The following is a 247,326-nucleotide window of genomic DNA, read 5'->3' on the forward strand; positions in this document are numbered from 1 at the left end:
GCAGTTGGGTGACGTTCCTGGGGAATACCGGCGGCTGCGGCATGCGACAACAATTGCCACTTGAAGTATGCAACATGGCAATACAGTTTTTAAACCCTCAACTGAAATGCGTGAATGTAAATGAGTGAGAGAGAGTGAGAGAGACGAAATGCCATTAAAGCACTTGACGCCGTCAAGCGTGTGGAGAGAGAGATCAGCATCATTAACACTATTTTCCCTAGGTGGTACTTCACAATGATGACGACTGCAAAGAGCTTGGGAGGGATAGACAGGCGACAGTCGACAGTTGGCAGTTGACTGGAGTGAGTTGAGTTGAGTTGAGTCAAGTTTAGTTTGCTTGCCACAATCATTACGCACACTTAAGACTTCGCCTGACAGTCACATACTGGCAGCGCTGTCGCTGACACAGAACCAGAACCCTCCGAAGGGAAGAGGGAATCGGTGGGTGGCAGATGGTTGGTGGTTGGTGAAGCTCGACGGGATGGCGCACTCGAAAAAAGGGACATTTCTGAGTTCGGCGCTTGTTGGTCGTCATCTACACTTCAACGCACTTTTATACACTAACCAGAGAGAGAGAGAGAGAGAGAGAGAGAGAGAGAGCGAGAGCGAGAGCGAGAAGGAGTGAGAGATAGAGCGAGAGCATGTCAAGTGGTTGACTGTCCTGAATGCCAGTGAAGCCAAATAGAAATCCATTTAATTTTCAAATAGTGAAATGTTTGCACACACACACACATATATACACATAAGTACACAAACAGACACACACACACTTACACATACATACACGTATTTATGCACACATAAAAGAATGTCCTAGGGCCTGTCCATTATTTTCTTTAGTATATCTCTGCTCGCGTGAGTTAAACACATTTCACTGAAATTAAATTCCACACTTTCCATTTGTTTATGCGTTCGAGTGAGTTGGGATCCTTAAAGCCAGGTCACACAATTCATTGGTTGACCATTGTGAGCATTATCCCCAGTTGATAGATCGTTTCTTTTTCGTTTTGTGTGCGTTTTTTTGCAAGCATTGTCATTTTAATTGCGTATGCAAATGTTGTATTTACGGCAAAACGTAAAGGTAAAAAATGTAAATATGTTGATTTGGTAATTGTTTTTGATTGTAATCTATTAAAATCGAAATACATTCAACTAGAGTAAATTCTATACAAGTTTATATTTAACAGTTTTATTTTATAGTTTCTATAATAATATTTTATAGCGTTCTTTTTGACTGTAATCTATCAGAAACTAAGTAAATTTAATTTAATTTACCTAAGAGACAAAAGATAATATTCATCAGTTGTAGTTTCTATTTTTTTTAAGTTTTTAAATATTTTTCTGATTGCGATATTTTAAAATCGAAGTAAATTCAACTAGACACAGGTATATAACAATTTGTAATTATATTTTACAATATTCATTTTAATTGTAATCTATTAAAACTTTAGATAAAACCAAATTCAAAATTATATCGAATATGTTAAGAACCAGCGTCATTCCAAGCCGACTCCATCAGTCGCTTTCTTCTGGCGGATGCAGTGAATCTTCGAAGTCTTTGCTGCTCATAATTTTAACTTCACTTTTATTTAACACAAGTATCGAGAGAGAGGAGAAAAAGAAGTGACACCAAACTTAGCAACAGCCTCCGTTCAAAAACTGAGACATAAATCTCCCAGAACTAGTATCTACCAACATAGCAAATGGTCACACCATAAACTCGCATATCAAATATTCTACTGCATTACATATTCCCCGACAAATAGTTTTAGTATATTCATCTCGATCCAGCAATATAACAATTTTTATTTATTAGTTGTACTTTCTAGATTATACAATATCTAAAAAAGAAGTTGAATCTTAACTGACAACATTGCTGATCAACTCGATTGAATTCAAAGTGCTCTCTGGAAGCCAACGTCACATGAGTTCAGCAAACCTATCAATAAAAACGTCCTTTGCTCCTCTTCGCGTGTGTACTTACGAGAGAGACGAAAGCGAGCCACAATTGCAGGGCTCATTAACTATGCGCGCTTATATGCTGTTAATTCAAATGCCAAACAGTCCGTTCGCCTGTTGTTCAGATTGTCAGATAGAGTAGGATGTCACGCACACGGAATTGCCTTTAAATTGCATTTTAGTCGTCGTCAATTTGCAGACTCATTTTTGGACCATACATTTGAGGTCGCAAATGAGCTGCGACCCTCATACACAAGCACAACGAATGCTGAATACTGGATAGTATCGAGTGTTGTTGTATGTTATGTACTTTACTTTGGTTGTGTGCGTGCATTGATGTGCTTATTTTGCATAATGGACTGTAATTGGTAGCCAAAAGTATGGAACAGTCTGTTGCGGCCACGTAATTGGCATTCTTGATGCAACACATCGCGTATACGTAACAATTTGAGGTTTTCAACAGCACTAATTGTGTCAGCAGATCAAGTAACTTCTTGGGGGACGTCAGTCACGTAGAGCGCAGAGTAAGTAGGAGCACATGATGGCCGCTTAACTTAATAGCACTTGTTAGCCAAACACTTGAAACACTTCAAGTATATTTAAAGTTAGCAAACGTTTTCTCATTTTCGTTGTAGTTAATATTACAAAAATTATGCAAATTTATCCCAATTTTATTTCACTTAAAGAAACCTCCTTCATAATAATGGTAAAGAAATTTTATTATGATGTTTCAGTTTAAAGTAGAAAATTTGTATCTTTATTGTTTATTTATTTAAAATTTATTTATCATATTCTAAATTTGATTTTGAGATAAAAGAAACAAATTCAAAATTATTTTAATGAAAATCCTTACATAATAATGACGCATAATTTACATAGACAACTCTTCACAATTGTAAAGCTGAAAAGGTGATTAACGTTTTATGTTTGAGGTTGTTCATTGGAGTAATAATAATAATAATTATAGAAAAATTCAAGCAGTATTCGATTAAAAATCTTCTACAATCTTTTCTTATATAGTAACACATAATGGGAATTTGTTTTATTAGTACTAAATCGTTATCGTTGTCATAGACTCAATATAAGCAACTGTATTGAGTATTAACTCTTAGACAATCACTTGCCGAGGCAGCACGCGCGATGATAAAATGATCTCTGATCTGTTGGGCTGCCGCATATCCAGGTTCAAGTGTTTATAGTTCATTTTCGAAAGCTCCTTAAGTTTGCTCACTGCTGTCCCGTTAGAAGCGTCGAGTAAAACACAAACACAAACAGACGACAAATGAAATGTTTGCCATACAATGGCGATGGCAAATACGAGTGCACACACTTAAACATGAATTCATGCTTTCCCTTCTCTCTTCTCCCATCTCTCTTCCATATTCCTCTATTCCCTCTGACGATGCCTGACGTCGTCCATAATCTTTCGGGGGGCAAAGGTCAGTGCTTTTGGGTGTTTTGCTTGGCGTGTTGTGTTGTGTTGTGTTGCTGGCTTTCGACTTGGGTTTAGGTTTAGGTTTAGGTTTTACGAGAACGCCGTGGGGTGCCAATGATGGCCAGCGGCTTCTGTGGCACCAAAGCACAGGAGACGTGAGGTGAACGATGTGTGTGTGTGAGTGTGTGTGTGTGCTCGACGGGGCAAACACGTAAAGCATACGTGTCGGTCTGATTGCACATAAATTCTCGTATGTATTTGTGTTGTCGTTGTCGTTGTTGTTATTATTTCTATCGGAGCGAGAGGCAAAGGTATTTTCGGGTTCTACTTGGAATGCATGGACGTAGGCGTTAGGGGGCGTAAACGGGTGAGGAAGTGTGTGAGGGAGCGGGGGATGAGGCGTTAATACGACGCATTTTGTGTACAACTTTTCACTTTCAGATTTTGGCTTTCAGTTTTTATTTGCTTTTCAGCTCTTGCCATTCGACAATTCGCATTCCCATTCGCATTTGGCAGCTGTTTCAGTTTTTTTTTTCGTTTTTTGTTGCCCGATTTTTTTTTTTTGCTTTTTCTCCATGCGTCGTCGTCGCTTGCTATTTATTTATTTATTTGTTTGTTTATTTGTAGTTGTTGGCATTTATTTGTTAAACTGTTTGGATATTCATTTGGAATTTGCTAAAATATAAAAGGCATCGGCCACCACATGTCGATTGCTTTGCATACAAATCACTTTGCACTTTTAACTCAACTCGACGGCCCCTTAAAACTAAGTTATGTGTTCTTAAGAGAGCTCTTCACGAAAGCTTCATACTTTGACTACAAGCTGCCATCACTTTAAATAAAAATAAATTTAATTAAACCCTTAGCTTTTAATTTATGGTCAAGTTTGTAACATATATTATAATATATGAATTCAAATATCACAGAATCGTAAAAATTACGAAATTTCGGTAGAATAAAAATATTATAGAAGAGTTCTTTCATTTCGGAGTGTTAATCCCTAAATTTATTGTTCGCTTATCCACTATCTGCTTAACCGCTAAAATTATCTAAGTTCAAAAATTTGATTTCGAAATTAAAATGCAATGAATGAAATATGGTAACTGAAATAGAAAAAATCAGTTATTTCATTTTTGAGAGTTCATTCCTATATTCACTCTTAGTTTTGATGTATTTAAATATTATATTATGAATGAAAATACATATTAACAAGCTTATAAAATCTAAATATTATAGTAGAAATATTGCAAATCATAAATCATGCTATTTACTTGCTCGCGTGAACCATTGCGGCATAGATTGATGATTACATAGGCGGCTTCGCGCTGGATTACAAAGTCGCCGCTCCACAAGTTCTCAATGATCGGTGGCATTAGGCCGGCGTCAATAACTTGCTGAATTTGTGACACGGTACCAGCCATGATATTCGATAGAAACCACATAATGTTCCTGCGCAGTTGCATATCGGGATGCAAGCAGAGTGTTGGAAAGTACGATAGAATATTGGAATCAAGCACCGCTTGCGTCTGCTCATCGGTTCCAGTTACAATGTTGCCAAGACAATTCACGGCAGCACACTTTATAGATACAACGTTGCTGCCGACCAGACTCACGATCTTGGGCACAATGCCACTCTCGACGATGATCTGGATGCGATCTTTGTCTTCTGTAAAGTTATTGATGGCCCATATTGTGTCCCACACCACCTGATCGTCAGTGTATTCGAGCAGCACTTTCAATGCAGGCTGAATCTCCATTGTAATCTGTTGCGATACCACGGGCTCCCATTTTCTAGATATGTTCCCAATCACCCATGCAATGTTGCGTACAAAACTAATTGGAAGCTCAGCCTCTACCAGGTTAAGGATTGGCTGAATGAGGCCAAAGCCAAGTACAAAGTCTCGTTTCTCGGGCCCGTCGTCAATAATGTTGCCCAATGCCCAAATGGCTTGATCGGCTACCTTAAAGTCACCTGCACTAACCAGATTAACTAATATGGGCACAGCTCCCGAGGTGGCCACTTTATGTGTTAGTTCAGATGGTCCTGAAGCAATGTTTGTCAATGTCCAGACAGCTTCGAGCTGCAATTGTGGCGAATTAAAGGGTTTGATGCACTCAACTAGAATGGGCAGCATTCCGTTGTTTATCAGTGTTTCGACTGGCGCATTCTCAAGTGAAATCAATTCACGCACCTTCTTAACAGCGGCCAACTGCTCCTCCGGATGTGAGGAATCGGAGGCAGCAATGGCGAGTAGCTTGGCATTCATTGAGTTGGGCAGCAGCTCATCGACTTCTTTGTTCACATCTATATCGAGCACATTGCGTCGCTTCATAATTGCATCATCGCGTTTATTTTTACGCAGATCGACAGACACCTCACCGCGTCGACGACGCATCTCATTCTGATCGTTGCCCTCGTTCTTATACTTTTGACGACGATCCATATTTTGGCAACAAATAAAATAATTCAAACTCAACTATATTTTCACACGAATTTTTAAAATATGTTCTATACTTTCCGACTTGCTCTATTGTTTGATATATACTGAGTAAAAGATTGAGAGCAAATACTAAGCTAAATTTCTCTTGACGTTATTGATCGGTTTTATTGTATTTAATTTTTGTTCCCGATACTCAAGGGTAGAAGGTTTATAATATATAACTTTGTGCCTCTAGAAAATGTATGTAACAGGCTCTTAGAGAGATAAGAGATAGAGATATACTTTTTGTTGACACCACTTGTTATGCTTGCACGAAGATCAAGTTTCTTTTTTTTAAATCGATAAAAATCGAATAGCTAGCGTAATTTTAAAAACTAAAAATTTGGTTGCGATCAGATAAAAAATTAAGTTATTAAAAAAAACGTCTATATTTAAATATAATGAATGAAATATCACAATTCAAAAGGTAATATATTTAGTTTGGTATTATTAAAGAGAGTTTTAAATTCAAAGAATTATTCCCTAAATATTCTGACACTTTTCCGTTCTCAACTATTTGTTAAATTGCTTAACATACATATCAAAGCTTGTAAAATGTAGGTATTATAGGAGAAATATTGCAATTAATAAATCATCAAAATTGCTTCATCATCATTAAAGAATTCTTTAAATGCGGAGAGTTAATCCCTAAATTTTCCGTCACTGTTCCTTTCTCAACTACCTGTTAAGCCTTTTTAGTTCGTTGTTAATTTACTTGCGCCATAAACTATCACCAAAGTACTGCTGCATTATTAAAACGCTGTAAATTGGGTAATTTTTTCGTTCCCGTTTGGTTAGGATAGCCAGAAAACTCATCAGGTATTCATATTTAGGGCTATTTGGCCATTTACGACACGCTGTAAATCAAGGGGAATAGAAAAAGGCTAAGCACCTTGATTTATAGCGCACAATATTTAATTACGTGGCAACGAGACCTTAATGTGTCGCATATATCAAGTGCACACCGTAACGCCAGCTCTATTGCAATTAATTTATGCCAAACGGCATGCAAAGTAATTGTACCAAATTGACATGACCACAAATAGTAAAGAGAGAGAGAGAGAGAGAACGAGAGAGAGAAAGAGAGACAGAGCGTGAAGGACATGTAGCGACTCAAAGAGGCAGAGACAGAGAGGGCGAAAGGTGGGTCAGGTGGCAGGCATTATGCATGACTTGGCCTGGCTCCTGGTCACATGCTAAGCAGCCTGGCAATGCATCAATATTGCAAAGCAGTAAGAAGGCGGTTGCATCAGCAGCAGCATTAGGTTGCACAGAGTGCAGCACGTGACCCAGGCAATGAGTGTGAGTGCTTGTGTGTGTGTGTTATGTGATCGATGCCAAGTAAGTCCAACTACATGAGGCATGAGGCACTCAGCCAGAGGCATGCCACACACATCAATGTCTGCTTAGCTGAGCAGCTACTGTCAAACTTGAATTACAAATGAGGGCTCGAGACTCGCTCTCGGCACACGAAGCTGACAGTTTTTCACAATTGAAAGCTTCGAGGGTTTATCATTGTTTGGTTGCCAGCAGGCTATAAACTTGCATCCGCTTTTCAAACCCACAATGCCTTAGCAACTCACTCTTGAAAAGTGATTTTCATTCAACTTTGTGACAACTTTTGCTCAGCTTCTCTTCGGTCTCTCGAATGCATTTGTGGCATGTGGCAAGGTACGAGTAAATATGCATAATTAATTTTTTTTAAATACTTCTATCAATGTTGCACAGCATGCGCCTTTGTATTATGCTTCCTTTGTTCCATATTCTCGCCATGCGAGTAGCCAATAAACAAGAATGTCACCAGCAGATAAGTTATTCTGCCAATGCAAATCATTCGCACATTTTATCACAATTTTGTTGGTGCAATCAAAAATTGAATTTTGTGCAATATTTGCATGACAAAAGTCCCTTCTCTCACTCACACATTTTATGGGCATTTGCTGTAATGAGTTTTTGTGGCGAATTGCGAGCGAAATCGATTTCGAGCACCTGCCCTTTGGGGCTGCCCATAAATATCGAGAGAGGAGAGTGAGCTGACAACAAAAGCTGGGCGCAGATGCCACGCTTCTTTCCCTCTCTCCGAAGTCACCGATTGTCAGCCATTTCCGCCTTGCAGAATATGTTTTCAATAAACAAAAAATAAAAAGCGCAGAAATTTGCATATTTATTTGAGTTGTTTTCAGTTTTGTGCGCCGTTGCTGCCGCTGGTTGCGTAACTCAAGACGAAAATACCAAATTAAAAAGTAATTTAAAACCTTTAAACGCAAGTAAATTATGCAAACATTATGGTTGGCCCTCGCAGCGAAAAGGACAACGTCACAGCGTCACAGTTTCTCTCCCCATTTGATGCTCTGCATCGAGCAACTTAGCTGCCAAGGTCATAGGCGCTATGAATGTCCCCCTCGACTACTTTCCTTGCCCCAGGACAATTTTATGAGAATTTAACAAAATTTGTTTTTTTCTGTTCTATTTTTTTTTGTTTTTTTTTCTCCTCTGAGATCCTGGGGCAGTAGCTACAAATGACACTAATAATTTCCATTTAAATGAAGCCATGAATAAAAAGCAAATGCAAGCGAATTCGTCCTTTTCATTGGTCTACAAGCATTTCCATAGCGGCAAGGCGTTCAGCCAAATGACTTTTAAATTGGGGTCGCGGCAGCAGACGAGCAAGCCAATGTCTGTAAGCCAATGAGAAAAATGCTAGAAAGTACTTGTACTTAGACTTGAGGTAAAAATAAAGGCTCAAAGAGAATTTGATATTGTTTACGAAGCCCGGGGTAAGGCAATGGAGACTTTTTATTTATAAATGAGAGATTTACATTAAATGCATTCTTAAAAACAAATTTAAATAAATTTCGATAAATTATGATTACGGATTTGAGAATATGTTTATTCATATTTAAAACATAAATGAAAAATTCAAATAAAAAAATAATGCATGAGTTTTAGGCTTTTCTTTAAGTAATTTCCATGAGCATATTCAAATTAAATTAATACACTAATCTAATTGGAAATATGTTAGGAGTTGCAAAATATAAGATGTTACGTATACGCACTGTATACCAATAAAAATGGAATGAGCTGCCGTCAGTTTGCTTTCCAGAGTTTGGCTTTAATTTCACTTAACTCAGCTTGCGGGTTTAAGGAAACATTCATATTTTAAACAGATTTAATTGAATAACTCAAAAGCGACAAATACTTGATTAAGGCATGCCATTACAAATTTTAAGCAACGGTTAATAACGGTGAACAATTTTGTAAATACAGAAATTAAAAAAAATGGAGCTAAGTTGTGCGAGCATGTTAAGTATACGCACTGTATGCGATTAAAAATTGAATGGCTTGCTGCCTGGTTGATTGCCAGCGTTTGGATCAAACTGAATCTGTGATGAATTTAAAGTCGGTAGCAGGCAATCTTCTTCGTCATCATCTACAAAGTATGTCTCAATCAATTCGAAGGCCAACTTATAAATCTCATTGTTCTCATGGTTCTGCAGACTCTCGATTTTATCGAGTCCTCCGCACTCTTCAATCAAAATGGCAACTTCCAACTGATCTGGTTCGGATTTTTCCAGCATATCTTTCAATCCATTGAGTACAGACTTGATGAGTTCTATATCGTGGCAAACCAACAAATGACAATACGACGAAATGACACGATCGTGGATGATGACATTTACTTGCTCGCGTGCACCTTTGCTGCATAGACTGCCGATTGCATAGGCGGCTTCGCGCTGGATTGCAAAGTCGCCGTTGCACATATTCTCAATGATCGGTGACATTAGGCCGGCGTCAATAACTTGCTGAATTTGTGACACGGTACCAGCCATGATATTCGATAGAAACCACATAATGTTCCTGCGCAGTTGCATATCGGGATGCAAGCAGAGTGTTGGAAAGTACGATAGAATATTGGAATCAAGCACCGCTTGCGTCTGCTCATCGGTTCCAGTTACAATGTTGCCAAGACAATTCACGGCAGCACACTTTATAGATACAACGTTGCTGCCGACCAGACTCACGATCTTGGGCACAATGCCACTCTCGACGATGATCTGGATGCGATCTTTGTCTTCTGTAAAGTTATTGATGGCCCATATTGTGTCCCACACCACCTGATCGTCAGTGTATTCGAGCAGCACTTTCAATGCAGGCTGAATCTCCATTGTAATCTGTTGCGATACCACGGGCTCCCATTTTCTAGATATGTTCCCAATCACCCATGCAATGTTGCGTACAAAACTAATTGGAAGCTCAGCCTCTACCAGGTTAAGGATTGGCTGAATGAGGCCAAAGCCAAGTACAAAGTCTCGTTTCTCGGCCCGTCGCCAATAATGTTGCCCAATGCCCAAATGGCTTGATCGGCTACCTTAAAGTCACCTGCACTAACCAGATTAACTAATATGGGCACAGCTCCCGAGGTGGCCACTTTATGTGTTAGTTCAGATGGTCCTGAAGCAATGTTTGTCAATGTCCAGACAGTTTCGAGCTGCAATTGTGGCGAATTAAAGGGTTTGATGCACTCAACTAGAATGGGCAGCATTCCGTTGTTTATCAGTGTTTCGACTGGCGCATTCTCAAGTGAAATCAATTCACGCACCTTCTTAACAGCGGCCAACTGCTCCTCCGGATGTGAGGAATCGGAGGCAGCAATGGCGAGTAGCTTGGCATTCATTGAGTTGGGCAGCAGCTCATCGACTTCTTTGTTCACATCTATATCGAGCACATTGCGTCGCTTCATAATTGCATCATCGCGTTTATTTTTACGCAGATCGACAGACACCTCACCGCGTCGACGACGCATCTCATTCTGATCCTTGCCCTCGTTCTTATACTTCTGACGACGATCCATATTTTAGCAACAAATAAAATAATTCAAGCTCAACTTTATTTTCACACGAATTCTTAAAATATGTTCTACACTTTCCGACTTGCTCTATTGTTTGATATATACTGAGTAAAAGATTGAGAGCAAATACTAAGCTAAATTTCTCTTGACGTTATTGATCGGTTTTTGGTGTTTAGTTTTTGTACACGATACTCATAGGGTAGAAGGGTTATATAACTTTGTGCCTCTTGGAAATGTATGTAATAGGCAAAGGTAAGGATCAGACGAGACGATATAGCCATGTCCGTCTGTCTGAACACTCACATCTCAGAGACTATAAGAGATAGAGATATACTTTTTGTTGACACCACTTGTTATGCTTGCACACAGTTCAAGTATTTTTTATTAAATCGATACAAATTGAATAACTAGCGTAATTTTAAAGATTGAATCGCATTACGTATAGTATGATGACGACTAAAAATTTGGTTGTGATCACTACGGGTCTTAGTTTTTCTTTGGCTGCTAATCTGATATATAATATTTTGATATCATATACTGATATATATATCAGTATATTATTATCATTATCAATATATCAGTATATTATCAATATCATCAATATATTAAATATAGCTCTTGTTATTTAAGTATTTTAGCGGTATATTAATTTAGAAAATTTTTAAATTAACACCGCACTATTTTGTTGGTTTACTATATTATTTATAATGGGTAGCGGGTTTCTTACAGTCGAGCACACTCGCTTTCTAACTTGTTCAATTTAATTACTTTGATTAGCTTTGAATTTTACTGTCTTATCTGTTCGTGGCTGCTTCAATTATTTGGGTAAATATTGTAAACTTATTTAGCAATTTATCCACAAGATTGAACGAGATTTAAGGCGACATTTTGTTCATACTACAAAGTACACACTTGCACTAGCCAGATTTCTGCTCTGGCATATCATCAAAATGTGTTAAATGGAAACTTTCTAACCAAAATCACGAGCATAAATCAGTTAACTTGTAAACAACACTCACACACACACATACACCTGGCAACCACCTTGGCCTTAGTGCCTTATGTCTTCCCTGTACTGTCCTATGCGTGTGTTCTGTGTCCTGTGTGCTGTGTCTTGTGTCTTGTGCCCTGTCTGTTATCGCACAAACTTTGCTCATGTCTTCAGCACCTCATTTGCAAAATTGAAAGTCAAAACTTGTCCAAAGTTGTTGTCTGGCTTCTCTCTATGGATCCACGTATGTAGTATATATAGTACAGAAAATGAGTCTTGCTCTTGCCTCGTGTTGGTTGTAAAATAAATTGACATTTAGTTGTCAATGCCTGCCTGCCTCTTCCTATTGCCTCTCCCTTGTCTGTAGTGTCTTTGTCAATCTCAGCTTCCAGCTGCAAATGTCATAACGTGTTAATAGTTAGTCAACGTTCTCGACTCGCTGAAAATGTACTTGCATATTTAAATTTTCATTTAAGCTGCCTTCACCCAAAACCCATCAGCTAAACGATTTCCTAGAAGGCGCTGCCTTGGCACTTTGACACCTCGTCAGGTTGACACATTGAAGGGCAATGGCAATGGCAATGGAGATGGTTTTGGGTCCTTTTCCTTGTCATGTGATGAATTTGCCGCACATGTCACAGTCCCCAGGCGGTTTCTTGCTCGACAACAAGACGACATCGTTGCTCCTTGCTGCTGTTGCTGTTGCTGTTGCTAGCTGCTGTGATTGCATCTAAAATTCTCAGCTCACGCGTTACTTGCGTGTCTTCCAGACTTTTCCACACTCTTTGCCACATTTCAAAGAGCAAGCAAGGCAAGCAATTGCATTTATTTGCAGTTTATCAATTGAGTGCAGACAATACGAGAATTTATATTACTTTTTTTGTGTGATACGATTTTATAGAATGGCTCTTCAAGTTGACATACAACATATATGTAGATCATTAAAGTCTCGATTTCTATTTCAAACTGATTGAATTTTCTCAAGACCATCTTTATGAAAAAGGACAGAAAAAATTATTATCAGTTTTACATTCATTTAAATACAATTCCTTTTAAAAAAGGAAACGAACACAACTATTTATCTAATTTAGAAAACATTTAATTATTGAAATAAAACCGCAAATTCATTTAATGCATTAGTTGCTATAAGCCGGAAATATTTGAAATAAGCCTAGAATCAATTGAAACTTTCAATAAATATGCGTATAACTTTTAATGCTATTATTCACTACAATTATTTCACATTATACCAATGAATATTAAAAATAGATAACTATTATAGCATGGCGAATGAGAATTATGTGAAATATGAACATAACATATAATACGAGCTGCGGGTTATCCAATCCAATGATGCTAATTACACTAGTTTGCCTCTAATGGAATGAATGAATACGAATGAAATTGACTTTGGCAGTCTGAATACCCCTACACTCATTAGCTCACATTGTTATTCGCTTTTCAGACACCGTATTGCGAAGTGCCCGTATTTTGTGTACTCGTACTTGTGTAGAGTGAATTTTGGCCCTGCTAAACTAGCTCCAAGTAAATGCAATTAAGGCCAATCCAATTTGTATTTTTTCATCAACTTATCGCTCAGCTGTCTGCCTCTTTGGCGCCCTGCGTGCCCTTCACTTCGTCCTTACCTCTGCTGTTTGCTCTCTAGTTTTATCTCAGTGTTCTCATATTTTTTTGATGCCCTTTTTCTAATTCCATTACGAAAACTGCAAGCTTGTTAATATTACCTGCTGTTCGCTCAGCGCTTTAGCACCTACTGTCTTCCCCTCAACCTCCCTTCGTATGCTTTTACCCCTTAGCTTTCGTTCACACTTTGCTGTTGTTTCGTAGTGGCTTCAACAGTTTGGCCAACAACTTTGGTCCTAATAACCCGAACAGCTTACACTATATATAGTATAGCAAACGCCTAATGTGTTTTTGTTTAACATAAGCAGCTACCTCTTTGCCTCTTCGTCTTGCTCCTCATATGTGCCATGAACAGCATCAAAGTGCGGCGCACTTAACATAATGGCAATGCCGAAATCAAGAAAACGTTTGCACATGAATTGGTCGAAAAGCGTTTGCTCTTTGGCAAGAGAGCGCCACAAATGAAGAGAGCGCATTTGACGAGCTTAAGAGCGAAAGCTTTCGCAACGTGCAACAGGCCGTCGCGACTCGTCCTTTGGCAGTCCTTGTGCTGCGTCCCTTTTTGTTTTTGTTTTTGCTTTGGTTTTGCTTGGTTTTGACAAACGTGTTTTGATTTCGCGAATCGCGACTCCGCCTAATGCTGAAATAGTGCGAGGAAAGTGTGAAACAAAGAAACTGAAATTTACTTTAATGCGACAACAATTCAGGACGAAAATTTACGATAATTGCGACAATTACACTTTGCAAATGATGGTGAAAACAAGTTGAGGGAACCCGAGCAGCTCGAACTCGAATTCAACTTGGAATCTCTTGTCCTTGCGCTGTTCGCTTTTCCCTGCCATCGCTGACAAATAGTTTGTACCCCCTGCCCCTCCATCCTCATCCATTTATACATTCCCCCCTCGAGGGCTATAAAAGCAAATTGAAGCCATTGACTTGAGCAAATCTTGGATGTCATTGCATTAGCTCAGCTTTGGCTTTGGCTTTATCTTCCCGTGTTTTGTCTTTGAAGGTTCTAGATTTGCAGCTTTTATAAATTTCAATTTGTTAAATGTTTAGCATACTGCGGGGCGGTGGCACGGTGCTATTCAACGTAATCAGCGGCATTAGTTTATCTCGCCTAGAATTGGGCGCACGGGGCGTATGATTTCATTCACGCGACCCGCAAGTTAACAGTTATTAAGACTGTAAGTGAGATTACCATATCAATTATTTGCGTCAAATTTGTTTATTAATTGAATTTCTACATCAACAAAATTAATTCGCCTTTAAAACTGTTTCTCCGAATTCTATAGAGAGAGCTGGTTAGGTAAGTGTACAACGATAATTTCTATCATTCACATACCAAAACAGCATTCTCATTATATTCTTGGAAAATTCAATTAGCGTACATTTTCCCACACATTCAGACGTAAACACACCATCACACACACACACGTTGATAACGTACAATTAATGCGTGTCATTTTTATTGCTCATACGACGTGTTGCGCACGCAAATATTTCGCCATATGAATTCATATCTAATTCAATTTGGCGAATTGCCTTTTTGCTAATTATTAAGCTCGACTGAATGCACATAGCCTTCCACATCATCATCGTCATTGTAATTTGCTTATCATTTTTCGAACATCAATTTGAATTCAAGCACAATCAACATGATTTACAATTTTGCTGAGTTGTCATTGGTTTGATTTTTCCCTAAAAAAATATAAAAACGGATATTACCAAAATTCGTATTTTATTTAATTACAACAAATTGCCACGTTTTGCACGATTTTTGCAATTGCCGCAATATTTTAATCGTAGTTGGCTTTTTTTTATGTTATTTTGAGTTTTATTTTGTTGCGGTTGCGGATTGCAAATTGTCAGGCCACATTAGCAATTTATCAGGCATGCCGACCATTGCATTATTTATGACAGCCTAAGTCACACTGCTGTGGAGGATACACACCAATATACGAACAATAGTTTTAAAGGATTTACTACTAAAGGGGATTCTACACAACGGCAACAGGGATGAACGTAAACGTTAACCAATTTAAGGAAACCTTATGTAAACAGTTTTACAATGGATTATATATGTGTGTGTCTGTGTGGATTACATTGGTGAATTGCATTCACTGTGTGCTCCGATGTGAGGGCAAAAAATATTCTCTGTAACTCTGTGAGTAATTCTGAGAATTCTGTTGTAGAAAGAACGGAAATTTGTTTGACCACGACTCAACTCATGAAATTGGTTTGAAGTTCTTTAAATTTTGTTTTAAAAATACTTTAAGTATTTAATTAAATGAATGAAATGAAATATGTTGTGTTTTGTTTAAGCGAAATTACCTTTTAAATTCCATAATTCTTTGACTGTTGATTAAACACATTAATTGAACATTTCTTATTATGGAGTTTTTTTATGTTTCATTCATTTAATCACTTTTGGATTATGGTTTTTTAAAAATTTACTTGAAAGCAGAGTAATCCGTTGTCATGGTAAGCAACGTTTTGATTTATACGTGAGCTTAGACTTAGCAGCAAGTACTGTTCTATGTACTGTGAGAGAAAATATAAAAAAAGCCATTTGTTTGTCTGGCACAATGAGTCGACCACCGAGCCGAGCTCAAACGTTGCCACATGCAACGCAAATGGGGTATGGACAACGCAGAGACAAACACACACACACACAGAGGAGAATGTCTGTAGTTGTCATTGTACAACTAAATACAAGTACTGTCCGTTTTCTGCATTATTCTAGCCATCAAATTGCTCTGGCCACCTCTGGCGCAATAAATGGCAGCACAATTTGCACTGCTGCTAAGCCGAATGGCTTCGTCTACTGTTCTCTACTCACTGCCCCAGTTTCTCGTTTTATCTGTCACAATTGGGTGCCATTGTCCACAGCATTTGCTGACCACACACACCAGCAGCAGCTCAAAAGAATCCTTGGTATGACATTTTTTCTAATTACGTGTGCTCTGCGAGTGCAAAGTGTTCTTATGGCGTTGCAGACAAATTAGCGAACGTAGCCAAATATTGATTAAATCCGAATCTCGATTAGAGTCTTATTTGGGGAACAATCTAGTTTAGTCTAGCTATGATAGTTTACTTGAATTAAAGTGGTTGCAAAACTCTTTTGATGCGAATAAAAGTATTATATTATTTTGTAAAATCTTGCAATACAACTTACTCAAATAAAATAACATACTTTTGAGTGGCTTAAAAACTGCTGCACTTAAGTTAGAGTCTTATTTTGAGAAACTATCTAGCTTAGACTAACTATGATAGTTTATTTAATTTAAATTGGTTTCAAAACTCTTTTGCTTCGGATAAGAGTAATATATTATTTTGATAATTTTCTCAAATGAAAATAAAACATTGCATGCTTTTGAGGTGCCTAGAGATTTGCAGCACTTAAGTTGTTGCAACTAAATTGTTTGGCTTGCCTATGACACTCATTTCTCTCTCCGTTCGCTTTGTGTGCTACGATTGCTATTTCAATTTAGAAGATTTATCCCTCGAGAATTTCGGGGAGGACGTAGATCTTGAGTTGATGAATTTAAAGCTTAAAGCTGTTGACTGCCAATCGCTTGTATTTGTGACACACAGAAATATGTCTGCCTTCAGCAGTGACATTTGCATAAAATTAGCATTAAATTACGAGCAATATTGTTGTTTTCTCTTTATGGTTTTCTTTCTCGTTATTTTCATTTCTTTATTTTTTAATTTTCTCTACAAAAGCAACTACAAAATTCGAATTTAATACAGCGCAGACAGCGAGAGATTTACTTGCGTGTATTAATAGCTAAGCTATGCTGGGGTCTTGTATGTGCACGCGCTCCTTGGAGTATGATGTCCTCTGTGATGAGAATAATAAATGTGAGCCTTAATGAAATTATGTCTAGGCAACGGGAGAGCACACATTCAAATCACGCATACGCCGCGTACGCATATCAATACGAGTCTATTTTGCTGTATTCTTTCTCTTTTATATTTTCTTTTTTTTTTTGGGTAACAGACAGCTGTCATCGCTGCTCGTCTGTTGGTTTTTGTGTCAATCAATTTCGAGCTGTCATATCATTGCAGTGCAGTATCAATTAAAATACGAATCTGCCTTCCACAGCAAAAAAATAATATGAAAATAATGAAAAATTGATTTGCAAATTATAAAGCGCCTTGAGCGTGCTGCCGTTGCCAGGAATAATTCGATCGCTGCTCACCCTCGCAACACGCACGTATCGAAAAACTTAATTTCCCCTTCGATAAATCTTTGCATTTGCCAAACAATCACTTGGGTGCGTGGGCGTGAAACTCTCGATGGGTGTGTGTTTGGCTTTTGTAAATTTTAACGAATCCACTTGCAGCATATGCAGCATCTCTGGCATTGTTTGCTGGCATTGCCACGAAGATTTCAGGTGCTGCCCCTGTCACACAACGGATTCAAGTGATTTCCGTTGGCAAAGCCGTCGCAGCCGTTGCCTTCTCACATACCAATGAGCTAGGCGCTAACTGTGCCATGTTTTTGCAGTCGTCTGTCTGGCAACACACACGCAATTCGCTTTTTAAGTATAATTTAAGCACATTTCCAATGTGGCCAACATATGTGCTCGACTAAAAGCCGCAAAGAGAGCGTAAAATACGACATTTGAAATAAACTTTTGCGAAAATTGAACAATTTTATCAATTAATCGGTTCTTAATTCTCCACTTTTCATTTACTCCACAATTAAAAGCGTTATCATAGAGACAATTCCATTAAATGAGGCGTCAACTCATAAATCCAATAGTAAATATTTATTTTATTGTGTATACTAAGTTGGGTAATTTGATCTTGAGTTCACCTCGAGATAATTGGCGCTATAGTAAAGAATTGTATATTTTTATGTGTTTATTTATTTTCTGCTTTCTTTTCCAACTTCTACTTCCACCTGCCTCGTGCCGGGTTTAGCCGACAGCTGTACACTTGAAACCAATTAAAATTTTATAGCATCGAGAATTGGTAACTCTTTTAAGCCACTTGCCGTGTAAAATTTTAATTGAGCTGGTTGCCTTGATTAATTGACAAATATAAAGCATTCACCCGCTTTCTTCTTTAAACCCTTTCTCATTCTCTCTAACCTTATTTAATGTTAGCCACAGGTGCGATGTTTGCCAGGCGAATTAAATTACAGTTTCCCCTCTGGTCCTTCGTCTACTACTTTGTTGGATGCTGGCTGCACTCCTTTAATGGCCAGTTTTCAAATTAGCAGCTCATTCAGAAGGCAGCAGTCGGCAGTCGGCAGTCAGCAACCAGCAGGCAGCAGGCAGCTGGCTTAAAAAACACTTTCATGTTCTGCCTGAGTAATGCCCATAAATAAGCCAAAGGGTTGCATAAATTTCTCAGCGTAAAACCTTTTTAGCTACAAATGTGTGGGGTTAACACACATTTTTGCTTCGATTACGTTTGTTTCTACAAATAGCTGACGAGATGCCGAGAAATGTGTGCTTGAAATGTGCCCAATAAACGAACTTAAATTCAACTTGCCTCAGATTCGCATTTCATCCATTTTGCTTCAATATGTTGAACAAAAGGCATTCTCACAGCTCGACTCCATTCGATTCGATTCGACTTGAATGCTGTGCAAACTTTGAACTGGCTACGGATTCAATGAATTTATTCATTAGTTCACTTTGATATGCACTTCAACACGCCCCCGTTGCTGGTCCCTGAGTTACACACCACACTAAACAAACAAAGTTAAATGCTATTTGCCGCAAGGCGATTCTTCACACTGGTTCCAATGTAATTATCATTAACTCAATACTAATGAACATGTGAATTTATTTAGCTAACAATTTACTAAAGTTTAGGTGATGATATGATTCAAATTCATCTTAACATACTCGTAAAATTAGACTAAAATAATAATATTGTTCTTTTATGAATTTCTAATTTTATTTTGAAATACACCTTAATTATTTTTCACATTATTTCACCAATAGTTTTAACCAATGTGCAACTGGCAGAAATAGAATTTATATCTGTGTGTGTGCGTGTTTTAGACAGAGACAGAGACAGCATGCTACAGCTGCGTCCTGCAAGCTGCATTCACACACAAACTCACACACAGTCACACACTCTCGCATCGACTTCTCATGAGTTACACACATGAGTTACCAACTTAAAGGCTTAGAGGTGTGCGAGCCTCATTTTCTATACCCGCCCAGCTCAGCTTAACTCAAGTTGGACCCAGCCCAACTAATGCGATTTATTTTTATGGCCAATTTGCCTGATTAGGTTTCGATTTTCATGCGCTCGTTGCACTCGCCGCAGTTTTGAAGTCGAGTTTATTAAAGTTGCACAAAAAAAAAACAAAAAGTTGGTGATTAAACGCGGCAGCTGCTATAACAACCAAACTTTGCACTTACTCAACTTTCTCTTGGACTTAATAATGTGGGAAATGGAAAGTTAATGAATATTGGCCTAGGCCAAAAACAATAAACAACAACTGTCAACGGGTCGGAACTGTATTCAAGTCTCCAACATTGCCATTGCCACACAGTCAATTGAATAGCAGCTAGTTTGCTGTGTGTGCATTTATTCTCTGCAACAACTAAAGAACTGGAGTGCAACCGCAATTTAAACAGAGCTGGCGAGTGGCCAACAGGCAAACAGACAATAAATGTCGCCATGTAACTGGCTACGAAATGCACTGCTACCAGTTTTTGAGAGGTTCTATTATCATTTGATAACATTGCTACGCTGAAGTTCATTCTATAAAATGTTGCGAGTTGTTTTTTAATGAACAAAATCATTACTTAAACTAATGGAACTGAATGTAGATTTTATATAAAAAATATTTTATTGTGCATATAATTTGTTTAGTTTGATAATTGTGCCGTTTATATATAATAATAGTAAATATTTATAAATTACCTTTGACTTATAATATAAAAAATTTATTATAAGTCGATAAATAAAGATTGGCATTAAGAAAAGCAATAATAATTTATTAAAATTTATATAAATTACATATACAATACCATGATTGATGTCGAATTGGGGATATGCATACTAGCTACTAATTTATGCCGATATTTAACATAATTATATTAGTTACATTTTCGGATCTATGCAACCAATAGTTTACCGTACTGTTTATCGATACGCTCTATTATAAGTAAGTCACATTTTTTTTCGCAAAAAATAATTGTTTTTTAATGAATTAAGTCACCGCCCAGACTGATAGTTTTATGCACACATAGAACACTTTAATTACTAAAAGTTGTAATAATTCTTTAGCAAATAATTCTTTACTACTATCATAAATGATAAACACATATTTAATTATATAAAAATTGATTATTCAGCTATAAATTCTTCAATAAATTTCAATCCGAAAAGGAAACATTCAATGCTTGTTATGGCTTGATTTTGTTTTATCCTTGACTTGCTTTCATACAGTTTTATTTGACCAAGATGTGCTCAATGAGTTGTAATTCTGGCTAGATCGTAAATAGCAGCATATTCTATAAACTTTTAAGTTGCGAGTGCAGTAATATTATCAGCATCAAAAGGTTATGTTGCGCAGTGTGTGGAAGAGGAAATACCGCATGGCATTATGACATTTATGTGCCATAAAAATATGCTGCTCGCGATTTTTGTGGTTCATCGTTCGTCTGTTGCTGTCCTCTGTTTGCCTTCGCGAGGCACCAACTAAAAAAATGTCACACAGCAATGCCACATTTATCTGAGTGAATGTAAGTGTCTGGGTGCAACTACATATATCAGAACCATGGAAGTGTATTTGTATGCGTGTAAAACATTCTATGGCATATATAAAAAAGAATTCCGCACTGTCACCCCAAAGCATGAAAGGCATCAGACCCTAGAGCTACCCCAAAAATAGGTGTATGACCGAACACAGAGAAATAGAGAGAGAACCCTTCAGCGAGGAAACGTTGTCAGCGCTTTTCTCTCTTTTTACTCTTCATATTTTATGATTATATTTTTTATTTCTATGCATAAAGCGTGGAAAACGCTGCAATACTTTTTATATTACGCATACGCCGGGGGTGATATTACTGAAAAAGCTGGTGCATGTGCTCTGGCTTAATTAAAATAGCTTCGATAGACTACATACAATATGCAATGTCCATGGGAGCATAAACTAAAAGTGAACAAATTTTCTATGGCAACTTGTTAGCTCCGGAGCTGAGCACAAAGTAATCACGATAAAGGCAATAGCAAGTAGCAAATGGTAAGTGGAAAGTGGAAAGGGCAACGCCATCGGAAACGTGACTAAATCAGTTTTGCCAATAAGACACGAAGCCAGCGACAGAGAAGCTTGGAGCCTGAAGCCTGAAGGAGCCAGGCGGATGCATGCGTGTGGCCAGCAAAGATGATGATACTATAAATATAAAGTAAAGAAGTAAGAAGGCGACGCTTCTACGACGCGACGGCATTGAACTGTGAAATGACTTCATTAGTGAAAATATTGTATGTTGCCCCTTAATGTAAGGAGATGAGTGAAAAGAGACCTTACTCCGCAGTAACTCGGAGCAGTCGTGATTTATTGCTTCTGTCCACATACTCTCTCGCACACACACACACTTATTCGTATTAAATTATTGCTTATGACATAGAGGGAGAGACTGGGACATAAAAGACACACCCCTTAAAAATGAGAAACCCACACAATTTCACACATTTCCCCAGCTTGTATGCGAAATTTTATGTAAATTTAACAAGGGCATAACCGAAAGGCAAAAAGTTGGTCATACGAGCATAAAACATAAAGCGCAAATTAATTGAGGCAAAAAAGGAAAACGGGATTGCAACGGCAATGGCAGGGAAATGGAAAATTGGGGCCTCTTGTGTTGCCTATGGGTACACTTCGCTTTTTTTTTCTTGTGCGTCTTTTCTTTTATGGTGACTGGGCAAAGGGTCGGAAATGGCAGGAAGTGGCTGATAGCAGAGGCAAAAAGGAGATGCTATACGATGCTTGATTCCGGTGTTTGCTTAGGTGCTGTAATTATCTTATGATATGGCGAAAATTAACTGAAACTGAGCCCCTAAAAGATATAGTGCTTTAATAAAACCTAATAGCACACACATTCTAACAATTAAGCTTTACTTTATGTATAAATACACATTACATATAATCTGATGCGTAACAATTTTCTAAGCATTTTCTTCTGTTCTAAATTTTGTTTAATTTAGTCAATTTAGAGCATTAACTAATAAATCCAAGTTGTGCTCATCAATTACCATTAGTCATTTGAACCCGTGTTTCGGAGGATTTAAATCAATTGTGCAGCATCATTTTATTTTGTCCATCATTGATTGCCATTATGATGATTAATTACCACTTCTTATTGCACTTGTCTATTGTACTTCTCTCCCATTAATCTAATATCTGTCAGTAATAAAATGTCATCTTTAAATATAAGTAAAGAAAAAAGTGTTTTATTTTATCATTGTTCATAGCAAACAAACTTGAAGATAAAGCAATGCGTAATTACGTAACTCGAATTTCGCATTTGATATTGTGTCCTGAAAATACCCAAATCAAAAAGTTTTCCTCTCCCAAAGTGAAAAAGAGTTAAATACACGAAAAACAAACGTGCAAAAGAAACACACAGTAACGTAGTCTAATTCAATTTGAATTCACAGCAGTGTTGTTGGTTTCATTTTAGTCCTGGTTTGTTTTTTACTTGTTTTTCCCCATTTTTCACTTGTTGTCGACTTTTATGAGAAACCTAACGGAGGTTGCACTGTGCTGTGTGTCATTTTCGGGTACTGTTTATGGCACTGGTTGGAGGACCTTCTGGTCACTGACCTTTTGTGTATGGAGATAGCTGTAGATATGTATATATACTTTGGTTTATGGTATAGCATAATACGCTGCTTGTTGTTGGCAAACTTTCATGAGCAGTGTCGTGTTTATTTCGAACTTACTTTACTTCTGTTTTTTCGCTTTGCTGCTGCAGATATTCGCGTCATTGTCCTTGTTGTCCTTTCAAGGAAAAGTGCGAGTTACCCATTTTAATATTTGTTCGTTCTCTGTTCATTTCTCTTATTAAATCACCCTCGTCAATCAAATGCGTTGACATGCAATGGACACACAGCATTAGCTTGGGATGCGGGGCTCGGGGCTAGCTGTGGATTATTGTGTTTAATAAAAAATTAAGTGCAGGGTTCAAAGTTGAAACATTCGCCATCTGCTTTAAGTGAAAGCGTAGAACACACACAAAAATCGCGCATACGACACATTGACGCGTGTCTCAGAAATGCACGTCACGTTTCAATTGTTTCACTGCACGCGTGAACAAACATGTAGCAAAAAAAAAAAAAAAATAATAAGATATAGCAAAAAATACTACTATATATATAACATATTACTGGCACATGTGTGTTTTTCTTTGTGTGTGTGCGCGCGGAGAAGTTAGCAGAAAACGGTCACAGCAAGGACAAATGCCAACAAGTGTAAGGGCATAATCGTTATCATTACATGACGTTCAAGAGACTTGTTGTTGATTTAAAGTGTTTCCGAATTAAATTGTAATAGCCTTTAAATGGTTGGAAAAACTATGGGAAAGGCTAAGCGGAAATTCTCACTTAAGTTGATATTTTAGTAAACGTATAAGGTTGAGGGGTATTATAACTTAGTGCCTCAATTAAATGTATGTAATAGGCAGACGGAGGTATCTGGTATCTGGTTTTGGTATAGACAATAATACCTTTAGTATTTATGACATACTTTTGTATGTGGAAAAGCGCCTAACTTCTACGAGTATTAGTTGCTTTTGCTAGCAATCTAGTTTATTTGGAATGTAGTACTATATCAATATAGTGTGGCATATTTTTAGTATTTTTGTGGTATTTTAATTTAGTATATTTTAAAATTAATACCTGGTTACCTTTTATTACAAAATGATAGTGGGTATCTCACAGACGAGCACACTCGACTGTAGCTTTCTTATTTGTTCTCTATTTCTTGGAATAAAGTGCCCAGAAGAATTTATCGTTTTACAAGCTTTAGTTCGTAAGTTTTTGTTATTTGTTCCCTATTGTTTGGCCTGTCATCCCAACCAAACATTAATTCGAGTTTAGCAAAATTTCCATCTTACACCTCGCCTACACCCCAGAATCTAATTTTAATACAAATTTTGGTCAGCAAGGGTGTAAAACGTGTGCGGCGCACAAGTGTAAAAAGTTTTATGCCGGGCGTAAACTTAATTATTGAACGGGCGACGCCGCATCATCAACACAGGAAACGCTACAAAAAAAAAAGAAGCGGGAAACTTAGGAACAGGTGTGCCGAGCAGCCGCAGCCACAATTTGTATATTAAATATGCGACTTAGAGAAATTTTAAATTGAAAAACTTTGGCCGGTTCGCAAATTAAAAAAGCCCATGTCCAAAGTCGCCGTAAAGAACGAAATTCAACAATAAATCTGTAGAGCTTTAAGAGTTTAAAAAGTGTATTGGTAGAAAGAGCGAGCAAGGGAATGGGAAAAAATGGAAGATTGCCAATAACAATAACTGCCACATGCAGCAAGCTACACACAAACACACACATATGTGCACACTTTCATTTGTGGCACGAACTTTAAAAAGTCACGTGCTAAAAAACTGATTGCGTGGTTTACCAAACAGGTGAAAAAAATGCTGATAAGGTCTAAGGGACTAAAAAATACGCTGTAGCTATATTTGTAAACATTTTTAAAGGGAACGTAAAAGTCGGAACAACTAACTATTTACATAAATTTATTGTGTATTTAAAGAGTAGACAATTCATTTGACTAAAATCCTTTATTAAATATTTATTTTAATTGATATTCATTTATGGCACCGCTAAATAGCAAATAAATGAATTTAATTAAGGCAAACGAACAAAGGAAAATAGATTGCTGTGGAATGAGACTAAAAACAATGAAGGAAAAAACAATATGCGGGTGTTTGTAAATAGGATAAGGAAATTATATTTACGCATTCAGCTTAGCTATTCAAATGTAAGAAAATACATAAATAATTCAAAGAAAAAAAGTATTGCTATATTAAAACAGAATATTAAATTATTTATGAATTTTTGCATCCGGTTCTCCAAAGGGAAATGAGTTATAAGTGACTTTTCTGCGAAATAATTAACTTATAATCTGCATTGTTATTATTTAAATGTATCGATTAATTATAGTTTTAACTATTTGGTATACTTTGAATTGCCGATTATACTTTCTACTTTTGTAGTGAGTACAATCTTTTCATTAAAACTGCCAAAATCCCGTTTATTACAAAAGAAGACACAAACGTTTTTGAGTCGAAAGGAAAATGATATTTATTGAAATTTCATTCAGTGTAAATATTCAGCAAGAAGTAAGCGGCATTAAACAAGTCTTGACTCAAGCATTCGCTTTTAGGCATGTGCTGAGATTAATAACAATAAGTAAAAAGTCTTTAAATTAGAATACCAACAAGTAATATTTCAGTATAAATCAAAAGTATTTTAGATTTGGAAAACATTTGAATATATAGTACGAGTATTCTAGTTTCATTTTTTTTTTGTTTTTTTTTTGATAAGTATTTGCTTAGATTTGTTTAATTATTTTGTTGGTTCTATGATCTTGGACTCACAGTCCATGGGATCAATATCCTGCTCAATGATCAAAGTATTTTTCGATATAATGTTGGCCAACTTTGTCACCGAGTCCGACGGAGGCTGATTAATGCTAGATCTGGTCGTGGAACGCTTGCGAATATCCGCCTCTTGCTGTTGCTTTCTATGTATATCACTTAATCTAAAGGCCTCGAGGAACTCATTGAGATCCACTTTGCCATCGCCATTGAGATCCATCATTCGGCATTTTTCTAGCATTTCAGATTTGGATGTGTCACCCGGCATATGGGCATCCAGGAGATCAATTGCCTTCTCAAACTCATCAAGTGTTATTTCGCCTAAAGGGAAATTAAACAAATTAGAATCAATATGGCGTAAAACTGTTTTAAAACAAACCAGATTTATCGGCATCTATTATATTAAAAATGGTCTCCAAACTAGTCTTGTTGGCATACAAAGCATCCATAACTGATGTGCCATCAGCTTCTGCTTCCAACTGCAAGACAAAGTATTAATTAACTTAAATCTTAAGTCTGAAATTTCAAAGTTGTAGCTTACTATAACATCCGTATCCAGCAGATCCAATGTTCGGAAATAGTTGACACTCTTGCTGTCGGTTCCCGGTGCAAGTTTCTCGCGCAGTAGACGCCAGGGCAGTCCCAACTTGGTCACCTTCTCCATAACATAGCACCACTTCGAGATGGTTATGTAGCCCTTATCATCTGGATCGTACTTCTTAAACTCGGTCTCCAGCTCATCGCGATACTCGCGCATCTTAACGGCCAGCTCCTTTAAGGCAGCACTCTCCACGATGCCTACGCGCTGCTTGAAGGTGAGTTTCTTGGCCTGTGAGGCAGCCGAGATGTACTGGACAAATCGTGGCACCAACTGGTTATTAAGGCGTATGTACGCCCCTTTATTGGACCCCAGGGCATAGTAGTTGGAGGCAGAGAATATGGTGATGACCTATTTCAATAAATTTGAATTTTGATTTCAATTTAATTCGTGCTTAATTCACCTTGTTGTCATGCGTAAACTCGTGCCCATTTGGCTTGCATTCGTGTGATCTGATCATGTAGCTGAGTCTATGGCGCTCCAAGAACTTTTCAGTGGTGTCTGGACCAAACCAAACACCAGCTCCACGCAAAGTATTTGGTATACAGCCAGGCACAGACTGTGGATCGCTCCACATAATATCGAAAATCTGCAGAGACAACAGTTTAGTTAATTTTAATTTTCAAAAGTGCATTCAAGATACCTGCTGCCACTCAGCTTTGTCCAGCGGCTGACCTTCAGTGAGCGGCGGTCGCAAAATCGAAACGTACTACAAAAGAGATTAAATACATAATATAGTTTATATTTGACTATTTAAGCAGCTTTACCTTGCTTCTATCTATAGATTTAATGAGATCCAGATCTGTGTTATCCGAGAAACCGCCATGCACAATCAGAACACGATTGTTTATAATTGATCCCAGTGGCAGCCAGCGATAAACTTCATCGATTAAGCGCAACAATCGTTTATAATTGCGCTGAGTTAAAAATGTTCATTAAATAGAGATTGTATAAAGAGAAAGATATATACTCACTGGATACTTGCGCTCTACTTCGCGACTAAAGCCATAGCGAGCATTCATTACGCTGTCCTCATGATTGCCACGATTGAGGAATACAGCATTGGGGAATGCCAAATAAAGCGACAGTAATAGCAGAAGAACCTCAAGTCCCTTCTTTCCTCTGTCCACAAAGTCACCGTTGAAGACATAAGGATTAGAAGTGGACGGCAGCCCATTCTGTGAATAAATTTTATTTCAAATTTTTAAATGATTTTTATAATATTTTAATTCTTGTTTACCTTGCATAGCACAACTAGCAAATCATCCAGTTTGCCATGCAGATCCCCACAAACTGTCACTTGCTGCGACACCGCAGTGGAAACCATCGAGAGGTTAGGCATTTCCTTGAGTGACTTGGCAGCTTCTCTGAGTATTAGCACAACATACTTGGGATGCAAACGATTGCTCTACAACGAATCAATTAAATCAATCTTTATATTCACTTCAAGAAAACACTCATCTGACTCACTCTCTTCTTGCGGAACACATCGATAAGTAGGTCTATGTGACTCTTCATTATGGGTATTTCAACTTTGGTAGACACAATATCGCCCACTTCTTCCATTAGCGCCTCACTTTCTTCCAAAAGAGCAGCTTAAAATACATACAGAAAATATAAGAAATTTATTTCATAGCTAACAGCAAAATGTTAGAACTCACTGCATGTTGACGTTGGACTTTTGTTCCCTGTCCCAGCTGCCTGGGGCATGTGCTTGATGAGCTCATGGAAAAATTTGTACAACTGCAAAGAAAAGCAATTAGCAATGCTTTAGAGTGCACTATAAAACTAGCGAAAATGGAATACATAAAGTTAATTTAATTAAACTAGCGTCAGTTATAAATGGCACCCAAGCTGCATTTTCTGCTTTGCATAACATAAAATAAAATAATTGACATCTTACCTCGGCTTGGTCCTGTTCGCTGGCATACTCCAAGTTCTGGAAGATTTGCCAATTACAACGCTTTCTCATTTCCTGTCTGGCCTGATGCTGCCGATACCATTTCTGAATGAATATTGCAGCTCTGATTGCTAAAAAATATCAAGATATGGCGGCTTAAATTAGTTAATTTCAAATTAAATGGAAACTAACATAACATGTGAAACATTATGAATGAATAAATCTTTCTATAGTCGAGTATGTTCGACTATAAGATACCCATTACTTGTTTTAAATGAACCCAAATTATCTAACAGTGCTATATTATTCTTAAAATATGTCAAATCATTATAATGAAAACATACTTAAATATATCGTAGCCTGTAATTGGTATGCCGATATACTACTACATTTAAAAAAGTTAAAAATATACCATACAGTGGAAACTATACCATATTCTCAACAAAAGACACTAAGACTCGTCTGCAACATTCATTTATTACCATAGCCTCTAAGATTTGTACCTGATCTTAACTAAAAAACTGTAATTTGTACCACAAATTGAAACATATGTATGTACATACATGATACATGCTTTTTCCGTACGCACAAAGTTATAATATACTTCTGTCCTGTGTGTAGCGAGTATAAAAATATATTTTATTAATAATTGTAAATGTTCGTTTACGAATACAATATCTACAAATAGTTATTTTTTTAAATTGTTATTACACGCCTTTTGTTTGTTATAAAAACAAATTGTCAACACTAATTATACAATTTATTACGCTCAAAATCAAAAAACGGAAACAATAAAATTTAAACTTCGGTCGGTTTGATAATTTTTTTTTTTGTGCCTGTGTGCAGTGTTAAAATTTTTTAATGTATTGCGCAATAGTTACGTAATAAGTACTTAAACAATCTAGAACACTTCAGCGAAACTATAAATCTTTTTTTTTTTTTATTCCCCATTTGGGACCAATGGAATTCCCAAGAGATTGAAAACAATTATGGTTTTGCAATTGGGAGATTGTATGCCAATAATTATTGCCCTTTAGCTTGAAGTAATATATTATAAAATCAGCAACTTTAATAGTAATTTAAAAAGTTTTCTTATATGTTAATTTGTTTTTAATACAGTTAAAAAAAAGTTAACTGCTACTCTTTAATTATTTTCAACCAAGTGGTCGAAGTAATTATTTCCTTGTGAAAAGTGCATTACCCAAACCTCTTTTTTTCCATATTTTCAGATCCTTTTTGTCGAGTGACATGCAAAGTTCTGAAACTCTTGCCACGATCTGATAATGCAGTTAAATGACCAATTAGGGTTGTAAAGAGCAAAGGAAAACGAGACAACGCTGACTCACTTCGTCGCGTGTAAATTGTTTTTAATATGTTTAAATGTGTCATTATGCATATTAGGAAAAATATGTCGTCTCCCGGGTGCTTTATACTTAAAACATTCGCACTCTCCCAAATTATAAATTCTTTTAATAACATTGTGTTGTCAACATATAGATTTTCACAAAACTTTAACTAGGTAAGTTTAAATTTGATATTTTCTTTCGACAATTGGTGTTATATAATTACTCACCATTTTCATCCATTACCAAGTACATACTTTTAGTAAACAGTAATTAAAGACTCCTTCACTGCACTCAATTTTCGTTCGAAACACAAAGTTGTTTTGTAAAATTGATGCTTTAAGAACTTGCCCTCGTTTCAAATTGAAAATTTTCACGGACAAACGTTAAAGCATATCGATTTTGTGTCGGGACTTTAATTGCTTTGCTTTACTTTGTCTTAAATTGAAATTGGGTAAAAAGAAATTGTCCGCGTTGTGCACACAAAAAATTGTTAATACGCAGCGTGGCCAATAAAAATATGTATGCCAAGTGGCTTTTATGGCGAAAATTGTAGCTACTTTCTGCGTTCTGCATAAGCTTTATAAAGAATTATGAAAACATTTTCTTTGTTGTACACGCGAAACCCAACGCAAGACTGGGACTTTCGAACGGGTAGTTTTCTCTGCTCTGTCTCGATGTCTGTGTCGGTGTTGGTGTTGTGCTTGTGGTTTTCCATTTACCCTCCGCATTCTATCAACTTATGGGTGTGTGTGTGTGTGTGCTTGTGTGTGCCCGTTTCCGTGTCAGTGTGTGTTTAGCTCTATTTGACCATGCAAACAAAAACACACTTACGAACACGTACTTGTATATGTGTGTGTATTAAAAGGGGCAGGCCGGTCGATATGGCCACCCTTTGGTCAGTCAGTCAGTCAGTCAGTCAGCCATTTAGTCGCCGACTCGGCCAGGGTTGTGGCATAAAGATTTGGCTGTCTTGGCTTTCTCAACTAGTTGGTGCCACAAAATTGTAGCACAAACTAATGCGGAAATAAGGTCGCTCTGCTTTTCACTTTTCTTTCGAGTGCTGAATGTGAAAACTTTCTAAAGTAGTCCACTTGTTAGCATTCACTTTCTTGTATTTTTTGTGTGCTGCCGTGTTTTCTTGTTTTCTTTTATTATTTTGGCAAGTACTCGTATCGATTCTTTTTCGCGAGAAAACACGCTGTACTCAAAGTACTCGACGTGTAGTGTAGTAGTATGTGTGTTGTTAGCATGATGACATTTACGATGTTTGCTTTGCCTTTTGGCTCTGGTGGCTTTTAGCTTGTGCGGACACCAGAAAGATGAGGCGACCACAAAAATTGTTGATGGAAAATTGTTTATAAATTTGCCAATTTCCCCAGAGGCTACTCACTTTTCTCGGCCTGCATCGGGCTCTTGGGTCGCTGGGGCTTGCGGAAGCACTTTGGACCTTTCCTGTGAAATAATTGCAGCAGACTGGAGGTCCGTGTGCTGGCCGCCTCCGTTGTTTGCGGCCGGCTATTGGACTCCAGTTCGGACATCCGACTCGATGAGGCGTCTTCCACCGACGAGGAGCTGCGTCGCTTGCCACCGCCGCCAGCCTTCTGCAGACATCCGCAACTGCAGAGCATGTTGATGGCTTTAGGCGGGATAAGCTTTTGTCCACACACGCCTAGGCCTAGGCGTTAACCTCTGACCGACTGCCCGACCGACTGAGGTGAGGTGTTTTTTTTGTTGTTATGTAAATAAAGACCGCATACAGAAACCGTCGAGAACCGAGCACTGCGAATCGAGAACTATAAACTGTAAATTGAGAACTTAGAACTGAGAACGGAGAACTGAAAGACGCAAATGTGCGTCGCACTTATGGGTCTACCATGTGGATATGTCGCGTCGTTTGGGTGTAACGTAGTGTTCGAGCTTTGTCGCGCGGTCCGTCTTAATTGCGGCTCCACAAAGAACAAGCGGAGGCAGAACAAACAAATTTCACTGGACTTATGTCACAACACACATGCATGAGTCTACCTTGAGGTTTACTTTAGTACTGAATGTGTATGCTGCTCGCCTCACAATGTAACATGATATGCCCGGACTTGCCCCGAAAACACATTGTCCGTCCTTCACCCAGTGTGCCGCCAGTGGCGCTTTGTTTTGCCGGGTGTGTGCTGTGCTCTACTGTGTTGTGCTGCTCTGCTCTGCTCTGCTCTGCGCTGAGCTGAACCGAACTGAGCGCTGTGTACTGTGCGATGGTGATGAGTGTGTATGCTGGCTGGCTGAATGGCGTGCCTGTGGGTCCACAAGGGTGGAAAATGAGTGGAAAACTGTTGCATGAAACTTTGCTTCAGTTTTTTTTTTTTTTTTTCATTTGTTCTTTCTATGCTTTGTTGTTGCCGTTGTTGTCTTTGCTTTGCCTTTCATTCATTCAACCGGTATCAAACTCATTTTAATCAACGTGTTTATCACCGATTTCGGATGAGCACCCAGCTGGGTGGAAAATGGGGGGGTCCAAGGCTGCTAAAGTTTAATTTTCGACCGATCTGCCTGCTCTCACTTCGAAAGGTCACAACAAACTAACTAACTCCACGGAAAATACCAACGGCAAATGTGTGTTGGGAGTTTGCTTTGCGAAATACCATGCATTTAATATGCTGAGATTTATGCTTTAATAATTCTGAATTAATTGTTGTGTGGTAAATAAAACGCTTTATTTAGTTCGAGGTGGTGAGGCATCTAATGGAGTTGATTGCTTAATATTTATTGTTCCATTTAATTTTATTTTATGTATAAATCAGTTTGAGCTATTATTTATATTTCATTACGAAATAAATTCTATATCCATGTAAACACTAAACTCTTTTCGTGTTGTTATCTGCCAGGGTATCTTTTGAGTAGCGCACTTTCACTATCTTTATGGCTTCAGATATTGTTGAATATGCCCGAAATGCCACTAAAAGCAGGCAGCACACAAAGTTTGTTCAAAGCTGGGTGGAAGGGGTGGCTTTTTGGTTCCACACAACTTTCGCGCGCACAGAATCGATTCTGTACGAAATTCAGTCACATTCGCACGAGTTCTTTCTCTCAGTGCACTCGTAAAAGTGATGCCGTGGCAGCAGCAGCAGCGGCAGCAGCAGCGGCAACTGAGGCAGCAAACTGTGGCAGCGACAGCGACAGCGACAACAACAGAGCAATAATAGCACAAACACGAACAGCTACAGCCAGAATTTCGAAATAGCACGACAAGCTGCGTGCTGCAGCAGCAGCAGCAGCAGTAACGCCAACGCCAACGCGAACGCCAGCAACAACAGCAGGCAGTGGCAATGTCAATGTTACGTATACGTAATGTTTGTATACATATACGAATCCGAATCCGAAATACGTATAATTACGTATTACGTATACGTATGACCCCGCAGCGCGTTTGTCGCTCTTGCGTTCCCGTCTTGTTTGCATGAAATTCCGATACAAACTGAAAGCACGGAAGTCGCTGGCGGCGACAATGCAAAAACAAAAGCAAAAAGCAGAAGCAGAAGCAAACGCAGAAGCGTTTCAACGTTTCAGCGTTAGCGAAATCAGCTGGCGCAAAAATCGTTCAAAAATGACCGAATTGAGTCGAAAATCGATATCATCTGCGAACGAAAAAGCGGGTAAATCAGCTCTATTCTATTTCCAGAGCCGGTGAGCGATGCGGAGCGAGTGGTGGCAACAGCCACACAAAAACAGAGGCAACAAAGCGAGATGAATGTATTATACATATACATTTTTCTGTTAAAGCGTTTCTTGTATTCGATTAACGTTTAAAGCGCGCTTGCTTGAGTTTGCTTTACATAACAATCACACAGATGATGATGATGATGATGATGCATCGCTTGGGGTAATTGTTGCTCGGATTATATTTCGTTTTTCTCCGGCCGAGAAAATAATTGTCGACTTGTGACTTGAGGGCAAATGCTGGCTGGCTGGATGGTTTGACTCTGCTCAGCTCTGCTTATTTAGGATGCCTTCAACAATTGCTTGCTTATTTAGGATTTCGAGCAAGTCAATGTCAAGTTGAGTCACAACTAACTGTCGCCTCTCTCTCTTTTTCACTCTCTCTCTCTCTCTCTCACTCTCTCTGTGTTCTCTGCTGATGGCCCCCAAAAGTCAAGGCCATTCAATGCTGTTGCCCAGACGACAACGACAACGACGACTTACATTAGCACTTGTCTTTGGGGATGTGTATATGGAATGTTGGTTGTTGGTTGATGTCATTAAAGTTTTCATTGCTTGATTTGGCATGGACAGCAAGGACAAGGCCGAAGGATATGGTCCATCATCATCATCATCTGCATTATTTGTGCGGCTGCCCCAGCAATTTAACTGCGCAGTTGCCAATTGCTCTGCTTATTACATGCTGCCTGATGGATGCGATGGGCGTTCAAATCGCCGCTGTCTGTGTTTACGACTAACTGCTGCCGCTTACACTTGTTTCTCGCTCTCTGTCTCTGCAATCACATTGTTTTTATGGCCTTTAAAAAAGTTGAGCACACATTTGGGCGCTTGTTAAACATGACGAAGCCCTTTTATGAGTCCGGCTTCGCATATTGAACTGCCCAGAGCATAATAATCAAGTTGCAGCCTTACAACCCTAGCCTTGGGCTGCCACAAATTATGCCTGGCAAAAGGAAAGCCTAAAAGAGAAAATAATACATGAAAGCAAAACTCATTTTCTCCGCTTGCTGCATATAAATTATTCGCGTAGTTGCATTAGCCAGCTGTACTGGATCAGCATAAGGCTAGCGAATTTCTGTGGCATGCTGCTGAGTAGCCTTGAGCCAGGCAACAAGCACTTTTGGCCAAAAGTATTAAAAGTTTTGTGTGCCTTTGATCCGCAGCTGACTGCAAACGACAGCAAAGAATAGCACAAACTGTGGGCATCTCTCTTTTTTCCTTACTTCGTTCTGCAAGAACGTGCCACGCATTTCAGTTGCAGTCGCAAGTATTTTAAAGGTTAACTGCCGCGAAACTGGCGAAATTCGTTGACATTAATTTTTAAATAGTTCGCTGTCGTCGCAACTCAATGACCCAAATGGGAGTATGGCATTGAGTAAATGGTGGCAACGGACAACGTGCAGCATCTGTAGTCATGTGGCATGCATGCCACAGTGCTGTCGGCATGCGGCAGCTGTTGCATGGCCTAGCATGCCGCATAGGGGCTGGGATTTAAGCCTCGCTGACAAAATACGAATTAAAAGCTTTTCAAAAGTACATTTAAACGGGCAATGGAACACGCCCTGAAAATATACTCTGAAATGTTTATCGAGACAAAGTGGCATTAACCCACCAATCGCCTGAAAAAGAAAGTGCAACGGATTCAATAAAAAAAAAACCAATTTTGTTTCTTCAATTGATTTCTCAATTGTATATAGGCAAGGCATTTTCTTCAAAGTTTTTTACACTACTAAACCTATAAATACTTATATAATATATAAATATATGTAAATATAAAACTTATACATAAATATAAATTATAGATCTATTCTATGATATTTTAAATAATTTTGTACTCAAGTTGCGATAAATAAAATTATCTTTTCGTGGTATCCATATTTATAAATTAGCATTATTTTCAATTTGATTGAACTCCTTTAAAATTCCATAGAGCTTTCTGTATTATGGTATTATTTATAATTAAGTATGAGGTTTGGAATGAATGAATTTTTAATAAAATGTGTTGTTTGTTATTGTACTTTATTGCTGTACTGGTTCAGCTACTTAATAAATCAAAAATTTAAATCTAAATGATATCTAATTAATTTAAAAATATATTATATAAAGCTTATATATCTATATTCATTCTCATCGCTTCATAAATAAATACTAATAAATGCAAAATTCTATTTTCATTAATATGTTTTAAGTTTTGATAACAAAGTTGAATTGAATTCTCAGCGAATGGTATTTAATCGCATCGCTTTAGTGGTTCATCTACAGTTGCAACTGCTGCATCGGGGCAATTGGTGGGTTAAGTGCAGCCGCAGGCAACACCTGGGCCAACTCAATCGTCCTAAGCGGTCGCCTGGTTGACATTTAAAAACGTTTTGCCTCTTGGCCATTTTTATTGCCTGCCATTTTACAAAATGGCGCAGACATAAAAAATGGCTGGCACGCAATGCGGCAACTTGTTGGCTCTCAGATTTAAGCCGATTCCGCCAAGGGCCACTTTGATTTGCGGCACAACTTATTAAAGCCCTCAGGCTGGCTTTTGGCCATGGCTATAAAGTAGGCAACATACAAAAAGGGAAGTTTTGTAGGGTTGCTTTCTATGTAGGTCTGTGTGGGTTTAACTTGTTACTTGGACCATTTGTATGCAAGCTCACGCTCGACGGTAGCCCCCGAAAGCAAAGTTATAAGCCAAGGTTTCGTAAGTTTAGTTTAATAGTTGTTGTGTTCCGTTCCCAACTTGATCCTTCGCGAGCTTCTTTCGACTCCTTCGCTTTTTGGCAGCTCGCGACGCGTTTTAATGCAAATTAAAACGTTGCCGGCGTCAAAAAGTTGCCTCTGCTTCAACACTCGTCGCAGCGCGACGCGTCAAAGATTAAATTGAGCTCGTAGACTGCCAAAATTTAACACTCATTCTTCCCCAATCCGAGCAGCTTCCTGAAGCAGTTGCTAACGGACTGAATTAAGCGTAGTACGCAGTCAAATTGCTGTTTGCACTAGTTCCTTTTGCCCCCAAGAGTCGCCAATTCCTTCCTATTTGTACTCGAAGTTTACACAAAACTTGAGAGCATACTTGAGAACTTTTAACACTTCTGTCTGTGTTACCTTAGCTTTTACTCCAAGTGCTGTCAATTAACAAGCCAATTCTTGTAATTGCAATGACTAATTATATTACACATCTACAGTAAGCAATTAAAATAATTTTTGTAATAGAAACAACACACGGAAATTAATGTACTTACTGACAGTATGGGAATTGGGCAGCGATTAGTCAGCAAGCATTTAAGAAAACCATTTTTTCGCTTGCCAAATTGCATGACTATCATATTATGCAAGATTGCGAGATTGCTTCACGTAATCAGATGACCTTAATCCCTTGTTCTAACTTTAAGTACTTACGAGTATGTCATGCTACTCTTAACTGATCGCACTTGGCCATTAAAAGCTTAACTACTAATTAGCCTACGATTTAGATATTTTAATATAACTAACTATTTATTAGGTGTGTTGGCAAGCAAAAAATTTCTATACGCACGAAGCATCAATTTGTAAATTAAAACATTTTATAAGATAAAATTTATTTCAAATTGTTGCCTTAATATTGTTAAATTTTTTTAGTCAAATTAAAATTTGTATAAAGTTATATTTTGTGTTGTTAACCAAAAACTAAGTATACGCAAGAAATATTATTTTGTAAAGATTAAATATTTTATAAAAAAGATTCAGTATTTTGAAAGATATATTTTGTTTTGCAAAACAAATTGAGTATACGCAAAATAAATATAATTTTCTAAATTTAATACATTTTAAATACAAAATTTGATTTAATTTAAAAAGTTTATTCTTGATGCATTGTGGAAATCAGCAAAATAAATTTTATATTGGCAAACAAAAATTAAGTATACGCACGAGACATTCTTTGTAATACTAATTTATTTTGAAATATATATTGTACATACTTCATAAAGACAAATTTTGAATGGAAAAGCAAATATAAAATATACAATAGAAATATAATTAAAATAAAAACATATAATACAATGTGTTATGTTGCTTTATTATTAATGAAATCCATTATATAATAGCTAAACTTATATCTGATAGCACAATAATATAAAAATTAAATATTTTGTGTCTTATTATATATTTCATTTACTTAAACTTTAAATTTATTTAGCCTGTATATTTTATTTTATTAAAATGTTATTTGCGACTACCATTGTAAGTAAATTGCAAATTCCAGCTAATGTTCCACTTAATTTTGCTCCTTACGAGTGACTCAAGTATTTTTGTTGCTCGAATCAACACAAACAACTGGAGTTTGAGTTGGTATTTTGGTATTTGCGGTTATTGGGTAGAATGTGTTTTGCGCCCTTTTACCGTGGTGCTGTATTTGCATTAAGTTGCTGTGGCATTTGCTTCGACACGGTGGTTTTCAGGGCTTAGACATTGGTTTGTGGCTCCTGTCTGCGGTTTGTCTTATTGCGAACTGATGTTTTGCCATTATTCCCCCTTCTCCTCTTCTTCGGTGTTGTTGTTGTTCATTTGTGTCTACTGTCAGTGTGCAATTTAATTGAATTATTTGTGCGCTGGATACTTTACTCCGCCTGTGACAGCTGCTCTAATTAGTTGGCCAAGGCTCTCAGGTAAAGGCGTTTAATTAGTCTGCCTGCTGCCTTCTGTCGAGTGTCGAGTGTCGAGCGATTGGCGGTGCCTGGAAATGAAGGTGAACCGCAGTAGGGTTAAGCCGCTTAACGTTGGCTAACTGTCATTAGGCCAACCGGCAATGCGATGCCATCATCCATTATGCCCAAGTGCCAAGGCCATAATCAAATTGAATCTCCCATCTTCATCATCTTCCATTTGCTATTCGTTCGATGTAGTACACAGCAAAATCAGAACGTTTAAATTAATTTCACGTGTCTTTCAGCCGCTCCCACAATCTTGCAAATACCAACGAATCAGCGAATTGTATTATCTATGATAAGGGCACATTACGAGTATTTGCTTTTTGCTATTCACTCCACATATCGACAGACAAGACAGCAGCACTTCCCTTACCTTCATCACATTCACTTTTTCTCTTTATCTTAATCTCCATTGAGCGCAGATTGCTTTTTTCTAGAAAGTGAGTTGTTTTCTCTAGGCTGTCGACCAGGGATGAAATAAAGCTGAAATTGAAGCTGATTTGCTTTTGTTTATTAATGAGATATTAAAGAAGAACTTGAATTAGTTTATCTTAGAATCTACGAGCATGAACCTGACTATGTACTTCATAGTTAATTTACACTTTTTGATGTATGTCCTTCATAGACAAGTATTTAATAGACTCGAAACTGTTTTAGGGAATTACAAATTGTAGCTACAGTCAAACTTAATCAATTAAATAATGAATACACAATTATCATTAATACTTTAAGCTTTGTATTGCAACATAATAAAATAGCAAAGATTTTAACAAGGAATATTAATATAATGTTCTTACCTCATTTCAAGACTTTATCATTTAATTTTCGACAATAAAACATGGAAGTGTCTTTAATGCCTTTGCATCCCTAGCTGGAGAAGCTCCTACTTATAGAAGTATTCGATGCGTCAGCTTGTTAGGAGTTTTCTAGGCTGTGTGTCGCTGACATGTTCGGATGTCTGTTTATTAACTTTGACTAGGCTTGTTAGGCTGCCTGGTTGTCATGTCATTTGAGCCACGAAAGCTGCCATAAACACGTCGCACACGTATGCGCCATTTTAAAAATGGCGTCTACGCCACTTCCGCTGTTTACGGCAGCCGAATTTTGAGCGTGAAGAGAGAGCGACGACGAATGCATTTGAATTCAATTCAAATTGAAATTACAGCAAATGCCAACGATGCTTATGAAGTCGTTAACGCGACTGCTGCTTCTGCTGCTGGCTCCTCTTTCAATTCCCCCAACTTCGAATCGTGCAGTTAGCAATATTGGCACATCGTCGAAAATAATTGCCGGAAATACAAAAGGAAGACAGCTCGGCAATGGAGATGACGCTAGCAATGGCAATGCCAGAAATGAAATCAAATAAATGGGGAAAGGAAAAGGCAGCGGAAGAGATTTCCAATTTTCTCATCAAGTTGCCTGCTAAAGGAAGCACCACAAGTCGTTCGAGTTGTAGTCACTGTCATTGTCGCCATCCATTGTACTTAGTTGTAGTTGTAGCCTTACTTGGCTTACAGTGCGTATGCTTAACCATAATTAATTACAGCTTTTGTATGTGCGTACTACATGAATGAGGAAGAACTTGAGTGTGTGGGTGTGTGTGCAGCATGTCCTTAAATGGCTTCTTTTCAATTTCAATTGTGAACTTGGCGCCCGTCGCCCGGGGTTCATTGACTGTCCAGTTGAGGCAGCTTGCAATGCGCTATAAAAGCTCAAATCCTTCGTGGGGCAAGCAGCATTCCTGCAACGCACAGCCGAGTAAACGTAACAAGGATTTGCAGCAGCATTAGCAGCGAATCGGAAGTGAACGCAGAGACCAACAAGTAGCAAGCAGCAGCTTCATCTCTACCAGCAGCCAACACTAGCATGGCCTCATTGCAGTTCCTGCTCTGCTGTGCTACAACGCTACTGATTGCCAACGCCCTGGAGCTGACACCGCAGCTGCTCAACGCCGCCGTCAATGATCAGGCAGCTAGCAACAAGGCCAATATGCTCTACACTGCCTTTCCGCCCGTCGATGGTGATGAAGTCGATGCAGTCGAGGTGCCGTTAGAAGTGGAACAGGTCGATAACATTGTCCAGCTGCCGCAGCCATCGTATTCGCATCATTCGCCCCCCGACTGGCTGCAGTTCGAGAAGGAACCCGTTCAGAAGCCGAAGCACATTAAGACAGCCTTTCTGAAGCATCAGCATAAGCATGGTGCCCATGGGGCATGCCACATCGAGATCACCAGCAAAGTGCCGGGCATCTGTCAGCCTATGAGACAGGGCAGCGCTTGTATGTCGGGTCAACTGATGGATTTCTATTCGGCACCTGATTGCTCAAGTGCTCAAGGCTAAATAAGAAGAGTTCTCCAACTTTGTTTCTCTCTCTCTCTTTTTCTTTGTCTCCGAAAGCATTACGACTACCTGGTGCACAAATTAACTTAGTAACATGTGTATAAATAAAGTTTATTTTATAAACATTTGCTAAACCATTTTTTCCATGTTGAGATCGTATCGTTACAAAATTGGCTTAAATATATTTTAGATTTATGTTGCGCACACTTTGCACGTTTTATAGCTTGTTTTTGACTTAACTAAATTAACATATTTATTATATTCACTATAATTAATGGAATGTTCGTTTTAGCAAATTAAGTGTCTGATTCAGATATCTTTTAGATATGCAGTCAGATTTATTGGAGTAGAAATTCAATCATAAGAAATTCGTCACGACGAAAGTGTTTCCCCAACTAATGAATAATTTAACATTCAAGCGAAGACTGTCACTGATTAAGCTAATCTATACAAAATCATTGAAACAAAAAATAAAAACTAGTATTAATAGAACAAAAAGCTTTTAGTATGCAATAAATCAAAGTTATGCTATGTCAAATGAAATAAAAATACCATTTTTGCACGCGTATATATATTGCACAAATAATTAAAATTTAGGAGCAATATAAATTTTTAAATTTAATTTCTCTTTGCTGAGTTTTTCAATGCACACAAAACACAAGTAAACTGTACACAGAAAAAAATAATCTAGAGTAATAAGTATATTGCAAATCTTGATTTAAGATATTTTTTAAAAAATCTAGTTTTTCAGGTAGAAAAAATCTTAAATCTTGAGTAAACAGTAGATTGCAAATCATGGTTTAGTTTTTTTAGGTTAAAAAAATATTAACTCAAGATTGTAATCTTGCTTCAAGAATGTTTTATTCTATATTGATGTTAAAGCATTTAAATTTTCGAGCCTTTGATCTTAATTTAAGATTTTGTTGGTTCAATTTTGAGATATTTCCATTTTTGAAACAAGATAATAATCTTGAATTTCTAGATTGAGCAATTTAGAATTTTTGTATGATTTTGATCTTGATTTAAGAATAAACCTTCTTGGTTTAATTTTTACATCATCTTGATTCACAATTTTATTCTTGATTTCAGCACTATAGTTTTCTGTGTTGTTGAAACATGTCTAAATTTACCTCAGATTTAAGTAAATTAATATTGTTAATAATTCTTCTTAAAGCTTCTTACACAATTATTGATCTTTCCTTAAATTCCTTTTGCTTGGGGATTCCACACATAGATTATTTACATTACAAGTACTAATTAAATCTTTGCAAAACTCACTTTCGCCAGCCAAATAACTATCTCATTTTGGGCCATATTGTTGGCTTCGTGGGCTTCGCTCCCAGCACAGTTGTCGAGTTTCCAATGGCAACACATTGGCCACCAAAAACCTCCAACAACTGCGGTGCTTGGAAGAATGGAGCGCGTTTCCATTCAGCTGGACCCACGCGCTCAATATGATCGTAGATTAATCCGCTCACATCGAAGGCACGAAACTGCTCCAGCAACTCTTGATTGCGCAGATCACTGCCCCACAGAAAGACAACCTGCAACATATCCAAGCCGAGATCAACCAACTCCTGATTGTGCTGAAAGTTCTGCACATGCGGCGCAGTGCCAAGAATCTCGGCACTCTCCGCAAAGTTTATGGCCTGCAGAAAACTCTGAGTGCGCAGATCCATGTAGGCATCCCAAATGTTTGTCTTTCCCGTGGTCAGCAGCATGACTGGAAAAGCTGTTTGCTTCAACCTCACCATACTGCAAATGTCCGCATCGAAGCTGGCGAAGATCAGCGGTCTACCACAGCCATATCTGGCTGTTGTCTCAATGATTCTATCCACATAGATGTTCTTGTTGTGCGTCTGCGTCGACTCGAGTGCACCAGATGCCATCAGCTGCGGCCACTTGATCTCCACAATCAAACCCAAGCTGCGAGGCAGTGCATCGTAGACCTCAGACAAGCGGGGAAAGAGTCGCTGCAACTGACTCGCATTGCGCACATTCAGATGCGTGTATTCCTGCAGACTCCAACGTTTGAGGATGAAGACACGACTCGCTTTGAGTTCTGCGTAACTGAGCTGCCGGATAAGCACATAGCGCAGATCAAAGCGATCCACAATGGGCTGAGAGCTGACGCTGTTCGTGGTATAGAACCCAAAACCACGCCACACAATGGGCACATAATCCCGGGTCAGTTGCACGTCCAGCTGAACCATATCGCCTTTGGCCTTCGGCACAGCTAGTAAACTTTCGATGGTGTTCTCCACTAAGCTTGTGCTCGACTGATGATAGCTCAGTCCCAGTCCACGATTGCCTACATCCAAGGTGGGCCAATTGTTGGGCCAATAGCGCTGAAAACTTCCGCTTAAATTGATGTCATCGGCACGAGGCAAAGGTTGCACCACCAAGTAAGGCAAGGTAAGCTGTCCAATGACTTGCTGACTGTTTGGATGCTGCACAGCCAGCTGTAGAATGCCACGACTACCGCGCAGCTGCTCCGGCAGAATATATACCTCACCAAGAGGCGTCTGTGAGCGATCCAGATCATAGATGGACAAGCGAAAAGCGTTGGCCACATCCAGTGGCTGGCTGAGGCGGTAGATGACAATGGCGCCCTCGTTGTACCTGATGCCCTGGCGACTCTGCAGCCGAAACGAGGAACGATTGTAAGCGTAACGAGAGACCTCAATGCGTGTGTTGTCCAGCAAACTAAGTGGCTTCAGTTTAAGCCGCAGCTTGACAGGATTGATCTGCCCTGATAGCTGCAAGTGTTGCTGCCAGATGAACTTCAACTCAATCACATACTCCTGCTGCAGCCAGCCGGGTTCCAGCCACTGGCCACCGCCCACAGAGCGAGCATATGCCTCGCCAAAGATATCCGTGCCCGGCGAGCGATAGATCTCGTAGGTCTGCAGCATGCGCGCCACCTGTTGCGCCTCCCAACGCCGCAAGACTCGCTCTCCATCCGCATTCAAAGTGTAGATGAGATAGCGATAGTAGACACGTCGGCTGGCACAGATCCATTGGCGGATATACCATTTGGTGCGCTGCTTGTTCTGGGCACGCAATGGCAGCGCTTTAGCAATGCTCCAGGCGCCCAGAGCTTGATGATCACCACTGACGGCGACTGCCTCATCCGGCGACAGTTGGAAGCCCGACGGCAGCGCAACGTTGAAGATGCGAAAGAAGGGCACGCAGAGATAACTGCGTCCGGTTATCTCGTTGGGTCGTTCCTCATCGAAGACCTTAAAGGCCTGCAGCTGCGCGGAGCTGAACACAGACGATTCATTCACAACCGTATTGGGAGCGAGAGCGGGAGAGGGAATGGAAAACGCGTGGAAAGTGGCGGCTGCTGTGCAAAACAATGGCCAGAACAAAGCGAGCTTGTAGAGTATGCTAATTGATTTTAGCACTCGATACATCTTTGTTGTCCAAATCAAGCAGCAGCATCATCTCGCACCCAAATGAATAAACTTGTTTTCCCAATATACAACAATCTAAATACAAAACACAAAAACAAAACCGGCGTTAAGCGAACAAGAAGTCTAAATCGATGCCGTTTCACGATGGCCACTTTCTTCGATTCGATTGAGTTCTTAACCCGGCACTGACAGACGATCGAATGAAAGAATCTCGCATGGTTCACCATAGTTTTGTGGCTACCAATCAGCTGAGTCTACACAGAGAAAAAGAATACTAGAAACACAAATAAAACAAGCGGCCCTTATTACAATAAATAAATCATTTCCGCTCCAACTGTGAAGAAAATTAGAAAATAATCATTTTAAATTGATGAACTGTTTAAAAGAAATTCTGACAATGATTTATTGCATGAAATAGTACAAGTGTTAAATAAATTATCTTTGCTGTCAATCAGTTTTTCATTAATTGAAAAGTTAACAAATTATTCTTAAAGTAAAATTAAAGAAAATTAAAAAGGTATTGCACCTAAATAATTAATAATTTTGTTATTATTAAATTAAATGCAGAAATTGAAAACTTAATCGAATTATTCAAATTTAAATTTTTAATATAAATTATCCTTAATTTTAAACTATTTGATCAGGTAAAAGAATAGGAATGAAAATGTATTGCACCTAAATAAAAAGTAATTTTCTATAGTATATAATATAAATGCATATATTGCAAAAATAAATGAAATTATGAATAGCAAATTTATATCTTAAATTATATATCATTTTAAACCAATTGATTAGTTAACTCGATTTTTTTTTAATTTAAAATCGTTTTATTAAATTTAATTTAGATTTTTAAAGAATTCATATTTTTACGTTGAAGTGATTTAAAATTTTTTGGTTTAAACTTTAAATTAAAAAATAACTCTCCTCTTGCATCTTCTTTCCACATTTTGTTTTCTTGCAGTGTGCGTTAATTTTGTCGAATTCCGTTTAATAAGTCACCACAGCGAGCTAATAAGCTTGCCCCCGAAATATTGGCATAGTCTTGTATGCTAATGTTGCAGATGCCGAAGAAAGTTGTGAGAGAGTTGCTCAGATATTTTCGTCCACTACTAAAGGTTTCACATAATTTGGATTATAGTCCAGATGCATATAACGCGAGAGATGCCAACGCTGAATCGGCGCCTTGGATTCATTACTACAAGTAAGCTTATCAACCAGATGGAAATGCTTCAGAGACAATCGCACACTCAGCAAGTATTTTTCCACCTGATTGATTACCTCATCGCTGGGCTCTGCAGCCCTGGTGTAGATGGCCATTTGATGACGAAACCAAGGCAGCGAGCAGTGCAGTTCCACGGCATAATTATCATAGTCTGTTTGCGTAATGCGTGTCCAGTAGAGATCCACTGCAACAGCAATGAATCAGCATCAGAGAGCGAGAGTTTTAAGAGAATTTCAGTCGAATACTTTACTTACGATCTTCAAAGTAGCAGCGATCGGTTGGCTCGGGATTTGTGCCATAGATCCACCAGGTTCCCCTTATCTGTGAAGCACTTGTAACATGTAGATTAATTTGCATATCTCGCTGAAGATCAAGACCCATTCACCCTTTGGGCGTCCACTGGAAACTCTTTGAACAAACATTTCCAGCCAATGACCGCATCGAAATCACAAAGTAGACACACACAGCACAGCAAACCACCAAAAATAGATCCAATTTCGACTCGAGACATCGATAGGCTGTCAATATTGTGTTCATCTTCATGCAAATGAGACGATCCCATGCCATCCACATTGCCTTCGCCATCGCCATCGATCGGCATCATTCCATAATTGACCATAGACCATTAAACTGTAGACAACTTGGCTTATTTTATTTGTTTCGGCTGTGTGACGGCTCTAAAAACTCAACAGCGCCTATTAAATAATAGCATATCGAAAGGGTTCTCTTTTGATTCTCTCTTGAAATTTTTGTTTCTCTCTTAATTTGTTGCTTAACTTCATTTTACCGCCGCTGACTTCAACTCAATTTATGTCTCTATTATGTCTCTATAAATTTGACAATCTCTTTCTTTTCCCACTAATACTTTCTTTCCTTTACCTTTTAGAATTCGCGACTTGTTGACAGTAAAATTTCGCAAATTAGTTTATGTAAATATATCATTTTATTTTATGTGATTGTTTTAAACTTTCTTTTCAATTAAAATTTTTCATAGGAATTTTTGCTTTTTTCTAGTGTAAATATTTGCAAATATTTTGTGTAGTATTCTAATTAAATAAGAAAATATTTATAAGCATATAATATTTTCAAATTGTTTAATTTTATATATAATATTTTATATATACTCTTCTCCATAACGAACATGCCATAAATGTATCCAATAAATTTCGAAATATGTTTTTATAATTTTGTAATTTGTTCTGCATGTTCTTTTAAATCATTATTGTTATTGCACGATATTCTCACGTTTCTTTTTGTAATTTACTTTTAATTACCATCGTGTTCGTTATAGAGAAACTAAAAATCCCATATGATATTTTGTAGAAGCATAAACAAGCTTGAAGAGGTATTCTTTTGTATAATATATATTTAAAAATCATTAGCAAACCATTTGTGTTTGCTTTCTTCCTCTGTCTTTTATTGCGTTTGCAAGAAACCCCCTTAAACAGCCGTTGGCCATACTTTTTTATATTCTTGAACTATTTGCACAATTGCTGTTGGTATCAAAAATAACTTTCTGTCAAAATTGCCAAACTGAGCAAAGAGTATAAAGTAGAGTTAATAGATAGAAAATGTAATACGAGTATAGCTTTTGGACTTGATGCTTGTTATTAGACGGCATATCTGGGCTCAAAAGATAATTTCAATAAATATACAAAAAACAATTTACAAACTTAAATCAATATAGAAGATAGCATCAATAGGACTTGGCTTCGGTTCACACATATTTTTCTTTTCTTTATACATTTTCTATTTCGCTTAAATATTTACAATCTTTTTTTGTGGAGCCGTGTGAACTTCGCTCTATATTATAGCGACTATATATATTTAGACTATGACTACCCGCCCCTTTTTATGCATCCCATGCTAGATCCGGCACTGACCCTCGAACTCGGCGAGCAGGGCGCTGGAATTGAAGAAGGCCCGCTGCTTGGCCTCGGGCATATAGAGATCACTGCGATCGTAGCAGGTGGCTGTGGCTCCAATCTGTGTGAAATACTGTACGCGCTCCTTCGAATTGCAGTCATCACCCCAGATGACGGCAATTTGGCCTTGATCGCGAGCCTGTTGCAGCATCTGGGCGGCATTCTCGCCCAGAAAATCCTCAGCATGCGGCGCTGTGCCGGCCAACTCAAAGGCCTGAGCATTGTTCACAGCAGCCATGAAGTTGCGTGTGCGCAGATCGCTGAAGGGTTGCCACTTCTTGGTCTCGCCCTGGGTGAGGAACATCACCGGGAAGATGTTCTGCTTGAAGCGTAGCATAGTGCACATATCGGCATCGAAGCTGGAGAAGATCAACGGCCGGCCACAGCCATAGCGAATCACTTCGTGGAGTACGCGATCGGCGAAGAAGTTCTTGTCGATGGTCTGCTCCGCCTCGGAGCCGCCGCCTTGACGACGTTGTGGCCACTTGATCTCCACATCGATGCCCAGCGACTTGGGCAGCTGCTGCAGCACCTCCACCAGCCGGGGGAAGATGCGATGCTCTGTGCGTGGCTCAGCATTGTGAGCGGGATACTCAAACACTTTGCCGTTGATCACCGAGAAGATGCGCAGACGCTTGAGCAGCTCATAGTTGATGTCCTTGATCAGCACATACTCCAGCTGATCAGGCTTCTCGATCTGCTTGCCAGGCGGCGCTGTGCGCAGTCCAAAGTCATGATAGATCACCGGAATACCATCCGCCGTGAGATGCACATCCAACTCCACCATATCAGCGTGATGCGCATGCGCACTCAGGAAGGAGGCGATTGTGTTCTCACGCTCTTGCGGCGCCTCAGCAATGTAGCTTTTGCCATTGCCGCGATGTCCGACATCCAGATTGGGCCAGCTGCGTGGCCAGTAGTGGGCATAGGTGGTCTTGAAGTCCAGCGGCGAGTATTGATAAGGCTGCACCAAAACATAGGGCAATCTTAGCCTGGCCAGCGTCTCGTCGGGTCGCTGGGCGGACTTGATGTGCAGCTGGAGTAATCCCTCGCTGCCTGTGAGTTGGGCAGCATTCAAGGTGGCGCTGCCTAGCAGCTGGTGATCCAGACTATAGCACTCCAGGCGGAAGTGCTGCAGCATCATCTGCTCCAGCGGCAACGTGATGTGAAAGATGACAATGTCGCCTTTGGTATACGGCACACCAAACTGTGGCTGCAACTGCAGCTGACTGCGACCGTAGAGCTGCTTGGAGTACTCCACGTGAAGGCCAGATGATTGCTCGACGGGCACAATCTTTAGTTGCACATGCTGTGGGTCAAAGGTCTCGATGTCGTGCACTTGAAACATTTTCTCGCCATTGAATTTGAGTTGCACGATCGCCTCATGATTGAGCCAGCCACGGTGCACTTGTGATTGTGTGTTCTCCAGGGGATTGGCAATGCCAAAGGCGTCCACTGGACTGTTGCACTGCTGTTCGGGGCAGGGCAGCAGCAAACGTGGCTTGAAGTGTGTCTCCCAGCGACGAATCTGCTTGTTACCCGCCGCATCTTCCACGTAGACAAAGTAGCGATACTCGATCTGGCGGCACGATTGCAGACGCACCGTTGTCTGCCAACTGAGCTCGTCGAGACGATCCAGGGGCACGCAGCGCGAAAGTTGCCACTCGCCCAGCGCCTTGACATCGCCGGTAAGCGCCAGTTGCTCCTCGGCCGCAAGTGCGGTCTGCAATCGTACATTGAACTGCCTCAGCGTCGGCTTGCAACCGGTTGAGGGAGCTGCCTCGAGTAGCTCGTTGCCAGTGGCATAGTTGTCGTCAGCTGTGATCGAAGCAGCATCTGCATAGGCGGCACACTGCAAGACACAAGAGACCACAAGGCCAAGGATTAGTGGTGAGTTGAACATTCTCTATGCTCTCTGCTAAACTGCTGACAGCTAACAACGAGATCCAGACAACTACTGAATTGCTTCCACGCTGGACAGCGGCTCAAATACACCGGGAAAAACAAGGCAGCTTTCTCCCTCTCCCTCTCCTTCTCTCACTCTCTTGTTCAATCTCTCAGCTCAATCTGTCCGATAAGGCAGCTGCCTATTCTAGCATTTTGCTTTATTCATAGAAAGTAGATCGGCGCCTTATCAAATCGCGTTTTAAGTCGCGTTTGTGACTTTAGCAAACAAGATCACGTGTTGCTCCCCCATCTACCAATTAATCAGCTGCTATTTTATGTTATTTATACAACCAAAATGATATTTTAATCAGCTACTTTTCAATAGTTGTGTACGCAACTCTTGTGATTTATTGTACAACATATTTTTAGCCTCCAAATCGCAGACTCGCTATCAAAAAAGTCTCGTTTCTAGCTAATTAATCTTTTAAAAATTTGCTTGTCAATGTGTTTTTTAAATAAAGTCTCGTTTATAGCTATTTAATCTTTTAAAAATTGCTGTCAATGCGTTATTATTAAATTGTTTTGTATATTATTTTTGTATGCTAATAAGGCAGATAGATTACGCCGAGCCTACAAAATTGTTGAAATTCTACACTTTTCATATGCAAATTAAAGACTTTTAAGAACTCAAACACTGCGCTTAAAAAAGTCTCCACATTTTAGTGTTAAGAAAAAACGCGCGCGTTTTAAAACGCCAAAACGCTAGCGATTTTACCTGTGCGTGAAATCGCGCGCGTTGCGCCAAACCTTGTTGCTTCAAACAGCGTTTGATGATGCAATTGCCGCTATTGTTGCTGGTGCCAGACAACGACAACGCGCCCTGGCAACAGTATCGCAATGCCAAAAATTTATGCAAATTGGTAGCTACGGAACCCATAAATTCAACACAAAATTTCAAAGTCTGTTTTTCTCGCCACGATCACGTGTTGTGTGAGCAATAATTTTGTTGTTTGTATTTTGTTTTTTTGTTTTATTCAATTGTGACGATGAGCACAACAAAATTTATATTACAGTTAGCCAGAAATGGACGCCCACACGTAACGAAACAGCTCGAACCGGGCCAACAACACGGAATGCTTTGGCAATAATTCAGTGAGGAAGAACAGCAAATAGAACGCAAAAAAAAAAGTACAAACTAGGAGAGTCGAGAGTCTACTAGTCGGAAAAGTCGCGTGTTCTCATACTATAAGAAATTGACTATAGATCGTGAAATTAGTGGGTAGTATATATAGTTAGCGGTGTCTAGTTTTTCCGTGTTTTTCTTATATTTTTGGTTGTCTTACGTCAATCAATTGGTCGAGCCCGCTTCGTTCTTGGCACAATTAGCACAACCTTGCGAACGGGAGAGTCGACAATAAACCATTTGGCACCATCTTATCTAAACCAGCAACAACAACTAAGAGGCAAAGATTTGGTCTTAGTAGAAAACATTGTTGCTAGATTATGTTAATTACACTCCACTTCGATGTTGTTCATCTCACTGTTTGTGTCTTTCGCTCTTGCACGTGTTTGTATAGTGAACTCAACGCAGGCGCTTTCGCTCTTTCTCTCTCACACTCACTCTCTCTTCAACTGTAAAGCTTTCGTTGTGCTTTACATATGTTCTTTGTTTTGGGAAATTTCATGTGTAAAGCTTTGGCAATTTGGGGCGTTAGTTTCTTAGCATCTGTTTCGACGGATTTCTTATCACGAAACAACACTGTTGTTATGCCGCGATAAGCATCAAGTTGCACGTCAAGTGTGATTTATCACATAGCTTGTAAATTCAATAAACCACAATCTAATCGATGTTGATTCAATATACGATGCCACTTCAAAGAAGTTTTCACTTGAGAGCAAGTACTCATGGGATAGCAACTAACGAGAGCACGTGACAGCATTCCCCTTTTCAACATGTGGCACTATTCCCAGAGCTTTCGAAATACTACTTGCTTGCAACGAGACCAGAGCGATACTCCAAAAAAGGGTTGGGGTATGGGTTCACTATAAATAAAATGAGTCAGCTGCCCACGAGACATATCAATTTCTTGTTTATACTCGAAATGATATCATATGTCGCACAAAACGCAACTTCGAAGTGTTGAAGCAAGCACAAAAAATAACGCTGAGGCCATCATTAATATATTCATCCTAATTCATATTGACTTTTTTGTAGTTCTGTCTCTTTATTGATTTTGTAATTCGGGCAGAGAAAAGGAACGAGGAAAATAATTGCAAATGTTGAATGACAACTGCTTCGACCTTCAGATGAACCAAAGAGTCAAAGTCGAAATATTTGCATTACACTTGACGTCACATTATTCGCATTACGTATGAATCTGTTTACACTCTCGATTAATTGCCTAACGCAAATAGCAATAACCATAACAATAACAATGACAATAATAACGGTAATGTTATTCATAATTACATTTTGCATGTGCTCATCCGGAGTCTGAGGTTCCATGGGCGTCAATAACATTGGGACCGACATGGTTTGTGGATTTTGTTGTTGTAAAATATATACACAGTATAAAAATTCAAATTATAATGTATATCACAGTTTAATTATCTTTGCTTTGTATTATTCTTGCACTACGCGGCGTATGCGCAATTTCCAGCTTTGCTAAGCAAACATTTTGTACTGATTTATTTTATTAAATAGTTTTTCAACGGACTTCTTTTGAATAATATTGTAGTATTTGAAGTATGTTTTTATCCTTTTGGAGAATTATTGAAACTAGGACGTTTCCGACGTCGTCGTCGCACCGACGTTGCAGTCGCAACTGTTTTCAGCGATTTTGTTGTGCGCGCAATTTAAACGATTTCTTTTTATCGAAAACAGCTCATGTACTAAAGAGCTTTTTCTGCCCGTTTTCTTTGTGTTCGTAGCTACGGCGACGACATTCACGTTGCCGTTGCCGTTTTGTTTTGGTTTTCTGCTTGGGGTACAGTTGCTGCTCGGGCTTTTTGAAATGTTGTTGGCCTCCTCTGACTACAACAACAGAAACAACAACAAGAACAGCAACAGCAGCAGCAAACAAAATAAAAACAAAAACAGTCGATAATAAAACGCGTATACCTGTGCAATACTTATAGTATTGTTGCCGAGGTGACTTTGCGATGCTCTCACAAAAACAAAGCGGTAAACGATAAGAAAGATGCGAGCACTCTACAATGAATATCAAGAAATGTGCCAAACCTAATAATACTAATAAATTTATTGTTTAATTATCACTTCCCACTTAATTAAAATTTCGATTGTGGTTTCAGTTTATCGCTTAGCGTTCAAGCCGAGGTACAGGGTATTCAAATACACTCGCACTTGTTTACAAATGTCACTATGTATTCCGCTTTGTATTTTTACACAAAGACAGCAGCTCCAAAGCTCAAATCAAACGGAAACGAACAAGACAACAAGAACAGCTGCAGTAGCAGCAGCCAGAGAGCAAGAGTGTGAGAGAGAGAAGCACGCATTGCTCCAAAGCAAAACGTGTTGGTCGTGTGCAGACGTTGACGTCGCGGTCGCTGTGCACGTGAAAAGTTTTGTTTGTGGGGCGTCGACGTTGCCGGGCCCCTTATGTCAGTTTTGCGTGATGCTGACGAGAGCATTAAAAAGCTTTCGCTCTTCTCTCTATTGCTTGCTCTCTGCTCTATTAAACCGGTTCTCGTCGGTTATGTGGTCAATGTTTTCCTTGTTGTTTGTTTACGTGTATGAGTCGTGAAGTTGATAAGGCAACAACAGCTAATAAGCGTTTATGGGATTTGAGCTTTTTTGTGCGCAAATCGCTTTCGATTCAAAGCTTTCCGGTCAAGGTCTATCTTCTATCTATGCGGGCAACGATCATAATCATACAAAATTATACTTTTGTATGTTTTTTCAAATGTTGCCAGGCGCATTTGTGGTGCCATTTTATGTGTGTATTCGAATATTTATGTATGTATATTTATATATTCTACAATATGATTAAACTTTGTTCTTCATTATGTTCCGTTCCCATTGCATGAGGGAAGCTTTGTTTACGCTTTTCACAGCTTTTGCTCGTTTTTGTTTTGATTTATTGACCGCGTATTTAGATGTTTATGTTTTCAGATTCATTTGACTACAAAGACACACACCCCATTGAGTCTAAAGTACAAATTGAACAAATTATTCTACAAATTATCGCCATCTCAGATATTATTTCGTCATATTTCAGAACTACGTATTCAATTTATATGTTTATGTACACAACATGTTCGCAGTCACGTTTGCATTAAAAATTTGGTGTAAATTTATACTTGTTTATATTTTTCAGTCGCATTCCAACGACGATGACAGCTGTTGTTTGTTTACATCAACACTGAAAGCTTTTCGATAAGGCCCCGTAATGGAGCAAAACAAGTTCAAATTGTAGCATTCGATAAGCGACGTAAATAAATAAGTAATGTAAACAAATCGTAAAGGGATCGTGCAATCAATTGTTAGTTGTATAACACCTTATTTGTATAGCGACAAATAGTAAGACGATGTGTTATTAAAAGCTTAAACGTTTGATCAATTCACACTCGACAAGGGACTACTAGTTAATACCGGACTATAAGCGTTGGGATCTTTAGGAAAGGTTTGAAACTTACGATCTTAACTGGCGTATTTTAATATTGGAAACAAGAAAATATTGATATCAAAAACTAATATTTTCAATTCAAAGAATCATTTAAATAGCAAGGCATTGTTAGTATAATTCCTTTACTAATACTGGTATTGATCACTCTATTCCATTATAAATTACATATAACAAACTTTCAATAAGAGAAAACAGTTATTTTAAAATAGAATCGTACCTTATCGCACATAATAGTGTCAGTGTCGCCAATATCCATCGTTGTTTAACTTGAATGATATATCAATTTCGCTATTTAATTTTTGAAAATGTAGATCCTTCTAGGTTTTAACTTTTTAGCACTTCGACAAACACTGCTTATCACGCACACGACACGACTAACAGCAAGGGACGAGATGAGAATTGAGAATGTTGTACAGTAATGTCTTAGAACTACTGCTAAATAGGAAGTCGCTGTCGTACCAGACGCCGGAACAACGTAAATACAATTAAATCAATTTAAAACAATGAAAATCGTACCCACAGCCGGACAAAGAGCCCCCGATGGATGACGATGACAACATCGTGATAAGCTGCAACAAAAGCAAGAGAGCAAAACGAGAGAGACCCAAGTAAAATACAACTGATTAACAGTGATAATGTATTGCTATTTCACATTAAGTATTCTTTGAGAAAGTATTCCAAGGCGTCACGTTGTTGTTGTTGTTGTGGTCGTTGCAGTCTCCTCTGTTTTCGCCACTTGCTCCTCAGTCTCAGCTGCCACATCTGCCTCTTTTGTCTTCTCCTTTGCCTGAGCTACCGCGTCAGTTGAAGTCTTCGCCTCGCGCTCAAATAAAATGACCAGCTCCGTGTGTGTTGTATGTGGAAACATGTCCACAGCTACAGCGGACTTGGGGTAAAACGGTTCGCCTTTCCAATGCTTTGACTCGGGCCGTGATAACTCAATAAAATTGCGCTTGGCACTATTAGGATTGCAGGAAACGTAGACCAGACGTTTTATGGCGCTCGCTGAACGTATGGCGGCAATGGAACGATTGTCTGTGATGCATAAAAAATCAAATGAGAACAAGAGACAATTTGATTGAAGTGACACTCACACATTAGAGAAGATTTCAAGATTCAAACAGCAAACAAGCTTAATTGCTTTAAGTAAATGCAATTAGACTCATTTAAAGCTTAAGCTGTGCATGGTGACAATTCTCTTGGAAATAAATCTAATATGCAAGTGCAATTCGTTTACTTACGAAGTCCAGCTCGTGGCGGATCCACAACAGCTATTAAATCCACTGGCTTGCCCGGCTCTTGGCCATACAAAGCCTCTCTGACCATGCTCTTGATATAATCATCTGCATTGCCAGCAAAGAATTTGCAATTTGTAATCTTATTCGCCTCGGCATTGTACTCCGCATCCTTGATGGCATCAGCCACAATCTCCACGCCAAACACTTGTTTGCAGTGCTTAGCAAATGCCAGAGCAATGGTTCCTGTGCCACAGCAGATGTCCAGCATGGTTGTGTCTGGAGTTGGCGCTGCCAAATCAATGGCCTGCTGATAAAGGACATTGGCGCCGGCCGTATTTATTTGAAAGAAGGCCAAAGGACTGATGCGAAACTGCAGTCCTTGTATGGTGTCTGTTATGTGCGTGCTGCCCGCAAGATGTGTGACGGGATTAATCATTTGGCCCGCCTCGCGGTGCTTGACATCCTGATAGTAGAGCGAACTGCACTTGTGAGTCTCATTCTGCTCCGGTTGATCGTAGAAATTCTTCAGCTCCTGCTGCAGCTCAACTTGCTCGCTTTCACTTAAATTGGAGGAGTAAATGCCAGCCACCAACATTAGCTCTCCAGTGGCACTCGAAGTACGCACCATTAGCTGACGAAAGTGTCCCAGGTTGCCCACAGGATTGAAGGGCTGAAACTTGGACTGTCTGACCAGCTGTTGAAAGCTGAGAGCCGCCCACTTTGCCTGCGCTGGCAAATGTGGCAACTGCTGCACATCGGCCACCTCAACGGATCCATCGCTGTAGCTGCCCAATCGAAAGCCAACAATAATCTCTCCATCCGCATTTTTGGCTATGCTGAACTCGTTCTTATTACGATAACCATCGACAGCAGGCGAGGCTAAGACACCATTGAATTGGAACTTGTCCAGATGTGGTTTGGCAGCTGGATTTAAACGTCGCAGTTCCTGTGTGTATTTCTTGAGCAGCGCCGACATCTCCTCCGTCTTCTGCTCCAGCTGCTTCTCGTAGGTTAGCTCAGCAAGAGGACAAGTTGCCTCCTTAGCGGTGCGTTGACGCTTTGGTTTCGTCTCGCCGCTCAATTCTTCGCCACGTCGCTTGTGCAGGGGATCGGCAGATGCTTTGGCAGCCATCGCCTTGAGTACCTTGCCCTTCCACTTGTAGCCATTGAGCGTTTCCAGCGCACGTTGCTGGTCCTCCTGGTTGCGGAAACACACAAACGCAAACTCCTTGCGTGTTGGCGATTTGATTTTTGTAATATCCAGTTTCAGAGTGGTCTTGAGCAGTTTCTTAAACTCCTGCGGTAGGAATAGGATTAGTAAATAACCAGTGAATTAAAATTTAACAATACTTACGCCAATGCCAAAGTAGCCCAAGTTCTTCACTTCAATCTTATAGATTTCTGAAGTGAACTCATTGCGCTCCAGATACTCGAATTCATTGTTACCGGCTTTTTCAATTTCATCACTTGTTTTCACACTTTCTGAAGCCTGTTCGGCACTTTCCTTATTTTCCACAATCTCCGCATTTTCAATATTACTGTCGACGGTAAGAGTTTGCTGGTTTTCCGCGTTTTCCACGTCCATTTCAATTGTTTTCAATAATTAAACACAAAACAACATGTGCAACACGTGAAACGAACAATGCGTGTATCGATAACTTATATCGATATGACACGTTTTAGCCGATACTTAATAAATTCTCGAAACGACACTTTCCCATCAAGATAATATTTGTTAAAATATTTTACAAGTTCTCATATCATCTCTATTTATACATATCTTTATATAATTTCTTCAATTTCTTGCTTAACATGTTTAACGGACAATATTTGTGGCGGTTGGTCGATTGCATATCAAATAGCTATGTTAAGTATACAGTTTCAGCGTTGCCAACTACTTTAACGATTCAATTCAAATAGTTTGGCGCAAATCGGTTATATTTCTTACAAGAAATAACTTTAAAATAAGTGTAATTAATGTGTATTAATTATTCAACAGCTGTTGTGAATCGTTCCAGCGCTGCATCCAAAATAACTTTTCGCTCTGCTAACAACTGTTGCATCTCTGGCTCATGCTTCATAATGTTGGCAATTTCCTGAAGCAATTCAACTGCCTGTTTGAGCTTTGCCTCACACTCTGTGGCATCATCCAGCCGTAAGGCCTTCGTCACAATTGCTTCCTCCAAATCGATTAACAAATTGCCACGAAATATGCTCCAACCACTGTCAATAAGATTTGAAAGCTGCAACAATTCCTCGCAGAGATCAATCTTGCGTTGCAGCGACTTTTCACTGAGCTCTGAGGAAATTACAATTAATTAGGTATAGAATAGATGAATTGAGAGATTTACCTTCCATAGAGAATCCTGGCGCAGACCCATAGAGTTGGGTCAGTGCGTATTTCGCTTGCAAAATGTGCGTATTTGTCTCATGCAGTTCAATGCGATGGCGATAGAGGAAATCCTCTAGAGCGGCAGGTGTTGACTTGTCCAACGATTCAATCTCCTGCTGCAGCTTGGCATCTTGTGTGAGCACCTCTCTGGCACCTTTGACAATGTTGCACACTTGGCACTTCCAATTGGCGGCATTTTGCAGAGGATTCACTGAAACGAACTGCATGAGGAGGATGCAAATGGATTAGTTGAATGAATCAAAGATTTTCTCGACTCTAGACTCACCTTGCCAACCTTACATTTTTCACACATGCGTGAGCCGGCATAGATCTCCAGCTCTGTAGGATCTGAGCACCTGGCACAGGCGCAATCGAAGCATTTGACCTGCTTGAGATGCAATCGCCTCTGGATGGTGCTTCTCAGTGGTTGCGTGTAGGAGATGCTGAGTATTTCACCCTTGGCAATCTTGCGCTTGGCGAGGAACACAATGTTCATGTCATCGTCGAAGCGATGCCGCAAATTCGGCACACAATCGTGTGCAATCATTGCACCTCCCGGAAAGATGGCTCTCACCTTGCGACGCTCGGAGTTCTGTCGCACCTCAAAGGCATTCGTGTCGAGAATCGCCGCCAAACGCAGTATTTCCATCTCTGGCCAATCGCGCTGTCCCAGCACCGTCTTGATGAAGGTGATCAGATTGGCGCGCAACACTTGATACAGAGGCGTATCTAGTCGCTCTTTCAGATGATCCTCGAGAGCGCTGAGTTTGGCAAATGCCGCCGGATTCGATTGCTTTAGTTGCATGCAACGCAGCAGCATGATGACACAGTAGGCGGACTCCTTGAGCTCTGGCTCCACTGGATTGTAGTTGATTTTGGACTGAAAATTGCTGGCGGCCATCAGACGACATTCATCCCGATGGTAGGGAGATTGCTCGCACTCCTTGCCACACAGCGGCCAACTGCACGAACTGCATTTGTAAAAGTTATCCGAACGCTTCGCTGGCGGCAGCAGATTCCTATGGCAGCCCAGGCAAATGGGTGGCGAGGCCACCTTTGGGCCAAGGACCAGCGGCGCCTCTCGCATGATTTGCTCGCCCATGCGAATGTCGCGTGTGGCACGCAGATGCCTGCCCAGCAGCTGGTTGGTGTCCATCTCGTAGCACTTGCACTGCGACTTGTGCTGCTTCCAATGCTCCTTCTGATGCTCGCGACTGCAGTAGACAACGTTGCGGCATGCTGCACACACTTGTGTGGCACGCGCCTGGCACAAAGCGCAGCTCGTTGGCGAAGTCATTGTTTTGCTCCTTATTCCCACGAAAATCCTTTGCCAACGCTACTTTGTCCGCTTGTTTGCGTAATGCACAACGTCGGAAAACTCACTGAGCGACGAGCATTAAAACAATTTTCCGTCTCGCCGCGAGGCAATTTTCTTTTGTGTCTCTGCGGTTGTTGCTGTCGCTTCAGCTGCTTCTTCTGCGATCTCAATCTCGATCTCCTCGATCTCTTGTCACTTGGCGCACGACGGTTTATTATTAGACCAAGCACGAGGCTACAAGCGAACAATGCACAATCTGTTGCTAAACATTTGTGCTCTGACTTCTCTGCTCTCAGGGATTCTCTATCTCTACCTAGACATTGCTCTACATGTCTCCCAGTTTAGTCGGCATTTCAAAATAAACATATATACTTTTTTATCGCCCACCGTTTAGATTGAAGAAATTGAAATGTCTCCGACATTCTGTTTCCCATTTAATTAATTTGTTAAAAAGAACATTTTCATTAGCTGCTGCTTTAAATATTGTTTGCATATTTTAAAGTGCTGCAACTATTTTCCTATTAATAACCAAAGATTGAAAGTTGTATTTATGCTACAACTATTTTCTATATTAGTTAAAAGCAAAGTTAGGCATGTAGTCTGTACATCATATTTAGATATTCTTCTGCGAATTATTTTTATACCCGCTACCCATAGGGTAGAAGGGTATTATAACTTTGTGCCGGCAGGAAATGTATGTAACAGGTAGAAGGAGGCATCTCCGACCCTATAAAGTATATATATTCTTGATCAGCGTCAACAGCCGAGACAATATAGCCATGTCCGTCTGTCCGTCTGTCCGTCTGTCCGTCCGTCCGTCTGTCCGTCTGTCCGTATGAACACCTAGATCTCAGAGACTATATGAGATAGAGCTATAATTTTTTTTCAGCAGCATTTGTTATGTTTGCACGCAGATCAAGTTTGTTTCAAATTTTTGCCACGCCCACTTCCGCCCCCGCAAATCAAAGAAATCGAATAACAAGCGTAATTTTAAAGCTAGAGTTGCGAATTTTTGTTTATACAATAATTACTATAGTAGTTATGATTCCTAAAAATTTGGTTGCGATAAGATAAAAATTGTGGAAGTTATTAAAGAAATACTTTTGTATGGACAAAAACGCCTACTTACTAGGGGTCTGAGTTGCTTTGGCCGACAATCTGGTACATTGTGCCGTCTATGGTATATTTTGAATGGTGTACTATATCGTTATACCAAACATATCATTTGGTATATTTTCAGTATTTTTTTAGTATTTTCGGTATATTTTGAAAATGATACCGCAATATTTTGGATTTATTAAATTTGGGTAGCGGGTATCGCACAGTCGAGCACACTCGACTGTAACTTTCTTACTTGTTTTTTATTTATTTTAAGATGTCATAAGTTTGTCATGAATCTATATTACAAAATAATAGTATAGGGCAAAATGACCTAACTGTTAACGTAACAGTGTTTAGGACAAAAAGGTTTTGACAAACAAGTAATAAAGCTGCAGTAGAGTGTGCTTGACTGTGAGATACCCGCTACTCATTTTGAATAAAAGCGAAATAGTGCGATCTCAAAAATACTAAAATATGCCGAAGTTTATATTTGGTATATTGATACATTAATACATTCAAAATATACCGTATTATACTAAAATATACCAGATTGTCAGCCAAATCAACTAATACCTACTAACGTAGGCGTTTTTCCCCATACAAAAGTATATCTTTAATAACTTCTACAATTTAAAAGCACAAAGTTATATTACCTTTCCACCCATTCTGCGAATTAAAATTTTAATAATCAAATTCTAAATTTAGTTCCTATAAAATTGGGTCCTTTAGCTGACATATTTTCTTGTATGTATTTTTGGTATTTGAATTTTCTAATGAATTTTCTTGAATCCACCACAATTAAATTTACTCTTTAATTGCAATTAAAGTCAAAACAACTGTCCCATCAATCATCTTTGATGCTCGCTATGATATACAAATTAAAAATGCCGTAATTAATTTTTGCAATTCAATAATTTATTTAGAATTTCTCATAAATTTTCTATATATATATTAATATATATATAAGAATGTATATATATTTATTTATTCGTACGCAGATAATTAATGTATTGTTTAATTGGAAATCAGTCTTTTTTATTTAAATAAGAGTTAAATGCATTTTGTTTGTTGTGCTTCTTTCTTGTTTTGTTTTGTTGATTGATTGAATATTTGATTGATGGAAATACTTAAACAAGTTAGGCATTGAGAAAATGAGAAAAACAAAAACCAGAAAAACGACAAATGATAAAAACATAAAAAAAATTAATGAAAAATAATAATTGAACTATGATTTGTGGTTGATGTTCGATGTTTTTTCTTTTTTTTTTTTGTTGCATTGTTGCGTGTCTTGTTGGTTTGCTTTTAAAATTAATAGTATTTTAATTGCTATATAAATAATCATGATGGTAGTTAACTTAAATGGAGGCCATAGTTCCATATTAATAATAATAATCATTATACAGAATAATAATAATAATAATAATCTTTATAGACAAATGTTGCTCTCTATACACGTAAAAGCGGCGCATAAAATTTCATATAATAGACAACAAATTTTCCATTTAGTATTTAGTATTTTTCAGTGAATAATTTGCACTAAATAATCGAATTTCTTTGCATTATATAATTTTGTTTTTTGTTTATGTTTTCTTTACACACATAGAGCGATGATATGTTGCTAAGCTGATTTAGCATAAGCGAAGCAATCGATGGCTATTTAAATGTTATCAATGTTGCTAAGGCAAAGGCGCAAATATCTTAACGTTAGCGGGGGCGGGGGAGTGGAAATTTAGGGGATTACTACTCTCATTTATGGGTGAGCGAGGCTTGTGCTGCCAAATTTAACAGCTTCAGTTAGGAACAGATCGAGTGATCTTAACTTAAGTTTGCCTCGCACATAACAACAAAACTAATATCGTCATGGGATTTTCTTTGAGTTTTGCATTTTGCTTAATTTTCTTTGCTGCTTTTTAATGCTAATTTAAATTACAAATTGCGCTAGATTAATCATAAGAAACATAAGCAACATTCATATATATTATGTTATGTATATGGTAGTATTTTTTCTTCTTCTTTTGTTTGTTGGTGTATACATTTAGTTTGATTTGATTTTAGACATCATTCTGCTCCTTGAAGTGATGATAATGATGATGTATATGCTCGTGCACATAGCGATGGATCATCGAACTGGACGCACTGGTATCCAGATCTGCATCCGCAGCCGATGCTGGCTCCTCCACATCCTTGCTCGTTGTCACCGCCTCCGCAACCGCCTCGCCCACATCATCATTCAGATCGATCAGCGTGTCAGTGGAGACAACTTTGCTGGGCGTGCTCGTGTGCAGTGGACTGGGTGCCAACTCCTCCTCCTCGCTAGCCAGCAAATGGGCGCACTCCAAGGCATCGCCATAGATCTTCGATGCCGTCGAACTAGAGCTGGAGGTGGCTGGACGTGACTCCGACTGCTGCTGTTGCACCGTTGTGGCTGCTAGTTGCTTCTGTTGTTGCTGCTGCTGTTGCTTGTGACGTTGGCGACGCTGCTCGCGCTCCTTTTGCTGCAGCTGCTCGCTCAGCTTGGCATATATGAGATTGCCATAGTTCTTGTAATCCTTGCTGCCTCTCTGCGACTGCGACTGCGGCTGCTGTTGCTCCAATCGCTGATAGCCCTGCTGACCCAGTTGCTGCTGCTGCTGTTGCTTGTTGTGGCTGCTGCTGCTGCGCTTGGGAATGGGCTGTACGGTGGCCACATTGCTGGGCGTGGCCGGGGGCGAGTGGGCCGCAGCGCCGCCGCCACAAATGGTGGCATGCAAAAACGAATCGTAGCCACAGAGATTGAGCTTGTTGTGTGCGCTGTTGTGGCTGTGCTGAGCGGCAACCACGGCCGGATTAATGGCCAGCTGCTGATGGTAGATGGGTATATGCGGCTGTGGATGCGGATGCGGATGCTGATGAGGATGCGCATGGTAGAGTTGACTGCTGTTGTTGTTGTTGTTGGCCGCCATATCGTGTCCGGCTTCGATGTGCTGCGTGGGCGATTGCGTGGGCGGACTGCAGCTGAGCGGCGACTGCGGACCGGACTGCGGACTGTGATTCGCAATTAGCGTCGGGATTTTCGAGCCTGTATTGCAGCGTTGGCGTTGCTGCTGTTGCTGTTGTTGTTGTTGTTGTGCTGCCGGTTGCCGTATGGGACTCACATTGGCTTGGGGTTTTCTGCAATACATTAAAAAAATGAAGGGATTTTTTTGCAATTAGCTGGCGAGTTTATGGTAATTTTTTAAGGGTTGCGTTCTTTTTGTTTTGTTGCATATTGTTTGTGGGTCGCCATTAAAACGAAAGAGTAGGAAAAAAACGAACAGAAACCTTAATGAACATGTGATTGATGGAGTGCTTGAGTGAGACTGGGACAGCAGCAAACACAACGATGCTGAGAGGAGAACTATTAAAGATACATCAATTGTATCTTTAAGTGCAGCCAAATGTATCTTTATCTTTTCATTACTGCTGAATTTCACTTTACTGCTTCCACTCATTAACGTTCTGTTTTTGTTGCTGCTTTCCCAGTTGAGTTGATTTCTGTTTTCCTTACCCATTCAGCTGAAAACACAAGCGATTCTTCTCCATGCTCTCCCTGATGATGCTAATCAAATCGTTGCGATTTAGCGCCGACTTCCAGCACTCCGCAGACTTGCGCTGCTGCTGCCCCAGCAGCGATTGTGGGCGTGGCTGGCGCAACTGAACGCCATCGAGCAGCACCTCGCCCAACGGTGGCGACACCGAGCTGCTCTTTTGCTGTGTCAACTGCTGCTGCTGTTGCTGTGGTTGCTGCTGCTGATGTTGTTGCTGCTGCTGCTGCTGGAGATGGCGATTCTGCCAGCAGGAATCGTTGCCCACGGAGAGACTGCGTTGTCGCGTTTCTAGGCAGTGATCCTGATACTGCGAGGATGAGGCGCGATATGAGTGTGCGTTGTGATGCAATCAATCAATCAATCAATCATGCGTTATGAGCAAGTCAACCAAAAACGAAAAGAACAATACAAAAAAACAAATTATACATAAGAAAATCAATCAAATGCGAGTCAAATTCATGCAAGAAAATAATAAGAAATCAAAGTAATTAAAGGTGATGGAATAAATGGCATAAAACGGCGATTTTTTGTGGGGATTCTTAGTGTACAAATTGGCTATCCATATGCAGAATATTTATTCAAAGATTTTGCAAACGATTTCAATTGATTTTGACTTTATTTTAGTCAATTTAATTTCTAATTTATTCTAAATTAGCAAAACATATTTTACTTTTCAAATTTAGATTTTTTCTGAACTTTACTTAGGAAGACTTTAAACAGTCGTAAACTTTTATTACTTGAAAGTCGCATCGAATAAAATCTTTAATGGAAAACCAATTCAGCAAATGGCTGCGAGCATAATTTGCCAAAAAAAAAGTCGGAGTTTTGTGTTTTGTGCAAATGTGCCAACTGGGAGCTGGGATAAAAGATTGGAGATTGCCAGGTTATGCTTACCTTTTGTTTTCGCGCCCTTCTCAGCATTTTGACCCGTTGGGTGGCCTGCTTCATATAGACATCCTGGCTGTGATGCCGTGAACGCTGCGAATGGGAATGGGAATGGGGATGCGAACAGTCGAGCATGTCAGTCGCTTCCTTGTTGTTGGCACCGCTGCAGCATTTGAGATTCAACATATTCTCATAGGTATTGTGGGCATTGTCCGGCGTGTGCTGCTCCGCCGACTGCAGTTGCTGCTGTTGTCCATTGCAGCATTGCTCCACTTTGGCATTGTTCTTCTGGTATCGACTCTTCGCCTGCTTGCCACTCGCAGGCTGTTCAGCACCAACTGCAGCTGCTGCTGCCGCCGCTGCCAACTCCTTCTCCTTCTCCTTGTCACTGTTGCTGTCATCGTCCTCGTCATCGGACTTAATCAGTTTGCGTGGTCGATGGCGATGCTGGCGGCGTGCGCCGCCGGATGTCGTTAGTGCCATGCCATTCACAGTTTTTGACATGGCCGCCATCCCCGTGGGCAGCTTCTTCAGTTTGCTGCTCTGGCTCTGGCTCTGACTCTGACTATGGCTCTGGCTCTGACTGTGGCTGTGACTGTGACTGTTGTTGTTGCTCTGGCTGTTATTGTTGTTGCATGTGGCAGCAGCGGCCGCGACTGCCTGCGATTTCGATTTGCCTTCGGGACTGACGGTGAGGCGAACGTTAATTGTCTTGCTGCCACAGTGGGGCACCACCACGGACTTGCCAATGGACTCGTATATGGTGTACACAATGCCCACAATGTCGTCCTTTGTTATTTTGCCATGATGTCCGTCCAGATCATAGAATGTGAACGAGAATTGCAGCGGCTGTGACGATTTGCCGCCCTCAACGGAAACATCGCAGGTGAATTCCTATTTTTGCAGAAAACAAGGGAGAGAAATAGAAAAACAAATATTTGCTGTTAGTAAAATGCAAGACTTTAAATCAAAAAAGGTTTTGAATTATGATTGATATTAATCAATGCAGAAAAGGTAAAGCAACATTTAACATTTAAGGCATTTATATGTAAAATAAATGTATTCAAGCATATCTTTGATATTCTTATATTTTGGCATACATATTAAATATTACAGCGATATACATAATTTCAATTATCTAGCTATAAAATAACCATTTGAATAACAAACTCATTTTACACAATATTCAAGTATATTACTTGAGTAATGATTAATATTAATTATGTTTTATTTTCGCAGAAAGCAATATACATACATTATTTATCCCTTTAAATAACAAACTCATTTCACTCAATATTCAAGTAGATCACTTCAATATGAAGTGACAGGCATTTAAGTATGTTTTAAACTTCGAAAACTACTCTAAAATAATGTCAGCTGCGTATAAACTGCCACGCCAGTGTTAAAAATATGCTAATAAAGTGTGATATTTAACTTTTAGCAAAAGTTCGTAAAAAGCGTGCAGTAAAATCTGCTGCAGTGAAACAGCCAATCTCCCCTCGCAAGTAACGCAAACAATTTAATGCGCCCGCCCGAAAGTATGCAACACTTTTTGTTCAAGCAAAAACTTCCCCAATTTGACGTTGTATGTGTGTGTATGCGAGTGGCTGTGACTGTGTGTGTGTGCAATGCCGCAAAAAACAACAATTACAAGTGGAACAAGAGCAGCAACAACAATAATAATGGCTGAAAGTTGAGTCGAAAATTGTGGCCATAATTTGACTAAATATTTAATTTCTCGCACGCTGCGCCAGCGAAAAAGCCAAAGCAAAACAATACAGCAAACACAGCAAACACTGCCATTGATAAAGTGGTGCCAGAGAAGCACAGACAAGCAAAGAACTAAAGGCAGCCCCTACAATCGCCCATTACCATCAACTCCCACTTGAGTATTGCCACTTGCCGCTGCGAAAAGGGAAATAAATATAATTTCTATTTCTTGCTACTTGGCTTGAAGATTTTTAATTGCCTTTAAGTGCTTTCGCTACGAGTTTGTTTTTGTGTGTCTCTCCCTCGCTCACATTTCGCTTGAGTGTCAGTATATGTATGTATGTTGTTGTTGTTGTTTTTTTTTTCTGCGTTTTTAATGGGTTTTATTGAATTTTAATGTTTTGATATTTTTCCCGTTGTTGCTGTTGTTCTTGGGGAGCCCTGAAGACAAGGGAATGTCTGTTACAGTGGGTGGTAATTGAAAATTGCCGGCAACATTGCGTTAATGAAATATATATTCTTACGCCCCTCCATCCCTCCACCCCTCTCTAAGCAAATGGCCAGTGCTCTGGTGTTGTTTTTGTATCACGAACCATTGAAATTTTAATTAAAAGCACATTTAAAAGTTGAGTTTATGTGCTGCTGCCCAGTGGGTCATGAAATATGGCGATGCTGCTGCTGCTGGTGCAGCAATAACAACAGCAAGTTGATTAAACTTGACCAACTGAACAAGCATTTCAAGAACTTATACCTGGTTGGGGGTCACAATTTCGAGTTGGGAATCGAAATTGGAAAATGCTAAACGGTAAATGGAAAACAAAACATCATCAACATGAATTTATACGCTTACAATCGATTGGACTAGGAAAAATCAAATGCGAAATTTATAAGCAAAATGCTGCGCTTGAAATTGAAATTGTGGCACAAATCAGCCAACAAAATAGTGTAATAAACCCCGTAATTTTATTGTGTATTATTTGTAATTGGTTTTAATAAAAGCAGCAATGGAATTCTGCTTGGCAAGCATCGATGCTTTGAAGTTACATTTATATAAATTAAGGCAATCGAAGTTGGCATATTTATTAGACATTCTTTCTCTTCCACTTTGCTAAAAGAAATCCAACTCACGTACTACAAAAATAAACAATCTTTTTCGCTTTATTGTGCTACTCGTATTTCTTGCGACGAAATATTTATGTTAGATATTCAAGTTAAAGATTGAAGTTTTCTATTTGTTTTAAGCAAAGTACATTTCGTATTTATTTGGTGAGCCCAAACTTTGTGTGTGCACTGAGACACTTGTGAAGCAAACGAAATTCAAAGAGGATTGCCATCAATCAGTCAATCACTCAATCAATATGGCACTACAAAACTCACCTCCAAGCGTATGCGTTCCTCCTTGCTGTGATGATGCAAATGTCGCGAGTGTTGCGGATGTGTTGCATGTGGTGTTGGCATTGGCATTGCTGCCGCAGCATCCACAACATCCTCTTCCAACTGCAACTGCAGCTGCTGCTGCTGCTGATGATGATGGGATTGAGGCATATTTGCATATTTGCCATGCTTGCCACTGGAGCTGCTGATACGCAAGTGTTTGCTGTGGCTGCCACTGCTACTTATTTCCTGCTGCTGCTGTTGCTGCTGTCGGGTCACGTGATGATGATGATGCTGATGAAGTGGCAGTGTCTGCTGTTGATGCTGCTGCTGCTGATGATGTTGCTGCTGCTGCTGTTGTTTGGCTGTGGCTGCTGTGGACGCATTGCCTGGTGGCGTGGTGATTATATTAACCACCGGCGATCGCAGTTGTATATTATTGTCACGTTCGCTGACCAGCAACAAATCTGGCGGTGCACTGCATGAGGATGAGGCGCGAACCTGATGATACATCAGTTCCTCTGAGTCTGTGGTGCATTCCTGAACTGCAAAAATACAAATAGAGGGGAGAGGAAAAATTCCATTTTAATTAAAATGCAAAGTGGCATGAAATTGAAGGCATCAAACATTTGGCTAGCTAGCCATACTTTCCTCCCACTTCTCTCTCTATATATATCCAATCTGACACCCGCGATACTTTCCCCACATTCCCTCCCGCCTTTTGTCGGCAGCCTTTGACTACGTCTGCGGCGGCGGCTGCTTGCAATTTATTTGCAATTTGCACAAAAACGCATTACAACAAAAAGCATTTTATGCCTCAACGCCAACACAAAGCGTTGGCGACCAGGCAAACCAGACAAAACACTTGAAAGGCGACTGCGCCGAAAGCATTCCTAATTAATGACGTCGTCGTCGTTGGCGTCGCTGGCATCGTCGACTTCAACTAAAAAGTTGATTTTAATTGAAAATGCTCGAGTGTATTTTGCGAGCTTTTGTGGTCAGCGGCAGCGCGGCGGCGGGTCTGAACAGTCAAAAGTGTTGGCCATTTCATTACTCATACGCCGCATTGGCCACCGCACAAAGCTAAGCCCTCAAAGGCGCAAAGCGAAACAACTTTGCTTTTATCTCAGCCAAGTGGGGATGTCCCTTGGTGGAATCTTTTCGCCAATTTTCTCGAGTTGCTCCCTTTACTTAGTTGTTTTTGTCGCCTTGCAGCCCGCTTTTAATTAATTAAGTAGCACACACAAATTTCCAGCTCTCGCCTCGCCTAGCTGACCCAGTTTCGCATTTGCAATTCTCAGCAGTGCTTTGGCTTTTAATTGCATAAGTATTATGCAGGCGAGTCCTGAGTCCCGTCAGTTGTTTTGTTATTTCCCCCATTTCCCAGCTGTATTCAAAACCTAAAGAGTTGAGCTTGAGTCCCTTAAAAGCGCGTCCACAATTGAAGACAATTAGCCAAAGTGCCAGGGGAAAAATGAGTTGCTGCTCGGTGTTTTTGTGTGAGCGAGCGCAATTTGATTGTCTACGTAGCTGAAAGTGGGTTTAGTTGAGAGTATTTTTTGATTGTTTACTTGGATCACAGTCGACCTGGTTTCTTTTCATATCTGGCAAGTGCGGAAAACTGGGTTATAAGATCAGACGAGAAGCAGAGCCAAGTGGTTGCAGTGCTTGAATATGCTTTGTTAGAATAATTCAATCAATTGAAGTTTACTTTTCATTAAAAAATATAATATTTCCCTTTACAATAATTAGTAGATTTATAATTCTTTCCTTATCAAAATTTTCAATTTCATTTTTAGCGAAGTTTGTTGCTTCTGTGGAACTCGCCTTCGAGTTAGTCACTCTCTAATCTAGTCATCTTTTTAAGCACTTTGAATGGCTTTCAATTAACTTGGCCCAAAGTTTCACTTGCCCGGCCACTTGTAGTTACTTTTGCCTTGAGCTATCCGCCAGATACGTTGCCTGGTCTTTGGCCTATGCGCGGTCTTTTCAGTAAATATATATACATATATTTTTTTTTGTTTTTCTTTACTTATATATATTTTTTTTTGCCATGTGTTGATCTTTATCATGTGGCCTGAACATTTTTGTGCGTTTCGCCCTCGACGGTTTTTGTTTTTGGTTTTTGTCTTCTTCTGGTATGCGACTTCTCATTAATTGTTGTTGTTGTTGTTGGTCGTTCGCGTCAAAAACACTTAACTTCATTAACACTTACATGCGAGATATGGCCACAGCTACAGCTACAACAACTTTTGTTTTTCTTGGCCACACAGACACAATTATGAAGTTTATCTTTAGTTATATCTTTTTTCTTTTTTTTTTCTTTTCTGTTTTTTTTTGTGTTGGTTTGAAACTTTGCCTTGTTGGCACATCATCTGTCTAATAAATTGTTGCCAAGCAGCTGGCAGAGCAGCGACTCAAGTCGCAATCGCAGTCGAAGTCGCAGTGGAAGTCCGACATTCATTAGCTGTCGTCATTTTTTATGCACTTTGCGCGCCCCGAAAAAAAAAATAACGATGAAGAGAGGCAGCTTTGGCTCCACGTTTGCTTGTGTTGTATATTGTTGTTAGGCTCTACACCTTTTCTAATTAAAGGCCGACCACTTGATGTGCTTTGCTGCGCATCTGTAGCCATAGCCAAAGTATTTGTATCTGTGTATCGGTAGCTGTAGCTGTATCTGTATCCGTAGCTGTATTTGTATTTGTATCTCTGTATCTGCGGCTCGGTCGGTCTGTCTTTTGGGCCTCTCGTTGTCTGTTCTCGGCCGCTTTGTTTTGCGTTTAATTATCGCCTTTGTGTTTTTGAGCAAATACCGCGCCCGGTGCCGACGATCGTGGCGCCAAGATAAACCAAAAGAACATGTTTTTCTCTCAAGTGGTTCGACCACAGCAACAACAGCAACATCACCAACAACAACTTAAGAAGTACAACAACAACTAGCAAGAGAATCATGTTGTTGTTGAGTCATCTTGAAAGCATTTTGGCGTCTGATATGAAACATGCCGCCTTGCAAATTAACTTTGGCCTAAGCCACTCTGAAAGATACAAATCGTATGTGCTTATAGGCGCAAAGTGTGGATGCAACGACTAAAAGAATACCCTATGAATACTCTGTTAAAAGTATTCTTTATTAGTATTATATATCATAATAATTATATGAAACACATAAAGTATTCTTTACTAAAGTGCAATTTTGTTTATCTTTCTTGCTGCACTTTAAATTTGATTCAGCAACATATTTTTATAACTTGTCACAAAAGCGCATCAAAATTCTCATATACCCCACAATAAGTTGTAGCTGCAGTTCGGTTCACAATTGAATTTATACATTACGCAAATGCCAGCCGAAAAGCCAGCAAATGAGAATGAACAGGCAGTCCGAAGCGAAGATGAAGGCAGCCTAGGCCACACGACGAGGCACTCAGCACACACCGCACTTGGCTCCTCTTAAGTCCATTAGACGTCCGCAACACGCACATTGCTTAATAGCATATATAGAGAGGAGAAGGAGGAGGGAAAAGCGGGACAGAAAACGCTTGGACGGACTACCTGAGAGGTCATTGAGGCTTATGCTGAAATGTTTGCGGCGCAGCAGCCTCATGAATTTTGTATGATAAATGAACGTCACGGCTAGAGGCTTATCTATCAAAAAGTTGTTTGCGGCGTACGTGGCGCATGAGTAATGTATCTTTGCTCTTGACTCAATTAAAGGCGCAACAGCAGCGATACACCAATACACCGATACACACACACACACACACACACAAACACACACGTCTGCAGCTTCAACGAACCATTTTTTGACTTTTTAGGCGCAGTTCATAAATTCTCATTAACATATTTTCTTATCAAACAATATCAAAAATTTAATAAAAAAAAAAAATGAAATGAAAAACAGCAACAAACCAAATTCGAAAATTCGAAAAGTCAAATAGAGGCGAGAGATGGTGTAGATTAGTTTTCAATGTGGTCAGAGGATTTGCATAATTAATTGGCCAACTCGACTCTATGTGGGCTTTTTGGGCGTTTTGCCTTTGGGTTTTATAGTGCACATCAAAAATGCGCATAAATTGCCAATAGACCCAACTTAAATATTATAAATCGTTGTAATAAAACACGAAAATTAACATGAAATCCCATATGAAGTTGTTGTCGATACAACATAACAGGTGCCATTTGCGATCTCTCATTGGCACTGCAATCGCAGCAGCATTCATAAATATTTAAACCCTATTTATTTGGCCATTAAATGTAGTTAAGTCCCTGCAAAACTAATCAATGGCTAAACGTCTGGGAAACACTATAGCAATGTTTATGTTTGTTTAAAACGAGATGTTAAATAAACCATAATCAAATGTGGAGCAAAACTCAATTAGGAAATCAAATCGAATCAACGAGCGAACAGCTCGATTTTATCTGCTGTTAATCTGCCCAATGAGCTTTAGAGAAATATTTAATCATGTTGAATACTGGCATTAAATAAATTTCATAGTTGATTAAATTAACATAGTGAATGGTAATGTTACATTTAAGAAATTTGATTAAATTTTTGCTTGATATAAAATTATAAATAAAGCAACATTGAGGTTTAAGCTCATCAGGCTTTATAAAGCTTCGAAGCACATTAAATTAAGATTAGCTTTCCTTGCTCTGTTTTGTAATCATGTAAGTAGTCACATTAACATTTAGTTGCTATTGTTATTCTGGCATAGATTAACGTTGTTTTTCACTACCAATTTATTATATTTAATTTACAATGATTGCAGTTGATCACTGTTCGATCACTTAATGGTCATAAACCCCATAGACGGCTTTGATAGTGCTTTCTTGTGTAGTCGGCATATGAGTCGACGCGACTCGAGTGTTTTACTTTATTTGTTGCCGTCCTTACTTGCGTTTTTTTTTCTTTTTTTTTTGTTGTGTGTGTGTTTGAGGCACTCGATAATTTACAAGCACAATTTGGCAAGGCACTTATCAAAGCCAAAGGCGAAATAAAAAAAAAAATAGTCAAGAAAAACACCGGCAAAAATCAAACGAAGCGCTTGAAAGAAAAAAATATTTCACTATCGTCAAAAGAAATCTGCTACAGTTAATGGTGTTGTTGTTGTCGTTATTGTGGTTGTGGTTGTTGTTGTTGCGCTGTTGCAGGTTTGTGTTATCAGCAATGCTTGCTAAATACCAGTAGCAATTATAGGGGGATCGCTGGAATGGGGCTGCTTTAATTAAACGCCGATAATCGATGAGAGAAAACAGTTACACGATGGCGAACTCAATGGAAGTCATTGTCGTGTCGGTTTGCGAGTCGTCATCGTCATCGTTGTCTTTCTTCGCTTCGCTTTGCTTTGCTTGGCGTCGCTCTGCTTATCAGCAGCAGCAGCAACAGCAGCGACTGAAGTTCATGGCGTCGTCGTCGTCGTCGTCGTCACGCGTCATCAATGTTGCGACTTTGGCATTCCCCTTGCTGCTGGCCTGTTGCATTTTAGCCAAGATTGAAGCCGACATCAACATCGACATCGACATCGACATCGCCAGCGACGAAGTCGGCATTTTGAAAAGTTTGCTTTAATGTTAATGTTACAAATCAAGTGAATAGACGACGACGATGACGACGACGTCAGCGACAGCGGGCAGATCGAGCGTGCCTTTTGTATGATATACTATACATACATATATTGTAGTTTGCTCTTGCCGTTGTTATTGTACAATACAATCCCTAACCAAACCCCTCTTTCTCTCTCGCACTCTCTCTCTGCTTGCCTCTCTCTCTCACTCTCGGCTCCAGTTTGGGCTCAGCGCGTGTCGCTTTTGGAGGCCTTCATCTTGCCGCACAACGTGTTCCGAAACGGGTTTGTTGGCCATATAAATATATATACATATGTACATCTGTCTGTATGTACACGTATGTATCTGTTGTTTTAGTATGGCCATAAACTTACAACGGGGTCGATGCGCTTTAATATCGGCCATGTAACGCCTACAAATTACAAGCTATTGCAACTAATGATTGGCAATATGATTTTGCAATTTAAAAATGGTTTGCTAACATTTGGATTGTGCAAAATGTATGCCAAATATACTAATAATATATTCGCAATTCATTTTCTAAATGTAAATTCATTCAAAACTTTTCACGAGTAACTTTTCAAAGAGTAAGAATTTAAAATTGATCTAGATGCATAATAGTAAAAATATATTGAAAATATATTGCATGTGAATATTACCCAGATGTAAATACTTCTGCTAAAAGTAAATTTATACTATACTTTTCAGAGACAACTTGTTCCAGCAGCCAATATACAATTGATTTAGATACATTTGTAACTGCGAGATATTGATCAAAAAAAGTATAGCGAATGCACACAGAAAATTTAATATACGATTAATAGTTGCTAATACATTTACAGAAACTTTTACTACAGAGTAGAATCATAGAATGTTTTTTATAACTAAATTATCAATATATCTGCAATATTTATGGCAAATATGGTACACAACATATTGATTAGAAATAAAATTGATTTTCAGGCTTTAGGCACACTTATTCTTCAAGAGTTTCTGAGCCTTTGCAATAGTAAAAATTCTACAATAATATTCATAATTAGGTTCAACTTTGTTTCTTTAATTGTATCTGAAATTTGTATGCCAAAAAAAGTTGAGAAAATATAGAGAATAATAGATTATCTAGATATCATTACCACTTTTTTTTAAATGTTTCCACAAATTTTCTATCCTAAATTTATAGAATATATTTCATAATTAAATTGAACTTTTTTCTGCAATTATATCTGCAATATGTATGTAATAAAGCAGTACAGAAAGCATAAAAAGAAATAAGAATATTCACAATTCTTTTTAAGTACTTTCTAATAACATTTTCTATAGGCAATTCAACTTGCTCTTAGTGTATGCCGCTTTCGACTAATCATTGTGAACAAGTTAGCTTCATTCTTTTGCTGTCTCATTGCACTTCTGTGTGTATCTGTATCTGTATCTCAAGCTGTGGCGGTATCTGTATCTGTAGCTGGATGCTTGGCCCGAGGTTGGGGCTTTGTGTTGGCCTCTCCTGCTGCGGTTTATTTAAGTTTAACGCCAAAGTTTGTTGCGGCTACACACAAACGGAAATTAATTACAAACAGCGCGCTTAAACTTGCCGCAGCAACAACAGCAACAACAATAATGAATGAGCGGCATAATGAGAGAAGGTTCTTCGTGTTGTTGTTGGAGCTTGGCTGTTGCTTTGCGCCATATTGAAGTCAATGGGCAGCTTCAGATTCTGCCGCTGTTAGCCATTAGCATTAACTTAGAGGCGTTAATATGCCAGGCCAACAACATTAAGCGAACAAAACGAACGTTGCCAATTTCTATTGCAAATTTTTCCCAGTCTATTTGTCGCTGCTGCCGTAATTATTATTTATTTGGCATTTTTCGCTTGGCGCCGCTTTGTTTTGGCATTTTATCAGCTCTGCAGGCATTTTGCCAATCAAATGTCAATCAAATATGTTCCAGTTTTTTCACAGGCAGCAGCTGTTGCTGCTGTTGCTGCTGTCAATGTTGCTTTTGTAATTTGATTGCTAAAGCGTAGAAGCTGCGACGAATTGTGTAAATATGCATGTACTTTGTATCAGCTACAAGTGAATGGAGACAGACAGTCAAGTTGATAAGATACTTTTGTATGTAGAAATGTTTAACGAGGGCAACTCGATCAGTTTGGAGACACATCTAGCTTTATTTTCGACATTCTGCTGCATATGTAAAGCACGTCTTTACACCTGAAATTATGGCGCTTGTTTTTATGATTGTTGTCGCTTTGCTACGCTCGCCCTTTTATGGCCATAACAAAATTGGCCAAGGGGTAAAACGATACCCTCGAAACTGAAACTGAGTCGGAGACGGAGACTGAGACCGAGACTGAGAAACTGTAACTCGAAGCGAGCTCAACTCGCTCGAGTTTTATGCGCTGCCATTATCAGAAAAGCTCGCATCTTTCGGCAGCTCTTTATGACCACCTGCAATGCCACAGCGGCAGATAAAAGATACAAATTTGTATAAATAATTCAGTAAAAAAAAGCATAATAATACAAACGAAAGGCAAGGTAAGAAGTTACCCCACCTCCCACTGCCTCGTAAAATTGTACAAATTATGAACTTGAAGCGTGACGTTGCTGTTGTTATTATTGTTGTTGTTGTTGCTGTTGTTGCGACGGGAACTGTCTGTGACATATGCACTCCAAAATTGTTTTTGCAATCCATATAAATATAATGTGAAGCGCCCCCTAAATTCCCCGACTATATCAGAGAGTATATATACATACATATGTTTATGAAATGTATATATGGTTGAATGTGTAGGTGCCCAGCCCACACATTCTTGCCGACACTTCAAAAACATTTCGGGGCGCTATAATAAAATATACGAGAATATACAGAACAGAACAGAACAGAGCTGAACTGAATTATACGCTGCTTTCAACTTTTGCGCCTAATTCACACATATTTTGTTGTTTGCTGTTCCCGCTGCTCTTGTTGGTGTGTGTGTAGCTGTGTGTGAAAATTTTATGTATTGCCTTTAGCAGCATCATCAAAAAAGCAGACAAAATACCAAAAAAAAAAAAAAAAAAAATGTAGTAAAAATGCGAAATGCTATAAACATGTTTCTATGATACCCTGTAGAATATTTTGCATAAAATTTATTTCAATTACAAAAATCTAAAAAAAAAACATTTTTCACAAAGCTTTAAATGAATTTACATTTGTAGAACGAGAATAAAGTTATTATTTCAAGGGAAAGCACATAGAATTCACAACTAAATTTAAACAATTTTTAGTATATTTATCCATCTTTAGTATTTATTTATATGAAGTTCATGAAATTCACAACGAACTTGTATAAATCTTTAGTATTTTTATCCATCGTTGGTATATTTATCAAACTTTAGTATTTTTTGGTATGAAATTCACAACTAACTTGTATCAATCTTTAGTATTTTTATCCATCCTTAGTATTTTTATCTACCTTTAGTGTTTATTGGTAACTGTCTGCCAAATTTAAGACATTCGTGAAGCCAGTAAAATATACCCAAATGGATTTAAAGTAAATCGACGCATTAATAATAATTCCTCTTTTAAATAATATATTAATGTCGTAGCAGCTGCTGGATGTTGTCTATTTCATAATTCAGAGCAGATTATTGACACCTCATTTACTTGGTTGCTACAGGGTATGCGAAGTAAGGCGCCCGAATAAAAAGAAGACATCAATATGAAATTTTTGTCACGTTTTCTAATGTGCAAAAGGAGCAGGGGCGCAACACCAAAAGGAGGAAGCCAAAAAGTGCGAGGAGGGGACAAAGTATGCCCGCTGGCAGTGGGAGGATGATGGCTACCCAACGAGATGCATGACCGCGTGTAGGCGCGAATTTCTCGCTGTCTCCTCCACCTCTCTCTCTCTCTCTCTCTCTCTCTCTCTCTTGCTGTCTCTGTCTTTGCCTAGAGCAAAAGCCGCGGGCAGTAGGGAAAGGAGGCGGGGGCCGTCACATAGGTGGCATGTTGTGTGTTGTCAACTGGAAGTGTGAAATTGAAATTCATTCTGACGCGATGTGACAAGCATGTCGAAGGCGGACACATACATGGCTTGGGGAACTTGGCTGGTAAGAGTTTAAGCCGCGGGCTTTCAATATTATCATATATAACGAATTGGGTTTACTTTGCCATTAGACATATTATATGGAAATGCAAATGTACATGCGAATGATTAAGTTAACATACTTCAATTTCCTTATTGTAGCACCCTCGCTCCCTTCCCCTCTTTGACCCGCCACTGTTCTAGGCCAACTCGATGGGCAATACATATATCTCTCGTTCTCTCTATCATTCGCAGCCATCAATGTTTTTATGTTGTGCTATTACTTTAGCATTGCCAACGCCCCACATATAAAAACATGGCACATTACCCCCAACCCCAGTTGAATGCCCCCTCTTGCTCCTCTCTCTCTCTCTCTCTCTATCTCCCTCTCTCTCTTGCTCTTGTACATAGATTACCCACACAGAGCCACGCATGACTATAAAGCATATTTTAGCATGTCAAGCGTTGCGCATCCGCTTTGATGTTTATTTGACAGTTTTTATAGCGGCTTTTATCTGCCAACTACTTGGCTAAGACGTACCTCCCGCCCTCTCCTCCTTCTGTCTTTCACTCTCTATATTTACTATATGTATGTTTGTATGTTCTTCGTACTTTGGCAGATTCCTCTTTAAGTTTGCCGTCCACATTGAGCTGTCTTCCTATTTTTGCCAAAATAATAGCAAAAACAAAACACTCGCAGACACACACACACACGCATACACACATGCGAGTATAAACAGTTTGTTTTGTTTTTGTTGTTGGCCAAGAATGCTTTTGAAGATTTATAATTTGTTTTTGTTTTGTCGGCTTTGACTTTGAGAGCAAAAATGCGTCACACACATAAATTGTTCATTTGCCAAAGAGAGCGATAACAACAACAAGGAGACCAACATCTACGTCGGCAGCAATGACGACAACAACAACAACAACTAACAAGAGGAATAACTAATTGCCCACGCAGACAGCTCATTCAGCTTTACAGCAATTTCTGCTCTTTGCCTCTCTCTTTCTTCGTTGCTCTAATGCAACTCAAGTGCATGACAGCTTTTGCTCTCTTTCTCGCTCTCTCTCTCTCTACCGTTCAGTTTCTTGTTCCATCACACTCTTACGTTGTCTGCGTTTGCCTCCTTGGCATTTAGCACCTACACTTAATGGGCAAATTTGCCGTCTTGCTTGCTATACACTGCAATTATAGGTTGACTTGCACTCAATGTAAGTTGGTAACGAAGCTTGATTTACTCTCTGGGTTTGTGTGAATAAACTTATGAAATATAAATGAATACTTGGCCTAATTTATTTTTATCATTTAATTTGTTAAATTTATCAAATTTCAAAATATAATTTGTTCTCCTAAACTCTAAAATGTAATATATCAAATCAAAATGTTTCTTCATAGTTTATATAATATATTTAAATTGACAATAATTCTTTCATAACTAATAATTTATTCAATTCGCATAATAAAATTTTAGTTATTACTATTTTAAATAGTAAATTTTCGATAAAGTTTCGCTTCTAATATTTTGCATATTTGGGCCAAATTTTCTGGCATTTCAATTGCCGTAGCTGTTGCTGTTGTTGCCACTGTCACTGCTGTTGTGGATGCCACACAGTGCGGAAAAGCACTCGACAGGCGTCAACATCTGAGCACCGTCATTTACAGCGTCCATTTGGCTCCCCTTCCGGCACTTGTCCCACCTTATTTGTTTGCGCAATTACCTCGAAACATACAAAAACAAATACAAAATGCGAACAATTTTTGTGCAAACGGCGTCAAATTAAGTTTTTGCCCATAAAATCCAAATGGATGCGAGCCCAGAGACGACAAAGAGAGTGAAAGTGAGAAAGAGAGAGAGAGGTAGAGAATGGAGCCCGGCTAACATTTCGCTAAATATTTTATGAAAATATGCGTATGCCTGACTTTGGCATTGTCTTTGTTGTCTTTGGTTTTTGGCCAAAAATTGCAATTACATTAAGAATACTGCAATCAGTTGGTTCGTTTATTATTCATGCTTTCGACTTTCGGGGGGGCCAAGACAACTAACGGCACTAACGAAAAGCCGGCAACGGCAGCGAGCAGAACCTTTCATTATTTTAAAATCAACATACATAAGCAACAACATTTGCATAAACTGATTGCATTTGTTACATATCTTATGTTATATATATTTAATTCCTTAAAGCACTTTGCCAGCAACTTTTATTAAATAAACTTTTCGAATGCAGGCAACTCAGCTTCATTTCGCCGAGTTCAGTGCCAAAAACTTTGGCCATAAAATAGTTTTATTGCCCCGGCTCCAACTCTGACTCCAACTCTGAATTCAACTCCGACTCCGGCTCCATTGTCGCCATTTTTCCGTAAGCTACTTTCCTGTAATTAACTGTTTTTCGACTGTGCCCGGGACATGCTCTGTCGTAAGAACAGATTGTAGATTGTTGGATTGTTGTGGATTGAGTTTGGACCAGGTTAAGTTACGCCGCGTCAGAAAAGAGCTTCAGAGTGCTACGTGCGCTTCTTACGAGGAGTTAATGTAAAGTTTGTCTCCGCAACTACGACTATAAGAAGAATGTGTGAATTTTGGCGATGCAGTGGCGCCATGAGGGGTTTTAATTAGGATAGTTTTAACACATTTAAAGGCTATGCATTAATGGGAAATTGGGAATATAGTCAATTCTTGTTTGTAAATTGGACTCAAAGAAATCAATTCAAGTGCACAAAAAAAATGTCTCATTGTTGATCTATTATTGCCATTCTGCTTCACTCACTTCTTTTACCTTTTGCCTGCCTTTTGATGTCTAACTCTCTGTCTCTTAATTCCCATATCAATTGCTTTTCCAATTCCAATTACACTTCCTGCTTCTATTCCCTATTTCAATGGCGTACCTTCGGGCTCTTTGCTACCTTCTTAGCTTAAACCCCCTTCGGGCGAAACTAAGTCTCTGCCTCTGCCGCCCTCAGCTTTGGCACATCTCTCTTTTTCCTTCGTGGCCTCTGGTCGCTCTTTTTGTTGCCTTTTGGCTGTCGTTTGTTTACTTTTCATATGACAAAGTCAACCGACGTCGTTCTTGTCGGCAACTTCTTGGCAATTTTTTCGTTGTGTGTGTGTGTGTGTGTGTTTGTGATGGTTGGTTTTGTTTTTTTATTTATTTCCTTTGCTTTTTTATTCCATGTGCTCTCAACAAATACTCAACACGCAGCACGTTCCCCACGTCCTTCACTCCTGACAGTCCACACAGTCGCATTCGCAATCGCTGTTGCACGTAGCGTATTTAAAAAGCCCCGAGATTTACGTACAAAACTTCGGAGTCAGCCCCGGGGCACAAACATGCGACACAAGCTGTGGCTTCGACGCACACACACACACACATGTGGGCTGCAACGTCGAAAGCTGGCAAAAAGGGGGATCATAGTGCGGCACAGAGGCAGCCAGACAATTGAAGACGTCAGAGGGGTTGACGGAGCGCGGCAACTGAGCCTCTGACAACGGAGCTACTGTTTGGCGAGTGAAGTTTTTTTCTGCTGCTGTTTTTTTTTGTTTTGTGGCTTGTCGGCAAAACCAGTAGCCAAGAGGCAGCCAAGCCTCACAGTGCCAACTCCAGCTCCAACTCCGTCTCCGACTCCAACTGCAGCTCCATGCCACGTTGCACTCGAGTGCCGCCGAAGTGATTGTATATTTTTGTTACCACATGCATACCCTGTACTTATGTAGGTCAAAGGGGTTAGTTTAACTTCTAATTTTGTTTTGTGTTTCATTGTCAGCCAACGCTTCTTCATTTAATATTATTTGCTGCTACTGAAGATTCAATTTAAGCTTCAGCAAACTTTAAAGTATAAGAAAGTTTATGGCAAACTTGGTGTGATAGAGTTTGTTATGAAATTCTAACAATATTTAAGTTTTAAATTAAGTTGTGTTCTTTTGAGTTTCAAATGTACAACTCTAAAGTTTTATATATGTTATGTAAGTGAACGTATTTAAAACTAAACTAAGTGTTAATCAAATACTGGGAAATTTAACAGCTTTTCTTACACAACTTTTTACTTCTTTTGCAACGAAATATTTATATTTTATAATCTCCACATATCTAACCCTCTTCGCTTAACAACCCCACTTCAAAGCAAGGGTATTCTTTTGGTGTCATCTGGAAAATTGTATTTGCTGCATTCTTAGTTGATTTTTATTTATTTTTGGCAAAGCATTTGTTGCCTCTGCTGTTGTTGTGGCTGCTGTTTTTGGGGATTGTTGTGGCCTCGAATGGATTCAAAATTAAACTCGCTTTGTGCTAGTCCAGTTGCCTGCCAGTTTGAGTTTGAGTTTGAGTTTGCTCTTGGCCCGCATTTTGCGGCAGTCCACAGAAATATTTGTGGCCCGTCTGCAGTTCCAACTCCCAACTCCAATCCCCAACTCCAACTCCGACTACGATTGCGACTGCGACTGCGAGTACGGCTTCAATTTGATTGCATTTTAACAAGCGGGCAGCCAATTTCTTGATGCCGGAAAAACAATAAGCAAGCATTTGAAAATTCAATTGTTATTGCTCATAGCTTTTCTTTTCTATGGCATCGTCGTGTATCGCGCTCGCTAGTTACAGTTCTTTTCTTTTCCTTTCTTTCTTGTTGCCTTTTATAACAATTTCCCGCTGTCCGTAGTCGTAGTCGGAGTCGGAGTCTAAATTGTTTTCCATTATTTTCTGACTCAGCACTGTCGCCGTCAAGGGAATGGCAGGAACACAACCAAAGCAGCAGCCTCTTCATCAGCTTCAGCTTCTTCTGATTGCTGTCCAGCTGCCCGGACCGTTCTTGTTGTTGTTTTTCTGATTTGTCATTATATTTTTGCCTTTTCCCTCACTCCCGACCAACCGTCTGGATATTTATGAGTTATTGCTGCTGCTGCTGCTGTTGTTATTGTTGTGGTTGCTGGTCGCGTCCATAACATGATTTCCGTTTTAGGCAAAGGGTCGCTCGTCTTTCAACACAAAGTCTACCGTCTGGCCCCCTCTCGCTCTCTCTCTCTCTCACTCTCTTTGCGTACTCCCTACTCTCTTCTCTCAGTGGACATGCAATTAAGGCCCCGACAAGAACTTCTTTGGCGGAAGTCGTTTAGCTCTCCAAGTTGAGAGTAGTCTTGTAATTGATTTTCTTTTCTGCAGTTAATTGCCTGACACAGACCGCAAAACACGTCGACCGCATGACGCGCCAAAGTGCTATGCAAATATTCCCAGCACAATAATCAATTTGAGACCGAACCAACACCCCAAGTAGCCTCTTCCTCTCCCCCCACTCTTTCTCTGACCACTAGCCATCGACTACTATCTAGGAAACGCCATATTGCCAACCAGCCAACTTGACCCAATTCCTTGGCATCTTCTTCTGCTGCCGCTGCTGCTGCCTCATTATAAAACTTCAACACTGTTGCAAAGTTTATTGTTATCTGAGGGATTGGGAGAGAAGTGGGTGGTTTATTTTATGGAATACGCGTTCTTAACATTCTGTTGCATCATGGCTTTTGAGCAGCTGTTGGAGTTTTGCTCAAACAGCATACTTGCAATAGTTACGGCTTAAATTGTTGTACTGGCAACTTGTAAATTAACAGAGCAGAAAGATGCGAAGAGGTGAAGCTTTCTTTGTGAATTGGTAAAAGAAAAAGAATTGTCTATAATCTGCTGAACTTTTGTAGTCGAATACAGAAAACTTAATAATTGTAATCCTTAACTTCAACTGATCTTCTCTCTGTAATAAATATGGAATTTATTATATATTCATGGTCTTTAAATATCAATGTTATATTTTACACTAATGCTCATGCTTAACTATACAAATTTGTAAAAGTCTTAGGACATTGTAATATATTTTCAATTTTACTTCCTTATATCCTAAACAACTACTTCTTTTAGACTTTACCCTAACGAGTAGAGCTAAGCCCACTTCCTTATAACCTTTATTTTCCAACCTACCCTTGTTTAAGAACCTTCCTTTAGACCCAATAAACCTTACTTCCTTACACTTTTCTAGCACCATTCATTTAATCAGTGTCGTATGTTTACCTTATCTAACTTAGCTCCAGGTGAGCTTACTTCCTGAAGTGTTAGTCCCTCTTTGAGACCCTCATTTATTAATTCCGTGCTCATTATCCTTTACACTCTTACACCGCTTAACCCTAATTTGTTAATTCTACTAATCCTCGCTCTATGTGAATTGAATGCCAACAAATCAGGGTTTTTTCTCTTCAAATTCCTGCATACCTCTGCTATAGAAGTATTTTCCCCTCAGTTGGCGCTTTCATGGATAGTTCTCTCATAGTTTCGCTATACTGAAATGAGCTATTTACTTTGTCGCAGGGCGAAACGTGACAAACCTAACAAATTGACACCCACTAAACCACATTATTTGGCCATGGTCCTTTTCAGCGCCTGGCCACGTTAAAGTGTTTGAAAAGTTGCAAAAGCTTTAAACTTGATTGAACTAAGTGAAGGGCGGATGTGGAAAGCGGAAGCGGAAACGGGGGGCTTGGGGAGTCCTGGCGAGTCGCTGAGATGAGTGATAAGACCCTCGAGGCTAAGGAGCGGGGTTCGGCATTGGGCTTGGGCTTGGGCTTGGTACGGTCAAATCGGCCACGAGTTTCAGTCAAAAGTCTGGGGTCGGCTTTGAACTTTTGCTTAGAGAGTATTGCCCCCGGCCACATTTGCTCAGTTCAGTTCAGTTCAGTTCGGTTCAGCTCAGCTCTGCTTTTGTCGCTGGCATTGGCAACAAAGTTAACTTGATTGAACTTTGTTTGGCTTTGCCTTTAGCTGCTTTTCTTTTCGCTTTCCGTCCACAACTTTTATGTGTTTCGTTTCTGCCCTGTTGTTGTTTGCGCTTTATAAAAAACTAAATGGAAAATAAATTTTGTTTGCACTTTGTTGAAGAAAGCGAAAAAGGAAATAGCAACTTGAGAGAGTGTGAAGGAAACTTTTCGAAATGCCCAACGGAGATATCGAATGGATCCAAATGTGTGTAGATTTATATAGCGTAGGAGTCTGACTATTGTATAGGAGTTGTATTTCTCTTCTCTTTTTTTTTGTTGTCTAATTGTGCTGCATTTCCTTAACCCTTTTGTGACCACAAAAAGACGCATTGCGTCATCGGCACAGACAAAAGGTAAAGTCAAAACTTCAGACCCAACCCCCAGTCACAGTCGCAGCTGCAGGGCAAGCAAAAGCAAAGCTTTTGTGTATCCAACCCCCTTGAGTGGGGGTTGCAGCCACAACGTTGCCATTTCCGCTGCAGCTCAAACATCGAGCGAGGTCTGCAATCCTAGCGATAGCAATCCTCGACTCTTGTCATATTTCCCAACAGTCTGCCGAATGCGGCTTTCCTAATTTGGGGGCGTGTTTTCATTTCTTCGTTCTTTTTTTCCATTTTTGGTTTACTGCCTTTAAGGAGGGGGAGACTAAGGGTTGTTGGCTTTAAAGAATACGGAACGTACGTGACTATTTTTCGGTGTGGCTCAAAAAGTCACCCCACTGATTTTGATGTTAGCTGGCTGGCAAAAACTAAATAGGCAAAAGTGCTGACTGCCTCTGACTGCCATCGATTTTGGTCATTTATCGCCCCCAAATGCGATTATAATACTTTGGATATATGTTTAATATATGCGCCTGAAGTTCTTTCACGCTGAGATTGTCCCCGCCGCTGGCTGCAGTCTGTTAAAGCGTGTAAAGTGTATATAGCACACCCCTCAACGAATAGAAGACAGTCTTAAGGGTTGCCCGGGAGTTGTAGAGGGGATAAAGCTTTAAGCCACTCTTGGTACACACCTGCAAGTAAAAGAAAAACAGAAGAAAAAGGGTTGCATTAGTTAAGCCAAAGTGTGGATAGACGGGTATTAAGGAATTTGAGTTGCGAGGGGGAAACTGTTGACTGACAACTGGCTGAAATCTTCAATCAGGCATGCCATCAATCAGTTTATTTAATCAGCTCGAACGTGATGGTTTGGATAAATAACAACAACAAGGTTAGAAATAGGGGATGCGCACTGCCTTGGGGTTGTGTGACAACTCTGTGATTATAAGTGATATTCCTGAGTGACTTTTTCTCATTTCCTTTTGCCATTTATTTGACCATTTTATGGCTGCCACTTGCCAAGAATGTTTGCATGCCACTCGCAGCTCAATAACTTTTGATTACAGTCGAGTCTCGTCACAGCACCGTTTATAACAATTAACTTTGGCTCCTTCTCGCTTGCACTGCAATTGCTTGTTTTGCATTTCCCTTCACCCACTCTTTCTCTTTTTTTCCTACTCCCTTTGCTTCTTTTGCGTCTTTTTGCACGCCGTATGTTATGCCCATTAGGCCTAATATGCGCTAATGCTATAAATAAAACGTCGCCATACGATTATGGCATACTAACAAACTTCTCTCTCTCCATCTCTCTCTCTCTCGCTCTCTATGTAATTTACAGTTGTGCAGAATGGCAACAAATGAGAAGAGACAACGACAACGAAAACGACAATGGCAAAGACAACGGCGCAGACAAGAGAGTCTTTAATGTCTTTAATCCAATTTCCAGAGACATGAGACCAAGAATGAATACAAATGTGCGTACGTGTTAAATTTTACCAATTAAATGGGTTGCCCAGCAGAAGAAGAGGAAGAGCAAAGTCTCAAGCATGTAATGTTTGGTTTTTTTTTGGAGTGTGTTATGTTAGTATGTATGCCAACATGTCTTGGCCATGTCCATGGCCTGGGTCTAAGTTTTGTCTGTCATTATGTTACTCTCTCTCTCTCCTCTCTCGTTCTCGTTCTCGTTCATTCTCTTTAATCGATATTTATACTTATTTTGTTTGGGCCATTGACTTAATTTCTTTTCTTTTGCTGCGCAACAAATTATGCAATTCAAATTAATGCGGCCATTACATGGCCCCAAAAAGATTGAGAGAGCAACTCAGCAAGACAAACATAAACAGAGACAGTTATCGAGACAGAGAGAGGGAGAGAGGAGGGAGGGAGGAAGTGGGTGCCAGACAAGGACGCCCTTTCCGTTAGCTGTTGTTACCAGAGACGAGTACAACATGAAATTAATCCGACATGCCAAATGCCAGGCACGTATCGATGTGGCCACGTTTCTTTCATTTGCTCTCACTCTCTTCATGTCTTTCTGTCTGTCTCTTGGCCATATGACTTTTCAATAGCCCCTTCTACTTTCCCCCTCTCCCCCCTCTCCCGCAATCTCCCTCCGCTGTCACTGCGAGTGCCTAGAACAAAAGCCTCTGAAGCTGGCTTAATTCTGTGTGCTTTGAAATCGAATTAGGCTAGTTCACATGATGTAGGCTGAAAGAGTCCAACAAGCTCTCCCCTTCCACATGCAGTTGTCTTTCGCCTGGGCTCAATTTATGCCACTCCCCCATCCACCTCTCCTCCATAACACACACACGTAACCTGGTTGACAGCTGTTGCCCGGGGCGGACCTTGCAGCTGAATGATAACAACAAAAGGCCAAATAAGCAAAAAGACAAAGCAAAAGCGAAACGAAACGAAACGTAAAACAAGTAAGAAAGCTACAGTCGAGTGTACTCGACTGTGAGATACCCGCTACCCATTTTGAATAAAAGCAATATATTTTGCGGTATATTTCTCAAAATATACCAAATATACTACAAAATACTAAAAAAATATACCAAATGGTATATGTGGTATATCGATATAGTACCGCATTCAAAATATACCATAGACGGCACAATATACCAGATTGTCATCTAAAGCAACTAAGACCCCTAGTAAGTAGGCGTTTTTGCCCATACAAAAGAATTTCTTTAATAACTTCGACAATTTTTATCTGATCGCAACCAAATGTTCAGGAATCATAACTACTATAGTAATTATTGTATATACCAAAATTCGTAACTCTAGCTTTAAAATTACGCTTGTTATTCGATTTTTTTGATTTGCGGGGGCGGAAGTGGGCGTGGCAAAAATTTGAAACAAACTTGATCTGCGTGCAAACATAACAAATGCTGTCGAAAAAAAATTATAGCTCTATCTCTTATAGTCTCTGAGATCCAGTGTTTCATACGGACGGACGGACAGACACACAGACACACAGACACACAGACGGACAGACGGACATGGCTATATCGTCTCGGCTGTTGACGCTGATCAAGAATATATATACTTTATAGGGTCGGAGATGCCTCCTTCAACCTGTTACATACATTTCCTGCCGGCACAAAGTTATAATACCCTTCTACCCTATGGGTAGAGGGTATAAAAACAACAAAATGAAAAAAAAACCAACAAAAAGGAAAAAGAATGTGACAGGCGTAGGCTTTGCATTGTTAGCAGTTAGCAGTTGCCAGTTGCCAGTTACCTTTTGCATAGATTGCAGGGCGACGGTGGCATTCAGGTGGGAAGTGGGGGGAGGAAGCAGGAGAAAGATTCAGAGCATAATTGGCTACATTGGCATTTCACTTTTGGCGCAACTGCTGCCAGAGCACAATAAACGTGGCGCTTAGCAAATGTGACTGCTCTCTCAGCCCGTCTCCTCGCTGCCACAAAAAGGCCATTCAATTGACCCAGTTTTGCGCGATGATACAGCCGACAAAAGTAACCGAAGCGGGTTCGGAAAAAGCAATTACAATTCTTATAAAGGTTAGCTATATAAAAGGTAACGCTTATAGGAATTGTTATTGATATTGACTCAATTCCTTTTATTCTAATTGTATATTGTAAAATATAATTACTTATTGGATTATTATTGTTTAAGATATGATACAATAATATGCTGTCAGGTAAACTAAAAATCTTTGCTTTGAATTCAAGAATAAGTTAATTGTTAACGTCCCTTAAAATACATTCATTACATACATTTATATATGAAATCGACTATCAAAATAATAATAATTGTATTAAATTCAATTATTCATTAAAGATGCAAAATGCAGACAGAGTAACTGAGGCTTTTTGCATAATTTTTGTATAATTTTCAAACGAGTTATAGTCAGCACTTAATTGTACAGATTTTCAAATCAATTTTCTATACATATTTTGTCTTTTCATTGTGCCTAACTCAATAATTAGCTAATTTATTTCTTCGTAAACTAATCAATTATTTTGCTAGTAATAAAAAAGCTATAATTCTAATCATTTTCATGTGAAATAAATAATCATAATCTATTCTGCATCTCACTTCATTTCAATTTCTAATTATTTACTGCTCTATTTAAATTGTGGCAATTCAAAAGATATCTGCTTTGATTTATTGTCGATATCGGAGTTGAGCTGTCATTGGGGACACCTTTGTCGCCTGCACCTGAATGGCATTTGACATTGCCATTGCCATCCATTTGCCTGCCACTTAACTAGACGCATGCAGCTTCAGCTACAGCTTTTGGTTAGGGCTCAGTTTCAGTTTCAGCTTCAGCTTCAGCTTAAGCTTAACAGATACAGTCAAAGATACAGACACAGAGCACGCATATGCCAAAGCTATCTTCTCTATAGGTTTTCCAGAAATTGCTTGCCTCAAATTGGCAGTGGCAGCAACGCCTAACGCCACTCATTTTCCCTACTTCGTTGGCGACATTTGGGGCCCGCCTTAACGGGAAAATCTTCAAATGGCAGTTTTCACGCCAAAAAGCATTTCGAACGAGTCCTGAGTTCGAGGCAATCACAATACCTTCATTATGGGTAGGAATCGAAACGTGTAGGGACCGCAAAACGGCTGATGGTATGGTGTGGCATGTGGCATGTGCCATGTGGCAAGTAGCATGTGTAGCTGTCCTAGCAAAAGCAAAACCTCTCGAGCATAAGCGTCTTTTATTTTATTGTTTTGTCAACGCTTAAAAGAAATGCTTTTCCATTTAGTTGAACACTTATGAGCATTGCCACGGATATGTTTTTTTCTTTTCGGTTTTGGTTTTTCCTTAAACAAAAAAAAAAAAAAAAGAAAATGTCTCAAGCTTTACACATGCGAGCAAGTGTGTATGTGTGTGTGTGTGTGTTTGGATGTCTGCGTTTGTTGTTTGCCCGACGACTTTTCACACCACATCAAAAGGCGGCAGAGCGGAGTGCACTCAAGTGTATAAACAATGGCGTTAAGTGTTTAAGTGCACGGAAATATCAAAGCCATGGATTGGCCCCACATGACACCTCCAACTCGCCCCTTTGGGGATGGGGGCGAAGAGCAGCTTTAATTTCATTTTATGGCATTGGCAATTTACAAAAATGCAGACACAAAGTTTAATTGCCGTCTAACAGCTTGAAATAGTTGCACATAGCTAGCAGCCAGAGATACAACTACAACTACAACTGCAGATACAGATACAGATACACAAACGTAGATGCAGATACAACCGCAACAACTTTTCATTGCCCCAGTCAAAGGCAGAGACAGAGACGCAGCTAGAGACGAACTCATGCCTCTCTGCAGATTGTCCAATGGAGACATTGCTGTATGTATAATTTTATGGGCGCTTTGTGGCCGCCATTTGGCCCCAGACGGACAGCGGACAGCGGGAAGCGGAGAGCGGACGGCAGTTGGCGCCAGGGCAGGATGAAGCAGATACCTCGCCCCATACACCTGCTGCCGCTGAGAGATGGACCGTTATGTTGTTCCCACAGAGCCAACAAGAGTGCTTAGGTTACACACAGCGCAAAAGAAAGACACAAAAAACCTACTCGTATTTACAGGTAAGCAAAAGAGTGGCAGAGGAAGGAAGGCTTAAAGGCAACATGGCAATTGACTCTGGCTATTACTTGATGTTCATGTCCGTTAGCTTAATTCAATGAACCAACCGGCTTAGTTAGAGACTCGACTCTGACTCGCAGCGTAGGCTTAATCTGGATTGTTGGCTAGAGTTACACACAGTCTAGTTCACTTTCCTCTCTTTGCCCATCTCTTATTGCTTGAAAAGTAATTAAAAGATTATTAAAGCAACTGCACTCAATCGCCAACAGACAGCTGGCATTTGAAGAATGAGCAATGAAGAATGATGGCTTTCCAATGGAACTGCGCGATGATTGATGAATGATCTTAAGAGCAGCGCAGCTGCTGTAAACTGAAACCGAAAACCCAGATCACAGATCCCAGAGAGCGTACTTTGATCCCATATCAATTTGAGAGCAACAAATCAACTTTGGTTTTGCTTTAATCTCTTGCTTAGAGACCCTTCACTTGACTCTGCACCACTCATCATTATCGTCGTCTCTCGAAATAAACTTGTACTCGCTTATACTGTTTTTCTCTCTGTTTCTTATACCTGCTACTCATAGGCTAGAAGGGTATTATAGCTTTCTCTATACCCGAAAAGCGGAAGAAAGCAGTTTTAACCACTTATACTGTAGAATATTTTTACTCGGGCGATCAAATACAAAAGTTATTATGGATTTTTTATACTATATAGTACATTTTAAATGTAGTGGTATATCGATATAGTATATTTCAGTATTCTTCGGTATATTAATTTGGAATATTAACGATAATACTAGTTTCGTCTTGGTATATCGATATACCAATATACGCTTCGGTACAATTTTATACTTTTTCGGTATTAATTTGAATTTTTTAAGAATAATACTGCACTGTTTTGCTTTGATGGAAAATAGCGTCCGGGTATCTCCCAGTCGGGCACACTGGACTCTAACTTTCCTTCTGGTTTTATGGTTACCTTGGCCATTGGCATTGCACCTCGGCACAGCAGCCATTAATGGCTGTTCCGACCTCGCATAGAAACCATACACCAACTGAAGTAACAGTTAATTGCGTTCAACACCACCGCAGACTGTGCCCCCTCCCTCTGTACCTCCCTCTCGCTCTACTAAAGCACTCACGATGCAGTAAATAGTTTCAAAGTTTAAGTTTATTTTTTATGTTTGCTGTTCCATAATTAGATGCATGACTTGGCAGCGCCTTTTTACGACCCATGGTCCATCCCCGTTCTTGCCGCGCCCCTTCCCTGTCTCTGACTCCACCGGGCTACTCAATTAGCCAGAAAAGACATTAAACTTTCGCCGGTGCCCAGATGAACTGCCTTGTGGAGAAGTTCAAGAGTCTGCAGTTTGCCGTCGACTAATGAAGTTAGTGCAGCAAAACGGAAAAAACCCAGAAAAAAAAAATAGGAAAAATTTGAGCGCCACTTTTTAAAGCAGCTGCTAAATTGAAAATCAAGCAGCCCATTCATCCCTCTCCCACCCGCCTTCCTTCCCATCAACACACGCTAAACGTCAGCCATAAATAAAATGCAAATTTTTGCCGACTAACAAAATTGCAAGGATTGCTGTGGGATCAGCACAGCAAAAGCACCGAAGGGCGTCCGTGCAGAGGTGAGCTGAGGTTGTGGTAGAGTGCGGTGTACGATGCGGTGGCCTCTTGCCTGTTAGCCTTTGCTGTTGCTCCTGGCTGCGGTTTGTGTACGTGTTTTGTTATCGCCAGTTGCAACATATTTTTCGTATCAAATTTTGTGCAAAATGCTCGCTCACAGCTCGATGAAATTCTATTGGGAAATATTTTTGGTAGCAATTTTACATATATGCTAAAAATTCGTACATTTTGCTAGGGGTAGCTACACTTTGTGTTGAAGAATGTGGTTTAATTTTGTATAGAATAACAATTGATAAACTTATGTAAACAAAAAATTATGTTTTACTGAACCTTATTCAGTTTTAACTTTACCTAAAACCTTTGACTATTTTTGTGGTAATGATTTTAATTAAATATTCTAAATATGTTATTTCGTAATTTGCATTCATTCATTCCTAATTTGTACTTTAATACAATATGAAATAAATAAATTATTTATTATAATCATTAAAAAATCTTTAAATTAAAAAAAAAATCAGTTCTTTGATTTCAACCATCTCAATTTAGCATTCATCATTTTATGATTCTGTTCTCTAAATCGTAATATCAAATTAGATTTATATCAACTGAATTCTTTACTTTGTGAGTTGTATTTGAATATCATAAGAATTGTTATTATTCTAACTAACAAGTCATTTTTACATTTTTAAAATGTATTTTCTTAATCAATTTAAATCAATCCATTTTAATGGCACTTTGTCCTAAGTCTAACTCTACTTATTTATTCTGACATGCTTCGGGTTTTTAGTGTATTTAGAGTAAGGGTAAGGGCATTTGTTAAATGATACTTTATGCTTGGCATTTTATATTTTATTAAGGCTCTTGCTGAAACTGGCTGTGGATTAGCGAGCAAAGCTCCCAGCAGCAACTGTGAATGGTGGCTCTTGGTTGCTGTTGAGACCATTAAAAATGAAATGCCAGGGCACATTTTATGAACGAAAATTATTTTCGACAAAATTGTTGCTGTTGAAATAACAATGTGAGAGGCAGGCATGAAGGCAAGCGGGCAGGCGAGTGGGCAACTACTATTAATAACCAGCGGATCTGTAGCCCTTACCCTTAGACCCCCGCGCGCCTCCGCTCTTTGACTTGACTCCTAATACAATCATATAAATTACGCTGTGAGAACAATCAATCAATGTCAAAGTCAGACACTGAGTCTGAGTCTGACTATGGAAAATACAATATGTATGGTGTAAGTAGGCCCGACAACGACTTCGGGGTAGATTTAAGCTAAGCTGCCACGTACTTGGCCGCTCATCAATTTCAATAAGCGCGAGCGAGCGGCAACAGCAATGGCAACGGCAAGTGGCAACAACGGATCAACGTCGTCCACGTCCGAGTCCAAGTCCGAGTCGATGTTCGGCCAAGCGACCACCAACGCCCCATTAGCACCTAGCTAAATGCTGCGGCATTTGTCAAAGTCCAAGCCAAGAACGAGACGACGACACCAGCGTTGACAAGGCGGCAGATCTTGATGGAGATGGACATGGAGATGGGAATGGCAATGGCGATGGTGGAGGAAAGGAGAGGAAACTCTTGTGCCTGGTTCTTCATGTGTTTTGCATTTTAAATTGTCGCACAAACGAAATTGAAAATGGCAGCAAAGAGATGTGCAACAATGCGACAACAATATCTAAATGTCTCGCTGTCGTTCTGTGTGTATTTGTGTGTGTGAACGTGCTGTGTCTGTCTCTCTGTGTATGTGTGTGTGTGTGTGTGGTGTCAACAATGGCAACGCTCTGGGTGGCATTTCATTGACAACAAGTCATAAATTTTACAAATGACAGTCGGCAAGTGGTGAGCGACAGTTGAAACTCGGTTGGGAGGGGGAATGTCTGTCAATGGCATTCGCTTTAACGAGTTCTCACTGTAGTGTGTATGCAAAACCATGGCAATAGCAGACAAACAGCACACAGTATGAGCTCAGCTCAGCTCAGTTCGCATTTATCTATGTATATTCGTCTACCTGCAATTCGCTTTGAAGCAGCCATTGCTGTAATTTCAGGTGAAACATTTTGTTAGATCTGATTGTTAATCAGACAGGCAATCACTTTGTGTAGTAGAGCTTAAACTAAGCCTTGTTGTTGCTAACATACATTATTTTCTTTAAAAAGCATTGGCTGAGCTCATTCTGAGTAAATCAATCATAGAAACAGTTACTATATTATTTGCTATTAGTTAAAGTTGGTTTGACAATTGTAAATTAAAGAATATTCAGTTCAAAAAGTCACTCAATTAACCAAGATAATGTTGAATATTATATACAAAACGGAACTCCACATTCAAGGAAAGAAACAGGATAAGCCTTGAGCGTCTTCTACACTTCGGTACACACCTGCAAGTAAAAGAAAATACAAAGTTTGCGTTAGTTAACAATCGAAATGTAAAGGTTGTTAAACGATTATATGAATATTCCTTAAAGATTACTCCATCACATGTCAATTACATTCTTAAAACTGGTATTTACCATAGTTCAACACTTCCTTTGCTACACTTCTTCAAATCTCTTACTAATTCGTACTTATGTGTACTCTCAAGCCCGCAGCTAGGCACATTTTAAATTGCTATGCAGCTCGACATCCTTGCTTTAAGTGCATTGAAGTCAAATCAAACGATATTAACGAGCTTGTGCTGCAACCAACCTGCCAACCACAATTACCATTCAGCAGCAACCGGAACTGAGTAACTTCATTCGACGGGGAAAGGGGGGAATGTTAGGAGAGTGTTTGAATTGAAATCCAAATCAGCCTAATAAGAACTTTGCAACGTAGCATTTGGTAAGCCGCATACAGTTTGATGCAATTGAAATTTGAAATTTTCGTTCGCTTTATGGAACACAACTCTCGGAACAGACCACACCCAGAACACATTTCCTTGAATTTGCCAGCAACCAGAGACGTAGAGTGAAAAGGAGAGAGAGAGAGGGAGAGGAAGAAAGGGCAAAGCCAAAACCAAAACCAAAGCAAGGGGACAAATGCTGGCGACCACAAACGAGTCGGCAGAGTGGACAACACCTGCCTATCAGGTGGCCAAAGAGAGCTGCAGAGAGATGGCTGCAACGGAAGTTCAGATCTCACTGCCATCGAGGCAGAGCAGAGCAGAGGAGAAGAGAACAACCAACACACTAATGGCTGCGTATTAACAGAGAGAGAGCTCTTCGGGGCGCCGCATTTGGAGCAGCTGTGTGCATGCGGTTTATGAGCTATGCAGGCGGAAGTTTTAACTGCTCGATACACACACACAAACACACAGACAGACCGACACACTCACACACAATTGAAATCAATTGCAGTGAAGCAGCAGCAAAGTCGATGTTTGGAAGGGGGAAACAATCGGTCTACCCCCCGCCAGTGAACGAACAGCTCAAGACACACACGACGCTTCGCTGTCGTCATTAGCCTTGTCGCCAACGACGACAGCGACTGATGTGAAGTGAAATGAACGAGAGGAGCAGAGGAAGAAGACGCATAGTTTGCTGCATGTGTCACGCTGTTTGTTGCCACGAAAATCCCAAAAACCTAAACTGAAAGATTGCTCGCCATGTGTCCTGTGGCTGAGTCCCTCTCCTGGTTGCTTCGCTTTGCCTGGCTGTCTCTTTGCCTGCTGACGTTTTTATAGCTGCTAACAATGTGTCAGGTTTTCTTAGAACTCACAACGAGCCTTCTACTTCTACTTCATCTTCGTCGTAGTCGCAGTATCATCTCCTACACATCTTTCTGTAGCCAAAAAGGCGACTCATCCCCTAAGATGATAATTAGGTGCAGTTGCCTTGAAAATGCTCGTAAATGATTCTGCTTCTACTTCTACTTTGACTTCCACTTCAACTTATGCTTGCCACAGTGTGCAGTGACTGTGAGGAAAACTATTTCAAAATTGCTGCAAATTAAGTCAGAAAAAGATATTGCGAAAGACAAATAATTTGATTTTTCAAAGAAATAATTTAGGTGGCAAAATTATGATTAAAACCAAATTAAAATAAATATTTTGTAGAAATAATTTAAATAGTTTTTGAAATTGAATTGAAAGATTTTGCTAACTTAGAAAGAGAAGACAAAAGGAACTAATTTTCAAGAGATGCAATTTTGGAATAACGAAATTATTTTTATAAATACATCTAATAATTTGTTCCTTTGACAATATTTTATTATACATTTTTAAATTGTTCTCAAAATTTTCTTTAATGCAGTCACTTTATGAGTTTCTTTTTGCTTTATTATTATTTCCTACTCTTTCATTTATTGCTACCATTCTCTGACTCCAATCAAGTCTACCCTTTGAGTTATTCAGTAGTCAATTCTTGGCCTATTAGCTGCTTCCGCTCGTTAGCTGCACACTCGTCGAGCTGCTCGCTTTTTTATGGTGGCACCCAAAGGAAGACATAAGAGTATGTGTTTTTTAGACCCTGACAGAACCAGGCAAACAAATTGCATGAGGCTTGCATATTTTTGGCCTAGCCATTAGACCATTTCTCGCGGTTATTATTTATATTTTTATGTTTTTTGGCCTTCTTGTTATACTCTTGCCTTGCTCTGAATGGGGGGCACACACAAATTATGCGTAAATATGTGATAGACGTCTCCCCGCAGCCTGACAGGCCGACAAACTGTGCAATAATTCTCGTTTATCGCTTTGCGAAAAGTCAATTTTTATAACACACAAAACCGACAGTGCGAACGAGAGACGAGTCATAATACTTATAACCCGCTGAATATGTGTATATATATGAATTCGAGAAATGATTTGTGGTTTGCCTGAAATTGGCGCACCAGGCAATCAAGGCAATCGGTGAGGGGAGGAGAAAGCTTAAATTTGGTTAAGGGGAAGTGGGCAGAGGGGAACGACAGGAGGCGGTCATGCGTGCGAGCTGCAACTTCCTACGCGGCGCGCAAAAATGTAACAAATTTGTAATTTGAACGCCACAAATCATAATTTTACATAATGATCAATTCATATACGTCAAAATGTTGTTTGCCGCTTTGCTGTTTTGCAGTCGCGAAGTGGCCCGGGTCGCCAATTTCATGGAATTCTCCTCCATCCCTCGTTCACATTTTACTGACAGCCATTCGAGACGATTGGCCGTGTTCAAGTCCGAGTCGCGTCGAGTTGAGTGTGTGCGGCACACTGTGCGGCTGCCGGCTGCGTAACGGAAATATTTTCAGACCGGATACGCATAGGACATAACACACAAAAATATATATATATATTTGTATGTTATATGTATACAAACATGCCTACAATACGTACATGGAAATGTATACACGACGTATACGTATTATGGGCGAGTGAAAAGTGAATGGAGAGGAAGGGAATCCGAATCGGAATAAGAGCTGCTGTTTGGGGACGCACCGAAAAACTTTCCACGAAAACTAATTAAACAAATTGCATTATGTGTGTGTTTGTAAAGTTAGTGCAATGCACTCATACGGCTATATCCGATTACGTGGGTGGCTTCAAAAGTTTATGGAAATTGAACCAAAAAAGTATATTAAAAAACAATAAAATAAAGAAATATATATATGGATATATATATATATATTTCTATATAGTCTATATCTTCAACTATTATTCCCTTTCAAAATGAGATTAATTTGTTGAGTAATAAAATCATTTTAGTTATTTTTATGATACATAAAGTAAAATGTGCATATATCGTAAAAAATTAAAACAAAGGAATACATTATTAGGGTTTACATACGCGTAAAAATTTTAATATTTAGGCTTTTTAGTGAATGTTATTTTTTGAAATGAATAATATAAATGAATTAAAGATGATTTTAATGGTATCTTTATTACGTTATATTATATTTTCATGTAAAAAAATCATTTCATACAACACTTGCAACGAAATTTTACACATTTTCATTTCTGATCTGCTAATATTGTTATCAATACAAATACTGCTCAATATATATGCTTCTTATAAGCTTTCGTTTATTTTCGAAGCTTCCCTCGCCATACAGCGCCATCTAGTGCCCGACTGCAGCAGCAGCGCAGCAGCAGCAACTACAACTACAACTACAACAACAACTGACAGATGGCGATGGCTCCTTCAGCCTGCAGCATATCAAATTAACACAGACACGAAGTTTTAGGAAAAGGGAACGCCAGCAGAGCTGCACTTGGAAATAGTAGGTGACAGGGACACGGAGAGAGAGAGAGGGAGAGGGGGCGAAATAACAGAAGTGAAGAAGTGAAACTGAGAGATGCTCTTTGCTGCCCATTAACTGTGGCACTTTTGGGGGCAGCCCGCCGCAATTTGTTGGTCAGGTTTTTGCAGCCGTCGTCGCAGCCTCAGTGGCAACGTCGTTGGGCAGCTCTGGCAGCCAACATGGCTGGGTTTTATGCACTCCCCAGCACTCCTCTCTCCACTCTACTCCAACTGCGATGCACACACATATATGTTATTTTTGTTTTTCTTGATTTTTAATGAGCATCGTGCAGGGTTGGGTTTCGTTTCGTTTCGTTTGCGAACTCCGACTGCGAGCTGAGCTGAATCGCGGGGCTCTGGCAAATTGCAGGTTCTCTCTTTTGCGCCTTTGCCTCAAAGTGTTGCACTCATATTTTGCCGGTGTGCGCCTTAATTATATGGTCGCCGACAGAAATTCAAGTGAAAACCATTTGGATCGGCTCGAACTCGGTGTCGGAGTCGGTGTCGTTGTCGGAGTCTCTCGGGGTCGGGACCACAGAATTCGTGGCAGGCCTAAGCCTATTTCGAGCCGCTCTTTAAACCATGAAAATTTAATGCCAGCTTAGCTCAGACGAACAATAACCAAGCGGGAGAGCGTTGAAAAAGATGTCGATTCGATTTTGAGTTTTGATTTTTTTTCTTTGGTAGTGTTTTTGTGTTCAACATTGAAAAGAATCTTTGATGCCGCATTTCCGCTTAGGCCTGAAGCCGCTTAACAGCTCGACAACAGCAACACGCATTTTCTTTCCTTTCCTTTCGACTCGACTCGACTCTCCTCCTCCCACTCCCACAACACTGCCTCTCAAGTATTAATTATGCACGCATAAAATATCTTTTGAACCTTTTTCTCAGCCAACTTTGGCTCTTTCAACATATTTTCTGTGAATGAGCGAACCGGGCGCGACATCAATGGGATGCAAATTAACTGTACAAACATAAATAACACTTGGAATTCTTGGAAAATATCGGAGCTCGGGTCGTCTCTGCGTCTCTCCTTCTTTCTAGGCATTTGTCAAAGCAATAAAAATTGTTGGGCTTCTGTGTTGGGTCTCTTCTCCGATGCGGACCTTTTTTATGATAAGCATTCTTATCATATTTGGGCTAGGCTTTGCCATCTTTGTTGCTTTTTATCCCACTCTATCTCGCACTCACTTTCTCGCTCTCTCTTTGCGGCTGCGGCTGACCTGTGACCAGGGAACCGGTGACCGGTTTTTATGATTGTACCCTTTAATGAATTCAAAGGCACGAGCATCCTCTAAACAACTCCCTTCCCTCTTCATGGAATGCTGCGAACGCGTGCTCATTACCCTAGATACCAGTGCGAATACTTTTAGTGCTGACTGCGCTGACGACGATGACGATGACGACGACCCAATTTCATCTTTTGCCCATTTGCACTTGTTGCTAACTTGATGCTGAATGGCATTTGACAGTATTTTTTGAGTTCACATTCACTTCGTCCGCATATTCTGTGAATTATGCAAGCGTGATGTCTCTGTCGCTGTCTCTTATAAATGTATCTGATAGATACGCCATCAATTATTTAATGTACTGCAATGCACAATGTGCGCTCAAACTTTTGAGCGAGATGGCTTTAAAAAAAAAAAACACGAGAAAATGATTAATTGGCGCTACAAATTTATGACGTCGTTGTGGATTCCGCCCCGCCCCGCTCCGCTCCGTAGCGCTTGATAGCGAGTTGAATGTATGATAAAGCCCTTGATGGAGTTTTCCTACTTGTCACCCCTCCATCCCCTTACCCGCAGCTCGCTGCGATTAAAACTTTTCGTCAGCCGCAGCAGCAGCTCCAACTTCGAACTTCAACTCCAACTCCAGCATAAATACATTAATGTAATACCGCATATGTATTGTGTGTGTGTGTGTATGTGTGTGTGCCGCGTCATTACGGTTATTGTTATTGTTTTCTCTTGTGCAATAAATTATATGCCATAATAATTATTTATGAAAGTCTCATGTGAATTGAAGCCGTGGCATTATTGCGTATAATGTGCTGTAAATATCATTAAAAGTGTTGCTTTTATTGGAAGAGCTATTGCTCGCGGGCTGATTTGACCCACACAACACAACGAAGCGCTTCACTTTGCTCTGCTATCAAGCAATAGACTATTTTATAAGCACAACTGCGAAGAATAGCACAAAAAGCCATCAAACACAGAGTAAAGTTCATTTTCTAGATATGTGAAAGCGTTGCTTATGATCTCTATTAATCATAAAAAACTTTAAACAACAGCTTGAAAGTTAGCAAAGATTATGGGTTATATTTCAACAATATTTGCTTATTCTAGTTAAAGTTAATTTCATGATCAACGTAAAAATGAAGCAGCCAACACAAAAAATGTTAACAAAAGTTTTTTTATACTCTGCATTAAAAAGTGATGTCAATTACAAGACCAATTTATAAGATAAGTAGACAACATAGTAAGTATTGATCTTCAGCAATCAACAGTTTCAATATTCTTTTCTATGTTCTCCTTAAAACAAGATCAATATAATATTTTAGCAGGCATTGCTAAAGAATATGCATTCACCATCCACCAACTAAACGAAAATACATTTTAATAAAAGTTCTGTTCTATACAACATCAAAAATGAAACTTAATTTTAAGACCAAAATAAAATTTAAGCTGCCAACATATAAAGTATTGATCTTAAACAGCTTGAATTTAAGTACATATACTTAACTAAAATAAATCTGAATACATTAATTCAATATAGAACTTTCATAATCATAAAAGATTGGTTTTTAGCAATTCAATTCCATATTCATCAACTTAACTAAAATAAAACTAATTAAAAATCGTCTTCTACATTAAAACTTATTCCAGTAATCAAAAAAATAAGTTGATTATTAATAAAAAAAAATGCAAAGCACAAAAATTCAATTACAACTTTAGCAACTCCAGTTACTCCTTGATCTCAATGATTTGATTCAATCACAGCCTTTCATTTGCTACCCTTTGCAACTGCTACTAATTGTTTCATCTCTCAATTTTCTGTGGCTCCTTCCGTTCGCCCAAAAAGATTGCCCAATTTCAATCTGGACTGCCTAACAGTGCGGCAAGCCAAGGCAAGGCAAAGCAAGGCAAACTCTTGCCAATTTATAGAAAATTTCAATTGTGAATATTGATTATTCATTTCCTGAAGCGACAGCGGCGCACCTAGCATAGTATAACGAATAAGAATACGGATGTAGATGTAGATGTGAATGCGAATGATGATGGCTTTGCTTGCGCCTTTGCCTATGAGACGGAGACGGAGATGGAGACATCGTCATGGCCATCATCATCGTCATCGTCATCATTGAAATGGCAAATTGGACTGCAGAATTGTTGTATTGGAATTGCTGCTTGGTACTTGCCATTTGCTGTTGTTATTCCTCTATGTGTATGTGTGTGTGTGTGTGTGTAATCATAACGGCTCGCTTGTTAACATGCTACATTAAATTTTTATCAAGAGCCATGGCAACAGCGCAAAGCAAAGCAAAGCAAACCAGACCAGGCCAAGACCAGCACAAGACCCCATAATACATAAATATCTAAAATAATGATGTTGTTGTTGTCGTTGTTGTTGTTGATTATTATGATTATTGTGGCATGCTTGCAATGTAGCATGATTAACACGGCACAGAGAGCACAACACAGCACAGAACAGAATACGAAAAAAACAAAACACAGAGACAGAGAATAAACCGCTCGCTAAAAGCATTGAACAATGCCCGGCCACAAAATAATTCACATACATTACAAATAATCATAATAACAATGGCGTTGCCCATCGGCTCGTTACGCATACGCCGCGTATGCCTCTACTATACAACTATACAGCGCCATATAGGAAACCCAACTGGAAGCTGGACTGGGGTGTGGCCAGGAAGCATAAAATAGCGTTAAATTACAAAGCGCATGTTAAGTGCTTCAAGTGAATTGACTACAAAGGGCTAAAAGCCAGCTAAGTGGAGCTCTGCCATCAAGCGATGGCTAATGGTAAACCATATGCAATTGCTTGTTAGTGGTATTTACTAATAAATACTGAACATACAAACCTCAAAGGTTTGACTGATTATTTGTACATATTTATTATACACAATTTTTTAGAATACTGTTTTATTTGCTCATTAAAAGCAATAAACATAAAAAAGAGAAAATTATCAAATATTATCAATGAAAAAGAAATAACAAAACAAGTTCAATATCAAAATATGTGTAATTTTTTATATATTTGTTTATTTATTTTTTGTGTAATATAATTCAATAATTTTCCTTTCATTGCAATCAACAAAAACGTGTCTAAAGTATAAACAATGAATACAAATAAAAGTAAATATCACTCAAACCATGTTTTTATTAAAAATTTAATTTAAAATAAATGAAGTTCTATCTACTATACTTTAATTTCGTTTATAAATGAATTATAAATTAGGAAACTACCAACTAATAAAAACCAACCTTAATTGTATAACAATACTTCTATTTAATGTGTTCCATTTTCCTAATATCAATGCTGTTCGATTTGTTGACAAATCCCGCAAATTTTTTCAACTATTCTAGCATGTCATTCACATTGCATTAAACCCCTCTAACAGCCTTAACCAGCATACAAGTCGACCATCCATCCATTATCTGCTGTCGACCATTTGGCCAAAAAGCACTCAGCTTCAACTTGGCCAGTTTTCAGTTTTGCATTTGCAACTCGTTGCAGCAGCAGCCGCCGCACTTCCGTTTCCCCAGTTTCCCCGTCTCCAGTCGCCATGCCATTCACTTTGTCACAGTGTGCAACACGTTTTATCATTTAACTCGGTGGGTCGAGAACAAACCCAAACTCAAACACCCGAAACACCCACCGAACCACTCAACTACTCAACCACTCGCCCACTCATCCACAGGGGCATCAACAGCGTGGGAATTAATATCAATGTCGTCGTCGTTGTCGTCGTTGTCGTCGACGTCGCTTGGTGCGTTTGCTATCAGCTCTCAGTTTGCTGCACAGCCACCATGGCGTATGTGTAATGCCGTTTTTTCTATGGGTTTTACGTTTTTTTTTCTGCTTTTATTTTGCTTTTTATCAATTAAAAGCCACTTCAAAAGCGGAAAGTGTCTGTATGCCGTTGACACACACACTCACACTCTCTCATATGCTCAAACAGACAAACGCCCAAATGACACACACACTCACACACACGCAGGCAAACACCCGCACACACAGACTCGTAGTACGCTTTTGTTGTCGTCGGTTTGGTTTGTTGGACGCTTTTAGTTTTATCTCTCCGGCGAATACTTTTGCTATCACATTTTGTAGAGCTCCGAAAACAAAACGAACGAAAAAAACAGAAAATGCGGAATTGTTTAATACCCTACAAAATGCACGTGAATTGCCAGCAGCAAGTTTAATTATGCAATTGAGTTGAACAAATATCAAATTGTTTGTATTAATTAATTTTTGAATTATTAATTTTTATGTTTGACATAAGCTGTTAGCAAAAAAAAGTCTAAAATGGAAAATATAAAATTATATTTAAATGAATTTAATGCTCAACGCCAAATGAAATAACGATAATCTGATTAGCGCAGTTTGCACAGCATATTTCACAGCGTTTGAATTCACATTTGTGATTGCAGCTGGCAAAAGCATTTCCCATGGCACTCGACTACACTTTATGCTGTTATATTCTATCCCCCAAATGCGGTTAAACTTTTGATGCGGCTTTTCGCTTTGACACAATCAACGAACCCCAACCGTAGCGATTCCCCCAAAAGCAGCAACAGCAACCACAAAGCAGCAGCAGCGGCAGCAGCGGCGGCAGCGACGGCGGCATCGGCGTCCACTCAAAGCTAATGACCGACAAAGCGTTTTGTATTATTTTCAATTTCATTTTCACTATGTGACGCTCTGCCTGCTGCTTGTGCTGCTGCTGCTGTGTGCGACTCCACTTTGGAGCAACCTCCGAGCGTTTGCCATGCATTAAATATTATTAAGATAAGGCTGAAGCGCTGCGAGCTCGCCGCGCTTATCAATCAGACGTCAGAGTCAACGACGAAGCAAACTATACAATTTGCAGACAACAACTGTGAAAAGGGAAAAGGAAAGCCTGTTGTTGGCCATCACTACTGAAGTGACATGATTTTTCCATCATATTTATTGAAAAGTAACTAAACTTAACTGATCGAGTCGACACATTTTGAAGAAAGAGAAACCAAGGAATGTCTTCGATTCGTTTCCAGGGAATTCACTTTAATGTTTATACTACAAATTTACATATAAGCTATAACACTATATTATGAGATTGTCCCATGTGTGCGTGTGTGTGTGTGTGTTTGCTCATTGAACTCTGTCGGCACATTTCCAAGAAGCCAATTGCTAAATCAACAAACACAAACAAACTCTGACGAGCAAAACAAAAACCTCAAAAGTCATTACATATATCTTCTGATTGAGGCCCTTGCTCTCTGCATCTGTCTGCCGTCTACCGTCTGCAGTCTTGAAGTCTTTCTTCTCTTTTTGCTCCACGGTGCTCGAAAAATTCAGAAGCTACAAGCTAACAGCTTTTTATCTTTTGGCACAGGCGGCATTGTTTTTGGCGGTCCAGGCCAACAGACGCAGCAAGAAAACACACAGCACACAGCACACAGCAAAGCAAAACAACACAACAAGAAAACCAGTTCAAGCTGGTGTCCAACAGTCGCTCGAGGCTCGAGGCTCGGGCCATGCCTTATAAGGTCGCTGGCATGCCAGGCGTCTGCGGCTGCGACTGCGGCTCAGACTGCGGCAACTTCCTGGCTAATATTACGAAAATTGCTTAAAGAGAGCTGCGCTCTGTAGGTAGGATCAGCCGAAAAGTGCAGCGACTGAAGTCTGAGCCTGAGCCCTGTCATGAGTGCCTGCCACACTGCCAGCCAAGCAAAAGCCAAAACCAAGCCGAAGCTGAAACCGAAGCCAAGCAAGGCAACCAGGCAGCCAGTCAGCTAGTCAGCCTGCCATTGGAGTCGCCTGTTGCCTTCTACCGTAATTCACAACAACAATAATAATGACAACAGAGCCAAGGCAAAGTTGCGAAACTTGCGACAAGCACAGTGGTACACTGGCAGCTCAACATTGTGTCAATTTGCTTTATGAAATTAATGATTAAGTAGTCATCAACTTTAAGCAATTTATTTTACCACATCTAACACAAAATATTATTAAACTCATTATATATAAAATCAAATTTTATTTTTATTAATTTTGTAGTAATAGTAATTTAACATATACTATCTCAAGGAATACCTCTTTGAATATTTAAACTTAGAATTTCATTTATTTTTACCTTCGTGAACTATTTGCCAAATTACTCCAAACAATTTTTGGAAAAGTTCTTATATGTCAAAGGTACAAACAATCTTTACCTATACACTGCGTATGTATAAATTTCTAGTAATTTTGTATATCTTGCATTTAATTTTTTTGGTACTAAAGTGTATTATTTAGCATTCTAAGATCTGACTGCCAAATTGATTTAGTCAATTTATGGAATTAATATAAAAATCAATAATATATCACAACTCAAAAATGAGTTTAAAAAAAAAAGTATCAAAGAATTTAGTTTTCAATCATTTCTTGAATTTTAATTTAAATTTTCTTGAAAATATTTAAAAAATTTAATTTTAAATTTAAATTAAAAAATGCAATTAAATAATGTCATTTAAGTATTTTTTCTTTAGCTATATTTATCTTTTATTCTTATTCGCTTTGTAATCTTGTAATCTTCTTATATCATTTTCGCTGTCAATAACTGCAATGTTGCGCCACTGTGCACGGTCGCAGTCAAAGGCGAAGTCAAAGCAAAAAGCGCATCTTTTGAACAGAGCGCAAAGCGCAGCTTGTACCGTCCCATCGCTCCTTCCCTGTCCATTTACAAGCAGGCACAACAGGCACTCAACGCGCGGTGTGTGTATCTCAAAGATACAAAAAAAAAAAAAATAAAAGACAAAAAACAGCAACAACAACAACAACAACATCACAACGTACGCTCGCTTTGTCTGTCTCCGTCCATCGGCTGTTTGTATGTCGGTCGTTTGGTCGGTCGGTCTGCTTTGTCTGTCTGTCGATCGTCGGGCTGTAAACCGCTTTTGTGTATGGCCGACGAGATGTTTGGCATAGTTGGAAGCGCGGAACTGGTTGGAGCACAAGCTGAAGCTGAAGCTCGAGCTCGAGCTCGAGATGGAGCTGCAAGCTGCAAGCTGAAGATGGAGATGGAGAATGGAGATGGAGGAGTCCGCTGGCTTGCAACGCGCCGACGCCGCGCCGTTTGCCGCTCTCAGTTATTATTATTATTTTTTTTTTTTGCTTGTGGCGGCGACTCAACAACGACGACGACGCCGCTGTTGTTGTTGTTGTTTATCAACGTGAGGGTTTTAAAAGGTTTTTGTGGCATAGCAGCTGCCTCTTGTATTCTCGTATTCGTTTGTAGCTCTGCAGCTCTACCTGCAACAGGTAAGAAATTTTCGCTCGCTCGTTCAGCATTTCAATGTGTTTCGCTTCTCTGCTCTGCTCTGCTCTTCGCTTCTCTTCGGTGTTTTTGTTTTTCTTGTTTTCTTCTCGGTTCATTTTATTTTTTTGGTGCCTTTGCCTCGGTGTTTTTGTTGTTGTTGTTGCTGCTGAGCTGCTGCTGCTTTCTTTGAAGTTGCATACTTCGGCGTGCCTTTGGATTTCCTTTGAATTCTCGGCCAGCCTGCATCTGCAAGCAATTAGTGTATGGGGGCTTGTGGTATGCCAGGGTTACCATCCTGTCTCTCTCTCGCTCTCTCTTCCGCTCTCTTTCAAGATCCTTGGACGGGGTTCAAAGTGTTGCCCTGGCATTTAATTGGTGCAGCAATTGTAACCCTTCTGCTTCTCCTTCTCCTACTCCTCGCCCTTGAGCAAAACGTTTCCACTGAACTGCCTCGAAAAAAACAAAAAAACACAAAAGCAGAAAAAAAGAAGAAGCACATTGATTGATTGATGTGCCAGGGACGACGCGACGTTTTTTTATTTTTTTTGTGCAGAAAGGTTGCACTAAGATTGGCGGCCACTTGGGAACTCGTATATAACTCGATATACGCAATATTATTACGTTTCTTCTGTTTTTATTTTAGCCTATTGATCACGTTTGTCTTTGGGGGATTCACATTCGATCTTCCGCTCGATACTCAACTCAACTCGAATCGATTCGATTCGTCTCGTAGTTCTTCTCCCTTGGCCCTTGCCTCTCTGTCTCTCTATATCTCTCTCTCACTCTCTCAGACACATTCTCCGGAGCACACTTGGTCGGTGCTCTTTGGTTTTTCCATTTTCTATTTATTTTTCGTGCGTCGTTTTCTTTTGATGTTTTTGTGAGTTGTTGCTGCTGCAGCTCTGTTGCTCTTCTGTCGCTTCTTTCCCTGTTCCTTGTTGTTGTTGTTGCTGTTGCTTTGGATTTTCTACGTTCTATTTTTGTGTGTCTTTTTTTTTTCTTCTTCGAGCAAGCGACCACAAGCGATCGCCGCCTCGTTCTGTGTATCTTGCAGATAAAGAACGCGCTCTGTCGATTGCCTACATTTTCCATTCGCTTTTGTTGTTGTTGTTGTTGCTCATTCTGTTGCTTTTGTTGTTGTTGTTGTGTGTAATTATTGGAAAAGGATGTGGGAGAAGCCCTTGACTGAATGAATCTTGGAATGTGTGTCTGAGATAGACACACATCATTTGAAAGTATCTTCAAGATACTTTTGTAGATTTTTAGCGCATTTTCAGTTATTTCAAAGGGTGGTTTATTTGTTAATTGCATTTTCATTGAATATAAGATATTATTATGTTACAAGAAACTAATTCATATCCCTCTTTTGAGTTATCTCACCCTTAATTTCAATTTTCTTATTACTATTTATATTTTTAAGGCTTCCTTCTACATTTTGAACTGAATATTAAGTATGGTTTGTTTCTTTTTCTGTTATTTTATGTTAAACCCACGAAAATAATTAAGAATTCATTTAGCAAAACTTGTAACATCCGTTTTTCTGTCTTTGCCTCCCTTAATTGAATTTACTTATCGCTAGAATGTTGCATAGAAGAATTGAAATTAAGAATTGTGTTTACCTGAGAATTGTTTGTAGCCGCCAAGTATCTTGTGCTTCCACCATTTGACAATGTTGCCCGCCATCGCAAAAGTTCTTTGCTGTTTGTGTGTTTTGTACGCAATTTACGAGTTTGTAGCGACTTTAACTGTAATGCTTGCTGCTTTTGGCCAAAATGTTTTACGGCCTTTTGTGCTGTGCTGCTGTTGTTGGGTGGGGTTTTGGTTCAGTTTGGCTTGGTTATCCTTTTGTGCTGTTTTCCAGTTGATGTTGCCACTGCTACTGAGACTAATACACTTGCTCTCAGGTGCCACACAGAGCAACGTTGCGACCTTAATTTGTATCTGGCATTATTTTTGGGGCAACTTGAGGGTGGCGTTAAGGTTGGATCGTAAAACTTTTTACAGCCGTGATATGCTGCATTTTAGTTGAATTTTGCGCATATTGTGTGCGTTCTCCTTCCCCAACTTCCTCTTTTACTTTTTCGTGTTTTTGCTTTTTTTGTTTTGTTTTTGTTTTTGCTTTTGCTTTTGTTTTTGTTTTGGTTGTGTGCGCTCTCGTTGGGATTGGGTGTATGTATCTTGCAGATACTTTTTGACGTAGCGCGCGTAATTTTAATTGTAAATTTTGTTGTTGCTGCTGCTATTTGCACGACGCGACGTAAATAACTTGCCGCCGAATGAACAACAACGACGACGACGACGGCGGAGACGACGACAATAACAACAACTACACAACTACAACAACTGTGACAACAACAACAACTAAACAAATAACAACTGCAAAATGCTAAAGCGCAAAACACGATTTGTATTTCCAAATGCGAACGGCGCGACTGAGACGCTGACTGCGACGGCGACTGCGACTGCGACAACGACCACGACGGCGTCTCTGTGATGTTGACAGCGAATATTTTTGGGGTGTACTTGTGTTGTTGTTGTTGCTTTTGCTGTTATTATTGCTGCTTGCTGTTTGCCATTGCTTTGGCTATGTTATTGTTGCGGGGGCGGTTTTAGATTTAACGGCACTTTCATTCGCTCCTCGCCGCTTTCCTGCTGCTGCATAGAATGCACACCGAACAAAATTTCACTTTACTTTTCTTTACATATGCTGCTTCATTACATACATTCATCGACTTCTATCACTTCACACACAATTCTTAGTCAGTTGTTGTGTTTATTTATGTATGATTCCGTTTGTTAAGGACGCACGTTTGCTTTCGCGTAACTTCCAGAATAACATAACACACGCACAAACGACGCGCTTCTCTCAAATGCACGACCAACTCGATGGGCGATTGGAAACAAACTGAAAATGCGAAACACGAAACGTTCACATCGACTCGCACCAAAACAAAAAGTGGTTAGTTCAAGAGAGCGTGAGTGTAAGCGAGAGAATGGTGAGTGGAGAGGAACGCTCTGTTACTCTCGTCGTATGAAACGAAATGGCAACGAAACCTGTCGATGTGTAAAGTTGATGTAAGTGCGATAACAGAACGAAATTACTGCTGTTAAGTTTAACAGTTAATGTTAGCAATATGGTACAAAGCAAGACGTTTGAAATTATTTATTGAAGAGTTTATCTTATGCTCTTTTGAGCTATACACTATAAATATATCTTAAATAGTTATTTTCATTTTCCCAATTTGTTGATGCGCCCCGCAATGTACACCGTCTTTTTGTCCTTGACCAAGAACACAAATGGATGGTTGACGGCAGCTATAAATTGTTTGCTAATGGATCCAAAATCCGCCACTGTAATAATAAAATGATCGATTAATAGTAAATAAACAATACTTAAGATTACTAACTATCTATTTTATCCTTCTGGGCACCTTCGTCCAACTCTATTTGAACTTTATGTAAGATCTCGTTAACTAAATATTTTGTTGGACCTGTCATTCCACTCAAATTGGCATTTTCAAAAAGATCTTTAATACCAAAGTTCTTTAATGCTTCTTTTAGTTTCAATGTAATGCCTATCTTAAACTTTGGCAAGAGGATTCGGAAATTTGACACCACATCCTTTGGAACAAGATCATTGAGTGTGAGGTCGTTTAAGTTCTGAATCATTTGATGCACGCCATCCATTGCCTTGGGCTGTAGTATGATCATTGACAGCTGTGGATGGGCATAGGGTATTTCTATGGAATATGCTTTTAGTTTCTCAATAAAATTATATTGACATTGGCCTAATCGCGACATGGTACTGATTTTGGTAGTGTAGAAATCTCCAGTTTTCTGTGGTATATAGAATGAAGCCAATTTTGTGTCAGACACCTGGAATGGTTCCTTCCATTTTCCATGAAAAGACATTGCACCGATCTGAATTATTTGCGTCTCGTTGGTAAGTTCGTTTATTGCTTTAGTCAGTTTGACAGAAGTTTTATCCATTATCCAATCACTTATTTTGAATTTTTTATTAATTGAACTCCCAAAATTAACCTCTGCCACACTGGTATTGAATAATTCCTCATACTTTTGACTATATCTTAAGTCCACTAGAGTATTTTTCGCAACATAGGTGCGACTTGCTTTCTCAAATGTTCCATAGCGTTCTCTTTTAAATTTTACAATATTATGGATAATTATATTTATAATATTATCCTTTGATAAATCCTTAGAGAGCTGCAGAGTTTCCTCAATTTCGTCAGACGTGTTTCCTTCTGCTCCCAAATAAAGTTGCATGAGGCTTTCCTTAACCAAGTAAGGTGAAAATATTACATTTTCCGTATCGCTTCCACTCAGCACACTTTTGATCAAGGATGTTGTTACTATATCTGCTGCAATCAGCTGAAATACACTTGATCCTATAAGCACTATCGCAAGAACCGCCAACTGTTTGCCGAACATTTTAAACGAATTGAAACACTGATCTCTATTACTGAATGTCTTTATAGAGAACAAATACTATATAGCGACTTTTGCATATATAAATTCATTCGTTTTAGATTATTCGATTTATTTCATGAAATTGCAATTATTCGTTTGTAATAATAAAAGACTCGCTTACTGCATTTCTATTATCATGATGTAATTTATACCGATAAATAATATTTGTATAATACCAAAGTTCACAAATATAATAACTTAGTTGTAGTTTTAGTGTGAAAACAGTCAAGAGGATGTTTAGAAAACAAATCTTAAAATTTAAATCATTTAAAGAATATATTTATTTAAAAAATAAATTATATAAATAACTAAAAACAAATATATTAAAAATGTGTTAATTTAAATTCATTTTTTTTCCGGTGCGCAACATTTTTTAGGAAAATGTCAAATTCAAGTTAAAAATTGGACAAAAAATTCGCAAAATAAATCTTTTTACTTCATCCATAACGGATAGATGATGGTTTTTTCATTGTCCCAGATAAAACCGAATTCTTTTGATCTTATGGACGTGTTGCAAAGCTTCTAATTAAGTACAGTTGAAAGAGTATGTAAGTTTACGCTATACACTACATAAAGATAATAACCCACTTTTGATACGCTGCAAAGGCGCATCGAAAATTTGATTGTTTTTAAATTTGAATGATCACTGGTTACTGGTTAGGGTCAGGTTGCAGGTTGCAGGTTGCAACGTCTTCTCATCTTTTCTTTTCTTATCTCCCCCCTAGTTGAAGCGTTTCTCAGTAGTAGTTGTGGTTGTTGTTTTTGTTGTTGTTGTTGAGGCCACCGCCTGCTGTGCTCGACATCGAGGCAATTACCCAACAGCAGCCGCCAAAAACATGCCTCAGTCCAAAAGAGTCCAAAGCCCGACGATAATAACAGAGTAAGCAGAATCCTGAATTACGCTGCAAATTCACAAAAACAAAAAAAAATACAACAAAAAAAACGTATAAAGAGAACAACAACAACAACTACTACTAAAATGATTCACTTGAAACGCTGACGGGGGCAAACAAGTGGAGGTGCTGGCGATGCCACAAATCGTCGGCAACAGCGTGCTTTGTTGCGTCCACTTGTGCCCCCAATCCTCCACAGCCTGAGGCAGCATTCGCTCCAACCACGACCACGACCAGGGCGAATGCGAAGGCGAAGTCGAAGGTACCGACACCGACACCGTAAACGTTCCGCATTGGGTATAATGGCGCTGTAATTGAAGAAGAACACGCGATCGCAGCGGGAACCGCTGGCAAAAGGAGTTGCTTAGCCGCCTCTCAAAACAGCCACAAGGCAATCGAGGCAGTGGAAGGGTTTCTTTCTGCTTCTTCTTCTTTCAGTTCTAGCTCGAGTTGGAGTTCGGGTTTGAGTTCGAGCAGCGTTTCCTGCAGCGTCTTTGTTCTGGCTTCTTCTGCTTCATAATCATCATTATCATCGGCGGTATTATTGCGATTATCATCATCATCATCATCAAGAGCAGCCGCAGCAGCTTCAGCATCATTGATCCATCGCTGGTCGTCTTAATTTCATGTCGTTCTTTTGTATAATTTTCGCCCCTACTTCAACTCCCCCTCTCATTCTCTTCTCCATTCTCCCTTGCCTCTTGGGATGCATTCAATTTTTGATTGTTCCCTGCGCTCATTTAACCTACTACAAGCCTTTGATTGATGTCGGTTCGATGTCAGGCCATCCTCCTCCTTCTGTCCATCTCTCGGTCCGTCTGTTATTGATTTATGTTTTTGTATGTTTCGTAAAATATCGCACAATTTTCGCAATGCGTTTGACAAAAGTTGATGAACAGTCTGTCGTCTGTCGAGTGTCGTCCGTCCTCTGTTTTCTGTTTTCTGTCCACTGATGGATCCATCTCGCATCCTCGCTGCAAATGTAATTACCCAAAATGGGCGGACCAGGCTGCAGTTGGATAGGTCATTTTGCTATAGGGTTTTAACACTCCTCATGACATACGATGACTGAGTGGCAGCAGCCATGGCAACTGTCACTCTAATTGACATGGGCAGTTGCTTCAGTTACACATTAAAACAGGCAGAAGGAGGATTACATGCCTCCTCTCTCCTATCTCTCTGTATGATTCGGTGATGATGGTCTGTCTGCTTGATGGAACTTCATTTGGCTAGATTGCATCGCATAATTAGTTTTCAAGAGATTAAATTAATTTTTCGATACGATAAATGTCCAATTGCTGCACATATGACGTTTATTTGATTTGGCCCAAGAACAGAAATGGTTTCATTGCCTTTGGCTTAATTTTGTACTAAAAGGCGGTAAGGTACTTTAAAAAAAATATTTTAATTTGTTTTAAGCTAAATAAGAAAATTAAATATACAGTAAATATTTATGTGACTCTGTGATACTAAAAATATACCAAAGGCTATATATGGAATATTCCATAGAGTGCAAAATATACCAGATTGTCAGCCAAGGCAACTAAAACCTCTATTTTTGCCCATACAAAAGTATTTCTTTAATAACTTCGGCAATTTTTATCTGATCTCAACCAAATTTTCTGGAATAATAAAGACTATAGTTATTATTGTATGTTTATATGTATAATATGCTTAGTGGTAGTTCTATATCAATATACCAAATATAGACCTTGGTATATTATCATTATTTTTGTGGTATATTAGTTTGGTATATTTAAATTTCTTACTTGTTTGAAACAAAATTAGGCTGTTGGGCACAGAATTAACTACATTCACCAAAATTGAAGAGTGTACTATAATAATTTATAATAGTAAATAGTATAATAGTTTACTATTCATGTATTCCTAAATTAGTATTGAAAGAAAACTACGGAATTACTATTAAACTAATTAGTCCGCTTTGAATCTATCAAATGTTCTATGTAGTTGTAATATTATTTTCAGCTTAACTTCAAATGGTGAATTAACAAAAATACCTAAGATACTCGTAAAGACACTCATTAGTTTCAGATTACTTTAAATATGTTGTAGTATTTTAAGGCCTCCACATTCTAAAGCTAAATTCCTTCTCCAACTGCATCAAATAACTTTTAATCGATATCTTAGAAACCAATTCAGTTGTGGGTCGATCCATTAGCTATTCTACCGCACTCTAAATGTTATCTGTTATCATTTGTTTTTAATACTTGTGGCTAATCTGCTGGCATCGTGTTTTTTTGGCATCGTTAATCTCGCCATAAAATTGTCCTAGCTAACAGAGTTTTTGAACTAACAATTTGGACACTCTGCGTGGCCTAATCGTTGAATGATAAACCCCTGGACATGATGTGAACGCGGCAAAATCTTGTAACTGAAAATCGTAAAATCACAAGAAAAGCGTCCAACAATTTCAGCCCGAGAAAAGCTCATAAAAAGTTTGAGCTTCATTCGAATGGCTTTATTTCGTTCACAATATTTTCTTGGATAGATTTTAACGATTTCGGCCTAATAAGCAACAATTGGTCGAGACTCTTGTGCGTTCTCTCTACGAACCAATCAATAGAGCAACAGCAACTTAAACATCAATTTCCTCTTCTACTTGTTATTCATTTTCATTTTTTTTTTATTTTGTATTTTGAATAGAAGTTGCATTATCGTATATGCATTGCGAGGGGCGCGTTTATCAAAATTAATTGGAAATTTTCGTTGATTTTTAACGACTTCTGCGTAAAAGTCATTTGGAAAATGAGGCAGACAGACATCAGACATCAGACATGAGACATCAAACGGGGCAAGTTGCACATGTTGGGGACTGGCTGGCAGCCTGAACAGAGATCTCCATGTTGTGGGATCTGTGAATGGTTCGGCTCGCCTGTCACTTTTATGGCCTTACAATATAATTTCCTGTCAAGAGGCAGCCGGACGACCCAAAGACAATTCATAATTGCTTTCAAAATTTGTTTATAAGCGCACTGGGCGCCCCCCTTTCCCTCCTTTCCTTGATCACTCCTACACACTATAGGCCGATATAGCCCCCTCGATTTGGTTGTCGACAACTTCATTTGAATTTTATGACAGACCAGGCATAAATATTTATGACCAGCACTTACAACAAAGTTAATTTATTTAATAGTTGCATGCGTACATCGCTCGCTGTCTTTTCGATTTTCATTTTAATTTTTTACGAGCATCGAAAAAACTTATGAAAATATTTTGATAGCACCCCCCAACTCTCCTCTCTCTCTCTAATCAGTTGTTGTTTTAATTTTAATGAGCACTGTACTGGCGCTGTGACGCAATGTTGCCCGAAAAGTATCTGCCGAAAGAATGTGTGTATCTAATTTATGTTGAACACATAATTTATTGAAAATTTATTGCGCAAAATATATATATATTTATTTATTTCATATTTTGTATTCTTTTTTGCTTGACTTGCTGCACCCTACTCATTTATATAAATAAAATTCACAAATTGTTGTTCTCTACTCACTCGAACAATCAAAATATACAACAACGAGATATTTTGATTTTAATTGAAATTTACGAGAATCACTTGGGCAAGAAATCAATGAAGCGCACATTATTATTCTAGATTTTTCAGCTCACAAATAAATAATGGGGGCAAAAAAAAAAATAATATTTCAAATTCGAAATTCACACATTTTGAAGCACACACAAAGTGAAAACTTAAGACGTGCAAAACACTTCAGTGGTTTCTGAGCACAAATAAATTCACAAAATTTCACAAATTTAATATTCGTACAAATAACCAAATAAATAACAAATAAGACACACTCACTTCAATTCCATTTCGCATTAAATAATAAACAAACAATCAGTGTTGAACTGAGACTGAATTATGCAGAAGGCAGATGTAAGTTGATGACTAGAAAATACCCTGTATATATATTTTGTTTAATGTTTGGTTATTTTATAAAAAAATATATAATAATTACAATATAAAATATGAATAATAATGTAAACTATAGACAGAATATTATTTTATTTTTAAATATAAAATTAAATCGAGTTAAAGAATCAGATAATGATGTCCAAATATAATATATAATTATATATTATGATGTCCAAATATATTTTATTTGACAAGAGAATTTTTGCCAGGCTGAATTTGCAAACATTTTCTTATTTGCTATTTCTCTTTGGGTTTGGACAATGTTTGTCAATCTAGGTTTTCATCGGCTTTGCAAAACGTGATATAGAATTTAATTTGAATTCTCTATTGCTGTCGTAGAAGCTGTTAATGGATACACGATATACGGAAAGCGAAATGTATATAAATGTATATTTAACCTCTTTGTGATGAGTGGAAATGAAACTATTGTTTGAACATTGAAATCTAGACGTTGTTTTTATTTGAGAATGCGGCTCAATGATTTTAGAATGCATAAATTTGTATGAACCACAAAACTATTTGGTAAATTCATATTACATTCAATTCTTAAGCGTTTAATATTATATTTAGTTCACAAAATGTAGTTAGTTGAATAAAATGCTTAGTCACTACTATAAAGTACTATAAAACAAAGAAGAAAACTACTGTCGAGTGTTTTGTACTGAGAAATATCCGCTACCCATTTTCAATAAACCATACCGAAAATATAACGCAAAAATACTAAAATATACCGAAGACTGCATTTAGTATATCAATATTACGCATGTCATATTCAAAATATACCATAGAGCACAAAATATACCAGATTGTCAACAAAAGTAAGAAGCAATTGCAGTCGAACTTTTTGCAATGCAATTTTATATTCATAAGTACTGTATGATAGTTATTATTATGTATATGTATATTCAATTGTATTTGCATTTGATATATTCTCATATAAACAATAAAAAGTGCACTAAGTGATTTGTATATTTAATTCTATTCAAAGCAATGATAATTGCTAAACAATTTTGCACCGCCAAACAATTGAATTCACACAGTTCTTTGCCAACATAAATAAAAATACGGTTTTATTCATCAAATTGGAATTTACTTTCCATTTCCATAGTATTGGTGGAAAATAATAATTCCACGTTCGACTAGCACACAAATAATTGAAGTATCCGAATCCATAAATTATGCATTTTAGTAATAGCCACAACACAACACAACACATTTTGTTCGTTAGATCGGGCACAACAACAAAATAATATAGTACTTGTGCTCGAACTCGGACATGCATAAATAAATAAAATGTTTGCTGTACACGAGTAAATTATAGAGAGAGGCGCCCGCCGTTAGAGGCCCGTTGAGGCCAAAGCGAAATAAATATCAAAATGAAAATAAAAATCATTATTTAAAGTGCGGACACAAAACACTGCAAGGCGTTGCCGCAGTCACAGCCAAACCCCCAAAACTCGACTCGACTTGGAGTCTGAGGCTGACTCTGAATCTGAGTTCGAACACAATCTCCAGGCAAGGCAACGGCAGCCTTCGTCTGCAGCTCACATCTCCCATTATCTGACTGTCATGGATAATGATCAACCGTTGGCCACCGCCTTTGCCTTTTAATTAAACGCTGAAGCCGCTGCTGCTCGCTGCTTGCTGCTGCTGGGGCATGCACCACGATTTCGAGTCTTCAATCGCAATGCATCCGCGTTCGCGACGTGTCGGCTGCCTCTTTGACGCTTTTCCCTTCGTTGTCATACACCCAAAATGAGTGAGAGAAGGGAAGGGAGGTAGAGTGGCAAAGATAAAGCGGTACCATTCAGGGACACACACAAAGAGCCAGCACACACACAGTCGTGTTTGCCGCCTCATTCAGTCATTGCTTCATTATCCATGCGCACATCACTCAACGGAGAGTCGAGAATCCCCCGTCAGTTGAGCGTGTTCTATACTATCCATGGTCATCCATAGTCATCCATCTATATCCCCACATCCATTCATTTCAAACATCTGTCCAACTGTCCATGCTCGACCGTCTCGAAAATCAATTTTCTGCTGCGTTTTCACTGGGCTCTCAGCTTTTTTTTTTGCTCTGTAGCACATCTTTCGTCATTTTATTATTTTCGAAAAAAACACCAAAGAAAACAAAAACCAAAAAAAATCAGAAAAAATAACGCAAATGATGAAAAAAATTTAATTTCGTTAACGTAAAAAATTGATTTGTTGTGCAATGCGATAGACAGTCGAAAAAAAAACAACTTTGAAGCTGCGAGACAAAAGAAACGTTTATTTGATCATATATGTATGCTTATACATAAGTATGAAATTATGTATATATGTATGTATATTCATATATACATACATATACGTTATTCTGCCCCTTTGGCGCTTAGTTGTAACCTCATCTTTCAGTTACACTTTTGAATACGGGCTAATGATACCGCTGCTCCGGAGGGGGGAAGTTGTAACTTCGGCTGTGCTTTCAAATGCTAATCACACTCTTCATTTATTATCTAAAGCTTTTCAATTCGGTTTTCATTTAATTCTATTTTTGGATATATATGCTTTACATTTCTTAAATATCGATTATATAATGTTTTAAATATTTAAAGTTTTCAACAAAATCAAAAAGTTTAAAAATTCTCAGAATATCAAAATAAATAATTGCAAAATAAAATTTAATGATATTTACATATCTATCTATTATACGTGATTGTTTTGTCTGAATTGAGGAACAATTTAAATAAAATCAAGGCCAAGTTTTTCTTTTCAATCAAACAGTTGGTGGTCGGATTCAGCACTTGAATTTTAATTTAATGATATAAAAAATGCCTTTTCGAACATCAAAAGAAAACTAAACTATGCTGAGTTTGTACTTTAGATACTCGAAGTATAGAATAAAAGATCTAATTTTTTTTCTTTCTTTTTTTCCATATATAGTTTCAAATTTAATATGAGCAACAATTAATGAAAGCATCCCATTATATAGTAAAAAAAATACTATATACTATGTATAGCATATAGTATAAAAATATATATTATTTTACCAGACTAACTTTTCGAAAAAACTTGCATCATAATTTGAACTGCGAAAATAGTTGTCAAAAATTATTATTATTTTTTTTTTTCGGTAATACCAAACTTACAATTAATGCACTCTTCTTTATAATTTGCAAAAATGATAAATTATATAATACCTATTGTGAAGGCATTAGTCGCTCTGGCTAATTTTATTGAAATAAGGAATTGGAGTCGTCATTTAAATAAAAATCATAATAATAATATAATACCTTCCGTATATGGTACATCTAATAGCATCTTAATTATGAAAAATCTTGAAAGATGCTTCCGCACTTTAATGAAGTTAAAAAAAAATAAAATAATTTATATATAGAAATCAAATTTAGAATCTTTAAACGAGCAATCTTAAATGAAGTATTTGTTTTTTCTAATCTCTCTTTACAGTGCTGACCCACATTTGCGTAGCTTCCCCTTATAGTTTTAAGTTTTTATTTTTTTCGGCTTTTGACTGGGCGTTAATGACTTTTGTGGCTCGTCGTCTTTTTTTTATTTTTTGTTCGATTCAACGCCGGCAAACCCAGACAGATTTTTTGTGAGTTGTGCATGCCGGAGACAACAAAAAGAAAAACGAAATAACAAAGCGCGTTTTTTGTCTTACACACATTTCGAGTTGAGAGTCAGAGGGAAAAAAAAGTGGAATGAAAAATAAAACGCGCTTTGGGGTTAGCCTGAAGATACTTTTTAATAAGTTTTAATAACGCTGCCTCAGTTTGACTAATTTCAATTGTCGAAAATTAATTGAAGTTGCCGATGCCGAGATATATCAAAGGGTAAGTCCGCGACTCTCCTCGACTTGAATTGAATTGAATTCCCAGCTTGTTGCTGTCTCAATTGCAATTATCTGACGGTGCGGTAAATCTTAAGTTTCGCACACCCACGACTGCCTTCGCCATATGCCATATATCATATGGCGCTCCCTCTTGCCACCTCCACCTCCGCCTCTGCATGTTAATAGCTGCATGCGTCACTTGCATCCTGGCGCATTGCAATCCACAAATCTGCAAAACCGCCTGCGCTTTTCCTTGTCTGTGTGGGCGTTTCCTTTGGTGTCTCTGTCTCAAGCTCCTCTCTCTGTCTCTCTGTCTGTCTGTCTCTCTTGTCTCCTCCGTCTTGCGGCTTTCTGATTTATAACATTGTTTACACGGCACGCCAAAAATGTGATTTACTAGCCGCTGCAACTGGCCACACATGGGCCCATTTGATTGCCATAACTCAGGACTCACGCATGCTCAGTTTCCCAGAACCCCCCGCGCCCTGCACCCCTAGATCCCCAATTTCTTAGGCACCACAATGATGATGATGAATTACGTAGATTAGTTGAACAGTCCGAGGTATTTAACTAACTGTATAATAACTGCAAAGACATGTGCATTAACAAATATATCAACATGATTTACCTGAACAGCAATTTGAAACGAAAGCAGATGTTGCAAATGAAAGCAAATGATTTAAAATACATTTAAATTTAATATATTATATTGTGTTGCATACAATTCATTACAGAATAGATTTATAGTTTATTTTCATTTCATTTAATTTAATTTAATTATATATTTGGTATATTAATTTGATAACAAATGACTCTAAAGCAATAAAATTAATGAATTCAAGAAAAATTCATAATGTTAGAATAAGAATATTATGAATACGTCTGAAATTTTAAATAGGTCAATTCTTTATACTTCTTAATAAGGTTGAGATATTTTACCAGATCCATAAAAGTTGAAAACTCAGAAAATTCAAGGATCAAGAGTTATAAAAATTCTTCACAAAAAAAAATATTTTTAAAAAGTCAAAATGGAAAGAATATAAAACAAATTGCAAAATAAAAATTAATGATATTTACATATGTACTGTACTCATATATAATTTTTATAAAATTAAGAAATCCGCAAAATTTGAATACCTGAATTAAAGTTGAAGAATTCTCTTAATTTTGTAATAAAAAATAATGAAACTTGTAACAAAGCAAAATAAATTAGAAACTTGCAAAATAAAGCTATTTAAAAATCTGCAGCAATTTGGAAAAAGACAATATTTGAAAAATCAAGAAGATTTTAAAATGAAAAGCTTTAAAATCATAAAAAAAAAAAAACGTTAAAGACAAAATATATATTTTAGGTTATTATCCAATCTTAAAAGTTAGAACTTAACTCTTATTTTTCATACTTCATTCAATCTTTTAAAATATAAATTATTTTATAAATATAATTGTTTAAATCCTTAAACCGGATAAAACTATATTACATTTTGTAATATGATTTTTATTACAAATTGTATCGAGTTTAAAATAAATATATTATAATATTAGAGTGATATTTTAAATAGTAGTTAACATTCGGCCATATATTAGATAAAAAACTTTATTTTAAGGATCACAAATTATAGCTGATACCTCTGGCTCACTCAAGTTTTTAGCTCGTCATATTAGAAACAGTTTTAATTAAAATTTTCAGAAACTACAGCTTTTTGAGATTGAAGCATTCAATGGTAGCTACATACTGAGAATCTGAGAGAATGTGATTAGAAATCTGAATATTAAAGCATTCACCACTGACCGAGATGCTGTGGACTCGAACACAATTTGGCACTCAAAGCTTGGACATGCATTAGGCCCAATTGAGTGCCCGAAAAGAAAAGCTGCCACATTTTGGCATGTTTCACATTTTACGTACGAGTTTTGAGCTGCATTTGGTTTGCTAACGAACTGAGGACATCATTGCTCCGATTGTTGAAGTCGTAGTTGTTGTATGAGCAACTTGAATATGCTGTGGGAGCAGGAAATGTACCGAGTGTATCCGCAAGGAGCAGTCGGCAAGCGTTTCCTGTGTGCCATCCTCTGGTCTGCATCCGCACCCCTTTTGCTCACTTTCCCCCCTTCACTGCACTGTCCAATGTGAGTGTCTGCTAGATGCAGATAACAGGCATATATGCACACACACACATACACATACATGCACTCGCTTGACGTCAAGATTTGCTTTGATGTCTTTTTCATGTACCGACCAAGTCAACCGAACCCAGGCGAGGTGTGGAGCATCGAGGGGCTGTTGTTGCTGCTGTGGGCTCCGCTTTTGGGTGCGGCTGCTGTTGCTGTTGCTTTGTCCATCTCCGTGTGGGTTGACAACAATTAAAAAGTGACGGGCCGCATTGATGATGATGATGATGACGATGATGATGACGTTCCCTCCCCTTTGCCCGTTTGGACGGGGTGTGGCTTGCTGCCAACTTAAGTAGGCAGCAAATACATGTACAAGTTGTATCCAGCAAATCTCTGATTTCCTCTCTCTGCTACCCCTTCCACTTTTCTCTCTCGCGCTGTCTCTAAGCATTTCAATTGCCTTTGTTTATGAACAAATCTCCCGCCCACCCACGAGGCATTTTGCTGAGAAAGAAAAGAGAAAAAAAACCAAAAACGCTTTGAAGTTGAAACCGTCATCTCTTATACACTTCTCTTTCTCACTCGCTCACTTTCTCTGTAGCTGTCTCGCTTTCGCTTTGCCTGTTTTATTTTTGGAGCAATTTTATTAGCAAAGGGTTGGCCGAACGCTTTGAAGTTCAAGTATTGCGGCAAAGCATTGATATTTATATGTGTATGTATGTATGTATTGTACGTACAACGAAATGAATTCAACTCACAGATGTACGAATGTATGTACGTATGTATATAATGTACATAATTATGTCGTCTGTTTGGCACATCAAACATGAATCGCCAAAGCGTCACAAATTGAAATATCACATCAATTTGCCATGCGGCCGTCGCGCTTTGTAATAAAAGTAAATAATAATTTAATAAAAGCCGCAAAAAGCATTAAACGCTGACGGCAAAGAACAAAGGGAACAGCAATGGCAAAGGCAACGGCAACGGCAACAGCTAAAGCCAAAAGGCCGACGATGCCGACAACAGCTGGCGATTGGCGGATGACGATGGAGATGGCGATGGCGATGGCGATGAAGATGGAGATTCAGATATAAGCACGAATGCTTTGGGTATCTCTTGTGTGTGCTGCAGTGCTCACGAGCGCCCTCTATGTGTCAGTGTCAGTCAAAGCGGTTTGCGCATGCGCCTTTTGCAGCTGTTCTTCTCTCTTTCTATCTCTCTCTGGCTGACCGCTTCAAATTGATTTGAACGAGCGCTAAAACTTCGGACAGCTGATAAGAGCAAGCCGACAAGGCAAACTTTTCGCACGGGTGGCACAAACATTCACAGTTGCCGCAAGCACCACACACATACAAAACAGGAGAGACAGACGGACGGACAGACGGACGGACAGAGAGGCAGATAGACAGACTGACTGGCTGACCAGTCAACTGTTCCTCCGATTCGACTGTGTGATGGCGGCGGCGCACATCAAAAGCTGCTGCTGCAGTCCCCAGCCAACGAATCGAGGCAGCAACCAAGCAACCAGGCAACCATCCAACTGGCCACTGACGCCTGCGGGCCAAGAGAGCTCAATGCACATGAAACTGTTTTGCCGACCACAGTGGGCGAGGGTGAACACAGATCGTAGCAGCTTGGCTAATCAAGCATGATCATCATTATGATCATCATCATGAGCATCATGAGCATCATCATGCGGCATTTACAGTTAGCTGGTCACACGTGGCAAATGCATAATGACAGAGTGACAGCAAAATTGCAAAACAAAAAAAAAACTCATTGCATTATTTATCGATTACAATCGATTTATGTTTTTTCTTTTATGGCCGTGATTTCATTTGCTGCACTGCGAAGCCATCAAAGTTTATTATTGCGCATCGTAATTGCAATTGATAATTTATAATGTGCTTACTTAGCCTAATTAGCGATCACTAGCGTTAACTTAATAATCTCAAATGATTATACATAAAATGCATTAACCTAGTTATGGATCAACTTGAATTGTGCGTATACGTAATATTTTTTGAATTGGTTAATTGATTAAAATGAGTATTACTAATAAACTTTTATTATTTTTTTTAAATAAATTAAGTCAATAAATAAAAACAATAATTAAATAATAATAATACAAAAATCTTTGCAAATAAATGAATCTTTGCGATATAATAGAAAATAAATGCCGAAGTTTAATAAAATGATTATAAAAAAAGTATGAGTATCTTATACCAGTAAAATAAACATCTGTCTTTAAGACCATTAAAGACCATTCCTTCCCTGTTATACATATTGTATGACCAACTCTTTCCATAGAAAAATGTCAGTAAATATTATTCACTAGTTTATTTTATTATGTATTTACAAAAATAAAATATTATTTTACTTACTAATTCAACAAAGTAATAGAAAATAAAAAAAGTGGTTTATTCCTTTATAACATTAAGTAATTAAATAGTCAATTTTTAAAAAGTTTTTGTCAAAACTAGCATACAAATTGTAATACAAAACCTCTTTCAAATGAAAGCATTAAGTAGAAAAATTAATCATTGGAATACATTAATGAAACAATAAAATTGTGATAAAATAATCAACTTACAAAAAGTTTATATAAAAACTGATATAATAATGAGAATACAAATCTCCTTTCAGATAGAGAGATGGATGTCATTTTAAAAGAAATGCCATAAATATTTTTCCACACATCGTTTCTATGGCAGCAATTTCATATGCCATAGAATACACATCCTGACAAATTGCGATTATTCCGTTTGCATGCAAAAACCAAATTCCAGTTGTTGTATAAATTGACCCATTTGCTTCATACCATTTTGTTTGTTTTAAGCTGACTGAAAATTGAAATATCAGCAATCGCAGAGCATGGACTTCGTCCTATACCATAAAAAGGAACTTTTGCTGACTCTGTTCTGTTGTGTTCGGTTGTGTTGTGTAAGGCAGTACTTTGATTTCTCACGGCTTTAGTATCCATTCCTACACTCCACACACACTGTGTGTGTGTATATGTGTGTGTGTTTTTGTGTTTGTGTTGCGGCTGCAACAGCTGCCACTTTGTATCTGGTTTTCATTTAAGTTGCGGGCTTTTATGCAAATTGTGTTGTTGTTTTTGCGTGTCACCGAAATCAGTAAAAATTCTGTGGGAAGCTAAAGTCCGTTCCTCCTCTCCCCTTCCGGCGTCTCCACGCAATCGATAATGCAAATGGCGCAACAGCAGGCAAAAGCTTCAGCTACAGCTGCAGATAGCACTAAAAGATACAGATACAACAAATTGTATCTTCTTGTCAGATATTCGCTACATGAAATTTAATTTGTGAATTATGAATTTTAAATCCCCCTCCCACTTCGCCACTCCCAAACTTTGCTTCACTTAAAATGAAACGGACACAGAGAGAAAGAGCGAGAGAGAGACAGACTGCACATGTTGTCCTAAGTCTTGTGTCCTGTGTCCTGCATCCTGTTTTGCTGCTTTGGCAAACTTTGTCCTTTTGTTGCCAGTTGCGTAACTCAAAAGTAATTAAATTGCAAAATGCACACACAGCCGAGCCCTGAGCCAAAGGCAAAGATAGGGGCGTGGCAAAGCTGCAGATACAATTGCTATGTGTGTTGGTGTGTGTGTGGCAAAAGTCAAGTGTTGCAAGTAAGGGGGAGCATGGCAACATGTTGACAGCTGCCCCCGCTCTGTTGTCCATGTCTAGGCAAAAGTTATAGTTATGATGATTGTTGATTTACAGTTTAAAGTTCTCCTCCCGTCTGTTGCGCTCTCTTTCTCTAAGTCTCTCAGTCTCTGTCTCTATTTCTCTGTGTTGTTCTGTGTTTTTGTGCTTTGCTCCCTTTGTGGCCTCGTGTAGCATGCAATTAATTTTGTAGCCAGCACTTCAAAGGCGCCACAAGCCGCTGCCTGAGCAACAGAGAAAGAGAGACAGAGAGAGAGAGAAGGGCTGTCAATGGGCCTTTGATGCAGTTGCTCGTTGCACCCTTCTTTCGGTTGCATGTTGTTGTCATCATCATTGCAGGCTGCCGACAGTCGCGCTAATGGTCGCTGCCAGCCAAGAGGGGAGAGACAGTGAAACCGTTGCGATCTCTGTTCCCAGCGGTAACCCGAGAGCTTTGGTATGTCAAAGTGTCTTCTCTGTCGGCTCCTCTGGAGAAGATGATGTTGCCGCTGCCGCTATTGCTGCTGCTGCTGTTGCGGCTGCTGCTGGAGTCGCTGCGCTTGACTGCATTGTGATGTCAATGTCAAGGCTTGACTTGTTGCCTTTGTGGTTGTGACAATCACGACGTTGTCTCTGCTCTTGTTGGCCTACTCATTTTGGCCAAGCTTGCCAATATATCTTTTTTTATACCCGCTATCCATAGGGTAGAAGGGTATTTAAACTTTGTGCCTCAAGGAAATGTATTCAACAGGCAGAGGGAGGCATCTCCGACCCCATAAAGTATAGATACTTTTGATCGGCGTTAACATCCAAGTCGTTATAGCCATGTCCGTCTGTCTCCGAAAAGGAGTTAAAATACATACAACTAACTACAGTATTTATGATAACTGAAAGTTTGATTCTGATCAGAAAAAAATTGTAGAAGTTATTAAAGAAATTCCTTTGTATGGGCAGAAACGTTAACTTTCTAGTGGTCTTAGTTGCTTTAAACTGGTATATTCTGGCCTTTATGGTATATTTTGATTGTAGTACTATATTAAAATACCAAACATAGCCATTTGTTTTTTAACTGTATATTTTTGTATTTTAACTGTATATTACCTTGGTATATTTTAGGAATAATCCCACAGTGTATTGCTATTATTCAAAATGGATAACGGACATCTCACAGTCGATCAGTTTTCTTACTTGTTTGTTTTTTCTTTTGCTCATCATGTGGTAATTGATAACCTTGGCAATCGAGTGATGTACTTTGCGGCAGGATTAGATACACTGAGAGCATTCTGATTGCGGTTTACAGTTTGCCATATCAAGTAGCCGCCTGTTTAACCAAAAATATGCGCATAAAATGGCTTCGAAATGCCGCAAAGGAAAAGTGTTGCTCGACTGTGGAAAAGTCAAACGAAAAGCATCCTCCACACACATATGCTTGCTGCATAATTACACTTTTATTAACATGCAACAAGGAGAAGCCAACTGAAAAATTGCCCCAGCTGTGGCGTCGTCCTCCTCTCCTCCACCACCTTCTATCTCTCTCTCTCTCTCGCTCTTCTCGTTGCTGCCTTGCTTCCGCTGCTAACGGCAACAACTGCCAAAACCCAAACTGCTGCTGCTTCTGCTCCATTTCTATTGTGCATGTGTGTGCAGATGTGTGTGTGTGTACGTGCCTTGACTGTTGAATGCAAACAGGTGCCGCGCCAGCCTGCCACTTGTCCCCATGTCCCCCTCCCCCCTTTGCCAGCTCTCTCTGTGCGCTGCATCCGTCGCATCGCATCACATGGCAGTCACATCCTTTAGAGACACTTGAGGCGCACTCGGCTTAAATGAAGTGCACACGCCGTCATGCACATCAAAGCGAGCCGACAGAGCCGCCGACGAGGCAGCTAATTAGACACGCCTCCATTGGCATCGCCGCCCGTAATTAACATTAACTGTTACCCACACACACACAAACACACTCACTCACACACACACACCCAAACACACACTCACTTTCATATGCTACCAAAAACTGTGTTTGGTTTTGGCTTTGTTTCGTTTTTGTTTGTGTCTCTTTAATAATATCCGCTGGGTGTTGGTTTTTACGCTTTGCTGCACACCCAAAAAATACACAAAAATAATGAAAATAAAACTATAAAGTGCTCATAAAATCATCAACAATAAAACTAAAAACAAAATATACTCGTATGTGCATATGTGTATATAAAGATAATTACAGTTTCAGAGCATACCGAAATTTGTGGCTTTAATCGTTATTTTTGATAGTCAATTAAGGAAGTAATTGAAAAAGATTCATTTTTATAAAGTGGCGTAAGTACAAACTTGCAGATTTAATCAAGTTTTTTTTTCAAACAACATTTCAGAAATTTAAGAGCAGAAAGTATTAAATTAAATTATATTCATATGAATATGGGTAATTATTTGGAGAAAATGTCGAGTGCGAAACTATTTAAGGTGAAAAAACATTTATCTTATAGCTTTTGAGAAACAGTTTAATTATAGCTAAGATTGGTTTTTGAATTATTGTTCTGTTTTCAAATAATTGAAAAAATTGAACGAATTCGTACGTAAATCAAAAATTGAACAAATTTATATATTTTACTGTAAATCAGAAAACCAAAATTAATCTTAACTCTAAGTATAGGGCGAATCCAGAACTATAAGAATATCCCTTATTTTGTAATTTGTTTTAGCTTATGTTTTTTCACTGTAAATAGTGTTGCACGCAAAATCTTACGTCAGATAATTACCCATATATTACGCAATTTTAATATATGAATTGTTATCTATGCAATAAAAAGCTAATTTAAATTTAAACTAATTTATCTAATATTATTAAAAAAAATGATACAATGTATAAATTGAGAAATTAAGTTTCATTCCCAGAATGACAAAATACAAAACTCTTAAATATTTATGAATAATTAAGTTATTTCTCATGTAATAACAAAGAGCTTACCTCATAAGATATACATATGCATAGCTGCAATGTCTATTGACGGTTTGACGGCTGACTAAATTTCCAAACGAGACGGTATGAATATGAATAGATATGATATCATGGTATTAGAGATATATGCAATTTGTCCAGTCAGAATAATAAGGCTAAATTAGTAGTTAGTTTTTCCACACCTTTTTGATATTTTGTTGTTTTATAAGTGCATGTTATATAACTTCGGCAACGACATTATTTAATAGAAGTCTTTCACATATTCATAATTTCACCATCGGCACGATGCAGGTGCGGGATTTAATTTTCTTTAGTCTTCTGCTTTAAACTGAAAAACTACGACTTAAGGCAATTAACGTGGGAACCCCAAATCAAATCAGCTCCAATTTCGTAAATTATGTTGTGTGAAAGTTTAAAGTTTATAGCTCTTTTCCTTTAGATTCTGCTTACTTACTTACCATTCAACTATAACTAAGTTATTATTCTGAAAAAAAAGTATACACCAATGTTTTAAAGCTTGTTCGTCTAACGAATTTTAATTTGCATTTCATATTTAATACTAACACACAAAATAAAAATGTTTATTGGGTAATGTTGTTATACATTTCGAACTATACTTTAATAACGCACAATATCATTTGCAGACTTTTATCACGGCTACAATCTAAACATAGTGTAAGCTAAACGTACGTATAAAATAACATAAAAAAAACACTTTTAGGGGGACCACAGACCAACATATGTAGATGCATAAAACCACGCTTAACACGCTAGTTATTAGAGATATACATACATATCTTATATATAAATACAGAGATATACATATATATGTAGTTTATAAGGTGTGAAGTCTAGAGATATATCGTTAAGCCAAGCAATCAACTATCGACATGGCTATAAAAACGCTCGCTCCTTCGTGTCTTCCTGCGGCGATTCCTCTGTATGGGTTGAGTAAACTCCTTGATTGACATAAAGCTGCAACGGCGATAAAGTCGCAGATGGCGGTGGAGGTGGCGTCAGATCCAGCGGCGTCGTCGACGCACTTGACGGTGTCGTGGGAGTTGTTGTCGAGCTAAAACTAGAGCTGCTCGAACGCGCCGATAACGATTGGGCCGAGCGCGTTCTACGCAACGGTTCCGAGGCACCGCCACTTGTGCAGCTGCTGGGATCGCCGTAGCTGTGCATACGACCCACAGCCTTGAGTGTGGTGCGATACGGTTGCTGTTGATCCTGTGCCGCTTGATTGTAGTACGATCGACGCAGTATGCAGCAAGTGGCCACAAATGGCACCGTAAGTATGCCACAAATGCCCAGCACAATGATCAGCAGCACATCGAGACCCTCCGATCGCCAAAAGTTAAGAGTATTCGCATGTGATTTCAGGAAATCAGCTCCACCAGTCTCCAAGATAAACTCAATATGATTGAGTGCTTTGGCCGATGCCTCCAAATTCTCTATATTCAAACGTGTCTTCAGCTTGGCCAATTCCTCTGCATAGCTGCTGTTAAGCGTTAGTTGTCGTATGCCATGCAGCAGTGCATCGTACGCTATGGCCTCATAGCCCACAGTCAGCGAGGCGCCTCTGTGTTGCAAGCGCTTAGCTAGCACCACCTGCTCGGCCAATATGGGTATGGCAAGTATGGGCGTATTGCCCGCAATCGATTCCCAAACACTCAGCTGACCGCAGCTGCTTATAAACACCTTGACCTGCGGATGAGCTAAAAAAACAAACAGAGAGTATTAAGACTCTTTCTTTTAGCTAGTCAAGAGTACTCACCTAATATGGCTTGCTGTGGCCACCAGCTGCTGATCATAATGTTCTCCGGCAGCGGTTGCACAAACTGCTCCGCTTCCCACTTAAGCAAGAAGTGAAACTCCTTAAGATGCGCGAAAACGTCCAGCAAAATGGTCAGTTTATCACTGGGCAGCTGCGCTGTCTGCACTTCGGCACCTAGACTCAAGTAAATTACGCCACCAGGCGCCGATTCAATAAAGGAACGTACATGCTGCAAGCAGATTATAATTAGTAACAGGAAAGTGGAGAAATAATATTAGTATATAGTTACATTTGGCACTGTTAGCTCTGTTGGCTCCAGGAGATGCAGTCCGCCCACTTCGAGCATGTTGGGCAAATAGGCACGAGGATAATCCATGGCCGGATGTGAATTGATCAATGCTAGACTAAGATTCTTACTCAGCTCGCGATAATTGGGCAACTCCTGCACCAGTAGTTCAAAGTGATTAGAGTAAACAGACTGTTGTGAGATCAGGTGGAAAAAACTAAAAGCAAAAACTAATGTTATGCAAAATAGTTGCTGAGTATTGAGGTAAAGGCTGCTCACTTGTAGGTCAGACGCTCGAATGTGCTCATCAGCGTGTTGGCAATGCGTTGACGTGTATTCATGCGTTCCGTGAAGGGCAGAAAGTTGCTGGGATCCAGCGACGAGGATTGCGGATTGCCAAACATATTATTAAGCCAAGAGTTGGCTCCGGTGGGACTGATAGCCACAGTGGGCACACCATAGTAATAGGCCAAGCTAAAAACGAGACACATTATAATATCAACTAGGAAGTTATTTGTAGGAGCACACTCACCCTAGTAGCGCTTCACTTAGAAACAAATCCACAATGAGTAAATCAAACTTTTCGCCACTCGTCAGCAGTTTACGCACTTGAGCATCCGAGAGCAACAGATCCACATTTGTGGTGCCCGCATAGATCATACGCGTGAAGCGTTCCATCACGCTCTGAGCATGCATCTGTTCCGCCTCGAAGCTCATGCCCATGTCCAGCCAGTTCTGCTTCAGATCTGGATCTCCGATGCGAATCTCTCGTATGTTCTCCAACGCTGGTTCACCATTATCATCAGCATCGTCGACAGCATGAGGACTGATGAGTGTCACTGAATGATTCTGTGGTCCGGCCACCAGCTGCTGTAGCAAGCGACGGCCAAAGAGATAATGTGATCGCCAGACGCTGGGAAACACGGCCAGGATGTTGGCGCCTGTTGCATGGCTGCAGAGCAGCCAAAACAACAACAGCTGCAGCAGACGCATCTCTTCGAGCAGTGCAATGAACCACACACGGATGAGTTCTTATGTGTATGTGGGAGTGCTTGCTTGTATGTGTGTCCTCGACTGTTCCAAGCTTGTTTTGCCTTATCCGGTTTGCACAGCTTCTTCTTCTTCCCCTGCGACACTATTATTATTATCTGTTGCTGTGGCTGTTGTTGCTGCTGCTGGCGCCGCAACTTGCCTTCATTTTCACACCGCTTGGCTTCCGCACTTTAGATCTTACACAATCCTACATTGCGTTTTGCACCCTGCGATAATTAATGCAAATTAGTTTAATATCACGAAATCTGGTGTGCAAAGTGCGCAACGAAAGTGAAAAGAACACCGCAACAACAATAGAAATACGTTTCTGCCAGGGCTACATAGACCATGGCCCGCGTTCACAAGTGAATGCTCAGCGCCGTTCGTCATCGATAGCTTTCGGGACTGGTAACAAATCGATAAATTCAGCCTTATATTCAAATTTCCCTCAACGATGTTAAAACCGTTTCAAATTTATTTAATAATTATTAATAATTAAAACAAAATTTATAAGCTGTTAAAAACTAAGCAGAATTAATTATATTTGTATTTGTGGATTATTTGGTTCTTTTTAACATTGCCGGAAAAAAACATTTCTAACATTCAAATGCTGCGTTTGCGCACCTGGAAAATCTTATCGTGTTTTATCGCAGCCTATCGATATTATTGCAATTTTTGCTTTCGCAATCAATTCTTATCTGCGGTAGTTACAACAAAAATAAATATAAACAAATGTAGACTGAAGCGAATTAACATCAATTTAAATGCAATTGTGCTAAAGCGGACTACAAAAGGTACTCGAATTATTTTATTCTCAACTAGACAACAGATGTTGCATGTTGGCAACCGGCAGACAACAACAAATACATACAGCATTTCTTTCATTCATTTGGCGTATTGCCAAAAACTTGCAGCATTGAACTGCATTAGACGGCAAAAAAATTCAGGCAGCCAGCTGAGCAACAACGACAACGGCAACTACAACACCTGGTCGAAACTTATCGCCGTCGCAATCGCGGACCCTCAGCCCTAAGTACGCAACAAGCAATATAAAGTCGAATTATCGTTCAGACAGCTGACGAATTCAGTGGATAAACGTGTGCACATAAAACACAACAAGTATACGACAATTGAACAATTACGTAAGACGCAATTCCAGACGATGCCTGAAGAAACATGTGAGTTTTTGCTGGTTTTCATTGTTTTTCATCAATTACCTATAACTGAAATATTACAGCTGTTGCCAATATCGATGTGGACAAACCGCTGTTCGATGTCAAGACATTTACGGGTCGGTTTCAGTACTATGCCTGGATGACGGATCCACGCACTGTGCTCCTGTCTAGCGATCGTCTGCTGCAGGCCAAGCAAATGGTGGATAAGTATCGTGCTGGAGAGCCCGCCAAGGATTTGAAACCCTCTGAAGTGCACTACAATATGAAGCTATATAACTCGGCTTTTCATCCCGATACGGGGGAATTGCAAAACTTTGCCGGTCGCATGAGTTTTCAGGCAAGTCGCGTGACTAATCGCACATCATTCTTGGCAAGCGTTCTAATTTGTATTTTCTATTGTGTGCGTAGGTGCCCGGTGGTATGTTAATCACTGGTGGCATGCTGGCCTTTTATCGCACCGTGCCCGCTGTGGTGCTCTGGCAGTTCCTCAATCAATCCTTCAATGCGGTCGTTAACTACACCAACCGTAATGCCAACTCCCCCACCAGTGTGAAGCAGTTGGGCGTCGCCTATGTGTCGGCCACCACCTCGGCATTGATTGCCGCCATTGGTTGCAAGAACTATTGGTCCAAAAAGGCCACACCCATACTGCAACGTTATGTACCGTTTGCAGCTGTGGCAGCCGCCAACTGTGTCAACATTCCCTTGATGCGTCAGAACGAAATCCTTCATGGCATTGAGGTGAAGAATGCCGATGGCGAGGTTGTGGGTCAGAGTCGTTTGGCCGCCGTTAAGGGCATCAGTGAGGTGATCTTCTCGAGAATCACGATGGCTGCACCCGGCATGCTGGTGTTGCCGATTATTATGCAGCGTCTGGAGAAGTTGCCGGCCTACAAACGCATCAAGTGGATCAATGCGCCATTCCAAACGCTTCTGGTGGGCTGCTTGTAAGTGGCGTCTAGCGTATTAATCAATTTACTCTACTAATTGTTGATTTCGTATCGATTGCAGCCTGTGCTTCATGGTGCCCACAGCTTGCGCCATATTCCCGCAACAATGTGGTTTGGATACCTCAACAATGCGCACTTTCGAGCCGGAACTCTACGAGGATATGGTCAAGCGTACAAATGGCGCTGTGCCAAAGCGCGTCTACTTCAACAAAGGTCTATAAGTAAGGTACTCAAATGGAAGTGGATCTTAGACAATAATGTGCTAGTTGTTGCTTGTCGTCGTCTTAGGCATTTACAAAGAATAGGCGCAACGTGTTCGTTTTGTTCCTTAACTCATCTCAGTAGACGTTAGTTATTAAGCCTAAAAGTATCTCACAATTTCAGTGTTTTCTGTCTTGTTTTATGTGTTTTATATGTCATTAGAAATTCAGCACACATTGTGTGCTCTCAAAAGTTCAGAGCTACGGCTACAACGTTCAAGTTGTAATTAATTCGTTTTTTGTTTTTATGTAAAACTGTGCTACATATGTATATCTGATATTCAAATGTGTTTATATACTCACGATGAACAAAAATGCTCTAGATACAGTTTAAAATTGATTTATAGAACTGCCAGTTACAATATGTTTGAGGCTTTACTTTTGATATTTCAATGAATTGTGATTCTTTTTAAGTTCTTGTCCAAGTGGAGATTAAAACCACATCCAGTCCTTGTCATCAATAGGTTGTTTTATGTTTTAGATCAAATTTGTATTGTAATGTTCACTAATAAATAACAAAATACGAAAGTTGAAAATAAAAACTTTGAAAATGTTTAGTAGCATTTAAAACGAAAACTTCAGATGTGTGTTGCGGGTTTATAAACGGTTTTATTAGGTATATTGTTTTGTATCTTGTATATGTATATGTATACATATATATGTATATATAATCATTTATATATATATCGTAATTAGCAAATCTTTGCGGAGTTTCTTCATTGGATTGTGTTGTAAAATTTACAAAATGTGCAAAACACAACTAGTTAGAATTATAATTATAATTATTATGTTCTTGGTTAAGTACGAGGAGACTTTATGTATTGTTTTTTGTTTTATTGTTCGACTATTAATCGGTAATTTTTACTCATAGTTTGTGCTCTTGTACTATACTACAACAAATGGTTTCGGTTGCTCTTATTTTCTCTTCGTTTCATTTCGTTTGTTTTTTGGACATTTTCAAGGTACAATTTGAATTGATTTTATTTTTTCTTTATTCCATATATTTAAGTTTTTCGTTTTTGGTTTTTTTTTTATTTATTTTTCACTTTTAATTTTCGTTAAAATGTTGGCACTGTCGCAAAATTCTAAACATTGATGAAAAAATTCAACACTCAGATATACAATATACAATATGTAAAATTGTGTGTGTGTTACTTAAGTTTAAAAACGCACTCCCGCTCAGCTGCCACGCCCCCAAAATGCAGTGGGGCGACTTTATAACAAATGCGCTGCCAAGCAGCTAATTTCGTTTCCGTATATTTTCACATGTAAAATGTCTGAATGGAAAATGCAATTTTCAATTTCCAAATTCCTTTTCATACACTTCAATTTTCAACTCGTTTCGCGCACAATAATCAGCAAACATTTATTAATTCTTTTGTTATTTAAGTTTAATAATCGTGAATTATTTTTACTTTTTCAAAATGGTCAACACACAAATTATTCATATTCGTATGTTCCGCAATGAAGGGACTTTATAAGGTTTATTTAATTCTTGCCATTATTATTTTTTGTTTCTTACTGACTGAGGCATTTAACAATTAAATGGCTTTGATTGCAAACATTTAAATGACTTATTTAAATTTGCATTTCATTGGGCTCAGAATCCGTAGGGTTTTAGGCAAATCGTGTGCGCTTACAATGAAGGAACTCGTTCCGTTTTAGCTGCCTTGTTTTTCTTAATTGTTTTTATCAATATCAAAAACGTTGTCCACACATTTTGTGATTTAAAAACATCAGACTGTTTTGTCATAAACCTTGCAATGAATCTGTTAGTTGGGAATTGCTTATAAACCCAGCATTAATAAGACAAGTTTGGATCGGGGGCTGTCAAATATTACACGAGCTCCTTAACATCGAGATTATTAACTTGTTTTTTCTAACAAATTTGTAATAAACTCTGAATTTGGTTTTATTGGGTATTCATTTGTTTATTTTTAACACCAAGTTTAAATACAAATTATATCAGCGCGGTTGACGGCTGACAAAAACTTGCAGAGCTGTTGATAACAACAAGCGCGTCATACGTGGCGTATGCGTTACCTATGTCAAATTCCTGAACTTACCATCACAAGTATTTCGACTGTACTGCACTCTGGTCATCTGACTCCTCCATCTTCACCTCCACTATAAAATCTGTACAAACATTATCAAGTTAAACTCCCGATTTGTTAATCCATCTCTTGATCTTCCAAAGTCAAATGTTCTTAGTCTCTTCGAGCCAAGTCTCTGCTTTGCCAAGCTCGACGCCATGCCGAACTTTAGTTCTACAATTTAATCTTCAACTTTTCGGTACTTATTTTCGTTCGTTTCAATAGATTTCGTTTCTATTGAATGTATGTTTGTTTCTTCCCCATTTTTATAATATTTTCTTTTGCGCACAGCCTTTTTTTCGAAATATTTCTGCTTTGTATTTTACATTTTCTTTCATTAATTTATTTTTGTTTTCTTTTTGAATGGTCACCTTATGAACCATTGTTATTCGTGATGACGACACCTGATAAATTTTTGTACCAACATTCATCAAGGACTTGCCTTTTTCTTCTTCATCTTAATCTTCTCAATCTTTGCACGTTTCAACGTTCGTTTTTTAGAATATATTTTTCAATTTGTTTCTGTTTTTTGTTTGTCTTCGTTAAAACTCTTATTAGCTAGACAAAAAGTAAATATTGCAAAAGAAAAAAAACAAACAAGACGAACAAACCGTTAATTAGGCGCGCCTTGAGGCTTCTTTTTTTTGTTTAGTTATATTCAATTTTAAGTTTCTCTTTTATGCTCTGCCTCCAATCTTCGTCAGTCCCCCGAGGTCGTGTTTCTGACATTTTCATCTTCTTTTTGTTTTTTGCGTTGCTCAAAATAATAATAAATATCTGCTTCATCGTTTTGTTGTTTATTTCGCATTTTTAGTATTTAATAATCTGCTTGCAACTTCAACTTTTGTGTGTATCATTTTTACATTTATATGACTTGGCTTTTCCATATATTTATATCATAGAATATATATATATAAATGGTTTTCTTAATCAAATTGTTTTTCGTTTCTTTTGTATATAACAATTACACATTTATTTAGTAAAATTAAAAAAAAACTATGCGCCTAAAAACAGTTTTGTAAAGTTTAAACTTTATAAATAACGCGATTTCATAATTCTGTTTCTGTTTTGTGTATTTTCTCTTTTTGTATTATTCATTTATTATATTAATATTACTTCATATTCAACTTGTTTTGACTTGGCTTAGGAGTTAATTACAAACATGTACATAAGGTATTACTGTATATGTATATATATATATATATTTGTATATGTATGTAGATATATTATATATAAATATATTTCATATATTCTTTTAGTGGTTGTGTGTGTTTGAATTATTTTCCATTTGCAAATTACTGCGAGACTATTTCTTAATTCATTTTTATTTTTTTCTTGCGTTAGACTTAACTAGAAATTATATCTTATATTTATAGTTATTTTAGATTATTTTTTATGCTTCATATGTATGCGTGTGTGTGTGTGTTTGTTTGTGTTTGTGTTGGACAACCAAAGTAGGAAAAAGAGTTTTGCTTTGTTTTCTGTTTTGTGTTTGTTTTGTGTGATTAGACTGGATTTAAGCCGATCCCTGCTCTTCGCACTTGCTCTTGCGGCCATCCTCGAGGACGTTGACTGGCACCAGCTCAACCACCGAAACAGCCTCGGCTGTGGTTGTTGTGGACGTGGAGGAGCTGGTGGTGCTAGCCGGCGACATGTTGTCCGCATTGCCCGGCGGCGGCGAACTGGTCGCAATTATTGTTGTTGGCGAGTCCTGACATTGATGATGACTACAACTACTATTACTACTGGGTGGCAGCACAAAACTCTTCCCCACAAGCTGATCTCATTTGAGTTCCGTATCCGATGCTGGCGTCCAGCGATCGAATTCAATGCCCGAATCCGGTGACACGCCCGTTGCCTTGGCCAAATGTGCGGCCATAAATCCGCCCGTTTGCATACACTTGCAGTCGGCTGCAATGCAATTGCATGAGAATTTCGAGCCCGAGCGACCGCAGCGGGCGGCAGCAACTAGGCTGGGATTGGCACTCAACGTTGTGGCCGAGGAGCAGCTGGCCACTGACGCCGCCGATGGACTGCCGCCCTCGTCCATGGCCTGACCGTCGGAGCAGGAACTGAGACGCAATTGGCTCTCAAAGGACTGCAGCTGATGCATGAAATGGAAGTTGGGCGACACGTCCGGTTTGCGTGCCCGCACCAGCATGAAGGCATCGTTCAAACTGAGCGCCCGGGTGTGCATCAAATAGGCGAGCGTCACCGTCACCGAGCGCGACACGCCCGCCAGGCAGTGAACCAGCACTGCCGAATTGGCACGACGAGCTTCCTCTGCAAAAACGAATACATATTAGTAATGAATTAAAAAAAAAAATATCTGTTTACTTACCTATAAACTGTATGGCGGCTGGAAAATGCATGGCCACATCCTGGGAATAGTGATCAGTTATGGGTATTTGTAGATACTTTATGACGCCCAGCTGCTCAAACTCATTCGGCAAATCGGGTGTCACATTCAGCACATACTGCAAAAGCAACACGAAATATTATTAGCAATTGTTTTATTTATAATTTATCATCTTTGAACTTACTTTAATGTTGTACTTTTGCAAAGCATTCGAGTCACAGCTGTGCGAGGCGTTGCCCAGAAACAGGCCGGGCACTATTTCAACGGGCACCTCATTGAAATTATGATGATGATGGTGATGATGATGATGTGTGGTGCTCTCGCAGTCCGAGGATTCGCCGGAGCTGCTACATGCCGAATCGGAATGTGGCGTGGAAATGCGTAGCGATCTGCAAAACAAAGTTGTAAAGAAAGAAGGTTATAAATTGTTGGCATAAATGTGGAACAGTCAGAAGAATAGTAGAAAGCACTCTAATAAAATAAATAAGCTTCTTTATTTTGGTCTACAAGATAACTATTAAATAAATAAATAAAACTATTGGTGGCTGCTTTAGTAATAAATAATTAATTTACTATGTAATGTGGTGAGTTCATTCCCAATTTATAATAGTAAAAGTTTCTTTACAATTCTTGTAGATAATTTGATCACATTTTTATAAAACTTTATAGTAGTAATAGAAAATTACTAAGTATCAAATAATTAGTTATCTTTAGTTAATACTTTTCGAACAGATAAATCGAGCGATAAAGATAATCGGTTTTCCTGAAGTCGATTCTATCTCTAGTTAAAAATGTATCTGCTTTAAAAGAAGCTGAAGGAAATACAGCGAAAACCAAACCAAACAATAATTATTCTATCGCTAATTAACCATTTCTTTAAGCAGACATTGAAATTTAAAAATAGCAAACATCATTGAAATTCTGGCGACTAACTCTGCGAAAGAGTTTTTAAAATTTCAATCTTCAAATTATGAATTTGGATCTTAAGTGACACAATATATTACAATATGCTACTCCAGAAGTGTTTTAAAAACTTAAGTGCATGTTGGCACTAAATGCTAGCTAGGAAATATTATTATATTATCGAAATAAATAAATTTCCCTACTAGAATGAGATGGAGCAGAGCGACTCAGGTCTTTAGGAAATAATCTTCAATTATGTGTAATAAATATTCTTTTAAAAAGAAAATAATAATGAACGGATTACCAATTATTATAATTGAATAACTAAAAGAAAAAAGTATTCTTTTAAAATATTTCTAACATCAATTATGTGTCCCCGAATACTATCAAGTTAGTTTCAAATATTATGTCATCAAAAAACTTACCTCAGACCCATCAATTGATCGGCCTGTGTGTTGCGACTAGATTCCATTTCTTTGCTGTGCGCCTGGTTGTCGTCCTCACACCATTCCGGAAATGCTTGATGAAAACTGGAGAAGCCATCTGCAAGCACACACCAAAAAAAATAGAGATACATATGAAACATTAGATACAGATATAGATACTGAGAGAGATACAGATACAGATATAGATACGCAGGTTAAGTTTACTTTTGAACTATGCGGTAAGTTTGTGTTTCGTTTTTTGTTTTGTTATGTTTTTTGTTTGGCTTTTTGTACGCTTGAAAAATATTTCGTTATGCTTGGCCAAGTGTGGCCTTTTGGTCTATGGGTAAGACAACACCTACAGTAGCCACTCCCCCCTATCCCCCTTCCTCCTACCACCTCCCATGAATGTGTTGCTGTGAAGCGTGCGTGAAATTCTTGCAGTTTGTGCGGCTCATTCATAAAAAGAAAGACGCAACGACTTTCAATTAGAAACGGAAGTGGCCGCCATACGAGACCAGAGAAAGACAGACAGACAGACAAAGAGAGAGAAAGAGAGAGAGAAAAGGAAAATCGCGGCAAAACGGAAATGCTGTTTCTATATTTATGCACAAGTATCGCATAAGCCGGCACACAAACTACGAATACGAATATGAGTATGAGTATCTATTCATCCATCCATCCATCCAGCCAGCAGCTACAAGTATGATGACTCGCTGCGAATTGTCATAACACAAAACGGAAGCTTACAATTTCCTACTTGGCGCATAATAAATGCGATTCCGCATTTGAAATTGAGCAAACAGCACAGCACAGTACTGGGAAAAGCCAACACACACACACTCACACACACACAATAATAACAACAACAAAGAGCAAGCAGTGGTTGGGTCAACGGGTTGTATACGTGTTCAACGCCTTGCCGAATATGCGGGCAAACTTGCAGCAGGTAAAATGTAAGTGGGGAGAAGCAATTTCTCGACCCGCACAAGTGTCCAGAGCACTCCAAGAAACAAAATCAGCATCAACATCAGAAGCAAAAGAGCGATCCAAGGGCTATTGGAAAACTCAAAACTGCATTTGATGGCAATTTCCGTTGCAACAGAAAATAGTGGAAAATTGTATTACACAGACCAGCTTCCCTCCCGCTCTCTCCACTCTTCTTCTCTCTCTCTCTCTCTCTGTCTGTTTTGTAGCCCATTTCAAAATGCAAATAAACCGATTGACATGAACAGGACACAAAACGCGGAGAGCGACGTAAGGATGGAACTTCGTCTACATATGAAAATTGAATGCGACTGAAGTGGCGTTAATAGAAAATGGGATATTTCCAATTTTGGACATTTAATCGATGAGCCAAAGCGCTGTCAGTTCTGAGAACGGATAAGGTCGTGTCTAAAGTCTGAAGGTAGTTGAAGAACTCTTCACATTGAGCTCGAAATAAAGTATGTTCCATATGGAGGAATTTATAAATATTTTCAGTATTTTCAAACTTCAAGTTTTTAATAAAATTATCATATATGGTTTCAATTTTAAATTTAAGTTAAATTAAATTGCAGTATTCTTTAAATACCAATTCTATGTATGTAGTATTCTTTAAATACCGATTCCCAACTGTGTTCAGTATTTTTAAATACTGAAAAACTAGTATTTTCAGTATTTTAATTTAATTACACTTTAAACTTTCAGTTTTCAATTAAATAAGATGTTTTCGGTATTTCATTAGTATTCTTTAAATACCGATTCTTAACTGTGTTTAGCATTTTAATGCAAATACTATTTGCAATTTTGGTGTTCATTTCAATTACATTCTTTAAATGCTGAAATTTAAATGTTTGACACTTATATTAAATTTATAACTTAGTATATTAGCAACATTATAGTATATAACATATACTATAATAGCTTAATACTTCTTTTATGTAACCTATTGAGCTTATTGATTTGCAGTTAACGCCTTTTAGCGGGAAATTGCAATTACTTAAGCGCGGCTACCCCAGAAGCATGCCATAAACAATGTTACTAAGTTGATAATTCATTGGAACTACATTACATTCATTGTTTTCAGCAAAAGCTTCCCGCATGCTAAAATCGGCTAAACTTAGTCAGCTACAGTTGAAATATATGCATGTGTGTTTTTTTTTTGTTGTTGTTTCGAGTTATTTTCGAGCTTAATTTGAGGCTGGCTTTCTACCCACATGTGGCGAACTCTGCGGCGCAGCATTTGACAATAGAAATTTTTTTATAAATAGAAATTTATTTGATTTTCAATTGTTGTTTTGGCATAATTTGCGCGTGTTGCGCTTCCTGTTTTTGGGGAGTCGCAACGGACGTTCGTTGTACGTGTCCGGCAGTCTGCTTCAGTTCAACCGAACGGATGAAGGTTGTTCCACAAAATGATTGCGACTGCAACGCACACACACACACACACAGTGCGTCATCCGCCTGGGAGGGGGAGGGGGGAGTGAAACCTGACCGCAGGCCAATTGCGAGTAGGCAAATTAATTAGCCTGGCCACCCAATTGGGCAGAAACTACGATCCAAAACATAGCACAACGAAAAAAAACCCCTCATCCAAATAGAAAACTGTATGAAACTCAAGTCGAGCGACCGCTTGTCTAACTGTTTACGCGACAATAGTGCGCCTACGTCATATCCGTTGTGAGCGAAAGAGAAAGAGAGAGAGAGAGAGCCCATTGGGTCTAATAACTAGGCAAATGTGAATGAATAGCGCTTCAATGCTCTGAGTGTGTGTGCGTGGGCGTATTACATATGCGTGTGCATGTATGTGTGTGTGTGCTGGGTGCTCAAGTTAAGGCACAAGCAAAGTGAGCTAAAAGTTACTTAACTCACGTTTTTGCACCTTGTAGACAACTCTTTGCAAACGGGCATATTGAGGCAGTCAATAGTTAAGATCGAAAAAGATTTGTAGTTTGATATTCTATGCCAAAATTCATATGCCACAAATAACATTGCAATGAATTCTTAACTATGAACAACAATTAATAAATGTTTGGAAATAAGATTTACTTTTCATTTCATAAGTTCAAAAATAGTTAAAAATGTAAATTTGTATGCTACAAAATAGATTTGAAAAGAATATGTTATTGAACATTTAGGCCCTTCTTAAATTTGTTGTGTTTCATAGTGTCAAATTTTGCATAACTACAAATATAAAATATTTGCAAATGAATTTCAAATTTGATATTTTGTACTAAAATTCATGAAATAATTTGCGAAGAATTCCGTAATTATTTCAGCGCACTTTTTTTTAATTTTTAAATCTTAAATGATTATATTTAAGATGTTTGAAAATAAATTTAAGTTTTCAGAAAAGTTCAAGAAATACATATTCAAAATTGATATAGAAAAATATTATTAAAATTGTTGGCATTTTTTCTTAAAGACAACATTTGAAAAAGTGAATAAACCATATTTAAATAAAAATGTTTTTGGAAATAAACGCAACTGCTTCACTTAAGTTCAGGAATAGATAGAATTTGAGATTTTATAAGTAAAGAATACTCTATGCAAAAGCTTATCAAGGAATTCACTATTAATTTTGAAGTTCTTAAAAATATTGTAAAATAAATGCAAAAGAATTTTACAAAAATACAACAATAAATAATAATAAATTCAACTTATTGTTTAAAGACCTTAAGGCTACTCTTCTGACTCCCAGATATTAGGGCATTCATTGAGTACAGCGCACTTGACAGTTGAGCAGACGCCGCAAAAGCTCAGCAAACTGGACGTGTTCTTGCTCATTTTGTTATTTTTGTATTTTTTAACTCACAGACAGACAGACGGGCAGATGGACAAATAAACAGGCGCGGTAGATAAGGCAGAGACAACAAAAAAAAAAAAAGTAAAAATAAAATCAAATGAAATAAAAGCGATAAAAATTATAAACAAACAAACAAATAAATGGCAACAGCAGCAGAGTCGCAGCGAAAACAATGAATGGAAAAAAGACACGATTCCCTCGCTATCTCGTTCACTCTATCGCTCTCTCAATCTAACTGCATATGTCAGTCTCTGTCGCACTCTCTCGCGAGAATATGTTATGGAAAAAGCGAACGAACTGCGACGACGACGACGACGGCGACTTTTTCGCCAGTTGTAAAAACTGCCATGTATTATTTATAATGTTATTTGTAAGTGTGTTTGTTGTAGTTGATGTTGCTGTTGTTGTTATTGTTATTGCCTTAATAAATAAATAATCCAAATTTTGCGCTTAGCATGACAAGCACATCCCGTGGGCGGTGGCTGAAAATATTCCAAAAACAAAAAACACAAAAAAAAAACAAACTCGAAACTCAACTAGCCATGGGTGGGAGACTTTTGGAGTTGTAAGCAGAGTGAGGTTAGAAACCAAGTGAGAGAAGAGTGGTGGAGAGAGGAGTGAGGAGTGAGGGAGAGGGGGACACACACTGTCAAGCTGAAATCCGGTTTTAAAGCCCACAATAGACACAATGACAATAAATAGGCAATATGTATGTATTTTAAGTAGTTTGCGCTTCTCGCGCAGCTCACAAATTGTTAGTGTTATTTATTTATCTTTATTTTTTTTTTCAAGTTTACATTTTTCACGTTTTGAAGGTCGTTTCCACAGTGCTCTTGTCATTATTGTTGTTGCTGCTGTTGCTGTTGCTGTTTATTGTGTGAACTCATCAATGAAACAATACACAGCGAATGCGACAACACAAAACTGTATACTTAGAGAGATACTATATAGCAGATATAATATATGTATGTTGATACAGCAGAGGTAGACTTATATGGTGTGCTGACTGTGTGATAAAACACTTGCGAATATTCATTCGCATTCATTCATTGTGAATGTGAATGACGATAAGAGATGGCGACCTTTGAAATTGCTTTTCTTTTTAATTTTGTCAACAATATTTTGTGCATAGTTTTTGCTTCAGCTGATGCTTCATATGCTGATGGTGTTGGCAATTAACTTTGGCTGTGCATTCTAATATTCTTGCGCTTGCCACTCAATCAATCAATCAATGAGGCTGTAATCAATCAACTTGACTATTTAAAATGTCAACTGATTGCGGTGGGTGAAGCAAAAAACAAAAAAAAAAGGAGAGCGACACATAAAAACATTGTGTGGCAATTTCTTAACAAATTAATTTTACATGCGCGCTGCTGACAAATGGCAAAAAAAAAAGGAAAAAGTCAAAGGCAACGAGGGAAAAGCCCTCGAAGAAAACGCAAAGTTAACTCAACAACTTTTTGTTGTGCAATGCATTAAATAAATTCTCATCAAAGGCGGAAGTGGCAGCGTCATTAATATGGTTTTGCCTTTCGCTTTTCCATATTTTTTAAGCCACCCCGCAGCCCGCCCTCTTGCATTTCCCATTTGTTTATACGGCGGGCGGCTAAAAAAAATGTTGCTCCAAAAATAAGCACAGCCAACGCTGGAAAATTTGGGGCGTCTGTGGAAATGTAAACAAAATGGGGCCATTTCGGGTTGTTTCTTTGCGCTTCTCTGTATTTTTTGTACACTTTTTTTTTTATATATATGCGAGAATATGTTTTTTGTACGACAAATACATGTGTGCATATCGCCCGATTATCTGTCGAGTGTTGTTGTTGTTGCTGTTGTTGTATGATGCCCCATTCTGAGTTCTGAGACCGCCAGACTCGAGACTCGAGACTCTCAGTGTGACTCATTGACAAATAGCATTGAACTGCAGGCGATGTTCGCCGTTTGTCGGCTGTTTCATTCATGGAGCATGGAGCCAGCCGTGCTATATACTTGCTTCTTATGTATCGCTATATACATCTATATACACGTATATATATATTTATAGTACGCGCCATTGTGCAACACATGGCTGACTGCATTTGCTATGATCGAGTGAGTGAGTGACTGAGGGGAGCACAAGGCGGAGCGGGGAGGGGGCTGGGAGGAGTGTTGGCTTTGGGGTGGCATATGCATGAACGCATAGGCGGAAGCGTGCTTAACAAACAGAACGCCGCCATGGCCACACACATGGCGTATGCGTAATATTGATTTTATTCCTCGTTCATATGCACATGTGTGTGTGTGAGTGTGTGAGTGGTATCCACAAACAAATCCTTATGACAAACAGAGCAAATGCGTAGCTAAACAGCAAAAGAGGCATTATCGAAAACGAAAACTATTTGGAATGCATTTAGCGGCGGATTCCATGGCATCTGCTCATGCATGGCATAAAACCATTAATACACTCTATATACTTTGGGCATGCCAAGCGGCCATTATTCCATTTGAAACAGTTTCAGAATTTATGTGGAAATTCCACTGAAGCAGAGACCACAACAATGCAAATGGGAGTAAATGTATCACATCATCAATTATTTCGAACGAATTGCATTTCGATAGCAAATTTGACGTCTGTGCATCGCTAGTTGTGGTTATCGATTAAACTCGCGCTGCGATAACACCAAATTCGCAAAGCGATAACTTTGCCCACACACATCAATTAAGCAGTGTGTGAGTGTCAGCGTGTGTGTGTGTATTGCATGTGGATCCCATTCCACTGTTTGAGCACTTGACGTAACGACGTCGACGTCGACGTCAACGTCGGCAGTTACAACAGCAGCCAGCAGCCAGCAGCAGCAGCAGCGACAACGACAACAACGCCCACGCGACATAAACACAACGACAACAAGGAGAACAAGCAAGCAAAGCCGCTGAAACCACCTACGGTCATAATACCAAAAATGAACGTGGCTTAAATTGTATTTGCAACAACAAAAGCAACAGAAGCAGCAGCAGCAGCAAACAACAACTACAACGCGCATAGCACAACAGAAAAAAAAGTAACCAAAATTCTACATAAAGCAACGCCCGCGCTCACCAAAATATTTATTGGGAATGAGAGAGGTGCGAAGAGAGACAAAGAGAGCGAGAGTGAGACAAAGGCACAAAAGCGAGAGCTCAGCTCTGAGCTCTGAGTACAAATTTTAGCATAGACAAAAACCGGCGCACAGCTTTTGCTTATATTACTGCTGTTGCTGCTGCAGTTGGTGGACTTTGGGGCGTGTACACCTGTTATACACACACACATACACATACACACAAACATTGGCACACAAACATAATTGCTGAAAATGAAAGAGAGTTTGCTTTTACATAAGCCGATGTTGTTGTTGCTGGTTGCTGCTGCTTGCCTTCAAAGTCGAACGCGGCGCCCAAAATGCCAAAATGCTTTTTATGAATGAATGCGCAGCGAAAGAAGAAAGAAAAAAACTATGCGCACATGGTGAAAGAAAGCAAAAGATAAAAGGCAAAATGGCAACGAAGAGTGAAACGGAGACAGAGAGACAAAGCGAGACAGCACGACGACTTTGTGAATAACGGACAAAGCTTAGCACGCAACTATTTGTTAAATGGCAATTTTGCATTGAAAATGAGACGCACACACACACACAAACACAACAAATGCGACAAATACATATGTATAACAAATGAGGAAAAAAGTCATGGCCCCGTGTGTGTGTGTGTGTTTGTGTGTCTTTAGAGTCTTTCATTCCATTTCCATGCCATTCATGCATTCAATTGAATTCGTTGCCACATTTTTAGTCAATTTAATGCAATTTGCACACAGCAACTGTCAAAGCGAGAGAAAGAGAGAGAGAGGGAGAATGCGAGGTGAGCTTTAAAGCTGACAGCAAGCGGACGTTCGACATAATTTCCAGCAAACTGCGATGGCTTCCGCATTGGCAAAGCTGAGATGCTAAAATGCCGCTCGTCAGTTGGTCAGTCGATCTGTTGCACAGCCTCTTAACTAGCCAACCACTCGTTCTACATTGTTGCACATGCTAATCGCTGTGCCACAGTCACGTTGCAAGTGTGAGAAGCGGCAAACAGTAGCGACAAAAGCTGCGAGAGAATTTGAAGTATAATTGAGGAAAAGAATGCTACTAAATTATCCAACTATAATGATATATTAACTAATTTAAAAAATTAGTTATCTTTAAACTTAAATAGCAAAATTTATTAAATTGCTTGTGAATAAATTCTCTCTAGAAATTAGTTTTCTAAAATTCTTAAACTAAAAAATCGTGTGATCTATTTCTGAGAATTTTTCCTTGCAACTCTTAATTATCGATTTCTGAGCATTTAAATACCACATAGATAACATAAATTAATCCTTTTTCTACTTGACGTCATCTAATTTTTGCTATGCCAACCAATCATAGACTTAAATTACAACCAATCCCAATTTGCTTTATTTCTTCGCTTCATTTAATATTTCCCAGTTGGCTTAAATTGCCATCGAGTTCTTTTGATGGCATATCAAGAGCGAGTTTACTGCGTCGCATAAGCAAATATCTTTCGGCGTTTGCCAAACAATTAAAGCACGTTAGCATAAAAATCTCCAACCATCAACGATAGACCCAAAACATTTAAGACTAATGACAGAGTTTATATTGCTTTTGTTTTTCTATTTTTTCTTGTTTTTTTTTTTGTCTTTGTCGTATACGCAATATTTGAGGGGGTTTCTATTTGTTACTGTTGTTGTTGTTGCTGCTCATCTCGTGGCTGCTGCGGTTCGGCGTGTTATTCTGGCCAAAATGTCAAACTGCGTAAGCCAATCAATCAAAATGTAAATAAGCAAAAAGGACCTATATTTTGGTGGGTATCCCCACGCAGCTTATACCAATAGAAGAAAGGCAAGGAGGGAGGTCGTCGGGTCTATCTCTCTATGTAGGTCCTGGCCTTTGAGCAGCTATAAATAACACGGAGCAGCTTTCGAGGTATTAGTCGAGAACGTCCTGCGGGACCTTTTTGCCTTGGCTAGCTAGCTAGCTAGCTGGCTTTTTGGCTGTGCGTTCTGAAAGCTGCCGCACATTATTAATTAATTATGTATAATTTTGTAATTGCATGAAATTTGGCAACGTTGCGCCCTCCAACCCGACGCCCACGCAAATTCACGCACACCAACTTTACAGTGCCGAAATGATACAAAAAAAATGTAGTTGAGCTAGCAGGAAAGAGAGGGAAAGGATGAGAGAGAGAGAGAGCATAAAATCCCGGATAATTGAAACTCTGTTCGTATCTCTCACAGCGAGAGAGAGAGAGAGAGCGAGCATCCGTAGCTGTAACTGTTAAACGTTGTATCTACAGCAGTAAATCTGTATCTGTATCTGCATCTGCAAATGTATCTGTATCTCTGTGTGTGTGTGTGAGTTTCCGAATGTTTTCGGCAGTAAGTGGTGATTGGGGCTGGTGGAGATTGGCAAATGGGGTCAAGTTTAATGTGCAGCTTCCTGTTGCTGTTGCTACGATAATTGCAGATGGATTAGCTCTCGCCTCGTTGCCTCGCCCGGGGCATGCAACAAGTGCAGTAGCAAAAAGCGAGACAGAGAAAGAGCGAGCGAAAGAGAGTGAGAAGGAAATGCCAGAGAGTTGGAGTCGCATTTTATATCAAATTTATTGATTTTCCGTTCGGACATTTCCGTTGCTGAGTGCCCCACGCGCCAGTTATGCAAACAACGACAATGTACGACTTGCAGATACCCTGTAAATGTTCTTCCCTTGTTGGGAAATAGTTGCAAGGCTTTACAGTTCACGGACTAATGCATAACAAAGGGCAAAACAACAACAACAACAATAATAATAATAACAAGAACAAGAAGAGTAAGAAGCAGAGCATACACAGTAGCAGTTCCAACCATCGTCATTTACTCAGAATGCGCCGCCATTGAGCAACGTGCCCAGAATTTCATTTCGAAATGAAATGGCAAAAGCGCACAACAACAACATGAAGAGGAACGAGAACACGAAGAAGCAGAAGACAGCAAAAGCAGTAAAACAGCAGTCAGGGAAGGGGACGAGGGGGGCAGCATTTATAAATATTGCATTCGAGGCAGATGAAAACATGAATTGAGCAACGAATGTGCAACAAAGGACCAAAGCAACTCAGCTGAATTCCGTCGAAGGCTGTTAAAGCTTCTAAAGAAACGAACGCAGCACTTAGCAATACTCTTGAATAAGATTCCATTCCATTCTTTACGCTCCTAATAAATGAAATTCCATTGTTATCTACGCATATTTCAAGCAGTGCATTATTAGTTTGAAAAGTAAGTTTCTCATTAAATTCCAACATTACATTGTATAATGCAAATAAGCTATTTCTCTAGTGGTTTTTGGTTTCCCAACATTTGCTTCACATAATTCAGCTAGTTTTTGAAATTTCCGTTCTGAATTCCATTAGTTTAAAGTTCCATCATTTGCATTCTCATAAAGTTAACTTGAACCCAACAAAAAATGCGTTACGATAAATTTCAATAAAATATAAATTTTCAAAAGTTTAGGGACAATATTTTCGGTTGCCTTTCGAGCTGCTCCCAAAATGCAGAGAAAAGCAGCACAGCAGGAGATGTTATGCGGGGGTGGAGGAAGGGGCGACGCAACAGGATGGCAACTGTCAAGGGGGCACCAGCAATGTCATTGGATGCGTACCACGAAGCAGAATGAGCAGAGCAAAGGGAGAGAGTGAGAAGTTTGAGCGTTTGTGTTTGTGTGCGAAAGCATCGAACAGAAGCAGCACAATATCAGCGGGGAGTAATATAGAATGGAATGTACAGATATTGAACGTTCGACTGTGCACACACAAAAACTAAGCAACCTTAAGATAGAAAAGGAAATCTATGATTGGTAATGTTTAGACCACAAAAAAAATACAATTAATTATCGATATATTCACGTGTGGATCGTAGGTTTGCACACGTTACAAGACGAGTATTCTGCATTTATTATGGCACACACACTCTCTCTCTCTCGTCTTTCCTTTCCGTCTTGGCTACAATTCCCGTTACAGATCTCACCCATTTTTTCCCCATTCATTTGAGCGTCTACTAACAAGAACAAGAAGAGCTCAGCTCAAAACTGCATTCATCGCTTGCCTTAAGCAGAGACACGAACCACACACACACGCACAGAGCACGCATACCACAAAATACAACTTGCATTAAAAAAAACTAACAAACAGAATCATTGTCGCTCTGTTGCTGTCCCATTCACACTCACACACACACTGGCACTCGTACCCTTTTGCTCCATCTACTGCTTCCACTTCTTCTTCTGGTAGCTGCTGCTGTCTCGTTTGGAATCCGCTGCTAATTTGCACTTTGATGAAATGCGTTCGTTCATGTTGTCGTTGTTGTTGCTGCTGTTGTGGTTGCCTTCGCTTGCTGCTGTTATTACTGTAGATTTATGCATGCAAGCGCACAGCGACGTCTACAACAACAACAACTTTCAGCTCCATTTCATTTCGATGCCGCCTTTTCACACAACCACACACACATACATATGTATGTTTGTTTGTGTGTGTGTTTGTCTTGCTCCTTTTTTGCGCCGCAGCACAAGCATAGCAAATTCAATCGTTCTTGTCTTCGCTTTATATTGTTTTTTTTTTCTTTTTTTTACTTTGTTTGCTAATTCCAAGAATACAACAACAATTTACGCGTTCGTCGGCTCCCCCGCCAAGGCAGGCGAGTTGCTTGGAATAGGGATAGGCAGCAGCATAAGTGGGAGGGAGAGGACCAGAGTCAAACGTCGTCGTCGACGTCGTCATCGTTTGTATTTCGCAATGCGCCACTGATTCCTCGACTCTTTGACTCTTCCCCCATTCTGCGCTTTTGTGTTTATGCTATGTGCAACAGCAACAACTGCGACAGAAACAACAACAACAGCTACGCCCTGGAACTTCCGCTGAAGTCATGCGAGGAACGCTGAGGTATGCAACACTACAAAATACCCCAACACGCCCTCGCACTTCTTTTTTGCGTACTTTTGTGCTTTTGACCGGAAGTCACTCGCCTCGTCGTCTTTTGCCGTCAATATTTTTTATTTTGCAAATATTTGCACACACTGTTTGCCGTAAGAGTGTGTGCGTGTGGCGGTCGGTCGATTACACAGCCTCCGCTATCGCAGGTGGCGGCTCTGAAGCAAGTCAATGTGGGTCTCGCCGTTAGGCGGCTGCTTAATTAAAACCCACACAAACTTTGACCCAAATCCAGCGACAAAAATCTTGTTGCTGTTGTTATTGTCTGTCTGTCTGTCTAAGCATCAGCCGTAGGCCGAGAGTATTTCGACCAACAAACCGACAGACCAACAAAACCAAAAACCCAACCAACTAACTCCAACTGTTCCGTTCCAGCTGTCCAATGTTGTCAAATGATTTTTTTCTTTTCGACTACCTTCATGACAACGTGTGTGCGAGAGTGTGAGATTGCTGTATAAGACGCCAACGTAAGTGATGCTGTGTCTGTCTGTTCGTCTCTGTCTGTCTCAGTGTGTCCACTTTGCATGTGGGCAGCAGCAGCATTGTGGTTGTTATTGTTGTTGAAACCTGTGTGCACAGTGTGATGATTAAGCCGAAACTCAAGTGTTTTATTATTTTTGTGAATGATCTCTCTCGCATTAAATTCTAGGGTTGGCCAAATTCAATTTTGGCAACTGGTATGACACATGAAAATGTCGCTGAATAAGAAATGCAATTTTCAGACTGCTACTGTTTGCGCACTACTGTTTGACTACACTACACTCTCTCTCTCTCTTTCCCTCACTCTGAATGCAGTTCAAATTCAGCCGAAAAAAAACTCAGCTATGCATTGCTATGTAGCCAAAGGCGTTTGCGTTTTTTTCGGTGAAGGCAGACGAGTTGCAAACTGTTGTAGGAGCTTTTAGGGGAGAGCGAGAACGAGAATAAGCGCAGCATCGTCTGATGAATTATCATCAAATTGTAATGAGGCAAGCTTCGGCCTTGGCCACAGAGATATGAATACACAAACGTGCTGCCGCAGCTTTGGCTTGTGAGAAGATGCCACGTGTTGGGTTGTGTTGTGTTGTGGAAAGAAATCGAGGCGCAAGCAGAAAGAAAACTTGTGAAAATTGTTTAGGCCCAAAAACAAAATTAAAGCAAGTTGTCCACAAATGAGGCAAACAACTCTCCAATGCTGCAGCAAGTCGACAAATATGTAGAGGAGAGCTGTTGGCAAGTTGGGAAAATGCGAATGCGGCGTTGCGACGCGTGGAAATGCATACCACAGACTTGGTTTTTATGGCGACAACGCGACGTCGCAGTTGCAGTTGCAGTCGCAGTCACAGCAGCAGTAGAGCATGCGCAGCCAGGCAGCCAAGCATTTCTATAAAAGGGTCGACGATGCAGCAAAGTCGCAGACGCAGCAACGCACAGACAGAGTCTGACTCGTGGAACAGTGGAGCAGCTTTGTATCCGCCTGGCTATAAAAAAAGAAGCAGAAAACACACACACACACATACAGACAAAAAAAAGAAGAGAACCAGAACCAGACGAGTTCTCCCGACAGACATTGGCCTGTGTCTATAATTTGAACTCAACTTCCAACTCCCCAATAAAAGTGGCAGCAGTGGCGACGTCGCCGTCGCCGTCGTTGGCGTCGGCATCGAAGTCGACCGCAACGCATCGTTCGTTGACTTTACGTTTGCTAGGGTCAGCGCAGAGAGCGAAAGAGAGAATGAGTGTTGATCATGCGATGGGTTTGAAACTTTGCTAAATCTAATTGAATTAAATTTCGTGCAACGGAAGCGCTTAGTTTATGAAACTCAACTCAACGATTACTGTCTGTGTGCACTGCACATTGTGTGCACTCTCTCTCTCACACACTCTCTGTCTCTCCCTCTCTCTCTGTCGCTCTGTTGTCTCTTTGGCATAACTGTGCCACTTGCCCCCATATCTTAATTGTTTTAATTCTGAGAAATGCATACAAAGTGGCATTTAATTAAAATAAATTTCGCATCAGCAGCATCAATGTGCATAATGCATCCGGACTGCCTTAATAAACTTGCTGCTGCTGCTGCGTACAATCCTGCCACAGTCGTTGCCACAAGCCCTGCCTCAGCCTGCAACAGACAAGCGGAAAGACAGAAGCACACAAGAGAGCCGCATAATTGCCCGACTTGATTAAATTTCAAGGTTAATTAGCGGCCTGAGAGAGTGAGAGAGTAAGCGAGCTGCCGAACTGTGGCGGCTTGTGGCAAGCTTTGTGTTGCCAACTTGGCCAGCGCCTTTTTGGGCTGTCACAAAGGGAGACAAGATACAGATACATTTGTATCTTTGACTGTCCTTTAATACAAGTTGACGCTGTCGCTAAAACGCTTTAGACAAAGGTTATTAATCGCATTGCCACGATTATTATCCATATCGATTGCGTGCCGTCAATTCCTGCAATTCATTATCACATTCCAGCCATAGATACATCAAGGCCAAACTAACATACAAACATATACATATGTGTATGTAAGATATATTGTATTATTCATATTGTATATTGCGATTTACCATTTGCATTCACAGAATGAGAAAAAAATGTGGAGAGTCAACACTGCGACTTCCCGAACCCAACTCCGACCCCCCCGAACGATAAGATAAGCCAACTTTCGGAACCGGGAATGAGAATGGGAATGGGAATGTGAATGTGAATTGGTTTGCAATAGAATGCTTCTTATCATCTACCTACCTATGTATATACACAAATGTATGTATAGCTAGTATGTATGTACATTTATGTAGTTATATACCAAATGAAAAATGAGAATGAAATACACGGAAAATGGTCATCGGAACAATGCGACGACGACATCATTAAGTGCAACGGATTTGCAACAATGGCCGGCCACTTGAAGCATCCTTTTTATGTTTTTATGGTGCCTCAAACAAGGTGCCAGAAATTTCACATTTCCTTTTTGGAAACTCTCGGGTTAGTCCCCGGGAAATTCCAGTCATAAAAATCTCTTTCGCGCGTCCCTTTTTGGCTAATTACCGGTGTGTTGCTGTTGCAGGTAGAGCATAAGGATCAGCGGCTCAGTTCTAGGCTCTGTGGCTCCTCGACGTCATTGCGACCTTATGTTATGCTAATTTGCTGCCTTTTTCTTTTTGGGAGAGTTCTATTTTGGAAACGTGTAAATAAAAAAGCAAAGTTTTGGCGGAGAGAAGGTGGGGAGGGGGAAGACTCTAGAGCCGGTCCATTGCTTGACGCCCTATTGTCAATTTGCGATATTAGCACGCTGAATGGAACGTGCGTACGTCAGCTACGGGAAGCTTTTTTTCGGCCTATGAACGGGAGGGGGCAAAGGAGCAGAGGGCGCAGCACAGACAGCTGCGAACGGAAGGGGAGCAACAACAACAAACAACACAACATACACACACACACAAACATACGCATTGGGGCGCTTGTAAGCGAGCGGAAATTGAAGTGATAAAAATAAATATGAAGCCAGAGTCGGTCGACAGTAGAAGCAGAAGCAGCAGCAGCAGCCAGATAATTATATATTCCTTCTAATACATATAGACACACACATATTTACAATGGATATAATGGATTTTCTCTAGCGATTTATGCGGCTTGAAAGCATAGAAGGGCTTGGGCGTTAACTGAGACAACTTTAAAAATGAATAAACATAAAAAGCATATTTATTGAAGAACTCGAGATTTTATGGCAGTAGATTAACGACTCTTTAAAGATACATCCAATATGCTTCTCTGAAGATGTGCTAAACTTAAGATTAAAGACACATTTTTCTCAGAGAGACGCCTTTTAATTTAAAATTCTATCGCAAGCATTAGTTTCATTCGATTAAAAGCAGTATAAAAACGTTTTTCAATGATATTCACTTTTTGTTTGACGGTAGAGAGATTAGCACTTTTCCAAATTTCTAATCAGCTCTCAGCTGTTTATTTTATTCGTGAAACTGCCAGCTTAGCAATTTGTCAATTTCTTCTAGAATGCTAGAAATTAGTTCCCTTTTAATACACCTGATAATCTACACTATCTAGCATGCCGCTAGCATGCATTTTCTGGTGAAATCAATTCAGAGAGCGCACAAAAAATTCCGGCACCCAAACAAGTTCAAAGCGTCAAATTAATTTATAGGCGCCGCTAAAATGTTCCTAGACTCTTAAGTATTTGAGTAAGCTATTTGAAGATCATTTTATAGTACTCGTCTGTCTGGTTGTCTGGTTAGCTGGCTGTCTGACTGATCGACTGACCGACCGGCTAACCGACTGACTGTCTATGTCATTAATCTATTCATAGACCTGGCGCTACGCTTATCAGCAGCCCATACACCTTATAGATCTGAAAAAGATCTCTCATGTCTCTCGCGCTCTCTCGGTTTTTCCTCAATAAACATTTCATAAGTGTTCGTTCGACTAATAATAACATTTATAATAATAATAATGCATAAAATACCGAGCAGCGAGTGTGTGTTTATTTATGGCATATTATGATTTGTTGTTTAGCATTTCTCATTTGTTTTGATTTCGTGCTAAAAATGCCGCAACAAAAATAAAACAGAAATGCGTAAGGCCAACAAAAAAAAAAGAAACCAGAAAATAAATAAATATTTTCGTTTGCTATTGTTTAACGGGGCAATTTGTATTTGTATATTTTATTTATTGCTGAAAAATACTTGTGACTTGGGCTCAGGAATTTCAACACACATCGTACAACAAGAATTCCAAGTGGTTTTCCCTCTATGATTTATGAACTCACCTTGCAGCGCCACCACGCGACATCCGTCCTGTTTGAGTCGACGATGGAGCACATTGATTGTTGCATCGTTGCCATTGCCAAACATTGCACCGGCAACATCTTGAGGCTGTTGTTGTTGCGATTGGTAGCCAGAGACGCCGACATCGTTGTAGAGTATAAAGAGACTGACGTTGTAGCCCATCTGTATGCGAACCTTAAGCTCGGGCGATTTGATTGTGGAGGCCAAATCGATCTTGCCTGCGGCAAAGCGTCGTAACATTATGCTCGGTATGCTAAAGTTAACAGCGCTGCGAATGTGCGACTCGCTGTACTCTTGAGAGCCGCGACAGTCGAGTATGATCAGCTCCTTGGCATCGTAGCTGGTTCTCAGCTCTGATTGGAGCCACTCTTTGGTGCAGTACTCGTATTCGGTTTCCGGCATCTTGAAAGCTTTTTTTTTTCTTCAGCACACCAAATACTCTCCACTCACAACAACAATAAACTCAAAAACTCTACGCGACTTAACTTCGACTGTTGACTTTAACTCTCCGCTCTCCGGTCTCCACTCTCAAGTGTTTCTAGTTTTTGTTTTTGTGTTTTTTGGGTAACTTTTTCACAAACTTTACAACTTTTGCTTACAACAAAAAAAGTTTACATCATCTGCTGCGGCTGCTGCCAGGCGCACATTTTTTTTTTTTTTTTTTTTGTGTATTTCTGCTGCTTCTGCTTTGCTTTCCTTTTTGTGTTGTGCTTCTCACTCGCATACAAACATACACACAACACACATACACACACGCGCACGCAAACGCAAGCAAGCAAACGAAACACAATTTTTTCTTTTCGTTTTTTACAATTAAATCTTTTCCAGCAACTTTTTTTTATTTGGTGTGTACTGTTTTCACTCGGCTTTTGGTTAAATATAGTATTAGAATTGCATTTGTTTATTTGGCATTAGTTGTTTAAGTTTACACTGTGTTTTTGTATCGCACTCCAATTCTTTTTCGTTCGTTTCGCTTCTTTTTTGTATTTATTATGTTTTGTTGTAGGCTCTCACACACATTCACACGCACACTAGCCCGCCAAATCACTACCGTGTATGTATCGCTGTAACTGTATGTGTGGTGTATGTTGAGCAAATGAAATAAACAGAGCCTAAAAAAACGCGCACTGACCGACACAACGAACAACGTGCGAGCGCGCCACAAGCGACAAGATACAGATACGCTGAAGGAATGAAAAAATGGTTTACAGCGCTAGTCGAACGAACAGGCTTCTGTTAGCTGCACCGCTGTTAAACGACTGCTCTCATCTGCTGTTATTGCGTTCGTATGTTATCTCACTCTAGCGCTGAGCATTTATGCAGCAGCTACCTCACTGCAAATTATTTCTTATGTATGTGCATATGTATGTATGTATGTGTGCGCTGTTCTGCTGCTCATCTTGAGGTGTTTCCATACTGTTGTACTCAGCAAGTGCTGTTATCGACGTGTTAAACTCTACATCGTATACTTGTCGGCTCTGTTAAAGAACCTGAGAGCGTAAACACTGCGCCCCGATAGCCCAGCAGGTAATGTCAGCATGGAAAATGTGCTGAAATGCGACATTAAATATTCCACGCCGAAAACGTTATGCTGGTGAACAAATTGATGAATATAATATTTAAATTTTTATTCAAATTAATTATAATTTTATTTGTATAGTACAATTGTTGTTTCAATAAATATTTGTTGCGTTTCGAATATAAAGTTGAAAATTCCTGCTGTGGCAACACTCAAACCAAATCGGTAGCCTGCAACAGCAGCACCCACATACAGACGCATAAAGAGAGAACAAGAGATTTACAGAAGGTGAGCGTGCACATTGCGCCCACTAGGAAAGTTAATGGAAGAGTTTAGTAGTGTAATGCGTAGCAGTGTTATCGACTAGTATACATTTGTGATTAAGTCATTTCATGAAGAAATTTCTATCTGCAGACGGCAATTTATTACTGCAAGACTTTATTGATTGCTTTTACTTAATGCGCTATTTGGCATCAATAAATTTCCAAGCTGCCTCATTGCGAGCGCTGCTCACCTCTCTCACATCTCTCGCACACACTGACACACACACAGACGCACTCTCTTTTTCTCTGTCTTGCTCTCGCGCTCCCACAATAGCAGAAATCTTGCATGTGCGCATAGCACGCTCACAAGTTTGTGTAAAGTTCATTGATATTTTTGTGCATTGGTATGCGTTGAATGCGTGTGTTGATTCATTGAGTTCGCAGCAAACTAGCAGCCTGATATATGACAGTGTGTGCAATATGTACATGTATTCGTACATAATGTACATACTATATACATAGGTGAATATATATATACGCTTGTATGTAGGTATGTATGTGCTTAGTCTACACTTCAACGAGTGCTTATGAATGCGAAACAACTGATGCCAATGTGCAAGGAGGAGGGGGGAGTAACTGGAGAGCAACTCAGTGGAAGCTCAACTAGGCAAATGTTGAGCGGGGCGGGAAGTGCGGCGAGTTGTGTTGAGTGTGTATCGAGTTGTGTTGAGTGCGAAGTGGAACGACTTGCACCCAAAACTCATCAATGAAGTTGGAAACCGTCAACGAACTCGCACACACACAGACGCACACACACAAAAACCCAAACTCATAAATAGGAATACGAATACGAAGTTCGCAAGGACATTGCTGGCAGCAGGGTCGTTTTTGGAGACTAGCAGAATGTTTAAATTTATAACCGTGACCCTGATATTTGCAAAAAGCACCAAGAGCAACAGCAACAACAACAACAACTACAAAGCACACACACACACAAGCCAAGCACAAGAATTTCAAGGATATGCCTATGCGCGTGCAGAAAATTTCTCCAAAAAGTGCCCCAAGTGACAGACCGAACGAACCCCACAAAAACGGAAACTCAGCGCAAAGCGCAAGCGCAAAAATCATGTTGTGGATTGAGGGGGGAGGGGGCATAACGGCACTGCGAACTTGTGGCCCAAGCTTATATACACACGCACACACTTACACACGTATGCATGCATGTATGGGTGTGTGTGCGTGTGTGGAGAGCACAACGTGCTTTTTATGTACTCGACGACGACGACAGCTGCAAATGTGTGACTTGAAACAGAAATTTTCATGAATGAAAGTCCCACGCAAAGGCAAATACAGTTAAGCAGTCCCAACCTCGCCGCCCCTCTTCGTTCTTCCTCACTCTCCGTCTCCGTCTCACTCTCGTAATCTATGCGAAACCCACGCGATTCTCGCAAGCGAATCTTGGGTTGTGGGGTTGGGGGGGTTTTGAAAGACCCTCAGGATTGCGCCTGACACGCCTGGAAATAGAAGCGCGGGGGTGCGCTTATGAAAATGCGTGGGACTTGGCCAAGTTGAGAGAAAATTGAAAATTAGGTAAGCCCTGCGGTGAAAATTACGCGACCTGGCAACATCAAAGTGCAGCCAACAGTCGACAGTCGACTCCTCTGTCGACGACTCTGTTGACGGCGTGGCCTTGACGCCCGACGCCCACAAGGTCAGGTTGGGAGCCAACTATATAGCTTGATAGCCCGATGGGTGCGTCTATTGACGTGCCCCAAACAGTCCCCAGATAAGCCAATCTAACTGCATAGAGTAGTTGTTTTTTAGCAGGTAGCTGACTAATGCACAGTGGAGCACTGAGTCACCTCAACTAAGCTGAAAAAAAGGAAACGGAGAAGTGAACTTTAATTGCCCGAAAGTGATTTGATTTTATGAAATAGACAAAAAGCGGACAATGACTTAACAGAATGGTTTATCTATAATGACTGACTGACTGAATTGCATGGTTTATCTATTAGTAAGTGAATAAACTTAGAAGTTAACTGTCACTTGGGTGAGTTACTTTAAGATATATAAAGGTTAGATACCTGATGAATTGATTTGAGCAATTATATAGAAATACAGTTGGTGCTATGCGGGTAATTCTGGGAACTCGAAAGTCTTTCGCGGAATGTTCTTCAGTCCGAAACGAAAGCGAAACGAATCAATGACCAATCTCATATACAATATCTAAATTTAGTTGCATTTCGAAGTAATATTTCTGAGAACAAAAAATTCCGCTTCATAAGTATTTGAGCTGAAATTATAACAACATATGCATAAAGTATTTTCTAGTTCAATAACAATTTCTTACTTCAATGGAAATAAACTAAGATTGACGTACAAAACTTTCTAATAGAATTCGATTGTTTTGTGATTGACTTTGAAGTTGAAGAAAGTTTTGAGATGTAAATACATTACATTATTTTAATATATAGTTTTAAATTAGTTGTGTGCATATCATATATGTATATATCAGGTCTAAATATGATTCACATGCTAAAATATATATATTTTATATCTTCAATACTCTGAGAAGAAGATTCATTTCTTTGTCATTACACTGTCTGTTCTTAAATTCCAACATTAATCAGCCAGTGACTAATTATAGTATTGTTTATCTCGACTCGTCCTAAGTATTCTTTGCCTCTGTCTCTTCCCCAAGCTTTCGTTTTCAATTTACTCGGTTTATTCGTGGAATTCACACTTTATCAACATTTGTCTCAACGCTTAGTCGCACTATCGTCAAAGTTACTGACCTAAAGCAACGCCAAAGGGATTAAGAACGCTCCTTGCACACTCATACTCAAAAATACATTGAGATAATATGTTTACATATGCATGGGGTTCGCATGGTTATATCATGTCGTAAACTGGCATACTTCCGGTCTGATCCGCAGCATTCCAGGCCAGTGCAACCCACAGAGGCACAGAGACAGAGACTGACTGTAGCTGTAACTCTGGCTGTAGTCGTAAGTAAGTATAGTATTAGTATCTCTGACTTTTCGCAGAGTCGTCCAAAATCGAAAGAGCGTACAGAAAATGAAACTGAATCGGAATCTGAAACTGATTCATGCGGCGGATGTTTGTGGGCGCCAGTCGGTCAGACTGGCAATCGACGATTGGCGATCGACGATCAAAAGCATTTGACGGTTTGACTGGAGGCTGTTGGAGCTGTTGAGGCTGCTGGAGATTGTTTAAATGTTGTGTGTGATCTGGTGACGTCACACAGCTTGCAGCTGCTTGACCGCCGAAACTGGCGATTGATATGAAACAAACACAGCGAACCTGACCATGCTGAATGACTGACTGACTGACTGACTGAGTAACGCATCTGTTTGCTAAATACAATGCCTCAACACGTTTGACATACGCCATCGGATGGATAAAAGAGCGTAATCAGTTGGTGGTGAGGTAGGCAGCAGGAAAAGACAAAAAATAAATAATAAATTATTTAGTATACTTAATTTACGTATACGTAATTTTAGTAAAGCCTGTTAAAGCATCTATCATGTCTAGGAACTTCTCCTAGATTATAAAAGCTAGAGCTTTAGACTAAAGATTTTGTTCACAATAGCTAAATTATCATTCCAATCTATTCATAAACTTTCATTCAAAATTTTCTATTTAGTAATGCCTTTTTCCCCTGTTACAAATGTATCTACCATATCTTATGATATCTCCTATTATAAGAATTAGATCATATTTTCTTCCTAAACTTATTCTGAAACTTGCAATAAGTAATTCCTATATATGAGTAGCTTACCAGGGATATCATAAAAGTTTAGGTTCCTCTCCAAGGATCTATGTTATCAAATCTTTTGATATAAAGCTAAATACTTAAGATAAGCTATATATAACCTCTACTCTCCAGAAACTTTCGTTTAAACAATGGCAAAAGTTTCTTCAAAGAGTGCTTCACAGTCGAATTCGCTTTATTCGATATCTGTCGAGTTCGTTCTTCTGCCGTCCGTTGCAGGTTGGCGTAGCGTGTGACTCAGCTTACCAGTCATCCAGTCATCCCATCCAGCAGCCAACAACTGTTTCTGTTCTCCACGTGCTGTTCCTAAGACACCTACGCTAAAAAACCAAAAATCCTTTTGACGTCATTCGACGACGGGCTGCTCATTCAGTTCTTGAAATGCTCTGAAAGCACATCATTTAATCGCACAGGTGTACTTAATTATCTCGCAGTCGTGAGATGGGATTCTATTGAAATTCTCTAAAAGACATAAAAAGAACTAGTTCTAAGAGTTAGTTATTTTGAGAATTTGTAGTTACAGCATTTTGTGGTAATGAGTTTTAAATAATAAGTGATTAAGGATATTGAAAAGAACTAGAACTAGAACTAGAACTAGAACTGAAAATAGAATAGAAAATAAAACCTGTTCAATTCTGCGACAATATAAAACAAATGTATTATTTGCAGAGAATAAATCCTCTTTATGACGGGAAGTTATAATTAATAAAGGTAAGTTCAAAAGGGACTTTGAGGTAGCGAAATTTAAAGGAACTAGAACTAAAACCAGATCATTCCATGCAAATAAAATAATTCGATTACTATACCCAGAAATTCTCTTGTACCATTTGAAAAAACTAAAATTTTTATAGCGTCATATGTAATTGTTTAATAACCGATTTTCTTGTAATCCTAACTTTTTTCGTATATCTCAAAGAAACCTCGCACTGATTTTTTTGGCATTGCATTTTCTTTATCTAAAGTTTTCAAAGTTTTTCCAAACATTTTCGGGGGTTTGTCTTTATTTTCGGGGTGTTGCTCGCTGCCTCTTCATTTGATGAGCATGTATTTTTAAACTAGAGCGTTAAGCTGAAAATGAAAATGTGCTGCCTTCTTTTTTTCTCAATTGGGGCCGTGAGGGGCTAACGAAGGTTAATGCGGCTGTATTTGACCTTTGGGGTCAAGCGGGAGGCAAATTAATTGGGGGAATTGAGCAGATCTTACGCGATGATAATAATGAGCAAGATGGCGATGGCGATGTTGATGATGATGATGACGATGTGTGGAGAGCTTTGAGCTGCTTTAGGGTGACTGTAATTGATACAAATACGGAGAAAAAAAAAACATCAGCGACTACAACTACAGAAAAAATCATCCAATTGCAGCCAATTGAATCAATAAACCAAAATGTGAACTTTCCAAGTTGATTTTCAATTGTGAATTGTTGTTATTGCTGTTGTTGTTGATGTTGTTGTTCTTGTTGATGTTTGCTGGCACTTCCGTTGTTCTTCGCTTGAACGCATTCGCGAGCTCTGTCCCACTCGCACTTGCACTCGCAGTAGCAAGTTCTCATTGGCTTTCCCATTCCCGTTGCCACTGCTGTTGCCATTCGCATTCGCATTCAGTTGGCAGGGCCGTTAATTATGTTGACCCAAGTAATTTGTAAATCAAATGTGGAGCGTGTGGACGTGTGGGCATCACATAAAAGTGCGCCGTCATCATCGGCCCAAACTGCCACTTGGATATTGTAATTTGCCACAGCTAGCGAGCGAGGCGGCAGCACGAAGCCCACGCAGCCAAGTTGGCCTGGCCAAAACTGTATGTATGTATGTATGTTTGTAAGTACATAGCCAAAAGTATATAAATGTGTATACATTTTATTTTTGATAACGCGCTACGGAATTGCACGCCCACGCAAAAGCCAGGCACGCAAGCGGCGACGTCGCTGTCGACGTCGACGCCAACGTTTCCTTTCCAGCACGCCATTGCCATTCACCATTCCACCCGCGCCCTAGCAGCCGCCGCTGCAGTGGGAGCGAGACACAGCATTTTACGCATTCCAATCAGCCAGCAAAAATGCCAACGTGGGCGATTTCCATTTCCCTTTTTAACTGCCGCAGCGGCCCCATGTTTATATCTACCTAAGTGTCTGTATATACGCGCCTATTGTCAGTGTGTATGCGAGTGTGTGTGTGAGTGAACGTGTGTAGTAAAACAGCTAAAAGTTATGAATGAAAAGCTGTACCAGCCGCCGCAGTCGTTTCGCGTGGGTTGCGAGAGCTTTGCGCACTGGGGCGTTGTAAGCTTTTTTGCTGTTGTTCTTCATTGTTGTTGCTGTTGCTTTTGTCTCTTATTGAGTGGCAGCTGCTCAATACCAATAAAATTGTACTACAAACATGCACGAGCGTGTAAAAACGTGGGATTTACTCTCGTTATACACAACAAATATTGATTTAAAGTTGGCGTCATCTGCAAATGTTTTTCTATCACACAAAGAGCAGTTTTAAATTAAAGAAAAATGTATTTATCACTTCTTATACGTTTAAGTCTGTTTCTACTGGTTTTATCTGCAATTAATATATTTTAAATGGCTGAAAATATTTTGATTGAAATTTAAACTGTTAAATTCAATTTGACTTTAACTATTATTAGTTTTTGTTGTAATTTGCTTTATATTTGAATTTCAGAAGATAAACAATTAACGCAAAAGTGCCATAAAAACTGACCGTTTATAGCAACATTTAGCTGGTACAACAACCATTTTATAGCGCACGTTGCCCACTTGTTGCGCTCATGCTTGCTTGCGCAAAGTATCGATGCCCAATCAACTGTTGCACACAAACTTCCAAACAGAATCAAGCTGTATGCGCTTGTGTTACGTTTGCATCGTTCAATTCTGCTGTAAATGAGAATTGGCTTTAATTATTTTAAATTTAAATAAGAAAAACCTCTGCAGGCGCCATCTTTGCAATCAACAGCTGTTTTCGTGGGCATGCAATCGATTGTGTTGCGCAGCCCTGTTGCGGAGAAGCATTCGATATCTATTGCTATGTGTCATCACTAATGGGTTCATTAGCTTTTTGTCTCGTCTTTGCCCCTCCTGCTTCAACGAATCCCACATTTCCCCCCAAAAATTGCTTTTTGGCTGTGTTTGTATTGTTTGCATTAAAACAAACGGCGTCGAACGTCGAGGTCGTCTGCCTTACTTGATATATATTTTTTTTTGTGAATTTGTGAAATAGTCTGCGTCATTTCGCACGCGCCAGACAAGAAGCAACAGCAGCGAGTGCAACACACGTAAAATACGAAAAATAAGCTAAATTTCAAATTGCAACCGATGGAATCGGATACGACGGAAAAAGAAAGTGCGGCGGCCACGACAGAGTTGCAAGCGTCGCCTCAAAGTGAAAGCGTTGTGGCTGATGAATCTGTTAAAGGAGCAGACGCTGATGAAGCTGGCAACGGAAAAGGGGAAGGAGATGGGGAGGCGACACCGCCGCCAAGCAAGCGGGTGAAGCTGCAAGAGGAGGAGCAGCAGACTGAAGGGAACGGGGAGGACCAAAAGGATGATGATGAGGAGGAGCCACCGCAACTGGTTGCCGTGGAGCGCGTGCAGAGCACACAGAGCAGTCTGCGCAAATTCAGCCGGATACCCGTGTTTATTGTGGACTATCACAACGATGTGCTGGAGTTCATCTATCGCTGTCTGGGCACACGACATCTGCCGCTTGAACGGAATGTGCTGGTTCACTTTGACTCCCATCCTGATTTGGTGGTAGCACGCGACATCCCGGCCAGCGCCAGCTACGACAAAGACACCATGCTCAACGAGCTGAGCATCGAGAACTGGATCATGCCCACGCTCTATGCAGGTAAAACCTTACCTATCCTTTTACTGTTCAGTTTGCATATAAAGATTTCCCTCTCACCCGTTTTCAGGTCACTTTAATCGCGTTGTCTGGCTGAAGAACTCATGGTGCCAACAGATTCCCACCGGCAAACACGAGTTCCGCATTGGGCACAAAGATGATCGCATTGGCGTCGACTGTCCGCTGGATTACTTCATGGCCGAGGGCAATTATTGCACCACCGACGAACTCCAAGAGTCGCGTCCGGTGCAACTTCAGGTGCACGATGCCGACACCGACGATTTGGATCCTACACAGTTTTTATCTGCGGCGGATGCAACTGGTTTCATACTCGACATTGATTTGGACTTCTTTAGCACATCGAATCCGTTTCTGGAGATCTACAAGGATGCCAATTGCTATGCCCAGCTCACCGAAATCTTTCACTTCGAAAGCGTAGAACCAGCGAAGCAAGCAGGCACCGCAACTATTGCGGATTATTGTGCCACGGCGGAGACACGACAAAAGCAATTGGATGCACTGAAACGCATCTTTTGGCACCTGGAGGAGCAGCGCAGTTTCGATGGCTTGGAACCGCCAGATGAGACAGTTGTCACGCCACAGATCTATGCGAAAATTTTGCAGCTAGCGGAACAGTTGCAGGCCAAGTATCCGGATGATGAGATCGATTGGCTGCTCATCTTCGATTCGGGCAGCACCACAGACAACAATGGACTGCCGCATCACATTAGCACCAAAAAGGAGCTGGAGGATTACTTTGCGCACTTTAAGCGCTTCCTGCAGCGTCTGCCGGTGCCACCAGTGGCCATAACCATGGCGCATTCAGCTCAGGATGATTACTGCCCACAGGATCAGGTGGCGTTCATCGAGGAGCAAGTGCTGCGACTGCTGCGCGAAGTCTTTGGCGAAAAACTGCACGAAAAGGCCATTCTGCACTACATGGACGATCCCTGGGATGTGATGAAGCTCTAAGCTGCCTCTGTCCCATTGTCCACTTCACTCACGTCAAGTCTGAACTGAATCTCTTTCACTTGGGCGTGCCGATGATTCCAAATTCCATAAAAAGAAAAGATTGCAGCAAAGAAAACAGCAACGAAAACTCCATGCTAATTTAAATGAGCAAAGTAAACTTACTTAATATATTATAAACATACGAAACGTATTTATTAAACATAGTAAACACACACACTTACACAAACACACACATACACATAACATATACAATACATATGCTACATTTATACAAAGTCCCCTAAGCGTGATTATAAATTTATCGCAATAAACTAGATGACAATTATGTAGATCAAGTGTTATAATTATATGCAGCTTGGAAGGTTATTATAATTTTCATCTAATCCTTATCAGTTTTCGGAGCCAAGATAAATTTAAAATTGGAGATCATATATAAAATTTATATAAACTCAAAAAACTGTTTTAAGACTTTTAATTAACTTTTACGTTAAATTATGATTACTTTATCAAGTGTCAGAAAATTATAAAATTTTAATTTTTTAAATTGAAATTTACAGAAAATGTTATACATATTTCTTATTAAATACTATACGGCTTTCTCGACGATATTTTAAACGAAAAAGTGAAGGTAATATTTAAAAATTCATTTATTCAGTGTTTTTTTTTTCAAAAATGAAATATATTATTTTAGTATGGATATTTTTTTTTATATTATATACTTTTTTTTTGTGTTTGGTTATTACTTAAAACTTTTAACTGAAATGAGATTTATTCCTTTAGTAAATATATTTCAGGTTGGAAGTTTTCCTAATTCTCTTAATCACGTTAAGCGAACAATGTATAAACTTCGCTAAAGGAAATGTTTGCAAGGTTTTTGTTTCCCCCTAAATGCAGTTGTTAATCGATAGAGTGCCAAAGTTTAGCTGCAGTCGCTTTGGAAGCCTTTTGGAACACAGACGACGGTGAGTAACTTAAATACACTTTATTCTTAACTAGAAATCTCTCTTGGCAAGGCTTCTATAGCTCCTCCTTCTCTTCCTTCGTCTTCTTTTGCTTCTCCCCTTTCGCTTTCTTGTCCTTCTTCTCCGGCTTCGGCTCTGGCAGCTGTTCCTTGAGGCACTCGCGCTCCTGGCGATGCTTCAGCACATGCTCCTCACACAAATGCTTCTGCAACGACTTCGTCTCCTGCAGCTTAAAGTACCAATCGCTAATCTCATCCTCGTATTGCTCCAACATGTTTTCGCATTGCGTTTTCATTTGAGTGACCTCGACAGGCGGTTTATCCCACAGTTCGTAGGGTATGCCAAGGTCGACCTTAACGCCCTTGTCTACCAGGCCGTGCAGCGTCTGAAATGTCTGAGACATGCCCTTGGCGAATCTTGTGCTGTCCGTGCGCTCCTTGTGCAGATTATATTCGAGCACACGCTCGCACACGTTCTCCAGGGATTCGAGTAGACGTAATTCGCTGCGTCGGTACTCGGTGCGCTTCTTGGGACGCACATCGTCCACGGAATACCCGATCTCAATCACATCGTGCGATTTGCCGGTTTCACCGAGACGCGCCTCCAATTCAGCTGCAAGAATTTTGCAGGCTTCGCAGCGATTTGCATAGCGTACGCCCTGTTCTTCCTCGGCGGTTTGTTGGCCATATGTTGCCTTTAGTTGGATCAAGGCCACCAATGAAAATATAAACAAAGGTCGCAACATTTGGGACAGTTGCTAAAAACAGCGACAAAAACTGACGTGTGATAATTGATAACCTGCGACTACTTTTTGTTATTGCGCAGCTTCTTCCAAATTTGCCATTCACATAAAATTCGTATAAATTCAACGCAGTATAAGAAATTAATAACATATTAATTCTACAAGCAATTCAATAGCTTATTATAATTTATAATTCTAAACTACTGGAGAGCTTATAGTCAAACCTAATTAAACAAAATAATATTAAATAGCTGTGAATTGCAACTGCAACAGCAAAATAACTGTTATCGATAACTTGTTGCTGGTTTAAAAGCTGGCGATATCGAGCGCGCGCTGTTTAAACTGATTGCCAAGGGCAACACCGCTTGCACGGTGACCAAAACAATGACAAAATGCTCCCCAATCCCCAACTACTAGCCACCCCTTTGCCAGTCAAATTCCAAACACTTTCACTTGGATACTGCCGTCATGTCGCACAAGAGATTCTATGTGCGACTCGAGCTGCAGCTTCACGCGGTTGGTAGCCAAAGTTCTCAACAGGTTTCTCGTTGCTTTAAAAAGCCTTTACTATTTTATAGCTCACTTGTCCAGGGGTTTGGCTCTGCTCACACGGTTATCTAGAGGCAACTGTCAAGACACTTGGATATTATTTTCGCACAGGCGCCATGGAGCCTCGATTTCCCATGCTGTGTCACGACCACTTCAACATGGAGGGCTACTTCAAGAGCGTCGACTCGCTGGAGAAGATGCGTGAGATGCTGAACGCCGAGCAGCTTGAGATAACATTGTGGCAAAACGGAAGACGCTTAGCCTACTACATAGGCAAGCTAGCCGATGTGATGCAACCGCCCATTCCACGCCTCAGCTGTGCCCACGATCACAATGTGCAGCTGCTGATGAAAGCGACGACGGCTTTTCCAGGCATTCTGGCACCCAAGGTGGAGCTCTCAGCTGAACTGCAGACGCAGGACAAACAGCGCAACAGCTGCCACATTGATCTGCAGCGTCCACTAAACAATCGCCATGTGGAGAGCCGTTGCCTAAGTCGCTTGGAGATGCCTCGCAAGCAACAAGCTGTGTGTCATGCCAAGCAATCTAATTGCTGGCCCAGCAGCGCAAGCTGCAGTTACTCCACATCCCCAGGCAGCCGGAGACTGTCGACGTGTTCGAACAGTACACAGTTGAGTGCAGATTCACAGACCTCAAGCTGGACGCAGTGCAGCCACGCGACTACGACGGACTTGGGTGGCACAACAGAGCACCAGAGCAGCAGTTGTCACATTTGTCAGGCTTACAGTCGCCTATTTGGCCATGTTTAACATTAAAATACATACATGCACTTATAATTTAATTTGAATAACAATACAAAAAATGGACTTAAAGATAGACAGCAAAATCAGACTGCGCAAAGACTTGGGCAATGAGTGTAATGATGAGATTGTAAGGCGCTGCACGTTCCAGTTCCGTCTCTTGCAACACATTTCGATGCAGCACAGCGGCGCGTCCAATACAACGCAAAGTGCTGAACACGTGCGGCTCCAGCGGCAGATGCAGACACACCAGGGTGGCATAAAGCCATCGTGCTAGCCAAGTGTCGCGCCATAAATCAACGGATTGCGCGCTGGCCGAGGTGCTGGGATCATCACTGGACTCCTGCTCCGGTTGCAGCCACTTGGAGAGCAGCTCTAGCAAAAGCTCCAAGTCGTTTTGGCTTAGACGAAGCAAGGTGCTCAGCAGCGGCTGTTGTTGCTGGCAGAACTGCAACCATTTTGCGGCATCTGTAGTCAATGGTGGCTCCACTTTTTGGTCATAATGCTGGGCATCCAGCTCGCCGCGCAAGGTGGTGACACGTTGACGCGCCTCCTGGAAACTCTTGACTTGAACATTGCGCCACTCTGGCGTTGGCAGCAGGCACTTGTGCGGTGGCAGTGGCGGCTAAAGCGAATTCACTTTACTCAATTGAGGACAACAATATGCTAACAACTTACGCTTGCAACCATTTCGATGTTGTTGCATACATCGCTTTTAATTTTGGCGGAACGTTTGGTCACAATAGCTGGGCAACGTTTGCGTTCGTAGAGCATGTGCATTAGATACTCCTCACCGGTCTGCGGCTGCTTCTCGGGATCAAAGTTTTCATCTGGCTCCTGTATTTCCAATGCTTGCAGCTGAAACGATTCCTCTTCGGTTTGCATTTTGATCAACCAAATAAACTACCAAACAATTCAGCCGGCAATTAGCGTCTATCGAACACATGCAATTTGTATCGATGGCTATCACTCGTGCCTTTTATCGATAGTTAACAGCTGTTATAGCGATTTCTATAGATTTTGCGCGCTTATCGCCAATCGAATTTAACGTCTAAATTTGAATTGAAATTAATAGGCACTGTTTTGTTTTCCAACATTGTACGTTTGCTATTCGTTACTTCTTTAATATAATGAGCAAAATAAGTAGTAAAATGAACAAATTTTATATTGGATTAGCTTTCTCTTGTTTGTACAGTGTCAATATATTTAATTTATTTATGTAACGCTCTGCTTGGCCAATTTGCTTATGCAGTGACAGCACTTGTGATATTGTCAAACATAAAAGTTGTATGTCCCCTTCGGCCCTAAGTTGCGCACTTGGAGGCACAAGCAAATAATAGGCTATAAAAAGGTCATTTCATAATTGTCTTATGAAGACTCAGGTGGTGCCGACAAGGATCCCTTATTGTTCCGGGCGGACAGGACCTTTTGTGAGATGGCTATAAAATAGCCGTAAGAAGAAACTTGCCCTCAATTAGCTGTCAAGCACAGGGAACAACGCTGTGAATTGTTGTATTCTGAGAGGGGACGCAGACTCTACGAGACGAAACTGCTCTGGATGGCATTTGTATTGTCTGGACTCTGCACTTTCTTTGCTCTGCGTCGGATGGCGAAGCTATAGATTTGAAAATTGTTTCCTGCGCGCATAGTTACATATCAAAAATGTTTATTAAATTTGTGCGTTAAGTGAAGTCACATTTAAAATTCATTAAAAACAGTGCCAAGGCATTAGCCAAGGGCCAGCAAAAACAATCACAATAATAACACAATAAAATGGAGTGCAGGAAACGCACATGCACACACGTACACACGCACACAGACAATTGTGTGCATGTGTTGGGAGAAATTTAAAATTGAAATTGCAAACTGCTCGACCAAGTGAGCTTATGCGTGTCATAAGGAAATCATAAAAGAATTATTAAAAAGCTGTAAAGGGCAACAACAACAGCTGCTATGCATTGAGCTACACCCTGTAAAGTAAGTGTAAGCGAGACTTGATCTGCAGGAGAGAGTGCGAGGGAGAGAAGGAGAGCGAAAGCTTTCTGTTTGTTTGCTTTTCGCTTGCTGCATAAATAGTTTTCGTTTTCTACTTTGCGTTGTGCTGCTCGCTTTTTGCTACTCAGTCTAATATACCCTCTGGGAAATGTGAGCAAAGGAAATGCGCAAAAAAACTGAGACAGACAGCCAGCCAGCTAACGGTAGACATTGTGTCGCTCTTGGCTGTCGTTGTCGCTGTTGCGCTGCTGGTTCTGTTTCTGTCGTTCTCTCTCGCTCTCTCTCTTGCTGCTTGCCAGCGCGCTGTCCACTCGCTTTTGTCTGTTTCCACTTGTCCCCAATGTGCGTGTATGTTTGTGTGTGAGTGTGTGTGTGCGTTTGCAATGCCGATGGGAAACAAAAATGCGATGCAAGCTGCTGTTTTTTGTTGCACTGTTGCACGAAGCTCGACTTTTTCTTTGGCTCGTAAAATGCTTGCACAAAAGGGAAATGAGCAAAGGCAAACTAATTTCCATTGTTGCAGGAGGCAGTTATGTTGTGACGACGTATGCATAAAATATGTACACGCGTCTCTAAACCCCCAAACACACACACACTCACTCACAGACGCACACTAACACAGCAGAAAGTGTTCAGTTGTCTGCCCAATTTGGGCATTTATTTAAAACTTCGTTTGTTTATGTGTGTGTGTGTGTGTGAGAGTGCCTCCAAAAAGTGCCTACCAAAATATTTGTGTGTGTTTTTATCAAAAGTTATTTACCCGCAAAATTTGTGCTGCGTGGGCCCTTTAACCTTTTTCTCTGTGTATCTTTAATCATTTTTAATTGAAATGCGAAAAGGTCTTCAAAATTTCAAGATACGAGAAATGCTTTTCTCCTTGTACTTGCTTCTTCACTTACTTACTTACTTTGTCTTTGACCATTTCTTTGCTCTTCTTTGGTAATTTACGCCTTGGCTAAAAATAATTTCAGTTTACAAAAAAAAAGCTCATCCTTTTAGGTCTTCGATTGGATTTTTTCCCCCTTGGCTTGTTTTTTTTTTTTAATTTACACTTTTACGTTATCCTTCTAATTAAAGTTAATCAAATTTGAGATGACTAAGCAAAATATAATTTACAACATAGTATACAAATACATATAATTAAAATAATATTTTGATTTAATTTTATGCGGAGCAAAAAGTTGGATTTTTTGTGTCACTAAATTCTTCATCAATTACACTTAAATGGGAATTGATTAAAAAATCAAACTACCACAAAAAAATTAGTATATACAATAATATAATATAATATTTGATAATACTTCGGTTTTTTAGGTATTTAAATTGATTTTCGCCTGGCTTTAATCTTTTCCTAGTTTTCTTATTAGGTTAAAGTCTAGTTTTTCTCCAAATACAAGTAAACATAACTACAAAAATAAAGTAGAAAATAATTAAATTTGAAGATTAGCTCTATTTAATTTGATCTCATATTTAAATAATGAGCTTTAATTCCTTTTTCTGTTTATAGTTTCAAGTAAAAGTTTCCAAACTAAAGAATTGCAACATAAAAATGTATATAATATAAAATTTGTATTTTTTTGTTTGTTTAAAGAAATAAATCTCAAATCTTTAACTGTTTGAATGAAGGTTTTCTTTCCTTAAGCTTGATAGTTTCTGAAAATAATTTTATGTTTACAGTTTACAACATGCAAATGTGCGAATTTTAGAGATGTTAAACAAAAAAAAATTACCATAACAAGAATGCTTTTTTATTGGTATTTTTATTGGGTATTAAAAGTACCCATTATTGTGTTTTTGGCTAGTCTTGGCATTAACGTTGAAGTTGGTTTTTTAATTCAAATGTGAAGCGCAATAAAATATATTGCCATGTTGCTCGCAGTGGCCGCTCGACAATTTTTCAATTTGAGAACGCTCACATGCCTCAAGGACACGACTCAGAGTCAAGGTTGACTGGGCTGCAGTTTTCCTTTTTTTTTTTTGCAACAAGTTTCGAAATGCATACAACACCTGCGTACTGGCGGCAGTTGCAGCTGCATTTGCTTTGCTCTCAAGGTGCCTCACATGGCTGTCTGTGTGTGTGTGAGTGAGTGTAAATGTGTGTGTCTAACCCGCGGCGATGCCTCGAATTGCCGCCAACGCCAACCCGCCGTTTGCTTTACCACCTTTCAAATCATCCACATCCGCATTCGTATCCGTCGCTCCGCTTTCCAACCTTGAGATCTAAAAATATGCCCAGGTCGAGCCATATCAAAAGGTAAAAATGTTGAGCATTTTTAATGCAAGTGCCGCCTGCCGCCTCGAAAAAAAAACACACACACAAACGGAGCAGAGGCCGTATGAAATGGACATACATATGTATATATTATACTATGTTATGTTATGTTATGTGCGAGACGCATTCCCCAAAAAGAATTCGCTCAGATTGCGACTTTATTCTTTTTTTCGTTTCGTTGCTTTAATTAATTGGGGCGCACAAGCAATATGGAGAGAATGCAAATTAAAGCAATGAATTAGCATTTAAAGAACTTGCGCTAAAAAGTAGGCAACATTTTTTTGGGTTTCCCTTTTTCTAGAACAACTTCAGCTTTGAGCTGCAAAAAGCAAACATCGATACTCGCCTAATGTACATGTGTTTGCCTGTGAGAGCGTTTGTGTAATATATAGCACCATATAGTACGACTATATTCCACAATGTCTCGTTTCCGGCTACGGCTTTGCCTTTGAAATGAAGAAGAAATTCTGTTACTGTTGCTGTTGCTGTTTCTACTTTTGCTTTTGCTTTTGTTTCTCTTTCTGTGGTTCTTTACGCTTAATTATGCACTAGATTCGTACAGAAGTCGACAACGGCAACACAAATTACACATATGCCTGCCTTAATACCCTGTAATGTTTTTACAAAAGTGGTTTAAAGAGTTTAACTGACTTGCGTTTGCATTTTGAATACTGAGAATACGCTAATAATATTTTATTAGATAATAATTTTATCAAGCCTTTCGGGAAAATTGTTGAGGTTGTATTAAAAGTAAATATATATATTTTATTACAATTTAATAATACGAAAATGAGTTAATAGTATTATATATTCTAAAAACAAAAAAGAATAAATATCGAACTCTAAATTGCGACTAGGAATTTTTTTTTTGCTGTGTTTTTCTTAAAATCTTTAAAACGCGGTATCTCATATTCCAGCATACTTAATCTGTATTTTCTTTGCCAATCTTGAGCTGCTTTCATCAACTGTTTCGTCATCTTCTTGTATGTTTGTTCTTCTTCGTTTTTTCCACATGTCCTTTTCTTGGCCATTGCTGTGCTTTGCTGTCTTTCAACTTAATTTAATTTGCTGTGAATCAAATCAACACCAAATTGGAGCAACGCTTCCAAGTCGTTGACTCTGGCAAATGTGCTCGTCTCATATGTATGTGTGTGTCATGTGGACTGTCTAATTTTCTGACAAAATCTAATTGAGTTTGCTTAATTATTTAGATTACGATTTGGCAGGAAATGCGCACTGCAAGCACCAGCAATTTATCACAGAAATCGTATTAAGTTGTTAACTTGCCAAACAGACAGCGAACAGACAGAGACAGAGAGTGAAAGGGTGAGACTAAGACAGAAGCATAATATATGAGAATAGTTAAGGATGAAGTCGCCTCTGAGATTTGCTGAGTTCCTCTGATGTATGTGTTCAAATGCAAACGTGTGTGTGTGTGTGTGTAAATTTTGCTCTTATTTGCCAATGGGTTGAATCGGTCAGGGATTTGTTCTATAGAAATTGCCAGGATATTTGTACAAACACACGCACACACACATATATATATCTATATTTGTATAATTCCTCTGTCAGTACTTTGTGAATTCGCAAATGAAATTCAGCGCATATTTATTTTATAAAGCAATCGTAATTATTTTATCAATTTCAAACTCAATTATTGCATTTGTAAACAAGTTAAACTTGGCTAATAATAATTTCCCTTTTAAGTAAACAAAAATGTTAACCATTTAATTGTGAACAAAAATGATTTATATTCGCTGAAAGTGACAATCGAATTAAATGAGCTGTAATTTATAATTTACACATCAGCAGTTACTTTTGCTAATGATTCCCCATGGCATCTTTTGTTTGCTTTTCCTCAGAATTATCTTTGTATTGTACTTTTCGGAGCATTTCCAATTAGTTTTCATTACAATCATTACAGCCTGTTGCTGTTGCCATCAATCCAAGCCATAAATCATCAACTCATTCTTCACTTGCATAAATATGCATGAATATCCTGCACACTTTACTGTATCCTTGTCACTTTTAATTAGTGCTCTGACAACTGAGAACTTTTGAACATGGCCTGACCCGAGGCCTCAGTGGCTTCAGTCCAATCCTCTGCTCACTGATTTAAATGAAATTCAGTTTTCAATTAAATTCAAAGAAATGTCTGAGATTAAATAATATTTATTTTTGTTCAGAGTTCCCATTTCAAATTCACTTTTTATACCCATTACCCAGAAGGGTAGCATAAATTTGTGAAATGTGTGTAACAGGCAGATGGAGGCATCTCCGACCCTATAGAGTATACATATGTTCTATATTCGATTCAAGCCATGCCCGTCTGTCTGTCTGTCCGTCCGTATGATCATCTATATGGTATATTTTGAATATAGTAATCTATCAATATATACAACGATATATTTTTAGTATTTTCGGCATATATCCATCGGCATATTTTGATATTTTTGTGGTATATTAATTTGGTACATTTTAAAAATAATACCGCACTTTTTTGTTCTTATTTAAAATGCCTATCGGGTATCTCGCTATCGAGCACATTCGACTGTAGTTTTCTTACTTGTTTTAATATGAAATATTGATTTTTGCTGAAACGATTTTCAATATTATTTTGCACCCACTAAAAGCAAACACAAACTTTTGAAATTTCATTTGAAAATGTTTATTGTTGCACGTTTCAAACATACTTCAGTTACATTTAGTTGTTCTTCTTGTTGTTTTTATACAAGGACAGTTAGGGAAGGGGAGTGTGAGGGGAGAGGGGGCAGCTGCTGGGACAATTTGATAGTGTGGACATTAAATATTTATTTGCATTTATTTGCCACTCGTTGCATGCATATTTTGCAGTGTCGAAACACAGACGACAGCCTTAATTAAACATTAATTAACGTGACGCTTTTCAACGAGTTTTCCCAACAAGTTTTTCTTTCAATTTTATTTAAATGTAATTACGCATTTTTCATTATTATTTTTATTTAAATATTCGTTCCTTTTTTTTAATTCGTGGTTCGTAAAAAAAGAGAAACTAAAACTTACGCCAGCATTAATTTGTATATTATTTTTTCTTTATTTTAACATTTAATTAAACATACCTTTTTTTTGGATTTATTTTTATAAAATGATTTGCATAATTTTGAAGCCAAGCTCATAGAAAGTGAAAATTGGAAAAAGGCTCTGAGATTTTGTAGAGGTGTGCATTAATTTAAAATATATATAGTATTTTTTTGTATTTTTCGTTTTTAGTATTTTTTATGTAATTCTTTTTGTATTTGGTTTTGGTTTTTTTTGTAAAATTGTTAGGAAAGTAAGGCAGCAAGTTTAAAATGAATTTTGAGTTGGGTTGAGTTGAGTTGAGTTGTTATTGGGAAGAGTAAGGCAGCAAGTTAAGAGTAGAGAGAGTTTTTGTTTCTTTCTGTATTCAGCAAGTGCTTTGTCACAATTAAGCCGCTTAAATGTACATTTATAAACATTTACGCTAGATATATTTCTCATTGTATAACTATGTTATGTAAATAACTACCATAAATATTTAACTTGATGCATTCGCACATTGTGTTTGTTTTTTCTATGTTCATAATTCAATTACCTCAATTTGGATTTTTGTTTTTTTTAGCCATCTAACAACTCAGTACATAATTTCGTAAATATTTTTCTTGTTGATGCACATCTAATTACATATAAATACAATACGATTTGATTCGTATTTACTTTAAAAATAATTTCATATAATTTGCTTATTTTTTAAAATGAAATATTTTGAAATATTACACTAATAAAGAGGCTGCTGTAAGGAAGGTGAAGTGAAGTGAGGAGGCAAATATCTTTGGCGAAGAATTAAACGAATAAATTTATATAATATTACATAAAATTGGATTATTCAAAATTTACTAACAGTTTTTGTATGAAAAAAAGAAAACAATATTTTCAACATATTAATTTTATATATTATAAAATACTCTTATTAGTTAAAAGATATGAAATAAGTACTGAAACTTTGAAATATATTTCTAAATAAAATGTAAGTTTTGCAATAAAACAACAACAAGCAAATTTATTTGTCTTTAAAGAATTTTCAGTATATCTTAAATACTGAACATTTTTTATATTAAATTTTTCATGAAACATATCTTTTTATACCCGACACCCTCAGAGTAGAAGGAAAGTTATTATTAGTTAATAGAAGTTACTTCAGAATTGGGGTTTTGTAGCATAAAACAGCTTCAGCAGTCGGGTTTTAGTTGCATTGGTTAACAATCTGGCATATTTTGAACTCTATGGTATATTTCGAGTGTAAAAGTATATTTATCTACCAAATATACTGAAATATTATCTGATATATTTTAAATGTAATAGTATTTTTATACAGCATTCAGTATATTTTGATATTTTTCGATATAGTAATTCGGTATATTTTAAGAATAATACCGCACTGTTTGCTTTTACTCAAAACAACTAACGGGTATCTCACAGTCGAGCACTCTCGAACGAATGAAAAAGTCGAAATGCATTTGTAAATATCAATGTGCTAAGTGAGTAAAAGTTAATGCACTCAACGCCACTGATGTGAACTTAATTTATGCAAACTTTTAATAAAAAACGTTTTTATAAAAATAATAAATTTGCCTTCATTCACGCTGCACTTCACCGCTCCTTCCAATTTGTTCAGCCACATAAATTTGCATATTGACCATTTAATAACAATTTGTTAGGTAAAAAAAACCAATTTCAACACCACATAATTTACATGAATAAAATTGCGGTTAAAAAACTTTTGATTGTTGGTAAACAAATGAAAAAACTATTTGAAGTTGATAAATTTCTTAACGAAGCTGCTGCCAATAAATGAATGAAGATTTCTGGTAAAAGGTTAAATTCGATATTCAAAAAATGAAATATATATTTATAGCTCAAGAGTTAGTTAGGCACTTTAAATAATGAAATGAATTTATTCGATAGTTATTTTATTGTTTATTATTATATTTATTACAAAAAAACATCTCCTACGCTCTAAGAAATGCGAGAAATGCCGCGCGCATTTTTTTACCAGCGATTTTTTGAGGCGCGCGCGAGTTTTTTTTAGCAGCGAGTTGAAGCGCTTACAATTAATTATATATAAAAATAATTGTTATTTATATATAGTATAGTATCATATGTTTACTATTGATAATGATAATGCTATTACTGCAATTGAAACATTTACAAGCCTAACTGTAAGCCTTCTATCTGTATGTGTGTGTGTTTGTTTGAGGGTGTGTGTGTGGAAATTTGCTTGTCATTTGAAAAGTTTATCACAAAATTTTTCGTTACCGCACTTTGCGCACAATTTCCGTCTGCTACTGAAAGTCCGCCTCTTTGACACCTAATTGGCTCCTGAACCCCGACAAATGTTTGCCCAGACTGCGGCCTGCCGTTGTGGACGAGAACGAGTACGAGGATGTGGATGTGGTCTCGCCTCCATCCGGATGCGGATACTCGTAGCTGCTGCTGCTGCTCGTCTGATATGTGACAGCGAAGTCTGGCGTCGGGGCCAGGAGCAAACCTCACGTGCGCACAAATTTGTACACTATCAAAAAGACCATGAACGAGATGGCCACCAGGACGACGGCGGTGACCACTTTGGCGCACGTATTCAAACCGGATTCATGCGGATTCAGCGGCCTGGAACTGGTGTGCGTTGCCGAACGGCGGCGCTTCGTGGCCAGACCCCGTGCGAGGGCGGGGAATGCCAGCGACTGAGTGAAGGTCAGCTTGTGTATGGACTCGCTGAGCGAGTAGGGACCCACAGAGCCGCGAGCCGCCGCCCGGAGCAGCACGTACTCCAGATCGAGGGCATCGAACAGCGAATAGCGGGCGGTCATTGTCGATGACCGGCGACGGCCATCGTGATGCTGCTGCGACTGCTGGTGGTGTTGCTGCTGATGATGGTGATGATGGTGGTGATGTCCGCCATGGCGTGAATCACGATCGGATTGCGGCTGCAGCCAGGGATCGGAGACGCGCTGCTGTGCGCCCGCGCCTGCGCCAACAGCAAAGGCAGAGGAGGAGCAGGCGCCGCTGCTGGCGGTGGCAATGCCACCGCTGCTGCCACAGCCCAGCCCACCAACGCCAATGCCAATGCCCATGCCCACGCCAACGCCAGCGGCTGCCACACCCCCGCCCAGGCTGACCGCTGCCACGGATGTCAGCGACGACGTCGTCGACGACGAGGCCGAGCACAAACGCATATTCGTCGCCAGTCCGTTGTCGTGAAACTCGTTCGCATCCTCGATCGATGTTTGATCCGGCGACGTTTGCGCCCTCTCCAAAGCAGCTGCATGCTTCATGCGCAATGCAAACAGACGCGCATGATCCGGATGCAACAATGCGCTCGATTTGCGGCGATAATTCGCTGCCGCACTCCCGCTGGGCACCACACAGATGCTGTTCCTCATGTGCCGCCGGCCCAGCGATAAATTTGGCGAACCCTGCGTCGGCGTGCTTGTGGGCGACACATGACACGAGCCGCCTCCGGTTTGGCCATGAGGGAGCCCAAGGATGCCCGGCGGTGCGATGAATGCATTTGGCGATGGCGATGCCTGCACAGAATCGATGCCAGAGTCGCCGGCATGGAGAGTATCACAGTACAGCGAGCTGCGACGCTCTGTGCTCAGTGTCAGATGATTGTTGCTGCGTCTGGTGGTTGCTGTTGTTGTTGTGTTGCTTCCTGTCGAGTTGTGGTTGTCACTGTTGTTGTTGTTCCCGCTGCTGCTGCTCGTCGATGGAGCACCCACACTGGTCTCCACAATGGCGGGAAAGATGAAGGATTGTCCGTCCGCTTCGCCGCGCGGTGAATCCTGTAAACAGCCAATGAAATTTGTAATCAAAGTGCAAGACTTTTCGGTTGTTAAATCTTTTCTTTTTTCTTTTGGAGGGGGATTTTTAAGCTTTCTTTTTCGGTGCTGGGAAACGCATTTCATTGTTAGAGGATTAAGATTAGTTCGGTGACTTTTTTGGTGTTTTTTTTTTTGCATATTTACATGGTGAGAATCGTGTGGGTTCAGGGATTGAGATTTACTTACACATGACTCTGTGTAGAACTGAGAATTAATCGATATCATCTACAAATTTAATACAAAATGTTGATATAAAATATGTACACAGTTGTTGGTGTCGTGTTGTATCTGCACTCTCAAAATAAATATTCAACGAAATGGCAAAGAAAAATTTGTTCTTCAGATTTGCAGAAATCACAAACTAACTTTCTGTAACTTTTGCCAAAACTTTTTGCTTTCGCGTCCGCACGCAATCAAAAAGTTTCCGTTGTATTTGAAAAAGAACATAAAATATGTAATACTCTTAATTTGCTGCTCATTAATTACAACATGATTATTGAACTTGTAATTTAAGTTTTTTGTTTGGGAATATTTTAATTCGAAATTTATACTCATCTAGTTAAAAATGTGGATAATTTAAGTAGAATTGTATTGATACTTAAAATAATTTCTTGTGTAGTATATTAGAACATGTTCTTCAATATTATTTAATTTATTATTTCTGGTTGTCAATTTAAAAAGAATTTTCATGATATTTAAAATAATGTATTGCGTTACTTGATTTATTATTTTATCGTTGAAAGTCTAAGGTTGATAATGTAAACTGAATTTTTTGGATATCTAAATATTGTGTAATATATTACAGACTATTTTCATCAGTAATATTTGTTTTATTTTTACTCATTGCAAATTAAATGTTGTTAAATGTTTTTATACTATTCATTTTTACGTGCGTTTTTGTTCGGCAGAATTCTATATTTGTTGATAAAATTTGATAATTAAGATTTCTTGTTATCTAAATAATATTTTTCTTACAGTATACTTATCAACAATATTTGATTTTTTTTCTGATTTAAAATATTATATTGATATTTTATTTGGCATTTTATTGATAGTTAAAAAAAAATGTATACCTAATATATACAACATATTCTTCAGCATTTTGAAATATATATTCTTTCCGAATGAAAATCTATTGTGATAATTTAAATTTTATTGAAGGCAAACGTATTTTCTATTTAATATATTACAACATGTTTTCCAGAAGTATTTGAGTTATATTTTCTGAAGTTTAAATTCTGTGTGCAGCAAAGGAAAGTGCTCTTTAAAAATGTACAACATTTTATTGCAATTAATATCGATTAATCCTCTTATGTTGTGCATATATAAATAAGTAAAAAGTTATACAAGAATTCGACAAAAGAGCCCAATAAAAGTCTAGTTTGAAAAAAAACTTGATATAAAAAATATACGCAAAAAACCTCAAGTATTACGGGTAGGTTTGCTTAAAAAATGCTATACACAATTTAGTCAAAAATAGAATTTGTAGAGCGAGCTAATGGGAGCTCGTTTGCTTTAAATATGTTAATCGAGGCATGCAAAAAAGTCTAGGATTTAGTTGTAGTAATAGAATTAGTTGAAAGTAAGTTGAGTAAGTAAAATGAGAAGACTAGAGAGAGAAAGAGAGAGAGACTTGATGTAGTAAAAAAGGAACGGAAGCATACCCGCTGGCCCTCGGGGCCGCTGTTACGACGCAACTGTACGAAGCCCTCCTGGCGCAAAAGCGGCTACCAAAACCAGCAGCAACAAACCAGGAAACCAGTAAACCAGCAAACCAGCAATCAAAACCAAACCAAACACGCAACGCACACACAGAAACATTGTATAGTAGTAGTAGATGGTTTGTTTTGAGTTTTTGTTTTTTGTTTTTTTTTTTTCAGGGATTTGAAAGAGAAAAGTTTGAAAATAAATTAACACAAAACGCACAACATAACCTCGCAGACTGCAACTGAAACAGTAACAGAAACTGTAACGGAAACGGAAACAACAGAAATCATATTTCTACAACAGCAGCAAAACTCTTTGTTCACACAGTTTACACATTCACACACATAGATCACTTTAAGGCACACACACACATTCGCACGCACTCATAGACTGAGAGAGTAAAGAGAGATAACTGTGTGAACTGTGTTTCATTGTTTCCTTTTGTTTTTTTTTTTTGTTCTGTTTGTCGTCGTCTGTTTGTGCCTACCTGGCTGGGCCACACCTGTAGCAACGGTAGCGAACAGGATGGTTTGTTGCTTGTCGACGCCGTGCCAGCACCACCATTTGCCCCTCCACCGGCAGCCCCTGCATTCGAGGATGATGTGGTGCCCGACCCCTGGGAGAGGCTGGTGTAGTGCAGATGATTGAAACGCTGGGCATCGCTGCTGGCCGGCTTTGTGCGCGTCGGACTCTCATATCCCGTCGAATCGTCCGAGGATGTTGTCTTTGGCGAGCGCCAGAATCGCTTTAGGCGCAGTTCGCGCCTTTTTTCTTGTTTCTGCAACGAAACGCAAACCAAATCGATTAATGCCACGAAATAAACGACGTTTGCTCTGTGATTTTAAGCCATATGGCCGAACAACTGTGTAAACCAATTTGCCAATTAATTTGTCGTATTTAAACACTACTGCGCTACAAAATTGTCAAATTTCATTGAATGCGCATATATATAAATACACACATTGAATAACACGGCCAAAATGGTTGTTGATTGGATTTGCATAAAAAAGATTGCATACTTTTGGGCGCAACTTTACTCGTAAATTGATTTACAATCATCGAGTGTGTTTACACAGTTATCATTTTATGTTTTCATTGTGGCATATGTTATTGAGTATTTTTGAAATATTACTATGTAAAATATTTACTTTATATAAATAACATATATCATTAAAAAATATTCAAATTGCTTAAGTAAATATACAACTGCAATTTGAAATCAAAGCAAATTATTATTTTTGACATATTTAAAATTAAATTAAAACGGATGTATTGCTAGCAATAATATTAACAATGTATATAATTTATTATTATTTTATTATTAATGTATGTAATTGAAAAATACTCATTTGCCAAAGTAAAAAATTGAAACTGCAATGTCAAGTTGAGAAGCTTATTTTTTTACATATTTAAATGTATTGAATAAGAAGTTTAGAATACAAATATTAAATTCAAATGTTAGTGAAAGCTGCAGCTTGTTGTGATAAGAAACAATGAAATGAATAAATAAAGAAATGCTTTTACATTTATTTCATTTGTAGATTGAAGATTAAAATTTTAATTATAGCCAAAAGGCTTTAGTCGCTCTATGTATCTAATTTCATTGCAATAAAAAATTGTATTCGGTATTGATTTAAAAAAATAATACATTTCAATATATTTCTAAATAAATCTAATTTATTCAATTCAAACAGATATACCCTTCATACAAATATAAAAAAAGTTATGTAAAACCATAAAATTTTTAAATGAAACTTTAATTACTTAGAGAAATAACACAATTTTGAAAAGGGAATGCATTAAGGTTTTAATATGATTGAAATTATGCATATTAAGTATAATTTTTTATATATATTTTTTTTTTATATATATTTTTAAGAAGTGAACTAAATATGTGAAAAAAAGTATTTTATCAACTTAATCATTAAAGCATTTGCTTTAAATTTATTGAAATTTGCGAGATCAATATCAAGTCACGTTTTTAGGTGTATTCAGCTTTATTTGAAATATTTGCTAAAATGAATTAATTTAAGCTCTCCTGTAAATTGTTATTTGTATATTCACAATATCATATGAGTTTCACTGTGTGGGTTATCATGTTATATTGCTGCGTTATCTTGTCTTGCATGCTCGTATGAGCGTAGCAGCTGCTGTCATTTATTAATACATTAACTGTTTTTAAATTCAGCCTTCGCTTTTTTATTGGAGCTGTACTCGTGTCAGTCTCTGCGTGTGTGTATTGTGAGGGCGTCTGTCTACCTATATGAGTGTGTGTGAGAGTGTGGGCTTCGATGTATGCGTGTTAAATAAACCAAAATGCATTTTGCGCTCAATGCCAATAAATATTTGTGTTTGCCCTGTTGCTGTAAGAGTATAAGTGTACTCCTCTGTGTTGCCATCTCTGCATCTGTGTTAGTGTGTGTGTGTATATAGTTGTATGTATGTATTTAGTTGTATGTTCGGCTGACGGCGGTTCTCCATTTGGGAATTTGCTCGCACCGTTTCGGTGTGTATTATTTTTTCAATTTAACGAGAGCTTTTGTATTTGTTGTTTTCGTTGTTCCTGTTGTTGTTGTCTGACTTTCTTATTGCAATTTGTGTGTATGTCGTGTGAAAGGTCTCTCAACGGATATGAGTGTGAGCCGTTGTGTTTGTGTGTGTGTGTGTGCTTTGCTGTTTTCTGCCGTTGACAAATGTGAGCTGCCAGCGAAAACAGCAACAATGACAGCAACAACAACGACAACAACAAATGGCAAAGGGAAGTACAAACTTATCGCGGAGGCAACGTGCCACGTGCCTCGTCGCCGCCATGTTGCATTTACCGATAAGCCACAGTTATTGCAGCTCCAGTCGAAGGCATTGCACGTTAGTCACGATATTTGTACAGCTTCATTTACAAGAATTTCACTTTTATTTTAATGAATATTTTCATTTGCTTTATTTGTTAATTAATTTCTGAATACACGAAAATTTTCATTGAAAATAAAAGATTTTCAGTCATATTTAAGCATTTGCTAAATTTATGATGTTATTGAAGCGACTGAATAACTTCTATACAAACCATTTTTTAGTACAAATATTTGGCATATTCTAAATTTATGATAAAGTTAAAGCGTTTAAATATTTGCAGAAATATTTTGCAGATTCTAGTTCGCAAAATATTTCCAACAATTTACTTTAGAATATTTATACAAATTTATTTAATCTTTAAAAAAATAAATAACTTGAAGACTATTGTATAACAAATTTTGAATATTTCATAGCTTGTCATAATAATAAAATAATAAAAAATACAACAAAATTAAAATATTTCATACTCATTTTGTAAATTTCTGATGTAGTTATAGCTTTTAACTAATTCAACTAATTTTATTTGCATAAATATTCCACTTCACAATCATTTTCAAGTGGTTACTTAAATATTATAAATACATAGGAACACTCCTAGTATATATATAAACAAATAAATTAAAAAATAGAGTATTACAAACAGTTAATATTTCATAGCTTGCAATATATAATATAAATATAATATAATAATAGAAAATTTCGTTGCTCATTTTGTACAGCAAATGCTAAATTTCCGATGAAGTTAAATTATAATCAACCCTAATATATTATATATAATATTATATATTAAAAACAAAACGTAATCCAACTTCTGTGCTAATATAAGTTTCAGTTATAATTGATTAAACCGTATTAAAAAGATGTATGAACATCTTTAAATGCTTGCTTTGTATACAGCTTTAAGTAATAACGAAAAATGCGCGGATTTGTGTTAAATAATGCATGTTTAATAGTGTTGAGCATCTCGTTTCTTCCGTTGTTGTGGAGCAAGACAAATGAGAAAAAATTGCCGACATTGTTACCTGCATATTTTTGTAATATCAAATCCAGTTTATGTGTTTGGTATTTCATCCCCAGTCTGTTGTTGGCGCAAGACGAAAATCGATGGAAAACTGCAGAGGCATAAATTCTGAAATAAAAGAAGGAAATTGTGATGAACGAACGTAAAGCAGAAACACGGAACACAAAACACACAAAAACGAAAACTAAAATGAAAATATAAAATGTGCAACGCTGTCATCGTCGTGATGCTTGTCTGCAACAGAGAGAAGGATGGATGAAAGCACGATGTATCCTCCTAGGAGCTGGCCTAAACCTTCCCTCAAAAAAAAGAAAAAAAGGCAAGGATGGAGGAAACACATTTCAATTACTCGCCGCACACAAACAAACATTTAACATGGTTTATTCGATTCCGGCAGCAGCCGACGAAACGCATAAATAGAAAGGATCCTCTACTGGCTGCAAAAGGACAAGAGAGGGGCGAAGAAAGCGAAAGCGGGGCGTTGTCGACAAAATCGTCATCGTCATTGACGGAGCAGGAAACGCGCCTTGACTGTCACACATTAACACACGACAAGGACAATGAGGAATGGCGAGTGGCGAATGGCGACGACGCCATTAGTATTTAACAAGGACATTTGTCTCATACAACATGCAGACACACGACCAAACCCCCAATATGTACAAAACCCCTTCATCAAAATGCCCTCCCCACCCCTCACAACCTCACATGGCTTAACAGTCACCGTCCCCATTGCCAGCCCCATTGGCTCACTTGGTCAAGTTGAAGGGCAAAGTCTTTGCGAATTTACCACATGAACGCAGATGAACGTTGTGCGACGCCTGAAAGCATAAATCAGTATCGTCTGCTGCTGCTCCTTCTGGTTTTCATTCCCTTCCTCAGCTACCTCTTTCCCTTGCTCTCTCTCTGTCTATTTTCAGACCCTCGCTGTGAGTTGCCTTCGATTGGCGTGATTAGAGCTTAGTCTTTGTACTTGAAGCTTATAATTAGTTTGGCAATTGCGTCGTCAGAGTTGCCTTCACATCGATTGCACTTGTCCTGTTTCTGTTTCTGTTGCTGCTCCGGCTTCTGGTCCAATGCTAATGGCTGCCCAGTAGGATATATGCCACTTGATGCCACTTTTAAGCTCCTTTGAAGGTCGTCCCCTTAAGTGTGCACAGTTGTCAAAGTTTGGCAATGGAATTGCAATTGGAATGCAAGTGTTTTATGACATTGTTGCACATCCTCGTAATGCCCTCAAGTAATCATGTTTGCCATGCAATTACCAAGTAATAAACTATTTTAAATATGTGTCCTTCAGCAAATTTCATTGTTCGCATAATAGCTGCAGTTATGTCTTTAGCCTTTCAGTTTTAAATAACTTGCAAGGCTGCGTGCTTGCTTGGTCCTTAGCGAAAAAAGGTAAAATATATAATACTTCCTGGAATTGGCCTGCGCGTTTTCCTATAGTAACTATAAAAAATAATTCTTCTCGAAAGATGGCTTCACATTTTTCAGTTTATTTTTTTAGTATCTTTTTTGTTGGAATAGTTTATTAGAATATGATAAAAGATATTAACAAGTGGGTGAACTCTATGAGAAGAGAAAAGAGAACGAGAAAATTAGTCTTTTATTTAAAAAGATTAAATTGGCAATAAAAACAATGACGGAAACATATAAATTTTGTTGAGTAAGAAACGTTTGGAAGAACTTTAAAAATTTAGACTTTCATATAGAAAGTAAACCTCTAATATTTTTAATAATGATTTATTCTCTTTAAAATCTTTAAGAAATTTTTAAAGCTAATCAAATTTATTAGATTAGTTTAAGCATACTGAAATGAAATGTGTTTTAAGTAACCAACAAAACCTCTTGATTTATTTGATATAAGTCATATTGAAATTAAATGAAAACTGTCAAGAAGATTGTGATTTCCTAGGCCTACAAACTTAATCAATAAATAAATTTTATTAACAAAGTTTGTTCTGAAAAATTGTATTTTCTCATTCCGCTTTTAAATACTTGTTCAATAACTTTGTTAATATTTCTTGCTATGCATTTAATAAGGTCACATCTGTGATATTCTATTCAACTGTGTAACACAAATTGCCATCGAATTGTAATTGAATTTTTAATAGAAAAGTTTATCGTATTTTACACTTTGAATTGTATCATGCTTTGCCTTGCTTTAAGCTGCTTTCGGTATTAACTTGTTTAGCTCAAACTAAGTACTTTATATTATTTTGATACAGCTTTAAGGCAAGACCACTCTGTATTCCTGTCCAGCTGTGGCCACTTGTCTAGCCACCATATGTCTTAGCTTCACCAACAACTACAACAAAAGAAGCTCGAATGAAAGGAAAGGAAAAGCAGAAAAGAAAAGAAAAAAGTAAAGAAGCAAAAGAAAAGCCACAACAAAGCAAGTTGACAGCTCCCACAGAGTAAGTAAGCAGTTGCACTTGAGCTGACCCCCCGTCCGCGAGAATCAATTCCCACTCAGTGGCCAGTTGGTAGCTTGGCAGCTCACAGTTGGAAGCCTGGCAGTTGGCCAAAGGTAAGAATGGAAGAAAAAAGAAAGAAACGTTTATGCCGTCGTCTGCTTGTTGCATTCCATGTCAATTGAAGGCCAACACGTGGTTCACTCAATGGCGGCTTCACCTCAACCCCAACCTCAACCTCAACCTTAAGCTGCGACATGCACGTTGCTGTGCCGCGTTTATTCAAAAGTCCGATTTGAGGTGTCCTTGATTGCGGTCTGCTATCCGGGTGGCCACACATTGCAATTGCCATTGTTGTGCGCCATGTCAATTGATGTCAACAAGCAACGATGGTGGCGAAGTGGTGAAGAGTGCTGACCATGGTCAAGGATTCGTTTGCCATCGCCTTGTACCCCGGGCGAGACATATCAATAATATATGCAGCCATAAATCGTTGGTATCGTTTCAATTACTACCAACTGAAGCTAATGCCATCAACTTACTGTTGTATTTTTTTCTATTCGCTTGCTCTTTTTTTTTTTTTAACCCAATGCCTGTCACGATAATGTCCTTTCTTTCTAGTTGCGCAGCGGCCGCGTCGGCGGCGGCGTCCTTGGAGCATGTCATGGCATAAACTAAACGACTGCACTCCATGTCCCCAACTAGTTTAGATTCTGTAGCTATCACCCCTTTGTCGCCCAAAGCACGCCAGCAATTACACAAATCGCCACGCCCCCTTTTGGATGGGTGACCGGAGAAGGGGAATGGGAAGGAGGCGGGGGAGAGCTGTTAACTCGCTTTTTGTGTTGCGCGTGACGAAAATTTTTAAATTGAAATAAATTTCTTGTGTTCCTTCTGTGTGCACGCCTTGTCGCCCGATGCCGACGTTGTCCTTGTTGTCCTTGCTGTCCTTGTTTCGCACATACTCGTGCATATCTGCATATCTAACTATATAGTATCGTTATCGTGTTTGCTTAACGTGTTTTTCTTGCCGCTCGTTATACGCTCCTCGTACATACAAAAATATATATATTTTTTGCTTCTTTTTCGTTTTTGGTTTTGCTTTTGTTTTATTTTGTGTATTTCTTTGTGTTTTTGGCTTTTTGTTTTTTTGTGTATTTGCTGCTTTGTTTTTGTTGCCGTTTTCGGCATGTATTTGAATTATAAGCAAATTTGTTGCCCGAGGCCAATTCGGTTTCGGTTCCAGTTCCCGTTTCCTAATGTCAAAGGTCAGGGCTATAGACAATATGCTTCTTTCTCTGTGTGTGTGTGTGTGCGTGCGTGTGGACAAGGACATCGCTGCCTGTTGTCGTGGTATCCTGTTACTCCTGCCACAGACACAAACCACATACACACAATTTATTGGCAGCTTAGCAAATTCATAGTCGCTGTCTGTCGGATTCCCTTAATTACACTTAATAAGCACCAATTATGAATAATTAGTGAATAATCGCCTGACCTGTCCATCAACCCTTTTGGCCATTTGCATTGTCTGGCCTTTTCCTAATTGAATGGCACACGTGATAAGATTTTTTGTTTATGTTTTTTTTTGTGGGCCTTTTTACTGTGAGTCTAGGAAATACCCAAACAAAGCCGGCTCAGACAAAGCAATTGAATTTTTATTACACGCCATTTAGTCAACACTCTCACACTCTCACTTACGCACACACACATAGACAAAGACATATACGTGTTTGAGTAAATTATTTATATAGCCCGTGTGGCCTATAATGTGCTTCTTCTACTCTGCAAAGCGTGTGCTTTAAGGGGCATATTTAATATAAATGAAGGGAAATTGTTATCAGTAGCAGCTTAATTTTGTTTATGATTTGCTGTGATTTAATTTAAAATTACATTTTATTCAATTAGTCATGAAATTTAACACAAATAAAAAATAAAGAGATATTATAGAGTGGTAAATAAAAAATGTGAATTTGTTGCAATAAAATAATAAATTAGAATGTATATTTAATGTATTATACATTACAAAATTCAAAAGCGAGCCTATTTTCCGAATATCTTGTAGTTTTCACACTTGAATTTATTAATACATTTAAAGCTTCAACTGGCGCCATCTATGTCTCGAATGTATTGTAATTCATATGCCTTGTTATATTAAGTATACGGTAAGAGGGCTTCTCAGCCAAGTCTTTTTTATTTTAATATAAATATAAGAAAATATAAATTCTTTAGGTATTCTCGCTAAGAAACAATGTAAAGAGCATTTTCTAGTCATACATTCTATTCTCACTTTGCAAATTTACTTGTGCACTGCATACGTTTTCATGTGTAAATTATTGTTGCATACTTTAGCGGGCAACGCCAAAGTCGTTTACCTTCCCGAGCGCTGAAAATGAAACAGCTTTAGTGTGTGTGTACTTAGTAAGTGAGCATTGTTTCCTCTGTGCACACACCTGTACTGTGTGTGTGTGTGTGTACACAAGATATATATTTTGTGTACCAAGTCGAATGTAATTTAAGGACCCATTAACTGCTCCTTTGGGAGCTGCTAGTTTGTTGTGCGACTCTCTAACCCTAATTTGTCAAATTAAGTTGGGTTAACCTAATCAAATCGGACGTTGACCCGGGATAAAAACATAACATAGAGATTCCCATTTGACTTCCTTTTATGATGCATATTATGCTTATTCTTTACCCAACCCAAACGTAATTTGTTTATAGCTTAACTTTCGAAATAAAGCGTTGCAACTAATTTGCACCCTCAAACCCGGCAATTTATTCGACTTAAGCTCAGTGTCTCTCCTCCCCTCGGTAATCCTTGAGGACAACCATAAGCGTTGCATGAGTGAAATGTCAAATGGAAAACCGCTTAGTTGATGAGGTATTTAAAAAGTACTTAAACATATTTTCTGTTGTTGTTGTTTACAGCCTCTTTGATACTGTCAGCACAAGAAGATTTGACATCAAATAAATTAATCTGGGATTATCTGGCATAAGTATGCCAACTTTTTTGCCATTCTATTTACCTGTTCGTGCTGGGTTTTGTTATCAAAGGCTGCTGTACTTCTTATGCTCAATAAGCTCAACTTATCAGTTAATTTATAAAATATTCTTTTAGCTAGTTTAATCAGAAAATGCTTTTCTCTCTCTTTTGAGTTTCATTCCGAATTCAGAAGCTGAAAGGCAACTAGATTTAAGTTGAATTCAACACACAAATTAAAAGTGCTGAGTAATAGATTACAAGAAATTGTATGCTTTAATCTCGCTCACAATGCTGTTTATCCACACACACTTTGAAAATGACTTCAGAATCGACTTGCACATCCTTCAGGTTCTTTTCTTTTAAGCGAGCCGCGTAAATCAGCCAATGGAAATATTTTTCCGCACAATTGAGCGCCAATTCAACTGGCAGGCTGTTGGTAGCTTTAGATGCTCTGACTTTCCTTCGTTTCTCTCTTTCTTCTGTTTGCAGTTCTTGTTGCCTGTTCCTTTCTTTTTAGCTGGCTACTTTCCCTTGCACTTGGCCAGACTGGCAGGCAGGCAGGCAGGCAGGCAAATGGCGCAGCTGTTTCTCGTTCGCTGCTTTATGCAAAAGCAATTAACTTAACTTTCTTTCATTCTTCTTTTCGCGCTCGCTACCTTATTTTTTACGCTGTTACCTTATGGGCAGAGAGCTTCCTTTTGTAAGTGAGGTATAAACTCAATATAAAGGTACAAATACGAGTTCGCGTCGCGATAATTCTTTTTTCTCTTGCTTGAAAATTTGCATGCCAAACGGGAAATGGCGGAGAACTGGCTGAAAAGAAGCATCCAATACAAATTGCGAGTAGTTTGACCTGTTTTGCGGCTTTCGTTTCGTTTCTTTTCATTTCTTTCTCATAGTTTCTTCAGCTGTTCAGCCCGTATTAACATTTTAACACATTTTATAGTTAAAACGTGACATTTGTTGCCATTGGTTTTTGGCTTTAGCTGCGGTTTTGGCGTTGGCTGCCGCTGCCGCTTTCTGGTCTGGTCAGCAAACCGATTGTGAGTCGAATTCAACGGAAACGTGGCAAATTTTCGCCCAGAAGCAACTTAATTCCTTATTCGGCTCCGCATATGGTTCGCTGCCTCGTTGTTTGCTCTACTACAGTACTTTTTGGTAACAAAGTACTTTGAATTTGGCAATAGACTCGAGTTGACTACTTAGAAATATTTAAGTACAAAAATAAAGTTAATTCATATTTATCTAATTTAATTAGTGAATTTGTCTATAAAAGCACAAATATTATATGAATTGCATTTTTGCTTTGATTAAATACTCGTAAAATGAATTATTTAAATTGCTAAAGATTAAGATTATGATTTACTTGATAAAAAATAATAATAATAATACTAAACAATACTAAAAAAAAAAAAACAGTGGAAAGGTGAGACTTAATTCAAATTTTATGAATAGTTGTAGAATAAATACATATACATAAATAAAATATATAACAGGTGCTACATAAGATATTTATTAATACTCAGCTTTTCCATATCCATATCCATATTTTAAAATAATAATCAAATTTCCAATAAACGATAGTTGAAATTGAATCATATGTTTATAAATAATATTTAATTAAAAATGATTTTATTAATAACTTAAAAGTATATCACATAAAATATATATATTTTTAAATTAAAAGTTTTCCGTATCCAATATTGAAATAAAAATGTAAATTTCAGCAATCGACAGTTGAAATTGATTTAATTTTTTTATAAATAGTATTCAATTAAACATTTTCATTAATAAGTTATTTTTCCAAATATATATATATTGAAAAAATAATGCAATTTCCATTAATGGACAGTTCAAATCAAATTATGTTTAATATCGATAAATATTTTTTTAGTATTATTCTTTTAAGATTGTTTTAATTTATTGCCTACACAAAACTAAACAACTCTTTGAATAGAGTATTAAGAGGGCCAATGTGTCGCATTCGATTTGTGTTTTGTTGCATGGAATTTCCTGTGGCGCATACACGTGCACGATTTGTGGCAGTAGTTATTCTCGGTGTTGTTGTTATTGTTGTTGTTATTGTCTACGCGGCAAACTTCCGGCTGATGTTGCCACTGCGGTTTCGGCGTCAACGACGAACGAACTGTCAAGCGTTGCGACCTGCCACAGCTCTTTGGCGGCTGCGTCAACCGGAAACGCCAAACACTTTCCGGTCACGCAGTTTGACGACTCAGCCTCAGTCGGCTTCAGCTTCAGCCTCTTGCCTCTCGTTTCTCGCCTGCCTTGGCCGCAGCCACAGCTGCCACAGTTCCACAGTTTCATTGTTGCCTCTCAAAAAGTCTCGAGTAGTCACTTAAACTTAAGTGTTGTTGTGCGCCAACCATTTTGTGGCCACAACAACACTAACAACAATGACTTCAAGGGCCAACTCAATTTCTATGCGTGGCACGCGGCGACTTTTGCGCCTGCCGGCCAAAAAAAAAACCAAAAAAACCAAGAAACTTAAGCAACAACTATTGTAGAAATAACCATAATAATATCAACAAATTGTTGCCAACCCAAAATGTTGGTTGTTCGCTCGCTGCTTTTAAGTTAGACGGCGTGCGGCATGCGAAATTTTGATAAATTGCCCTTTAATTGAGAATGCAGGTCAAAGTCAATGGCCTATAAAGAAGCTATCCAGCGTTTCCTGCAGCGTGCGGCCCATTTTCATTTACGTTTAAGCTACGGCAAACGCATTCGCCCAAATCGCTTTCGATAATCGAAGCCATGTGCATAACGACAGCGATTATATTTAATGCTCATCCCATTAGTTAAACAACTCGGCACGCCGTCTACTACGTTCACATCTCTCTCCACCCCGCCCCGAAAACTTAATAAACCAAATGTCAATGTGTTAAAGTTGCCACGACTACGTCCCCAACGGGGAACGAGGGGGAGAGAGGGAATGGCAAGGAATGGGAGCAGACGGCGTATCGCAGTCTCGTGTAGAAATTCAATAAAAACAAATGGCAAGTTTGAACAGGTAGTCAACAGTTTGCGAGGGGTTCTTCAAGTCATCTACTAAAGATTCAGCGAATAGATAAGTTATTAAATTATACGTCTTTCTCGAATGCGTTCTAAGCTAACAATACGGTCATAATGACACATAATAAATGGATGGATTTAAATCTGAAATTATTAGCTCAGAAAATTTAGTTTTTCAACTTCATGTTTATGACATTCGTTTAAATGTCTATAAGCCAAAAAAAAAAAACAAAAATAGTTTAATAATATTAATATTTAACGAAACTCTTTATCAATTGCTTATAAATATATCGATTTTATAATGTTATCAAGTCTCAGTGCGTATATATGGATAATAAACTATAGCTCGAAGCTCAGATACTTCATATTTATTAAATTAAAAAGATTTCGATTGGTAAACTTAAGGTTGAAATAGAACAAGATTAAAATAATTATATATTTTACTAATTATGAAAATACTAAATATCGCAAATATTATATTATATAGAAATTAAATTTGTAAAGCTTCGTTTTTTCTTAACATCTTACAATAAACTGAACAAAATATTAACTCAAAATAAAATAATATTTTACTAATTATCAAAATACTAAATATGTTCATTATATATTAGCGAAGGATAAATATAAATAGAATGGTAAACTAATTTGAATAAAAATCGAAGACATTTGTTAAATTTCTCCTTAGCTACTTATAACTTTACCTTAACTTTATATTAAACAGGCATTAAAAAGTTCCATGTAATATTCTCGTCCTACAAATATATCTCTTTCACTGAAGTACGCTAACTTCGTTCGAGTTATACTCGATGTGAATCGATAATTTTAAGTAGAAGTCGTGGTGTCATGACTTTAATGTCAAGTTGCAAAATTTGTTGGGCAAAGTTTGTTTCACGGTGCGCGCTCGTTTGTCTTGCTCGTAGTTTGTTAGTTCTTTCGTAGTGGGTCTCAGGTATAATCAAAATTGAGTTAAGGGGAATCATAAAATTCAGTTGATTCAAGACTTTCTCCCCATTTTCTCCATATTCTCCACCACATCCGAACGTAGTAGTTGTCGCTATAGACCTGTGACTTGGCAAGTTTGGCGTCGTCGTTGTCGTTATCGTTTTATGCCATGTCTATGGTGCAGCAATAGCACAAGCCATGGCAAAAATGTGATTTAAGTTGATGTCATTTTGACACGCTAATATGGCGTGGTAACCAGGTCATAATCTAACTCACTAACCAAACACACAAACACACACACAGACACAAACTCGCACACAAATCGAGAACTTTCACATTTCATTTGGCATATTGAACGAGAAACTGCGTCTTGCATTCGAAGCAGACAAACGACTGCACTTCACGATAATGATGATGATGATGATGATGATCGGGAACGTAGTTTGGCATTCAATTCAATTAAGTGAGTTTAACTTTTTGTACAAAAAACTTATCGAGTGCTCGTCGGTGGAACGTCCCATCGCCTCGCAAATTTTATCTGGCTCTTTTAATTGTTTTCATTTGTGCTCATCAAAGTTGCCGCTTCGTTGATGTTTGACTTTTCACGCGAAAGTTGCATCTTTGTATGCGAATGGGATTCTTTATCGCTGTTTCGTGTATCCTTGAACAGCGTCTGTAGGGCTCTTCTACACTTTAAGTACAGAATGCCTCGCCTAAGGTTAATTGAATTTCTCTCGTGTGTGTGTGTGTGTGTTTTTTGTATGGTTCTAGTTCGACATTCAGCTTTGATTTTGTGCTATATTTTGTGTGGCCTTGCTCCTGGCCCACTTTTGAAAATTTAATTTGCACATGCTTGGACGTCAGCTAGGAATTGCGAATGTGTATGCTCATGCATGCCATGGACATTATTTGTCGGTGCCTCTCTCACATTGTTGCATTTTATAGTGCGAGCCACAAATGCCGACATGGTCATGACTCAAACTCAAACTCAGTGGCAGGCAGAAGCGGGGCAAAGAGACAGAGACAGAGACTGAGGCTACCCTCAGACTAGAGAATCTGAGTAGGGCTGACAGTTATGGGAATCAAAAAGGCGCCGGCATGTCTTATTTATTTGCTAAACAATAAAATTGACAACAAAATGTAGATTATTACATACGGTGCGTATGAGTATTAAAAGTTTATAGTACTTGTTAACATCAGTATAAATATTATATTAAACGCGAATTTCCCTAACATTGAATGAAACTTTAAGCTGCCTTGCTACGCTTTTATAGCATAAATTGTTAAATATAATTCTTGACATACGGTGCGTATGCGTATTAGGTGATTATAGATTACTTGTTAGCATCAGTATAAATATTATATGATACGAGAATTTAGCTTGCTTTTTGTCACAATTCGTTTTTTAAGAAGTACAAATGAATAATATAAATTGTTATAAATTTATTGCATACGGTGCGTATGAGTATTATGAGTTTATAGTAGTTGTTAACATCAGTGAACGTATTATGTGATTTGAGTATTTCCCTTGCAATTAAATGAAACTGAAAGTTGTTTTACAACTATTTTTAAAAATACAAAGATTTACAATGCATTGTTAAATATAATTTATTGCATACGGTGCGTATGAGTACTAGAAGTTTATACAACGTACTTGTAAACATCAGTGTAAATATTATATAATATTAGTACTCGTATTATGAATGCAACTTCACTTTTTCAAGAGTACAAATGTATTGCATAAATTGTTAAAAGTAATTTATGGCATACGGTGCGTATGAGTATTATGAGTTTATAGCACTTGTCAACCAAAGTATAAATAATATATGATACGAGTGTGTCCCTAGCAATTCAATGGAACTTTATGATGTATTACTTCTTTTTTTAATTTATTGCATAAAGTGTTAAACTGCTAACTTGATGTTTGCTTGTTGTTTAAATCAACGCAGCACTCGGTTGTATAATAATTCATGCAATTGCATTGCTCACCGCACTCACACACATTAATTGTGTGAAATGTGGCTAATAGCCAAAGCGGCAAAGTACCGAGCGAAAAAAGAAAGAGCACAAATGAAAATGTGCCACTGTTTTGTGGCCCTAATTTGGTTAAACAGGCAATTAATATGCACGGCGGCAACGCGCTGTAAACATTGCCGCTCGGGAATCGGCCAATTGCTGTTCCTTTTTCTCTTTATTTTTTTCTCCTTTTTTGTTCGTCCTTAACCATGCCTGGCATACGGGCATTCATTTTGCTAATGGCGTGAGTATAAATGAAATTCCACTCGTCACAGTTGTGACGTTGCGCATACGCCGCGTTGTCTCTCTCTCTCGCACTCCCTCTCACACTGGCTAGCTTTGCATTTTTAATTAATTTAATTAGCTTTTCGCAGAGTAATTTCGGTGGTTGCTGCCGTGCTGCTAAAAGGTATTCGCTTGTAGTAATTGTTTTTTTGGGGCGGACACAACACCCAATAGACGAGCATCCGGATATTGTGAATAAAATTGCACTGTTAACACCGTGCAATTTATTGCATTTTCTACACAGCAGGACTAATTGTTTTTTTTTTTGGGAATAATTATAAATAATAAATGTGTAGTCGAAGTGAGTCCCGAGTGCATTGTTTTAGAAATGTAGAAACAAACAGCATGCAAGCGTTGTCTATAAATAAAACTGTTTGTCAATAGCAGCTGTAGTAGAGAATAGAATAATTTTCGATATGAATAGCAAATAGTATTTATTTATTTTGAATTTATATATTACAAATAATTCTCATTTTTTAAAACGTGTAGTAAAAGCAAACATTATTGAAACAGATACAATTAAGAAGATGACTATTTTACTATTATCATATTTTTGGAGTGAGTGCTGACATTTTACAGTCTTATATCCATTTTGTTTGGTATAAAAAAGTATTTTATTTTGTGTAGTTATATTTTAAAAGTAATTTTTATATTCTAAATGTGCGATTGATATAACTACAATAACAGAATTTATTATTTTTTTAAACACTAAAATTTTTTGAAGAATGAAAATAGTTTGCAATTTTTCTATAATTTGAATTTGACGTTTAGAAAATTATATTTTCGTACATCGTTTTGAAGTAAACAAAATTAAATTAATTATAGCAGCTTAGTTCGTTGCCACAAATCAGTTAACTAAGCCACTCGTTGTTTACCAACCTCTGGCTATATGTCGCCACATACGAGCGAGCGTATTAGCTTCAGCAACATTTGCCTAAGCGCTTGCCACTTCATTTCGCCATCGTCTGTTTATCTTTGGCGCCGTTGCAACAGGCCGTGGCAGAGGGCAGCAAAGAGTGGGACGAGAGCGCTGTTGGTCGCCTACGGTGTGGCATGTCAGTGAGCACTTACACTAATTTCCAGTTATTTGCATGCAAAATTACCCAGCAGCAACCCGAACCTGAACCCGAACTCAAACCCGAGCCCGAGAGCCAAGTCCAAAACACAAACATAAAGTCAGGTTCTGTTCTCTTTTTTTGCGCCTCAAACCGCTGTTCTCGTCGCCTGCCAGGCAATTATAAAGGCAAATTATGTTAATTTTAGTTTTGAGAGAGGCCTCGCTCGCTGTTTGACCGCAATTGCCGGGCGATATCATTTATCATGTGACCCCGATTGCCTGGACACAGTTGCATCTCTCCACCTCTAATACCATTCCATTAGCACTCTGCAAGCTCTAAGGACTGCTTTTAGCAGCCCACGACTTTCATTCATGGCCCACACGTAAAAATGAACAAAAAAAAAAAAAAAGAAAAGCCAACAGCGCGCGCATTGTGTGTGGGCGCTAACACATGGCTAACACACGCCCACAGTGCTGCAAAGCAGTTCTCGCCCAGACATCAATAATTTATTGTACATATGCGAACTCACAAACACACACACACACATCTACATATTTATATTCTTTCATTTGATCAATAATTTCGTTTGACAGTTGCGTTTGAGCGAGCGCGCGCGTGGGCGAGAAAAAATCCTAAACAACTTAATTATAAGGGCCTGAAAGTTGACTTGAATTGAGCCCATTGATGTTGCCGTTGTTGTTCTTATTCTTGTGCCGTTTGCCTTAAACTTTTTCGGTTAACAGTTGATTTGATTTATGTGAAGTTAAAGCGAGGGAATAGCTGATATACTAAAAGGCTTAGATCTAAATCTTTACTATGAATATTTTATTCATTTAATAGACAAGTTGACAAATGTTGTTCGCTAAAATTAAAAAGGTTGTCTTATACAATTCATAAATTTTAATATTAAAATTTAAATTATTTATATAAATGCTTCATTGTCCTTCAAAATTAAGAAAACATTTTACAATTATTGAATTTTATGTACATCGTTAATACTTTTAATTAAATACGATTTGGAATTATGAATCCGAATTTCATGAATATTTTATTTAATTTAATAGATACATTTTTTTGCAGATTTAAATTGTTTAATTGTTGTCAAGAATTATAAATATAATAAAATGTTGTCAATATCCTTTACAGAATTTATATTTTTATTTAAATTCAACCAGATCGACGATCAGATTATTTTTCTATTCATTCGAAACTAAAAAAACCATTTTATCGGAATAAAACAAATAAAATTTGGTATCAATAATTCGAAATAAATGTAATGCTTTCAAATGGTTTGCTTTATCGGCATTTTAATTAGATTTTTTAATAATTATTTACTAAAATTATCTTTCATTGTAAGCCAAAAAAATCATTTTATTTTCAACCGAAAACTAAATAAACATTTGACAATTTAAAACCATTTAATTCCGATGTTTTTAACTTTTATTTAATAAGAGTTTCCGATGCTTTAGACCTTTGCACATTTCCTTAATGAAATTGATAAACCTGTCATAATGACAATCGAGATTTAAATTGAGAATTCAACATATAACAGAGCATCAACTTCCTCATATTGATCGAATGATATTCGATACCATTAATATTGAGTGAGGGGAGAAAAAAGCTGAGCACGAGCAATCGCTGCCAGGTATCGATTCAGGTGTGCGAACAACGGGACGGATACTTAATTTCACTGGCAATGTGTAGTCAATACTAAATAATTAATGTGATTTCACTGGATTTGCTGTTGAGCAACTCGAGCAACTTGAACCCTCGAGGGCCGCTCAATTGCAAGTTAAACAACTCAATTTGCCCCCAAGGCAAAAAGGCAGAAAGAATAAGGCAAACAAACGGCAAAAGCAATTGCACAGCTCAGTTAACTAAGAGCTCGAGTATATTTGAGTATACACATATGTCGAAGGATACAAGACAAACGATAACACACACACACACACACACATACACACACTTACAGGCAGATAGAAAGGCAATCAGTGCGTTTTCCTGTTCAGTGTCGCTGGCACAAACTAAAAAACAATTTAATTAAAAATTTATGAGCGTGACGTTCTCGTTGTTCTTGTTATTGTTGTTGTTGTAGTTGTTGTCTTGGCAAACAGACAAACAAAGCAACAAACTGTTGCTGCACCCACACACACACACACAAACAAACACGAACATTACAAGCGAAGTGGCGCCCCCTGGCGGCTAAGTGGCGCACCCACACACACACACACACACACACATGTCTACCGGAAATGGCCTGCTGGCACTGTTCCCGTTCCATTTCCATTGTTCAATGCTGGATATCCGTCTTCCTCGCCTCTCTCTCTGCTTGACTACATTGCATTTATTGTTATGTTGGCTTTGGCTCATTTGTTTTGAGTTTGCTCGCTTTGCTTAGACTTTTGTCTGCTAATTACCAAAGCACTCGTTTGTGTACTCTACTAAAGAGAGAGACAGAGATAAAGAGAACATGCTCAAGGCGCCCATTGAGCTTAATTATCAAAGTTTTTGAAACGCCTGCCGCAAAAAGTTTTCGCACAGCGACATAATTGAAATGTTTATTTGCTGTTTGCTTGTTGTGTGTGAGTTTCTTCTTCTTGTTGTCGTTGTTGTTCATGTTGTGCCACAAAGTTGCTCATTCATTTCAATTAATTTGCAATTTTTGTCCATAATTGCATGCATTTATTTTCCTTCTCCCATGGAGCGAGCGAACGATTTTCTGCTCATTTCCGGCGACGCAGCCGGCTTCATCTGCTTTTGCTGCTGTAATCTGAATGCTAATTATAAACCTACGTAATTACCTACGTTGCCTCCACATCCGTTTTGCTCATTATATTCTTCTCCTGGTGCGTAATTTATAGCCCTGGTTATCTATTGAGCGACGCTTCAAGTGTTGCCCTATTTATAAAAGCGTGGCAGAGACTTAACTTTGCTCACCCCCCCCCAGCTTTGTGTGAGCGACATGGGTAAAAACAGCAACGGCAAATGACAACGGCAAAAACGAGCTGTAGATGTTAAAGTTGAAGTTGGCTTTGGCTTTAGCTTTGGCGACGGCGCGTGTGCGACATTCAATGGCCAAAACGACTGTCAGCCAAGTCAGCGAAATCAGTTTATGGTTGGCTTGGCTCCGTTTTCGCTTTCGCTTTCACTTTCGTTGTCGTTTTCTTTTTTCGCACAATCTGTGGTTTCAGCACATTCATTTGAAATTGAATAGAATAGATGTTTGCTGCCTTTTGCCAAATGAAAACTGTTGCAAACTTTCGGCTTCATAAAGTTTTCCCGAGTGCCCGCAAGCGCTTTTAATATAATTTTAAATGCAAAATGTTCCTAAATGAATGTAATTTGATTTAATAGTTTTGTGAAAGACAACTCAAATGATAGTTTGTATTGCCTTTGAATCTTTTTATCTGCCAAGTTTCCACTTAATGAATAAAAGCCAACAAAAAGAGATTATTGTTCTCTACTTTATTGTCGTTTCAATTACAATTGTTCTTATTAAAAACGTGTTTGGAATTGTAATAAATTGAGTGACATAGCTCCGCAATTGTTATTTTCAAAAGTAGATATTACTTTTCGGGTTTTTTAAAGCAAGCTTAAGGTAAGTTTCTATGCACTTAATAGAAAATTCTGTGTGTAACTGTCAGCATTCGCCAAAGGAGACTGAGCTGTAAAAATATATAAAAAAGCAACCTTGAGCTGCTGTGATTTACCCTTACTAGATTCTCCATTAGCTAACTGATGTTGCCTTTCAGCAACATTATGCTTTAGGCTAGATAAAAAAGTGTTGCGCACAGGAAACGAGTTGAGTCTAAAAGGTGGCAAAAAAGAACATGCGAATTTCCTGTGCGAAACTCAATAGACTACTGTTTAGAATATATGTTCATATATGTGTGTGTTATTTGTATGCTATCCACAGTTGATTCCCACGCAAGAATGATCCTTCACAAGTATATTGATTTATGGTAAATATAATAAAATATATTTTGCGCTTCGCTCCTTGTGAGGCTGCCACATGTCAGGCACTCGCAGTCGCTGTCTTTCGCTCTCATTCTCGGCAATTCAATGCCTAAAATCCGCTTTCTTTACTCTGGTTATATGGTTATCCACCCACAAACAGTTACGCGTCAAGTTGATATTTTGTTTGTTCTCTTCTTTGCTTATACATTTTTATTTGTTGCACGCGTTTTTTTTGCTACACAATACACAATATACAAAAGACACCCAAAGTGCGATTACTTTATGTGTAGCATACTTTTCAGCGTCTGGCGCCAATTGTGATTCTGGTTTACATTTCGCGTCGAGGGCACTCCATATGTTCGCAATGGTTTGGGGATTGCTTCTCTTGTTGTTGTTGTTGTTGTTGTTGTGGAGTGGGTGCTTAAAAGCTCAGCCAATTGTTGAATATTTTACAGTATTTTATTAGCTTTGTGCTTGCGATTACCACAAGTTTTGTTCGCTGGCTTTTGAAGTGACGCCCTCTCCTGCTGCTTTCCACCTTCTGTTGTTGTTGCTGTTGTCGAAGTTGTTGTAACTCCAACTGTTGTTGTTTTTGTTGGTGTTGTTGTTGTTATTATTGCTGGCGTTGTTTTATGTTTATTTCTCATTAACAACGAGCGAACTGCGCTTTTTTCTGGCCCCATTTTAATGGCCTACGGTCCGTTGATTTTAACGTCTCGTGCCAGTTGCTGTTCTTGTTTTTGTTGTTACCATATTTGCTATTGTTGTTGTTGCTTTGCTGTTGCTGTTGATTTTTTCACAAATTAGTCGCACGAACATTTTGCTGTTGTGGCACTAAATGGCAGGAAAAAGGCGACCGCGACATAGTCCTGCCTGCCTGCTCCCCATTTGCTTGCCTTCTGCCTGCTGCTTGCTGCGATGGCGGCAAATTGTTTGCAACATGCAAAGTGATGGCCCGCAAATAGGCCGACATGGCCAGAGAGCCCAGACACTGCCACACAGCCAGAGAAGAGACCCAGTTCCAGTTCGCGACTAAGCAAACATGCAGGCTCGCATTCAGGCTGAAAGGCAGACAGCCAGTCAGGTAGGTAGGCAGAGGACTGTGTGTGTAGCTTATCTACTGCTCAGCCAGCGTTGTCCTTTCTGTCCTGACAAATACACAAAGCGACATGCCATACACCACAACTACTGCTACTACTTTTCGTACTACTTTCTCTCTCTGTCTCTCTCCCTACTACTCGATTCTTACCTCACTTCAGCAAAATGCTTCGGCTTTTCAGTTTTCCATACGTATGCGCCTTCCTTTCCTTCTCCTCCTCCTCCTCCTTCTCCTTCTCTTGCTCGCTCTTGCAACACATTTGCATGGGGCACGAAATGAATATGGATTTGCTTTTAATTACTGACTCACAGACCGAGAGAGCGAGCAATGAGCCCCCAGGAAAACGACCAGAAACAACAATAATAAAACCATTTTTCGGTTTCTATTTTTGTAGCCGTTTTTTTCTGCTTTGCGGTTTTTGCTGGCATTTTGTATGGATTGTATTGCAGTTATTTTTACCGGTTGAACAGCATCATATTTTAGTAGTTAAATTATGCTGTCGTCGCTTTCGGTCTGTTTTCGTTTTATGCCATTGCCATTGCCATTGCGATTAGTTTGAATTATTCAGCATATTCATAAAAATTGTTGTCTACTGCGCAAGTAGTAAATATAAATATAATATATGTATTTCTGTTTTTGCCTTATTTGCACACTATAAATTATTCAATGTCAACCACAGAAAGACCGTTCAAGCGAAATGCAGTTAAATTTCTGGTTTCAAATTGCATTAAAGATATGGGAAAAACATTGAATATTAAAATAATCGTCTTTAAATCAATATATGTACATATACAAAATTATATTGAAATTTAAATGTAAATTTATTTATGAATATTATAGATGGATATGAAAATATTCGGACTTAATTAATCATATCAGTATCAAAAATGGTCATTTAACATGATAAAACATCAATTTTATTATTATGGTATTAAAATCTCAGAATTTTAATAAACATTTTATATATAAAAATTCTGAAATATTGATTTTATTGGTCTTTTTCTGAGTTATATACATATATGTATATATATATATATATATATATAAATAAATATGATGAAATTACATTTAATTTAAAAGATTATAACATGAAATATTCGATGTCAAAAGTTTTGCTTTTTAATAGTATTTTTAATAATAATGTGCTAAATTGTAAGCATTTAAATCGAAATTTCCTAATTAACAAACGAATCGACTGCCTATGACAATCAACAGCAATAATAATAACTGAATAACCATTTTTTCGTTCATAATCATGTCATTGACAGTAAATAAATATATAACATACATAAATTAAGTGCTTATTTCGTTATGAACTCGTTAAGCGTATTGTCTGAATTATCAATTATAATTGACAAAAGGTTTTAAACGGCTTATTAAAATGTTGAATTTCTGAGAATTTTCTGCAATTCTATGGGATTGAGGCGTATTTACCTAAAAGCATTTTCACGTAGCTGCCAGTCATCTGGCCCATCTCACATTTCTTCCAATTAGTGTGCGATCCCTCTGGAGTCTCTTTTCATCGATATTACCCAGACTCAGGCAGGGCCAGGATATGGCTCGTCATTGCTGGCAAATCGGGGTCAACAACAGAAGCCCAACCCATAAGACACATTTACTTTGCGTTCCTTAACTGAAAATCTTTTTTGGCTAAAGCAAACACACACACAGCCATAAGAAATATGCGCCTAAAAGGTATGCAGCTAACGCACACACATACAAAGATAAAAGCACTGGCCGCAGGCGTTGGCACAACATCTAACCATACCACTTGCCACCTGCCACTTGCCACTTGCTTGCTCCCCCAGCCACGCCCACTTATGCCACCTTCATGTGCCCGTGTAAGTTGCTTAGTCGTGTGGCAAAGTCGCGTACGCGTCGCTTCGTCTTGTGCTCTGTGTGTGTGTGTTTGTGTGCAGTTGTTTAAATATGCATTGGCTTGCATATTTTATAAACTACACGTGCTTTTCAGACTTCACATACTCCCACACACACACACACTCCCATACACACACTCTCACACACAGTCTGACACACGTTGCTAACTCGATAATATTGATTAGTTTATTGGAACGTTGCTAGCGTCACGTGCTGCGGTCCACTCCAAAAGTTTTGTGAATTTCTCAGTATTCGGTTTCCTCAATTTTCAATAGCTCAGGTTGCATAGTTTTTGTCAGTGTCATTGTCAGGGTCGAGAGAAGTGTTTCGACTTACCCATTTAACATGCTACATGCTTTATTCCTTTGTCTCGATCCATTGTTTCCCAGAAAGAGAAACGCGCGCGATTATAAACGCGACGTTTTTTCTTTTTGCGCAAACGTGTGTGTGTGTGTGCGCGTGTGAGCTCTTGACAAATTACAGGTACGTATGAAGGTGTGTATGTTTTTTGCTTGTTACTTGCAAGTATTATCGTATTTGTTGTTGTTGGTTGCTGTATTTTTCACACATTTTGTAGCACACTTTTGGGATGCTGATAAATTGCCCTTTTGTTGAGCATTTTAGATGTACTCCACACGAATATGTCCCGCAAAAGATGATGTGATTTTTCTTGCATTAGATGAATATTTAATATTTCAATTTCATTTCGTGACAGCACGTCGACAAGAGAGAGAGAGATAGTGAGTGAGAGAGAGGGGCAGAGAGTGGGGAGAGAGACTCCCGCTTGACCATTTAATTGCTGCCTCTCAGCATTCTCGTTATCAGCTTGGCTAACCTGCCGCACACACATACACACACGTAGCTCACTTCAACCTCATTCGCACACATGCACTAACAACCCCTTCTTCACTTTGCCCGTCCCCGTCTCGAGTGCGTCATTAGGCGTTGGTTAATGGCTTTTCAGTGTCGCCATTTGCCAGCAACAGCAGCAGCAGCATCAACCATGGTCACGGGGGGGGGGGGGGGCAGGGAAAAATGGCAGCAGCCTGAAAGTATGCAATGCACTGCGAGTGTAAACTCATTTAATATGCTTTATGACGTCATGCGCTAGCTAGCTTTGTTTGTGCTTGCCTTTACGGTTTTTAACTAGGTCCCTACACCTTGCTCTCCGCCCCCCTTCTAGACTCCTTTGCACTGACCTGTGCCCATTGGGCCATGCGACAATTGTGTTTTGGGCTCCTCCGTTGTTATTGTTTCGTTTCGTTTTTTGTGCGCCACGCCTCTTTTGTTTATTGTTGTTTCCATTGTTGTTGGCCTAGCATTGGCCATTTCAAATGCAGGCAGCCTTGGCAGACCTCTCAAAGCGAGAGCCTATAACACTCAAAAATTCTCCTGGCGCCGGGCCATAAGTTTGCCGCTTTTAATAGGCCAGTGAATTGCCAATTTGACAACTCGTTTGTCGTATGTACACAAAGGTTTTTGCAAGAGAACTTTTGAAAAACTAAATACATTTCAATGATTGTAAACCAATTTTAAGCTGTTGAATTTCTATACAAATTTGAAGTGATATTGTTAACACAAATTGTGACTGGACTAACTGGATTGCTAATACATATAATAAACATTCCAACTTTTGTTATAAAATCCTTAATACCCACATTTTATGAAGTCAAGGATTCGTAATTGTGGTATCCTTGGTAATACGACAATAATTATAAGTTTGAAAAGTCATCAAACTTTTTATCCACACCTTGAATAACTTGATTAACTTTTAAATGCAGAATTAATTGGAGGAGCAATTTACAAGTTAGTAACTTTGGACTAATAAAAAAAGGAGAAGGTTGGAAGTCTTTGAAAAATTTTGTTACTCTGTAAATTACGAATAATTATGCAGTCTATCATCAAATGCAACTATATTTTTTACAAGCTCAAAAGATTGGCCAAGCTCAGCAGAGAAAAACGTAAATTTTGTTAAGAGCAATGTTATATTTTTGTTGCCAAAAGCGAATATTCTAAGAGTTTAAATGAAATGTAAATATTTTAAAAAGTTTTTCATTTTCAACAAGTTAATTAAATTCCAACATTGAGCGGATGTTTTCAAAATCAAATTTTTTGTGAAATGCCAGATTTTCTGATTCGATTTGATTGATTGCCGTAGGCGTTTCTCTACTGATTAAGTTAATACCTAGGCGTATACGTTATATTGAAGTAATCACTAGTTTCAATCTATCATTTGCATATTGTATTTTGAAATGTTCCACTATGAAATTGATGAATTACCCTGGACAGGAAAATTTTAGGTTGCTTTTAAGAGCTTTTTTATAGTTATTTTCTAGATAGTTTCATTATCTTTTTTACGATTGTTTGCTCTAGTTGCTGGCGAATTAAAGTGTTACACTTCATTAGAACAGCAAGCATTTGGCGAGGCTTAAAAGTAGACCTATGTTATACTGCGACCGCAGGTCAGTTTTGTGCTGACCTTGTGCTCCTTGTGGTGCTTGCGGTGCTTGGTGGGACAAGCCCTAATGTGGGCCGTGACTTGGTCACGATATTTGAAACGTGTTCACATGGCCCCAAAATGGTTGTTGATGGTCCCGTTGATTACATGTCTCAGCTGCTGACTACGATTGCGGCTCCAAGTGCGATTGTCATTGCCCACGGTTAAACCACTTAGCAATTGGTTATACAATTTTTTGTTTTTTTTTTTTTTTGACGTCTTACAAGTAGTGTTGGGACTAGCCCAGTCTATTGTCTTGGCGTGCTTCCTATGTAAACGTTTCTTGGCCTGGCAAACTGATTCCATTCAGATTAGCCTACTTGGCTCCCCACATTTCGGGGCCTCGAGTCACGTCTTGAATGCTTGTTTACATTGCCGCATATTCCGTTGGGGAAAAGTCGGCCACAAACACAAGCGGACCACAGATTATGGCTAGACTACTTCTACTGCTGCTAGCTGCTCTTTTGGCCTAGCCCTAATGTTGCCTGCCATCGTTAGGAGGATCCCTTGGCACCGTCTGTCCTGCTCACTCCCTCACTCCCTCACTCTCTCGCTCTAGCTCTTGCTCTGTTGCTTTCGTTGTGCTTTTGCTTGTTTGGGGTTTAGTTTAATTTTTGCTCTAGACATTAAATGCCATTAATATATGCACACGCACACACGCAAATGTACACACGCTCACACACACACACACATGCATTGAGTGAATAAACTATTTTCCTACATACACTAGGCATTACTTTACTTTACTTCATTTCACACAAACTCAAATTCCGAGCAACTCCATTTTGCTACCACTTTGCTGTTGCTTCATTTGCTGTTTCTTTTTTTTTTATATTTTTTGTTGTTTTTTCTTTTTTTTTGTTGTTGCCGAGTTAAAGTTTTGGCCGTTTCGGAGCCCGTAGCCGTGGCGAGGCGTTCACTTTTCGTCCCGTTCCGCGATTGACCGTTGCTGCAAGAACTAGCGAACCGACGGACAGACAGACAGCAAAGAGAAATAATAACTGTAATAACGGAAACCGCTGTCGCTATCTCGGTCTGTGCTTCTGCTCTGTTTTCTAGACGTCCGTTAGCGTGCAGGCTGAGCAACAAACTGTTGTCGCTAGTGCCCAAAAAAACCCAAGTGCGTGCCTCGAGCCTCGTGTAAAGCTCCTTGCTTCGTTCGTGTTCGTGTTCGGCTTCGTGTTCGTGCTCGAGCTCTGCTGCACTCGTGTAAGTGTTTGTGTTTTTGGCGATTGTATTTTATTGGGCTTTCGCCACACACTGAAAACACGTGCCGAGCTTGAGCTTTTCGCGTTTGGCAGCCCAGCACGTGAGGCCGAATCATCGCGATTCTCAACAAGTGGAAAGCTTTCGATGCGCCATTAATTAGCGCCCCTGCTAATTGAATTTTCATGGCTACCGAAATGAAGATAAAAAGCTTGCTGCGAACTAAAACAAAACAGCAAAGAGAACAACAAAAACCAAAAAAAAAAGAACTTTAATTTAGCCTCAACCTGTTGACCACTAAGGCAGCGTGCCTAGCATATTATGGGTGACGGGAGGCGGTGGGGGAGGCCGAAAGCGAAGGTGGAAAGCAATAAAGCAATAAAGCTTTCATTGCATGCTGGCTTTTGTCCTTAGAGTTTGCAAATAGTTTTCTGCAACATCAAGGACCTTGCCTTGCTCTTGAAACTGGCAACAAGCAACGAGCCAAAGCGGTTGAAATATTTATGCATTCATAAGGTCGCCGAAGCAATTTGTCCGCTCAGCTGGCACAAAACATACACACGTACACACATAGACTTTGTAAGTGTTAGTTCACCAAGGCATAATATTTTCGGTTTTAATACTTTGTCAAGGACGAGGTGGTGGCGAAACTTTGCAGTTTTCACTACAAATGCCTATAATTGAAATATAATTGGAATATAATTGAATGCGGTATATATTGAGGTGTCGGCATGCCACAATAATTTGAAGCAAAAGATTCTTCTGGAGGTTCACCCTCAGGTTTAAGCAGCTGAAGTATAGAGTAAACATTTCAAGTTGTAAACTCTCTTTATTCCATTTACTTTATTGGAATTTAAAATGTAACTGAAATTGGGCGAGCTTTCAATTCGAAACTCTGCAGCGCCATCTATCGCATGAACATGCCAACAAATGAGCTTTTGTATGCGAAGTTATTAATCAGTTAATGCTTGAGATGTCGTTTCAAACTTATGTTTCACTACAATTCGTATAAGCTAAGCATTTAGAAAAGGGTTTACAAAATTAGAAATTTGTAAATAACATAAATAAATATTTTTTCAGAAACGCAAATATCATAAGCATGTTGTTTGGAGATGGTTTACTGTGAAACCTGTTGCATAGTATGTTAGATAGTCTATTGTTAATACTGCAATTGCTAACTTTAGATTGTAAAAATATTCAACTCATGGTCAATGAAACAATCTTGCATCTTTTAGAATTTGATGAACTTGTAATCGTATAAGGTGCAAACTTTGTTTTAAAAACAGAATACATTTTATTTATTTATTTATTAAATAAATTCCAGCATGTAAGAAATTTATTTATTAATACCGCATATAAACCTGCAAAATAAAAAAATATAACTACTTTCCCTTTCACTCAACTGAACGGATTAATCTTACATCCTAATTTTATTACTTTAAGTAAATTATACACAAAAAGCTTAAAATTGGAGTATTTATTTATATGATAAACAAAAAAGGTAAATATTAAAATTGATTCTATACACAACTGTATATGTTACAATGTAACTCTTCTTATCATTATAAACCTTACACGAATAACTTAATGTGACAGTATATCTATTAATGATTAAATACTTTAAACAAATAGTTATTTTTCCCTGTATGTATATTAATTTTTAAGTAATTTTGCAAACTATGTTTGAATTAAGTAAAAGGAGAAAAGAAACCCATCACCCAGGCAGGTTGATAACCTTCGTCAACAGATTGTTAAGGATAATGGAAACAATTTATTAGCCACCCCACGAATTTCACAAGCCAAAGCAGCAAGAAGCGAAAACCTCAAGCGAAACCTGGCAATGGAGGCGATGATGAGAACGTCTAGAGAACAAAGCTGAAGCTGATGAACTCCCAAAATGAAAAGTGTCTGATAGTAAATATTTACAGAGTAAAATGTTTACACTATCGATTTGCGGTTTCTAGAGAGACAAAAAAAGCAACAAAGCGTGCAACAAAACCCAACTGACCGCAAGACTAACAAATTTTGAGGCAACAACAAAGCAAAACAAAATAAAAAATCAAAAATCAAAAAGAACAATCTCACGAAATTTACGAGCTTGTGTTTTTGTTGTTATTTACAGTGTTGGTTTTGCATCCTGTTGTGGATTAGCACTTTCAACCGAAAACGATATTAAAGACGAGTTAAAACCCATGATTGATGGCCACTACGACTACGAATAAATAAATAAATGCCCTCGGGGAAGCAATTGCTGTAAATGATGCTGATGCTGGGCAGCAGCTCAATTAGTGTCGATTATTTTAAATTTGCATTCGAGAAACCACAAATTTTGGGTTTGAAATTAAAGATTTTGCAAGAATGCTGTTGAAACAGTTTATCACATTTAAATGAAAAACGAAAACGAAAACGTAAATGGCGAAAACTGGTTCTTCAATTGACGTAAATTTCATGAAGCAGATGTGGCTGAATTGTTGTTGAAGCGGAAACTAGGCAATCAAAATCAAAATCCAAATCAAAATCAAAAACCCAAAACCGAATACCAAATACCCCAAAAACCGAAAAAACTTATTCAATATTTAATTTTATATGTAAATCCAAGCGATAGGCAACAACGTGTTGGTTGACTTTTTACTCCTCTTTGCAAATGTCAAGAGTGGCAAAAAAAAAAAAATGAAAAAGAAATACAAACGATAGAAGAAGAGGCAGCAAAAACTAAGAAACTCGAAATAGACAATGACAACTCAAAAAGGTCTCTAGTCGTATGCGAATGACAAGCAGTAACAGCAATAGCAACAGCAACAGCAACAGCAGCGGCAGCAGCAGTAGTAAAAACAACTCCAAAAAAAGCAACACACTTTGGCACACTTTAAAGTTGAGGCGACAACGTTGGCAGTTCGTCACGCCTTTAGACGCCTCACTGTCATTTAGTCGACGTCGTCGTCGTCGTCGTCGTCGTCGCCGTCGTCGTAGTCTATGTGTATGGGCCATTATTGTTTTTAATTTGGCTTTAAACTGATCAAGGTCGCTGCTGACGAGAAGAAAAATAATCAAAAAAAAAAAAATATATGAAAAAAGCGGCTTTAAATTGGAACGAGCCAGAGACAACGCCTGAGATGCCCGAGTCGACATTTAGCGACATGCAAAAGAAATAAATGGTGGTAATCTAGTCGAAATTCGCATACACTTGATTACCAGATTGCTCGTCAAGTAATAGATCTAATAAATCTTTGCAGCACAAAAGTTTAACAACTATTTCGAATCGGATATCGGATAAAGAAACCTGCCAACCCATCAAACCCAATCAGATGCAAACCGGTTGCATACACGCTTATTATATACATACTATATAATGTCCCATCAGACAAATAACCCAAATACTTTTTGAAATATGACTTTTCGAGACGACGATTAAGGCAAAATTTTCAAATATTTATTTAAGTTCAATACATTTTGGTATAATTTAAGCATTGATTATGCAAATCAAGCGAATGAAGCTCACATCGTATACGAGTCTTCGAGCATGTAGATTACTAACATAATGAAGAGAGTTTTATTGGACCACTTTGTTTGCCTTGAGCGTTGGTAAAAGCATATGAAATGCACCACTCGAAGCTGTGTGTGTGTATATGTAAATGCAGCTTTGGCCTTTCCAGCTGTAAATACTTGTAGCCCGAATATCAACAGCATGTTTATACTACATGAGTGTGAGAGATATCACTGTACTCGTAATTATGTGGGCACGCCCAAAAAGAGACAACGGGCAGACAGGCAGCCAGGTGAAGCAGGCAAGTCAGACCTTCTGGAATTTGCCAAAGCTTCAGTTTTGAAGCCAAGAATTTCATTTGCATATACGTAATGGGCAGCGCAGCGCAGCGAAGTTGAGTTCAACTTAGCTTCAAGTGCTTCAAGTGAATGGCATCCACACACTTGCATTCCACACACACACACACACACATAGAGTTGAATTGTTTGTTGTGTTAGCTTCAACACACTGCAGATGCTACTCACCACGCCAGCAGCGTCGAGCAGCGCATAAAGCACATTACCCCTTTTACTGCTGCCATTTTGCATATAAAAGAGTGGCGCATACGTGCCGCACTTCTCTCTTTACTTTTGGGCGACAGTCAAGTCACGAGCGCTATTCTGAAGCGACGCTTGTGCAACCCGAACACCGAACCGAGCCGAACCGAACAACGAACACAACAACAGCCGCTTAAAAGCTCTACGAAAGTACGTGTGTGTGTGTGTGAGTGTGAGTGTGGATCGCGTTGCTGCCCCTACGGCTGGTAACTGTAAAAAAGCTCGCGATATTTCACCACAGCGCCCAACTGCTGCAGATCGACACCTAAAAAAGAGTCGACGTCGCTGCCGCTGCCGCTGTCGCCGCTTTGCCCGCCGCGTGTAATAAAAGAAGCAATTTTGAGTTGGTTTTGGGGCTTTGGCGTCAGCTTCGAGAAATTGTGCGCGACAACGTTGCAAACAGTGTAAATGGAGCTTTGATAGCGAACGGAAGGACAAACCTGCTGCTGCTGCTATTGCTGCTCTTGCTGATCTCAACTCGAGTGTTTTTAGTGATACATACAAAAAAAACAACCAAGACTTCAAGATAAAGATCACGATAAATAGCTGATCAGAAATAAAAAGAAACTGTGCGTGTATAATTATTGTTAGACCTCGTACAAAATGGCAAAACTTTTCGTAGTTTTTGCCGTTTTGGCTTTGGCGGCCATTGGTGCAGGTAAGCAAAAAATACAAGAAATACGAAAAAATAAAATAAATTACACAACTTCATTTTAAGTACACACATTTATAGAGTATGTATAGTATTTAAAAAACACTTAGCTATAGTCTTGGATTTTTTTAATTACTGCTACCTAGCTGCCTCTTGCAATTTGCATTTGTCCAGCGGAAGTTGTCTGTCAATTATAAAAAAAAAACACTGGCCTTCAAAAAAACAGAAAAAAAAAAAAAAATTGCAGAAAACTGAAAGCTGACAGCTGGAAGAGTTTACATGAACGACAGTTGCACAGTCAACTGTGTGTAACCTTGATTATGCAAAAAGGACGCATAGCCAATTGGTCAACAACACCAACAACAACAACAGCAACTGGGAAAACAACTTTCATTTCTTGAGGGCCTGCGTAGATCCTGAGATGACAAAACAAGTATTCAAAACGACATTCAATACGCATACAAGACAAAATCAAGTCAACTTCAATTACAATTCGTTTCCATTTCGAATTCGATTCGATTCGACATATTGTGGAATGCATTTGTTGGCTCTGACAGGTGATCGATCAATATGCGATATTATACTCTGTGGTACTTATGCTCTGCTATAGTTGTAGTTGTAGTTGTTGCCCTCTGGTATCTGGCCACCTGTCAATTAACTGTTAACAGTTATGCAAATGTGGCAACTATGTCTTTCTTTTCATGCAACTCTTGTTGCCAACTGTGACTGTGAAATGTCAAAGTTATAGCCAAGCGCAACAAGTTTTTTTTTCTTATTTCTATTTACTCGTATTATTATCTCCATCTCTATTTTTATTTCAATTTCAATTTTTTTTTTGGTCTGTAGCTCTCCGTCTGTCTGTCTGTCTGTCCTATACATATGGATATAGTGTGTTCTTTGCATCTGTATTGGTGACATCGTATTTCATAATGGCAAACTTGTTTTGGCCAACCCCAAGAGACACAACCAGCTAGACGACATGCCGTTAGCCCCAGTCTACATCTACATATGTCTCTCTATGTCTATATCCATGTCTGTTTCTTTTCTTTCTCGTCGCTCGTTCAGTTGCTATTACTATATTGCTGTTGCTGTTGTTGTAGTTTCTGTTTTGTTTTGTGTAACAGGAAGTGCCAGCCAAATGACGTGGACCAACCCACATTTGCAATACCAAAATGCACCATGACTTAGGCTGAAATTCTTCCGGTTTTGCAACCATATAAAAATCCAAAACAAAACAAGTTGTAAATTGATTGAGCTTTACTTGAGTTTTGACAGAATTCAGCAATGAGATTAACTGCTTCTGTATCCTGATTTAGTTCGATATTTATGGTGTTTCAAAACTAATTCGTTTTATGTTTATTTTTTTTAATAGTCTTGGACTAAAGTCAAGCACTTCTAGAGTAGCCAACATTTATCTTTCAGTAGCTAAAGTTTCCCTTCTTTACTTATTGTTTCCTTTCCCTTTCTCAACTTACAGCCAATGCCGCTGAGGCGCGTGTCAAGCGTCAGGCCACCACCGAAGAGCCCAAGAAGGAAGAGTCCTTCGAGAAGGAGCTTTGCAAAGACAAAGATGCCGGCGAATGGTTCCGTTTGGTAGCCGGCGAGGGCGACAACTGTCGCGATGTCATTCAGTGTACCTCATCGGTAGGTTTCTCACAACTTTACTCCATCATTCGGTTATCACATGATATTATTTTGGGTTTTTTTTTTTTGTTTTCTTTACTTATTTACAGGGTCTGCAAGCCATTCGTTGCCCGGCTGGTTTGTACTTCGATATTGAGAAGCAGACTTGCGACTGGAAAGAGTCCGTGAAGAACTGCAAGAGCAAGAACAAGGAACGTCGTGTGAAGCCTTTGCTGCACACAGACGAACCTCTGTGCCAGGATGGTTTCCTTGCCTGCGGTGATGGAAACTGCATTGAGCGCGGTCTCTTCTGCAACGGCGAGAAGGATTGCTCAGATGGCTCCGATGAAAACACTTGCGGTAAGTACCTCCAAAAGTAATGGCTAGAAGAAAGCGAGAGTTGGCAAACAACCTGAAAAGAGAGCGAAAGTTTTTGTTTTTCGTGTTGGTAATTGAGAGCAGAAGTGTTGTGCATACTAAAGAGATCATGGAGATCATAACATTTGGGGAGTAGTAGAGAAAATGATTTATAAATATGCTTATGAGTGGCACTTGAGCTTGTGTGTTTGTTGAGTATGTGCGGTGAATAAGCCCAACATTCAACGATTCGTAATGATTCAGCAAAGAGTCGAGAGTGAATTAAGCTGCCAGCATTACACAGGATTGGCCACAAAAGCCGCTATTACTCCATCAGCTGGGACAAGAAAATAATAATAAATAAGATACGAATTGAAATTCAAATCTTCAAGTGGCATACATTTTATTTGTATGTATGTGTGTCTGTGTCTGTGTCTGCATGGTTGATAGATCGTGAATTTCTTCAGTGCAGTGTGTCTACGGCTAAGCCTGTCTCAGTCGAAGTCGCAGTCGAAGTCAGAGATGGAGTCGAAGTCGCACCTTAAAACCGGTCGACGGCATTTAACATTAAGTATCGAGTTGTCTGTCTTTGGAACTACTCTCGACATCACCGACAAAAACTATGCAAGACACAAGTGTCTGAGGATGCGGGCAAAGGGAGTGGGAGTGGCAGCTCCCTCTTACGCCTACGCGACTGATTTCGTAAAGCCCTTCAGCGAGATCTTAAGCCTATAGCATTACAGTTGACTTGATTTCTAAAGAGATTTATTTTATTTATTTATTTTTTGGGAAAATGTCAAGTGTGAAATGGCAGCAAATGTCAAAGAAACGACTTACGAGCTGATCTCATCAGTGATCCAAACAAAAAAAAAAAATAACTGGGCTGGGTCGTGCATTGCTTTGCATCATCAATTTGACTCGTATGACACGATGTTAGGCCACATTCAGACTCAGACTCCGACTCAGAGCTTAAGTCACACAGATCTCGCATGCAACATGTTAAATGTTAAATAAATTAATAATTAATTTTAACCTTGGACTTAAAAGAAATACAAACTAAAGCAAACGCTCTCAGCGAGGGGTAGAGCAACAACAAATTTACAGACAGACGGACGGACGGACAGACAGAAGCAGAAAGGCGGTTCGAAGCCCGTTCGATTCATGTGTAAATTAAGCTTACATAATCGGTTTAAATCGTTGTATTTTTAGCAATTGCAAAAAAAACGCGCCGAATAACAAAAGACTTGTTATTTATTTATTTATTATTATTATTACTATATTTTCTTAATGGCAGGCAAGCAAAAAACCGCAACTAATTTTAAATAACAACTAAGTGGTGTCTTTCTTTGTGGTTGCCTTCGCTTTTGCTTTTATTTTCTTCACTTCTCTTCTCTTTATTTCTCTTGTGTTTATTTTTTTTCTATTTATTTGTTGTGCCCGCGAGTTTACCTTAATAATTTGCAAAACACGATGCCGACATTTCTCAAGAGGCGACCGCATATAAATGTGCATTAATGAGCAAATCAAATGCCAAACACTAGCCAAGAAATAATGATCACAAATGCCTCTAGCCGCCGGCCAATTCTAACTCAAGACTCGCAACAAGTGGATCGCAATGCTCATAGATTATAAGTAGATCGCAGATCGTGTCTTGATTTGCACGTTTTGCAGCCGTTGGCTGTGTTTTATTTTTCTTGCTGGTAATTTGCGGCAACTTAACGAATGCGCAACGAAGCATTAACTTGTAAACAATTCGTAATTCAATTTGAAATTAAATAATAGCCAACAACAGTAGCAACAGCAGCAGCAAACAGAAGTGCCCGAAGGCAGAGCCATTCATTCATATGGCTGGCTGGCAATAAGGAAGCCGCCAAAACACTATTTCTATGTGCCAATTTAAATGGCCCCCATCAAAAATATGCTCATAAAGTGTGCAACAAAGCAACAAAGCGTCGAAGCAAAGTTTAAGTGTGTGTGAAATGATGATGTTACGCTCAGATAGGCAAGGAAAACTGCTCACTCATAAAACTAAAGACAAATAGTGCAAAAACAGTCGAAATAAATCATCAGCTTAGAATATAAAATATAGTTAAGGAATGACAGAAAGTTTGTGATTGTATTCACTCTAAATAATGCCGCAAATAATGATTCCTAAAAAAATATAAATACTACATAGAATGGTTTATCAACTCAACTACTCATAAAGCATTTACTCACCAAATATAGTTGATAATAATTCTTAGGAATTAAAAGTTTGTATTCCTTTATTTCTAAAGCCAATAGTTGTTTGGAAATTAATTGAAAAATTCTTTCTTTTCTTTTTATCAAAAAGCTTTTATACGTATTTTCTAAATTAATATTATTCTCTCTCATCATTGTGTTAAAAAGATATTATTCTTAATTTCGAAATACATACAAATTCTTGCCCATTATTTTACAAAAAGATTTCATTCAAAATTTCAAAAAAAAAAAAAAAATAAAATAAAAAACTTTGATAATTTTATGAAGAAGATTCGTAATTTCAAAATAAACTTAAAAATTCTCTCATCGCAGATTTTTTTCGTTTTCTAAATAAATTTTAAAGTGCTCTCTCATCATTTTATTACCCTCACCGTTAAGTGACAATATTATAAGCAATTATTTACGATGCTGTTCACTTGAAAAGAATACACAACACGCCTTTCGCTGTTCGATCCGGTTTCAACTGTTTTGGCTTATGCAATTATTACTCAATGGATATTTCTCAGAATCCAGCAGTGCAACAGATATCCCTAATTTAAGGCAATTCAATGCGGCACTTGGCCGACTTTATCACGTAATCTGCCATTAGCTGTGAACATCCTCTTGCACGAGTTGTAAGCCAGTTCAAGAGTTGGGCTTAAAGCAAGTCCAGCATAAAAAAACGCAAATAATTGAGAAGGCAAGCAAGAAAGAAGCGAAAAAAACAGCAGCAAAATACAAAAAGGAGAAACAGACAAAGAGAAATGGCAGGAAAACTAAAAGACAAGCCCTAAAGTCGCTTAAATGTCAGGGAATATTCACAGTGCTCTGTGCAACCGGTTCGATGTGTGCGATGCGATGACATAACACTTGGCTTTAACGACAGATTATTGGCAACATGGAATGCCTACAACGCAGCAGTAGGTGTAGTTAACAGGGGAAGTGGAGGGGAACCGGGGAGGGGAGTGGCAGCTGCGGGGAGAGTGATAAAAGGTCAGGCCGGAGACAAAAGCCGGGTGCGACCTACTTGCAAAAAGCGATTCGGAAACGTAAAACCAAAAAAAAAGTGAAAAACAAATCCAAAAGCTGTTTCTTTTTTTATTTTATTTATTTTGCCTGGCCTTTGCGTGTCTTGTTGGCATTTCACTTTGGCAAGTGCCAAACAAAAATTACGTCAAACAATTTCGTTGTTTAAAAACTTTCGCAGTTGATTTATGATGATGATGATGTGGGGCCAAGCACACTATAACTGGGGACATGGATTGCAAGTGCAAGGCTTACAAATGACGCTAGCAACAAAAACGAAAGAAATAAATAAAAAAGAAAATAAAATAGCATACGAATAATAATTTGCATAAGGTCGCTAATGAATGGCAAACACGTGGGCGAAATGAGGATGAACCAGCTTGAAGATTTAGAGAGCTGCAGAAACATAGATTAGAGACTCGGGGGCTGTCAGTGTCTTCTCTTTCTCTATTTTTTTCTGCCTAGGCCTGTGACTGGGTCTGGGCATGGTTATGGGCCAGGTGAACGTTAACTGCATACCAAAGCAGTTACCAATTCAATTACCAGCTCTTCGCTTGATTGACGGCGACCACTTGGCTTCAGAAAAAAATCAAAAAAAAGAAAAAAATTCAAAATAATATTATGAAAAAAAAGAAGAAAAAATTTGAGATACTGAAATTGTGCAGACATTTTCCATTCACTTTGCGTTTTGGTGACGGCGGTTTTCCCGGGCACCCAGCTTGTGATTTGTGATTGGTTTTCCATGCCCGACAATGCAGTTCATTGAACCAACTAAGCCACGTTCACGTACAGTTAGCTAATTGTTTCAAATATTTTACCACCAAGTTGATTGAACTTTTGACGTTAACAGAATGTAAATTATTGGTCAACTTATGAGCACATATGGGGGAGAAATACTTCAATAAGATTGTATTAATAATGACTATATAAATAACTAAACACATCAATTTTGTTACAACATTTTCATAAAGTAAATTTTTTAAAAGAAAATAAGACTTTCTAGAATTCAAAGAGAGGTAAGGGGAATCAAAAATATCCTTAGGATTTATCATACTTTAAAACAACATTTTTATAGATGAAATTCTTGAAATGAAAATTACATTTTCTTGGCTTAAAATTCAAGAAAACAAAAATATTAATTTCATTAAACATATTGAAGATATTTGATCGATAAGTTATATTTTATTATATTTATTTCGATTTGAGAGTATTTTCAAAAAAACTCTTGCCAATCACTGGATATTTTATAGTGTAACAACAATATTTATGTGTCTTTCTTCCCTGCTTTTTCTCTACCCAATTACAGACATCGATAACGATCCCAATCGTGCTCCTCCCTGCGATCCCGTGGTGTGTGTGCTGCCCGATTGCTTCTGCTCAGAGGATGGCACCTCCATTCCCGGCGATCTGCCCGCCAAGGATGTGCCCATGATGATCACCATCACCTTCGACGACGCCATCAACAACAACAACATCGAGCTGTACAAGGAGATCTTCAAGGGACGCAAGAATCCCAACGGCTGCGACATCAAGGCCACCTACTTCATCTCCCACAAATACACTAACTACTCCGCCGTGCAGGAGACTTCGCGCAAGGGACACGAGATCGCCGTCCACTCGATCACGCACAACGATGAGGAGCGCTTCTGGTCGAACGCCACCGTCGATGACTGGGCTAAGGAGATGGCTGGCATGAGGATTATCATTGAGAAGTACGCCAACATCACCGACAACTCTGTGGTGGGAGTGCGTGCTCCTTACCTGCGTGTGGGTGGCAACAATCAGTTCACCATGATGGAGGAGCAGGCCTTCCTCTACGACTCGACCATCACGGCTCCACTCTCGAATCCTCCACTGTGGCCCTACACCATGTACTTCCGCATGCCACATCGTTGTCACGGCAACCTGCAGAGCTGCCCCACGAGATCGCATGCCGTGTGGGAGATGGTCATGAATGAGCTGGATCGTCGTGAGGATCCCGCCAACGATGAATATCTGCCCGGCTGTGCTATGGTTGATTCCTGCTCGAACATTTTGACTGGTGATCAGTTCTACAACTTCTTGAATCACAATTTCGATCGTCATTACGATCAGAATCGTGCCCCATTGGGTCTGTACTTCCACGCCGCTTGGCTGAAGAACAATCCCGAGTTCCTCGATGCCTTCCTCTACTGGATCGATGAGATCCTGGCCAATCACAATGATGTGTACTTCGTCACCATGACCCAGGTGATACAGTGGATGCAGAATCCACGCACCATCAGCGAGGTTAAGAACTTCGAGCCCTGGAGGGAGAAGTGCGTTGTTGAGGGCAAGCCCGCCTGCTGGGTGCCCAACACCTGCAAGCTGACATCCAAGGAGGTTCCCGGGGAGACCATCAATCTGCAGACCTGCGTCCGATGCCCCAACAACTACCCATGGGTCAACGATCCCACTGGCGATGGTTTCTTCTAAGTCAGTCTGAGAAATTAAGCGAGAAAGAGTGAGAGCAAGTGAGAAAGTAGAGAGAACGAAAGAGAGAGAGAGAGAGAGCGTTAGCATCCAAGCAGCCCCAATCCAAATTCCTACAGTCACCTAAAGTACTCAATATTTTTATAATTTTTTCAATTTAATCAAGACTTTTTACATTTATACTCTTATTTTTTTGACTGCGCCGCGTTTTCAAACGCTACCAAAAAACGCGCCTTGGCTAAGTCTCTGCTGTGTTACGTTATTAAAAAAAAATGAAAACAAAAACAAAACAAAAAGAAAAATCATAAACAAAAACCATTACAACAAAAAATTTACAAAAAACGAACAAGATGAAGATGAAAAAAACTGCAAGCAGAAACTGATTTTTGTAGTTTTACGTTAATTTGTATGTGTATATTTAAAAATACCTAATAAAAAAATATAAATAAAAAACAAAAACAAAAACATAAACAAGAAAAAAACGAAAAGTATATTTCATCATTTTGATTATTTGTGATGCTAATCTTGAGTAGCAGCAGCCATAAAAATGCTATTATAATGAATACGAGGTGTATTTGATGAGTTTAGCAACTGCTTTGCTTTGCTTCGCTTATACCTAGCAACAACCCAACAACAACAACAACTTCAGATACAACAACTATAACTACAATCAACCTAATTTGTGTGCGCTACCCACTGACTTACTAACCAGTTTTATCCCAACAAAAAAGCAAAGAAAAAAAATAATTTGAATAACAAAACGCGTTTTGGATTTCGGTTTTTTTTTTGTGGGATTTTGGTTGTCAGTTTTCAGTTTCGATTTCAGTTTCATGTGCATTATTTCATATGTAAATTGAAGTATATGTTTTTTTCTTCTTTTTATTATCATTTCCTAGACTGGTTTTGATTTTTTGTTAAGTGAAGCAACCGGTCCAGAATTAGGCATACTTATATGGTTAATACTTCAAATAATATGCAAAATTAAAAGCTTATTAACAATTTTTTGCTAATTATTATGCGAGCAAATAGACTTGACAACAGATTCTTGATTCATGGCGAATCTGTCGATATCCCCCCCTGGCACAGTGCGCAATCACAACAAATCACACACACCCACAACACAACGCATACCATCGATAATTAATTTTCAACATTGCGAATTTCAAGTGTCAGGCCAGAGCGGGAATTACCAAAAAATAATATGCGTATCTACTACAGAAATGCTTTACAAATTTAGCTGACTGAATACTCGAACAAATAAAATAATAAATAAATAAATTCATATAGACATGAACAGATAAATTTATTTATATATATTCATTATTTTGTTTTGCGAATTTTTGACGCATAAATAAGTTTTATCACCAATCAAGGTAAGCGACATCGTTGACAGCAAAAAAGAAAAACCAAAAACTGGTAGTAAGCAACAAGAAGTCCAGCTACTGGACTAACAAATACTCTTTGAGTATTTATTAAATACCGAAACTTCTACAAATCTCTCAAATTTTAAGGTACTTTTCAAGTTAGAGTATCTTTTGGCAACAGTTTTGTGTCAGTGAATTTTGTTTGCAAAATTTGAACAAATATGCAAACTATTTCCTATATTACGTATACGTATATTTTAAGAACTATTCTGCATGAGTTATAGTATTTTAATGTACTAAAGGGATTGTGGTATTGTGGTTGTAAGCCTTTGATTGTGGAAACAAGTTTCCACTTACGTATGTGCTTATTTGCTTGTGTGTGGATAAACTTTTACTTTTGCTGAGGTGAACTAGTTGCAAAGTGGAAGCTTTGCATAAATTGCACATGAGCAGACAGCGCACAGTGGCTAAATTCTGAGAAATCTGCGGGAAAATACACCAAATAAACATAAAAATATGTTAATTTATTGAATTAAACTAGTAGGAAAAATATTCATCGCAATTTAAGTGGTTAAAAATGAGTTGTGAAATATGAATAAGAATAGAATTCACGCTAAATGGAAATAACTATTTATTATTAGTCGCCCATTGTATGCCGCCTTCGCCTGTCTGACGTAGGCGTTGCTGAGTATTCTCGTCTTGACAGTGGCAGCTCAAGAAATTCTCGCATATGCTTCCTAGTTTGAAAGCAGCCCCAACTAGTCAGCCAGACATAGGCCAGGAATCAGTTAACTTGATGTTTCAGGTGGTCAGACACGTTTCCAAAAGAAAATGAAATGAATGTGATGTGATAGTAATTTAGGCGTTGTTGATTTGATTGCGTGTGAGATACATTCAAAAGTCGAAAAGAATTTAAAACAAAGGCGATAAATGAAAGAGTTTTTTCGTTTGATTTCATAATGAAGGGCAAACATTATAGATCGATGAGGTGTGCAAATGTAAATGTTGGTGGAAATTGGGGAATGGGAAATTGAAAGACAAACATTTAAATACAACTCTCGTATTTAAATCTCAAATACTAAAAAGAAACTCCGTTGTAGCTTTAGGGTCTGTCTGTGATGCTCTCCACTTGCCATAAATTAAACGCAGTCACTTTGGATCGTTTTCGTTGCTTTTGGTTTACTTTGCTTTGGATTCGTTTCTCGCGTTGGGATGCGATCAATTTTTTTTTTTTCTTTTGAGGGGGGAAGAGCAACAACGAGCGAGGGTGAAAGGGCGAACGAACAACTTATGCAACTTTATATGTGTGTTTTATGGTTATGCATTTCTCTTACAGTCCACACACAGTTTACAGTTTAACGTTCACAGTTTACCATCCATCCACCATTTACCATCTACCATTTACCATTTACCGCTTACAGGCTCATCTTCATCGTCGAACAACATTTCCTTCATTAACAATTCCGCTTTTGTACACTTTTCTTATTTCTTAAAGGCAATTTCTCTTTTTTTTCGCTTGATCCGATCATCGACTTGATGAACTTTTGCATGTACGTTATTTGGTTTGTTGTTGTTTAGCGTTAATCGATTTCAATTTGTAATTTATCTTTAATTATTACGCAAATTATTTGCGCACCGTTGATTAGTCAAAAGTTATGGAAAGGCCCAAAACTGACAAAAATTGATTTTCTATTTCATTTTAAGTATGTCACTAATTTCGCCAACTAGTTTGCTGACCTTTTGACGCAAAAAAAGTAAAGTTTAAGCGACTTCAAATATCAAATTTTTATCTTGAAGATATCATAATACTCCAAATCAAGTCACAAAACTAAAATCGAGGGCAATCTTTTGACTACACACACACAAATTATGTAAATCCACAAATATACAAAAAAAAAAAAAATACAAAAAAAGGTTTTCACTCGTCGAAAAAATTAATTTCAATGCCGTGTTGTCGAATACTGGAGGTGCCATCATCAACATTTTCACTCTAATTGAAAAACCAGTTTAACAAATTTAAGAAAAAGAGTAATAATAATAATAATAAGCATGATGCCCCGCATATCCATATGGGCGATTATATCACCAACAAAGTGTAAAAACCGTTGCCAACTAAAATTAATTGTAACTATCAAAAAAATCAGAAATCAGAAATCAGAAAAAACACCAATCAACAATTGCCAAAGAAGGTAAACAACTTTTTTGTATTTTACTGCGGCATCTTCTACATGTGATGTTTTTGAGTGCGTGTGTACTCAGAGTTTCTCGTAATTTTAAATATATATTTTTTATCTTAATGTTTAGATTGGTTCGCAGCTGTTGCACCCTTCACTGTGGAATTGAATTGAATGTTAATTGACGTAGACAATTAAAATGTAATTGTAATGAGCTGCAATTTCAAGAATGCTCCATCAACAGCAGCGGCAGCAAATCACGCATTCGCCGCGTTAACCGGCTTTATGTCTTGTCTTTCGATTTTGTTTCTTTATACCTTTTCTACCGTGTTCTAGTACAAGCCAAACCCGTTTTCAAGTTCAGGAAATAACTATGCAATCACTCCGAGTCTCGAAAACCGCATTAAAAACTGCAGATATACTATACTATACTTTATTCACTCAAGTCGTAGACGAGACGACTATCGACACTCCCTCTAGATCAAGCCAGCAGCAGTAAATTAATTGACCACTAAACTGATTGACTGATTGACTCATTGACTGACTGACAGTCGTGTCAATTGCATTGTGCACTGACCAGAACTAAACTGTTGCGGAAAAATCACCAGCATTAATTTAATCAATGCGTCAGTCAAAAATTAACCAAATCATATTGATTTCAACCTCAACTTTTAACCTTCGAATCGAATTTATTTATTTATATTGAAATTCGTTTTAAACACTCGAAACGATCACTCAAAGCTCATCTTTTTCCTCAATATTTGCAAGTCAAATGTTTGACAGTTCAATCAAAATATTGACAGTTTGCCAAAAGTCTATCTGCATCTGCAGTTTTAACGTTAAATAAACGCAGATTCTTTTCGCACTCTTAAGTACTCTGAGATGCACTGCAGCGAGCAGCAAAATAATTATTGAATTTACCAGTGAACGACTTGTCAATATTTGCTGTAAATGTTAGTACGAAAAAACAAAATTATTTGTCATGGCTAATTGAACAAATAAGTCTTTTAAAATATGCTCAAACAACTGTGCGTTGACCCAAAGAAAGTCCGAGAATAACTAAATCAACAACTTCACAGCTTATGGCCAATTATGATTTTGCATTTTTCAAATGTCTTTGAAAAGCAATTGCTATTATTGCAAATATTTGCACAAGACTATGAAAGGCAAAGCATTCCAAATAATAATTGTAATTATCTATTATTGTTAAATTATTGTTTAATTGGATAATATTTGACGTATCCAAAGAAAAGGAAAGGAACTCTGGTAATACATTTTATGTTATATCAATTTATATTATATGTTAGCTTATAAAATATTCTAGATAAAACGTCAAATGGTTGCTTTTTAAAGTAAACATATAATCATAAACATATTAACATTTAAAATATATTTCAAATATATCAAAACTATGAAAGGCAAGGCATTCCACCTAATAATTTTAATTGGTTTTTATTGATATATTATTGCTTAATTGGATAATATTTAACTTATTTCAAAGAAAACGAAAGGAACTCTAAATTTTCTGCTGATGCCCTTTATATCAGTTAATAAAATATTAAATAAATAGTAAAATATATTTATATTAACAGTTGAAATAATATTTATTTCAAATTATGTAAGCTATATTGAAAATACTTTCACAAGATAATGAAAGACATTTAATTTCCATTAATAGTTGTAAATATGCATTATTTATAAGATATTATTTAATTCATTAAATAAAATAGAAAGAAAGATATTATTGATTCCCTTTAACTAAAGATTATTTCACACAGCGATAAAAAGCGAAGAATTTCAATTAATAATTATAATCATCCACAATTTAAGTGGACAACTGAAACAGAAAGGAATTATAATGCTATTAGTGATGCTTTCTTATTCAGTTAATAATATATTAAAAAAAAAAATAGTGAAATTTAATTATAACTAATTAGTCAAACATATTTATATTAATAGTTAAAACTTTGCTTAGTTAAAATTATATAAAAATATAAAAAAAAAACTTTATATGAATCATTAAATAAATATTTACTTGGATGTAGAGCACAGTAGCCAAAGTCACTCTTAATTTCATTTTAATAATGAGCTACAAAAAAGAGCTTGTAATAAAGGTAATATTCGGACAGATTGTTGCAATTATGGTGTAATTATGTAATAAGTTGATTATTCCCTTGAGAGCTGTGATATTTAGTTACAGGATTTGCGGTGAATCTCAATGTTGATGGCAATACTTAGGCACGTCCAAAGCGATTTCGCATCCGGAAACTTGCTCCGGTTTTTTTTTTGCACATGTGCATAAAACGGATCTGCGAAAATAACATACATAGTAAATATGTACACATATGTTTAATATAGGTATCATTATCATCGTCATCAGCTCATACGAGCTCTTAACTTATTGAATAACAGGCTGTGCTTGGAAGCAGCCCTTTTGGCTTGGCTTTTGCTTGGCTTTTGGCTTGCATCTCTTTACATAACCAGGCGGGGACTGCAAAATTGAACAAGCGCATAATCAATTTGCCATTAATTAAAATTTCGTGATCTTCAGCCAAGCGCGAGAGCCAACCAAAAAAAAAAATGAAATAAAGGTAAACAGAAATACAGAAAATAAAAAATCCAAAATACACAAAAAAAATAAAATCATGTAAAGGCAAGTTTAATGTGTGTGACTCAGCGTCAATTAAAGTGTTTGCCACTTCTTTTGCTGGAAAGCACTGGATGGAGGCGTTTGTTGTCTGGGCACGGGGATGAGAGGTTTATTAACCTCCCTGCGATATACCTGCGATATACGCCGGTGTCTTAGCCACGTTAACAAGAATTTAATGCGCAACTTGTGAGCGGAATGAGCAATTTGTAGCGACAGAGCAAAGCGATGTTAAAATGCAGGTGGTGGCGTGTGGTGTGCTGTGGTGTGGCTGCCTCTAACCAATTGTCATGCCACACGAGTGTGGGTGAAAATAAAAAGTAACTAAACGGGCGGGCGGCATCAACAAAACGTGTTGAAGATGATGTACACAAAAGTAACAACGAGAAGAGTACAGACAAATAAAGAAGAAAAAGAAACAGTTACGAAATCGAGATTTCACGTTATGCCCGACTGTAGTGGTTGTTGTTGTTGTTGTCGTTGTTGTAGAATAACAAGAGATGACAAAAAAAAAGAGAGACAAAAGGCGCAATTTCAGGGTCAGTTTGTCGATGATTGATGTGAAGATGTGTGATTTATGCAACTGAGAGTTGGCTGCAGTGGGTGCCCGACACTGCCCACTTAGCTAACATAAGCAAAGCCAAAGGTGCAGCTCCAGACAAACAAGATACGTATAAACCGAAGGCAGCTCGGTTCAGCGCAGCTTAGCTCACACCTGCGTCCAAGTTAATTAACCTTTCTTCTCACACACACACACACTCGCACAACTCGCACACACTCGCAGTCGGAGCAGAGTTGAAGCCGCCTTGGCATTTTCGAAATGCGTTCCACAAAGCGTCGTCACTCGGCATTACCCCTTCGAAAAGCTCGTCGTGAAGTTGCGCCGGCGCCGTCGACGTCGTCGAGTCGTCGCAAAACTCACCACAGGCAGCCTGAAATGGCGCACACACCTCGGCTTAATAAATAGAACTCGTTGCCCGTGGACAACACCTAGTGTAAGCGTGGCTGTGTATTGGAAGAGTGCCCTCCGTTCACTCGACTCCTACCTCTGCCCAGCGTATCGCTGTCGTTTCTACATTTGCTGAGCGCTCAAAGTAATAAAACGTAGCCACCTACATACTATATACATACATATATGAAGTGTATTCGAAGTGAAGTTTCTTTTTTGCTAATTTTGCATTCGATTCGTTCGATTTTTTATTGAAATTTTTGCAGTCAGCGCTGGGATTGAACATGGCGCGTTGGTGGCCAATTTTAAGCGTTTTGCTGCTCTGCTGTGCAGCTGGTGAGTACAAATATTTCCACCCCCCACTAACCCCTTGCTAATCTCACTAGACTTAAGCTGTGAAGTTATAGCTCTAAGTAGCTGGCCACGTTGGCAAAGCCGCCCACTTGACCTTTACCAGCTGAATAAGCAGAAACTGAATTCAATTTTTTGCACAAGGCTACAAAGCAGGCAAACACAAACAAAAAGAAAAAATGCATGAAGAAAAATCAACAAATCTTAGCTCGGTCGTTGGCCAAGACAAATGGCAAAAAAAAAAAAACAAGAAAAAACATTAAAAAAGAAAAGAAATGAAGTGATAAAGTTGTTACAAATCATTAGCAGCATGCAATGGCGAGTGTATACATCGATTTCAATGATTTCCTGAGCCTCATCAAAACAGAGATAAATCGAAGAAAAAAACTTAACTGTGGCAAGAGGACAGACAAGAGGGAAGCCAAGTCGGCAATGCCGGAGCTGGCCATAAAAATTAGCATAGGCAGTTTTTTTTATTCGCTGTGAGTACGATCGCGATTGGTTCCGTTTATTATTTTTGGACGAGACAACTCCAGTGTTGTTTATGCAATATCTTTAAAGTTTAACTGCAAACGGGTTTCGCAGAAGACTCCCCACTGCTGTAACAGCAAAGACATCGGCAACGGCAGCCGCAACAACAAATATTAGCCAATACTCAAACCAGTTTAACAACAGCAGCCGCTACACCTTACCGAGATAAACAACATGCCCCATTAGCAGAAGTAACACTTACACTCACCGAGTATCGTATCGTATTGTGTTGTATATCGTATCGTAAAGTTGTCGCTTTCAATGCGACCGACCGCAGCTTTCGTTTGCCCTTTCGATTTCATTTGCCGACTTGACTCGAGATGAAAGATACTCACTCGCCCGTTGGTCCATTAACTGCTGGTCCAACGACAACAACAACAAAAAAATCGAGAGTTGTTTTGGTTTTAGAAGTCGTTTGAATTAAACCGGTTAACTGCCGTGTTGGTAGCACCTCAGCACCATTTAAGCCGAAAACAACCAAACAGATCATGACCATAAAGAAAGCCGCTTTACGATTTCCGATTAAATATCATTATATTTGACACTTAAAAATTACCATGCAAAATATTATGCTAATTTTATTGGGAATCACGCTAATAGCAAAAGAAAAGATCTTATTTGAAGAATAATCACCATTATTTTAGCACAGCAAGAAATATTGAATTTCAGAATTAAAAAATGCATTTAACTAAAATATATATCTTTTTGTTTTAGTCTGAAATAAATTAATTTCATATTTAAGATTATTTCAAGAACTCATTTCAAAATATTAAACTTAAAAAAATTATTTAAAAAAAAATTTTTAAAAAACATTTGATTTTAAATTTATACAAAAATATTACTCATTCGCAGTGAAGTACAAAATCTAATTCGAATTCTAAAAATTAAAAGATTGAAACAAAACAAAAACATTTCTTAAGTTTTTTGAGCTTTAAAATAATTTATTCAATTTAAAATTGTGAAATATAAATTTGATTTCGTTTTTTTCCCTTTAGCACAAAGTCAGGACAAACTTGAGGGTGTCGATGTAGAAGAAGTCTGCGCCGATCGTCCCGCTGATGAGTACTTCCGTCTGGATACGGAAGGCGATTGCCGTGAAGTGTACAGGTAAGCAAAATTTTTTAATTCAATTCAACTCCAAAGTCTTTGGATTGGGGGGATATTGTTTTGTTTTTATTTCAATTATATTATTGCACCAATTTCCTAAAACACGAACAACAACAATTCCGAAACATAATATTAAAGGTGCGACAGTGCCGGAGAAGATGGCACAAATCGCTTGGCGCCGATCCGCTGCGCTGGCGGCTTGGCGTTCGATGTGGAACGCCAACTGTGCGATTGGAAGTCGAATGTCAAGAATTGCGATGTCGCTGCAAGTAAGTGACACGTGTGCCTGAGCCCCGCCCAGTTTGTGAGCCAATATATACTTCAAAAAAGCTCAAGAATGTCCTGTTCACACTGTCTAACTATATCTCTACCTCCTCTCTGCCTCTCACTGTCTCTCTCTGTTCTGTAACGTCTGTGTCTCCCCCTCTGTCTACTGTATCCATCTCTCTTTGTGTGTATTGCGCATATCATAAAGCTCATTATGCGTCTCTCTCTGTCACTAAAACTAAAATCAAAATCTAAATTGATCGTGTCATTGCATCAATAAATTAAGTGACTCAAAACCCAATTTCCCCGGGACAAAGCTAGTGCCAAAGTTCGGTTAGCTAGAGGAGAAAACACGATTAGCCAAAGACAAAAACGAAAGCAATATCTCAACAACAAAATGGAAAAGCAAACCAACACAAAGAAAAACCAAAACGAAAACAAAACTTTTTTTTTTAGATGTACAAAATCGGGTCTTAAAGAAATTCAGTGCCCCTCTGGTTTGGCCTTCGATGTTCTTAAACAGACCTGCGACTGGAAGGCCAAGGTGACTAACTGCGATGAGAAAGAGAGTAAGTTGAAGTTGAAGTTTGACTGCCGCCAAATTAGCCAAGTAGACACAACAACCAAACCAAAGCAACCAAAACAAACACACTTGTACATAGCACTTAGAACAGTTAGTGAACTTTGGATTCTCTCAACCAACAAATCAAATCAGACTAAACCACAAACAATCTAATCCTAACACCCATCACAATCATGTGTATACTTCTCATTTCAAAATTTAGACATTTGTTGTCACTAACAGACCAAAAAGAAGAGCAATTCAAACAATTGAAAACCATTGCCTAACATTGAATTTATTTAATCCTTAATCTTAATTAGAGCCTCGCAAGGCCAAGCCCAATCTGAAGACAGATGAGCCCATCTGTCCTGATGGCAAACTCTCCTGTGGTGATGGCGAGTGCCTCGACAAGGAGCTCTTCTGCAACGGCAAGCCCGACTGCAAGGACGAGTCCGATGAGAATGCCTGCTGTAAGTACCGAAAATTATGATCCAAACTCAGACTCAGGCTAACTGGAGTTCGCCTGCATACTTTCAGCTGTCGATGAGGATCCCAACCGTGCTCCCGAGTGCGATCCCACACAGTGCGCTCTGCCCGATTGCTTCTGCTCTGCAGATGGTACTCGCATTCCCGGCGGCATTGAGCCCCAGCAGGTGCCACAGATGATCACCATCACCTTCAACGGTGCCGTCAATGTGGACAACATTGATCTGTACGAGGATATCTTCAACGGCCAACGCCAGAACCCCAACGGTTGCTCCATCAAGGGCACCTTCTTCGTCTCCCACAAGTACACCAACTATTCGGCTGTGCAGGATCTGCATCGTCGTGGCCATGAGATCTCTGTCTTCTCGCTGACGCACAAGGATGATCCCAACTACTGGTCCGGCGGCAGCTACGACGATTGGCTCGCCGAGATGGCTGGCTCCCGTTTGATTGTCGAGCGTTTTGCCAACATCACCGATGGCTCCATCATTGGCATGCGTGCTCCCTACCTGCGTGTGGGTGGCAACAAACAGTTCGAGATGATGGCCGATCAGTTCTTTGTGTACGATGCCTCCATCACCGCCTCGTTGGGTCGTGTGCCCATCTGGCCATACACGCTGTACTTCCGCATGCCACACAAGTGCAATGGCAACGCCCACAATTGCCCATCGCGTAGCCACCCCGTCTGGGAGATGGTCATGAATGAGCTGGATCGTCGTGATGATCCCACATTCGATGAATCGCTGCCCGGTTGCCACATGGTCGACTCGTGCTCGAACGTCGCCTCTGGCGAACAGTTTGCGCGTCTTCTGCGCCATAATTTCAACCGTCACTACAACAGCAATCGTGCTCCTCTCGGTCTGCACTTCCATGCCTCGTGGCTCAAGTCGAAGAAGGAGTACCGCGATGAGCTGATCAAGTTCATCGAGGAGATGCTGGGACGCAACGATGTGTTCTTTGTGACCAATCTGCAGGTCATCCAGTGGATGCAGAATCCCACAGAGCTCAACTCGCTGCGCGACTTCCAGGAATGGAAGGAGAAGTGCGACGTCAAGGGACAACCCTACTGCTCCCTGCCTAACGCCTGCCCGCTGACCACCCGCGAGCTGCCCGGCGAGACGTTGCGTCTGTTCACGTGCATGGAGTGCCCCAACAACTATCCCTGGATCCTTGATCCCACCGGCGATGGCTTCTCCGTTTAAGCCAGCGGCCATATCTATCTCCTAACTATCCGTACTCTTAATACTCTTTAAATCTTCTCTACATTTCCTTTTTCTTCAAAACAACAAGAGAACAACTCTTAAGTAGTTCAACCGAGAGTCTGATAAACTAAAACAAACAAAACCCTACACTCGAATGTCACTCTATCCCAGTGCTCAAGTGTTAGATTTCTCCATCTAACTTTTCTGCTCTTTCACTTTGCTACTCCAACTATTTTCGTCTTTATATCTTATTTATGCAAAATCTGTCTTTTAACTTTGACTCTTCTTTGCGTATCTCTTACACTTTTTCCACTTTTCTGCTGTCTACTTTCACTGCTCGTTTTGTTTTCCCACTGTTGTTTCATTTTCCTTTTTTGATTAATTTGAATGATAAAGTGATTTGTTTTAATTTACACACACATACACACACAAAAACAACAACAAACAACTTTCGCTGCTTCTTTGTTCTGTTCAGAAAACATTTTTCACAAAAATACCGCGCCAAAAATCGCAGCAGCTAAAAATATCTTTGTAATTATATAAGTATTTTTTATAAGAAAAATATAAAAAATATATGAAAAAAAAAACAATAATTATTTTGCTTGTATTTTATTTTAAAATTTACGGGAGTAATCAATATAATTTGATTTTACATTCTATGAAAAAAAGTTCTTTCATGATTGATCTATATAATCCGATTTGACATTTTATAAAACTAAAAAGTAATATTGCAAACTTCAACAACTTTAACTCTGAAGATGTGACAATATTTTTTAAGATTATGTGACGAACAAAAGATTATAGACATAAACTATAACTATTTTTGCACAAAACTTTTTTTTATTTTTCGTCGAATTTTTTGTAGTCTCTACTCTGTATAGTATTTAATGTCAAATCAAATCACTTTTAAAGCTATTTTACACACACAATACAAAAACGCAACCTTATTAACATTTTTAACCCAAACGAAGGAGATAATTGATTGAGAAGATGAAGAGTCAGTATCTGCACGTTCTACTAATTTTCAATATACTATTTGTAAGTTAAGCAAATTTTCCAGAAACAATGTATACAAACAAATGTATGATATGATATGTTAGCTATGCAGAATTCAAGACTTTATTGCTATACCCATATCGACGTCGTTGACACCCTCAAACGCTACAATTGCACATCGAGACTTGGAATTAAAGGCAAACTTAAATACTTCCAGCACATCCATTTTGAAAACAACAAGTACGCAAAAACTTGATAAAAAGAAATTGAGACTAAAAGTCCGAAGTGATGACACAGTCAAAGACGAAACATTCCTTTCAATATTCCATAAGAGGCAGAAACTAGGCGACAACTCGAAACGATTTCCCTGGAAGGATATGCGTAGACTTGAAGTCAACCCCACTCCTAGTCTTAATTATTATCCACCAAATTTTCCTCTAAGTACTGTTTGCATGGGTAGCACAATTCCATATGGCGAATACAAGATCATGGATTGGATTAAACGTGAAAGATACAGCTTTCTACTTCAAGAACGTCCATTCTATATTTCTCTTCGACGGCAAATGTATGAAAATGGGAATTCCGAGGAATGCCATACTCCCGCATATAATAAATTTTATCCATATATACAATGTGCACTGATACGCCATCAGAGAATGGAGTTCGAAGTGCCCAGATATCCAGTGCATCAAAAGGATCACCCTATGAATAAAAATAGATCTGCCACTCTGCCTATGAATAATTAATATTTGTTGTAAATTCACTTATTGCGTCAGACTAGTTTCAAACCTTGAACTTAATCTATTGAAATAATCCTCAACATAAAATAAGCAATTTACTTTATAGCTAGAACATTATTTTAGGCAGAAAAAATAAATAGAGCTAGTCTCAAAAGATAGACAATTAAATCTTTCAATCAAAAGGGAAAATCTTAAACTTCCAGAAGCACTTCAAATAACACTGAATTCCTAAACTAACAAAGCAGACTTATAAAATGTTTATATTCAATGGTTTTTTGTTTGTCTGCATCTATAGTTTGGGTGCATATAGTTTGTTTTAATGAAATTTAAATTTAATAGTATCGAATATTGTGTAAAGCATAAAAAACCTTTGGTGTATAAAGTTTAGTGGCACTCATAATAATAATAATAAAAAGATTTGTAAATTGTTTGCTTGTCATTGCATCTGTCAATGCAAAGTCATGGACTTTATTGCCAACTTCTTGTCTGTGTAATAAGCTACAACGTTCTGTTAGTTATATTTATAAGCTATGCATATAGTATGTATGTATATTGAACCAAAGTGTGGAGTCGTGGACGTAGTTCAATTAAAGCCACAGGCGCACTTGCTGATCCCAACTGGTTGAGGCTAGACACATGCCATTGGGGCACAGGCTGATGCAAGTAATGCGATTCTCGTGTCCAGACAGTGTGCCTATATATTGAATGTGGGGAACAAGAAATCAATAAAACTCAAGTAGACAGTTGAAGTCACCACTCAGGCACCTCACAGGCACCTTCTCTATGGTCTGCTACCCACCCGTGTGCTTCTGCTTCATGGCATCCCACGAGTGCACATTGCCCTCAATGCCGGCGCACATTAAGTAGCGGCCGCTGGTCGATAAAGCTAATGGGCACAAAATCAGATTAAAAATTGTCAATAGTCAAGGCAAACTCAAGAAAATGTGGAATGCTCGAACAACAACAACAACAAAAGAAAAGACAAAATGAAAACAACAATGAAATACACACCACATGAAGTGAAGCCCGTGTTCTTCTGGGGCGGCTCATAGAGTCCAATTTGTTGGTCAGCACGCAAATCGTACATGCGTGCTGTCTGATCCTCCGAGCAGGAGGCGAAGCCAAAGCCACTTGGATGGTACTGCAAGGCAATCAGAAGTGATAACAAATGCTTTACATACAGTCAGTATTGTGAGAAACTTACACAAACTGATGAGACGTCCATGTCGTGGCCAAAGAACATCTGCTTGTGTCCCTGTTCTCGCACATCCCACAACTTGGCAGTTTTATCCACAGATCCGGTGATGTAAGTCTTCATGTCAGGCGACAACGATAGACCAGCAATATCACCAGCATGTCCATTAAAGTCCATTGTTTTGACGCCCTTTTCCAAATCCCAATGGCAGCTACCAAATTAAATTAATTCAATCACAACGAATTGAAATTGAAAATAAATTGAGGCTGCCCACATTTTCATATCGCCAGAGCCGGTAATTAAATGACCATCGTCGAGAAAGCGACAGGAGCTCAGAAAGCCCTCGTATCCAATTAGCTCACGCACCATCTTGGCTACTCCAGAGGCATCGCGATTATTCACATCGTAGACGGTGCATTGATTGTCCATGCCACCGCAGGCCACAAAGTTGCCCGATGGCGAAAAGGCCACAGTCATGACCCAAGCCGAGCGTAACGGTATAATCTGCACCTTATTGGCCGTCCAAGTGTCCCAGATAATTAGTTTTCCATCCAGTGAACCAGTGACGCAATGACGCGAATCGCCTGCAAAGTGCACCGAGTTCACCTTGTTGATGTGACCTTTTAGGATCTTTTTGGACGAGAATCGAATTTTGGACACATCTCCCATATCCCCACACTTGTCGCCCAGCGTGCAGTCCGCTTTACTCTTTTGGTCATCCTAAGAATTTAAAATTTATAATAAATATTATTTAAATCTATTGGAAATCATTCAAATAAACAAAAATATAACCTTGAACTTTTGTATCATGCCATTAATCTCATCGTAGAGCTTTTGGGTTTCTGGATCAATCTTCGGCATGATTGAGCATTAATTTTAAATTGTTGCAATTGACTTGATGTTATTTTTCTTTTTTTCCTCTAACACAACTATGTTTAGCAACCGTTAAACTTCCTAAGACCAACCACGAACGCGTCAAAACACAAACTAATTCCGAAATAAATGTTATGATGAATTTGTTGCAATGCCTGCGACGCGGTAATGCAATTAACTAATTGGATTAGTTGTTAAGCGTAAGGTAAAACACAAAATTTTAAGCGATATCCAAAACTTCCGCGCATTGAATTCAAACACCAACACACATACGCGCGCATGCCCATGCGCAGTGGAAAGTGTTGCCAATCGACAGAAAGTAGTATTGGAAAACACAACAGTGTCATTTTAATAGAGCGACTCCACGCATAACAGATTTTCTCTTATATTAGGAATTTTATTTGAATTTAATGTAATGTATAAATTATTAACTGTGCATTTATAGAGCATTCATTTATTTATGTTATCAGCCAATTTTTTAATGTTCAAGCAAGTTTAAAACCGTTAAATAACATAAGCGATTCTGCAGCCCTAAAGAATGTTGTTAGATTTATCGATATATCGATAAGCAAGCCAGCTGGTGCGCGTGCCATTTAACAGCTGTTTGCTCATCCGTAGAACTTGGACCAAGAATTTGGTTTAATATTTTTTTAACGATCGCCGGAACGCGTATCTGCCAAAATGAGCCAGAGACGCTAAGGTAGCAATTGTGCAGTGTATGATGGAAACGCTGCCATGCGCCAGCGAAGTGGCGCAAATGCAGGGACACCAGCACCAACAGCAATCCGACAGCCTTGTGAGCATCAAACGCGTATCGTTACCATTTGGCAGTCACAGCCTTATGGAAGCCGTCATTACCAAAGCGGACGATGTATCCCAAATTCTGAAGTCGCAGAAATCACAACACACAGACTCACTAGTAGAGAACGCGGCCCAACTCGTCACACCCAGCAACAGCAGCATGGATAGCTTGTGCGAGAGTGTCGTGACCATACCCAAGGAGTTAATACTAATCTCATTGGTATCACAGGAGCAAGCGCTCTATAATCCAAAGCACCAACTTTACCGAAGCACAAAAAGCAAGGACGAGAAATGGAACCATATTGGAAATCAAGTTGGGTGGTCAGGTGAGTTTATCACAATTCATTTCAGGATGCCGAATAGCTGGCTAATTTTATGTATGTGACATTATTTAGATGCACAATGCAAGGCGAAGTGGAAGGCTATGAGGGACCAATATTGTCGCGAACTGAAGCGCGCTAAGGCCAACAAAGGCAATGTCAAGTGGAAGTACTTTAAGGAGCTGGACTTTCTGCGTCCTTTTGCGCTGGCTCGCAAGTGAGTAGTGACACAGTAAAAAAGATTAGATTATTATAACTATGTAAATTGATACTTTCAGCTATCGCTCACGCGGTTCGCAGAATAGCAACAGCAACAGCAGCCAAAACTTAAATCTGAGCACAGATAACAACAGATTTTCTAATATTAAAATAGAGGAAACGAGCGCTTCGCTGCTAGAGAATTGCAGCTTTGCGGCCACCGCCACAACAACAGTGACCACAACATCCACCCAAACGGCGGGTGTGGATAAAAAGTCGGACTCCACCCGCGGACTAATGAATGCTTTTATCTCTGGCCAAATCATACATCAACAGCATCCGCAACAGGACACCAATTGGAACTATTTAACCGACACCAGTGGCAATGGTGTTAGTTCAGCCACATCCATAACTGTTACCTGCGAGACGCCAAATACAACAGCTGGTGATACCCTGTACAATGAGTTTGTAGATTGCGTCAATGCTGCAAACGCCGTCTCGCAATCATCAACGTCGCACAACACACATCAAACGCACGCTGATGAAGAGGACGACGATCCCATACACACGTTTCTCAACATGGAGAGCTATTTTGAGAAGGAGCTCATCACATTGATACAACAGGAGGACATGATCTACAATTACAGCAATCAAAACTATCGGAATGTGAAACTGAAGCTCGAAGCATGGGATGAAATATCGCGTAAGCTGAAAAAGCCAGGTAAGCATCAACAATATAAACGAATGAAGTGAATAATTGATGAAATATTTATACATTGACAGTCAAGCAGTGTCGTCAAAAGTGGAAGGCCCTGCGGGATCAATATGCGCGTGAATACAAGCGTCTGAAAACGCAGATGCATGTGGATGCCATCTCACGCTGGAAGCATTACGACTCCTTGGGCTTTCTCCAAAAGTACATACAACAGAAGTCACTGTAAGTCACATAATCTACAGATAAAGATTATAATTGTAAGACCATTTATCTTACAGCGATGGGGATACATTAAATATGCTGCTGCCCAAGCATGATTCAGTGGTCGAGTCTGACGAACATTTGGATCAATCTCCCTTACGCCATGCGGAGCCCCAGGCCAGCACATTGGAGGCATCTTCCAGTAACTCGTCGCAGCTAAATATGTCCGCACTTCCGCCACTCACAGGCCCACATAAGGCAGAGTTGTCCATCTCAATGCAGCAGTCACAACAACAGCAACAAGAAGTGCAGCAAGCTAGTGAGCTGTGCGTGGCCTCTTATGATGAAATGGATATTGTGGAAAACTATATAAATGGCAATGTGACGCACGATGATGATGATGAAGAGGACGAGGATGAAGATATGGATGCCACAGCAGCATCTAGCGAGCAACAGGCACAACAGCATCAACAACAGCATGTGGTTACCTATGACAATGAGGAGGATCCGGTCTATATGGCCGTAAGCAATGCGCTGTCGAAACCAGAACAATTGGCTAAGACAGGCAGCAACCTGGAAGCGCAACAGTTGCATCAACAGCTACAATCCAGTAGCGATTATTCACAAAAGCTAGAGGTGCACACGCCACCATTGAGCAGCACACGATTTCAAACAGCGGCCACCACGCCATCAACGCCTAGTCAGGCGGCCTTTCCCATGGGCGGCGCCCCTTCTGCACCTGCGGAGGAGGATGAGATCGGCGCCTTCTTCAAAGCCGTAGCCATGAAAATACGCAACGCACATCTGGAGCCAGTGGCCTTTACAGATCTGCAGATTGACATATTGCGGGTGATCAACGAGGCACTGCGTAATCACTAGCCAGCCATACAAAAGTGAAGAGAGATCTCGATGAACCAAGTCCCCTCCCCCATATGTTCCCTACAAAAAGAGAGAATGGTTTCACAGCGTTGCGCATTATTAGTTCATAAGTGTTATTTGAAAAATGTTTTTTGGCTATATAGCTGCGATTTTTCTTTGTAAAAATCTTTTATTTACTTTGTCACTTTTAAATTTCTCACACACGTCCAAACACACCCACAAAAAGAAACAAAAAACACACCCAAGAACTTAACGGAAACAAACGTATGCATAAGAGCCGAAAATGGTTTTTTTGTACATAGGCAAAATTGCCAATCAAACAGAAATGTTGTTTAGCTATAGGGTGCTTCCGGTCAACACAACCGGAATTAAAACACAAAAATTGTTATACGAGTAGGCCTTCGTCACAGTAACAATGTCATCAAATATATCTACGAAATGGAACATCATAGACAAACGGAAAATATACGTATATTTTTCAAAAGAAATAATTGCATTCGCATTTTGAATTTTATTTGTTTTTCTTTTACAGTTGCGATATGGTGGGAGTCGGAAAACTTTGTATAAAAAAGATTTTCAGAATACTCTAAAAAAGAGCAACCTTCAAAATATTCGTATTGAAGTCGATTTCTATTAACCCTTTTACCTGTATTCGGAAATATAAGTTCTTACTTATATTTAAAGTTTTCAAGAAAAATAATATTTGATTACTAATATTTGATTCAAATATGATTTTCATTTAAAGTATTAACTTCGTTATCAGTACATTTTTTTGCTAAACCAGCGGACACCCATTCTGATCTCCTGTCAACAGGGTATAAAAATCAATGCAGTTGGCAGTGAGCAGTCAGTTGATGTAGCTACTTTTGGCATCCTTTGAATGCTTACCCCAAGCAGGCTTCACTCCGCCGCCACCCACTTTACAGCATCTGTGCACAAACATTTAGACAACTGCTGAGCATCGCAGCGAACTGAAGCTGGCTGTCAAGTGCTCCACTTGCGCAGACCACCCAACCCGCAGCCCCAGTTATATACATATATACATAATATATCTGTACTATATGTATGACACAACAGTTGCTGCTACACTCAGCTATACATATTTAGTTTGTTGGCGTCGCAGCTGGCCCTGAAGGTGACTGCTCCTTGGCATTGGCCAAACGTTTGTGAAACGGACATAAACAAACTCAGCTGGCGCATCCAATGAGCAGGCGGCGAGAGCGAGACGACACTAGTGCGCTTTCGTTGTACATAAAACATGAAAGGGGCGGGACCAACACCATATGGCGTCGCATTGGGAGTGGCCACTTAACCAACAGCTGCAGCTGCTGCTCTCAAATTTATGTAAACGTTAACATTTTTAATAAACATTCGCATTTTCAGGCGGAAGTTCGCAACCGGAGACGGCTAATCAAACGGACCAGAATTGTATCGATGTTGGGAAATCTCGGAGCGAGTCAGTGGGCAAAACACGCTTGATTGATTTCGCATACGCCCAGCGGAATAGCTCCATGGTTTATCAAATATGCAGTAGCTCTTCCCTTTGTCATGAATCTATTTGTTATTGCTGCTTGTTGTTGTTCTTGTTATTTCAATTAATTCGCAAGCCTTTCTGTATGGTTGAGTGCGTGAGCTTTAATTAAATCCAGCATAAGTGTGAGGCTACAGGTAGCATTTTATATATACAATATATACAATAGGTTTTTATGTACAAAAATTGAAATATTTAATGTAAGAGACATTTATTCATTCAAAAGTCTTGCATATTACAGTAAAAATATATTTCAAACTAACTAAACATCTTACCCAAAAAGAAAGATAGATTTTTAAAATTGATTTTATTACTAAAGTATTTCATTATTTTTTACTAAAAACTTTAGCAGAGCTTTACTTTACTTAAATATTCATATTTCTAAACGCTTCGATAAACTTTAACTTTTATATAAAAACTTGAACTGATTGTTCCAAATTAAGTTTTCTCGATATTAAAAATTTTGTGTAATAACAAGAATGGTCGTGGACTTAACAAATCTCATAATAAGATTTTGTTGTTAAATTTGCATTTGAAGATTATAAAAATCTTATTTTAAGATTAATATCTTGCTTCGAGAATGTTTTATTCTGTACAGAGAGGAAGAATAACTTAAAATCTTGATGTTTTCTATCTTAAAAAATTGTATTTGAATAAGAATTGTTATATATAAATAACTAAAGCACTACTAATAGATTATCTACAGTATTTTCTCTTATTTTTGAAGAGTCACATTTCCAAATAAGACAATACAATTCAACATTATAGCTCCCTACTAGTACACCTTAATCAGCTTCAGGGTCTTACTGACAACCCTCTTATTTACTCACAATGCAATAAAAAAGAACTTGAAGAACATTTTCAACTTTTCATCTAAAAATGCCAACGTTAACATGCAATTTTCGCAGACACAGAGACGGAAACTATTTTCGCGGCTCATTTAACGGGTTCACCCGGCAGACACGTAGATAACTAGGAAAAAAATGGCATAAAAAATATAAATATACTTATAGAAATATTTTTATTGCCTGTGGGCAAGTGTTACACTGTCACACTTAAGCTCTTTGCCGCTGCCACAGTTAAACCAATTTGCAGCACTCTGCCCTCTGTCCTCCGCTCGTTGCCTCTTCCCGCCATTAAGCACATCAAATTTACGACGATTGAGAATATGCCTCAATGCTTCCACGCCCACAGAGTCTGGCACACAAACAGCCCGCAGGCCAAGCGTGTTGCAACTTTGAAGAGAAATGAACAAGTTGAAAGATTTGACAAAAAAAATGTAGTTTATAGAGTATTACCGATAAAATTTTACTGTAAGAAATAAAGTTTAATAAGATACTAAAAACAAAAACTTAAAATATGATAAAAGTTAGGATATTATTTATGTAAAATAGTATGTAAACCTTTAACTACACTTTAATTTAATGTTTGCATATTTATGTATTTATTCACATTTTTGAAATAATTGCATATCATAATAACAAGAAAATTATACTCTAAACTTGATATAAATAAGTTTAATGTTTGCCAGCCATTATCAATTCAAACTGTTGACCTGATTGCTTAGTTAAGTATACCTCTCATCATCGTCTCAACAGGGTATGCTTATATTTAAAACTCATTTCCTGTCGTGTGACGACTTTTCACTTGCAACAATTTATGCGCCTGCAGCTTTGGGTCGCCAAAAAGGAAGAAAAATCAAAAAAGCCACAACGAAAGTTGGCGACAAAATGCTGACAAACTGTGACTTGTCTGCAGAGTTTGTAGTCCGTCCGTCTGTCTTCTTAAGTGTAGACTGTGTGTGTGGAAACTGGAGGCTGTTATCATAAATAAAGAGCGCAAAATGTCAAACGTTGTCCGGGTTATAATATCATAAAGTAAATGCAAGTGGCGCAGAAATCAAACATGCAACATTTCGAGCATTCGAACGATGCACGATTTATTGGCCATGTTCATAATGTTTGCCGACTTCGACTGCTGCACTCTCTGTTTATTTTGTTTTCTTTTACTTCTCTCTCTCTCCTTTTTTTTAGTTTAAACTGAATTGTTTCCGGGAACTGCCGCTCCAACACCAACAACAACAACAGCAACAACAATGGGCCACTACAACTGCAAACAGCGAAGCGCTGAAAAGCTTGTAAAACATTTGTAGCAACTGCAGCCGTAGTTCGCAGTTCGATTCAATTGCGATGCCAAGGCGGCTTCGCCTGCTACTGTTGGCCACGTTCACCCAGCCGAAATGTTTTATTCATAAAGCAACAGCAGCTACAGACAAGATCATCGCCGTTTGCTGTTGCGGTGGCTGTTGCTGTTGCTGTGAGTGTCCGCAGGTTGTCCATGCTGCCTTCGTTTCAAGCCAAGTACAGAGCAAACTCCTGTTTGCTACTGCTGCTGCTGCTGCTGCTGCTGTTCATATGCCAGGCTCAATCGTCGGCCTATGCTAATTTTTGAGCAAACGTATCAGCCGGCGCGCATCTTGCCCAGCTTTTGGCTGTTAGATTGCCCGACAAAACCAACTCACAAAAGGGGTGCTAATCGCCAAATTTACAACTTCATGCAAACGCTAACACAACACACACACAAGCACACACTCATGCTAGACAAAAGCAAAACGCAAATGGTGCAGAAAACAAAACGACCGCAACAACTGGGGGTTTTAGTATCTGTAACTGCAACTGTTTTGTCCTAGACAAAACTATAAAAATCAACACAGCGCAGAGAGAGCTACAATGATATCCACACCCAAATATACAAAGTGTCCCCCCTCCCCCACCGCTCTCTCTTCCTCAGTACAACACAGAACACTCGCCAAAAGTTGAGGCAACGACTTTCACTCGCCCCGCTAAGCATGCTACGAAAAACCTAACATTTGAAAAATGTACTTTTTTACACTACCCTGCTAGTTCTCCATCTCTCTTTCTCTCTCACTACCCGCTACCCACACAGCTGATGGTGACAGTGTCTATTGCACAGTGGTACAGAGTGTGTTGTAAAGTTTTTATTGCTCATTATATACACAATCAGTATTACCGCTTTTGCTTTAACCTACAATACAATTTTGTTAATCTTGTTACTTGTACTCGAGTAAGTCTTAACACTGTAACACACAACAGGGCCTTGAGACACTTAGTATGTTATATAATTTGTATTATTGAAAAATTGAGAGATTTAAAATCTCATTTGAATTATATTTATAATTTGGTCATATACTATATTATATGTTGATGGCCAATTGACAAATATAATTCCATTGAAAAGCCTTTCGTAATATGTAATAAGAATTATGAGTGCATCAAAAAAATTCTTACAGTGTTAATTTATGTAAATAAAATATATTTTACATTTGCAAGCAAGCAAATTAATATTATTTGTTAGTAAATTGATCATTATGGATTTCACTTAATTGGATCTAGATATTGGTTTAAATTATATTAATTATTTTCTTGCGCTGATATACCATATGTACATATATAATGAAAGAACAAAAAGCAGCTTTCAAATAAAAATAGATTATTTTCTTAATAAAACACAAGTTTAACCACAATCGAGCAAATTTATAATTATTAAGGATGCTTCTTTTTTTGCGTTCTATAATATAGAAAATTACAAATCTAACTATTTGATACACATGCAGTAAAAATGGTAAATTATTCAGTATTCGAAGATTTTAGATTCTTCTTTTGAGAACAATTTTTGTTGTAACTTTTTATCAAACAAAGGATATTCTGGTCATACAAAATCGTCTTTTAATATGAAGAAATTGCTTTGATGAATATTAAATTTTAACCCAATTTCACAATTTCACACCTAAAATAAACAAATGAGAATAATTCTCGGCATAAATAAGAATGTTTTTATTTTACTTAATTTGCGTTGTTCTCACTTACAATTTCTCTGCACCACTGTGATTACTTGGCTTGCTACGGTATGAGCTGGAGCCTGAGTATGTGGTTAGGGGTTGCGGTGTGTCGAAAGGGTATTTTTACGGCCACACACACACACACACACACATAAGCGCATCTACACACTCTAACACCATCTCAATCGTGCATAGTGTTAGTTACAAGGCACATAACACTTTGTTATGTGCGCTTGACAAAGTTGTGCGGCGCTAAAAGTGCTTAGTGCCTTAGTTTAAAGCAATTTGTACTTTTTTTTTGTTGTTGTTTTGGGCGGAGACTATAGATAAACGCACAGGACCTTGAGAGAGGGTGGGGATTGGAATTGGGTGCTAATATGGTCAAAGTGCTGCGCATGAATGGATGAGCTTGGGACTACGACTACAACTGATGATGATGGGGATGGGAAGTATGTGAATTCTTTTGAATCTTTTTATTCGATTTTCGTTTTTTTCTTTTTTGTATTTTTGAAAATTTAAAGATTTGCACATGCTGATAGGTACAGCGAATAAATCTCGCAGAAAAAGGAAACGGATAACGGATATTTGCGGAATTTGTAGACACGTGTGTGCGACTCGGATGAAACAAATGGCACAAGCGGAAGGCATTTGGGGCGTTTCCTAGGGTAGCTGCCACATCACATATTGTATACTATATTCTTTTAAATACATATGTTAGACGACCCCCAGCTGGGAATCGTAACTGAGGGAAGTCAGTTGAGGGAAAAGTGCCAAAATGCCAGGCGCGACAAGTTCAACACCTTTTGGCAAGGCGAAAGCAACGGCGAATGTTGATCATGATCCACTCGGCCAGACGCACAAAAACAGCAGCAAACAGTAGAAGGCAGAAGGCATCTTTGTAGCTGAATGTCAACTTTATTAAAAGAAATTATAAATTGGTATGCTGGTCGGGAACAGAACTCAAGAAGCGGGGTTGGAGAAGCGCGGATCTGGCACCACTTCACAGGCACCGCGCGCAAAATTCCAGGCTCACACATCATTAAACGAGCAAGAAACGGAGTTGGAGTCGGAGTTGGAGTAGCAGTCAGACTGAGGCAAGCTGTCTGCGATCCTAAGTGGTTGGGCCTGGCTTTCAGCCATTACAATTACTGACAAAAAGCATCAAGGTAATAATAAAAACAAAAGATACCATTTGGCGAGGGTTGCCTAAGAAGAGTAGGAAGTGGATGAGCAAATAAATCTAAATCTTTATTAGATTGTAAGAAAATTGTTAAGTCATTTTCTAATATACATTTTAGGTTCATTTGGAATGATGTGATAAATACTTGATAAATGTAAATGAAATGCATTTTATCTTATGTGCTATTGATGTATTTTATAGTTTCAGCTAAAATCATAGTCTGCATACTTAAATTTCAAATATAGTATTTTAAGGCAATCTAGAAAATATATTTAATATCATCTTTTTAAATGAACCTTCAATATTTTCTAGTACACATTTTAAGTTTATTTGATATTGTGCAATACACATTTGTCAGATATAAATGAAATACACTTAAACTTAAATATTATTGATGTATTTAATAGTTAAAGCTTAAATGATAGACTGCAAAGGCAATGCTAGAGAAAACTTTTAGTAGTAGTTGATCTACAATATTTTGCTTTACTTCACTAGCTGCCCTCTCTTCAACAATGCAGTTGAAGAATTCCTCCACAAAAATAAAGAAAATAAAATCGATTCGATTCGCATTGCGCTGCTGAGACAAAGAGCCAAAGCTCATGTCAGGACATTTAGAATTATGATAGAGTTTTGATGTTGTCATAAAAAAATTTAATTGAAATACCAAAAATGGCAAAGAAAACCGTCAGGCATCCAGCCAGCCAGTCAGACAGGCAGCAAGCAGCAAGCAGCCCGATAAA

The 247,326-nt window shown here is 38.7% G+C and overlaps 25 protein-coding genes across 36 annotated transcripts; 8 read left to right on the top strand and 17 right to left on the bottom strand.

Annotated features, from left to right (window-relative positions):
* Positions 1-4,617: 4,617 nt before the first annotated feature.
* Positions 4,618-5,838, bottom strand: LOC117571308 (importin subunit alpha-4-like). The gene has a single exon (XM_052003548.1). It carries the CDS (start codon positions 5,836-5,838, stop codon positions 4,618-4,620), a length of 1,221 nt encoding a protein of 406 aa, XP_051859508.1.
* Positions 5,839-9,200: 3,362 nt separating this feature from the next.
* On the bottom strand, positions 9,201-10,040 carry LOC117566517 (importin subunit alpha-4-like). Its single transcript, XM_034246058.1, has one exon. It carries the CDS (start codon positions 10,038-10,040, stop codon positions 9,201-9,203), a length of 840 nt encoding a protein of 279 aa, XP_034101949.1.
* A 95-nt stretch (positions 10,041-10,135) lies between these two features.
* On the bottom strand, positions 10,136-10,726 carry LOC117571045 (importin subunit alpha-3-like). Its single transcript, XM_052003549.1, has one exon. The coding sequence runs from the start codon at positions 10,724-10,726 to the stop codon at positions 10,136-10,138; it is 591 nt and encodes a 196-aa protein (XP_051859509.1).
* A 14,925-nt stretch (positions 10,727-25,651) lies between these two features.
* LOC117570138 (serine/threonine-protein phosphatase rdgC) lies at positions 25,652-33,248 on the bottom strand. 3 transcript variants are annotated; one of them, XM_034251601.2, is made up of 13 exons: positions 33,009-33,248; positions 31,195-32,087; positions 28,462-28,589; positions 28,220-28,301; positions 28,029-28,153; positions 27,799-27,966; positions 27,533-27,736; positions 27,326-27,475; positions 27,202-27,267; positions 26,962-27,147; positions 26,502-26,909; positions 26,340-26,439; positions 25,652-26,281 (listed from the first exon to the last, which is right to left on the bottom strand). In XM_034251601.2, exons 2-13 carry the CDS (start codon positions 31,430-31,432, stop codon positions 25,929-25,931), a joined length of 2,208 nt encoding a protein of 735 aa, XP_034107492.1. In that variant the 5' UTR covers positions 31,433-32,087; positions 33,009-33,248; the 3' UTR covers positions 25,652-25,928. The 3 variants fall into 3 exon arrangements, with proteins under 3 accessions (XP_034107492.1, XP_034107494.1, XP_034107496.1); XM_034251603.2 differs by lacking the exons at positions 31,195-32,087; positions 33,009-33,248 and adding exons at positions 29,022-29,069; positions 30,032-30,435; XM_034251605.2 differs by lacking the exons at positions 31,195-32,087; positions 33,009-33,248 and adding an exon at positions 30,032-30,435.
* A 4,346-nt stretch (positions 33,249-37,594) lies between these two features.
* On the bottom strand, positions 37,595-44,133 carry LOC117566516 (glycerophosphocholine phosphodiesterase GPCPD1). Its single transcript, XM_034246057.2, has 2 exons — positions 41,807-44,133; positions 37,595-38,683 (listed from the first exon to the last, which is right to left on the bottom strand). The coding sequence occupies exon 1, from the start codon at positions 43,945-43,947 to the stop codon at positions 41,824-41,826; it is 2,124 nt and encodes a 707-aa protein (XP_034101948.1). The 5' UTR covers positions 43,948-44,133; the 3' UTR covers positions 37,595-38,683; positions 41,807-41,823.
* LOC117568967 (uncharacterized) lies at positions 39,915-40,674 on the top strand. Its single transcript, XM_034249925.2, has one exon. The coding sequence runs from the start codon at positions 40,055-40,057 to the stop codon at positions 40,526-40,528; it is 474 nt and encodes a 157-aa protein (XP_034105816.1). The 5' UTR covers positions 39,915-40,054; the 3' UTR covers positions 40,529-40,674.
* A 719-nt stretch (positions 44,134-44,852) lies between the features above and the next one.
* LOC117569299 (uncharacterized) lies at positions 44,853-45,983 on the bottom strand. Of its 3 annotated transcripts, none has more exons than XM_052003717.1 (4): positions 45,555-45,983; positions 45,424-45,490; positions 45,226-45,353; positions 44,853-45,153 (listed from the first exon to the last, which is right to left on the bottom strand). In XM_052003717.1, exons 1-4 carry the CDS (start codon positions 45,786-45,788, stop codon positions 45,037-45,039), a joined length of 546 nt encoding a protein of 181 aa, XP_051859677.1. In that variant the 5' UTR covers positions 45,789-45,983; the 3' UTR covers positions 44,853-45,036. The 3 variants fall into 3 exon arrangements, with proteins under 3 accessions (XP_051859677.1, XP_034106298.1, XP_051859678.1); XM_052003718.1 differs by having other exon boundaries at positions 45,049-45,142; XM_034250407.2 differs by having other exon boundaries at positions 44,855-45,353.
* Positions 45,984-46,758: 775 nt separating this feature from the next.
* On the bottom strand, positions 46,759-54,012 carry LOC117567802 (glycerophosphocholine phosphodiesterase GPCPD1). 3 transcript variants are annotated; one of them, XM_034248037.2, is made up of 2 exons: positions 53,845-54,012; positions 46,759-48,946 (listed from the first exon to the last, which is right to left on the bottom strand). In XM_034248037.2, the coding sequence occupies exons 1-2, from the start codon at positions 53,881-53,883 to the stop codon at positions 47,036-47,038; spliced, it is 1,950 nt and encodes a 649-aa protein (XP_034103928.1). In that variant the 5' UTR covers positions 53,884-54,012; the 3' UTR covers positions 46,759-47,035. The 3 variants fall into 3 exon arrangements, with proteins under 3 accessions (XP_034103928.1, XP_034103927.1, XP_034103926.1); XM_034248036.2 differs by lacking the exon at positions 53,845-54,012 and adding an exon at positions 51,452-51,815; XM_034248035.2 differs by lacking the exon at positions 53,845-54,012 and adding an exon at positions 49,757-49,936.
* Positions 54,013-54,246: 234 nt separating this feature from the next.
* LOC117567803 (tRNA (uracil-5-)-methyltransferase homolog A) lies at positions 54,247-56,525 on the bottom strand. The gene is made up of 3 exons (XM_034248038.2): positions 56,220-56,525; positions 54,869-56,162; positions 54,247-54,662 (listed from the first exon to the last, which is right to left on the bottom strand). Exons 1-3 carry the CDS (start codon positions 56,448-56,450, stop codon positions 54,313-54,315), a joined length of 1,875 nt encoding a protein of 624 aa, XP_034103929.1. The 5' UTR covers positions 56,451-56,525; the 3' UTR covers positions 54,247-54,312.
* Positions 56,526-56,641: 116 nt separating this feature from the next.
* Positions 56,642-58,751, bottom strand: LOC117571592 (SET domain-containing protein SmydA-8). The gene is made up of 3 exons (XM_034253808.2): positions 57,544-58,751; positions 57,217-57,478; positions 56,642-57,164 (listed from the first exon to the last, which is right to left on the bottom strand). Exons 1-3 carry the CDS (start codon positions 58,552-58,554, stop codon positions 56,854-56,856), a joined length of 1,584 nt encoding a protein of 527 aa, XP_034109699.1. The 5' UTR covers positions 58,555-58,751; the 3' UTR covers positions 56,642-56,853.
* Positions 58,752-61,261: 2,510 nt separating this feature from the next.
* LOC117568195 (protein naked cuticle) lies at positions 61,262-108,747 on the bottom strand. 2 transcript variants are annotated; one of them, XM_034248656.2, is made up of 5 exons: positions 107,458-108,747; positions 67,215-67,756; positions 64,137-65,021; positions 63,203-63,549; positions 61,262-62,826 (listed from the first exon to the last, which is right to left on the bottom strand). In XM_034248656.2, exons 1-5 carry the CDS (start codon positions 107,519-107,521, stop codon positions 61,728-61,730), a joined length of 2,937 nt encoding a protein of 978 aa, XP_034104547.1. In that variant the 5' UTR covers positions 107,522-108,747; the 3' UTR covers positions 61,262-61,727. The 2 variants fall into 2 exon arrangements, with proteins under 2 accessions (XP_034104547.1, XP_034104548.1); XM_034248657.2 differs by lacking the exon at positions 63,203-63,549 and having other exon boundaries at positions 62,364-62,826.
* A 239-nt stretch (positions 108,748-108,986) lies between these two features.
* On the bottom strand, positions 108,987-110,305 carry LOC117568766 (serine protease inhibitor 42Dd). The gene is made up of 2 exons (XM_034249604.2): positions 109,246-110,305; positions 108,987-109,189 (listed from the first exon to the last, which is right to left on the bottom strand). Exons 1-2 carry the CDS (start codon positions 110,285-110,287, stop codon positions 109,068-109,070), a joined length of 1,164 nt encoding a protein of 387 aa, XP_034105495.1. The 5' UTR covers positions 110,288-110,305; the 3' UTR covers positions 108,987-109,067.
* Positions 110,306-128,251: 17,946 nt separating this feature from the next.
* Positions 128,252-131,145, bottom strand: LOC117569864 (UDP-glucosyltransferase 2). The gene is made up of 5 exons (XM_034251199.2): positions 130,317-131,145; positions 130,064-130,258; positions 129,788-130,001; positions 129,499-129,727; positions 128,252-129,439 (listed from the first exon to the last, which is right to left on the bottom strand). The coding sequence occupies exons 1-5, from the start codon at positions 130,775-130,777 to the stop codon at positions 128,616-128,618; spliced, it is 1,923 nt and encodes a 640-aa protein (XP_034107090.1). The 5' UTR covers positions 130,778-131,145; the 3' UTR covers positions 128,252-128,615.
* A 343-nt stretch (positions 131,146-131,488) lies between these two features.
* On the top strand, positions 131,489-133,754 carry LOC117569964 (sideroflexin-2). 3 transcript variants are annotated; one of them, XM_034251337.2, is made up of 5 exons: positions 131,489-131,610; positions 131,731-131,994; positions 132,054-132,328; positions 132,400-132,938; positions 133,003-133,754. In XM_034251337.2, the coding sequence occupies exons 2-5, from the start codon at positions 131,979-131,981 to the stop codon at positions 133,160-133,162; spliced, it is 990 nt and encodes a 329-aa protein (XP_034107228.1). In that variant the 5' UTR covers positions 131,489-131,610; positions 131,731-131,978; the 3' UTR covers positions 133,163-133,754. The 3 variants fall into 3 exon arrangements, with proteins under 3 accessions (XP_034107228.1, XP_034107229.1, XP_051862054.1); XM_034251338.2 differs by having other exon boundaries at positions 131,490-131,610; positions 131,690-131,994; XM_052006094.1 differs by lacking the exon at positions 131,489-131,610 and having other exon boundaries at positions 131,653-131,994.
* Positions 133,755-134,224: 470 nt separating this feature from the next.
* LOC117569552 (dual specificity protein phosphatase Mpk3) lies at positions 134,225-156,747 on the bottom strand. Its single transcript, XM_034250759.2, has 5 exons — positions 155,528-156,747; positions 138,982-139,099; positions 137,838-138,042; positions 137,636-137,771; positions 134,225-137,577 (listed from the first exon to the last, which is right to left on the bottom strand). Exons 1-5 carry the CDS (start codon positions 155,946-155,948, stop codon positions 137,078-137,080), a joined length of 1,380 nt encoding a protein of 459 aa, XP_034106650.1. The 5' UTR covers positions 155,949-156,747; the 3' UTR covers positions 134,225-137,077.
* Positions 156,748-164,181: 7,434 nt separating this feature from the next.
* On the top strand, positions 164,182-166,273 carry LOC117570127 (UPF0489 protein C5orf22 homolog). The gene is made up of 2 exons (XM_034251591.2): positions 164,182-164,975; positions 165,043-166,273. Exons 1-2 carry the CDS (start codon positions 164,441-164,443, stop codon positions 165,942-165,944), a joined length of 1,437 nt encoding a protein of 478 aa, XP_034107482.1. The 5' UTR covers positions 164,182-164,440; the 3' UTR covers positions 165,945-166,273.
* A 339-nt stretch (positions 166,274-166,612) lies between these two features.
* LOC117571097 (protein canopy homolog 4) lies at positions 166,613-167,728 on the bottom strand. Its single transcript, XM_034253079.2, has one exon. The coding sequence runs from the start codon at positions 167,649-167,651 to the stop codon at positions 166,962-166,964; it is 690 nt and encodes a 229-aa protein (XP_034108970.1). The 5' UTR covers positions 167,652-167,728; the 3' UTR covers positions 166,613-166,961.
* Positions 167,729-167,911: 183 nt separating this feature from the next.
* Positions 167,912-168,978, top strand: LOC117571356 (spermatogenesis associated 6-like protein). The gene is made up of 2 exons (XM_034253465.2): positions 167,912-168,164; positions 168,227-168,978. Exons 1-2 carry the CDS (start codon positions 168,117-168,119, stop codon positions 168,965-168,967), a joined length of 789 nt encoding a protein of 262 aa, XP_034109356.1. The 5' UTR covers positions 167,912-168,116; the 3' UTR covers positions 168,968-168,978.
* LOC117571358 (protein Gemin2) lies at positions 168,972-169,902 on the bottom strand. The gene is made up of 2 exons (XM_034253466.2): positions 169,637-169,902; positions 168,972-169,583 (listed from the first exon to the last, which is right to left on the bottom strand). Exons 1-2 carry the CDS (start codon positions 169,841-169,843, stop codon positions 169,026-169,028), a joined length of 765 nt encoding a protein of 254 aa, XP_034109357.1. The 5' UTR covers positions 169,844-169,902; the 3' UTR covers positions 168,972-169,025.
* Positions 169,903-177,718: 7,816 nt separating this feature from the next.
* LOC117570021 (probable serine/threonine-protein kinase DDB_G0282963) lies at positions 177,719-207,287 on the bottom strand. Of its 2 annotated transcripts, XM_034251437.2 has the most exons (5): positions 205,683-207,287; positions 185,683-185,789; positions 182,298-182,588; positions 181,768-181,830; positions 177,719-180,064 (listed from the first exon to the last, which is right to left on the bottom strand). In XM_034251437.2, exons 2-5 carry the CDS (start codon positions 185,686-185,688, stop codon positions 178,772-178,774), a joined length of 1,653 nt encoding a protein of 550 aa, XP_034107328.1. In that variant the 5' UTR covers positions 185,689-185,789; positions 205,683-207,287; the 3' UTR covers positions 177,719-178,771. The 2 variants fall into 2 exon arrangements, with proteins under 2 accessions (XP_034107328.1, XP_034107329.1); XM_034251438.2 differs by lacking the exon at positions 181,768-181,830.
* A 5,877-nt stretch (positions 207,288-213,164) lies between these two features.
* LOC117570087 (chitin deacetylase 1) lies at positions 213,165-221,951 on the top strand. Its single transcript, XM_034251532.2, has 4 exons — positions 213,165-213,787; positions 215,259-215,425; positions 215,515-215,764; positions 220,314-221,951. The coding sequence occupies exons 1-4, from the start codon at positions 213,733-213,735 to the stop codon at positions 221,459-221,461; spliced, it is 1,620 nt and encodes a 539-aa protein (XP_034107423.1). The 5' UTR covers positions 213,165-213,732; the 3' UTR covers positions 221,462-221,951.
* A 6,670-nt stretch (positions 221,952-228,621) lies between these two features.
* Positions 228,622-233,543, top strand: LOC117570070 (chitin deacetylase 1). 2 transcript variants are annotated; one of them, XM_034251508.2, is made up of 6 exons: positions 228,622-228,737; positions 228,859-228,928; positions 230,470-230,581; positions 230,720-230,850; positions 231,731-231,880; positions 231,948-233,543. In XM_034251508.2, the coding sequence occupies exons 2-6, from the start codon at positions 228,877-228,879 to the stop codon at positions 233,096-233,098; spliced, it is 1,596 nt and encodes a 531-aa protein (XP_034107399.1). In that variant the 5' UTR covers positions 228,622-228,737; positions 228,859-228,876; the 3' UTR covers positions 233,099-233,543. The 2 variants fall into 2 exon arrangements, with proteins under 2 accessions (XP_034107399.1, XP_034107400.1); XM_034251509.2 differs by lacking the exon at positions 230,720-230,850 and adding an exon at positions 231,305-231,417.
* Positions 233,544-233,984: 441 nt separating this feature from the next.
* On the top strand, positions 233,985-234,935 carry LOC117568688 (uncharacterized). Its single transcript, XM_034249498.2, has 2 exons — positions 233,985-234,136; positions 234,199-234,935. The coding sequence occupies exons 1-2, from the start codon at positions 234,089-234,091 to the stop codon at positions 234,838-234,840; spliced, it is 690 nt and encodes a 229-aa protein (XP_034105389.1). The 5' UTR covers positions 233,985-234,088; the 3' UTR covers positions 234,841-234,935.
* Positions 234,936-235,259: 324 nt separating this feature from the next.
* LOC117571113 (guanine nucleotide-binding protein subunit beta-2) lies at positions 235,260-237,014 on the bottom strand. Its single transcript, XM_034253108.2, has 6 exons — positions 236,822-237,014; positions 236,304-236,749; positions 236,039-236,240; positions 235,846-235,975; positions 235,634-235,720; positions 235,260-235,528 (listed from the first exon to the last, which is right to left on the bottom strand). Exons 1-6 carry the CDS (start codon positions 236,888-236,890, stop codon positions 235,422-235,424), a joined length of 1,041 nt encoding a protein of 346 aa, XP_034108999.1. The 5' UTR covers positions 236,891-237,014; the 3' UTR covers positions 235,260-235,421.
* Positions 237,015-237,480: 466 nt separating this feature from the next.
* On the top strand, positions 237,481-240,292 carry LOC117570073 (uncharacterized). Its single transcript, XM_034251512.2, has 5 exons — positions 237,481-238,029; positions 238,099-238,240; positions 238,302-238,942; positions 239,005-239,158; positions 239,215-240,292. Exons 1-5 carry the CDS (start codon positions 237,621-237,623, stop codon positions 240,014-240,016), a joined length of 2,148 nt encoding a protein of 715 aa, XP_034107403.1. The 5' UTR covers positions 237,481-237,620; the 3' UTR covers positions 240,017-240,292.
* Positions 240,293-247,326: the final 7,034 nt, after the last annotated feature.

The sequence above is a fragment of the Drosophila albomicans genome, chromosome 3, assembly GCF_009650485.2.
Source record: "Drosophila albomicans strain 15112-1751.03 chromosome 3, ASM965048v2, whole genome shotgun sequence".
NCBI lineage: Eukaryota > Metazoa > Arthropoda > Insecta > Diptera > Drosophilidae > Drosophila > Drosophila albomicans.

Coding starts and splice junctions, on each gene's coding strand:
- LOC117571045 (XM_052003549.1), bottom strand. CDS start 10,726: ATGGATCGTCGTCAGAAGTATAAGAACGAGGGCAAGGATCAGAATGAG.
- LOC117570087 (XM_034251532.2), top strand. CDS start 213,733: ATGGCAAAACTTTTCGTAGTTTTTGCCGTTTTGGCTTTGGCGGCCATT. Junction 213,788..215,258: donor TTTGGCGGCCATTGGTGCAG/GTAAGCAAAAAA, acceptor CTCAACTTACAG/CCAATGCCGCTGAGGCGCGT. Junction 215,765..220,313: donor CTCCGATGAAAACACTTGCG/GTAAGTACCTCC, acceptor ACCCAATTACAG/ACATCGATAACGATCCCAAT.
- LOC117569964 (XM_034251337.2), top strand. Junction 132,329..132,399: donor CCGGTCGCATGAGTTTTCAG/GCAAGTCGCGTG, acceptor TTGTGTGCGTAG/GTGCCCGGTGGTATGTTAAT. Junction 132,939..133,002: donor ACGCTTCTGGTGGGCTGCTT/GTAAGTGGCGTC, acceptor TATCGATTGCAG/CCTGTGCTTCATGGTGCCCA.
- LOC117568967 (XM_034249925.2), top strand. CDS start 40,055: ATGGCCTCATTGCAGTTCCTGCTCTGCTGTGCTACAACGCTACTGATT.
- LOC117571113 (XM_034253108.2), bottom strand. CDS start 236,890: ATGCCGAAGATTGATCCAGAAACCCAAAAGCTCTACGATGAGATTAAT. Junction 236,241..236,303: donor GGCTCTGGCGATATGAAAAT/GTGGGCAGCCTC, acceptor TTAATTTGGTAG/CTGCCATTGGGATTTGGAAA. Junction 235,976..236,038: donor TGGACGTCTCATCAGTTTGT/GTAAGTTTCTCA, acceptor ATTGCCTTGCAG/TACCATCCAAGTGGCTTTGG.
- LOC117570138 (XM_034251601.2), bottom strand. CDS start 31,432: ATGCTCTGCAGTTGCGGATGTCTGCAGAAGGCTGGCGGCGGTGGCAAG. Junction 27,967..28,028: donor ATGTGTTCCGCAAGAAGAGA/GTGAGTCAGATG, acceptor GATTCGTTGTAG/AGCAATCGTTTGCATCCCAA. Junction 27,268..27,325: donor AATCTATAGATAGAAGCAAG/GTAAAGCTGCTT, acceptor TCTCTTTTGTAG/TACGTTTCGATTTTGCGACC.
- LOC117568766 (XM_034249604.2), bottom strand. CDS start 110,287: ATGTTCGGCAAACAGTTGGCGGTTCTTGCGATAGTGCTTATAGGATCA. Junction 109,190..109,245: donor CCAGAAGGATAAAATAGATA/GTTAGTAATCTT, acceptor TTATTATTACAG/TGGCGGATTTTGGATCCATT.
- LOC117571308 (XM_052003548.1), bottom strand. CDS start 5,838: ATGGATCGTCGTCAAAAGTATAAGAACGAGGGCAACGATCAGAATGAG.
- LOC117567803 (XM_034248038.2), bottom strand. CDS start 56,450: ATGGACGTGGAAAACGCGGAAAACCAGCAAACTCTTACCGTCGACAGT. Junction 56,163..56,219: donor TGGGCTACTTTGGCATTGGC/GTAAGTATTGTT, acceptor TTCCTACCGCAG/GAGTTTAAGAAACTGCTCAA. Junction 54,663..54,868: donor TCCGCCACGAGCTGGACTTC/GTAAGTAAACGA, acceptor TATGCATCACAG/ACAATCGTTCCATTGCCGCC.
- LOC117569552 (XM_034250759.2), bottom strand. CDS start 155,948: ATGCCGGAAACCGAATACGAGTACTGCACCAAAGAGTGGCTCCAATCA. Junction 138,043..138,981: donor GATCAATTGATGGGTCTGAG/GTAAGTTTTTTG, acceptor TTTGTTTTGCAG/ATCGCTACGCATTTCCACGC. Junction 137,772..137,837: donor TGCAAAAGTACAACATTAAA/GTAAGTTCAAAG, acceptor TTGCTTTTGCAG/TATGTGCTGAATGTGACACC.
- LOC117570073 (XM_034251512.2), top strand. CDS start 237,621: ATGATGGAAACGCTGCCATGCGCCAGCGAAGTGGCGCAAATGCAGGGA. Junction 238,241..238,301: donor CCTTTTGCGCTGGCTCGCAA/GTGAGTAGTGAC, acceptor TGATACTTTCAG/CTATCGCTCACGCGGTTCGC. Junction 239,159..239,214: donor TACATACAACAGAAGTCACT/GTAAGTCACATA, acceptor TTTATCTTACAG/CGATGGGGATACATTAAATA.
- LOC117571592 (XM_034253808.2), bottom strand. CDS start 58,554: ATGACTTCGCCAACGAGCTGCGCTTTGTGCCAGGCGCGTGCCACACAA. Junction 57,479..57,543: donor AAAAATGTAAGGTTGGCAAG/GTGAGTCTAGAG, acceptor CTCCTCATGCAG/TTCGTTTCAGTGAATCCTCT. Junction 57,165..57,216: donor GCCAGGATTCTCTATGGAAG/GTAAATCTCTCA, acceptor TAATTTCCTCAG/AGCTCAGTGAAAAGTCGCTG.
- LOC117569864 (XM_034251199.2), bottom strand. CDS start 130,777: ATGCGTCTGCTGCAGCTGTTGTTGTTTTGGCTGCTCTGCAGCCATGCA. Junction 129,728..129,787: donor CAGAGCTAACAGTGCCAAAT/GTAACTATATAC, acceptor ATCTGCTTGCAG/CATGTACGTTCCTTTATTGA. Junction 129,440..129,498: donor GCCACAGCAAGCCATATTAG/GTGAGTACTCTT, acceptor TTGTTTTTTTAG/CTCATCCGCAGGTCAAGGTG.
- LOC117569299 (XM_034250407.2), bottom strand. CDS start 45,788: ATGGTCAATTATGGAATGATGCCGATCGATGGCGATGGCGAAGGCAAT. Junction 45,491..45,554: donor TTCCAGTGGACGCCCAAAGG/GTGAATGGGTCT, acceptor AGTGCTTCACAG/ATAAGGGGAACCTGGTGGAT. Junction 45,354..45,423: donor TCGCTGCTACTTTGAAGATC/GTAAGTAAAGTA, acceptor TTGCTGTTGCAG/TGGATCTCTACTGGACACGC.
- LOC117570127 (XM_034251591.2), top strand. CDS start 164,441: ATGGAATCGGATACGACGGAAAAAGAAAGTGCGGCGGCCACGACAGAG. Junction 164,976..165,042: donor CATGCCCACGCTCTATGCAG/GTAAAACCTTAC, acceptor ACCCGTTTTCAG/GTCACTTTAATCGCGTTGTC.
- LOC117566517 (XM_034246058.1), bottom strand. CDS start 10,040: ATGGAGATTCAGCCTGCATTGAAAGTGCTGCTCGAATACACTGACGAT.
- LOC117571358 (XM_034253466.2), bottom strand. CDS start 169,843: ATGCAAACCGAAGAGGAATCGTTTCAGCTGCAAGCATTGGAAATACAG. Junction 169,584..169,636: donor ACATCGAAATGGTTGCAAGC/GTAAGTTGTTAG, acceptor AATTCGCTTTAG/CCGCCACTGCCACCGCACAA.
- LOC117571097 (XM_034253079.2), bottom strand. CDS start 167,651: ATGTTGCGACCTTTGTTTATATTTTCATTGGTGGCCTTGATCCAACTA.
- LOC117568195 (XM_034248656.2), bottom strand. CDS start 107,521: ATGGCGGGCAACATTGTCAAATGGTGGAAGCACAAGATACTTGGCGGC. Junction 65,022..67,214: donor AGGAACGCATACGCTTGGAG/GTGAGTTTTGTA, acceptor CTGCAAAAATAG/GAATTCACCTGCGATGTTTC. Junction 62,827..63,202: donor TTGTGTTTTCAGCTGAATGG/GTAAGGAAAACA, acceptor AATGTATTGCAG/AAAACCCCAAGCCAATGTGA.
- LOC117571356 (XM_034253465.2), top strand. CDS start 168,117: ATGTCGCACAAGAGATTCTATGTGCGACTCGAGCTGCAGCTTCACGCG. Junction 168,165..168,226: donor TCGAGCTGCAGCTTCACGCG/GTTGGTAGCCAA, acceptor ACTATTTTATAG/CTCACTTGTCCAGGGGTTTG.
- LOC117570021 (XM_034251437.2), bottom strand. Junction 181,831..182,297: donor TACAGGTGTGGCCCAGCCAG/GTAGGCACAAAC, acceptor TGGTTTTGGTAG/CCGCTTTTGCGCCAGGAGGG. Junction 180,065..181,767: donor GCGGCCCCGAGGGCCAGCGG/GTATGCTTCCGT, acceptor GGCTGTTTACAG/GATTCACCGCGCGGCGAAGC.
- LOC117570070 (XM_034251508.2), top strand. CDS start 228,877: ATGGCGCGTTGGTGGCCAATTTTAAGCGTTTTGCTGCTCTGCTGTGCA. Junction 228,929..230,469: donor GCTGCTCTGCTGTGCAGCTG/GTGAGTACAAAT, acceptor TTTTCCCTTTAG/CACAAAGTCAGGACAAACTT. Junction 230,851..231,730: donor GAATTGCGATGTCGCTGCAA/GTAAGTGACACG, acceptor AATCTTAATTAG/AGCCTCGCAAGGCCAAGCCC.
- LOC117566516 (XM_034246057.2), bottom strand. CDS start 43,947: ATGTATCGAGTGCTAAAATCAATTAGCATACTCTACAAGCTCGCTTTG.
- LOC117567802 (XM_034248035.2), bottom strand. CDS start 49,918: ATGGGTTCCGTAGCTACCAATTTGCATAAATTTTTGGCATTGCGATAC. Junction 48,947..49,756: donor GCGCGCGATTTCACGCACAG/GTAAAATCGCTA, acceptor TGTGTCTTGCAG/TGTGCCGCCTATGCAGATGC.
- LOC117568688 (XM_034249498.2), top strand. CDS start 234,089: ATGAAGAGTCAGTATCTGCACGTTCTACTAATTTTCAATATACTATTT. Junction 234,137..234,198: donor TAATTTTCAATATACTATTT/GTAAGTTAAGCA, acceptor ATGATATGTTAG/CTATGCAGAATTCAAGACTT.